The 232,276-nt window shown below is 42.3% G+C and overlaps 1 protein-coding gene across 4 annotated transcripts; it reads right to left on the bottom strand.

The window, feature by feature from the left end:
• Window positions 1–63,166: 63,166 nt before the first annotated feature.
• On the bottom strand, window positions 63,167–199,438 carry LOC136845725 (uncharacterized). 4 transcript variants are annotated; one of them, XM_067115926.1, is made up of 5 exons: window positions 199,321–199,413; window positions 161,472–161,596; window positions 134,790–134,938; window positions 129,849–129,946; window positions 63,167–66,933 (listed from the first exon to the last, which is right to left on the bottom strand). In XM_067115926.1, exons 4-5 carry the CDS (start codon window positions 129,878–129,880, stop codon window positions 66,606–66,608), a joined length of 360 nt encoding a protein of 119 aa, XP_066972027.1. In that variant the 5' UTR covers window positions 129,881–129,946; window positions 134,790–134,938; window positions 161,472–161,596; window positions 199,321–199,413; the 3' UTR covers window positions 63,167–66,605. The 4 variants fall into 4 exon arrangements, with proteins under 4 accessions (XP_066972027.1, XP_066972028.1, XP_066972029.1 ...); XM_067115927.1 differs by lacking the exon at window positions 161,472–161,596 and having other exon boundaries at window positions 199,321–199,438; XM_067115928.1 differs by lacking the exons at window positions 161,472–161,596; window positions 199,321–199,413 and adding an exon at window positions 198,629–198,954.
• Window positions 199,439–232,276: the final 32,838 nt, after the last annotated feature.

Genomic DNA, 232,276 nt, shown 5'->3' with positions numbered 1-232,276 from the left:
AAAGATATGATTGAGAACATGATTTTTGATAACAAACAAATTTATAGAAAAAAAATTAACTTGATGCTCTAAATTCTAGCTTTTAACAATCTCTTTGAAGACATAAGCACTGACAAGCATGGACTTTAAGTAAACTGATAATTTGCATGGCACTATCCACAATGGTCTGGCAACCCTTGAGAAGGGATTTGGACGAGTGTGTGACGACAGATAATTGTAAGGCAAAAGCAGCCTCTTTAAAACAGGATTCAGACCATTACTTTGTAATTGGCAGTTTGGAAGTTTTTCTCAATTTACAAATCTTATTTAACTGCAGTATTTGTGGCCAACCAATGAATTGTGCCATGGTCTACAGGTTGGAAACAACTGGTCCAATCTAATTCCTCTCTATTATCATTCAAGAAGGAATGAGTATTTTACAGGCAGTGTCTTGCCAAATCCTGGAAGTATTTCAGCAATTTTTAAATTTTGCATTTTCTGCTTTATGTGGTACATAGTTCATTAATTCTGTTTCTTTCTAATCTGATCATAATTAAATTTCATTTTGTGATAATATTTTTTATTTTGATATCTTTGAGATGGGTGGTAAATTACAGTTATGTTCAATGCAATTCTTGTTTACTGTGTGAAGGTAAAGTTATTTGTTTTTTGTAATCTAAATTTTGACCTATGTCTTACAAATTATTATTGTCTTACTAAGATATCTAATCATTCTTGTTCTGCCACCCATAGTTGGTATCTTTAATTCTTGCTTGTTTTTTGTATGTACTGATATTAAGGAGACATTGTGGTACTGTGAAATTTGGATACTGTATATACAAATTGATCTGTACCTACTCATTCTAGTAGCATAGGCAGTAAAGGCAACACCAGAAGTTTTTGTCATACTTACATTGTGTATTTGTGTTGGCTACTTGTGAAGTGCTGTGCTGTGCACTTGAATATTTGTGTTAATTGGTTATCATGTGTATGTGTACACAACTGACTCAAGGTTGGTTAGTAATCTCAGTTGTACTTTTGTCCTTGATGGTCCCTTTGTCTCAGTTGTATTTTTGCCCTTGGTGGACATACTGGGCAAGGAATGACGAATAATTTGCTACCAAAATTTCAGTCCTGTCAGCTTCAGAATCTTTGGTTTCTTGGTCAGTATCTGGATCCTTGGCCACTCTCATCAAGGTTAAGGAGCATCAGTGCTCTAACAATGTACTTTTGCCAACTCACCTGCATCCTTGCCTGTCTGCTTGATGCCTACTATGCCCACTAGTTGTTCACCTGCTGTGCCCAGTGACTGGACTTGCACAATTGAGATGCCTGCTTTTCCAGTACTTCCAGGTTGCTGTAGTCTTGTTTACAGTCTGCTTTCTGCTCACACAGGTTAGCTGCACTAATGTACTTTTTTAAACAATTTGATGTAATGTTCTAAATGCAGGTACAGTACTCCACAAAGGTGAAGCAAAAGTTTAATTTAGATTTCAATGTAAATACAATACCTGGCAACTCAAACATAAGTTTCACCCTTTACTTATAGTGATGTGGAGACAGGAATATTTGGTTAATATATTACAGTAACACCTCAATCTTATAATAACGCTTCAAGTTGCACGAATTCGCAGAAGCGAACTTTTCATTGGAAGCTAACTAATAGGCATATACGATTTTTTCATAGACGCAACATTTGCAAAATCCTCAAGAAACCCTCCAGAAGTGGTTGTTTAATTTTTGAAGTAATTTATAAGTTTTCATGTTTTATGTCTAAAATTGGTATAAATAATTTTAATTATTTTTATTTTTGTACGATACTGTGTGATACTAGCATACTTTACAAAATCAATCAAAATCATAAAACAGCTGTCGATGTAAACTCACTCACTCACTCTCCCTCTCTCTCTCCTCTCAGTACTTTAATACAGTATTTGCTTCTAAAACTAAGAATATGATAATCGACTGCAGGCAGGGCCTCTGGAATTTACCCAAAGGGCAACTCAGTGTGCCCACCTAAAAAAATTTTGCTCACAAGTGAAATACACTTCAACAGATGCAGAGTGAGACATCTGTTCCCACCTGATCCTTGGAGGCCCGTATTGCTTCTCTTTCAGCCACAGGAGATCTGCCAGAACTCTGCTCGCTAGGGCATTCCTGAACCCTTATTGAACCAGACAAGCTTGTCGGAGAAAGTACCTGAACCCTTATTGAACCAGACAAGCTTGTCGGAGAAAGTACCTGAACCCTTATTGAACCAGACAAGCTTGTCGGAGAAAGTACAGTCACTGAACTAGACAAGCTCATCGGAGAAAGTAGAGTCGAAGTCAGAACCCTGTTCTGACTTGAAAACTGGTCCCTGCTTTGTGACTTAGAAAAACCAATAAAAAAGGAGAGGAACAAGCCCTGACACTATCCCTCCAACTCTCCTACCTGATGCATGGCTGGCTACTTGCACAAAAGGTGGAAGAATTTATAGAAATCCCCTGGTGAGGGATTGCTCAGATCTTACACGCTCTGGAGAGCACAATCATTTTTAGCAAGGAAAGATTCTCCCCAAAAACCTTCCAGAGGAAGCTGGGAAGGAGAACCTCCCACCTCCAGTGCAAACCCAATCCTTAAACCAAGTACAAGACTAGCAAATGGGCTGCATGAACACTTCACTGAAGAGGTCATGCAAACCCATATGTGTGTGACAAGGAGTTTCAGTAAGTAGTTCTGCTCACTTGTCAACCACAATTGTCCAAGCGTGGATGGATCACAAGAGCAATACTGTATCCCCTTTTTGACAGTGGTAAACTCAATCTGTAGGCCACACATGTGACCAGCAAATGCCTGCTGTGCAAACCCCTCATTTTCATTCTCTCCATACTTCTCATACTCACTGATGCAAAATTTCTCAATCAGGGGTACCTCCCTCAGGAACACTGTTTTAGCCTCTTTCTCCTCTGCCTCACTTAAACCTTCACCTGTGCATGGAAGACAGATAGCATCAGGAGTCCCAGACCACTTCCACTCTTCCAATTATTCTCAACTTTCGATTCCGAGCTACCCCTCCAAATCCGAGAACTCGACTCCTCTTTCCTCACACCTCTCCCCTTTTGTGTTCTCTCCTTCTTTCCCTTTCTTTTCTTACTTTTCTCTTCCTCGTCACTTTCACTCACTCCACTCATACAACCCTCATACTTCCCTTCCCAACGTTGGGCCCAAGCTTAGCCTTTTCAGCAATCTTCTTCTCCATCACCTCCATTTTTGCAACCAATTTACTTTCCCTCACTTGGGCTTCCCATAACTTATCCTGCATGCTGACCACCACGCACATCAGCCTCTGCGTCCAACCTTGCTCCCCTTCAGCTGACCCAACACCTTCCAAACCTGCTCCCTCTGCCATCTCCAATTATGTACTATCAAAGTTCCCACGTTGGGCGCCAAAATATTATGTAGGGGCTTTTTATCGTGCACAATTGGGGCAGTATAATGGGAGCAGATTTGAAGGTTATTATATGAAACTCTACTTTCCTTATGGTCATAAAAAACCTAAATCCTATTGTTAAATCTTAATCTACAGAATGGAAACTTACCTAACCTTATCACTATAGTTTATCAAAACTTATTCCACTCAGTCTTAATCCTGTAGTTTTCCCCACCCTTCTATCAAAAGAACCGTAACCTAATTAATTACCTTACCCTACAGAACTGTAACTTATGCTATTTCAGTCTTAATATTACCAAGACCACCTGAAAGAACCCTAACCTCCTGATCAACCTTAATCCACAATCCTCCCACAACTATCACTAAAATCCCAATACTACAGATTTCCCCCAACTATGGTCTTTGAGACTTCTTCAGACTGGAAGTCAGACTGGTCAGAAGTCAGCTGGCTCAACATCCACCAATATCCTTTTTCATATTGGAGAGATCAGCACCTAGTTTTGTTCCTTTCCAACTGCTGTTGAACTTTATTTTCTGCAGGTGTGTCGAGATCAGCAACTTTGTGATTTAGCATCGTATATGGAGGAATGGGAAGAAGGGCGGCCTGACCAAGTGTTTTTGTTTCTGCCACCTGGCACCTTTGCATTCTCTCCCTATGTTCCTTATCACTTCTCTGCCTTATCCCTTCCTCTATTTTCAACTGCTCTTTTAATAGTCTCTTTCTTGATTTCTTTCTTCTCATAAGGTTAGGCGAAGGGGAGCTCCAAGTGAGGGAAAGTAAATTGGTTGCAAGAATGGAGGTGATGGAGAAGAAGATTGCTGAAAAGTATAGTGAGGAGCTCCCCTTCGTATAGTTAGGCGAAGGGGAGCTCCTCACTCTACGTTAACCCACTCAAGCAAACTGCAAGTAAAAAAGAAAAAAAACAATTAATGCATTCGTAAACAACATATACACACAACAGGAAAACAAAAAAATTCATTCACACACAAACCTATTTTTCATACTACCACCACAGTGTGATGTTTTCGAGCCCATGGATTTGAAGCGCAGTACACTAGAGCGATTTTAGCTTGGGGTCTCCCGATTCGTTGCCACCCAGCAGTAAGGTTAACCTACCCTTTGGTGCCTTATATCTTGGCATTATCTTCTCTTCATGGCTGATGTACAATATGTTTTTTCTGGCATTTTTTCCAGAAAAGGCATGTCTCATCAATATTAAAAACTTGCCGAGCGGTATAACCTTCCTTATCAATTATTTCCTTGAGCGTCTTGGAAAATTTTTTGGCTGCTGCTCCGTCAGTGCTTGCTGCCTCACCGCTAACGAACAGGTGATGCAAGTTAGGAGGTTTTTGATAGTGTAATCGCTTGTTTTGTCCTCAAGGAGTTACCCTTCCATGGTCTACCAGAGCTCCACAGTGACCAAACTGATGCCAAAGAATTCTCTTATAGCTGGTCTCATGGCAGGATATTGTGTCGTAGTGATACACATTGTAACACTTCATAAGGGGGTACTTTCCCAAATCTTTACAGAGAGGCTTTATACCCAGGTTCTTTCATTGTTGAAACCTACTTATAAGAGGAAGTGATTAATGTCCATGCGCAGCCTGCCGTAGTGTCAACAACAGACCCGTCATGGAGACCAAGAAGCATTACTCTTCTTGGTCAATGCAGTGAAGTTTATAATTACAAGAGTTCCGAAAATATAGAAATTTTTCTCCGATTTCATTAGTGAGGATCATAGAAACATCAAAAGTAGCAAGATAAGTTCTTAATATTAAGTTCCAGTTTGGAATTGCTAATTAATTTATATGAAAGCCGTAACCCGGCATTTCCTGCCATCATATGGTCAGTGCTTTGCTGGCTTCATAAAGCACAAATTGTTTTAAGAATTTGTCTAACTAAATGTTTCAACTGAAAGATATGATCCACAACTTATCATTAATATAGAAAATCCTCATATTATATGATGTCTACAATAGTGTAGGCAGTATGTGAGTTATTAAGACTAGATTAATAGTGGATGTTGTCTGTAGCCTATAACCTTGGATTACATATCCTTAAGTGGCCTACCTTATGACCTAGGATTACGTGTCCTTAAGTGGCCTAGCTTAGACCAAGGACCTTGGGATCTGTTAATAACAGTATCTTGGCAAAATAAATCAATAGCCCAGCTATAAGGCTACATGTTTGTAAAATTTTTCCTTTTATATAAATCTGTAGACTTATGCATGATCTAAATAAAGGACTAGGCAGTACCTTACAATAAGTTAAGTGATAACTTTTTGCAAAACATCCCATTATTGGACTATATTGTTAGCCTAGACCATGTAACCTAGGACTAGATGAAATACCAATCTGTGCTGGATGAGATGGCAGCCTACCTTTAAGAGTACATACTAAAGCAATTGTTTTATATAACCCATACCCGTAAGTGTGAATTAAATAATCAGGATTAGGCAGTAGCCTAGATTAAAGTAAGTGATGATAGCCTAGCTATAAGGTTGCACATGAGTGAGTTACTGTTTTATATAGTAGACCAAATAGCCTAGGATTCAATATAAACAACAATCTGTTAGACAAAAATAGTAGCCAAACTATAAGGTTACATATTAGCAAGTTTCTGTTTTTATATAGCCTGTACATTTAAGAGTGATCTATAATATTCTGGATTAGGCAATACCCTATACTAGGCTAAGAAAGAACAAATAAGCCTAGGATTATAAATAAACAGTATCCTAGGCTCAATAAAATAATTTTTATGTCTTGGTAGCCTATCTGTAAGACTACATACTACGGTAGTAGGGTTTTATGAAGCCTATATCCTTAACGGTGGTATAAACCTAGAACAGGGAGTTGCCTAACCAGAAAGTAGGAACCCCATTTTAGGGGAATACAGGCAGTCCCCGGTTATCGGCGGGGTTCCGTTCCCAACGGCGTGACGACAACCGAAAATCGGCGATAATAACACTGATCCCCGGTTAGCGGCGCCGATAACCGGTGATCAGCGCCGCCGATAAGAGGTGATCAGTGCCAATAACCGGTTATCGGCGACGAAAATCTGGTTATTGTCGTCGCTAGACAAGCGCCATAAAACCGGATCGCCAGTAACCGAGGCTGCCGACAACCAGGGACTGCCTGTATCCTACTATTAGCCTAAAACAGCGCCGGCTGAATATCAGATAATAAAAGGGTAGTCTTGGCTATATAAAACAGAAAACCAGATTATAAGAGGGTTATCTTCTGTATAGTTTATATTCTCAAGTTTTAAATAGGCATAGAATAAGCAGTGACCTAGAATAGGTTAAGCAAGAACCCTTTAAGAAATTCTCTATTCTTAGCATAATGTAGATTATACTAGAAGCATTAACCTAAGCCATATAAAACAGTAGCTTGGGTTAATTAAACAAATTAGCTAATAGCAGTTAGTCTGAATGACATGACAATTAGATAGCCATTGCTAAAGGACTGACAGTGTAAAAGTAATACAGCAATACAGTAAACCCCCCGTATTCGTGTTCTCACGATTCACGCATTCGCAGGTTTCTCTGTGTCATATCTACCCATTATTTGTGGAAAATTCGTCCATTCGCGGTATTTTTCTCTGAGAAATATTCACTAATTACTGTATTTTCATATTTTTATGAATAAAGGGATTTTGACAAAGGAAAAATCTATTTCCGAGGGAGGCCCCGTGTCACCCGGTGAAATTCCATACTAACACGAATTTCTAGGTATAAAAATTGCTAAATATACCAGAGAAAAAAGCTTTCAGGAATGCTGGAGTTACTAACCCCAGATCGAGCGTCTTCTATATGAAGATGTCGGTATAACCAAGGGTGAGTGAAAGAATCACAACCACAGAGCCACACTTGATAGACATCCCCATGTCAAAACCCCGGGAAGAGCGGGGAGCCGTACCAGCTCCCACGCTCACCCGCCCGCCAAGCGGCGACTCCAGCGCCATCTGAACTCATTCCAGACTAGCACCACCCCCAGGCTTGGCATGTGCAAGTAGGGGGGGTAAACCTGCTCCTGGGAGGGTCACTGGGTGACACGGGGCCTCCCTCAGAAATAGATTTTTCCTTTGTCAAAATCCCTTTTCTGAGCTCGGCCCCGTGTCACCCGGTGAAATAGTGACAGAGAATCATGCCAAGACTGAAAAGCTACAAAGAAAACAAAAGGTGATTAGAACAAAAACACACGCTATGAAAAATAGATTTAATTATGATATCTCATCAAGGAAAAATAGATTTAATAACAGGTAAGTACGGATGGAACAACACACACCCAACAATATAAAGACACCATGAAGAATATGTAAACTTAAGTCTAAGAGCAATACACAATGACAAAAATACAATACAATTGGGGGTGAAATGAAAGACACCCACAACATAATGGTATAAACAGGTAAATACAAACTTAAATCTAAGAACAATGAGATATATACAAAATCAGAAATTGAGGTACATGAAGCAAAATAAAAACCGCTCCAGTACTTCTATCTTAATCTAAATTCACAGCATATCAAAATCCAATCACCAAGACAAACAATAACCAGGGTAAATCTAGCATCGATTATGAGGAGCAAGGCAGTGAGGCATGATTGATCCAGAAAGGCAGGCAGAGAAATAAATGAGGCAGGCGGGCGGGGGAAGGAAAAGGATTAAGGACAATTAAGGTGGGGAATGACTCCCCACAGCCACTGTAGAAAATTTCAGGGCTTCGAGTGATTTTAAATAGTGGCGTTTAAACACTAGACGTGATTTCCATCCCGTATACTTGGTAAGTTCAGCAAAATCCATATTATGGAAATAATTAGTAGAGGTAGCTACCGCACGGATATCATGAACCTTTGGGACTGAATCCGGGTTGGCTTGTTTAATAAAATACAGAATTTGCTGTCTTATAGCGTTCAAAGAAAGAGTTCCACCTTTTCCCTGATAAAAAAGAGGACCCGACTTACACTGTGGAGTTCTTTGTAGATAAGACTTTAAGGTATATACTGGACATAAGGATTGGTCCTGAGGAAGAGGCACCATCTTCCAGGGGACCACCTGTCCTGAGGGTCTTCATTTTTAGCTAGGAACCTATGATCAGGGAAAGGAGGACTTCTCGGACGGGAGGAAATCAACATGATCATCACTCTAGCGAGCCGATAGCTTTGAAATTCTGGCACCTGAAGCCAAGCTAATCAGATACAAGGTTTTCCTTAACCGATCCAGATAAGAGCATTGTGAGTTATCAGTATCAGCGGCTAATCTCAGAACATCGTTGAGGAACCAGGTAACAGAATGTGGGCGTGTTACCGGCCTCAAACGGGCGCATGCTCTAGGGATGGAGGAAAAGTATGAATCTGTAAGGTCGATTTTAAAACCATACAAAAATACCTTCTTTAAGGCTGATTTAGCTGTAGTAATAGTGGCCGGGGCAAGGCCTTTTTCAAACAATGATCTAAAGAAAGTAACCGCTAGGTTAGTAGTCATAGTTTGAGCTTCAGATGCCTTCAAAAAGGGTGCTAATTTTTTGACTGCTGAATCATACTGTCTGAGAGTAGAATCTCTCTTATCAGATTCTAGAAACAGTGTTGACGGGGTCAATATTTGCTCCCTTTTTTGCAGCAAATTTTATAAAGTCCATAAAACCAGGGCATTCTGAATTCTTAAGGAAGCTGACACAGTTTTGGTTTGTACTACTTGGGTCAGTCTGGGTTTGGGTATCTGATGACACCGCAACTTGAGCTCCTGGAGCAGAGGGAACCAGTTGCTCTTCGGCCAATAGGGAGCTACCAGAGCTAGTTGGCCCTTGAATGACCTGAGTTTGTGCAGTACTTTCAACAACATGTTTATTGGGGGAAACAAGTAGATCCTCTCCCAATTGTTCCAGTCTATGGTCATCGCATCCGTGGCAAAGGCCTGGGGGTCCAGGTTGGGAGCCACATAACAGGGAAGCTTGTGATTGCTCTCCGTAGCGAACAGATCCACTTGGAGTCCCGGAACCCAGCGGCAAATCCAAATAAACGATTCCCCGTCCAGAGACCACTCCGTCTCCAACGGAGTAGTCCTGGACAGGGAGTCCGCCACCACGTTCCGCACCCCCGCTAGGTGGGTGGCTGACAGATGCCAGCCGTGCTTGTTCGCCAGAGAGAAGATAGCTACCATCACCTGGTTTACGCGACCTGATTTGGAGCCACCCCTGTTGATGCAATGAACTACCACGGTGCTGTCCAACACCAGCCTGATGTGAATCTGGCCGGCGGGGCTGAGTTTCTTGAGAGTTAGAAACACTGCCATAGCTTCCAAGGTGTTTATATGAAACTGTTGAAACATTGTAGACCATGTCCCTTGAACTTTTTGGTTTGGTGAGTACCCTCCCCAGCCGCTTAATGAAGCGTCTGTGTGGATTACCAAGGCCGGAGGGGGAAATTGGAGTGGGACTGACTTCGACAGGCCACTGGCTGTGGACCATGGTTGAAGCCTTGTCTTCAAGATTCGCGGGATTGAAGAGACTCTGTCTCTGAGCCTGACATTGGCTCGTCTCCGCCACACTCTGTTTATATCTTTTAACTTCGCTTTTAAGAGCAGGTCCGTCACTGAGGCAAACTGAAGGGAGCCGAGAATTCTCTCTTGAGACCGGCGGGATGCTGCTTTTTCCTTCAAAAATTTTCTGGTAGCGGCGGCTATTTCCTTCCGCTTGGATGGCGGGAGGGATAGCCTGCACGAGGACAGGTCCCACTGGAGACCCAGCCACTGAAACCGGGACTCCGGAGTCAGGCAGGACTTCTCCCTGTTCAACCGAAAGCCTAACGACTCCAGGAACTTGATCACTATGGCTGTAGCCTTCCGGCACTCCTGTATTGTTGGAGCCCAGATTATCCATTCGTCCAGGTAAGCCGCCAGGGAGATCCCCCGGGACTGTAGTTGCTGAACGACTGTTTCCGCCAGTTTCGTAAAAATCCTGGGGGCTATATTGAGTCCGAAAGGCATGACCCTGAAGGAGTAGGCTTGTTTCCCCGAGTCTGAAACCCAGGAAGGGAGAGAAGCTCCGCGCAACTGGGACGTGATAGTAAGCGTCTGAAAGATCGATAGAGGTGGTGACGGCTCCACGCGGCAGTAGAGTCGTGCCATTTGAGCCACCGTAAGCATGCTAAACTTGTCGCATCTTATGTAACGATTTAGACGCGACAGATCTAGAATCACTCTTTGCTGATCGGAATCTTTCTTTGGAACTGTGAACAACCTGCCTTGAAATTTGAGGTGCCTTACTTCCTTTATTGCTCTCTTGTTGAGGAGCTCCATCACAAAATCCTGTAGGGCTTTGGAGGGGGTTGGTAAAATCTGGTCAGGGAGGGGATCCTTGATCCAGCTCCAACCCAGACCCTTGGACACAATGCTGTGTGCCCAAGGACTGAAGGACCACTGGTCTCTGAACCAGTAAAGGCGACCACCTACCTGACTGGTCTCAGTGGGAGGAAGTGGGTTTGTTTCCTCTACCACGGCCTGATTTTTCCCGGAGGCCGATCCAGCTTTGCCTCTGTATGGGGCTCGACCTCTGCCCCCTTGCGCTTCTATTAAGGCCGTGAAAGACCCCACGGCCCTCATAGGTGGGATTGTACGCCGGAGAGGAGACGTCACGATGGTGCAGCAGGGATTGGGCTGGTTGAACCAGCACGTATTGTTGAGTTGAGCCTTGGAGGTGGAGGGTTGGCCCACCGCCGAGACTGGGACAGCCTGAACCACTGTTTGGTGTTGAGGCCTCCTGAAACGTTTCCCAAACTTACTCTGGTAGCTGCCAGATTCGGGGGTCTTCCGTTTAAAGGCGGAGATACCCCAATGGGAGCGTAGGTTTTGGTTGGCCCTGGTCGCCTCGCTCAGGACGCGGGAGACTTCGTCCTCTGGGAAGAGATTAACTCCCCAGATGGAACTCTTCATGAGCTTGTTAGGCTCATGACGAATGGTGGCATCCGCGAAGATGAATTTGCAGCACTCCAACTTTGCCACCATGAAGTCATACAGGTCTGACTGAAACCCTGCTAACAGGGATTTAGCCAGAACCTGAAACAGAGGCTCCTCTGCACAGGAGACGGCGACCGCTTCTGTCAAGCACAAGGAGTTCAAGGACCGGCTTAGCCTACACCGTGCCTCAAACTCCGCCTTCAGAAGAGCTTCCGGGAGTTTAGGAAGCTGTTCGCTGAATTGGGAGGACGCGCAGAAAGCGTCCAATTTACCCACCGTAAATGTGGACGGGGCGTCCTTCCAGAACTCCTCACCTACCGGGAATACCAGGAATGTGGAGTCCGTCTCCCTTAGCTGAGGCAAGGGTTTGCCATCAAAGCAAGCCTGAGCCGTTGCCAAAGCAACTTTGTTCAGGCAGGGAGTGGGCAACTCATCACCCAGGGAAAACATGGTGTAGTTGCCCTTGAAGGGAGTCAATTTTGTGTTCTCTGCCTGCCACTCCGTAAGAGTGCGCAACAGAGCAGACTGGGCATGGTCCCTAGGGAAGATCACCGTCTCCTTAGGGACCTTGTCTGAGCGTATCCAGGCTTCCTCCGTCAGCCTAACGAAGCCTGGGTAGGGGGGAAGAGATCAGGAGGGAAGAACTCCAATTCCTCCAGACGCCTCGTGCCCAGACCCTCGATGGTCAAAGTGTCTTCGTGACGAATGGCACGAAGAGCAAAATGCCACGGGTTACCTACATCGAAAGGAGGGAGGTCAGCGGTATCAGGGATCTCGTACTGCGGCGCGGCTCCGCCGGAGCGAGCCATATCTGCCAGCAGAGTCTCCTGACTGTGAAGTCTTTCCGTAATTTTGGAAAGCTTCGCCTCCACCTCTGAAGAGATGCGTTCCAGCAACATCCCTGCAAACGCCTCAGGGTCAAAGGCAGGCTGGCGAGGAGGGCTGGGTTTGGGCGCCCTCTTACTCGCTCCTTTGCCCGAGGTGCTCGGTTTGCTCCCGGAGGCCACAGGTTCCGCAACCTTGGCCTTCAACGAGGGGAAGGGAGATGCCTTACGGGAAGACGAGGACTTATAGCCCTTCGCCTTCCACGACGTCTTCAATTTCAACTTGGGGACAGCAGATGGAGCCCTGTCACCCAAGATGGAAGACTTGGAGAATCCTGCAAAGGAAGAAACAGAGGAAGATGGGGAGTCAAAAAGGGGGCCCGCCCCCGCTGCCTCACTTACCTCGCTACCTGCCCCTTGGTCCGGCTCCGTATTCATCGACTCCAGGTCCAAGTCTAAGGCGGCGACGTCTTCAGAAACCTCCGCATACAGGTCCTCTTGAGGTGGCTGGGTCACGGCCCGGATCTGCTCAATGATGGGTGCGGCCACATCAGCTGGTACAGCCGCAGCAATCCGGGTGCCGGGGTAAAGGAGGTCCCTCAAACCAGCGTTGAGGACATATGGCTTCCCCGACGGCACGTTCCTTCCGAACCCAGCCACCCAGGCGCAGAGAGACTCTAAGGCCTCCTTCTTGGAGGACTCGTCGTCAGCCTAAAAGAGAGCAGGGGATCAGTTCTAACATATTGTAACAAAAAGTCACGACCTACAATATAAGCACATATCAGACTGAAAGTAGCGTGAAGAACGAAAGTCAAGCTTACCGACTCGTCCTGGACACCGCTGCACAGAGCGAAGCACACCTCGCAGCTGTCAGGATGCCAAACTACAAGGTCGTCCATCCGGACCGCACAGCCAGCGTGGGTCCGGCACACCACATGCCCGTAGGGTTGATGGAGAGTGGCGGTGCACCCCGGCTCCTCACAACGCACAGTCTGTAAGTGTGAAAAGTACATGAACCTACCACTCCTAGAAACTTAAATTAGGCAGGCACGGGTATTTTCAAACCTAGTACTGGAGTACTCTGGCGGGAAGAAAAACCCCCATCAGAGACGGGCCTACCCAGCAAGTAACTATAGTGGTAAGCAAGCTGCTCCCCGACCACCGGAATACTCCGGCGGAACGGTAGAGCTGAGTCAACAGGGCCCTACCACAAGGGATGCCGGGAATAAAAACGGCGGAACCCAAGGGTAGGACACCGGACCCTGTAATTACAATATGTCCAACGGCGGAGTGAACGGCCCGGAACAAAACAAGTGTATATGCATATATAAAATACAGGGGATGGGAACGAAACTGGTTAATTCCATATACACCGGAGTCCGGAACCACCCCCTCCGGAGATCCCAAGCCTGAACCGCTAGAGAACAATAGTAGGGTGAGGCTAACAAACATCGCAGGACCACAAGGGCCGGAGAAAGCGCCAGTCAACCCCAACTAAAGTATCTCGAACGCCGAGCTTAACGCGGAAAAAAAGGGGAGAACTAATAACCCTAAGAATGTTGAAACCTGCTCGATCCTAGGAGAGCGGTTAACGAGACATTGAGCCAAGCAAAAAGCCACCGGGACTTGCCCTGGGAGGAGCGAATCTCTCCACCAGGAAAGGGCCCCACGACTCGGAGTGAACGCCAGCTGACGCGTCACCCATGAGAAGATGACAAAGAGCAGGGTAGGGAGGGGGGGTGGAAAGGGTTGGAGGGGTAAGGATGGGAGTAGGCCAGAACAGGTGAAAACAGGAGACTGGGGAAGATATTCACCCGCTCGACTGCAGACACACACCACGCCAAGTAAATTAATACCCGCAGTGGGAGAACATAGCCTACTCCGAATAAGGGGATGGAAGGGATAACGACCTAAGGCCTCAACACGCTCGCCCTACACCTAGGCGTGGCCTAGGCTAGCACCCGTACCTAGGGATAGCCTAGGTTAACAGGAGGGAATAAGGAAAGGGAGGAAGGAGGAAACAACAGGGAGAGAAATTCCCGTGCTGAAAACCAACCAGAGCCGAACGAAAGGGGAGGATGCTACGGAAGCACGGAGGAGACACACCCACAGAAAGAGCCTCTACCCCTCCATAGAAGGGGGAGGACAATGGGGTCTCACTCTACAACCCAAACAACGGCCAGTGGAAGGAACAACAACAGAAACTCTCTCTACCTGCTGAACCCCTCCTCACACCTAACCTAACTCAGGGTAAAAGGGAGAGCAGGAGGCCAAAGGAAGCAAAATACAAGCCTAACGTGACATAGGCAGGCTAGGGGAACCCCACACAACTTAACCAGTTAAAAATAAATCACCATCACTAAGAATAATATATATACACAAAACAAAAATAAAAGCTTGTGCTCGTGCAAGGCGCATAGCCTAACAGGGAGGAGCGACAGGGTAAGTAAACAATAAAACTGAATCTGGCGCTCCCCCACAAACTAAATCAAAGCAATAAAAGACTGATAGCACCAGCACGTCACACTATAATAATAGTGTAGCTAAGTATGTCAAAGCGGAAAACATCCTGGGGAGAAACCTAAGCGAGAAAATGACGGGAACCCAATGGAGGAACCCCGATATGCGGTTCGACAAAAATAATGCAGAGGAACACCGAAACAACCCGCCCAGGAAAACGCCACCAGGATGAATTCTAGGGGAATAATGATAAGAAATGTAAACGATAAGGAGAAGCCCCAAACAGGACAAGCTGGGTGGGGAATCTCGCGGTCGACATGGCTGACGGGGGACGCCACGGCGTCCTAACAACAACCACGAATAATATTAAGATACGGGTTGAAACAGCCAAACTTATCATAAAAACCCCACAATAAGATGGTACAGTACTTAACTTGGTGACGGTAAACTTGCTGGAAGACATGCTGATAAGCAGGAAAAACAGCCAAAAAACACGAGCACAAAATAAATGGTTGCACAAAAATCAAGTGCTAGAATGGAATGAGTTCACATGGCGCTGGAATCGCCGCTTGGCGGGCGGGTGAGCGTGGGAGCTGGTACGGCTCCCCGCTCTTCCCAGGGGTTTTGACATGGGGATGTCTATCGAGTGTGGCTCTGTGGTTGTGATTCTTTCACTCACCCTTGGTTATACCGACGTCTTCATATAGAAGACGCTTGATCTGGGGGTAGTAACTCCAGCATTCCTGAAAGCTTTTTTCTCTGGTATATTTAGCAATTTTTATACCTAGAAATTCATGTTAGTATGGAATTTCACCGGGTGACATGGGGCCGAGCTCAGAAAATGCATTTTTTGTGATAAAACTATTAAAATACTCAGGTATAAGCATTTTTAGAGGGTTATTCTTGTGTTTAAACTATCAAAATAGGCGGTTCTAAGTGTTTTTAGAGGGGTTTTGGGTATTCGCAGATTTGAGCTATTTGCGGGGGGGGGGGTGGTATGCATCCCCCTCAAATACAGGGGTTCACTGTATACAGGTATGAAAACTAACCTTAACCCATAGAGGGTTTAGGTTAAGATATTTAATTAAATGCATTACAACTACACTTGTAATCAAGTTAACCTGTAATATGGAAACCATATGAGGAACTACAGAAGTGTCCCTCATTATAACACCACAGGCCTGCCATTATACAGGACCCTTAGCTCAAGTGCCCGTAACAAATTGCTCGGTTTGCTTTTTGCCCATGGGTACAGCCCACACCACCTGCCATGAGATTAGTCCTTGTAAAAAAACAATGGAAGTCTTCCCCTTGGGGACACAGCATTACTGTATTTTCAAATGGGAAGGGGTGGAAACGGTCTCATCCCTCCCCCTCCTTTAACCCTTAAGGGACGGCATAATTTATCAATGTGCAGCACCCCAGACCGGGAAAACTTTGAGGTCGACAAAATAAAAAAAAAAATCACATCAATGGAAAGAGAATGACATGTACATTCACAATGTATGAATAAAAAAATTCAAAAATATTTTCCCTACCTTCCACGAGAGGTTGAAAATGACTATTTACAACCCCTTGTGGGGCCTCATTTACAAGACAATTGTAAATTTTACCAACTTATATATGTTTTTTCTAATAAGTTTTTTGGACTTTGTGAAATTAGTATTACTGCTCACACAATATTAAAACAGATAAGAAATAAAAGCAGTAACAAATTTTTTGTATATTTGTTGTAAAATATTCACATAAGTTTACGAGAAGGAAGATTCAGTAACTTTTTTTTTGTACTTTTACATGCTTTTTATTTCTTTGCAATTTTCTTTGTAAAATTACATTTACAACCAACATACTATCGTAAAAGACAAAAGCAAAAAACAACAGCAACCCCTTTGTATATTTACAAGCAAATTTACACAAAGACTCATGTGAGAGAGAGAGAGATGCAGTACCTTCCCCCTTGAAGTCACAAGCATTACTGATACAGGCTGAACTCTCACATCTGTATAAAAGTTGCCATTAGTGAATTTATAGCATATAGAAGTATTGGCACCTTTGTTTCGAATCATTTTTACCAAAATAATGGTGCCTAATTCTGCTTAACACTGAAGAGCAATCCGTCCACCTCCCCAAACCTGTTTTACTTCACACTGAAGTTCAATCCGTCCACTAAGGGTTAAAGGGGTTCTTCCAAAAACCAGACCCCTCTCTGGAAGATTATGTGCAGATAGGCCCTGTTAATGGGAGCCATAGAGAAACACGTATATTCGCCACCAAGCATGCCTCTTCAGTGTCCCCAAAAAGGGTTCCTCTGAACAAAGAGTGATCCTCGACCAATCAACATTAAACAAGCACAATGTTTGCCAAAGGTTTCGGATAACTTCCGTTGCCCAAGTACGTTCAGTCATTCCAAAAGGGACTAACACTTTCTATAGATGTAAGATGCATACAGGTTCAAAGTCATGCCCTTTGGGCTAAACAATACCCCAAGATTTTTTTTACAATATTAGTAATGGTAGTTGTTTGAGAACTCAAACGAGGGAATACAACTAATAGCCTGTCTAAATGATTGGTTGATCTGGGGCCCAGAAGAAAAGAGTGCTTGAAAAACCTACGAGCATTGGTCAACAGACTACAGTCAAAAGCTTTTATAAAAAAAACTTGGAAAAAACCTGCCTCATGCCAACAGACACTTTCAGTGGCTGGGACTGTGTTGGGATACTCTTCACGGCCTGTTGTCTCTCCTCATCATACTTAAAACAGAATAAGACAAGTCCTCAAAAGGTTCCTTGCACAGCCCAGAGTTTCCAGACAGCAAAAAGATTGTATGATGGGCCTGCTGCAGTTTGCATCAGCAATAGATCCAATACTCATATTGCAACTAAAATTGTGAACAAATTCTGGCTATCGCATGCAAGAAAAAAGATGCGAGGCCAACCTCATTATAAGATTCAAAAAGGTGGAGAGATACTTCGGCCTTGGACCCGGAAGGAATCTCTGGCGAAACAGGTCACCCTGAATCCTCGATCTGTACGTGACAATACATACAGATGCCTTGTTTACAAGCTGGGGAGGACATTGGGAGGATTGCCAGGTGGCCAGCCATTCTGAGGAATTGTCATATCAATTCCTGGAGCTGATGGCTGTCTTTTTCTCTCTCAAAAACTCAAACCTCCAGAATAGACACACATTTTCTTGGGTCTAGACACGATTAAAACGTCCTGCATCAAGAGGTCAGGATCACATAAACCTCCTCTCAATATGATAATACTAGCCATCCTTTGGATGGCACAAGCAGGTGGTACTTGTCTGCAATTCACCTCACAGGGTCTCTCAGTGTAATAGCAGACTCTCTACCAAGGAAAATGACAGCCTCAACAGAGTGGATGTTGGACAACTACTCTTTTCAAACCACAACCAGAAGTGGATCAGTTCACCACACACGAGCACCACAAACTCCCAGTATGTGTTTCCGAACTTGGCCAGTCAAGCAACAGTAAGAGATGCCTTCCTACAAGACTGGAACAAATGGAGGACGACATATCTTTTTCCTCCATTGTCCCAGATTTTGAAGGTTTTGAAAAAACTTCTAACCTTCAAAGGAACAGCTTGCTTAATATCCCAAATTGGCCAAACAGACATTGGTTCCTATTAGTGTTCAACAACGGGCAAAGTGATCAATTCCACTACCATCTGCCGTTCTATCCCAGACATGAGGAATAGTTGTCTACGTATCCTCCTTTCTAAGCCGGAACCTTCATGTATGGATTTTTAAAATATCTACCATAATAAGTTACTCACCCAACATTGCTGGTACCTAGTGCAAAAATTACGGACATATCTATCTGGCAATACCAGTCCATGTCGAAGATATGGTTAGATTATATCCATACTGTATACCTTTTTGAGGACAAATGACTTGCGGTTACAACAATCATGGCAGACAAGGCACCATTAATGGAACCCTTGCTTTATGGATTCAGGATTGACTCTAGTATAGAAGTTGTCACTTCCTTCTGTGGTCTTTTGCTCTACAAAGACCCGCTCCTGAAAGACTTCCAATTACTTGGTCCCTAGACAAGGTGCTTCAGACTTCTATAAACCCCTCATTCAGCAGACCCAATTCAGCTACAACTCACATGCTACAAAAGGCAATCTTGATTGCATTAGCATCAGGAGCTCGTATTGGTGAACAGCTAACCATCAAATTATTATTGTCCCCTGACAAATCATTCCTGGCCAAGAATGAGGATTCCTTAAGAAGGAAATCTATTCTGATAAAAAAAATGACAAATTTAAATTAAATTGTATTGTTCATAGCTAACAAACCTGCGGTCTTAACATTAAGATAAATCTGGCGCCAGCTGGAAACTGGTAAAAATAAAAACAAGAATGTTGATGCAAGGAATTGGTGGGATCTGTCACGGAGATGAGGTGGGATGCAGCCAGCAACCCAATCCCAACCCCGTGACGTGTCAGTTTTCTTCTAGCCCAATGTTAACTGAAAGAGGGCAGCTAGAGGTGGGCAGCAAATGTTAAGACCACAGGTTTGTTAGCTATGAAAAATACAAATTAATTTAAAGAATCCTCATTCTTGGCCAGGGGACAATAATAATTTGATGGTCAGCTGTTTGCATTATGTAACATTTTAATAACAGTGGAGTTTCGTCCATATTGCTGATGCACAATAATTTATAGTCATTAGCAGCTTGGACATTGTTTTCTCAGCTTCAGCTACAACTTGCAGCTTAAATTTAGCACTATATTTCCTTGCCGATCTTTCATCCATACCGAATAGGTATAATGGAAAAATATATCAGTCCTATTCTACTTATTGTCACTTGTAACGTAACTACGGTAATTGTTTACTACCGTACGATGGTTGAAATACAAGGAAAACGGCTGTTGTTATCTGATTTGGTTATAAGCAAAACAACAGTTTCTCCTTTGGTTGCTTATGGCTGTACGCATTTACGCAAGAGTATAACGATACTAACAATACTTTTATCATTTTCTTTTACTTTTTTAACTAGAAGATGGGACAAAGAGATGCAGGAAAAGAAGTTGGTCTATTATAATTTGGTCTCTCTCGCTGCCTGATTGTACGCTGCTGCCTGCGCCCGTGTGAAATTAAAAAATATTTTCTGGGTTATCCGACCTGTGTCACCCGGTGAAATAACCATTCAGCACTTATTTCTAGGTAAATCTATTGCTAAATATACCAGAGAAAAGCTAAATGCCAAGCTGGAGTTACTACCCCCCGTGCGAGCTCCATGAAATGGAGTCATGTATGAGAAAGGGTGAGATTGTCACAATCACAGGCCTCCGCCCTGTAAACATTCCCAATGTCAAAAGTCCCACCGAGTGAGGTGCCGATACAAACCCCCGCACGGCTCGCGGACTGTAAACAAACCAGCGCCCCCTACATTCCATTTTTAGCACGCTTTGCTTTCGGTAGCTTTTTGCTTGTGCGCTATTTTTGTGCCTTTATTTACGAGATTATGGCTTCGTCTCAGGATTCATCTTCACCTAAGTTGAGTACCATCTCTATTTTATTTTAGGCGGTTGACGCTCCTTATTTCCCTCTAATTTAATAATTAGGGGGATTTATAACGCCCGCCTCGTCCACCTTACTCCCGGCCTCATGTGACCTTCAGTCTCGGTGCGGGAATTTTTGTCGGGGCTTCATTCCCCTTCATTTTCTTATGTTTTGTGCCTTATGATTATCCTATATTCATTTTAGCTTTATTATTTATTTATGTGTTACCCTTCTCTGGGGAAGTGCGGGTCATCGTCGTTTAGGCTACGAGTTTCCCCCTCGGGCCTATCTGCTCTTTATCAAGTCTTATATGTGTTGTATTTTGGACCCTCACTTCCTCCAGCTTTTGGGTATATTAATTGAGATGGTACAGTTATGCTTATTAGGTTTATTTTAGGCCTAGCACACGGATGCATATGATATTTATGGATTATGTTCTTTGTTTTTATTTTGAAGGTCGGCCATTTTCCCTCCGCGCTCTTATTGCGTTGGGTTTGGTCCTCCCTTCTACATGTGTCTTCATGATTATTTGAATTATTTGAATTACTTTATTTATGCCTAGGTTAGGTTAACTTTTTAGGCTAGTCTTGTAGATACCTTCTCCCCCCTGGGCTACCTCCTTCAGCCAGCCGGCTGTGTTAGGTTAGCCTAGGAGTTAGGCTATGGCGTTCTGTTCCCTTCCTCGGAAGGGAAGTTTAGGTGTGTAGGAGGGCCTCATGGTTGGTGCTTCCCTTTGGTTTGTGTTTTTGGTAGAGGTGTTTGGCCTGCATTATCTACCTCTCCCTGTTTCGGCCTTTCCGTTTGGGCTATTGAGTCCTAGTAAGGTTAAGCTGGAATAGCGAGGGTATCTTGCGTAGCCTACCCTTGTCCGAACCGCACCTTCGGGTTAGCTTTCCAACTTCATGTATATCCCCCTCTCCTACCTCCTTTCCCCCCCTGCTCTCTTCCCCCTTGGTTCGTTTTCATGTACTTTGTTAACTTACCAAGGCTTGAGAGCTTTTTACCCTGATCCTTACGCTATAGCCTACATCCCCTTCCTCCGCATTGATTGGTCTGGTCCTCTCGGTACTGGGTTTCCGACCTTACCCGGTCGGCACCCTGTCAAGGACTTGTTTGGTGACCGGGGGTGCCCCCCCAACTCCTGTTCACCATTCCTTTTACCTTTCCTTGCTCCTTTGGCCTTTGAGGGTCCCCCATTCTCTCCTCTCTCATTAATCGTTCGTACACGTTCGACCGGTCGAGAGAGAGAAGGTGGGCCTCATGGTGTCCGGGGAGTGCTCACTCACCCCCTGGTCGCCGCTACTGGTCCCCCTCTCCTGGCCTGCCCCCTCCCCCTCCCTCTAGCGTCAGTGCGTTGTTTTTTTCCCCAGCCAGGGTGTCGTTCTCCCAGACCGTCACCTCGGGAAAAAATTTTTTGTACATGTAGCCAGTTAGAGTTTCCCACCTGACTGTCTTCTGTCTTATTTTCACACACCATTGACGTTTACCCTTCGTTCTATTCATTTAGCAATCATACCGTTCCCTAGTATCTACCCTTCGCCGACTAGCTAATTTTGCATTTTCCGCTAGGTAGTCGGGCGTTCTCGTTGCTTACCACTCCAGTGGGTATGGTGTATGGTCGGTCGGTGCTCACCACACCTCCTCCGCTGTCACTGTATTGGGGTAACAGGACTCCCCCGGCTCCAAGCGGAAACACCCAACTCTTATTTATAGTTGACCTTTCACTAGCATATATTTTGATTTTTACACGTCTTTATCGGGACCTTCCTGTTGCTCTGGATTAACTCCGGCGGTCCCTTTATGTTGTTTTTGATCTTGCATGATCTAGTAGACCTCTTATCCTTCCGGTATGCTCCGGTGGGGTCTATCTGGTCTAATTATCCAATTATCTATTATCCTAAGACGCTGCTCCAGCACCCTACTCCGGCGGCCTTATCAGCATACTCATGTACCCGTCCACCTACAGATGGTGCGTTGTCAGGAGCAGGGATGCACGGCAGTCCTGCAGCAAGCAAGCGGCCATGAAGTTTGCAGGTCCCACTCCGGGTGCACCATTCACGTGGGGGACCTGGTCGTCTGGCACCCTGATGGCTGTGAGGTGTGCTGCGCTCTCTATGAGCGGGTTCTGGACGAGTCGGTAAGTTAGTTATTTCCATTCCGATTCATGCTTTTCTTTGAGTTTCGTCTCTTATGGATAATTGGAAGATATTAATTTCTTTTTAGGAGATTTGGTTAGTTGACATTCTCCTTCTTTCAGATTGACCGCAGCTCTTGTGACTCTTCGCTTCTGACCCTCAAGACCTGGGTCAGCGGCTTCGGGAGGAACGTCGGGGCAGGGAAACCCTACGTCCTTTCCAAGGACATTTGCAGCGTTCTCTTCCCCGGCGCCTGGATCTCAGCGTCAGTTGCTGACGAGGTAGCTGCCCCTTTGATCGCTGGGATCCGGGAGATGACTCAGCCCTCCCAGGAAGACGTGGCCGCATGCGGAGAGGTCACTGAAGATGTTGCGACCCTTAATTTGAACCTGGAACCCATGAACGTGGACCTGGATCTCCAAGCAGGTAAGGGGGTAAGTGAGGCAGGTGAATATCTGTTTAGCTCTCCTTCTTCTTCTGCTTCTTCTTTCAGGGGATTCGTGAAATCCTCTTGCCTTATGGGCGGTGCAAGGTCTACCGTCCCTAAGGTTAAGTCTATTAACAAAAAGACCTTGAAGATCCAGAAAGTCTGCTCCGGGGTTCCCTCGAAGACGTCACGGGCCCCTAGCTAAAAATGAAGATCCTCGAGATAGGTGGTCTCCCTGGAAAGTCATCCCCCTCCCACAAGACCTGTCTTTATGCCCAGTCTTTGCTTTAAAGGCCTATTTAGACAGGACCTCACAGATAACTTCGGGGCCTCTGTTTGTAAGGGAAGGGGGAGGAACTATTTCTATGAAAGCCATCAGACAGCAGATCTTGTATTTTATTAAACAAGCAAACCCAGACTCAGTTCCAAAAGTACATGACATTAGGCGGTGGCCATCATCATATGAATTCTGGAGGATCTTACAAAATATACAGGGTGGAAGTCTCCCCTAGTTTTCAAACGCCACTATTTGAAATCCTAGAAGCTCTGAAGTTCACCACAGTGGCGGCAGGAAACATTGTTCCTCCCTCTGTTTAATTCCTTTTCTTGTACTCAGTCACTTTCCTCCCTCCTACCTGCCTCATTTATTCCCTTTCGATCACCTCCAGGTCAGGCATACTTCACAGCCTGTCTCCTGACCATGTTATAGTGTTGTATTGTCTCCTATGTTTATATTTAAGTACGCTTTTATGTTCTTTTGTCTTGTGGGACATAGTTCCCCACCTTAATCCTATGTATATATTTAAGTACCTATATTTTTGCTACTTGGATAATTAAAACTCTTGTGGAATTATAGTTTTATTACTTTCCTCTACAAGTTTCTTTTGTTGTTTCAGGATGGTATTTTGTTTCTCTGTTATTATTTCACCGGGTGACACAGGTCGGATAACCCAGAAAAAGGATTTTGACAAAGGAAAAATCTATTTCTGGGGAGAGACCTGTGTCACCCGGTGACCCACCTCTGATTCTTTTTCCCCTTGGTAAAATACCATTCCTAACATGGAATTAGGTGGCGCTGGTTTTTTCCCCCTTGGTAAAATACCATTCCAGGATGGTGGGTGCTAACATGGAATGTTTAGGTGGAGGCTGGTTTGTTTACAGTCCATGGAGCTCGCACTGGGGTAGTAATGGGGTTTAGCTTTCTCTGGTATATTTAGCAATAGATTTCTAGAAATAAGTGCTGAATGGTTATTTCACCAGGTGACACAGGTCTCTCCCCAGAGATAGATTTTTCCTTTGTCAAAATCCTTTTTATAAACACTGTTGTATCGGTATTAACTGCTTACCCCATCGCAAAATTGCATTATCATAAGGCAAATTATCGTAACTTGAGCACTACCTGGGTACCTGAGTATTATAACGATTTTATCACAAAAAGTGCACTTAGTTATGAAAGTATAGTAATTAGTGAATATTTCTGTGAAAAATACCACGAATGGGCGAATTTTCCGTGAATGTGTACTGTATATATGTTCCATAGAGAAATCCGCGAATAAGCAAGTCCACGAATAGTGAGAACGCGAATACTGTAGAAATTAAATCAAGTATAGGGAACTGGAGAAGGATGAGTCAACCCAAATCGAGATACAGTCAGCAACCTGCGGACATTGCTCTGGGGAAGTTGATGATGAAGGAACTTGCTGTGAAATGTGTGATGCATGGTTCCACTATGAATGTTCAAGTTATAGAGGGATGAAGAAATTTGTTTTTATTTAGCATTTCCCAACGTTTTGTGAGAGAGAGAGAGAGAGAGAGAGAGAGAGAGAGTGTAATTGTCGTTGTGAGTGGTTCGGTTGTTGGAGTTCGTTTTACGGCGCTGTGTCTGTCTGTCTGTCGGTCTGTCGGGAGTTTTTTTCGGTTTTGGGGAAGTTTTTTGGGCAGTTGAGGTCCAACCTTGAAAGTGAACGGGGAGTTTGTCTGGTTTTTGTTTTGGATACCGGTAGCGATATTGATGGTGCATGTGTCTCTTTTTTTTTTCGTTCGTTGTTGGTGGATGGTTTGTTTGAAATTTTGTTTTTGTGGTTTCTGTGTGCTGTGATTGGCGACCGTGGACCTTTACCCATCTCCAGCAACCGAAGATCAGGGTGAGTGTTGTTTGTTTGTGGGTTAAAATTCCGCCACATAATATTTGGCGCCCAACGTGGGGCAGCTGGTATTGCAGCTGCAAGTGAGATTGGTGGCTGGTAGTGTGACTGAAGAGAAGGATGGAAGAGGAACTGGTAAGGTTGAGAGAGGAGAATACGTGGTTGAGGGGTGAGAATGAGAGATTGAGGAGTCAGTTGGAGGAGGTGGAGGGAATGCTAAGAAGTGCAAAAGAAGAAATGAAAGGGGAGATGAAAGAGTCAGAAGAGAGAATGGAAGAGAGGATGGATAAAAAGTTGGAGGGAATGATGAAAAGTGTGGAAGAAATGATGAAAGGTAGGTTCAAGGGTGTTTTTGGAGAAGGGGCTGTTGGAGGCAGGTTCCCTGGAACGTGTGAAGGGGCAAGAGAGAAAGAAAAGGAGGAAGAAGTGAATGGAAGCGTGAGTGATGAAAGTGATATGGGAATAGGAAGTAAGTAACGAGGAATGAGAGGCAGGGTAAGGAAAAGGGGAATGAAAAGCAAGGGAAGGAACAGAGGGAAAGTAAGGATAAGTCAGGGGGGAAGAAAAAGGGAAGAAGGGAAAGGGAAAGGAAACTGGTAAGAAGGGTAAGGAAGTGGGAAAGGCAGGAAAGAAGGGAGAGGGTGAAGGCAGTAGTGATAGTGAGGTGGATGGAGGTGAGTGGATAAAAGTGGATAAAAAGAGGGGAAGAAGAGTGTAATGAGTAAGATGAATGTAAGTGCAGAAGTGGACTCTTTGTATTCGGAAGAGGGTATGAAAGGACAGAGTGAAAGTAGCGAAAGTGAGAGTGAAAGTGAGAAAGAAGTGAGAAAGGCTATGTATGTGAGGGAGGTACCCGTTGTGAAAAGTATAATGAGTATGGAAGTAGGGATGTGCATGATTTCTTTAGGGAGTATGAAAGGTTTTGTCAGGATAAGTATGGGGAGAGTAAGAGAGTGTGGGCACGAGAATTAGGAGAATATTTGTCTGGGTTTTTGCTTGATATGTATAGGGTTATTATGAGTGTGGGAGATGTTGAGTATGACAAGGTGAAAGCTAGACTAGTTGAGCAAGCGAGGCGTATGAAAGCGAGTGTTAAGTATAAGAGGAAGAATGAATTTGATGAGGCAAGAATGAAAGCTGGGGAAACCTTGTCACTGTATGCTTGTAGGCTGGAGACGTTGGCAAGGAAGAAGTTTGGGGATGATGGGATAGATGAATGTAAGGAGTTAGTACGGAAGTTGTTAGGGACAGTGCCAGATGGAGTTAGAGAATTTGTGAACTTGAAGCGGAAGGAGAAGAAAAGATGGACGAATGAAAGGTTGACTAGGGGAGAAATTTTGGAAATTGTAGAAGATTATGAGCTTGACAGGGTTATAAAAGAGAGTAGAAGTGTAAGTGTAAGGGCTGGGGTAGATGAGAGAGTGCCAGAGTTTGGAAGCTTTAGGGATGCAGTGTTGAGGGGCCCAATGAGAATGGCCGATAGTGTAATAGATAGGAGTGTAAGAGCAAGTAATGTGGAGGTGCCAGTGAGGATGAATGATGGGTTTGTAAGGGAACAACGGGTTGGACGGGTTAGGGATAGTAGTGTACAAAGGGGAAGGTCGGTGAGTGGAAGTCGAGCGAAGTGTTTTAGATGTGGAAAGGAAGGACATACAAAGAATGAGTGTAGGTGGGCTTTAGGAGCGTGTTTCGGGTGTGGGCAATCGGGACATTTGGTAAGGGAGTGTACGAAAGATAGGGGGGTTAAATGCTACAGGTGCGGACAGGTGGGTCATATTGCTAATGGTTGTAGGGGTACTCGAGTGAATGTAATATGTGGCAACTGTGGTAAGAATGGGCATTATGCGAGAATGTGTTCAGAACCGAGAGCGAAGTGTGTCGAATGTGGAATGGAAGGGCATGTATCAAGTGTATGTAGACGAAAAGAGGGTGACTGTGACAGCAAATTCGGGAAACTGAGTGTGAAGGGGGTTCAAATGGGTGGATCCTCCAGGATGCAAGCGGTGCGTGTGATGCATGTACGTGAGGGGTTGTTGCATGAGGATCAGCAATTTGTTTTGATAGAGTATGGTAAAAACGTAAGAAAGGGAAGAACGTAAGTAAACTCAATGGTCGTAGTAAGTTGTGTGATAGGGTGTGAGTGCCAAAGTGGAAATGAGTGATAAAGCGTGTAATACGGATGAATGGGATGGTATGGATAGAACATTATAGCATATGCGGGTTTGATATAACTGAGTTGACTGAACGTGTAGGGGTTAGTGAGCGGTTGGAGGTGAGCGAAAGTGTAAGAGTAAGAGAGCGTAGCAGTAATATACGAGTGATTGAAAGCATGAATGAATCGTTGCAAAGAATTGGAAAGGTCAATGAGCGAATGGGATGGGTTAGTTGAAGAATTGGGGAGGTATTTGGGAACGAGTTAGAGGGTATAGATGAGATTGTGGATGAAATTGAGAGTGGTAATAGTGAAGAAGATAGCGTGAATCTGAGAGAGAATGGAAGGAGAAAATGTAAATCTGAATGTTGCTGGAAGAGAGAGCGAGTCTGAGAGAATGATTGCGTGCCCGTGAACGCGATCTAGAGGACCTGCTAGTGAGCATCCGTGGGTGTTGCGTAAGGCGATTTGAAAGAGGTGTGAAAGGTGTTGGTTGGGAAATGCTAAAAAGGGGGGAGAAATATAGAGGGATGAAGAAATTTGTTTTTATTTAGCATTTCCCAACGTTTTTGTGTGAGAGAGAGAGAGAGAGAGAGAGAGAGAGAGAGAGAGAGAGAGAGAGAGAGAGAGAGAGAGAGAGAGTGTAATTGTCGTTGTGAGTGGTTCGGTTGTTGGAGTTCGTTTTACGGCGCTGTCTGTCTGTCTGTCGGTCTGTCGGGAGTTTTTTCGGTTTTGGGGAAGTTTTTTGGGCAGTTGAGGTCCAACCTTGAAAGTGAACGGGGAGTTTGTCTGGCTTTTGTTTTGGATACCGGTACCGATATTGATGGTGCATGTGTCTCTTTTTTTTTGTTCGTTGTTGGTGGAGGGTTTGTTTGAAATTTTGTTTTTGTGGTTTCTGTGTGCTGTGATTGGCGACCGTGGACCTTTACCCATCTCCAGCAACCGAAGATCAGGGTGAGTGTTGTTTGTTTGTGGGTTAAAATTCCGCCACAAAGTATCAAGGTCAGATACACACCCATACTCCAGAGTGACAACGTATTATACATTTGAAATAATTACAAGAGGCCTGAACAAAGCACACACACAAAACTTATTGAAGATGAACCTGAAAAAATAAAACACAAGAGATATTAACACTGAAGATGAACTTGAAGAAATAAAGAAAACACAGAGATATTGACAAAATTGATTCAGGATTCGGCTCAGAAAACTAGTGACAAAATGATCAACATAGATGAAATCCAAAACAAAACTGACAATGTTGGTAAAGATGTAAAGACCTTGACAAAAAAAGTGCTTCTGATCAATTCTACAAATGAAGAGAGTACAGCAGCAAATGAAAAAAATAGACAAATTATGAGTAAAACAATGGCGCCAGTTGAACAGGTTAAAACAACAAGGGATGGACACTTATTTGTAAGATTTCCCGACAGGAAAAACTTGGAAAATTCAAAAATGGAGATTCAGGAAATCGGCAATATATCAGTAAAACCAAAAATAAAAGTAGTCCATGCCCCCAAGGATGATGACAACATTGTTGATAAGATTGTAAAGGAAAATCCATAGATAGGTAACCTCATTCATGAAAATGACAACCTGAAAATTGTGAAGGAAATGATAGCCAAAGATGACAAATATAAACACCATATCATCAAATGTACACCACAAATATGAAAGGCTACCTATGACAAACTGTGTACATTGTATAGCCGTTGTTAAGTATACGGCTGTTACATGCCCTTTCAAAGCTATAAATGTCAGGAATTGGTCATAGCACAAGAAATTGTAGAAATGACCAAGCTTGCCCTAGATGTGGTGAAAATCACAAATCAAATGAATGTGGTAGCGGCATCTTCAAGAGTAAAATATGTGTAAAGAAAGGCCATGGTGATACTGAATATAACACATGCATGACAATAAGTGCACAGTATATAAACAATGTGTCAAGGTGAAAAATAATACAGATCATGGCTCTGACTAATAATCTTCTTTGCAATTTAATAAACATACAGTCTGTAGGAATTAAAACTAACACTATTAGAAATCTTATAAATGATCACAATCTAGGTATATGCATGCCAATGGAGACTTGGTGAAGTGAGGAGTATACAAGAAGCAAATTTAAAAAAGAACTAAAGACTCTCCTATTCTGCATGAGCTACGATACTGATGAGAAAACACTGAAAGACGATTATAAAATAAAAGAGGCACCTTATTTTGAAAAAGTACAAGGGCCCACCAGAGGGAAGAATTATCCCTGTGGAGGGCTGTACATAAAACCAAACAAAGTGAAGATAAGCTACCACTGTGGTGCTGTCTGACATCAGAAGCAAGGAGGGCCCCATCACCCTTTCTTGAAACTCCTGAAGTGCTAGGATGGCTGCTTTCAACTCTAGCACGTTGATGTGAAGTTTTCTGTCCTGAGGACTCCACACACCTGAAGTTGGGAGATCTTCTAGATGTGCTCCCAACCTTTGAAAGAAGCGTCTGTGAACAAGAGGAGCTCTGGAGGGGGCGAATGAAGAGGCACGCCCACTGTCAGGTTTTCGTTGTCCAACAACCACAGAAGGTCGCTTCTTACCTCTGTCGACAGAGGGACCTGTAGATGAGGAGAATCCCTTGCTGGAGACCAAAATTCCCTCAGGCTCCATTGCAGGGAACGAATATGAAGACGCCCATGAGGAACCAGCTTCTCTAGCAATGTCAAAAGTCCTAGGAACACTTGCCATTGCCGAGCTGGTTGGTTCCGTTCGGATAGGAAGGAGCAAGCCACTGCCCTGAACTTCTATCTTATGATCATTCCCAGGTAAAGGATTCTTTGACTGGGTTGAAGATTGGACTTCCCCAAATTTATCACAATGCCTAAGCCGCGACAAAATTGGAGGAGACGATCCCTGTCTTGAATTATCTTTTGAGAACTCGCCAAGACCAGCCAGTCATCGAGATATCTCAGGAGGCGAATTCCCTGAGCATGAGAGCCCACATCGATACTAGGATGAAAACTCTTGTGATGAACACCTGGGGAGCTGTTGTCAGATCAAACAAAGGACCTTGAACTGGAACACCAATTCTCCAAGACTGCAGCGAAGTAACTTCCGGGAAGAGGGATGAACCTATGGTCAGCATGTACAGTAGTCGTCGTCTCTAATGATTGCCAAGACTGTTCGAGGAGTCTCCATCTTGAACCTCGTCTTTCTGATAAAGAGGTTTAACGTTGACAGGTCTATCACCGGTCTCCAATCACCAGTTGCCTTGGGGACTAGGAAAACTAGGCTGTAGATCCTTGGGGAAGGATGCTTTACTTGCTCTATAGCTCCCTTCTCCATCATCTTCCTCACTTCTTCTTCGAGAGCTAGGTGTTTCAGAGAGCCTTGGGCATAAGTGAGGTGAGGGAGAAGACGATCGGAGAGAGTGGGGGAGCGAAGTCAAAAGGTAGTAGGTACCCTACCCGAAGGACATTACTACCCATGGCTCCGCTCCGTAATTCTGCCACGTAGCCCAGTGGGTTGCCAGGCATCCCCCCCCCCTGGTGGCACAGAGGCGGGAGGGGCACCCATCCTACCATCTACCTCCACCCATATTTCCCCTTCCTGATCTAGTAGAGCGAGACTGAAAGAAACGTTGCTGGGAAGGCTTCTTCAGTGACGAAGCAGGTTGGGAAGTCTTGATTGTAGGAGGAGGTCTTATAGGCTTCTTAGGAGGCTGCAGCATCTGCCTTGGAGCATTCAGACAAGGAGGAGCTGCTGCTTTCCTTGCTGCTTATTGAATGAGACGATCATTATTGTCGGCTTGATGCCTGTCAACAGCAGCATCCAATTGATCCCTGGGGAAAAGCAGCTGGGAGTCCAGAAAATTGCCATTCCTCGAGGATAACAAGGAATCCACATCGACAGACAAAGCCACTTTGGAGATGGCTGTCTCTCTCCTCATCAGCAGAATATTAGCCTAAAAATTAGCAGTCAGATGGGTAAGGTAGGAAATGACCTTAGCTCCAGATTGCAACAATGATGTAAGCTGAACTATTGACTTTACTCCTTGATGAAGGGGAAGAAGAAATCTTGGCAACATCTGAAGACCACAAATGCAGCCAAGAAACAGTCTGGAAGGCAGAAGAGGCAGTCGACTCCAAAGCAGCAGCTTCTTGAAAGGAAAGGGAAGAAGCTTTTGCCCTGACCTGATCCAGAGTCAAACCTGACTTCAGACAGACAACATTGGAGTTGACCTGTCTATTCAGATGTAATGCGTCCCATTGAAAGTTTGTTTATTCTCACCTGCGAACTTCACCGAGTGTAGATTCCACCTTACTGCTTCTCGTACCTGTTATTGTTTAAGAGAATTTATTCTCAATTTACTAATATCTCTCAGAAAGGCGTAGTAGAGACGAGCATTTTAAGTTTCTTGACTTAATGATGAAAGTGGATTACAGTTTAAGTACAAATTTTAGTTACAGCGAGGCAAACGAAATCACTCTTATTAAAACAGTTCGACTCAGTCTATTTGGGGAGCACAAAAGCAAGGGGAGACGTAACTCTCCCTGGTGGATGTTAACTCAAATCTGGTCTCTCTGCCACACTCCTGGCTCTCGAACCCCTGGGTTTCTTGTTATCTGCAATTGCCACCTCCTCCAGATCCTTACTGGAAGGATTTATCTGCAAGGCCTCCCCTCAAACAGTTGATTGGGAAGGACTTTAGCAGTTGTCGTTCAAATCTCTCCTTAGAGGACTTGATTGGAAATGATCTTAGGAAGGGGTGTGAAAGACCCCTCCCTAGAATGTTTGATTGGAGGGTGCTGAAGTACATCACTTTGTCCAGCCCCCAATTTCCTGGAATTTCAATGAAAATGCCTCCTATTAAAGGCAGGGTTATAGATATGGCTGGTGCTAGCTTTTCGGCAGTGCTAAGTCATTACTTGAGTAAGCTAAATCGCGAGGCTACAGTTTCCAAATTTTACGATCGGTTTTGTGGCCTTGGGCGCAATATACTCGCTCACTGTTTCAAGTTCGTGGAAGAAGTTTTATTTCAGTCAGCACTTCTTAGTTCTCAGCAACAACCTAGGAGTTATCATTGTTCTCTCTGCCTCTCCTTTATTCTTTATGTTTCTCTACTCTTTCTATGTTTCTCTCTCTCTTTCTCTACTGTCCCTATCTAATTTCCCTAACACAGAAAAGGCAAAAGAGAAGTTGCATAATACTTCTTGTGGTGAGGAAGAGGAGGAGGGAGAAACTTACATGATCTGCCGGAACAAAGGGAGTTATCTCATCCCAAAATCAAGGAATTTACATGATCAAGGACTGAGTCAGCATGACTGGAGTAAAGCAACTCAAATGATGACTTAAGAGAGCCCTTCTTTGGTCCCTGTAGGATTTCTATTCCTGTTGGAATGATCGTAGGAGTCACAGTCTTTTCAGAAAGATTACTGAACTCATGAATGAGATCAATAATCTCTTCAGAAGAAGAAACTCCTGTTTCTCCAAATCCTCCACCTCCTGGACACAAGGATCCCCATCCACCTCCTCCAAAGGTTTCACAGGGTTTAATACCAGAGCACAAGATCTGTCAGATCCTAATACCTTCACGGGCACTTGAAGTTTTGAAGTAGAGGGAAGAGAGGTGTCTTAATCACAGGTTTAAGATGCAGGAGACCCTTTCTTGTATGACGGACGGGCATCGTCCTGTAGCCCACGTCTGCGGATGCGGGAAGACGAACGACAGCCACGGACGTGGGAAGGTGAACAATGGCCATGGATGTGGGAACACGAATGACAGCTCTGGCTGCAGGAAGATGAACGACGGCTGTGGAGATCGTGATGAGGAAAGTCGTCAAGAATATTGAAGCGACGAGTCAGATGAAGAACCATGGTCGTATCCAACTCTAAGGCAGTAATTAGCAGTAAATCCGTTACCTTGTACACGGCAGTCTCTTCACACATCCGCGTCCGGAGGGAAACAGGAGAGGAATCATGACAGCTGTGTCTATCCCCATGTCCACTGCTTTCACCAGTTTTTTCATACATCACGCAACCTCTTGTCTACTTAATGGGACAGAACATAGAACGGCTCCTGGAGAAGAACAACAAGACTCCGAGGAGGTCTTGCGAATCTTCTTACATGGAGGGACTACGAAGTCTCTTTTCCTCCATCGTCTGACGGGGATGGAAGGAGCAGACGATGATTAAGAGGACAAAGAAGATGAAGACAAAGGAGGGGACCTACAACGTCTCTTCTTGGATTTCTTGATCTCTGAGTGACTGAACCTCTTCGCAAAAATACCTTTGACTTGATCAAAAAGTCTGGGTGAAAGAGTCAGAAGGTTTGGGCGTAGAGGTTGGTGTCAGTGACACGGCAGATGGCAGGGAGTGGTGAAAGCCATTGACAGCTGAGAAGACGCTACTGACACTCTGGCGCCCGTCAAAGGTAGAGGTGTAATAAGACAAGATGACATTACAGAGACTTGAAGCTGGAATTTGGGAGGACAGTGTGAGACAGTAGGCCAGAAAGGGTTGATATCCTTGGTATGCCTAGAGAGCCCCAACACTCAGTCATCTTCTGCACATCACCTGAAAAAACTGTATAAGGGAGAGCAGGAAGCTTCCTCCTAGGGGAGGAACCCCTTGCCCCTTAGCTTACCTTACAGACCTTACAGTTCGTTCGGGTTGGCCAGGTCCCTCAGTGTGAGGCACCTCTGATGTCTACCAGAGAATTGCTAATGCATCTTCTGGTATATTTTCCAATCTTGGATGGTCTGGGAGCATCTTAGATATTTGTCAAGCTTATTCTTAAACACATCTACGCTCACTCCTGATACGTTCCTCAGATGAGCTGGTAGTGCATTGAATAGACGCTGCATTATCGATGCTGGTGCGTGGTGTATTAATGTCCTATGTGCTTTCCTTAGTTTTCCTGGTATAGTTTTGGGCACTATTACTCTACCTTTGCTTGCTCTTTCTGATATTGTTAGCTCCATGATGTTTTTGGTAATTCCTTCTATCTGTTTCCATGCCTGTATTATCATGTAGCGTTCTCTTCTCCTTTTGAGACTATATAAATTTAATTGTAGTCTTTCCCAGTAGTCAAGGTCCTTAACTTCTTCTATTCTAGCTGTAAAGGACCTTTGTACACTCTCTGTTTGTGCAATATCCTTTTGATAGTGTGGGTACCATATTATATTGCAATATTCAAGCAGACTACGTGCATACATTTTATAAAGCATAATCATGTGTTCGTCTTTTCTTGTTTTGAAGTGCCGGAACAACATTCCCATTTTTGCTTTGCATTTTGCCAATAGTATTGCTATTTGATCATTGCATAATATATTCCTATTCAACATCACACCAAGGTCTTTGACTGCTTCCTTATTTGTGATTGTCTCGTTATTAGGTCCTCTATATGCATATAGCATTCGCTCTTTATCACCATAGTTTATTGATTCAAATTTATCAGACTTAAATACCATCCTATTTACCTCTGCCCATTTATATATTTTGTTTAGGTCTCTTTATAGCGAGTTCCTATCTTCATCACAAGTAATTTCTCTACATATTCTTGTATCATCAGTGAAACTTCTCATTACTGAGTCCTTAACATTACTGTCTATGTCTGCAATCATAATCACAAACAGCAATGCAGCTAACACCATACCTTGTGGCACACCGGATATTACCTTAGCTTCATCTGATTTCTCATTGTTTGCAATCACTACCTGTTTTCTGTTTTGCAAAAATTCTTTTATCCATCTAACTACTTTGTCCACAATGTTATGTTTTATAATTTTTTTCGCCAATATATTATGGTCTACCTTGTCAAAAGCTTTTGTAAAGTCTAGGTAAACCACATCTGTATCTTTTTCGTGTATCATATTTTTATATATGCTTTCATGGTGGACTAACAGTTGGGTTTGTGTACTTTTTCCAGGTACAAAACCATGTTGTCCTATTTTAAACAAACTAATTTTCATTAAATGTTTCATTATATTTTTTTTCATTACACTTTCATAATATGAGATGTCAGACTCAAAGGCCTATAATTACTTGATCCACTTTTGAAAATAGGGGTAATATATGCTAATTTATGCTCATCATAAATCTTGCCTGTATCTACACTTTGTCTTAATAATATGGCGAGCGGCTTTGTGATTGAATGAACCACTTTAACAAAATGCCATCTGGTCCAGCTGCTAATCCATTTTTAATTTCATTAATAGCCTGCACAATATCGGCTTCATTAATATACAGTAGAACCTTGGTTCTCGACGCTAATTCGTTCCAGAAGAAGTGTCGAGATTCGATTTTGTCGAATTCTGAGTTAATTTCTCCCATAAGAAATAAATGAAAATGGATTAATCCATTCCTGACCACCAGTCATTACCCCACCTTGCCTTTTTATACAAAACTTTACACAAATTACAATTAAATAGGTTCAGAGTTGAATAACTTACCGTATCAGAAGCACTTTTTACATTTTTAAATGAATACTGTATCAAAAAAGTTGGCCTATGACCAATGCGGCTGTATTACCGATGATATAACGAGAGCCATAGGCTAGGCTAAGTAGCCTTATAGGCACTACCAGAATGTACTGAAACAGGTACACATGAAAACTGTTGTTAATAATGATAACATTGAAAAACAAGCCATATTATCACATGAAATTAATAATACAGTATTTATAAACCAAATTACTGTATGTCTGTTATCATAAAATTAAGAAAAATTTCCAAAATTACGTCGGAACTCGGCAGCTTGTGGCAGATATAAACAAACCAGAGCGCCGCCCTGGTGGTGTATCGCTGTACTAATTACATAAACATTCTGAATGTTTATATAATTAGTACCGCGATACACCACCAGGGCGGCGCTCCAGAATGTTTCTGTAATTAGTACCGCGATACACTACCAGGGCGGCGCTCTGGTTTGTTTATATCTGCCACAGGCTGCCGAGTTCCGATGTAATTTTGGAAATTTTTCTTAATTTTATGATAACAGACATACAGTAATTCGGTTTATAAATACTGTATTATTAATTTCATGTGATATGGCTTGTTTTTCAACAGCAGCAGCAGGTGTGGGCTTTAAATGCTTTTAAATAAGCATGGGAAGAAGGCCACCAACAACGCCAACTAGCGGCAGCCGCCTGAAACTTTTTTCTACAAACATCACAGGATTCATCGGGTCGGATTCCGGTTTGTTGTTTGAACTCCGACGCAAAATTTACTCAACATTTCGTGTTGAAATCCGATTATTTCGATCTAGTACAGTCGAGGACCGGGGTTCTACTGTATATGTCCAATAAACATTCACTATTTTCATCTATTTTTGTATCGTTATCTTCATTATCAATTCTAGGTGTAAATTCACTCTTACATCTTTCTGCTATGTTACAATTTAATTTTTTTCATTCGTTAATTGCCCTTCAATTTTTGGAGGACCTATTTCTACTCTTCTTTTATTCATCTTTTTCGCATATGAGTAAAAAATTTTTGAGATTTGTTTGATACTTTGTAGGGTCTTCTCTTCTACGTCCCGTTTTTCATTTTCTTTTGATTGTATAATCTTTTGTTCTGCATTTTCTATCTTACTTTTTAGTTCCATCACTTTCCATGCATTCTTTTTTTTTGCAAGAGCTATTTTCCATTTCTGATTTTCCGGAACAGGATCCTTTTGTCCCTTGGTACGCATGACTGATGTTTACTTTTTTTCTTCGGTATATATTTATCCACTATTTTCTAATATTTTATATATCTGTATTTACCTGTATATTATCACCTGCGAATATGTTTTCCCAGTCTTTGTTTAATTCTTCATTTATTTCTGACCATTTTATATTCTTACTATAGAAATTGTATTTTCCATATCCTTCTCACTTTTTTTACTCTTGCTTATCTGTTTTCATTTGCTTTGGAATGGACTGTTAATTCTGACATTATTATGGTCTGAAATACTTGTATTATATACTATTATATCTTTAACATAATTCACCTTGTTCACAAATACTAGGTCTAGAATATTATCCTTTCTTGTTGGCAGGCGATTTATTTGCTGGATGTTATGTTCTAGTAGCATATCTAATAGTTTTTCAAATTGCCTCTTATCTTCTGCTCTACTATTACTCTCTTTTTTTTATATGTATAAATACAACCACAGTCTCCTATTCGTTCTTTCCAGTCAACGAAAGGAAATTTAAAGTCTCCAGATATGAGTGTATTCCATTCTTTGTGATTTCTACATATATCATCTAATTTGTCTATTTTATTATATCAAACTCTTTAGTATTAGGGGGTCTGTATATTACGATGTTCACTAGTTTTTCATATTCACATTCTGTTACTATATTTCTCATAGATTTTTCCTTGATTTACGTCTCTCCAATATATCGTGGTTCCCCCTTGATTCCTATTTTTTCTATCTGATCTATAGGTTTAGAAACCCTTTATCTGATCATCATTACCGGTCTCTTGGGAGTACCAGTTTCACTTATATTCATTATAATATATTTTTTCAGTTTGGGTTAGTTTTTCTAAGAACTCTATTTTTCTTTTTTGAGTTACTTGAAACTAAACTCTGCACATTCATCACTATGATGGTTTGCGTGTTATCCCCATTATCTAATATGGGTAATAATAAGGATTTTCCCATGTCTCTCTCCTGTTCCGATATGTTGTTCTTTTCTCCATTTCCATAACTTCGGACATTAAAAAACAGGTTTTGACGTAGGAAAAACCTATTTTTGGTAGTCGCTGTTGAGTCCTCAAGGAGTTACCTTCCATGGTCTACCAGAGCTCCATGGTGACCAAACTAATATCAAAGAATTCTCTTCTAGTGGTCTTTTGGCCAGGTATTGTGTCGTAATGATTAACATTATAACACGATAAGAGTATATAATGGACTCATAGATAAGTGGGCACTTTCCCTTATCTTCAGCGAGGCTGAACCCAGTTTTTCCAATGTCAAAAGAACCTGCAAGAAAGAGAAGTGTGTCAAAAGAACCTGCAAGAAAGAGAAGTGACTATTGCACATGCGCATCCGCCCTCTTGTTTACAACCAGGCCATTAAAAGACCAAGGAGCCATTACTCTCTGTTGGTCAATGCAGGTTGATCCCTTGCCCAAATCCCATGCTTTTTGTCAGGGGAGTAGGAGGGTTTTGAGGACTCAACAGCGACTACCAAAAATAGGTTTTTCCTACATCAAAACCTGTTTTTTGATATAGTTGCTGTTTCGTCCTCAAGGAGCTCTACAAAGAAATTGACAGGTGACGAAAAAGGCTTAACCTCTCGCTTTTTAATCCCAACACCCCAAAGGAAATAACATTTCCAGTCCAAGGTCAAGCCACAGATTTCAAGTCCCATTCTTTATTCCAAATACTCTTCAGGTTTTGATACCAAGGAACAAGAAACTATACACGAACTTAAGTTTTAGGATACTCACTGTATGACCCTGGTTTTCTGCCACATCACCTAGGGGTTGAGACTATGCCACCTACTGATACACAGTGTAGCCAAATTTGTTCGAACATGTGGCAGTAATCTAACTGATGACCACCCTGTACATTTGGAGACTTCTTTGAAAGAGACATTTCTGAAGAAGGAGAAAGACGAACTTACTTTCCTAACATCATGTGACCTGTGGAAAGAGTGTGGATTTCCCTTTTTAATGAGAAAATACTACAATCATTCTCAGTCTTTGTGGGAGAGTGGTTAGTTTGTGCTGGGGTGTAGGAAAATAGAACCTTCTGGGATGTTTGCCCTGACTTCTAGGTAAACCTTAAGTGCTTGAACTGGGCATAATGTCTTGTCTGCTAAATTGAATTTTTTCTTATGAGAATGGATTTTCTTTTTAAAGGATTCATATTCTTGGCCAGGAATGATGGGCCAGGGGACAATAATAATTGATGGTCAGCTATTTGCGTGATGCATCATCCCCATCTAAGGGAGCCCAGTTCACTAATACTGTGCGAGCTCCTGATGCTAATGCAATCAAGAATGTTATTAGCCTGTGCGTTGTGGTTGTATTGGGTCTGCTGAATTGAGGGGTTGATAGAATTCTAAGCACCTTGTTCAGGGACCAAGTAATTGGAAGCCTTCCGGGAAGGGGCCTTTGTAGAGCAAAAGACTGCAGAAGGGAAGTGACAACTTCTATACTGAGTCAATCCCCAATCCATAAAGCAAGGGTTCCATTAATGCAGCCTTGTCTGTCATGACTGTTGTAACCACAAGGCATTTGTCTTCAAAAAGGTATATAAGATAAATAAAGTTTCTATAGAAATCTCAACTGGGCTCTCAGTATGGATATAATCTAACCATATCTTCCATACGGACTGGTAATGCTGGATAGATGTCCGTAATTTTTGCACTAGGTACCTAGCAATGTTGAGAGTAATTATCACGATAGATTTTTTTTTTTTTTCAACCTATATGTGAAGGTCTCCTACTGTCTGGGATAGAACAACGGACGACAGTGGAATTGGTCTTTTTGTCCATTGTTGAGGTAATAGGAACTAATGCCTGTTTGGCCAATTTAGGGCTATTAAGTACACTATTCCTATGAAGGTTAGAAGTTTGCTCAAAACCTTTGAAATCTGGGACAATGGAGGAAAAATTATCGTCCTACCCTTGTTCCAGTCTTAAGGAAAGCATCTCTTGCTGTTGCTTGACTGTCCAGGTTTGGAGACACATTAAGAGTTTGTGATTCTAGTATGTGGCGAACAGGTCCACTTCCGGTTGTGGAAGCATGTTGGCTATTATTTAAAAAGAGTGGTTGTCCAACATCCACTCTGTTAAGGCTGTCTATCATGAGAGTCTGCTATTACAATGAGACCCCCTGTGAGGTGAACTGCAGACATGTGCCACTTCCTTGCTTGCGCCATCCAAAGGATGGCTAACATTACCATATTGAGAGGAGGCAAATGTGATCCAGACCTCTTGATGTAGGATATTGTGGTTATGTTCTCTCTCTTCTGGTTTTATTTATTTATTTATTTATTTTTTGAGAGAGACAAAAAGACAGCCATCAGCTCCAGGAAATTGATATAACAATTACTGAGTAGCTGATCACCTCCCTGCCACCTGACAATCCGCCCAACGTGTCAATGAGGCATCTGCGAGTTTGTCACTCGTACAGGTGGAGGAGTCAGGGTGACCTGTTTCACCAGAGATTCCTTCCAAATCTAAGGCCGAAGTATCTCCCTAACTCTTTTAATCCTTTGATGAGGTATGTCTCGCTTCTTTTTTCTTGCATGCGATAGCCAGAATTTGTTCACATTTTTAGTTGCAATCTATGTATTGGATCTATTACTGATGAGAATGGCAGCAGGCCCATCATACATTCTGATTGCCATCTGGAAACTCTGGGCTGTGCAAGGAACCTTTTGAGGACTTGCCTTATTCTGTTTTGAGTATGACAGGGAGAGACAACAGGCTGTGAAGAGTATCCCAACACAGTCCCAGCCACTGAAAGCATCTGCTGGGCGTGAGGCAGGATGAGTGTCTGCTGGGTGTGAGACAGGATGTTTTCAAATTTATAAAAAAAAAAACCTTTTGACTGTACTGTAGTCTGTTGACCATTGCTCTTAGGTTTTTCGAGCACTCTTTTCTTGTGGGCACCCAGATCTTTTTGTTTGAGTTCTTGAATGAATACTGTTGCTAGTTTTGAAAAATATTCTTTAGGCAATGTTTAGCCCAAAGGACAGGACTTTGAATCTATTCGGAACCTTAGGAAGGGGCGGAAGGGAACGGCTATAGGGATGTGCCAGTGTGCATCTTTCAGATCCATAGAAACTGTCCGAGTCCCTTTTTGAAATGATTCAATGTTGATTGGTTGAGGATCACTCTTCTTTTGGATGAGTCCCTTTTGAGGACACTGAAGAGACATACTTGGTGGCGAATACATGTAAGTTTCTGTCCCCCCAAGGAAAACTTCCATTGTCTGTGATGTCATCGAAGCTGACCCCCAACCAATATAATTCTTCTTGGTATCTGCCTATTCCTCTGCCTTCATCTTTGATAAGACATTCCAGGTGTTGTTATTCTTTTTTCCCCCCTATGAGATGGATTTTGGACCTTGTGAAAAAGGATGGCCTTGAAGATGTTGTTGTCCCTTTGCAGGGAATTGTCCCTTCTGACCACCTAACTGTTTTTTGAGGAAAAATTTTGGGGGTGATTGAAGGCTTATATGATTTTTGATCAAAGTGAGCCTTTTTTTGGGGTTGGGTAAAGGGAAATTTTGGGTTCTTTGTTTCCTGAATTCCCCTTTTCCCATAAGTGTGTACACTGTACAATTCTGTTGGTGGGTATGCTCATTGAGTTGAGCCACAACAACTCATCTAACAGGTCCTTACAGAAGGAGTTAGAATGTAACAATGCAGTGACATTGAGAGTGATTTGATGGAGCTCTCCAATGTTTTCATTTGCAATTTTATGTGCCATTCTAGGAAGTCAAAGAGTGCTTTCCATCGGGTTCTCATAAGACTTTTGGACTCAACAGCAAAAATTATCCTGGGATGTTCTGGAAGCCTTAAGATGGCAACTTCCAGCAAGGTGGTAGAGGTTATAATGCTAAGGAGTCGGAGCCTAGCATAAAATTTTGACGAGGCTACTTGGTGAGCAACTTGGGTCTAATTCAAAAAGGAAGTAGAGATCCATTTGTCATTGACCTGGTAAAGGGTGATTTCTTTAGTTTTTAATGCTAAAGGCACTGGTAAGAAAACCATTTTTGTTAGTGGTTTCTCCAAGTCTGGTGAGGATGGTATCAGGTGCCATTCTGTATTAAGGAATGCTGCCATTTATAAATTGTACATTTACAACTTCAATCAGTTTTTCTCTCATTAATTACCTACTTGCCATTGGGAGAGAAAGTGCACATTGAGGTGTCTTACCAAGGATTATCAGTATCATCAGGGGTGAGTATTGAAGCCCCAATTATGTTTTGATCTGAAGTTCTGTATTCGAAACTGACCCATTGTTGTTCCTAGTCGGAATTCTAAAATCAGACCTTGTTTGGGCGGCATTTGTATCTACACTCACTTTTCGGTTACAGGATGTAGTACTTTTACACTTTGGTGCGTACATGACTGACTGACTTTGCTTTTCAGATTCATGCTTCATGTCCCTTATATACTGCCGTTCTGTGGCAAGGGCATCTTTGGTGGTACTCAATTTCCTTCCGGAATTGACCAAATGGCGCAAACTGTGTATCCCTTTTGGGGGAACTTGCTGCAAACAGTGTATCCCTTTTAGGGGAGCTTGTCGCAAACTGTGTATCCCTTTAGGGGTACAAGTCAATAAAAACTCAGTTTCCCCACAGAACTGATCAAATGCCACAAACTGTGTAGGTATCCCTTTTTTGGGGAGCTTGCCGCAAACTATCTATCCCTCTTGGGGGAGCTTGCCATAAACTGTGTATCCTTTTTGGGGAGCTTGCCATAAACTGTGTATCCCTTTGGGGGGCTTGTGTAATCTAACTGAGCTTCAGCAACTAAACTGTAACTGCCTGTTAATGAAGGGGGCAGAAGTCCTGGGCAAGTTACTATACCTTTCCAAAAATTAGATATTTCAGTCTGAGTTAGGTGGATCCCAGTATCCCTTTTTGGGGGAAAGATCCTATTCAGCAATGATAGCTGCATGGGGAATAGAAATCCTTCTGGGAGGTTTCTCTCATGGCTAGCTTAAATTTATGTCCCTGAGCCTTCTGGGTTCAGCAGGGCCATTTCGATGGCAATGTTCACGCCATATTTTTTAATAAGAATGTGAACTCCATGTAAAGATTCCTCTACTTCCTCCACGGGGTTAACCTGGGAGGTATTGGCGACTGATGTTAATGAGTTTTGGCCCACACATTGATGTTGTTCAGAGGAAGGGGTTAAATATCTGCTGCCAGAGTTCTGCCGGAAAGATAACCTCCCGCTTCCTCACCCCTATTGAATCCTAGGCCCCACTGAGACAGCTTAAAAGGAACCGTTTCGTCCTTAAAACTTGCTGCCAAGAGCATACTACAGATCTCGCCCAATTCTGGTGACCAAGCAAATTTTCCTTGTTTTTTTACAAGGACTATGCTCATGGCAGGTGGTATGGGCCGTACCCACTGGCAAAAAGTGAACCTAGCAATTTTCTACGGAATACTTGAACGGAGGATCCTGCCTAATGGCGGCCCTGTAGTGGTATAAAGCAAGTTGTTATCAATAGTCAGTATTAATTGTTTTTAAGTGAGGGACACTTCTGTAGTTCCTCATATAGTTTCCATATTACAGGTTAGTTTGATTACAATTGTGCAGTTTTAATACATTTAATTAAATATCTGTTAAACCTTCTAAGATTTAGGTTAGTTCTGATACCTGTATTACTTATACACTGTTAGTCCTTTTGCAATGGCCAAGTGAAATTTTTAATTCCAATTGTCATGCCATTCAGACTAACTGCCATGAACTAATTTGTTTGACTAACCCAAACTACTGTTTTGTATAGCTTAGGGTAATGATTCTAGTTTAATCTATGTTAAGCTAAGAATACAGAACTTCTTAGAAGGTTCTTGCTTAACCTATTCTAGGCTTATTTACAGCCTAAAAGATATAAACTTTGCAGACAATAATTCTCTTATGTTTTATGTGGCCGAGACTACCTTTTCTTCAGATATTCGGCCATCGCTGTTTTAGGATAATAGTAGGATATTCCTTATAAGGGGGTTCCTACTTAATATGGTTAGGCTACTGCCTGTTCTAGATTTAAATCACTTTTAAGGACATAGGCTACACAAGACCCTACTAGCATGTAACCTTACAGATATGCTACCTGAGACTTAACAAACTAGGTTATTTTACTTAGGCTAGGATACTGTTTATGTATAATCCTAGGCTTATTTGTTCTTTCTTAACCTACCTAGTACAGGGTATTGCCTAATCCAGATTATTATAACGTTATAATTATTGAACTATTTGTCTTACCCAGGTTGTTGCTTATATCCAATCCTAGGCTACTTGGTTTACTATATAAAACAGTAATCACTAATGTGTAACCCTATAACCAGGTTATAACTTACTCTAATCTAGGCTACTGCCTAATCTATATTATTTTATTCACACTTAAGTGTATGGGTTACATAAACACACACAATTAGCCTACCTTAGTATGTAGCCTTAAGGGTAGGTTACCATCTCATCTAGCATATTGTAATTTCATCTAGTCCTAATTACATGGTCTTGGCTAACAATTTAGTCAAAAAATGGGATGTTTCATGAAAAGTTACCACTTAACTTGATATACGGTAATGCCTGGGCTAGTCCTGGATTATTTAGCTCATGCTAAAGTGCACATGCTTATATAAATGGGAAAAAATTTATTGTAGCCTCATTGTTAGGCTATCGATTTACTTTGCCCAGATATTGTTACTATCTGATTCTACGGTCCTCGGTCTAAGCTAGGCCACTTAGGATACGTAATCCAAGGACATAGGCTACAGACAACATCCACTATTAATCTAGTCTGAATTATTCTCACTTACTGCCTAGATTATTATAGACATCATACAATCTGAAAGGATTTTCATATTAATAAGTTGTGGAACATTTCTTTTAGTTAAAACATTTAGTTAGAATTTAAAAAACGATTTTCGATTTACGAAACTAGGTAGGCTAGTGATCAACGAGCCAGCATACGGCTTTAACACAAATTATATAAATTCCAGAAGTTTAAAATTAAAACTTTCAACTGTTTGTTAATATTGAGCACTTACCTTGATATGCTTGATGTTTCCATAATCCTTGATACTAAAACGGAGAAAAAAGTAGAATTTTTTCGGAGCACTGGTAACAACGTGAACTGTTTGCTTTAGACCAAACAGAGAGTAATGGCTCCTTGGTCTTTTAACGACCTGGTTATCAACAAGAGGGCGGATGCGCATGTGCAATAGTCGCTTCTCTTTCTTGCAGGTTCTTTTGACGTTGGAAAAATTGGGTTCAGCTTCGGTGAAGATAAGGGAAAGTGCCCTCTTATCTTTGAGTCCATTATATACTCCATCATGTGTTATAATGTTAATCATTACAACACAATACCTGGCCAAAAGACCCACTAGAAGAGAATTCTTTGATATTAGTTTGGTCACCATGGAGCTCTAGTAGGCCATGGATCCTTCGTCTTGTACTCATTATGCCTTTCTTTATTTGCTTCATTTTTACTTTGATTTTTGATATGTACTTGATTTTGATTTTCGTTCTTCATGGCTACACGATGCATATACCTACACTTTTTGTTGAATCTGCACCCTTTTCCTTCTCTCAAGTTTCTGCATATTTTTGGATGTAGATCGCTGCATTCAACCTCATAGCCGTCTAGATATGCACATTTGCCATAAATCTCAGTTGTGACATATCTTGGGATGTTTGTAGTGACATCTTTCACTGAATCTGCAATTCCCTCTTTTTTTTTCCTTGCTCTTTCCCTTTTTTTTTTTTTTTTGCTCTTTCCCATCAGTATGTATATCTGGGTACATCCTCTTTGGGATCTTATTTTGGGTTGTCATTCCATATTCCATAGTTTATTTCTTCGTATGTATGCTGTTGTATTGCCTAATATGTAGTCTATGAATTTCTCTGCATCCATACTCTTATCCTGTTCTTTGTTTTCATTATTGTTTTCTACCTCTTCAATCTTATTTTCTTCTATTTCATTTTCCCCTTCTTCCTCTTCCTCATTTTCTTCATCCTCTACTATTTGTACATTAAGTCTTGACTTAACCCTTCAACGCCGACTGGACGTATTTTACGTTGACAAAAATTGTCTGTCGGGTGCCAAGTGGACGTAAAATACGTCAACTACAAAAAAGTTCTTTTAAATATTTGCAGAAAAATAGTTATAGGCCTAGTTTGCGAAAGATTTTAAATCACGCGCCTTGTGGGATGCTGGGAGTTTACGGATCACGCTGTTGTTTTGTTTACAAGCGTGACCCAGCTGCGCATGCGCGAATTTCTTTCTTCTCGCACTACAAAGCATCAGTCACGCATCGTCGGAGAGCAATTTCTCGACGCATTCGTGTTTTGCAGAACTTGTACTAGTGTTAGCGTATTTGTGACGCAATAGGATGTTTGCAGAGATGTCCCAACATCGTCAGCACCATGAAAGGCGCGTATTGCCTGTCGGTAGTGAGTGTGTGAGGCGAGTTTTAGATTTGGATGCTGGAGAGGGACCAAGCACCCAAGGTGACCCAGCTTTTCAATGACGTGTTGTACAGCCACCTGTGGCCGAAAGGGAGCAACGACTGCACCTTGTGCCTTTTACGACCCCTAGGAAACATCGGGGTGTCCTGAGGGGCATTCGTAAGCATTTGGGAGGCCTCCAACAAAAGGACATTGATGAGTACTTGTTGAAGCTCGATCGAGAGCAGGTGGAAAGTCCTCATTTTGATGGCAGTTGGTCATCTAGTGACGAGGACATCACGGCCGATGTCAGTGATGACGAGTATTTGCCCCCAATGTCCGTACGAGAGCCACAGCATGAAAGTGAACTCGAGTTCAGTGGTTTCAGTGCTTATGAGGGAGAGTCTGAGGAGGAGGAGGAGGCACCGAATGTGGCTGGTGGGAACGAGACAGAAGTGATGGTGAAAGTGAGGGAGATGGGCCAGTTGGTGGGGGGAGTGCGAAGTCGTGCCCGCGCACGGGCCCGTGAAAGGTCGCAACGCCGTGGCAGCTTAGGTGAAGGCCGTTCGTCCGAGTGATGAAGGGTGGTTGGAGGACGCCACCCCACCTAACATGCACCCATTCACGGCAGCACCTGGACTGGCCGTCCCTGTGCCTCTCACTGCACTGGGGTTCATTCAGCTCTTCTTTACGCGGGAATTGCTGGAATACCTCGTTGCAAAGACGGTGGATTACGCTCGGTACTGCCGTGAGGAACTGCAGATGACGTCGTATCGCTGGCGGGGCTGCAGCCTCACGGACATGGCGCATTTTTTGGGGCTCCACATTTTCTTTGGAATGATACCTGCTGCCGACGTCAAGCAATATTGGAGGTGGAATTTTTTTTTAAGTACGCCCAACGTGCACGGCATTATGCCCCGTGATAGTTTCCCGGCGTTGGACAGGTATTTCAACGCCTTCAACCGAAGGGCCATTCCCTGGAATAACCCAATCACCTCATCTTAGCCCGCCCAGTGTTGGAGTACATTCGTGAACGGTGCCAGTTTCTTGTGGTTCCTTCCAAGAACCTTTCTTTGGATGAGGGGGATGATGCCATACAAAGGGCGTCTAAGCATAAAAGTGTACAATCCCAAGAAGCCAAAGAAATATGGTGTGAAGTTATTTTTTATTACGGAATCCAACACTGGATACGTCGTTGACTTCTCTGTGTATTCCGGGGTCTTCTCCATGCGGCGTGACACTGTCTTCGGTCTTGTGGATCGTTTCTGTAACCAGGGATACCACCTGTTTACGGATAACTATTATAACTCGGTAGCCCTGGCCCAGGAACTGTATGAAGCAGGTATGCACATCAGTGGTACCCTTCAGTTGGTGCGTGGGGCCCCGAATGTCCTCAAGAGGTTTGCTAGCCAGCCGCAACATCTGGCAAGAGGAGAGACAGAGTGGCGGCGGAAGGGAGATGTCTTCGTCATCTGTTGGAAGGGGGTCCGACTCGTGCCCATGATTACGACCAGTCATGAGCCCATCCAAGAAGAGGTCGTTCAGCGGTAGAAGACATGTTGGCAGGGCAGAGTTATGTATGAGGAGTTTCATGTCCAACCGCCTACTGTCATTGGGCACTACAATAGGCACATGGGAGGAGTTGATCTCTTTGATCAACTCATCCAGTATTATCCCTTTGCCAGGAGAACCAGGAGGTGGACACAGCAGCTCCTCAAATACCTCCTTCAGTTGGCCCTCCAGAATGCCTACATCCTCTACTGTGGGTACAATTCAGACACCAGGAGGTTGTCCCACATCCAGTTTCTCCAGGTGGCCGGGAATGCCCTCATAAACTTTAATCCTGAGGAGTGGCCTTCCAACACCGGGCCCCTGCCCCGTGCTCCAGATCTGCCCCGAGAGGATAGGGCAGATGTCGCTGGGAGGGCCAACCTCGGTCATCCTGCTCCTGCCGACGCCGCCCCTGCTGTCCCTGTCCCCGTCCCTGCTGCTGCCCTCCCTCACATTCCAATGTCCCGTCGGGTAGTGGACCCTGTGTGTCAGCTGCAGGCAGGGGATCACACACTGGAGCCCCTAGAAGGGCGTAGCAGAAAAAGTGTGCCATATGAATGGCAGAAGAAACACACCGGTTCGTCTGTCGCACCTGTAGCATATGAATCGGGGAGTGTGACAGCAAATACCACACTGTGGTCATATATTGGAGTGCGCCTACCCAAGGGACACTGGAGGGCGCAGCGGACCGCCAAAGGGTGGCCCATCTACAGTAAGGGCGCGTGTCTCCCTCCTCCACCTGTACCTAGTCATGTCGAGGAAAAAAATGCAAGACTCTTCAATGGAGGAGGGAGAAAACAAGAATAGAACGAAGTCAGGATTACGAGTGAGTATTCTGGCATTGATTTTATTTAATTTTATACTTATTACCAAGCTTTTATATATTTGTATTTATTGGTGTTTTGTATATTATTTCGTTTTATGCAAAAAGTTTTACACCTGCATTCCTTTTATTTATGTATTCGTATAAAAATATATATGTGTATGTATGAATATATATATATATATATATATATATATATATATATATATATATATATATATATATATATATATATATATATATATATATATATATATATATATATATATATATATATATATATATATATATATATATATATATATATATATATATATATATATATATATATATATATATATATATATATATATATATATATATATATATATATATATATATATATATATATATATATATATATATATATATATATATATATTATTATGATTAGCAAGAATTCGCTAGCAAACTGCCCCCCCTTCCTTTGTTGTTGTTGGTTGTTCTGTTGTGTTTCATTTACTGCCAGTTGGCCGATCGATAGACCATCTGTCTATCGACTTAAAAACAAGGGTTTAAAAGATTAAAGGCACTCACATTTTTGATAAAGATCTTTCCTTCGAGGCAAAAGTAATCTGGCTTGGGTGTTTCTCCTACAGGCCAAAACCTCCCCTGCGGGCAGCAAGTGCAATGAGTCAAAACATCTGTGTTGGACGCACCCCCTGCCCCATAGGAGGGGATAAAAAGCAGAAACCCACGAGTTCTCGACACACGCGGGCTGGAAGATATGGAGTGAACTTGTGAAGACGTCCCCAACACCTGGCCCCATCGATGCCCTTGCATCCTAACCACGTGGCCCTTTCCAAAGTATACTTTTCCTCGTGCCCTTCGACCGTATTCCATGTGTTCGCTCCACCGCTGGCCTGCCTCGAGCCCACACACCATTGCTTGGAGTTTCGAGGAGTCCCCATCGCCTTGCCCCTTTACGGAAGCCCTTGCATCTCACCACGTGGAAGAAACTCGTCCTTGGAAATCGCAAGTCATCCACGGACCGCCTTCTACGCGCCCTCGGAAAATCTGCTAAGGTAAAGTGCCCTGGAAGAGCCCCATTTCAGTCACGCTTTTGTCTCGTAAAATTTGCTTAAAGAGAAAGCCAGAAATCACCCTTGTCTAATGTCCGTGCGCCTCTTGCATCGGCAGTATTAATTCTTTATTACTCCTTTGGCACCCTCAGTGCAGCTTCGAATTCATTATTCTTTTGTCTATTTTCATTACTGGCGTATAATGTGCATATCTCTCATTTCAGAGGGATCCTATTTCGTGGAAGCTTCTCGGACTGTGTCTGGAATCCCCCAGTTTCATTCAATCCCGTAGGAATCTCCTTCAGGATAGTAATCTACTTGAGTTCCTCTTTCCCGTACTGATATCATTTATGTAAATACACTCCTTTAAATTTGCCCACGTGTTTTACGTAATATTTCCCTCAGTAACAAGAGCCCTATGCTCATATGAAATTCTCCTTTGTTTTCCTCTTTTTTACGTTTTCCCGTATCCACGAAGTCAGAATCACAAGGCTAAATTACCTTAAATTGTTGCTACCTGTCTCACAGAGCATATTTCAAACTAAAACCACGGAAAAACGTAAAAATGGCGACCTGGCCATAGATCTCGTTTTGCAGTTGCAGTTCCCTAGCGTTGCTTTATTGCATTTGCAACTTGCCAGATCAGCTATTAGCAAAGCTAAGCTGGGTACGAGACAATTACAAACCTTATGTGTAAAACCAGCACACAGATCCAGAAAATTCCACGTAAGTAATGTGTTAATCTTAGCAAAACCTTTTTACAATCGTGACTGTTCCTAGGAATTAGAAATAGGACGCATGTAATCACTGAGAGAAAAGAACCGCCGTATTAGATTCGTTAATGCATGCCTTTCAGGATAGGTAGTTAGGAAATAACCAGTGCTAACCATCCTTTGCTTAGAGGAATAGTGTGAAATTCCTTTGTGTTAAAATCCTTGCCATATTTTGCTTCGAGGAATAGTGCGAAAGAAATTCCTCTGTGATAAATTTTACTTCGCATTTTGAATTAGCGAACTGTTATTTAGGCGCGAATAAAATTCCCACGTGGGACACGACGAAGTCAGCTTGCATTGCTGACAATTCTCTCAGTGTAGTTAGAATTCGAGTTAGGTGTTAGGAAAGCGAAATTTAAACTCCTCTTATAGGAAAATTACTAGGCCGTTGTACTGTTATCCTCTCAGACGACTGGGAAATTCCCCGAATCCCAGACGGTCTATACATATACGGGTTCATTCACACAGAATCTAAAAATAACCCGGTGTTGGCCAGACGACCTGCACCCCCCACCCGCCCATGCTCGCGTGTGTAGCCATTCATTTTAATTTTTCTTTGGGTTTTCCGTTAGTAATTTCTAAGTCCTAACATTTAATCGTAATTCCAAGTCCTAAGTGACTCCTAAAATCCTACGTCGACGTAAGAATTCCTCCAAATTCACAGATTCCAAGTCCTAAGTGACTCCTAAAATTTACGTCGCACGTGGCGAGAATTTCTCCAAATTCCAGTCCTCAGAGACTCCTAAAATTCTACGTCGCACGTGGCGAGAATTTCTCCAAATTCCAGTCCTCAGAGACTCCTAAAATTCTACGTCGCACGTGGCGAGAATTTCTCCAAATTCCAGTCCTCAGAGACTCCTAAAATTCTACGTCGCACGTGGCGAGAATTTCTCCAAATTCCAGTCCTCAGAGACTCCTAAAATTCTACGTCGCACGTGGCGAGAATTTCTCCAAATTCCAGTCCTCAGAGACTCCTAAAATTCTACGTCGCACGTGGCGAGAATTCCTCCAAATTCCAGTCCTCAGAGAGACTAAAATTTCGTTTTGACGTTGGATGAGAATTTCTCAAATTCCAGTCCTCAGAGACTCCTAAAATTCTACGTCGCACGTGGCGAGAATTTCTCCAAATTCCAGTCCTCAGGGACTCCTAAAATTCTACACGTACAAGACGTGGCGAGAATTTCTCCAAATTCCAGTCCTCAGAGACTCCTAAAATTTATTCGTCAAGACGTGGCGAGAATTTCTCCAAATTCCAGTCCTCAGAGACTCATACAAAATTCTCAGTCTCACGTGGCGAGAATTTCTCATTCCTGTTGGAACCCAAAATTAAGTCCTTGAGACATTATATAGTGTAGTTCACACACATCTAAGCCCTTACGGGACTGATCAGTCTAGTTCGTTAGAACAACTCCTTAACTTCACGCTACAGCCGGCCAAGTCCGAGCGTGACAAATCCAACCAAGCGTCTTCCGAGACAAATATTAAAATTCGTTCGCCAAGAACAACCACGTCTTTCCAAGACATATCAAATTTTAACAAAAAGTCTCCTCAGACTTACTAATCACCTGTCTTATTCAGACAGATCCATTCTCCTGCAGTCTCAACCATTGAGTGTTTCAGATTCCTGCAATTGAGTCTTTTCAGATAACCTGAGTCTTTTCAGACATATCATATAACCATTATTTCAAAATGGCTAATACCAGAGCCCTACAAAACGAGGATTTCAAATTCTACATGTCCGCTGGGAAGGACATGGGACTATCGGGGCAAGATCTGAGAGCATGGGTTCAAGAACGAGTGGACGATGCCAAGGCGGAGAGAGCAAGAGAACGTGCAGAGAGGGAGAGAGAACGTGAAGAGAGGGAGAGAGAATGAATCGCTCAAGAACAACGGGAGGAGAGAGAGAGAGACAGAATCGCCCAAGAGAAAAGGGAGGAACGAGAATGGGAAGATCGAGCGAACAGCGCGCCCACGAGCTCCAGATGCTAGAACGACAGCCCGCCACCCCCGCCCCTGCCGCGGGGATGAGTGCCCTCAGCCAAGCTCACTCGTTCATGCCAAAATGGACAGAGTCCGAACCCAGTATGGCTTGAAAGGGCCGAACGAGTCCTGGAGTGCTGCGATCTCTCCCCGCGGAACTCTCCCTTGTTCTCACTAAATTCCTGGGCGGAAAGGCCCTCGTTGCCTACCACGCCCTTCCCGCAGACGATCGGGGAAACTGGGAAGCCGTCGCCAAGCAGTTCGAAGGCGTCACGAGATTACTCCTGAGCGGTGGAGGAGACGTTGGAGAGAGCAGCCCAGAGAAGCAGGCCAGACTTGGTCCGATTGGGCGTACCATTCGGATGGGCATTAACAAAATGGCTCGATTCGAAGGAGCCACTAACACCAGCGAGGTACTCGAGCGGTTTAAATTGAGCATTTCCTGCGCTACGCCCCTCCTGCCCTCGCCACTCATATAGTGGAAAAAGGCCCAGCAACACTTACCGAGTGTTGCCGAATAGCAGATATGTGGGAAACTCACCACCCTCAAGAAGGATCCATGGGGCGGAAGATAAATCCCCGTCCCTCCTCGGAGGTTCAAATTCCCACAAAAATGGGAACTCGGGCAAGCCCTAACTTGCCATTGTTGCAAGAAAACGGGCATTCCTCCGAACAGTGCCGGAACAAGAAACCGGCTCCTCTCTCTCCCGAAAACCGACAAATAACTCGCCTGCGCCCTCCACAGGGCAGCGGAAAGACTTTAGCCAGACCTTTTGCACGGCGTGCAAGGTCTATGGCCATTCTCCCGCATGGGCAAAATGCCCACGCAATAATAAAGTAAATACTCCCACCGTCGCCTTGGCTGTCACAGATCCCCAGTCATTAGGCCCTCTCGCCGAAGGGCCCGTATACGTGGCTCCTCCACGAGGCAGCCAGCGGCGCGCTGAGTCACTGCATTCGAGGACTCGGGCGCGCAAATCTCCCTCATCCGAAGGGACAGAGTTCCCTACGGAGCTATCGTCAATAGACGAAAACTCGTCACGATCGAGGGAATAAATCAATTTAAAATGATACTCCCTACGGTCCAATTGAGAGTCACAAGACCTCACCAATCCAAAATTTGCAATCTTGCAGTAGCAAGCCATCTCCCGGAGGCTATGACATCATCCTGGGACAGGACTTTCAGTCCCCAACGAAATCACGACAATCTAGGGGTCCACATTCCCGAATCATTCATGGGCGCGAGTAATCCTCCCCCCCTTCTCCCTCAGCCAAGACTGGCGCCCCTGGGTACCAGGAGGACGTGCAGTCCCCACCAGTGCCACCTGAGTACGATGTACAGTGGCCCCCTCGATCGGTTCCCGATCCAATTCCAGTGCCCGGCCCTGCCTCAGTGCCAGGGCCCCAATCAAATCTCCCTTCAGGAGATGCCAAATTCCTGCCGGTGCCACTTGCATGCCCCGAGCAGGGCCAAGCTTCGTCCGTCCTGACCGACGAGCCCAAGAAACCTCTGATAGCGCCTGACTCTGCCTAGTGCCAGTGCCAGAGCGCTACGCCGATCTCCATTCACGGGATCCAACTCAGGACCCCTCTCTTCCCGGCCTGGCACCGCTACCAGCGTTGGTCAGAGAGACGGTTCCTCCCGACCACTGCGAAGCTCACCTGCAGGTGCGGCCTCGCAACCCGTGCCTGAGCTGGTCATCGATACCTGCGAGCCGCTCACGCCACCCCCGACCGCCTCCTCTCTGCCTCAGCCCGTCGCCGACGCAATTGCAAGTCAGGATTCTGCCATATCTCACTTGGCCGATGAACTACAAGAGCCGCGACGGATCATGGTAGAACCCGCACGGAACACTCCTGCGTCAGCTGTCGCATCAGCAGGCCCAGGTGGTACTCCGTGCCGCCCTCCGGTCGCGGGCCCTCCGCTTTCGGCCGAGGACAACTGTCCCATTAAGAAAGACTCGAGGCGAAATTTACCACGGGCGTGGGAATTTCCAGGTAGTTTACAAAAGAGCTCCAGAGCTCCCATGGCACCTGTGCCCCATTTCATCTTTCGAAGGTCTTGGCACCCCTAATCCAGAAGGGGATATCGGGCCCTCCTCTATCTTCCTCCGTTCCTCAGGAACTTCTATCTCTTATCAACCTCTATTAATCTTCCCTTAAATTATCACCACAAGAGGAAATTAAATACGGGATACCATTCCCCACACAATGTATAAATCATTAAGAATAACAGAGTGAGAAGTGGCACGCCCTTGCGCCCTTACCTTGGCACCGGGCGTGCGTGTCAGCCCCTCCTGAAGGAGTCGCGCCCTTCGGGTGCACTTTCCTCGCCCTGGGACTGAAGTGATAGTCCGGGCCGTGATTTATAGGCGTAGGACGATAAATTCCCGCCTAACACAATAAAACCCTCACTCTTTTTCCCTTAGCTCTTCTGCCAATATCATTTACTTTCTTTTAGTCATTTAGTTATCTTTATTTTAATGAATCGCGAGTCATAAACTCTTGCCCTTGTGATTTAAATGCCCCTTTCGTAAGCTCTGAGAGACGTGTCCCGCCTTTCATATGCGGTCAAGTTTTCATTCGTATCATCTTGGTAATTTTCCTTTTGTTATTATTATCCCTTTTCCCCCGTCCATTCCTTCCAAGATCTCTGTTTGTCCTACCCACATCTTTTGTCTGCTCGCCCCGTCATAACATTGAGTAGGCAGTGGACGCATAAAATTAGCGTAGTTTAAGGTTAGCGAATTAAAACCTCGCGAATACTCTCGCCCGCATACAGCTGTCAAAATCCGTGTGGGGCGGCTAAGCAAAATACGTTAAAACGAAGATAAATTATCAATGCGAATATGTATAGTCATTACAGTATCGCGTAAAGGGGATGTCATTTACAAAGTAAACGCTGTTTTTCATTTACACAGCCTCTTCAAGGCAGATTGTACTAACCGCATGCATTTTATCTAAAATTAAGTAACCGTGTATTTTAATTCTTGAACAATAACCTTTCTTTTCATTTGTTGGCCATAGCCTCATATACGTGGTCCTATAATTCACAATTGTTCGAGTCACATTATAAAGTTACCAGTGGGTAACCAAATCTAAAGTAATTATTCTTTTGCAAGTGTTTAAATCACTTTGCGTTCTGTTAACGAAAATTGTCCCAATGTGTTATTAAAAGTAATGTCACAGCTTCATAAAACCCTTAGGAGTAAAGTTCATTGCAAGGCAGAATGTAGAGTAACGTAAAGCATTTGCCGCTCATTCTTGAATATCGATGTACACACCCGAAGGAGGTATGTACATCATCTTGTATGGGGAGGTATTATGATTAGCAAGAATTCGCTAGCAAAACTGCCTCCCCCTTTGTTGTTGTTGGTTGTTCTGTTGTGTTTCATTTACTGCCAGCCGGCCGATCGATAGACCATCTGTCTATCGACTTAAAAACAAGGGTTTAAGAGATTAAAGGCGCTCCCATTTTTGATAAAGATCTTTCCTTCGAGGCAAAAAGTAATCTGGCTTGGGTGTTTCTCCTACAGGCCAAAACCTCCCCTGCGGGCAGCAGGTGCAATGAGTCAAAACATCTGTGTTGGACGCCCCCCTGCCCCATAGGAGGGGGATAAAAAGCAGAAACCCACGAGCTCTCGACACACACACGCGGGCTGGAAGATATGGAGTGAACTTGTGAAGACGTCCCCAACACCTGGGCCCATCGATGCCCTTGCATCCTAACCACGTGGCCCTTTCCAAAGTATACTTTTCCTCGTGCCCTTCGACCGTATTCCAAGTGTTCGCTCCACCGCTGGCCTGCCTCGAGCCCACACGCCATTGCTTGGAGTTTCGAGGAGTCCCCATCGCCTTGCCCCCTTTACGGAAGCCCTTGCATCTCACCACGTGGAAGAAACTCGTCCTCGGAAATCGCAAGTCATCCACGGACCGCCTTCTACGCGCCCTCGGAAAATCTGCTAAGGTAAAGTGCCCTGGAAGAGCCCCATTTCAGTCACGCTTTTGTCTCGTAAAATTTGCTTAAAGAGAAAGCCAGAAATCACCCTTGTCTAATGTCCGTGCGCCTCTTGCATCGGCAGTATTAATTCTTTATTACTCCTTTGGCACCCTCAGTGCGGCTTCAAATTCATTATTCTTTTGTCTATTTTCATTACTGGCGTATAATGTGCATATCTCTCATTTCAGAGGGATCCTATTTCGTGGAAGCTTCTCGGACTGTGTCTGGAATCCCCCAGTTTCATTCAATCCCGTAGGAATCTCCTTCAGGATAGTAATCTACTTGAGTTCCTCTTTCCCGTACTGATATCATTTATGTAAATACACTCCTTTAAATGTGCCCACGTGTTTTACGTAATATTTCCCTCAGTAACAAGAGCCCTATGCTCATATGAAATTCTCCTTTGTTTTCCTCTTTTTTACGTTTTCCATGCACCCACGAAGTCAGAATCACAAGGCTAAATTACCTTAAATTGTTGCTACCTGTCTCACAGAGCATATTTCAAACTAAAACCACGGAAAAATGTAAAAATTTATATATATATATATATATATATATATATATATATATATATATATATATATATATATATATATACATATATATATATTATATATATATATATATATATATATATATATATATATATATATATATATATATATAATATATATGGGTATTTTTGGTAAGCAAAATCTAGCATTCTAGTGATATTCAATCATTTACCTTCATTTGGCAACAACTTGGAAGTCTCTAGCACAATATTTCGATTTACGGTGAATTTTTGAAAAAAAAACTTTTTTGGCGCAGTTTTCAATTAGGCATTACATAGTTAGTTAGTTAGTTATAAATGATTTGTTTAAGCAGACCTCTGAACTCTTTTAGGTTCTTCTCGGGCTGGGAAAAAAGGGGGAGAAAGAGTACATAAAAAATTAAGTAGTTAAATACATAAATAATTAAAAAAAAAAAAATAGGGAGATTAAAAAAAAAAAAAATGGAGGGAAAAAAGGGGGAAGATTATATTTTACTTATCAATTTAATTTTGTTTAAGAAGAGAATGACATTATTAATTGAAAAGTTATAAAGTGTTATACATGAAAATGTGCACAATTTCATGTAGAATACAATAAAAAAATAACTCATGGTTGTAGCTTTTACCAGTTTTGAAATATTTTCATATAAATCACGGTGCCAAATTTTCAAACTTTGGTCTACTTTGACTCGACCGAAATGGTAAAAAAATGCAATTGTAAGCTAAAACTCTTACATTCTAGTAACACTCAATCATTTACCTTCATTTCGCAACTAACGGGAAGTCTCTAGCACAATATTTTGATTTATGGTGAATTTAAAAAAAAACTTTTTCCTTACCTTCATGCGCGCTAACTTGGCTGAAAATCTCAGAATTTCTTTAGTCACCTTGTCGTAATTTTTGCACCGTTTTCTATTAGGTGTTACATAGTGTTATACATGAAAATGTGTGCAATTTCATGTAGAATAGAACAAAAAAAAAAAACCCATGGTTGTAGCTTTTATCACTTTTGAAATATTTTCATATAAATTACGATAACTGCCAATTCTTAACCTACGGTCAAATTTGACTAACCCGAAATGGTCGAAATATGGAATTGTAAGCTAAACCTCTTACATTCTAGTAACATTCAATCATTTACCTTCATTTTGTAACAAACGGGAAGTCTTTAGCACAATATTTCGATTTATGGTGAATTTTTTGAAAAAAAAAAAAAAAAAAAAAAAAAAAAAAAAAAAAAAAATTTCCTTACCTTTACGTGCGGTAACTGTTGAAATTTCTCTGAATTTCTTTAGTCACCTTGTCGTAATTTTTGCAGTTTTCTCTTAGGCGTAACATAAAGTGTTATATATGAAAATGTGTGCAATTTCACGTAGAATAAAAACAAAAAATAACTCATGGTTCTAGCTTTTATAAATTTTGAAATATTTTCATACAAATCACAATAAGTGCCAATTTTAAACCTTCGGTCAACTTTTGACTCGACCGAAATAGTAGAAAAATGCAATTGTAAGCTAAACCTCTTACACTCTAGTAATGTTCATTCAGTTACCTTCATTTTGCAACAAACGAGAAGTCTCTAGCACAATATTTTGATTTATGGTGAATTTTTGAAAAACTTTTTTTTTCTAAGTTCTCACGTTACGAATTAGTGCATCATTTTGTGATATTTTCTCTGTGTTGCTTTGATCATTTTACATTTTGTTATATACCAAAATTCATCGCAATTTAGTGTACAATTCAACGAAAAAAAAAACAAAACTAACTCACTAGCTTTAACCGTTTTGCTCATAGCACGATTTGTACACAATTATATATGAAATTTTTTTTTTTCACGCTGTCAGTCATATATTCCAGTATTTATATATGATAATGATAATTTTTTTTTCATTTCTGATGGTCGCATACTAAACTTCAGGCAATGACAAAAAATGGAGCCAAAAATGAACTCTTAATCTTAAAAACTAAGCATGCTGTGATTTTTTGAAAAATAGTTTCTTTCCGCTTCGGCGCTAACTCTCAAACAGTGCCAGCATGTGGCAGGCGCTTTTTAAATAGAGGCTCGGCGTTTGAGGGTTAACAACACTGCCTATCCATATTAGATACGTTGAGCAAAATACTTTTGTCTTTTGTTTTTTTTTTTTTTTTTGCTGTACTTATGTGCATGTAGGGCAAGTTGGTACATGGCATGCACAGCATTTCCTTATCAGGTTTTGTGGACTTACAATGCTATACCACACATTAAATAGCCTGCATGCTTTAGGCATTCGTTTTTCTATTGCACCAATCAGTATATTCACCTTGTTCATTTTCTTTGTTGGAACGTGTTGATTGATGTAAATTTTCTTTACAAGTCTCTTGATCACTTGGACTTTCTTTGGTATTCCTTCAATTATTTTCATATGGTTTCTGCTGACTTGCTCCAGCTTGAGGGATCATATCCTTTCACTATGTCTGTGCATGTTTTTGCATCTTTTTGGTTGGAGTTGTTATTGATCTCTACGAGAGGAGAGAGAAGAGGGCAGCCAAAACAATTACCAGATCTCCTGAACCCCCAATCGAATCTTTTAAAGCTGAAGCAACAGAAGAGTGCGAGGGAGTACAATCTTCATGTGAAGAAGAACCATGAGAAGATTTTGGTAAAGAGGAGCCAGAATGAGAAGGAAAATATGCCGATGCCAACACCGACAAAACAATGGATGGCATAGTAGACTTTCTTCTATATACCTTCATATAAAATTTCTTCCACTGCTCAGGAGACCAATCAACACACACTGGACTTGCATTACTTACGCTACAGATGTTAGACCTTCACAAAAGAAAGGCAGAAAATGGATGCAGGGATTGCCATCACCCAAGGACATTTTCTTTGAGGTTTGGAAGGCTTACATGGGTCGTGGGTTTGCAAGCTGAAAGCAATAAATGCACAAATACACAATAGCACACAACAAAAGGAAATAACTAACCATGATCCAATGGCATAATGCAGGCATAAGTGAAAACAACCGGTTTCTAGGCAGAAGGTGCAGCAGCACAACCTGATCTGAGGCAGTTGAGAAAACACTGGGGCGATGCACTCGAGATGGGTTAAGGAAGGTTGGCTATCCCTCCTCTCATCACACTATCTTGGGTAGCTCCCAATGCCACCAAATTTTGTAACTTTTTTTACTGGATTTCAAGCAGGTGCTGAAGATTTTTCCCCATGTTAAAACTTGCAGGTTTGTTAGTTATGAAAAATACAATAGTGTAGATTTAAGATTTGCCATGTTGCTAAACATTCCTACGAAAGAAAATGCTGAAACAAATTCAAAATTGAGGTAAATTGTACTAAAGAGAAAATATGATAGCCTGTATTTCTCAAACAGAGTTAAATTGTACTAAAAGGAAAACATGATAGCCGTATTTCACTAAAGGTGGAAGCCTAAATAACCTATACTATACTGGATTCCAAAATACTTAGTGGTTTCATTATTAACTAAACATTACTGTACTTGTTGTGATTTAGCATGATTTAGGATTATCCAAATGACAAAAGAATCCACAACTTGCGGAAAACAAACTTGAATACAGGTACATTAATCACAGAAGAAGAAATTCTACAGTTCATAAATACATCACACAAATTCAGCTGGGCTGAACTTTAATTATAAAAAACATTCTAGAGCCTTAGGCAAAATATGGAAACATGTAGGGTTCAATAAAACACTAACTAGTTTTAATAAGCATATTTTCTTTACAAAAGTCTTTATATGACCATTCAAAAAGTATATAACACCCTCCCTCTTTAATACTTGGCTAAACTACCCCAACAAGGCCATTATGTTACATTGTTAAAAGAAACCAAGTTTTAATGTAATATTTAAATGAACCACATGCACCTTATAATAAACTAAATTACCTATGCACAAGCTATTAGACATCACTATATACTTATCCTACAATAATCAACATATTTTCAGGACAATAAACATTCAAACTTTTCTGAACAAAATATAAATGTTGATATCACACCAAAACCCATTACAAAATTTTTGCTGAATAATTATTTTCCAAACTGACACATTTTAAGACTGTTTACCTCCATACTATCTTTGAATATACTGTATATTCACAAAACACAATACAGGTTTATTGTGAAGTAGTAAAATAATAATGAAGCAATTCATGATAAACATATATAAACTTTGGAAACAACGTTGCATAATAGGAATCATCCCATAAGAAGCCAACCAAATTTTCAGTTACAAGTTTTTTGCAGTGATATTTTGTCCAAAACAGAGGCTTATAAAATTTTATTTTATAAAAATACTGTAACTGTAAAAATGAAGTAACTTAAAATTTATATTGACTGCGATGCTTTACCACCATCTGTATATTCTACAGATGCTGTCCTGTCTTTATGCAAGACATGCGCATGTTTACAGACAATTTAAGAGTAACTCTAGAATACTTGCAAAATGGTTGTTTCCAATTTCTCAGAAACCATAGTTATGATGCATCTACTAAGCAATATCACTTCATTTTCACCTTAAACTGACACTATTTAATAAAATTTGCCTTACACTTAATAAAGTATGGGTGAACTAGGTAAAATATCAGTAGGGGTTTATAATTCCTTATCTGTAATTCTAAAAAAAAAAATTTTTTTCATGGAAGTCCAGAAAAAAAAAAAAAATTAAGTACAGCAATTCAAAGGGTCTACTATAACATCGTGCCAATTACAACTTCCGTTTAAATAAGGTTTTCACACACCAGTCAACCCTCGTTAAGACAGACTAAAGGGGGGGGGGGTGTCAGTCTCAGCTGATAGTCTAGTTTAATCAGTAATATCTATATATACACACCTATAAATATACTGTATTTCATTATTTATATAGAGTATGAATAATAAACCAATGTAGAAAAGTTTGATTTAACCCTCATGGTAAAAGATGAAAAATGAAGACCATACCATGATAAAAATGATAGAATTCAGCTGTCTCATGAACACATATTTAAGTAAAAAGAAGTGGTCTCTAAAATGAAAAGTAAGATAATGAAATGGTCTCTAAAATGAAAAGTAAGATAATGAAATTTAGATTACAGGTAAACAATCCTTTACCCAAAACACTCAGGGCCAGATGTGTTTTGGTTTTTGTAATTTTTCAGATTTGGAACTGCGGGGTCCGGAGCATAATCAAAAATCACTATAGCAGCAAAAACAGTTTTTTCCTTTCTCCATGTTTTTTCATTTTAGTTATTTAGTCATTACAGTTTATTATTATTTATATTAATATAATGTTAAATGAATATGAGATCATTCAAAATCATCAGTAATAAAATAGTGGGACACTATTATTAAGACCATAAGTTCACTAACACATTCTGTTTAAAACAAAAAGATTCCGTAAAATGCAAATATATACATGATAAAAAATACTTGTAATTCAACTTATGAATTTTAAAGATAATTAAGACTATAAAAGGCATTTCATCATATCGATCTTGGAAAGGGTTGTTTTTTATTGTTACTAACGTTGTCATCAGTTTGCAGTCACAAATCTGAGGCCAGTCCGGGATTAGGAATCGCAAGTGATGATGCTTCACCACAACACACTGTTGTTGGATTTTTCAGACCACTACTGTATATTAAAGTTAAAACTGTTGTTGAGATCTTTTCATGAAGAAATAATTATATAAAGCAAAATTAACTGTGTAATTTTTACCACCAGCAGTCAGATAATCACGGTCATGGCAACGTTTAAACTTAGTGCCTTTATGATATACGCCTATAAATAGTACAGAAGTATAGGGCAGTAATTGGCTAACAAATCTCCATGGCAACCATCCAGCCAATCAGGTTTTAGCTGTATTCTGTGCGAGGAAGAACATTTTGCTCAGAGAAGCTGACAATGATGTAACGATGACATAAGTGCGTGTGTTTTGAATATATCCCGGTACGGGGTTCCGTTCTTTTTTGAACAGTCGAAAATCGTCAAAAATCATAAGAAAACCTTACTTTTAATGCTCTGATTGCATTGAAAACGAGTAAACTGCATTATGAGTTTTACATAAAAAAACCTTCAAATTATGATTATTCTGCCATTTTGAGCGTAACCCAGGCAAGAAATAATTTCTGATGAATATATTTGAAAAGCGTCGTAACCTCGACGTTCTTCGGGGACTGCCTGTATGTAGTTTTTGATAGTATGTGTTTTACCGATTAAAATCCTTACTAATTGAGTGCTGGTCATTCGATTCTTCAAGTATTCTAAAATTAATTGTTGGTTCAATTCTTCAGCAACAATTTTTTTTTCAGAAGATATTTACTAACGGTGCGTTGAACAACATTCTTCTCTTTAATCTCTCGAGGATAGAATTATGTGGATAGAGGGAACTGGCATTTTTTTTTTCTCTCTCTCTCTCATGTCATTTGCCACATAAACATAAGTATTGTTCAGTAAGTCAGCTTTTGTCTTCGTAAAGTTTACCTTTGTCATGTCTTTTCTTTCGTAAAAAAACATACACAGCACCATACTGTAGCTACCAGTCAGGCAGCAGATAGGTAACACTGTTAATGCTCAGTAGCTGGCTATGATACTTCCTACCCTTCCAGACAATACCGACGACAGTAAGTACTGCGTGAAATTTAAATTGGTTACAAGTTAAAAGCATTTCAGTTTAGTACAGTATAAATACAGAACAGTATATATATATTATAAAAAAAAAAGTAAATGAAAAGTTTTTTAAGGTAAATAAAAAAGAAAACAGTACACAATGAACGGAGGAACAGTAACTATCTTAAATCAAGGATGAACATTACGTATTTTAAATCAGCTGACCCTCCTCCGTGTCCGTTTTATCCGATATCCGGATTAACAGGGTCCAGTTTAACAAGGGTCGGCTGTATGTTGATTTGTCTAAAACAGAGGCTTATACAATATTTTGTATTAATCCTATAACAAGAAGTAACTGAAGATACAGTAAATACATGACGGTTCTTTATCAGTTATATTCTAATTACCTACAGATATTTTTACAAGAAGTTTGACAGTACAGTAATGTAACATAATGGTTTCACTGAAAGCACTCGTATGGTACATCTACCAGGGCACTAGTACATCAAATTCACCTTACACTAAATAAGCTAACCAACACTGGTAGTGATTGAAATAAGTAAAATTTAAGTAAAAGTTTACAATCTCTTATCCGTATTTTTAATACCAAGATTTTATTGAAGGAAGGAAGGATCTACTTGCAAAAGTCAAATAGTAAAACTGTATGTAAAATAAGTAAAACAAGTTTTAATAAACCTTTTTTCACTCACTGTATACAATTATACTGCATGTATTTATCATATTATAAAACATGAACAAAAATTTTTAATAAAACTTTTTTCACTATATACAATTATAATGCATGTATACAATTATAATGCATGTATTTATCAATTATAAAAACATGAACATAGACCATGTCAGGCTTGTATTCTGATAATGTTTAGTTGCAAATTCATAAACTGATTGAGTACTGTATTGCCATTAGTTGCTAAATAAAACCTAATTTGGAGATGCATTTTTTGTAAATTACAAAAGATGGGTTGTAAAAATGCAACTTTACTTATGAATGCAGTAATTTTTAAATTAAGTAATAGCGTGATTTTGCCAGTCTCAGGCATTGCTTTCTCCTGTTCCAAAACTTTTGCAGACTGTATGTTAGTTGCTCTTTAGCCACAGCAACATGCTGCAGCTTAAATTTTGATATACAGTTTTAAGATCTGCATCACATGAAGGAAGAATGAAAATTGATTCTACTTTTACTTATGCGAAGTCACCATTGAGAGCCAGCAAGTTTTTATCACACTGACAATGTAACACAACTCTTAATAAACAGACTGTACTATAGTTATTGTAAGAAAAGTCAGCAAACAGTTGTTTCCCGATACAGTTGTTTATGTCAGTACTTGCTGGTGTTTATGGTTATTATTTTTAAGGAACAGTAATGACAGTCATGAACAATTAGACAAGCCACATCTGGTAAGCCTGTTGAACATATGACAATTTGCATTTAGCCTACTGAACTTTTGATTCTAGGCTATTCATTAGTTGAAAGCTACTTATACGTACTATGCATTATCAGTGGAACCTACTAAAACTGAGAATGGCATAGGAAGCCCAAGCCTGCCCTACTAGAGGTCATGATTTTAGTAAAACAAAATTAAAAAAAGAAAGAATTGCCTTTACCAAGAAATTCCTCTGATTTTCCTATACAGTAAATATCTGCCTACCCCCCAAAAATTTTTATTATGAAGCTTTGGCCCGTGTAGATGACATATTCATTTACTCTCTTATTTATTTTCTATTGGAACAGTATTTTTACACAGCACAAGGATTACTAACTTAGTCTATACCTTTTCAAACTATGTTGTTTTAGTATTTTCTGGCTTCCTACCAAAAACTTGCATCTGTTTTTGTAATGTTTTTTAATGGCTAGATTTATTATGCTAACCTACTCCATACAGGAACTCTAGTATTTTATTTACCTACTCATACATTCTCTTAACAATATAAAATTTGGTTACAGAAAGCCTCCGTATTCGTGGGGGGATGTGTACCGCACCCCGCGAATAGCTCAAATCCACGAATACTTAAAACCCCTCTAAAAACGCTTAGAACTGCTTATACCCGAGTATAAAATAGTTTCATCACAAAAAGTGCATTTAGTCTTGAAAATGATAAGGAAATACAGTAATTAGTGAATTTTTCTCAGTGAAAAATACCACAAATGGGCGAATTTTCCGTGAATAATGGGTAGATACGTTCCACAAAAAAAATTCACAAATCATGAGAAAGCGAATATGGGGGGGTTTACTGTATATTTTCAATGTTTACTGTTCCTACTTGAGTAAGAGATCATGCTTTAGCTATTCTGAATATGCCCTGACCTCATTGGTTGGCAGAAAAAAAAATTATAAGAATGACCATTACTGATCTTATAAATGATGCATGAATACACATACCTCCTTTTGAAAACTACATCTCAAGTTATTCTTGCATCACAAGAAAACCACTGGCATAAAAATTTTGGAGTTCTTTATCACCCATATGATGATCAATGATGGGAGAGTTCAGTAACAAAAATTTCTTATTATTTTCCTCTCACTTCTCATTTACTGAATTCCTCTACCCAGAGTACTCTTCACACCTATGAAGTACCTGCATCCTGACTCCAAAACCCACTACTACTACATTTTGAATAGTTGTACAACTTTTTGTAGCCACTAAGGTATGCACTTTTGCATGAAAGAGTCTTGTTCTCCTAATATAAATACTTGGTTTCTTATGTAAAAAGATAAAAATAACAAAGCTGTGATTATAGTAGAAAAAATGAAATTAAAATCTAAATTTTTTTTCTAATCGTATACTGCATCATTAGTGCTCTGGGATATGTATAACTTCCTTGTTTTACTGATTCTACGAAACTGACACTTGGCTAAACTATATTAATCTTAGCTATTTCTAATTTAATCCTAAAATCTGATTTTTCTTTTTTCCCTACAACCTCATTTGTGCTCTGACATGTATATTTTTCTTGTTTTGCTAATTCTATAAGTTGTCACTTACCACACCCATAATGTTGTGTTATTCTTAGCTATCTAGGTTCATTTGTCCACATGTTCTGATACGTTCCATTAGTCTTAAAGCCTTTAAATCCATGATACTAAACTTGACTTCTATCTAGATGACCTATGTTCCATCCGTAGGCTTTTCCGTCTTCAGTTGGCCTACAGATTCCTGCTTACTGTCTTGCTGGTCTGACATTTTTGCATCAGTACTGGATTCCCTTGCTGCATTTCTGTCATCAGAAGCCGAACCTTCAGAATATATTCCATTCTCTTCCTGTACTCTACTGCCTTGCATGTGATCTTGAAAATGCAATCTAATGCTTGAGAACTCATTCCAAGAATAGATGATGAGGAATCCATTGCTATCTAAGAGTGGAACAGAAAGTTGTCCATTGCAGTACGTGACATTAACAATGTCTAAGTCTGAATTCTCATCCTCATGAAATTCTCTGTCAAGAAAAACAAAAGATAAAAAAAAGGAATAATGTAGTCATGCAATTAGATGCTTTCACAATAAACCCAATGTAGTAACATTACTTATCACCATAAGCCCAAACCATTAACACGGCTTATTTGCACTACGCAAATTCCAGACACAAAATTCCACTTCAGAAAAAAGTTCACCTGGTTACAGTAAGTTAATGCAACAGCACAAAGTATCCCAGGTCTCAGTGATAACTGGTTTGCTTTTGTGTATTTGCCAACTCAGAGATGGTGCCCTGAAATTACAAGACTTCTGCCAGACCCTTGAATTTTCTGTCAAGTTGAGGTGGTAGTTTTGTTGATTAACCCTTAAACGCCGAGCCTCTATTTACAAAAGTGTCTGTCATATGCCAGCAGCATTCGGGAGTTAGCGCCGAAGTGGATTTTTTTTTTTAAATCACAGCATGCTAGTTTTCAAGATTAAGATTTCATTTTTGGCTCCTTTTTTTGTCATTGCCTGAAGTTTAGTATGCAACCATCAGAAATGAAAAAAATTTAAAAAAAAATCATTATCATATATAAATATTGGAATATATGACAGCGCAAAAAAAAATTTCATATATAATTGTATACAAATCGCGCTGTTAGCAAAACGGTTGAAGATAATGAGTTTTTTTTTTTTTTTTTTTGTATTGTACACTAAATTGCAATGATTTTGGTATGTAACAAATTGTAAAACGATCAAAGCAACACAGAGAAAATATTACCACAAATTAATGCATGAATTCGTAATGCGCAGACGTAAAAAGTTTTTTTTCTAAAATTCACCATAAATCGAAATATTGTGCTAGACTTCCTGTTTGTTGCAAAATGAAGGTAACTGATTGAATATTACTAGACTGTAAGTTTTTTAGTTTACAATTGTAGTTTTCGACCATTTCGGTCAAGTTAAAGTTGACCGAAGATCGAATTTTTTCTATTTATCGTGATTTATATGAAAATATTTCAAAACTGATAAAAGCTACAACCATGAGTTATTTTTTGTTGTATTCTACATGATATTGCGCACATTTTCATGTATAACACTTTATGTAAGGCCTAATATAAAACAGTGCAAACATTACGATAAGGTGACTAAAGAAATTCTGAGATTTTCAGCAGAGTTACCGTGCGCGGAGGTAAGGAAAAAGTTTTTTTTTCAAAATTCACCATAAATCGAAATATTGTACTAGAGACTTTCAATTTGTTGCAAAATGAAGGTAAATGATTGAATGTTACTAAAATGTAAGAGTTTTAGCTTACAATTGCGTTTTTCGACCATTTCAGTTGAGTCAAAGTTGACTGAAGGTTGAAATTTTGGCACTTATTGTGATTTATATGAAAATATTTCAAAACTGATAAAAGCTACAACCATGGTTTTTTTTTCATGTATTTTACATGAAATTGCGCACATTTTCATATATAAAACTTTATGTAACGGCTAATATAAAATGGTGCAAACATTACGACAAAGTGACGAAAGAATTTCAGAGATTTTCGGCCGAGTTACCGCGTGTGGACGTAAGGAAAAAGTTTTTTCAAAAATTCACCATAAATAAAAATATTGTACTAGAGACTTCCAATTTGTTGCAAAATGAAGGTAAATGATTGACTATTACTAGAATGTAAGAGTTTTAGCTTACAATTGCGTTTTTTTACCATTTCAGTCGAGTCAAAGTTGACTGAAGGTTGAAATTTTGGCACTTATCGTGATTTATATGAAAATATTTCAAAACTGATAAAAGCTACAACCATGGGTTTTTTCTTGTTGTATTTTACATGAAATTGCACACATTTTCATATATAAAACTTTATGTAATGGCTAATATAAAACGGTGCAAAAATTACGACAAAGTGTTGAATTTCTGAGATTGTGCTAGAGACTTGCAATTTGTTGCAAAATGAAGGTAAATGATTGAATATTACCGTAAAGGAAAAATCTTTTTTCAAAAATTCATTTATATAAATCAAAATATGGGTTGTTTTTGTGCTAGAGACTTGCAATTTGTTTGGCAAAATGCAAAAAAGGTAAATGATTGAATATTACTAGAATGTAAGATTAGGATCTTTGGTTGTTTTAGCTTACAATTGCATTTTTCGACTATCTCGGTCAAGGTTCGGGCAGCAGCCAAATTTGATCGAAGCAGTTGAAATTTTGGCAGCCTTATCGTGTTTTTATATGAAAATATTTCAAAACTTATGATAAAGCTACAACCATGGGTTTTTTTTTTTTTTGTATTCTTCTTCTTTACATGAAATTGCACATTTGTTATGGCCTTTTTTTTTTTTAAGATTTTTTTCATTAATATAAATTTTTTATGTAACTTTGTGTGGCTAATATAAAGCGGCAGCCCCAAAATTATCGACAAAGTGACGAAAAAAAATTTTCGAGATGCGGAGTTTTCACCACATTGATGATCTATAAGTGCGAGAAGAAGAGAAGTTTGTTTATTTGGCTAATCCTCCATGTTTACGTCTGTGTTGGCGTGGCGCCAACCTTTTTTTGGGTAACGCTTGATGAGAACTTTTGAGTACCAAACAAAACAACAGCGTGATCCAAAGATGGTTGTTTGTGAAACCCAGCATCCCTCAAGGTGTGTGATTTAAAATCTTTCGTTAGCAAACTTGGCCTACTTCTTACCTGTTTTTTTCATTTGTTATGGCCTTTTTTTTGTTTAAGATTTTTATATTTAAAAAACTCTTTTTTAGTTAACTGTATTTTGTTATTCCTCCTTCTTTGTGTCCAGCTCGATTAGCCAGAGCAATTCAATATTATTTCCATCTAGATCCTGTGTTTTTCAGAAACAATTTCAGTTGATCCGTGAAATCCCAGCATCCGATTTCACCCTATACCTATTTTTCTGCGAATATTTAAAAAAACTTTTTGTAGTTAACGTACCATACGTCCACTCGGCGCCCGACAGACAATTTCAGTTGATGTGCGATACGTACATTCGGCGTTTAAGGGTTAATTGATTTATGACTACTAAAACTGGCACCAAACCACTAGGTTACCGATGCCAAAATAAAATTAAATAGGAAACTAAAACGTTACATAATACCTAGCTGGTACAATTGCTGTCCTTGGGATGTTCAATTCACAGGTTATAAGTTTTACCCAAAATGCAAATGGATGGATGGATGTATGATATTTAGGGCAAAAGCCCAGGCACTGGGCCCAAGAAGGCCATTCAGTGCCTTAATGAAGAGAAAATAAATTATGTTTAGGTTATGAATTCATGAAGGAAATGATTAATAAATAAAATGAAGTGAGGTGACCAATAAATAAAGGTATGAAGTTTAATGAATGTGATATATTCATAATAAAAAATTTAAATGTCATGAAAATTCTGTGATGTAATAAATATATTAAGAAATAAATTAAATATCATTAAAAAATTTAACACTAAAAAAGGAGATGACAGCAGAAATATATGCTTCATCTCCCAAAATATTAGACAGGGATTTACCCTGGAAATAACTTTCTCTTTGGTTAAAATATCTGGGGCAGACCACCAGAATGTGCTCCACGGTTAGTGTCTCGTCACAGTAAGCACACTCTGGAGGGCTGCTTCCTTCTAAAATAAACTGATGGGTTAAACAAGTGTGCCCAATCCTTAAACTGGTTAAAATAACCTCTGTTCGTCTGTCAAGTTGGAATGACGAAGACCACGATAGTCTATTATCCCTAATATTTCTATATTTCTTATTACTGGCAAGAAGAGGAGAAGTCCACTTTTCTTGCCATTTACTTAAAACATAAGATCTGATAGGACCTTTTAGGTCTGTATGAGGCACTTTTCTGAAAGAGGTTTCTGATAAAATACTGGCAGCTTTCACTTCTCTGTCTGCCATCTCATTTCCGCGAATCCCCACGTGAGAAGGGACCCAACAGAAAGAGACTGATTTACGCCGACAGTAGATATGAAAAAGCCACTCCTGATTTTTTTGAATTAATGAATGAAAGCTATTAAATTTTTTAATAGCTTTTAAGGTGCTTCTAGAGTCTGAGTATATGACAAAATTAGAGTCACTACTTTGAAAAACTAAATCTAGGGCAGAGACTATGGCTGTTAATTCGGCATTAAATATTGATGCAGTCAGGTAATTTAGCTATGTACGCTGTATCACCAAGGATAACAGCGCAACCAACACCACCATCTGACTTTGATCCATCTGTATAGGTCTTCGTAAAATCAGCATGGGTAACATCGTGCTCCAAGAATTTTCCCCCAATCTCTTCTTCAGTGCAGTCCTTTTTGTTAAACAGTTTCTTACATACTGATGCTTCTGGAATAAGCCATGGAGGATTTACAGGATATTCTACTTCCGCAAATGGTTGAGGGTTGCTTTGGGTGATTTTCATAGAGCTGCCAATAGCTTTCATTTCTAATACAAATGCTGGTTAAGGACTTAGGGAGCCTCTGAAATCTGTACCAGCTCCAAACCAGCAGACGTCGGTAATGTAGATCCAGAGGCATCTCACCAGCAGCTATAGCATGCTCTAGATGGGAGATGATTTAAATGCTCCTGTAACTAATCTTACTCCTCCACGATGGATTGAATTTGCAATTTTAAGGCTATTGGGCTTTGCTGAGGTGTACACTTTGATGATGTCAGTTTTAAAAGTTTGATCATTATTTCATTTTTATTTTCTGCATTAGTGAAATGGTATGGGCATTATTCATTTACATAATGTATAAAAAGCACGTTAAATTTTATAAGATTTTTTATAGCAAAACACTCTTTATGTTTAAAGGTATCTGTTCGTGTTGTGACGTCATAGGAAGTAACGTCATAGGATGACAAATGGCAGGAGGGAGCAAAATGAAAACAAGGGAGGTGTGAGGGATGAAAAACACTGTGGTGTGGTAGAGAGAGCTCTCTGATGGTTAGATTGTCAATTTTGGGTTGTAAGCCAGTTTTGTGGGTTTTTGAAGTTGTAAGCTGAATTATAAAAGAAGAACAATGTGAACACGTGGGCAGTTTTGATGGGTTAGGCTAGGAAAACTTTCAAGTGGTACCAGAGCATGGTTGGTTAAAGATGGATGGATCAGATGGTAAACTTTAGGAGATGAAATGGAGGAGAGAGTGTACGAGATTCAGCAGGGCACAGGCCAATTATAAAGGATGGAGAGGGCAAGTTGAAGATTGGCTTGTGGTGTGTGAAGTGAAATATCCGGGGATAGAGATAAGAATGAGCCTAATAGCAAAAGCTTTAGAAGTAACAGAACAAATAGATAGAGACGAACTTAAGGATAGACGGTTCAAAGATAATCCTGTCCAAATTAGATCAAGTGTATCCAAACGATACGCCAATGGAAAATTACAGTAAAATGAAAAACTATTTTAAAATAGCAAGAGAATCTAGTGTAAAGATTAGAGATTCTATAATTAGGTATGAAAAGTCAGGAATTAGTGTAGCAGAGCAATAGGGAAAAGCACGCTTGAAGGGGAAGCAAGAGGTTTTCATGTAGTGTACTAGAGCAAGTGAATCTCACAGAAAATAAAAAAACAAATGGTATTAGCAGCTTGTGATCAAGGAGACAAGACCATAAACCACATAGCAAGCTGTGATCAAGGAGACAAGACCATAAACCACATAGCAAGCGAATGTCAAGAGCTTGCACAGAACCAGTACAAAAAGAGGCATGATTCAGTAGCAAAGGCCCTCCACTGGAGCCTGTGCAAGAAACACCGGCTAGCTTGCAGTACTAAGTGGTACAAACACCAATCTGAGGGAGTGATAGAAAATGATCAGGCAGGCAATACTATGGGACACCAGAGTAGATGAGAAAGGGAGAGAAAAAATTGATAAGTATCAAGACCTGAAAATCGAAATAAGAAGGATATGGGATATGGCAGTGGAAATTGTACCCATAATCATAGGAACACTAGGCACAATCCCAAGATCCCTGAAAAGGAATCTGATAACACTAGATGCCGAAGTAGCTCCATGACTCATGCAGAAGTGTGTGCTACTAGAAACAGGGCACATAATGAGATAAGTGATGGACCCTAAGGAGGCCAGATGCAACCCAGAACCCCACACTATAAAAAACACCCAGTCGAATAGGATAGGATGATTGTGATGGGAAAAAAAATTACATTAATAAATAAAAAAATAATACAGTTGTCTGTTGTCTATCAAAGGGGTTAGCTTCTAGAAACCAACCCCCCCCCAGGCAAAAATCCGCAAAGTAGCTACCTTATATTTATTTTATTATTTACTCTATACGTATTTTAAGGCTTTATTAACCATCGCCACACTCTTATAAACCTTTCCTGCACTCTTATTAACCTTTCCCACAATGTTATAAACACTTCCTAAGCACTTAAAACACTTCCTATCCTCTTAAACCTATGTAATAGTTCAAGGAACAAAGCATCAACAGTGATAAAAACTCTCTTGTGTATGTACATGATACAATGATTTACTAATTTTCAAGTACTGTACTAATATTAATGTTAACACATTAATGTTATTCCACTTACAGAATCCATTTAGTATACTGTATTATTATTTTGATTTGATCTGTTACCATCGTAATGTGCATAAAACACTGATTGTCCCACATTTGAAATGTTTACGTTCTGAGAAGCAGCTGACTGAAGCTGCTCATTACTAAAAAAGAATTAAGATTTTTTTAGTTAGAGAGAGAGAGAGAGAGAGAGAGAGAGAGAGAGAAGAGAGAGAGAGAGAGAGAGAGAGAGAGATTACTACATTACTACGTATACACAAAGTCTCAGCACAGTAGCTTGGGGCAAGACACACGTGCCATATTTTTTCTTTCTACAATTTACTGAACTGTGCTTCATTGCAAGTTTAGTAGTTGACTGAGATTATCACACATATAACAGTACAGGAGAACATTTTAACACTGTTGATGTTTCATCCCTGATCACCGTAAAAATATTTAAAATCCGAATTTCATATGTAAGGAACTCAAGGTTACTGTATACTCTCTCATCCCCAGCTTGTCATGTCCAGTCTTGACTTGATAAGCTGGGGATGAGAGAGTATACAGTAACCTTGAGTTCCTTACTTATGAAATTCGGATTTTAAATATTTTTACGTTGATCAGGGATGAAACATCAACAGTGTTAAAATACTCTCGTGTACTGTTATATGTGTGATAATCAGAGTCAACTACTAAACTTGTAATGAAGCACAGTTTAGTAAATTGGAAAGAAAAAATATGGACAAGTACCCACAGTTAAAATGGGACAATGGTTTTTTCATATATATATTTCTGGATCGGGGTCCCGTGTCAGCCGGTGAAATAATCCATTCAGCATTTATTTCTAGGTAATTCCGTTGCTAGATACCAGAGAAAGGCTAAATGTAAAGCTGGGGTTACTACCCCCAGAGCGAGCTCCAAGAAATGGAGTCGTATATGGTAAAGGGTGAGATTGTCACAATCACGGGACCCTGCCCTATAAAGATTCCCAATGTCAAAAGTCCCAATGAGAGAGGTGCCGATACAAGCCCATGCACTACTCGCGGACTGTACACAAGGCAACACTAGTCGCATTCCATTTTAGCACGCGATTTCGTTCACACGTAATTTCGTTGTGATCCTTATTTTGTGCTCTATTTTGGCATTTTTATGGCATTCTCGCAAGGTTCTTCTTCAACAACTTGAGTACCAGTGTTTTATTGTTTTTTAGGCGATTGAGGCTCCTTATTTTCCTTTAGTTTAATAATTAAAGGGATTTATAACGCCCGTCTCGATCTCCTCTCACGGCGTCTCTTGACTTCTCTTGGTCTTGGGTCGGCACGTTTGTTTTGTTTTATTTATTAGTATCCATTTTTGTTTGGGATATTTTCCCAATTAATGATTCCTAACTTTAGTGGGTTTGATTAATTTTATGTTTGTTCTGTACCCCTTTACTACGAGAAGTGCTGTTTAGCGTTTGGGCTACGAGCTACCCCCTCGGGCCCATTCGCTTTTTATCATGGCTTCATTACGGGTAGTGATGTTTAGCGTTTAGGCTACGAGCTACCCCCTCGGGCCCATTCGCTTTTTATCATGGCTTCATTACGGGAAGTGCTGTTTAGCGTTTAGGCTACGAGCTACCCCCTCGGGCCCATTCACTTTTTATCATGTCTTCATTACGAGAAGTGATGTTTAGCGTTTAGGCTATGAGCTACACCCTCGGGCCCATTCGCTTATTATCGTGGCTTCATTATGCCTTAATTTTGTCCCACACTTCTCTTAGCCTTTGGGGATCTTATTTTCATTGGTACTGTTACGGTTTTTACATTGTTTTTATAATTTTGTTTATTTTGTTTATTTTGTGTTCCCTTCCTGGTCAAGTGCTGTCTTGCTGTTAAGGCTACGTGGTTCCCCCTCGGGCCTATTCGCTTATTATTTTGGCTTTATTTTGCCTTATTTTAGACTCTCACTTCTCTAAGCTTATGGGAACATGATTTTCATTGGTACATTTAAGTTTTGACCTTGTGCTCGGATGCTTTTGAATTTTGTTAATTATTTTGGGTACTTTCATTCAACTGGAGGTCGGCCATTTCCCTTCACGTTCATGTCGTGTTGGGTCTGCCTATCCTCCTACATGTACCTTATAGAAAATTTTTTTTTTATTATGCATTATTTGAGTTATTAGTTAGCCTTTACCCCTCTCCTAGGCTTCCTTCCTTTGCATCGCCTCAGTTAGGTTAGTCTAGGGGTTGGCTATAGCACTTTTTCCCTTCGGGGAAAAATCGTTAAGGGAAGGGCGATCTCGATCTGTACGTATGAGTTTCATGTCTGTGATCTCGTTCTGTACATATGTGTTTTATGTCTGGTGCTTCCCTTTGTTTGGTTTTGGCTTGAATATATTGCCTACGTCCACCCTCTCCCTGTTTCGGCTTTTCACTTAGGCTAATGTTCCTAATAAGTTAAGCTGGAATAGCGAGGGTTTACCTGCGTAGCCTATCCTAGTTCAATCCTTCTTTGGGTTGCTTACCAATGGTGACCGGGAGTGCTCTCCCCACTCCTGTTCACACTCCTTTTACCGACTATATATATATTATTTTGTGGTATCGAGAATCCCCTTCTCCCCCTTTTATCCTTTGCTCTCTCTCCCCTTGGTTCGTTTTCAAGGTTTGTTAACTTTCCAAGGCTTGAGAGCAATTTATCCTTATTTTCTGCTGTAGCCTACATCCCCTCCCTCTGCATTGATTGGTTGTCCCTCGGTGTGTCTGACCTTATCGGTTGGCACTCCACCTGGACCTGGAGGTGACTGGGAGTGCTCTCCCCACTCCTGTTCACACTCCTTTTGCCTTTCTTTGCTCTCCTGGCCATAGAGGTTTTTGCCCTTCCTCTCCTTTTCTCTCGCTCTTGTCGTGCAACACAGCTCACATAGCGAGGGGATCTATGAGATCTCTGGGCGCCCGGGGAGTGCTGTCCCACCCCTGGTCGCTACTTTGGGTTACCAACCTCCTGGCATATCCTTCCCCCTTCCTTTTACGTCGACTGTTTCCCTTCGTGGTGCTTCCTACATGTTCGCACCTCACTGTTGGGATCTCATACGAGGCCAGTTAGCGTTTTCCACCTAACTGTCTTCTGTTTTATTTACTTTCGGCGTTTTGCCTCCATTTTGCTACTACCTGTTCGGTGTTTCGTTATCTTGTTGGGCGCTCTCCTTGCTTACTGCTCCAGCGATTTTAGTGTTTAGCGGCCGGCGTTTATTCCACCCACCGCTATCACTTCGTTCAGGATATCCTCCTCCGGGGGTTTTCCTCTCTTGGCTCTGAGTGCGCCCACTTCCAAACAGTTCATCCCACTATGTTTATATCCGTCACATATTGTTAAAACATGGTCGCTCCGGAATGTTCCGTTGACTCTGTTTTTATGTCTATGAGTTTTGTCCTGTTAGCCCGGTTTTCTCTCCGGTTTTCTCCGGGGGTTTTCCTGGTCTGACTAGGCTAGAAGCTGCTGCTACGGTACTCTGCTCCGGCATCCGTTCCAGCATGCCCACTTCTCATACGTTTTCAGCTGGTTTTGTCGAGTGCAGGAATGCTCCGCTATCCTGCAACATGCCAGCGGTCACCGAAGTCTATAGTTCCCATTCGGTCGCGCAGTCTGTTTTGGAGAATTTATAGTTTGGCACGGAAGGTTGTGAAGTACGCTATGCTCTCCCCGAGCAGACTTCTTGATGAACCCGTAGGTTTTATATACACCTGTCGGTTTCGTCTCCGCCAAACTCCGGCTCATGTGGCTTATTCTTGGCTCGGAAGGTTGTAAAGTAAAAGAATCGGAAGGTTGTAAAGTACACTATGGTCTCTCCGAGCAGGCTACTTGATGAATCCGTAGGTTTTATTTACACCAGTTGGTTTTATCTCCGCCAAACGCCGCCTCATATGGCTTATTGTTAGTCGTTTGGTACCCGGCAGGTTGCATTATGCGCTATGCTCTCTCCGAGCAGGCTACCTGATGAATCCGTAGGTTTCATATACACCTGTCGGTTTTACCTCCGTCAAGCTCCGCCTCATGTGGCTTATTAATAGTCGCTCTTTGGTGTTTGGGCTCTCTCCGGGCGAGATTCTTGGTGGATCGGTAGGTTTCATATCGCCTATCGATTTCCCTCCTTATTATTAGTTAATCTCCGTCTCCAGGCGAATTCTCGATAAATCGGTAGGTTTCATATACACCTATCGGTGAGATTCTCGATAAATCGGTAGGTTTCATATACACCTATCGGTTTTTCCTTCGCCAAACTCCGTCTCATATGACTTATTAATAGTTGCTCCTCCGGTGTTTGGGGTCCTAATTTTCCCCCTCCTGGAGGCGGCCGCAAAGACTCGTAACTCTCTGCTGTTTTACGGAGAGTTTTCTGAAGACATTGCGGCCTTCTGTCTCGTTCTCGAACCTGTGAACATCGTCCCAAAGCGATAAGTAGGTGCGAGAATAAGTGAGACAAACCTTTTCCGCTTAGCTCGGAATTAGGTGAGGCAAACTTTTCCTTTAGGGGATTCGTTAGCTCCTCTCATCCTTTTTCGACGGTTCCTGGTCTACCGTCCCTAAGGTGAAATCAAAAAAAAAAAAAAAAAAAGACCCCTTTTTAAACCAAGAAGACCCGCTCCAGGGGCTCCCTCGAGGTCGTCTCGGAATCTCTAATCCGGTGCCGTCTATGAGTTTGGCCTCGTCTTCTGGAAAGGGACACGGCCCAAACAAAGCAAGGCGGTTACCCCCTCCTTCCTTTGTTGAAGACTCTTTTACGGGTATCCTTATAAGGAGCTCGATTTGAGGGTCATTGTCAACCTATCAAACTATCTATCTACCTCATGGTCCGTGCCTTCCCTTTCCCAGGAGCTTAAATCCCAGAGAGATTAATCTCAAGACTCATTGTCAATGGATCACCTGTAAAATCCTGCTCCGTTCCGGAATTCTATTGTTCCGGACACCTCCACCTCTTTTCCCCTCCGGTCTGGGGAACCTTTGGCGCCTAACCCTTTATGCTTCCCAGCATGAAGGCACCCTCCTATCGGGGGTGTGGGCACACGGAGGTTGGTGGAATTGCATTTCTTCCCTTCCGGCCTGGTATCCCCTTATCCGGGTTTTACCAGACTGTCAAAGGACCATGGTATCTATCTGGCAGGATCCCTAAGAGAGCCCTCATCTTCCCTAGGGGCTGGGCACATCGTCTCTGTTGAGAACTCTAACGGAGTGGCAGGCGGAGAATTCCAAGTTCACGCCAGCTATGGGGTCTTACCATGTTCTCTTTGAGAGCCCTGCTTCCTACCCCTTGTGCTCTGAATGTAGCCCCTCTTATCAACAGGCTTGTTTCGAAAATAAACCGCTAACCCCGGACTACGCTTCTAATTTATTCAGTGTACAGCTCCCTAAGCTTCCGGAGTCAATTCCCGGAAGCTGAAACAGGGTTTAAGTCTGGCTTGCCAGGCCCTGGAATTCTTTGACTTTAACAGAAACAATGTCTGTGGTATATAATGGCGGTTCGTTGTTTCGGGTCCTGATAAAATCTCTCGTCAGGTTTTCTGCAGGTCCCGCTTTATTTCATCAGTCCAGTTGGACAGCTGAAAACACTTTTTTCGCCAGCCACGTTCCGCCTTGAGCTGAAAAATCTTATGAACAGTTTCACCTGGAGAATTAATCTTTTCCCAAGGTGGGCGTTGTTACGGTCCGTCTGGGGCTACTAATGTTAATCAGAGCCTCCGTTCTCGTGGGTGTCTACCTTATGAGCGGAAACAATCTGATCTTGCCGGACCCTATCCCAAGTCCGGCAAGAAGTTCATGTAGTTCAAGCGGCCCCTTGCTCAGGCGGTGGTGCAGGCTCTTCAGGTTCCTGGCCCTGGACAGCCGTCAGCCTCTCACTCCCAGCCTCCACCTCGATGTGTGCGGGTTCAGCCAACACATCAGCCCCTTGTAACACACCCGTGTGTCTCTGCCTCCCCCATGTGCCTCCGCCGGAGTTTTCTTTGCTTCATATGAAAACACAAGGAAAGAATTTTCACTAGACATTCTGCCAGAGGCTTTGACCCTCGGGGTTATCATAGGAGCAGGGAAGCATCCTGCTCCTCTCCGAGAAATTGGGAAGGCATACGCTTCAGGGGAGACAATCAAGCCTCCTCCCTGTAGTATTTCTCACATGGGTGGGAGGCTGTACCATTTTCGGGGCCACTGGAACTTCAGTCCCTGGGCCCAGAGTATAGTTATCAAGGCCAGGGGTGGAGCTGGACTGTTTGTCCCCCTCCCCCAATCAGGTTCAGTCAGCTTCCGGCCAGAGTTCTGGAGGACTTTGTGAATGGCCTGTCAGGCTTTTTCAGTCTGCCAAGGAAGTTCCCATCCACTGGAACATTTTTCCGGGCGTCCCGTTTATTTTCCTCATTCAATGCGGCAAGTCTCGGTTGCTTTCAGTCTTGTGGGTTCGGATCCTACTGCTCCGTGGAGCCGTAACCACCTCTATAGACCTTTCCGACGCTTCCTTTCACATCTTGGTTGCAGAAAGGTTCTATCCCTTCTTGGGATTCAGACTTGGGGAGCAGGCGTACCCCTTCAGGTTCATGCCCTCCTCAATGCAGCCCCCAGAGTCTTTGCCAGTTTGAACAGTACCGTAGTTCAACAGCTCCGGTATTAGAAGGCTATGCTAGCCGCATATCTAGTTGCCTGGCTCATTTGGGCACCCAGCGTCGGGAATTGCCTGAGGGTGCCGGTCATTATAATCGGTTTTCTAGAGTCTCTGGGCTTCTAAGTACACAGGAAGGAATCCCACCTGATTCAGGAGGGTAGCCTTCCGTAATTGTGAATCCAGTGGAAGCGGAAAGAGATAGCAAGGGCGACCTAACATTTCATCAACACAAGCATACCTCTCGCCGTGCCCAAGAAAAGGTCTTGGGCTCTCTCTCCAGTTTGCTTCAGTGACGGTTCTCCTTCCGAAGTCAAAGCTGGAGTTTATAAAGGGGGTATGGCGGAGTCAGGGACGTGTCTCCCTGATTCCTCCTGTTTGAATAGTGGCCTCCGGCCTTGCACAACTGTCAAGTGCTTATCAAAGTCAGTTCCTCTCCAGCTTTCCCCTCCGGCCTCAGTATTCCACACCGTCACCTCTCTGGGCGGGTGGGGTGGATATTTTTTGGCCCCATGAAGTACATGGAACTTAGTCGGTCACGTTCCGGCAGTTCCATATCAACGCTTTGGAGGGCTGTGGCAGTCTTCCTGTCCTTGGGAAACTTCTTCCTCCCAAGAGGTTTCATTTTAGGCTGGTTCTGAACAAAACAGCAATAGTGCGCTGCGTAAACAAGTGGGTTCGAACTCGAGTTGCTTCATTCAGGTTATGGTTCATTCTTCTCCATAACCAACAGCCACAAGTGCCTCTGTCTGCCACCCTTCTCGTAGGGGTCCAAAGGTCACTACTTTTTCCCTATCCAGGGCCTCCCCCCTGGTGTTGGAATAGTCCTTAGACGGAGTGTCATTCAGGTAGTCTTGTGACCTTTTCCTGGACCTGGAAGTAGGTCTGTTTGCAACCCAATTCAGCCACAACTATCAAGCTGTCACGACTGGTATAAACTCAGCCTGCGTCAGCCCCCTCAAAGTTCTGATGCCCTGGCTTTGTGGTCTTTGTGAATCTTACAGTTTAGGAGGAAACTGATCTTGGTCCTGTTATTACTGTTTTCCTAAAATCAGTCAAGGGATCCTACTCTACTGCAGTATGGTTCTGCAGTTAGGTAACTAGCACTCTTCACATAGTTTTCGAAGCTACAGTAATGATGCGGCCGCATTGGCCCCGAGGAAAGTGTTTTGTTGGAACCAGACTCACAGGCTCTTAACTTTCATCCCTAAGGTCTGTGTTCGTCTGAGACCAGTATTCCGTCCACATTCAGTTTCCTGGTCTTTGAGTAATGTATCAGAGCTAGCTTCGGTAACTAACAATCATCTTGTTCTTACCTTTCCTTGTTGGGGAAGACCCAAATTTTTAATCAGCTTAGCTTCTAGTGTTAGTTTTCCTGTACTGTCTGCCCTGTCTAGCGGAACCAATCATTTTGGTTTCCCCATCAGGGGTAGTGTTGCGAATTCCTCACCCTAACTTTCTATCTACAGATGAAGGTCCTCATTTTCGGTGGTCACCTTGGAAAGTACTCCCCTTTTACAAGGTGTTTCTGTGCCCAGTTTTCTCCTTACAGGCCTTTTTAGACAGGACCTCGCAATTTTGTCAGATCCTCTTTAAAAAAAAAAAAAAAAAAAAAAAAAAAAAAAAAAAAAAAAAAAAAGGGGGTTTACTGTCATTGTGTATGCTATTAGGCAGAAAGTATTTTCTTAATACAGGCCTATTCAGGTTCAATTCTAAAGCTCATGATCTTAGACGGTGACCACTTACATTATTTTCATTACATGAATTTAGAGGACCTTACTAATGTTCAGGGTAGAATTCTCCTAGTTTTCAACGTCTCTATTTAAGTCTTTAATAGCATAAGAATGATGTTTATTTCTCTATTATTATTTCACCGGCTGACACGGGACCCCGATCCAGAAAAGGATTTTGACAAAGGAAAAATCTATTTCTGGGAGGGCCCGTGTCACCCGGTGACCCACCTGTTTTTCATTCTCTCCCTCCCATGGGAAACATCATTCTAGCGGGGTGGGTGCTAACATGGAATGCGACTAGTGTTGCCTTGTGTACAGTCCATGAGTAGTGCATGGGCTTGTATCGGCACCTCTCTCGTTGGGACTTTTGACATTGGGAATCTTTATAGGGCAGGGTCCGTGATTGTGACAATCTCACCCTTTACCATATACAACTCCATTTCTTGGAGCTCGCTCTGGGGGTAGTAACCCCAGCTTTACATTTAGCCTTTCTCTGGTATCTAGCAACGGAATTACCTAGAAATAAGTGCTGAATGGATTACTTCACCGGGTGACACGGGCCCCTCCCCAGAAATAGATTTTTCCTTTGTCAAAATCCTTTTTTTGAAAAATCTATTTCTGGGATACATGACACCCTGTTTTTCATTCTCTCCCTCCCATGGGAAACATCATTCTAGTATATGGGTGCTAACATGGAATGCGACTAGTGTTGCCTTGTGTACAGTCCGCTTGAGTAGTGCATGGGCTTGTATCGGCACCTCTCGTTGGGACTTTTGACATTGGGAATCTTTATAGGGCAGGGTATGATTGTGACAATCTCACCCTTTACCATATACAACTCCATTTCTTGAGCTCGCTCTGGGGGTAGTAACACAGCTTTACATTTACACTTTCTCTGGTATCTAGCAACGGAATTACCTAAATAAGTGCTGAATGGATTACTTCATATGACACGGGCCCCTCCCAGAAATAGATTTTTATATCAAAATCTTTATTTATATATACATACATACATACATACATACATACATACACATATACATATATTTTATATATATATATATATATATATATATATATATATATATATATACATATACACATTATATATATATATATAAATAAATAAAAATAATTAAATAGATAAATAAATAAATATATATATTATAATAAAAATATAAAAATATAATAAATATTAAATAAATAAAAAAATTAAAGATAAATAAAAAAAATAAAAATTAATAAATAAAAATAAATAAATAAATAAAAATAAATAAAAATAATTAAATAAAAAAAAAAAAAAAATAAAAATAAATAAAATAAAAAAATAAATAATAAATAAAAATAAAAAAATATATAAAAAAATAAAAATAAATAAATAAATATGTAATTATATATATATATATATATATATATATATATATATATATATTGAACTGAACTGGGGTGTTATGTACACTGGTAAGCTGTTTTGTGATCTTGTGGGATTTTAATTTAGCATTTCATATATTTATTGCTGTTTACATTAATATTAATATTTGAAAATTGGTAAATCTTTTTTTATAAACAAAAAAAAAAAAAAAGGTCATGAAAATAAAAATTTTGGCTAGAAAATGCTTATTTTACCCCAAAAATAAAACTAAATACCAAAACATTCCACGATATAGTGAAAAATCTGCGATACAAATTCACATACCGGTATATTAAATTAAAAAATCTGTGATGTGAGACCGTGGTGAGTGAACCGCGATATGGCGAGGGACAACTGTAATAATAATATACTGTAATTAAAAAATATATGCATTTCAATAGTAAATTATGTGAAATTTTAAACAAACAAATACATGTTCCCAATCTTTTCCAAAGTTCTGAAGTGATGGGGGGGGTTACTGGACCGGTCATGTGTCAAATATCTGACTGTGACCCCCCCGATATTTGACATATATGTGACAGGTCCAATGAACCCCCTCACTTAGCTTTAGAAAAGATTGGGATTGTGTATTTGTTTGTTCATAACTCAATACAGAAGTGCATAAATTTTTTAATTACAGTATATTATTATTATTATTACTATGCCCATTTGCTGGTTAAATAAAATAGCTATGAATGATACAGAAAAATCAATAACAACTTAATGTAGTAAACCATTTTTTTTTTATCATAAATGTATTTGTATGTAATCACAAAAATACTAACATGCTAGCATTCTGTTTGGAGGTATGCATGTGTCCAGTTGCTAAACTACCCACATATTTTAAGTATGCTCTATACAGAAGTATATATTATCCTAAAATATGTACCTGTACAGTAAATATCATTTCAAAATCACCTTACACCCCAGAAAAATAACATAAAATATATGGCCCTTGCATTACATACAACATGAGCAGAACGATGTGCAAAGTTACGTAGGCCAAAGAAAACGTGCATGTCTTAATGACAGGGGACAGTTGATAAGAGTAATAGTTGTAGGCTCTAACTTAATTTTGCAACATGACCTTGAAATGATACTGGGGTATTCTGGATGATAGTCTGAGGTATATTTTTGTTTAAATTGTCAAGTTTGGCAATGAACTGTTAAAATAGACAGTTATAAGTGTTTTAGGGGTGTATATAGCCTACTTAAGAGTAACAGTAGTAGGACAGTACTATAATGTGAGGTTACTTTGGGTGCTTTGTGATGATGATTTGGGGTGTATTTTTGTTTGAAATATTAAAATTGCTTTAGTATAATAATTTAAGGTATATTGTGAAATGTTAAAATAGGCAGTTATTAGCATTTTAGTTTAAGGGATACAAGGTATTTGGCAGTTATAAGCATTTTTAGAGGGAATTTTTGTATTTCCACGGTAGGTTCTGGAACCTATTCCTGTGTAAAAATGGGGGAGCACTGGAATTATTAGTATCAGCTAATTCTGCAGGTTCAATGCAGACTGAATTATGATAATTCAGTACAAAAAGAAATTGAATGACACAAAAACCTGTGTACTGTAAGGGGTACTCGCCAAGATTCAGTATGTCATCAGCATACAATGGTGATGGCTACACATACCATTGTTGACATACAACGGTGATGGGTACATATGTAACCAAAAACTGGGAGAGGAGGGGGATGATAGAGCAGCAAATTTGGGTTTAGAGAGTTTACCATATAAATGTACATGTCATGTGACTTTTGAAGACCTAACTTTAAAGATAATTTTAAAGGGGTCGCATCATACACGAGATACAAAATTAACATATGTAATGTTCACGTATCGTATTATAAAATACAAACAGCAATTATGCATCTTTCCCATGGATCTTTTAAAAAGTTACGCTTTACTTCACTATATACAATAATATTGTATGCATTCTCATATTATTGTACAGTACTACCTTAGGCGCTTTGAATTTCACAAATTCACACACGCAAAATTTTCCACTGGAACCTAACTAATTGGCATACGCGATTTTTTCACAGACGCGACATTTGCAAAATCCTCAAGAAATCCTGCAGAAGTGATTATGTTTAATATTCTCTCTCTCTCTGTGTCATCAAGTTGTATTTTTGTTCTCTCTTCATTGAGATACGAGAGATTTTATATGATGATAAAATCACAAAACAGCTGTGATGTAAACCAATCAATCAATCAATCAATCAATCAATCTCTCTCTCTCTTTAATACTTGCTTTGACATTAAATTGTATTTTTGTTCTCGCTTCACCGAGATACGAGAGATTTTTTTATGCGTATACATGTTTATTTGTTTTGTATACTGTAGTTTAACAGATAAACGTGTCATTATTGTTATTAATTTTTTCATATTTTCCATGCTATAATTACAATGCTTATGCATTTCTGTAGTAATTATGTAAAATTTTAAAAGAATACATATCGATTCCCAGTCTTCTCTGAAGCTTTGGAGCGAGGGGGGTGTAACTTAACTGTCAATTATCTTGACATAATGACATACTGACTGTGAAGGATAGAAAATGTTGCCCACTTAATGATCAAATAATATACCACTACGAAGGATACTGAAAAATCTTTCCCTCCTTCATAAATCACAAAATTTCCAAGTTTTGATATCTAAAGTAAAAATAACTCTCTCTCTTTCCAAAGTTATTCTCTATTTTTGCCATAAACCATGAATTATTCACTCTTGATATTTAGTAAGAACAAACCCCAACCCAGTCCCCAACCCCCAACCCCAAAAAAAAAAATGTTTCTCTCACATTATTCTCTCTGTCTCCATAGTAATTCATAATTTTAAGAGATGATGAAACATGTTTACAGTATGGTACTAAGCTAACTTTTAAATAAAATTAAAGTGCTTTGGGAGAATGACTATCATAATTAGGGTGTGAGGACAAAAAGGTCGAACTGGGTATTAACCGATTTATTCACCTGGGCTTAGGTATACATGGCAGTGCGGACGGAAATGTAGTGTCCGACCTCCAATTGCCGTGACCTGCACTCTGAGCAATTCGTGTTTGTTGACAGTCAAACAAATGGCAATTTTAAGAGACATACCATACATTTAATGGTAAAATATATATTGGCGGAAAGGCCAGGAAATTCTACATATGAATACTTATTTGAGATTCTTGACGTTAATAAGTGTGATGCATGAACGTGATTGATCCAAAATGAGATGTCTGACGTCTTTACAAGGGTTTAAACTTTAGAAATGAGCATTTACTCTATGTATTAACATTTCTAGTGACTGTACCAAACTTACTCGAATCTTGCCAAAATTTACGCGCGAGGCTCTGGAACCTAACCTCGCTTAAGTCCGAGGTATTACAAGTAGTGTCCGACCTCCAATCATTCGTGACCTGCACTCTGAGCAAATTGGTGTTTGTTGACAGTCAAACAAATGGCAATTTTAAGAGACATACCATACATTTAATGGTAAAATATATATTGGCGGAAAGGCCAGGAAATTTACATATGAATACTTATTTGAGATTGTTTGACGTTAATAAGTGTGATGCATGAACGTGATTGATCCAAAATGAGATGTCTGACGTCTTTACAAGGGTTTAAACTTTAGAAATGAGCATTTACTCTATGTATTAACATTTCTAGTGACTGTACCAAACTTACTCGAATCTTGCCTTACACGAGGGGCTCTGGAACCTAACCTCGCTTAAGTCCGAGGTATTACAAGTACTGTATTATAAAATACAAACATGGTCACCAGTGACCAATTTTTTGGTTTGGAAATTAGCTGATGGCAATTACAAGACAAGTTTATTTTGCCATATTTAACTCAATTCAGAGCGAATTTTCTTGCTTCTAGTTAGCATAAATGAATCTCTAGATACTCTATTTATGTGGGAAAATGTTATTTTTTTCTTTATACTAAGTGTTTTCAAGTTGAAATATGACTTAAATACATCTCGTTGTAAATCAAATTTTTTTCATTAACAGATGGCGTTGGGGGGCATGTTTTTGTGTAAAACGAGCTTTACGTATTTATCTTTCACTGACGTGAAAACAATAGTTAAATGTGTTCTTTCATGCCCAACAGTTTTGATTAAAATACTTTTTTCTCAATTTTATTTATGGTCAAGTTTGATGGCTTATCAAAGTTTATGGGAGTTTCATGCATGTTGCTGATGCACAATAATTTAGAGTAATTTGAACATTGTTTTCTCAGCTTCAGCTACAACTTGCAGCTTAAATTTACCAGTACTGTATACTTCCTTGCTGATCTTTTCTCCACAGCTAATAAGGGTACAATGTAAAAATATATTAGTCCTATTCTAATTAACATAATTTGTAACATAACTACAATAACTGTTTACTAACGTACGATGGCTGAAATGTAAACAAAAGTAGTTGTTATCCGATTCAGTTGTTCTTAGCAAAACAGCTGTTTCTTGTTTGGCTGTTTATGGTTGTACGCATTTACGCAATGAGTAAAATGTTACTAACAATACCAACACACCAAGCATAGGTGTGTAGCCTCCAGAAAACTGGGAGTGCCAAGCACATCTAGCATTGCCTCTGAAGAGGCAGAAGTGCCAGAAACCAATGGTGCAGCCTCCGAAGAGGCAGGACTGCCAGAACAGAGGCACAAGTACAGGTCAACACTGATCTTCCTTTTACATTACTATGGGAAGTACCTCTGGTGGCATTTAAATTTCTTCTTCTGTTAGTTGCAATTGTAGAAAATGATATTCCTAGCCTAAAATACTGGCTTAAATTTTTTTTCAATTCTCTGTAAATGTTATGCATTCCATTACCATTAGGGCCTGTACTGTATCTCCTTTTCCATGATGTACACATCACATTTGTGTGAGGAAGATGGACGGTGAAGATGAATGATTACCTACACAATGTATACATTTAGCTTCCTTATAACACACACCATGCTCCTGGTTCACTGCATTCAACACAAGTGTTAGGCTTGCCTTGTAGCTTCTGCCAACAAGACCCTAACGTATGTCCATATTCTTGACAATAAAATCTCTCCTCAGTCTCGGGATATATGCTTAATCTTAAAACTCAACCATGCTGCTTTTATTAAACTAGGTGAGTCTAACTGAATGTGATAATTAAATTTGAAAGTGGAACTAAGGCTCCATTTATCTTCTTCATTCTCTCAACTTTAATCACACCATGAACTTTTAATTCTTCCACAAGTTTCTCTTCTGAGTATGTAATAGTTGGGTGCAAATATAATTTCCTTGGAGTGATTCCAAAAAGCATGTACTGCACAGTCTACTTACCTCCCCTGAGATGTGATAATGCTTTTAATTTTTCACTTTCCTTTGCTGAGGCTGATTCTACGGTAAGCTTTCCTTGGCCTTCAGATATCAAGCTCTTAGCCACAATACTTCACAATGTCTTGATACATATTAAAAATGTCACAATTAGATTCTTCCAGAATTAAGGTCAAATACTTATCATAAGCTGTTCAAATATTCCTGGTCCTACTTCACATACACTCCTGGCCAATTTCCCTTTGCTCCATTCTGGGGTATAGGGTTCCAGTGTAGTCACAATGCTAGATCTATCCTTTGCCATGCCAGGAGTCGTAGGGAGTTTAGAATTTATATTCAATGAATGAATAACAGCAGGTTTGTTAAGAATGAGGTCCCTCTCACATGGGAGGCCTGAAAAATCTCTCTCCTTCATAAATCATGAATTTCCATCTTTTGATATCTAAAGTAAGAGTAACTCTTCTCTCCTTCAAGAGTTATTCTCTCTCTATCTCGCTCTCTTGTAAATCACAAATTTCCTATCTAATGGAAGAATAACTCTTCTCTCTTTCCAAAGTTGTTCTCTCTCTATCTCTCATAAATCTCAAATTTCTATCTTTTGATATCTAACTTGAAAATAACTCACTTTCCAAAGTTATTCTCTCTTTCTGTCATAAATCATAAATAATTCACTCTTGATATTTAGTATGAACAAACCCCGGCCCCTATCTCACGTTGTTCTCTCTGTAACAATTCATGAATAATTTCAAAGAGATATTTAACGTAAGGAGACCCCTTCTCTCTTTCTCTGTGCGTTGTGATGAAATATAAATTACAGTACAGTATTAAGCTAATTTTTAAATGAAATTAAAGTGCTTTGGGAGCATGATTTATAACATTTAGGGTTTATACTCTATAGAAATAAGCATTTACTGTATGTATTAGCATTTTTAGTGACTACCAAACTTAGACGAGGGGTTCTGGAACCTAACCTCAAAGTCCGAGGTATTACTGTGTTATAAAATACAAACAGTGACCAGTGATCAATTTTTGGGTCTGGAAATTAGCTGATGGCAACTACAAGCTGTTTATTTTGCCATACAGTAAACTCCCGTATTCGTGGAGGATGCGTACCACACCCCAATAGAACCCTTCTAAAACACTTAGAACTGCCTATTTTGATAGTTCAAACAAACACAAAACAAACTAAAAATGCTCATACAGGTATTATCCTACTTATGACAGGGTTAGGTTAAAAGAAAGAAAAAAAAAACAATTGTTGGAAATAATGTAAGAAATACCAAAACGTATCTTGAACATAGCCTAGACTACACTAGGGTATTCGGTACCATGTACTGTATACAGGTAGTGCTCGAGTTACGATGATTCGACTTACGATAATTCGCTTTTACGATGGGGTTAGCAATTAATATCGATACGACAATATTTTGAAAATCGTAACTTTAAACCGCGTGGTGACTGGCGAGGCAACAACGTACAACTAGGCAGCGACGACGGTAATCCATACGTTGGGCGAGAGGCTGGAATAGGTACATTAATTTAATGAGCTAACCTCACTTGCTCGTTGTGTCGGAAGTTAAAATAGGTCAGTGATCGTTTGCAATTTTTGTGCGTTTGTAAATACAGGTAGTGCACAAGTGACGATAATTCGTCTTACGATAATTCGAGTTTACGATGGAGTTAGCAATTAATACCGGTACGACAATATTTAGAAAATATTTTTAAATTTCGAGCGGCACAAGCAACAGCGCATACTACAATTGCCGTAGAATCAGGCAAGCAAGAAAGACCAACTTACAATAGACTAACTTCTTTTTCTCCATCTCTTTATTCCATCTTCTATTTAAAAAGTAAAAGAATAATAAAAGCATTGTTAGTAACCTTATACTCTTGCAAAAATGCGTACAGCCATAAACAACCGAACGTGACTGTTGTTTTGCTAATAACCAAATCGGATAACAACTGTTTTGCTTGTATTTCAACCATCGTACTGTTAAACAATTATCGTAGTTATGTTAAAAATGACGTTAAGTACTGATATGTTTTTACACTACCCTTATCCGCTTTGGAGAAAAGATCGCAAGGAAATATACTGCTACAGTAAAATTAAGCTTCAAGTTGTAGCTGACGCTGAGAAAAGAATGTTCAAGCTGCTAATGACTATAAATTATCGTACATTGGCAACATGGATGAAACTCGACCGCAAATAAAATTGGAAAGTATTTTTAATCAAAACTACTGGACATGAAAGAACACATATTACTGCTGTTTTCACGCCGATAAAAGACACATAGTTGAAAAGCTCGTGGTATGATGATGAAATCAAGAGAAAATAGCGAACGGAATCTTGATTTTTGTTTACACAAAACAAAGGGCCAGCCGCCAACGTCATCTACTAGTATAAAAAAAATGGCTAAAATAATTTCACAACGAGACATATTTAAGTTATATTTCGACATAAAACACTTCGTATAACAAAAAAATACACATGTCCCTTATAAATAAAGTATCTAGAGATTCATTTACGCTAACTTGAACCAAGAAATGCCCTCTGAACCGAGTTAAATGCATCGAAATAAAGACCGCGTGATCGATTCCGAAACCAAAACATTTGATCGCTATGGTCGGAATTTATAATGCAAAAGCAATATAAGAATATTTACGATTGGATACAGTGTAGTAAAGCATAACATTTTAAAAGATCCATGGAAAAGATGCATTCGTTATTTTGATGTTTGTATAATACGGCGGTGTTATGTGAAAATAGAATACAGTATAATGTAGGCTAGGCTACCGTATATGATATACGAAAGTGCAGGCCAGGCCTTGTTTGTTATTCAATTTCTCTTAATACGGGCTTATCATGTCAGTCTGCATTGAACCTGCAGAATTAGCTGACACTAATAATTACTACACCATATATGTATAAAGTATACTGTGTAGTGTAGGCTAGGCTACCATATATGTATAGATGGTACTGATTACCCTAGTGTAGGGCTAGGCCATATTCGAGTTACGATTTTTTCAACAAACGATGGGTTTTTTGGAACCTAACCCCATCGTAAGTAGGGGAATACCTGTACATATATGGTAGCCTAGCTTACACTATATAACATACTCTTTACATACACGGTAGAGTAATTAATAATACTGTATCAGCTAATTCTGGAGGTTCATGCAAAGTGACTCATGATAATTCAATACAAGGAGAAACTGAATAACAAAAAAAAAATTTGCTTAACCTACACTATGGTATATTGTATACATACACAGTAGCGTAGCCTACATTATACTATACTCTATATTCACATATCGTATTATACAAACGTCAACATAATGAATATGCATCTTTTCCAAGGACCTTTTACAATGTTATGCCTTAATTCACTGTATCCAATAATATTGTATATATTCTTATATTGCTTTTGTATTAAAAACTGCGTTCATAGCGATCAGTGTTTTGGTTTCGAAATGTTTACGCGGTGTTTACTTAGCGGCATTTAACTCAGTTCAAAGAGCTTTTCTTGCTTCTAGTTAGCGCAAATGAATCTCTCGAGTCCAGATACTTTATTTATAAGGGGCAAGATTATTTTTCGTTATACGAAGTGCTTTCAAGTTGAAATAAAACTAAAATACGTCTTGTTGTGATTTTAATTTAACTATTATTTTTATTAGTAGATAGATGACGACTGACGATGGCTGTTTGGGGGCGTTTGTTTTGTGTAAAAAAATTCAAGATTCCGTTTGCTATTTTCACTCGATTTCATCATAATACAAACTTTATGTATTTATCGTTTATTGGTGTAAAAATAACAGTAATGTGTTCTTTCATGCCCAGTAGTTTTGATTAAAATACTTTCTCTCCAATTTTAATTATGATCGAATTGCATCCATGTTGCCGATGCACGATAATTTGCCGATGCACAATAATTTACAGTATAGTAGTCATTAGCAGCTTGAACACTGTTTTCTCAACTTCAGCTACAACTTGCACCTTAAATTTAGCAGTACATTTCCTTGACGATCTTTTATCCGTACCAAATAAGGGTATAATGTAAAAATATATCAGTCCTATTCTACTTAACGTCATTTGTGCCATAACCTACATTAATTTTTTATTACCATACGATGGTTGAAATACACGTAAATGGCTGCTGTTATCCGATTTGGTTATAAGCAAAACAACAGTTTCTTGGTAGGTTGTTTATGGCTGTAAACATTTAGGCAAGAGTATAACGTTACTAACAATACGTTTATCACCCTTTTACTTTTCTGAGCTCGGCCCGTGTCACCCGGTGAAATTCCATACTAACACGAATTTCTAGATACAAATATTGCTAAATATACCAGAGAAAAAAGCTTTCAGGAATGCTGGAGTTACTACCCCCCGATCGAGCGTCTTCTATATTGAAGACGTCGGTATTACCAAGGGTGAGTGAAAGAATCACAACCACAGAGCCACACTCGATAGACATTCCCATGTCAAAACCCCCGGGAAGAGCGGAGAGCCGTACCAGCTCCCATACTCACCCGCCCGCCAAGCGGCGACTCCAGCACCATCTGAACTCATTCCATTTCTAGCACGTGATATTCTCACTTAATTATTTTTGTGCTTGTGCTTTTGGCTGAATTTGCCTGTTTTCTCAGCATGTCTTCCAGCAAGTTTACTGTCACCAAGTTAAGTACCATCTTACTGTGGGGTTTTTATTATAAGTTTGGCTGTTTCAACCCGTATTTTAATATTATACGTGGTTGTTGTTATGACGCCGTGGCGTCCCCAGTCAGCCATGTCGACCGTTAAGATTCGCCACCCAGCTTATTCTGTTTGGGGCTTCTCCTTGTCGTTTACATTTCTTATCATTATCCCCTAAGATTCATCCTGGTGGCGTTTCCTGGGCAGGGTTGTTTGGTGTTTCTCTGCATTAATTTTGTTGAACCGCATATCGGGGTTCCTTCATTAGGGTTCCCGTCATTTTTCCGCTTAGGTTTCTCCCAAGGATGTTTTCCGCTTTGACAGTTTTAGCTACATTATTATTATATTGTGACGTGCTGGTGCTAATCAAGTGTTTTATTGCTCTGATTATGTTATGTGGGGGAGCGTCAGATACGGTTTTATTGTTTACTTACCCTGTCGCTCCTCTCGGTTAGGCTATGCGCCTTGCACGAGCACAAGATTATATTATTGTTTTATGTATATATATTATTCTTAGTGATGTGATTTATTTTTATCTGGTTAAGTTGTGTGGGGTTCCCCTAGCCTGCCTATGTCACGTTAGGCTTGTATTTTGCATCCTTTGGCCTCCCGCTCTCCCTTTTACCCTGAGTTAGGTTAGGTGTGAGGAGGGGATCAGTAGGTAGAGAGAGTTTCTGTTGTTGTTCCTTCCACTGGCCGTTGTTTGGGTTGTAGAGTGAGACCCCATTGTCCTCCCCCTTCTATGGAGGGTAGAGGCTTTTTCTGAGGGTGTGTCTCCTCTGTGCTATCATAGCATCCTCCTTTTGTTCGGCTCTGGTTGGTTTTCAGCATGGAATTTCTCTCCCGTTGTTTCCTCTTTCCTCCCTTCCTTATTCCCTCCTGTTAGCTAGGCTACGCCTAGGTGTGGGGCGAGCAGCGTTGAGGCCTTAGGTCGTATCCCTTCCTTCCCCTTATTCGAGTAGGCTATGTTCTTCCACTGCTGGTATTAATTTACTTGGCGTGGTGTGTGTCTGCAGTCGAGCGGGTGAAATAATCTTCCCCAGTCTCCTGTTTTCACTTGCTCTGGCCTACTCCCATCCCTACCCCTCCAACCCCAACCTACCTAAGTCAAGCTCTGTCATCTTCTCGTGCGGGTGACGTCAGCTGGCGTTCACTCCAGTTGTGGGGCCTTTCCTGGTGGAGGGATTCGCTCCCTCCCAGGGCAAGTCCCCGATGGCTTTTGCTTGGCTCAATGTCTCTTTAACCCGCTCTCCTAGGATCGAGCAGGTTTCAACATTCTTAGGGTTATTGGTTCTCGCTCCTTTTCCGTGTTACGGCGGCGTTCGAGATACTTTAGTTGGGTTGACTGGCGCTAACTCCGGCCCTTGTGGTCCTGTGATGTTTGTTAGCCTCACCCTACTATTGTTCTCTAGCGGTTGAGGCTTGGGATCTCCGGAGGGTGGTTCCCGGACTCGAGTATATGGAATTAACCAGTTTCGTTACAATCCCTGTATTTTATATATGCATATACACTTGTTTTGTTCGGGCAGCTCACTCCTCGTTGGACATATTGTTATTACAGGGGCGGTGTCCTACCCTTGGGTTCCGCCGATTTTTTATTCCCGGCATCCCTTGTGGTAGGGCCCTGTTGACTCAGCTCAATCGTTCGGCCGGAGTATTCCGGTGGTCGGAGAGCAGCTTGCTTACCACTATATCTAGTTACTTGTTGGGTAGGCCCGTCTCTGATGGGGTTTTTTCTTCCCGCCGGAGTACTCGGTAGTAGGTTTGAAAATACCCGTGCCTGCTTAGTTTAAGTTTCTAGAGTGGTAGGTTCATGTACTTTCACACTTACAGACTGTGCGTTGTGAGGAGCCAGGATGCACAGCCACCCTCCATCAACCTTACAGGCATGTGGTGTGCCGGACCCACGCTGGCTGTGCGGTACGGCTGGATGATCTTGTCGTTTGGCATCCTGACGGGTGCGAGGTTTGCTTCGCTCTGTGCAGTGGTATCCAGGACGAGTCGGTAAGCTTGACTTTCGTTCTTCACGCTACTTTCAGTCTGATATTTGCTCATATTGTAGGTCATGACTTTTGTGTTACAATATGTTAGACCTGATTCCTGCTCTCTTTCAGGCTGACGAGTCCTCCAAGAAGGAGGCCCTAGAGTCTCTCCGCGCCTGGGTGGCTGGGTTCGGAAGGAACGTGCCGTCGGGGAAACCTTATGTCCTCGACACGAGCTTGAGGGACCTGCTCTACCCCGGCGCCCGGATTGCTGCGGCTGTACCTGCGGATCTGGCCACTCCTATCATCGAGCAGATCCGAGCCGCGACCCAGCCACAAGAGGACCTGTACGCGGGGGTTTCTGAGGACGTCGCCACCTTAGATTTGGACCTGGAGCCAATGAATACGGAGCCGGACCAAGTGGTAGGTAGCGAGGTAAGTGAGGCAGCGGGGGCGGGTCCCCTTTTTGATTCCCCATCTTCCTCTGTGTCTTCTTTTCAGGGTTTACAAGTCTTCCATCTTGGGGACAGGGCTCCATCTGCTGTCCCAAGTTGAAGTTTGAAGATGTCGTGGAAGGCGAAGGGCTACAAGTCCTCGTCTTCCCGTAAGGCATCTCCTTCCCCCGTCATAAAGGCCAGGTTGTTGTACCTGTGGCCTCCGGGAGCAAACCAGGTACCTCGGGCAAGGAGCGAGTAAGAGGGCGCCCAAACCAAGCCCTCCTCGCCAGCCTGCCTTTGACCCTGAGGCGTTTGCAGGGATGTTGCTCGAAAGAATCTCGGAGGTAGAAGCGAAGCTTACCAAGATTACGGAAAGGCTTTATAATCAGGAGACTCTGCTGGCGGATATGGCTCGCTCCGGTGGGGCCGGTCCACAGTATGAGATCCCTGATACTACTGACCTCCCTCCTTTCGATGTAAGGAACCCATGGCATTTGCTCTTCGTGCTATTCGTCACGAAGACACCCTGACCATCGAGGGTCTTGGCACGAGGCGTCTGGAGGAACTGGAGTTCTTCCCTCCTGATCTCTTGCCCCCCTACCCAGGCTTCGTTAGGCTGACGGAGGAAGCCTGGATATGCTCAGACAAGGTCCCTAAGGAGACGGTGATCTTCCATAGGGACCAAGCGCAATCTGCTCTGTTGCGCACTCTTACGGAGTGGCGGACAGATAATACTAAATTGACTCCCTTCAAGGGCAACTGTACCATGTTTTCCTTGGGTGATAAGTTGCCCACTCCCTGCCTAAACAAAGTTGCTTTGGCAACGGCTCAGGCTTGCTTCGATGGCAAACCCTTGCCTCAGCTGAGGGAGACAGACTCCACATCTCTGGTATTCCCAGGAGGTGAGGAGTTCTGAAGGACGCCCGTCCACATTTACAGTGGGTAAATTGGGCGCTGACTGCCAGCGTCTTCACAATTCAGTGAGCAGCTTCCTAAGCTCCCGGAAGCTCTGCTGAAGGCGGAGTTTGAGGCTCGGTGTCGGTTGAGCCGATCCTTGAACTCCCTGTGCTTAACAGAGGCGACTGCCGTCTCCTGTGCAGAGGAGCCTCTGTTCCAGGTTCTGGCTAAATCCCTGTTCGCAGGGTTTCAGACAGACCTGTATGGCTTTATGGTGGCTAAGTTGGAGTGCCATACATACATCTTCGCGGATGCTACCATTAAGTCATGAGCCTACAAGCTCATGAAGAGTTCCATCTGGGGGGATAATCTTTTCCCAGAGGACGAAGTTGCCAGTGTCCTGAGCGAGGCTACCAGGCCCAACCAGAGCCTACGCTCCCGTTGGGGGTATCTCCGCCTTCAGCGGAAGACCCCCGATCTGGCAGCTCCCAGATTAAGTCTGGAAAACGTTTTAGGCGGCACAGAAGACCTCAACACCGGACGGTAGCTCAGGCAGTCCCAGTCTCGGCGGTGGGCCAACCCTCCACCTCCAAGGCTCATCCCCAACAATACGTGCTGGTTCAACCAGCCCAATCCCTGCTGCGCCCTCGTGACGTCTCTCGCCAGCGTACAACCCTACCTATGAGGAAAGTGGGGTCTTTCACGGTCTTAATAGGAGCGCAGGGGGTAGAGGTAAGCGCCCCATACAGAGGTAAGGCTGGATCTGCCTCTCGGGAAAACCTGGCCGCGGTAGAGGAAACAAACATGCTTCCTCCCACTGAGACCAGTCAGGTAGGTGGTCGCCTTTACTGGTTCAGAGACCAGTGGTCCTTCAGTCCTTGGGCACACAGCATTGTGTCCAAAGGTCTGGGTTGAGCTGGGTCATGGATCCCCTCCCCTGACCAGATTTTACCAACCCCACTCCAAAGTCCTACAGGACTTTGTGATGGAGCTTCTCAGCAAGAGAGCAATAAAGAAAGTAAGGCACCTCAAATTTCAAGGCAGGCTGTTGACTGTCCCAAAGAAAGATTCCGGTCAGCAAAGAGTGATTCTAGATCTCTCGCGTCTAAATCTCTACATAAAATGCGACAAGTTTCGCATGCTTACGGTGGCTCAAGTACGGACTCTACTGCCGCGTGGAGCCGTCACCACCACTATCGATCTTTCACTCTTACTATCAATTCCCGGTTGCGCGGAACTTCTCTCCCTTCCTGGGTTTCAGACTGGGGAAACAAGCCTACTCCTTCAAGGTCATGCCTTTCGGACTCAATACAGCCCCCAGGATATTTACAAAGCTGGCGGAAACAGTCGTTCAGCAGCTATGGTCCCGGGGGATCTCCCTGGCAGCATACTTGGACGATTGGATAATCTGGGCTCCGACAGTACAGGAGTGCCGGAAGGCTACAGCCATAGTGATAAAGTTCCTGGAGTCGTTAGGCTTTCAGTTGAACAGGGAGAAGTCCCGCCTGACTCCGGAGTCCCGGTTTCAGTGGCTGGGTCTCCAGTGGGACCTGTCCTCGTACAAGCTATCCCTCCCGCCGTCCAAGCGGAAGCAGATAGCCGCTGCTGCCAGAAAATTTTTGAAGGACAAAGCAGCATCCCGCCGGTCTCAAGAGAGAATTCTCGGCTCCCTTCAGTTCGCTTAAGTGACAGACCTGCTCTTAAAAGCGAAATTAAAAGACATAAACAGAGTGTGGCGGAGACGAGCCAATATCAGGCTCAGAGACAGGGTCTCTTCAATCTCGCGAATCTTGAAGACAAGGCTACTACCATGGTCCACAGTCAAAGGCCTGTCGAAGTCGGAGCCACTTTAATTTCCTCCTCCAGCTCTGGTAATTCACACAGACGCTTCATTAACCCTTTCATATCTGTATAGTTATCACATCACTGAGGGCACATGAGCCCCGATGTGTCTGGGAGCGCTTCGACAGTGCGAAAAAATAATTATTTCGAAAATTCAGCAAAAAATATAAATTTTATGCCAACAACGTTCATTTTGCTGAAATTTTTTTCTAAATGTTTATATTTTATGGTGGAATAGTCAGAATAAGAGTCCCAGCCCTCTAAATACAAAAAAATGTGAGTTATTGCACGAAAAAAAAAAAAAATCTTTATTTATTTTCATATTTTCGTTCGTAACCCAAAAACTATGAATGTCAGGCGAATGAATTATTTTTTATGAGAAAGCCAACAAAATTCTCTAAATATCGACATATAAAAGAATGGAAAACGAATAAGTCCAGTTGGTGAAAAAATTGATAGAAAAAAGGGGAAGAAACAGAGCGCTCTGCCCGGCGTATGGTGAGAATTATCGCTAGAAAAAAGATTTTTTTGAAGAGCCCTATCTCGGTTATTTTTCATAGAAATTACTTTGTAAATATACGAAAATGTAGAGGAAAAGTTGAAGAATAATGTGAGAGTCAAGAAAAATGGCTTTGGTAACGACAACAGTTTCATTTTGACGTTATAAATTGATTGAAACGAAAAAAAATGTTACCGTTGTCAACATTATCGTTCGTAGCTCAAAAGCTATAACAGTTAGGCGAATGGATTATTTTTTATGAGAAAGCCAACAAAATTCTCTAAATATTGATATATAAAACAATGAAAAACAAATAAGTCCAGTTGGTGAAAAAATTTATAGAAAAGAGGGTAAGAAACAGAGCGATTTGCGCGTATGGTGAGAATTATCGCTAGAAAAAGTTTTTTTGAAGAGCCCTATCTCGGTTATTTTTCATAGAAATTACTTTGTAAATATACGAAAATGTAGAGGAAAAGTTGTAGAATAAAGTGAGAGTCAAGAAAAATGGCTTCGGTAACGGCAACAGTTTCATTTTGACGTTATAAATTGATTGGAACGAAAAAATGTTACCGTTGTCAACATTATCGTTCGTAGCTCAAAGGCTATAACAGATAGGCGAATGGATTATTTTTTATGAGAAAGCCAACAAAATTCTCTAAATATTGATATATAAAACAATGAAAAACGAATAAGTCCAGTTGGTGAAAAAATTTATAGAAAAGAGGGTAAGAAACAGAGCGATTTGCCCCGCGTATGGTGAGAATTATCGCTAGAAAAAAGTTTTTTTTTGAAGAGCCCTATCTCGGTTATTTTTCATAGAAATTACTTTGTAAATATACGAAAATGTAGAGGAAAAGTCGTAGAATAAAGTGAGAGTCAAGAAAAATGGTTTTGGTAAAGGCAACAGTTTTATTTTGACGTTATAAATTGATTGAAACGAAAAAAATGTTACCGTTGTCAACATTATCGTTCGTAGCTCAAAGGCTATAACAGTTAGGCGAATGGATTATTTTTTATGAGAAAGCCAACAAAATTCTCTAAATATTGATATATAAAACAATGAAAAACAAATAAGTCCAGTTGGTGAAAAAATTTATAGAAAAGAGGGTAAGAAACAGAGCGATTTGCCCCGCGTATGGTGAGAATTATCGCTAGAAAAAAGTTTTTTTTGAAGAGCCCTATCTCGGTTATTTTTCATAGAAATTACTTTGTAAATATACGAAAATGTAGAGGAAAAGTTGTAGAATAAAGTGAGAGTCAAGAAAAATGGCTTTGGTAACGGCAACAGTTTTATTTTGACGTTATAAATTGATTGAAACGAAAAAAATGTTACCGTTGTCAACATTATCGTTCGTAGCTCAAAAGCTATAACAGTTAGGTGAATGGATTATTTTTTATGAGAAAGCCAACAAAATTCTCTAAATATTGATATATAAAACAATGAAAAACAAATAAGTCCAGTTGGTGAAAAATTTATAGAAAGAGGGTAAGAAACAGAGCGACTTTGCCCAGCCTATGGTGAGAATTATCGCATAAGAAAATTTTTTTTTGAAGAGCCCTATCTCGGTTATTTTTCATAGAAATTACTTTGTAAATATACGAAAAAGTAGAGGAAAAGTTGAAGAATAAAGGGAAAGTCAAGAAAAATGGCTTTGGTAACGGCAACAGTTTCATTTTGACGTTATAAATTGATCGAAACGAAAAAAAAAGTTACCGTTGTCAACATTATTGTTCGTAGCTCAAAAACTATAACAGTTAGGCGAATGAATTATTTTTTATGAGAAAGCCAAGAAAATTCTCTAAATATCGACATATAAAAAAAATGAAAAACGAATAAGTCCAGTTGGTGAAAAAAATTGATAGAAAAGAGGGTGAGAAACAGAGCGCGCCAGGCATAAGGTGAGAATTATCGCTAGACATTTTTTTGAAGAGCCCTACTCGGATTTTTCATAGAAATTACTTTGTAAATATACAAAAATGTAGAGGAAAGGTTGAGGAATAAAGTGAGTCAAGAAAAATGGCTTTGGTAACAGCAACAGTTTCATTTTGACGTTATAAGCTGTTCGAAACAAAAAAAAAAATGTTACCGTTGTCAACATTATCGTTCGTAGCTCAAAAGCTATAACAGTTGGGTGAATGAATTATTTTTTATGAGAAAGCCAACAAAATTCTCTAAATATCGATATATATGATAATGAAAAATGAGATTCAGAGCCCTGCCTAAAATCCAGACATCTCTTATGTGATGCACTAACAAATTTCCGCTAGTTTTACCGTAAAAACTTTGCGAAAGCATGTTGAAACTGTTCTCGATTGACGCCGCTGTATGTAAACAGCCACACGTGTTTACCCAGCCTCGCACGCATGGTCTCTGACAGAAGTGTGGCCTGTCAGGCCTGCGTGGGTGCGATCAGCTGATGTCATTGTGAGAATTTTACTACGCCATGGATTTTGCATGCGCAGTAGAGGAACTAAAAATTTATAGAAAATAGAGGATACCAAACAGAGTGTTTCCAATAATGTAATCCTACATTTTATAAAAAAAAATGTAAGATACGAGAGAGAAACGTGGGTAGGATCAGCTGATTTCATTGTGGGAAATTTACTATGCCAGGAATTGCGCATGCGCAGTATAGGCACTGCTTGCCTGGCGATCGATGCCTGAGTTACACGGTCCAAGGTATGCTTTAGCCTATGGAAACCACCAACTGTCCGAAAATAAAAAAAAAAAATTTACCCCTACCACACGCATTGAAAAATGTCGGTAAATTTTACGCTCAATTACGTCAGTCAGACAAGAAGGGGGTAGGGGTTGTTGCGTAATATGACGTCAATTGGGCAGGAAAGGGTTAAGCGGCTGGGGAGGGTACTCACCAAAACAAAAAGTACAAGGGACATGGTCTACAATGTTTCAACAGTTCCATATAAACACCTTGGAAGCTATGGCAGTGTTTCTAACTCTAAAGAAACTCAGCCCCGCCGGCCAGATTCACATCAGGCTGGTGTTGGACAGCGCCGTGGTGGTTCATTGCATCAACAGGGGCGGCTCCAAATCAGGTCGCGTAAACCAGGTGATGGTAGCTATCTTCTCCCTGGCGAACAAGCACGGCTGGCATCTGTCAGCCACCCACCTAGCGGGGGTGCGGAATGTGGTGGCGGATTCCCTGTCCAGGACTACTCCGTTGGAGACGGAGTGGTCTCTGGACGGAGATTCGTTCCGTTGGATTTACCACCGGGTTCCGGGACTCCAAGTGGATCTGTTCGCTATGGAGAGCAATCACAAGCTTCCCTGTTATGTGGCTCCCAACCTGGACCCCCAGGCCTATGCCACGGACGCGATGACCATAGACTGGAACAATTGGGAGAGGATCTACTAGTTTCCCCCAATAAACATGTTGTTGAAGGTACTGCACAAACTCAGGTCATTCAAGGGCCAACTAGCTCTGGTAGCTCCCTATTGGCCGAAGAGCAACTGGTTCCCTCTGCTTCAGGAGCTCGAGTTGCGGTGTCATCAGATACCCAAACCCAGACTGACCAAAGTAGTACAAACCAAGACTGTGTTAGCTTCCTTAAAAATTCAGAATGCCCTGGTTTTATGGACTTTATAAAGTTTGCTGCGAAAAAGGGAGCAAACATTGACCCGTTAACACTCTGTTTCTGGAATCTGATAAGAATTCTACTCTCAGGCAATATGATTCAGCAGTCAAAAAATTAGCATCCTTTTGAGGGCATCTGAAGCTCAAACTATGACTACTAACCTAGCGGTTACTTTCTTTATCATTGATCATTGCATCTGCTCAAAATGACTACTAACCTAGCGGTTACTTTCTTTAGATCATTGTTTGAAAAATTACTACAGCCTAAATACAGCTAAATCAACCTAAAGAAGGTATTTTTGTATGATTTTAAAATTGACCTTACAGATTCATACTTTTCATCCATCCTAGAGCATGCGCTCGTTTGAGGCCGGTAACACGCCCACATTCTGTTACTTGGTTCCTCAACGATGTTCTAAAATTAGCTTCTGATATTGATAATTCACAGTGCTCTTATCTGGACCTATTAAGAAAGACCTTGTTTCTGATTAGCTTGGCTTCAGGTGCCAGAATTTCAGAGCTATCAGCTCTCGCTAGAGGTGCTGATCACATTGATTTCCTCCCGTCTGGAGAAGTCCTCCTTTCCCCTGATCATAGATTCCTAGCTAAAAATGAAGACCCTCAGGACAGGTGGTGCCTCTTCCACAGGACCAGTCCTTATGTCCAGTCTACACCTTAAAGTCTTACCTACAAAGAACTCCACAGTGTAAGTCGGGTCCTCTTTTTATCAGGGAAAAAGGTGGAACTCTTTCCTTGAACGCTATAAGACAGCAAATTCTGTATTTTGTTAAACAAGCCAACCTGGATTCAGTCCCTAAGGTTCATGATATCCGTGCGGTAGCTACCTCTACCAATTATTTTCATAATACGGATTTTGCTGAACTTACCAAGTATACGGGATGGAAATCACCTCTAGTGTTTAAACGCCACTATTTAAAATCACTCGAAGCCCTGAAATTTTCTACAGTGGCTGTGGGGAGTGTCATTCCCCCACCTTAATTATCCTTAATCCCTTTCCTTTCCCTCCTGCCCGCCTGCCTCATTTATTTCTCTGCCTGCTCTTCTGGTTTAATCATGCCTCACTGCCTTGCTCCTCATAATTGATGCTGGTATTGCCTTTGTTATTGTTTGTCTTGGTGATTGTATTTTGATGTGCTGTGAATTTAGATTATCCTAGGGGTACTGGAGCTGTTTTTATTTTGCTCCATGTACCTCACCTCTTGATATTGTATACCTCTCATTGTTCTTAGATTTAAGTTTATATTTACCTGATTGTGCCATTATATTGTTGGGTGTGTCTTATTCCACCCGTATTTACATTGTATATCTATTTCTGTACATTACTCTTGAATTTAATTATATTGTTGGGTGTGTCTTATTCCACCCGTATTTACATTGTATATCTATTTCTGTACATTACTCTTGAATTTAAGTTCCCGTACTTACCTGTTATTGGAGAGATATCATAATTAAATCTACTTTTTCATAGCGTGTGTTTTTGTTCTAATCACCTTTTGTTTTCTTTTGTAGCTTTGCAGTCTTGGCATGATTCTCGGTCACTATTTCACCGGGTGACATGGGGCCGAGCTCAGAAAAGGGATTTTGACAAAGGAAAAATCTATTTCTGAGGGAGGACCCGTGTCACCCGGTGACCCTCCCAGGAGCTGTTTTACCACCCCTACTTGCACATGCCAAGCCTGGGGATGGTGCTAGTCTAGAATGAGTTCAGATGGCGCTGGAGTCGCCGCTTGGCGGTCGGGTGAGTGTGGGAGCTGGTACGGCTCTCCGCTCTTCCCGGGGGTTTTGACATGGGGATGTCTATCGAGTGTGGCTCTGTGGTTGTGATTCTTTCACTCACCCTTGGTAATACCAACGTCTTCAATATAGAAGAAGCTCGATCTGGGGTAGTAACTCCAGCATTCCTGAAAGCTTTTTTCTCTGGTATATTTAGCAATATTTATACCTAGAAATTCGTGTTAGTATGGAATTTCACCGGGTGACATGGGGCCTCCCTCAGAAATAGATTTTTCCTTTGTCAAAATCCCTTTTTTAACTAGAAGATGGGATAAAGAGATGAAGGAAAAGTTCTCTATTGTAATTTGGTCTCTCTCACTGCCTGATTACACTGCTGCCTGTGTCCACACTAAATTTTAAAATATTTTATAAATAATATTGTTGTATCGGTATTAACTGCTTACTCCATTGCAAAATTGAATTATTGCAAGGTGAATTATCGTAACTTGAGCATTACCCGTGTATTTTAATAGTTTTATCACAAAAAAGTGCATTTAGTCATGAAAATGTGATGAAAATACAGTACTTAGTGAATATTTCTCATCGAAAAATACCGCGAATGGGTGAATTTTCCGCAAACAATGGGTAGATAAGTTCCAAAGAGAAATCCATAAATATGCAAGTCCTCGAATCGTGAGAACAAGAATACGGGGGTTTACTGTATTTAACTCAATTCAAGAGTGAATTTTCTTGCTTCTAGTGAGTTTATTTTGCCATATTTAACCCAATTCAGAGTGAATTTTCTTGCTTCTAGTTAGCATACCTGAATCTCTAGATACTCTATTTATGTGGGACAAGATTATTTTTCATTAATTTTTCATTATACGAAGTGTTTTCAAGTTAAAATATGGCTTGATATATCTTGTTGTGAACCAAATTATTTTTTTTTCCATGGCATTGGGGTTGTTTTTGTGTAAAAGAATCAACAGATTCCATTTGCTATTTTCATTTGATTTGATTCCATCATAACACAAGCTTTATGTATTTATCTTTTGTTGGCGTGAAAACAACAATAAAATGTATTCTTTCATGCCCAACAGTTTTGATTAAAATACTTTTCTCTCAATTTTATTTATGGGTGAGTTTGATGGCATATCAGAGTTTATGGGGATTTCATTCATGTTGCTGATGCAAGACAATTTATTTTCATTAGGAACCTGAACATTGTTTTCTCAGCTTCAGCTGCAACTTGCAGCTTAAATTTACCAGTAATGTATACTTTCTTGCTGATCTTTTCTCTATAGCTAATTAGAGTACAATGTTTAGAGTACAATGTAAAAATATATCAAGTCCTATTCTACTTAACGTTTACTATCGTACCATGGTTGAAATGTAAACAAGAGTGGTTGTTATCTTATTCGGTTCTTTTTAGAAAAACAACTGTTTCTCGTTCAATTGTTTATGGTTGTACGCATTTATGCAACGAGTATAACATTAATAACAACACTTTTACCATTCTCTTTTATTTTTTCAACTTATTTAACTAGATGGGATAAAGAGATGGGGCATATGAAGTTAGTCTATTGTAATTTGGTCTCTCTTACTACCTAATTGTACACTGCTGCCCATTCGTGTGCGAAACTTGAAAATATTTTCAATATGCTGTTGTATCGGTATTAATTTCTGACCCCATCACAAAATCGAACTACCGCAAGTCGAATTATCATAACTCAAGCACTACCTGCATTCCATTTAGGTAGCCTTGAAGATGGCGGATTTGCAGCTACATTCATTACTACTGGAAAATGGTTGCTGGTAAATCAATCATTTATCACTCCAATTAAAATCAATAAGGCAGTCACAACTGCATATATATATATAATAAATATAAATTAATTGCTGATAATATGCCTGTCTGAATATGAAACTGTGTAGACACCCCCTTGTCTAGGATTGCCATTTTCACTGTGATAAGCAATTTCCTGTTTGATTGGCTACAATGTCACCCCAAGACGGTTTCTACTATTTATATCTCCAAGGATAAGAAAGATATGTGGTTGCTGTTGAATAAGGGATTTAAATTCATCAATGGGGAAGACTTCACTAGGTGGTGGATAGAGAGAACATACTGTGCATTTTCTTTGCAAATAGATCTGTCAACATAACACTTGCAGTGTAGACTGGATACTAATAAGATTTTGTGGGGTGTCATTACGAACATATAAAACTACACCCCCATGGCTTCCTATACTTATTTGTGGAATGACAAGTTGTATACTCTCGTGAGATCGGACACACATTATTATTACCAATCATAGTCTCCTGCAATGCTATATATACAAGTCACTCCTGATATGAGCAGCCTAGTTCTTCCCATTTCACTCCTAATGCCTGTCAGTTTCTCTGGAGAATGTAATGAATTTGATTTAGATTTTGAGGCCATTATACTGGAAACTTTTTTAAGTGCTCCAAGTTCATTGCCTTGCTCCTACTTTTTTCTGGAAGGAGACTGATTATTTATGGCAACATTCCAGTACCATGGGCATTGGGCACACTTGACAGCATCTTTGCTATAGATATATCAAGTTAAGGAGCACCAGACAAAGCTGGCACTGCCAGAAGAGAAGTAGATTTTTCAGGCTCAACTGACTCATCCTCCAAAAAGTCAGGAGAACCAGTCACTCCTGGCAGACTCCAGTGAGAGACAAGCATCACATACAGATAATGCGGCCTACACAGAATCCGGAGAGCCAGCCACAGCTGGCACAGGAGGCTGCCACACCAGGCATAGCTGGTGTAGCCTTCAAAGAGTTGGATGTGCCAGAAATTACTGGCGCTGCCTCGTGAAGAGGAAGGAGCGCCAGAAACCAATGGTGCAGCCTCTGCAGAGGCAGGACTGCCAGAACAGAGGCACGAATACAGATCAACACTCATCTTCCTTTTACATTACTAAAGGAAGTACCTCTAGTAGGATTTAAATTTCTTCCTCAGTTAGTCGCAATGGTAGAAAATGATATTCCTAGTCTAACATACTGACCTAAATTTTTTTTTAATCCTCTGTAAATGTTATGCATTCCATTACCTTAGGGTCTAGGCTATATCTCCTTTTCCATGGTGTACACATCACATTTCTGTAAGGAAGATGGACAGGGAGGATGAATGATTACCTACACATTGTGTACATTTTGCTTCCTAATAACATACACCATGCTCTAGTTAACTGCAGTTCTTCGTTGGGTGAGCGGGTTCCGTTCTCAGCTACCACTCTGTTGGTCGCGAGTTCGAATCTCCGACCGGCCAGTGAAGGACAAGAGGAATTTGTTTCTGGTGACAGAAATTCATTTCTCGCTATAATGTGGTTCGGATACCACAATAAGCTGTAGGTCCCGTTGCTAGGTAACCAATTGGTTCTTAGCCACGTAAAAGTAAATCTAATCCTTCGGGCCAGCCCTAGGAGAGCTGTTAACCCCCTAACGCCGAGCCTCTATTTACAAAAACGTCTCCCGTATGCTGGCGGCGTTCGGGAGTTAGCGACAAAAAAAAGTTTTTTCAAAAAATCACAGCACGCTTAGTTTTTAAGATTAAGAGTTCATTTATGGCTCCCTTTTTTGTCATTGCCTGAAGTTTAGTATGCAACCATCAGAAATGAAAAAAAATATCATTATCATATATAGATATTAAAATATATGATTTTCATATATAATTGTATACAAATTGCACTGCGAGCAAAACGGTTAAAGCTAATGGTTTTTTTTTTCCTTTGTATTGTACACTAAATCGCGATGATTTTGGTATATAACAAATTGTAAAACGATCAAAGCAACACAGAAAATATCACAAAATGATGCATGAATTCATAACTCGCGGACGTAAAAAAAAGTTTTTTTTTTTTCAAAAATTCACCATAAATCGAAATATTGTGCTAGAGACTTCCCGTTTGTTGAAAAATGAAGCTAATTAATTGAATATTACTAGACTGTAAGTATTTTAGCTTACAATTGCAGTTTTCGACCATTTCGGTCAAGTTAAAGTTGACCGAAAGTAGAATTTTTCTATTTATCGTGATTTATACGAAAATATTTCAAAACTGATAAAAGCTACAACCATGAGTTATTTTCTGTTGTATTCTACATGAAATTGTGCACATTTTCATATATAAAAGTTTATGTAACAACTAATATAAAACGGTGCAAACATTACGACAATGGGACGAAAGAATTTCTGAGATGTTCGGACGAGTTACCGCGTGGACGTAAGGAAAAAGTTTTTTTTTAAAATTCACCATAAATCAAAATATTGTGCTAGAGACTTCCAATTTATTGCAAAATGAAGGTAAATGATTGAATATTACTAGAATGTAAGAGTTTTAGCTTACAATTGCGTTTTTCGACCATTTCGGTCGAGTCAAAGTTGACCAAAGGTTGAAATTTTGGCAGTTATCGTGAATTATGTAAAAATATTTCAAAACTGATAAAAGCTACAACCATGAGTTATTTTCGGTTGTATTCTAGATGAAATTGCGCACATTTTCATATATAAAAGTTTATGTAACGACTAATGTAAAACGATGCAAACATTACGACAACATGACGAAAGAATTTCTGAGATATTCGGCCGAGTTACCGCGCCCAGATGTAAGGAAAAAGTTTATTTTTTCAGAAATTCACCATAAATCGAAATATATGCTAGAGACTTCCAGTTTGTTGCAAAATGAAGGTACATGATTAGATATTACTAGAATGTAAGACTTTTAGCTTATAATTGCATTTTTCAACCATTTCGGTCAAGTTAAATTTGACCAAAGGTTGAAATTTTGGCAGTTATCGTGATTTATATGAAAATATTTCAAAACTGATAAAAGCTACAACTATGAGTTATTTTCTGTTGTATTCTACATGAAATTGCGCACATTTCCATATATAAAACTTTATGTAACGACTAATATAAAACGGTGCAAACATTATGACAACGTGACGAAAGAATATCTGGCGCGGACGTAAGGAAATAGTTTTTTTTTACAAAAATTCACCATAAATCGAAATATTGTGCTAGAGACTTGCAATTTGTTGCAAAATGAAGGCAATTGATTGAATATTACTAGAATGCAAGAGTTTTAGCTTACAAGCGTTTTTTTACCATTTCGGTCGAGTCAAAGTTGACCAAAGGTTGAAATTTTGGCAGTTATTGTGATTTATATGAAAATATTTCCAAAGTGATAAAAGCTACAACCATGGGTTGTTTTTTCAAGTATTTTACATGAAATTGTGCACATTTTCACATATAAAACTTTATGTAACGGCTAATATAAAACGGTGCAAAAATTACGACAAAATGACGAAAGAATTTCTGAAATTTTCGGCCGTTACCGCACGGACTTCAGGAAAAAGTTTTTTTTTTTTCAAAAATTCACCATAAATTGAAATATTGTGCTAGAGACTTTCAATTTGTTGCAAAATGAAGGTAAATGATTGAATATTACTAGAAAGTAAGAGTTTTAGCTTACAATTGCGTTTTTCGACCATTTTGGCTGAGTCAAAGTTGACTGAAGGTTGAAAGTTTTTGTAGTCAACGTACAGTACGTCCACTCGGCACCCAACAGACAATTTTAGTCGACGTATGATACGTCCAGTAGGCGTTTAAGGGTTAATCAGCTCAGTGGTCTGGTTAAACTAAGATATACTTAATTTTTCTAGTTAACTACATTCAACACAAGTGGTAGGCTTGCCTTGTAGCTTCTGCCTATAAGACCCTAATGTATGTCCATATTCTTGACAACAAAAACTCTCCTCGGTCTTGAGATATACTGCTGAACCTTAAAACTCAACCATGCTGCTTTTATTACATCGGGTGAGTCTAACTGAATGTGATAATTTAATTTGGAACTGGAACTAAACCTCCATTTATCTTCTTCGTTCTTCTAACCTTAATCACACCTTGGTCTTTTAATTCTTCTACAAGTTTCTCTTCTGAGTATGTCATCAGTTGGGTTCTTCTACAAGTTTCTCTTCTGAGTATGTCATCAGTTGGGTGCAAATATCATTTCCTTGGAGTGATTCCAAAAAGCATGTACTGCACAGTTTACTCTAACTTCTCCGAGATATGATAATGCTTTTAATTTTTCACTTTCTTTTGCTGAGGCTGATTCTATGGTCAGTTTTCCTTGACCTTCAGATATCAGGCTCTCGGCCACAACACTTCACAATATTTTGGGACACATTAATAATGTCAACTAGAAACTTTGAGATTAAAGGTCAAATACTTATCGTAAGGTGTTTCAAATATTCCTGGTCCTACTTCACATGCACTCCTGGGCAATTTTCCTTGCTCCGTTCTGGAGTATAGGGTTCCAGTGTAGTCACAATGCTAGATCTGTCCTTTGCCATGCCAGGAGTCATAGGGAGCTTAGATTTTATATTCAATGAGCGAATAATACCATATTTGTCCAGGATGAGGTCCCTCTCGCCAGGGAGGACCAACAGGGGAAGGAGCAATACTGTTACCCATTGTGTTAACTGCCCTGGGATCCCCACTAAAGATATACACCATAACTTTAATGCCTTAGGGTTCATCAGTTTGTCAAGATCGGACCCATCCAATTCTTTCCTCCTTCAAAGTTACAAAAGCAGTTATTTCTGAAATTAATACCATGCAAAGGTCGTCAACGAAAGGGGAAGGGAAGAGCAAAATGTACAGCAGGAGGAGTAAAAGAGTTACAGGTCCCTGTGTTTGGTTGAATCCACAGCAGAGAGACTAGGTGTAAAAGAGCACACACTCCTTACAGTGGTTCCCTAAAACCCCCAACCTTGTCAAGGGATTGGGATCAGAGAGAGTAAAAGGACATAGGATTCTCAATGTTTGGTTGAACCCATTGCAGAGATGGAAGGTATAAATGTGCAATCAATCACTGCAGTGGATCCCTACACCTCCCACCTCAAAAAGGTGGTTAGGCAATAACTACCATCTGGTAGGAAGGAATGCCAACCTGCCCAGATGTAAACTATTCCAGTTTGCCTTTCAGCCCAGGTTTCAGATTGGGGAGTGGCATGAGATGGGCATAAAAATATAAAAGACCTCAGATTTGTACATTAGGAAAAATTCAATTTACTTTCAAAAATTTTTATTTGTTCTTACGATGTACAAACCATCGGTCCTTTACATTAGGAAGACTCGCAGGTTGGAGGGAGGAATCTGAGCGAGTCTCTTTGAACTGACAGGAGTTCTGCACACCTGGGCTGCTGCTACTGGTCGAAAAAAAAACCAGTACTGTGCCTCCAACATACTGATCGCTAACATACTGATCGGAGTATAAAACTGCATGATCAAATGTCAGGCATCTGGACATTTTTGAATGAGTGAGGAATTGTAACTCATATGCAAAAAGGCTGGGAGGAATCTACAGAGTCTGAGGCAATAAGGAAAGACCCGAAACAGAGTTTCCCTTATTGCCAGTCTCGTTCCTCCCCTTGCTAGAGGAAGAAGTGGGATTGCTTCTATGATTCCAGAGGAGGAGGAGAGGCCAGTCACTCTTGGAATCCTTCTCACTTCCAGAACCAGCACCTTAGGCAGGTATCTGGCAAACTCTCTGAAAGAGAGAGGCAGAACCGAGTAAAGGTTCGTTCCTAAAGGTCGAGCTGACTTGGAACTTATGAAATTGGAGATCCAAATTAGGACAGATCCATATTAGGACAAAGTCCTTCTTCTTAGCACCAGAACTGCCCATAGGTTGCCACCCGGTGCTGGGTAGGAAGACCCATCCCAAGACAGGACCAGTCTCCAGAAGGCAGTGCCCTCTCCAGGAATGGTTGCATCTGAGGAGAGAAAGACTTAAAAAAGTGAAAGATCGTAGATCTCATTAGGAGACTGCCTGGAGGAAACCAAGTGGTGTCCTCCAGGACCGCTGCCTCTCGTTGCTGAGGGGAATACCCTTCAGGGCAAGGAGAAGCAGCGAGAGACCTGAGTCTGGACAAAGCAGTCAGGACAACCTGCAGTCGGCATAAGACCCCTCCAACACAAGAAGAATCGTATTCTGTCGAGGTAGAGGGAAAAGGGAGCTTGATTGATGTCTTGACCTGAGTGAATTCCTGGTCCAAAGAAAATGTATTCATCTGGTTGAGAACGCTCTCACAAGCAAGGACTGCGGTGGCCCCTTCAAAACTCCTGGTCCCTTCAGGAGCTGCAAAGGCTTCGAGTGGTGAAGATTATTCATGAGGAGCCACGGTCCTGTCCCAGAGATCCTCATGCTAACAAATTGGCACTAAGATCTCAGAGAAAAGAAAAAACGAGGGTGATCAGAACTCGAAAAGGAAGACCCTTGATGCCTACCAGAGCTCAAAACTCCCGTTCCTCTCCCCCTGGAAGGAGAACCTCAACAGATTCCAAAAAACCTCCTTGACTAACTGGGTGTACTACGAGACGATCCAGGGACCACAAATCCTGAAGAGTAAATCCCAGCAGCCGAACTCCAAAGACAATTTCATCAGTGTTCACTCTGTTCATCTTGCACCTCTCGGAACAGCTGAGAGTAAAAGAGAACAGGTATGGAGAAAGAGCACCCCTACCTATCCTGCCAGAGAGACCAGCAGGAGAGGCAGACTGTGAGCGGTAATCAACCGAAGGTGATGACTGCAACAAGGGGGAAGAAAAGCGCTTGTGCCGTGGCAAAGTGCTTTCCTAGGAAGAGTAGAAAGTTCACTCAAACAGTGTCGGGAACTCGTTTTGGTTGATCTGAGCTGATCATGCAAACGCAATCTGGATTGGGTGGGAAGTGGGGCGAGCTGAGGCGATCATGCAAATGTAATCAGGGGCTGGGTAGGGCAACCCAGCTGAGCCAAGTGATCCATGAACTAATGCTGACCTCTTGAACTTTAAACTTCTTCGAATCCGAAGCCCCTCGAGAAGAAGGTTTAAGGGGGAGATTTTGTGTCTGCTATGCAGCTGGTAGGTAGTGTCGAGACACCTGAATGTCTCGGCACCATCTCTCGTCCTGTGACTCTTGCCACAAGTGCTCGTGATTTTAGGGAATCCAAGTGCCTTACGAGACACTCGAATCTTGTAAGAACACTCATCGGAAGTGGTCTCCTTTCGACTTCCTAAGAAACTGACAAGGGCCAGGCACAGAACCAGTCTTAGACGAAGACTTCTTAGGACTGGCAATGAGGCCACGCGCTTGCAGCCCTGAAACGCAAGACCCCAGAGGAGAATGCGAATCGGTTCCCACCCAAGGGCGGAAAGAGCCAACAAGAGAACTATTGCCTCCCTGGAGAGAGGCAGTCCCTTAGAAATCCTGCAGGACTCCAGAAGGGAACCTCTTCCCTGCTTCTCCAGGCGTTCGAACCATCGGGATTGAGACATCAGGTTGAGAACCTGACCGAGCACTGGGAAGCGCTCAGCGAGCGCATGTATTGCTGGTAAGGAAGAGCCGAGACACCTGGATGCCTTGGCCCTTTCTCTTGCCCTGCTCCTGAACTAGGACGGGGAGTACTCTCCGGTACCAATTCGGGACGCTTGATATTCTACAGAATCTCAAGCAATCGGAACAACTCATGAACGAGTCGCCAAAGCAGCACCAGTTTTAGAGGCAGAACCTCTAGAACTGGTGACAGAAGCGCAAACTGAAGAATGTGCCCCACTGGCTCCCAAAACACATCAACCCAGGGTTATGCAAATTGCTTCCCAAGCCTGAAGGCCTGGAAGAGCCGACACGAGATCCACCACCTCTTCAGACGGAGGCAGCCCTTAGACATCCAATTAAGGACTTCTTAGGGGGAAGAAGCAACCTTCTTCGGTCGACAGGGGCCTACCCGCTTTCCTGGGACACCCCCGGACCTCACAAGAGGGAAGAGGCAGCAGAAGCTTAGGCAGGAACACCAAAAGCAGCGGCCCAGGACACGAACACCAGGAGTAGCAACAGGTGTAATCAGGACAGCCCAGGCAGAAGCTACAGGAGTGGTCTGGACGGCAGGAGACCAGGAGGAGCTGCCCAGGGACTAGTCACTGGGGAACAAAGGGCAATCAAAACAGGAGGCACAGCAGGAGTAGACGGGACCACAGATACACCAGAGGCAGAGCCACAGCATACTTGAGAGCCAGCAAATGATAGCGAATGATCCACATAGCTGGAGCACAGACCTGGAAACCGAGACACCAACGTGGACCTACGCCATCCCATTAAGGTACTGTGGTCAATCCCGAAGCAACCACTGTATGAGTGTCAAAGGGAACTCCTCCAGGATAAGATATCCAAAATCAAGATATCCAGCTAACTAGTGCTGCGCCTGCTCACTGTTAACCTGAAAGAAAAATGCAAAAATGATTAACAGATCCTCTTGCTCCGAAGGGGAACTGCCTTACTAAGCAAGAGGAGGCTCCTGAAAAGAGGTCGCCAGACGCTGGGCCTGCCCCACCTGCGATCTTGGGAAGCAAAGAGGGCAAAGAAGAGACCTCTCCCAAAGGAGAGATAAGAGAAGAAAGCTATTGGGAGAGAGACAAGGAAGAAGGAAAGACCACCCGGCAAACCGATGACACCCGGCAAACCTCCTCCGAAATTTCCTCCCAGCAACTCTTCCACAGCACAGGCGGCAAAGAGCAACAGTCAGCACAAGTCAGTACAGGGATGCAGTCACACCCTTGTACACGGAGGGTGTAAGGCCCAATGATAGGCATGCGACCTTGTTATGACCAACCCAATGAAAGGCGAATGAAAATGTTCCACCCCTGGCCACCAATCCCGAGACAAGCTGGGGAAAAACAACCTACACAAGGCTATCACAAACTGTGAGTTTGTATATTAATAAATATCACACACACACACACTCTATATATACACAAATATCAAACACACTACATATACACAAAATTCCAAAAAAGATTCCACTGGGATAATGAGCTTAATGACAGTTGGGCAAACAGCTCCAATAACATGTCTGCAACACGTCGGCCGAAAGAAAACTGGAATGTTTACATCCGGGAAGGCGGGTATTCCCGCCTACCTGATGGTAGTTACTGTCTAGCCACCTTGTTCAAGAATTTAATGGTTGTTTCCAGCTTTGCTGTAAGTAATTCCTAATATAATGGATCGATGGTTTGTATAACGTGTAAGAACAACAGGCTATTACAGCTGTATTAAAGATAAGGGTCATGGTAATAAAACCAATATTTTCCTAAATTCATTTATACTGTATTATCATGTCATATCATCAATGTAATATGTATAATAAAAACCTGATCATCTGCTATATTCATTTACATAGGCTAGGCTGCTGACTGCGCATAAAATGTCGTGAAACACAGAGTAGGTTTCCGAAGTTGCCAAATTTCAAGACTTTTAATATGGCTCAAGCTAATCCCAGGATTCTTCCACTTAAGAGTCCTTTAATATGGTCATAAAATTTCCTTTACAGTCACATACTATTATAAATCTTTCCAGGAAGGCAAAAACTGCGTTTTAAGATCTGCCATTGTTGATGTGGATTAGGCTGAACTTGCATTTCAAGAGCAGCCCATAAACTGATTGCTTTAATCCTACAAACAGGCATGTAAAAAAATATTGTAGGATCAGTGCAGGCACAATGTAATGAACAAGAGACAAGGAAGTGCCCTTTAATACAGATAACAGTTCCACTTCCAAGAAGATATCCTCGACTATATCTGGTTCAAATGTCTGTTTTGAAGACAACTGTTTTCTGCTTTGTTTACAACTTTCAAGATATTCATCTCAGTTGACAACAGAAATTTAACAGTCCAATGCACTGGAATTTTAATGTACTAAATTTTTTCCATCTTTACTATTGGTAGAATTTATTCATTAGATGACAATGGAAATATTCTCTCTCTCTCACTCATGAGAGAGAATTTTTATGCATATCTAACATGGTGTCTTTTTTATGATAGGTAATTTACTTATTTTCAAATAATATAAAAACAGCAAAATATCAATCAAATGTTAAAAGTAAAATCTCACTATCAACCTATTATCAGCGTAATAAGTAGTATAAAAAATAAAAATTGTTCAACCTCCCCTCTTAGCTGAAGTGGTTGAAGTAGCCAATCGCACAGCATGTAGCTCAATGCTTTATGTAAGTACAGTACTGTCACTAGTGTGTATGAGTCTCTTTCTCTCTCTCTACTTCTCTATCTTTTTCCTCCACTGTAACAATTTCTTTCACTTCAAGTACAATACTATCCAATATTGGAATATCCTTTCTAATGTGATAATTAAAAACTTCTTTGTAAACACACTAATCAAATTCATCAATGTTGGTTCCAGTTGGTGATCTTTTCCTTTACAGTAAAAACTGGAGCTCCTGTTTCTTCTAAGCTGTTTTTAACTTCCCTACATATATCTGATATATCATTCTTCCGCTTTGCATAGTTGCATCCACTGTATGTTGTACTGCCTTGTCAAAACCATATCAAAACCATACGTAACAGTTTTGTTTCCTTTCTCCCTTTCTAAATACTAGTGGACACTGAACATAACTTCTCATCTGAACTCTCAATTGCTGACGTGGGGAAGGGGAGCCTTCCATCTTAACCCATCAAGCTTGGGTATCAGAACAACATTGATAAGCTGCTTAACCATCCTGACCTGAGACAGAGATGTGGCAGTGTACAAGAGATCTCCACTGTTTTCTCACCTTAAGTGAGACTAAATGAATGGAATTGGCACAAAGCAACAGTGCTGGAAACCTACTCGTTTCACAACATTTTGGACAGGTATACCCAAAAAAATTAGGAAACTTATTTTTCAGTTGCTAAAAGAAATGAACTACTACTGGAATTATTTTAATTTTTGTACATAAAAGTACAAAATGTATACAAGAGTAAACTAATATCTACCTAATGTTAAAATAAAAATTCTCAAAATTACAAAACAGGTGTTAACAAATTTTTTTTTGTTTACAACGTACTCAATGTTATTTACGTCAGTTCTTCGGTTAAGCGGTTGTTAATTATAAGAGACAAGTTATGAATTGTTACATAAGCCATACGTTTAGTAATCTTGTTTGAAAGCTTTGAAAGCCTAGCCTAGGACAATCTACCGAAAATTAAATTCATTCTACAAATACAGCCCAGTACAGTATGTTCTACTGAAACGAAATCCGCTACACGAGCATAGCCTAGTAATGTGCAGCATGATATACCGAAAATGAAACTCATTCGTAAGGTAAAGACTATTTTCAATTTTTTTTTTTCAGTTATTTGACAAAATGATGGGATTAATGAGGAAGAGGTTAGCTTAATTTTATCTGGGCTATCAAAAAGGCAGGGACAAAATTTTAAGGGTCGCATGATGAGAAAGACCAAATGATACACAGGTATATACAGCATATTTAATTTTTTTCTCATTTTGCCGTGTTTACATCTTGAGTACAAATAGCATTTCTCAATAATGACTGTCCAAAGCAAATTCATCTTAAGAACACCAGTAGTTAACCATTTTCTGTTTCATAGGAATAAATGATTTTCATTTCACATCATATCACAGAAGCTTTACTGGTGTGTGTGTGTGTTTTTACATCTACATGTGAAATTTCAATAATGTTGATGTCACCATCTATAGTGCATTTCTAAGTGCAGTATTACCAGTTGCTATTTTTCCTTTTTGCTTTGCTTCATTTGCTGTACAGTATTTCACAAGTTTAGTCGACTATGGTCAGCATATATATATATATAAAAAAAAAAAATTTATCACTTGATATCTCATCTCTAAATAGTGTAAAATATTTAAAATGCAAATTTGTAGGCGTTGGGTATATGGTATGCTATTTATAACCAAAGTCTTGTCCAGCAAGCACCAGTGAATGATTGTGTCTATGTACTTACCCTACACACAACTGTTTGTAAAAAAAAAAAAATAAAAAAAAAATAAAAAAATAAAAATAAATAAAAAAAGGACAATACAGTAAAAATATAAATGATAATAGAATAAAATTTATTAGTCAATTTGTATTTTTCATAGCTAACAGACCTGCGGTCTTAATTTATGGATAATTCTTCAAGCGCCAACTGGAAACTGGTAAAAATACCAAACAAGGAATCAGTGGCAATGAGGTAGGCTGTTAGGCCTAGGTGGCAACCATCAAGTTCCTTCGCGCCAGAATAGAAAAAAATGACACCTCAGTTTTTTCCATCCCAGGAGACTTGATTGAGGGGTGGCTAGTGGTGGGCCATATAAGTTAGCCTGCAGGTTTGTTAGCTACAAAAAAGCTAAACTGATTAATAAATTTGTCATTTGTTCATATGTGGAACAAACCTGGGTCTTGATTTTTGGAGGGAGGAAAGTAAGTCTGGGACTGACTGGAGATTCAGCACACCTGGTAACTCTTCCTGGCTTATAGAAGCCTAAGGAAGGGAACCAAAGCCTCTGACATAATAAATAAGTGATTATTTATCAGTCAGACTTTTGGGATTCCATACTATGTGATGAGACAATGTAGGAGGAAGTCAAAGAACTCTATCTGTATCTAAACAAACCTTCGTGGCCACCAATAGTTTGCCATCACTCCTCTCTCCCCTTGCTAGACAGATGAGGGACTTTCTTTTGCCAATGTTTTATATTCGCAGGGATAGGCAAAAGTTAACAAAATGGCTCCAGTCTCACCTGTGTCTGATCCATTCCAGCACATGATGGAATGATTTCTTCACCCACTGGGTAAAAAAGAAAAGAAAGGGAAACTGAAAGACCCCAGCCATCCCATTCATTCTCACTTTCATACCTAAGATAGATACAAGCTGTCCCGTTAGGGGCACTGGACGAGTTAAACAACCTGCTGACAGCTACCGCCGGACCCCAAGGAAAAAGTGTCCATGGACCTGTGGGCTACATCCCGCAGATACAGTAGAAGGAAGTGAAGGTGGTCTGACGAAGCCATGTGCCAGCCTTCAAAATCCTTTGAACAGACAAGTTCTTCTTAAATGCCAAAGAAGGGCATAGCCCCCTAACATCATGTGCTCTTGCCTGCACTGTGTTAGGATTGGAGTGTAGCACCCACACGTGGACCTTACACACACTTACACCACACCACGACTGCCATTATCCTGTGACAAGGAACCAGTGAACGAAACACACCGACAAAAGAAATGCAACTACCCTAGTACAACTTTCGTACATATTTAATCATCATCACTGTCACATTTTATGCATTATTACCATTGTATGTTGTACTGCAATGGCAGCTTTTCCATCCATGTACAGCATGTATGATCTTCAGTCCAATAGCCTGTACCATTTTATACGTATATTTTTCTGTGTACAAACACAAATGCTTGTACTTAATCCCTGTTTCCACCTGTCAGACATGAGAAGTTACATTGCAGCTTGCACAAGCCCTTGACCTGTGTGAACGTTTCATAAATAAATTAGTAAGCTATAGACTTCGAATCTTACTCATACTCATATCTCGCTCACATTGGCGACCCGTGGAAATGCCCAACCAAGCCCGCAGCAAAGATACCATCCTCACTAACGAGAACCTCTCCGCTGCCTCCATATGCCTACCACCATTCATGCCCCACAACTCAGAGGCCTGATTCTTCAGGGCAGAAACAATCTTCCGTACAAAGATCACCTTGGTAACATGCAGAGCAGACGCCGTCCTCGATTCCTTCCGGACAACGTCTTCAAGCAAATAGCAGGATGGATCCTCACCCCTATTCAAGTTATGGGCAAACTCGATAGAATGCCGAGAGTCCTATCCCCAGAACCAGACCCACTTGGAATCCATGGTCCAGCCCTAAAGAATAGTTCTGCCTTTGAGCTATCAATCTGATAACTCTCAGGTCCAAACATTATCGGGCAGTTGATGGTCCCACCACAGTTCCCACTATTTAGCTTCGGATATAAACCCATTCTGAGCTATATGTTTTCCTATTTATCAGGTCGCTATATGTTTTCCTATTTATCAGGTCCAATAAATTTTAGCAAAAGTGGAAGATTCGCCAAAAATTATTCCAAGGAAACATACAATGGTATATGGGACTCTTAGACTCAAACCCGGGAACTAATTCCCGGGATTCAAGAGGTCCCACATCGAGGGGGAAGTGGCATGGAACTTAACAGCTGTCACCTAGGCCTATCGGCCTACCTCGTTGCCACCAATTCCTTGTTTGCTATTTTTACCGGTTTCCAGCTGGCACTGGAAGAATTATCAATAAGTTAAGCACCAGGTTTGTTCCATATATGAAAAAATATACTGTAAACAGAATGTGTTACTGTACAGGCTTTAATGTAAGCGATACCTCAGTAGTTGCTCTCTCTCTTCCTTTTTTTTTTGTTTGTTTGTTACACTAGAGTACTGTACATAACCTTTAACCCCTTACAAGATTAACCCGAGATATATCGTTATCAGTGGGCTAAAAATTTTGGACTTACCACGAGATACCTCGTTGAAAAGTTAAACGTGAATATGTGGCTCAGTATTGTTACAGCAGGCTTCTCCGAGATATCTCGTCCTATATCATACGTTTGGCAGTGGTATTTGCTGCTGGAAGTCGTGAGTTACCAACGATAATTTTCTGTATTTTTTCGTGCAGACGACGCGTCATTAGTAGCACTTCAGCTGCCATCTTTGACCTTTTTTTTTTTTTTTTTTTTTGTAAGTTTGGTTGCATTATTTGTCATCTTAGACTGATTATATGTTATATTATTGATTCATCGTGTTGCTGTTGCGTCTTTTGTTAGCTAACCCCATGAGTATTTTGTGGTATATAGAGTAACCGGTGATCTTGAGAGGTTGTTCGTTCATATGTACGTATTTTATGTCGTATTTTCGCCTGTTCTAAGTAAATTTGGTTGTTTATTTGTCATCTAAGACTGTTTATATGTTATATTATTGACTTATTATAATGATTTCGTGTCTTTTGTTAGTCTCTTGACCATTTTGTGATACGTCAAGTATAATTTTTTCCGAGGATTTTTTTTTTCCTTTTTTTACGATGAGTACGCAGTATTTTACCAGCTCTCCAGTGGTGACTTTTAGAATCTTCTGTATTTCTTCATTTTCACGTTTTGGGTAAGTTTCATTGTTTTTTTTATTTTAGACTGTTTTATGATACAGGCTGTTTTATATGCTTTTCAAATATATTCATCAGAAATTATTTCGCTTAGTAATTTGTTCCGACGGAAGAAATATGGCCCCAAAATGGCAGAATAATCATAATTTGAAGGTTTTTTGATGTAAAACTCAATAATAATGCAGTTTACATCGTTTTCAATGCACCCAGAGCATTAAAAGTAAGGTTTTCTTATGATTTTTGACGATTTTCGACGATGTTCCGGCTTACGACGATTTTTGGGTTACGACGGCAAGAAGAATTGTATATTGTCGAGTAATTTGTTAGTATCTTGACTATTTATTTATTATTCTAGCCTTTTATTTATTTTTTATTTTAGCCCAGTTATGGCAAATTACCATGACAACAGTGATACTGAGGAATCATTTACAGAGCTTGAAAGTTCTGGCTCAGAAGGCGACGATTCAAGCTTGGATGATTCCAGTGATACAATTCGACCAGGATTTCAATGAATTGCCTAAATCCTCACAGGTTGTAATGACTTTATTGAAACCTCTTTTGAATAAAGGCTATTGCCTTACAATAGACAATTATTACACCAGTCCTGAGTTAGTGGATATTCTAGTAAAATGTAGAACAGATTGCTATGGCACTGTTAGAATAAATTGAAAAGACCTGCCAGTTTCATTGAAAACTGATAAGTTGAAGAAGGGGGAAATGTCTGCTTATCGTAGAGGTAATGTTATGGCCATGAGATGGAAGGATAAAAAAGATGTTGTTCTACTCTCCACAGTTCACAATAGTGATGAAGTTGAAATTGTGAGTAGTAGAGGTACGAAAAAGAAGCCCAAAGTTGTAGTAGACTATAACCACACAATGGGTGGTGTGGATAAGTTGGATCAAAACTTGGCAAATTATCCTGTTCCCAGGAAAAGAACAAAAAAATATTACAAAAAAGTTTTCTTCCATCATCTAGATCTAGCCCTTTGGAATGCATATCAGTGTTTCAAGATGAGTAATGAAAATTGCTGTTCATCTCTCAAATTCAGGTTGGAAATAAGTGATTCAACTCTGAAGAAGTATCATGCTGAAATCCCTCAAACAAGACCAGGTAGACCATCTATCTCAGCGAATCCTACCCGCTATTCAGGAAGGCATTTTCCAATTGACATTCCTCCTACACCCAAAAAGAAATTTCCTACAAGGCAGTGTGTTGTTTGCTCTAAGAAAAGGGATAATAATGGAAAACCGATCAGACGAGAGTCTCGCTACATGTGTGAGATATGTGAAGTTAGTCTGTGTATAACCCCCTGCTTCAAATCATACCACACAAAATGATTGGGAAATACACTGGTTTATGTGAAGTGAAAATTTTTTTTTTTTACCCAAATGAAGAGAAATATATGATTTTGTTTATTCTAATGGTGAAATTTTTTTTTTATTCAAATGAAATGAAAAAATACTTTTATCAAAATGAAGTGGAAAAATAACAAGTTATCAAGCATCAATATGTTTTTTATTCAATTCCTATTATCAAAATTACTCAAACAAAGCATACGAGATATCTCATGATAGAACAAAATGATTATAATTTATACGAGATAACTCGTTATTGGCCATAAAAAGGTCTCAAGTGGAGTTTCTAAAAATTACAATTTTACATAAAATAATCACAATTTTCTGTTGAAATCAAATTAGAATAGAGTCTAAACAAGTTATATTTTAATTTAATTCAATAAAACAATTAGATTCTTTTTGAAACATTATGTTGAAAAAATAAGTCTTTTAAGGGGTTAATGTGGAAAAATCAAGTCAGAAGTCTACTTCCCCTCTTCACCCGTCAAACACTGCATCTCCACCCCGTTCCCAGCCAGTGAAATGGTATTTCTAAGCATTAACTCTGCGCCTGTGTTTACCTTGGAAATTGGTTTTTCCTATACTTTTAGGACTGCTGATAAAGGAAATGCATTCGTTTGTTGTTGGCCAAGTGTTATTTGCCTCCTGACTCTACCCAACAGTAAAGGGGGACTGTGGGAATTCGGGGTTTTGGGTAGGGGAGCACACACAAACGGGGAGCACACACAAACGAAGCGGACATGTTTACACTGTGGAAGCACACTCCGGAAGTGCAAAAGCCAGGGAGCCATTCATTGCAGGAGAGGGGGGTGGGGTGGCTGAGGGAAGGGGAGGAACATGGGGGAAGGCAGGGAGAGAGTTGCTCATGTCCCCCTAAAATGCGGGGGAAGGCAAGAAGTGGCAGTGGGGGGAGGCAGAGGGTTCTGGGCAGAGGCAAAATGTACTGTCACCAAGGAAAAGGGGGGGAGGGTGCAGGGGTAGGTAGGAACACATTAGGAAGAATAACAGGCTGGCAAAAGGCCAAAAGTCGTCATCTTTACCAACAGCCGTAAAGTACAGGGGAAACCAATTTCCAAGGTAACAATTAGTCCCCAAGAGTTCTGAATACACTGAGAAACCAAGCCGCAATAAACTTATCTTAGGGACTCTGAGCCTGTTTCTAGGGGTGCAGAATGCTTTTTGCTTAATGTCCAGCCTGCACTTACTACTGCACCTGGGGCTAAAATTCTGTTTTTTTCATTTTTAAAGGCCATGATATTGACACAGCTGAATTAATATCTCATAATTGCCGTAATAATATGTTAATTTCCCAGCAGCTGATGTAAGAGTTTTCGCAGGTAACGGCCAACAAGTGGCGTGTTATGTGTTCAAAGGAGCGTTAAGTTTACGGCAAGGAATCAGCCGTTGTATGAAATGAAATATTTATGAGCTGTTCCAACACAAACAGGCGGGTGCAACAGTTGGAAAGACGGTGGTCTAACCTGTGAGGATCGCATATGAATAACCACCTGCACCCCCTCCAACGGCAGGAGAAAATTCTCAATTCCTCCTGAAACTCCCTGTTTCCTCACAGTTCCTCTACTCAACTTGAGGGATAGTACTAAATAGTGATTCATGTACACTGTTTTGCCATGTTTAGTACTAGCCCCTGGGGGTTCAAATGTATTTCATTGTGTTCAGTACTAGCCCCTGAATATCAAATGTCACTAAGTGCATTTTGCAAAACTGAAACTTAAAATAACTCCTCAATCATTTACATGTATTTAATTTTTTATTTTGATAAATATTGGGTTGCAAGAATTGTGTATATAGAATATTTTTTTCATTTTTACTGAAGATTCGAAAAGTATAATAAAAAACTAAGTAGGAGTGTTCAGACTGGAAATGAACATTACTGGCCCAGCCCCCGTTTTTCCTCAGTAAAGAGTCGGCCTGTGTACCAAAAGCTTCCCTATACAAACGTGCATGCGTGGCAGCATTCGTAATAGCAGTAGTAATGAAAGTTTTCGTCTTTGTAACGGCTACCTTTGTCGTCTTGCCCCTCCTGTGTTTGTGTGAGAGTTTTTCGTCTCTGTAATGCCGTATACAGTAAAGTTTGGTCGCCTTCTCACCCCTCGTGGTCTACCTCACCCATTACCGAGCTTTCCCTAGGGGTCCCCTAAATTGTAGGGTAGTAACAAGCATGGGAGTAAATCAACCTGTCCCAGAGGTATAGACCACCCATAACCCCACTTTCCCATCGGGTCCCCTAGCTTGTTGGATAAAGTTCTGTGGTTAATTGCAGGTTAATTACAATCACATGTGACAAATATTGAAGGTAAATCCATAATTAGCAAGCATAAAGCTGTAGAAAAAGTTAAGTTAGAAGGAAATTGCCGCAGCAGAGCTACTACTTAGTTCTATCAGTGGAACTGCTCCCCAGCTCCACCCACCTTTCAAAAGAACCTCAACCCTGTCTATAAGCGAGTTTCTCTAACCAGCCTTACTGTCCCTCCTCTCTCAAGGCACCCAACCATCCAACCCACCCGCTCACCTTGGAAAATTTCTCCAGGTCTCCCCCCCCCCAAAAAAACCTCTCATTCTGAGTGTAACCAGTGTTATCAACATTTTTCTGAGTGTAAGCAGTATTACCAACATTTTCCTGAGGTTGCTCAGCATTGCCAACCAGCAGAGCAGTTTTAAAATTTTTTATATTTACATAACTGTATAGTATATTAAATTTCTTTGGGCCTTAGTTGCCTGGTCTGGGAGTGTCAGATATGTCAAATTCCAAATAATGAAAATCTGGATAGGACATAAGATTGGAGTGAGAACAATGTTTGATAGTAAGGAGGAATGTTGTGGCCATATATACATTATCTCATTAATAATTTTATATTTCATGATACTGTACAGGTTTGGTGATAAAAGGATTTCTTTAGAAAAATAAAATTTGAAATGTAATGTTATCTGTGCAATGCAACTGTATACAGTACGTATATTTTGTGGTTAAGGCATGTGGGTAAGGAAAGACTGTTGGCCATCAAGAGTTAAACAAAAGGAGTGACACTGATTTTGCTATATATATATATATATATTATTTTGTCCATGTAATTAGATTTAAGTTAGCTGGTTTATTGGGCAGGGTTGTATTGTCAGTGTCAGATTGTCTAACATACATGAATTTTTAAATAAAGTAGTCTCAGGCTTGAAATTTTTTTTTGCTACCCTTTCACATACTGCTGTAAGTGATCCTATTGACTGCAAAAGCCTTACTGGCAGTAATCTAGCCTTTAGGAAAGCCCTGCAGTCCAAAATCTACAATGGTAGAAAATCTGTAGACTTCCATATGATCGGCTGAAACCAAACTTATTGCTGCAAAACTGTAGCATAAATGTTAAGTTTGTATGAGCACGACAGACCTTTTCTCAATTTAGGTATGATGTGGTGAGAGGGTTTGCCCCAAAGAGAGAGAGAGAGGTCGAAATTGTTGGTACTCGAACACATTTCTATTACTCGGAGAAATCTCCAGCACTTAGAGCAGCAAAGACTGTTGGCTGTTATATATGAAAGACTACAGTGTAGTGCCATAGATCGTAGGGAGACTTATTAGTGCAGTCTGGTGTTTGCAATATCTTTAATCAAGATAAACTCATTATTGTAGACAGGGCTTCAAAAGGAAGTGAAAAAGTATGCAGCACCCAGGATTGCAATGGCACAATAAAAAAAAAACTTATGGTTCTAGCTGTCATACACATGCTGTATGCATGAACACTGGTTTTACTTAGTAATGGAAAAAATGGCTTTTTGCAATGCAACTAAAAATAGCCTTGAGTGCTTGCAATGGTGGCACTTTTGTGTGCTGGTTTCTTGTGAAGTGATTCACACTATTTACTGTTGAAACTGCCAGAGTGAACCAAAATAAAAGGGAAACACTGCAATGGGTTGTATGAACACTAATTAGGTTTTACAAAGCTTAATTATTGGTTAGGTAGGGTTGTTCAGTAAAGTGTTGTCTACAGGAACTGTAAATAAAATTTGTGGTTAATAAATCTACTGGTTACATGCGACTGTTTGATTTTACTACCCAAAACTGTTGACAAGGTCTATTGCTCTTGACTGTAATACAACTGTATACAGGCAGACTGTACTACCACTCAGTAGTAGTTACAAGAAAAAAAACAATAGTTGCATGCAAACAAGCTCCCACATCTGTACAGTATACTCGCTTACACTCTGGAAGGGAGGAGGTTGGCCTCGCTCAACCGCACATACTCAGAGAGGCAAAGGTGAGGAGCCAACATGCATGTGCCAACAAGCAGGGTTGAAGGTTGTTGCTCCCTCCCCACACATTGGGATAGTACTCTGCTCCTGCATACATTTCCCGTATTCTACGGATGTACTGGTACATGCATGCAATGCTGACATGTAATCCCAGAGCTGGTGTGCCCCGAGAAGGATGTCAAACCAACTAACCTATGGCACATGCACAATTTGAGGATCAACATGCCAAATGAGTAGGAAGGTTTGTCTCGTGTCCAAGTGTACTTCCATAGATGGATTAGGTTGCTCTGCCAAGTGTTTCCAAAGAAACAGGAGGAAGAGCTAACCACCCTGCTGACACTTGTATACAGTAGTCTGAAGACCTGAAAAGTGCAGACAAATAGTCAGGTAGACTTGGCCAGGTGTACTTCCATAGAAGCACATGAGGAAGAGCTACTGCATGCACTGGTCTGCAGACCAGGTACAAAATGGGCTTCACAGGCTCAGCCCAATGTGTCTTTGAAGAAACAAGGGAAGGGGCTTATATGCACCCAGTGCAGAGACTGGAACATTGTGAGGCAACCAGTAGGCCTTGTTGTCTCAACCAGATGTACTTTCAAAGCACAGAGAAAGAGCCAACCAAACTACCTGCAAAAGTAGATATGGCAATCCTAGTTTCAAGGTGAGCCACAAGTTAGTCAATCACCTGTAGGTGTTCAACACATCCAGACCCCTCAGAGACCTGGAAGAGCATGTATTCAAAGGCCTACAGAATTTCTTGAGAATGGCCAACTACAATCCCCTTCTTCCTTCCACAGGGGTAGGAGGAGGAGAACCCTGACAACAAGGTGGTAAAGGTGAACGGAAAGTGCCTACACTTCTTACCCTCTATGCTTGGGTCTTGCTTTCCTCCTCTAAGAAGCTGCAGCAGTTGGTGCCCTGGGGCATCTTAATGGAAAAGAGGACTGCTACTAGAAACTTAACAACACTGTATGCCTAGTGGATTGGGCAACAATAGATGCAGCAGGCGATGTTGTAAGGGTTGCGGCATTAGCAGACATAGGAGGGAGCAGTAAGATCATGAGGAAGCAGATGGAAACTGAGCACAGACCTAGGAGAGTGCAGTATGATCAAGAGGAAGTAGATGGAGATGGAGAAGAGACCTAGGAGGGAGCAGTATGATCCAGAGGAAGCAGATGGAGACTGAGCAGAGACCTGCTCCTTACAAACCAGGTGCATGAAGGTCCAAGGACCATGAATGTACTGAAAGCAAGAGGGTAGAGCTGATTTAATTGGGTTTGTCTAATGCAAAACATGGGTGCAAGGGTTTGTCCTAGAGGGGGCAAGCTGGGATGAGGCACCAAATGTGTTCAGTGACACCTACACCAGCCCTGCCAATAGTGGACTGGGAGGAGCACTCATTTGAAGGTCTGTGGGACTTCTTTCAAGTGGTTTTCTTCTTCCAACAGGAGGAAGGTGAAGATGAAGATGAGGAGAAGAGAAAGGGCTTCATGAGGACGAAGTGTCAGAACAACAATTGCACTTTTTCCTCTTGCCCCAGCTCATAGTCTCTCTCACCTCAAGTGCCGTAGGCCTGGTTGATAATGGAGCTTCCTCTTGCCCCTGTCTCATTGTCTCTCTAACCTCAAGTGTCGTAGGCCTCGTTGATACTGGAGCATCTCCCATGCAAAGTACCGTGCTACCCCGACAGGAATATCAACCTCCTTAGCAGCAATGCAGCAGCTGCAGGAACACAAAATTCCTCTCTCTTAGCCATGGCCAAGAGACCAAGGAATGCCACAAAAGGGCTCCTGAGATATTCAATTGCCACATCTTTTAAAGTCCTCATTAGAGGAGAGAATCTGGCAGGCTCCTGCCTTCCATGCGTACCCTCCCCAAAAAAAAAGGGAGAGCTGCATGGGTAGAAGGTGTGGAGACAGGGACAGTGGGCAGTGGGGCAAGAGGTAATGAATTAGAAGGATTCAGGAGTCAGCACTCACCAGAGAAGTGTTGCCATCCGATGTAGCTAGTGAACACTTATTATTCTGCTTCTGATTGTACCTCTCCCACTGCTTTGGAGACCACTCAACACATTTCTTACATAGAAAGAGAGCTACAAACCCTAACCCGACAAGAAGACCAATACCTGCATGAATCAATTATATAACAGACAGTGCCCACACATGTTCTTTAGTCTCTTGAACACCTATGTGCTTTTTCCTCTGTATTACACACGTTCTCTAGTCTCTTGAACACCTATGTACTTTTTCCTCTGTATTACACATTCTCTAGTCTCTTGAACACCTACGTACTTTTTCCTCTGTATTACACACGTTCTCTAGTCTCTTGAACACCTATGTACTTTTTTCCTCTGTATTATAATAAGTGAAAAGACCTATGTACTTTTTCTGTATTATAATAAGTGAAAAGAAAGTATTCAGCGACTAGATATCCACGCTTCACCAGCAGCAAAAGTGCAACAAAATGTCTTCAGTGGGTGGGAGAGAGAGAGAGAGAGAGAGAGAGAGAGAGAGAGAGAGAGAGAAATGTCTGATAATGGGCAGGCAAGTGAGTGATATTACCCAATTCACCCCCTAACTAACATTAACTACCTTGTTACCAAGTTTCAATGAACAATTCCAGCTCATGGTCAGGAAGACTTTTTACATAGGTAATGGTTATTATTTCTGTAGAAACAAATAAGAATGGCACAAAATGTAGCAAAATTTAGTGAACTTCTCTTATGAAAAACACTTAGCCAGTATGTTTTCTATGATCACTTAAATTCAAATACCAGGCCAAAATATTAAGCGAACAGAAAGGCGGTTAAAAATAAAAATACCCCACTAACAAAAGTACGGTTACCTCCTAAAACTAGTAAACACAGCCACATATAATTGACAGATGCAGTTTTTATTTGCTTTGTTAACACTGCAATGTTCTTTAATTAAATTTTTGGCTAATTACATATTTTTTTGCAATGTGATCAAATTTCAAATCAAACTGGGGAAACTACCAAAAACAAAAACAAAACTCACTCAAGAGTCCATAACATTTATATAAGAAATAACTTACCCAATGGTGTCAACACTGATGTAATTGGCCATTTCCTTGGTCGTTTCTGGGATTGACGTAAGTCACAGTTAGTTGGTGAAGATGCAAACAGGAATGTCCTAAAGAAAAACGAGAAGCATACAGAACTCAAAGCACATGCTATTAAATATTGTCCATGTACATTTTAAAATTTATTTTTTAAATACTTGCCTCTCTATAATGATAACTGAATTCCACATCCTGTGGGAAAACAACATAATTTGAAACAGCACAGAAAATAAATTAACAACTAGGATTGCTCATTTTATACTGTCCAAACACTGACCCCCTCTGGGTGCACTGCTGCTTTGAGCATCTACTTTTTTCAATTTTTATCCATCCACTTGAGTGGGGTGGTTGGGAGGACAACTTCATTACAAAGGTATATGAAACATGATTTCTATTTTTAAATTAATTTTTTGAAATGCATCTTACCACTATTATGATAGCTGATTCCCTCATTAGTACGGCTGCTTTGAGCATCTATTTTTTCAATTTTTATCCATCCACTTGAGTGGGGAGGTTGGGAGGGCAACTTCATAATAAAGGTATATGAAACATGATTTCTATTTATAAAATAAATTTTTTGAAATGCATCTTACCACTTTTAAGATAGCTGATTCCTTCATTAGTACAGGTGGGAAATCTGTGAAGACAAAGCAACCCTCAAGAAAACTTGTGAGAACAGAGTACAGCTACTCAACATTCCAGGCTGAAATGTGGGTTATCATGCTCTGCAAGTTTCACCTATATTTTGACGTCCTCAAATAATGAATGCAAAAACGGAATTGCATCTCCACTATGTGGCATTTACTACTTTCTCCAAAGAGAGAGACCCTTATAAAATTCACTGGGGAGAGAGAGATTTAGAGAGAGAGAGAGAGAGAGAGAGAGAGAGGGAGAGAGAGAGAGAGAGAGAGAGAGAGAGAGAGAGAGAGAGTCCAGGTTGGCGTGGGCATCTCTAACTAGGCCTCAAACAAAAAGGTCTAAGCATTCTTTGGACACAGGCATATCAGGCTTCCTGGGGCCACAAAACAAATTCCTAACACACTGTTTAATTTTCCCGGTTCTTTTGATGTACAACAAAAGTGCCCTTACTTGACACTGGGTTACCTCTTCCCCATCTAACCGCAAGGAAGACAAACTAAGGATCTCAAAGGTCCAGGTAAGATGCAAGCCATAAAGTAATTCTTTACCGTAATGAGTGGCAAAAAAGAAAGAACTGGTCCATGACAGGTGAAGACCACATTGCAGGAGATCCTACAGCTGGCTATCTTTTGGCTGAACCCTGGGCTGTCAAAAGCATACATTTCTCTGACATTTACTTACAGAAAGCTCTGTCTGGGGGCTCAAAAGGAGGCAGACTCAAAATATTTCAAAACCATTTCCATCCAAGACCCACAGCAAAAGCTTAACTGGAGACTAAGGAAATTTCAATCTGAAAACATCAAATGGCCTCTCTAGTATCTTCATCAGAAAAGATAGGCCAGTGGGTTTTAAAATGATGAGAGCATTTATATCCTTTGATGGCAGAGACTTACACACCCTTTGCAGTGTATCTGAAAAATTTAACAAGGTTGTTTCCAGAGGCACAGGTGCAAGAAACCCTTATGGAGGAACACCAAGCTCTGTAAACCAGCCACTACCTCTGGTATACAGTGTTAATTGACTCCCCAATCGGACACTATGACTGACTGTGAAAAAAAAAAAAAAAAAAAAAAAAAAAACCTCACCAAAGCACATGGAGGTTTTGATATAAACTCATTTGCCCAGGCTCTTAAAGCAGATCTTTCCTCAGTGGCAGGAGTCTGGGAAGATCTGTTCACAGGGGAAGAAGACCTGGGAAACCACATGCAGGTTCTGATAGAATCTCATTTGCCCTCGCTGTTAAAGCAGATCTTTCTTTAGTGGCAGGAGCCAGGGAAAATCTGCTAACAGAGGAAGATCATCTGCAGCTTCCCTAAACATTCTTTTGACCCTCTGTATTATAGCAAATGGGGAACAGCATATGAGATGCGACCAACCTATTAGCATGGTGTCCACTCGCCATGTATGATGATTCTGGACCAGATAGCAATACCAACATGGTAGACTACTGACCTTGATGGTGAACAGAGGAAATACAGGGGTTCCCTAGTCTTCACAAATCTTCAGAAACTTGTGGCTGTAGAGTCCATTCTGAGGAAATTATCTGATCTTTCCAGTTCCTCAACTGATTTGCCACATGTTCAGCCTCCCCAGAATGAACCTCGGTTAGGATTCGACACTTCAGAGGATACAGGAATTCTTGGCTTTGTGACTCCCTGATGACTCAGATAAAGCACACAGGTATCCCTGATGACTCAGATAAAGCACAGAGGTACTATCCAAATAAAGTGCCTCTTGTTTTGTCCTTGGCTTACTGTTCTAAAGCAAAAGGGCCCTTCCATTACGTGGTACCCTTACCTGTCACCAATGGACCATGAACTCATATGATGCACCTGCAGTGGCTAAGACTCATGCGACGGCAGAGAAGAACACAATCCATTAAGTGGCATCCATGGCAATTGAGAATCCTGTGTGGAGAATGTCCGCAATGAGAACCATGTCCCACAAGAAGCCCTAGAACGCAAGTGTGAAGAACAACTATACAGTCGACCCCCAGGGTTCCCAGGCTCAGCAATTTGCGGAATTTTTCACAGAGAAACATTCACGAATTATTGTATATTCATATTATTTTCGTGAATAAATGCATTTTTTATGATAAAACTATTAAAATTTCAGGTACTGTATAAGCATTTTTTTTTTTTTTTTTTTGAACCATCAAAATAGGCAGTTATAACCATTTTTAGAGGGGTTTCAAGTATCCACGGATTTGAGTTATTCAAGGGGGATAGTGGTATGCATCCATAGCAAATCCCAGGGGTCAACTGTTTTTATGCCCTTGACCATGTCTAACGAACGCCCATGCTTACGCAAGCGCTCACATCTAAACTTACCCAGTTTACCCATTAACATGCAAAATCGAAAAAGAGTTAGTGCGTGGATGATTAACAGTATAAATTCCTTGAAATCAAAGAATTCTTCCCAGATATCATATGCCTTCTGATGTTGATGCATGAGAAGGGCAAGGTTCATACTGTATGCCACCACCGATCCAGAAAGGGATCCTGGATATGGATAATTTAACATATGAGCTTAAAACGCTCAGGAACATCAGAGCTCAGAATGCTAAAAAGATCGTTTAACTACTACTACACTGCCCAACTCCTGCCTACTAAACGAACCTAACTTCACTTTAGAAGTGTTTGTAGGAAGGCAAATGAGTACCAGACTGCAAGTGATACATGTCGGGCTGTTCAGAGTAGGGGAACAATGGGAACAGACCCAGCTGGACAGAGTAAGGGAACAACGGACACCGACCACCACTGCTCCCAAAATACCCTGCTTCCCTGTACCTCTAGCAGTGGAGGAAGCATCACAGGGTGTCTGCATTATGGTTCACAGGGAGGGTGGGTGTTGGTGCCTCCTCTGCTTCGAGGGGAAAACTTAAAAAGTCAAACATTGATAAAGGGTTAAGAAGCAGGAGTCAAAGTAGTATAATCCATAAACTTCTCAAAGGTATATCTTGGACTAGCTATGTCTGCTTCTAATCTACCAAATCTTGTATCCTGAAGAACTTGGGGAACTTTGAGAGGAATATTTTTGACAGTATCTGACAGTTTGTACACATCTGTATCACCTTTGGCCTCAATCCTAAACCAGACTTGTTAGCATCCTTTTCCATCTGCATTTTAATTTTATCCACCTCTCTCTAACATTTTGAACACAGACATAACTTCATCTGACCAGTCCTGACCTTGTTCACAATGATCTGTCGAAGAAGCAACCGTATCTCTGCCTTTTATACAACTCTCATGTCCATGCACTAAAGAATAAAGCCAGATTTTACACCATCTTACTCTTTAAGACTTATCTCTATCTTCCTTGAAAGACATCCTAAATAATTAACATACAGTATAGCTGGAAATCCAAACCGAAAGCCAGAAAATGACCCACTTCAACAAAGAAAAACTGTATACACAACTCCTTCTAACATGTCCTCACTTGATAAAGAAGAAAAACTGAACATACATGCTTGAGCCAGTGATTCCCCTAGAGGGATGGGTATACAGACCATATAAAATAAGTAATTCCGTTAAACATATTTGCTGGAATATAAGAAGCAACCCCAATTTTACAAGGATATTTCGTGGAAAGTAAAAATTTTTGTATGTTTCATCATACATTTATTGAAAGAATGAAAGATATTTTAAAAGTTATTTTGTGGGGAAAAATGTGTGATTCCGTGCATGAGATACAATATTGTGAGCATACTGGAATAAAGTATGAAGTCTTGTATGAAATTAACCATAAATAAACACCATTTATGTGCTACTGCAACAGGCAACCAGGCCGGCACTATGATTTTGTTTATATCCACTCATTGCAAACAGCTGACAGGATAATTACTGATGTATCGTAAGCAATTTTTCATAAATTTGTGATAACAGACTGATAATTCAACTTATTTTCAATGTTTCATTATTAGCGACACAGTTTACTGTAATAATTAGGCTTGTTTTTCAATGTTTTATTATTACCAAAAATTTTTGTGCCTAGCCAGTTTGCTCACCATAGAATAGGCATAGCCTAGGCTACGGCGCTCGCTCTCCCATCTATAATATGGCCACAGGCCAGTTTTTTTATACATTTAAAAATAAAAAACAGTGCATCTAGTATGCCAGCTAACATGGTAATCCTTATGCTGTTTCACATACTGTGCTGTCATCCTCCCACTGGTGCAGGTAATTCAGCTATCATAATAGAGGTAAGGTTCATTTAAAAAATATGCATTATTAAATATGTATATGTGCCAATTTACAAGATACAGAACAACATCACCTGGTTCTAAGCAGCCTGTGGGTAATGATCTTTTTCTTCTTATATTTGTTAAATAAAGCAGGACCACATCCACTTAGAATCTTGGCTGATTAATAACTGACCAATAGGTTTGGATACTCAAGAAAGTACAAGGCTGGGAATGCAGAAGCCTGAAATAAAAGTTAAATGTGTAAATATATTTTATGAAATTAATACCACTAATTAGGGTATACAAAACATCTGAAATATATACAGGCAAAATCTATAAACGCAGTAAACCCTTACAATAATTGTTATAAATGTATTAGTATTTACATCCCGACATCAATACAGCAAATTTTTGTATTTTTCCTGACACGAACCTGAAAGTCTTTACGTAGGATTTAGCTTGCAGACACAAGCTGGAACGGCTGTTTAACTTTCACACAGGGTTGTCAACTATCAACGGTAAGGGGAAGCCCCGCCCACTCATCAGTCTGCACTCCATTTTGCATTTCGGCTTAGGGTACCAGACTGAGGGGTGGCTGAGGTAGGCCATAAATGTAAAGACCTTCAAGTTTGTATGTTAGGAAAAAAATAAATTACTTAAAATATTTGCTATTTGTTCCTACACTAATATAAACCTTCAGTCTACACAGGAGACTCAACCATTGGAGGGTAGAATCTGAGTCTATCTCAGAACTGACTGGTTAGTTCTACCCACCTGGGAAAACCTTTCTGGTCTGGAAGAGACGAGGAAGGAATCCGGCACCTCTAGCTTGTTGGACATATAGGATGTTGCAACTGTTATACTTCTGGGCTTCATGTAATGAGTTACGTCACTACTGGCTGTCCCCCGTTATCGGCGGGCTCATGTATCGGTGATCCGGATTTTCAGCGCTTGTCTAACGACAAAAATGTGCGATTTTCAGTGGCGATATGCGCCGATTTCTGCATATTGGCACCGATATATGACTAACAGAGGCGTCGATAACTGAAAATCGCTGAAATTGCACCGAAAATTGCTGATTCTTGGTTAAATGCAATTTTCACTTATTGTCACACCATTGGAACAGAACCCCCGCCAATAACCAAGGACTGCCTGTATTTAGAAAAAGGCTTGGGAGAACTCGAGTGTCGGAGACTAAAACTTGCTAAAAGGACGAATGGGTTTGTTTTATTGTCTATCTCTCTCTCCCCTTGCCTAGAGTGAGAGAGGGACATGCATCCATACAATCTGCACAAGATGAAGGAGAGGATGCCCTGTCACGTAGTCTGCCACAAATTCATCTGTCCAACACGTGCCAGCTCGCTACCTGGAGAGAAGGGAGGAGACCAGTCACTCTCTAGACAAGATGAAAGACAGGATGCCCTCGTCATGTAGTCACACACAAACTCATCTGTCCAGCACATGCCAGCTCACTACCTGTCTCTCTCTCTTAAAAGAGAGACAGGCAGAGAAGAGATGGGAAGAGACCACTCACTCTCTACAAAAGATGGACAGGATGCTCTTGTCATGTCGTGTTGCCCATAAGCTCATCTGTCCAGCACATGCCAGCTCACTACATGGCTCTCTGTCTTAACAGAGAGTTAGGTAAAAGAGAGAAGGGAGGAGACCAGTCACTCACACACCTCTCTTGCTACCGAACCCCCAAGATAAGATGCATGTGTGCTCTAAGGGAGCCGGATGAGCCACACAACTCACAACTTGCTGGGCAGCCACCGCAAGATCCAAGGAAAAGCACGTCCAAAGACTTATGAGCAAGTCCTAAAGGCTTATGACAAGCCCTAACATAATAAATGTGGTCTGGCACAACCATACATCTGCCCATATTACCTGCTACACTGACAGGCCCTTCCAGAATGCAAGGGACAGGGCGATGCCCCTACTTTCATGATCTCTTGCCTGGTCATAACTCCAGTCTACCTCTCAGACGAAGAACAGTCTCACAAGCTTGAAAGAGGGTGTGCCCTTGGACACCTCTTCCTTGGCCAAGTCAGTGCTAACGAAGAGGAGTCAACACTCAGGCCTGAGATACCGAGTTCTCTAAAGGTTGTACCGCAGCACTCTAACTGGACATAGTAGCATCTTGTTCTGATCACACCTACAGTCTTCAGGGGAGGGGGGGTTAATAAGAAAATAGGCTCTAATCTTGCAGCAGGGACCTATGGATTCAGAGTCTGTTACAAATTCCGTAACCAACTCAAGTGTAACAGATTCCCTTCCCCTTAAGTGCTTAGCATCGAAGGCCACAAAGCTTGCCTACTTTCTTCGCCGAAGCTGGGATAAGCAAAGAAAAAAGTTAGCACTCTTTTCTGACGACCCTCTCAACAGCTCGTACGGCATACAAGCTGGGCTCGTGAGAATCGCAACCCACGAGGGGGCTTGATTTTCTCGGATGGGCAAGACTGTTCAAATTTTCTCGAATAAATAAAGATCCCTCAGGGGGACAAGAGATCTATTTCCTTCAACAAAATGACTTGGCCAAGGGCAGCTCTACCGCCCTTAACAGCCAAGACAGAGATGTTTCTCATGGCAAAGAAGGGTGAGAAAGTCTGCTACTTGCTGAATGGAAGCTCTCATGGGAGAGAGAACCAATCAACTACACTAAAATTGTAGAGAAGACAGTTCATTTCCCCTGGTACACCACTGCTGAATACTCCACAAGTATCCAGACATCTCCATGTTATATGCCGAGAAACAACCCTCTTACTTGCAGAAGATGCTGGATAGTCTCCAGGCAAGAAGTGCCATGACTTCCACTGCTTGGTAATACCTCTCACACGTGGTTGGTACATATGGATGTGTCAAAGGGGGAGGGGAATCTCTTTTGTAACACACAGCCAGCAGGCTCGAGAACCACTCGGCATGTGGACACAAGAAGCTACCACTCACAATGAATTCCAGGTGATCAGAGCCTGTTGAGCACCTAATGAATCAAACAGAAATGGAGAGGAAGACGCAAGCCTCTAAAATGTCCCGTGGTTGCCAGAGAAACATCCTCCATCACAACCAACAGTCCAGCACAAATGGAATGTACCCCAGCAACTTCTATTGTATCGGCACAGAAACATCATGGCTGGGACTCGGAGAGTCTTTTGCAATGTTTTGGTGTAGGGACTCCGTCTCAAGCATCAGGCACTGGCAACTCAGCTTGTCAGCCACCCCATTCTGGGACCCAGGAATGTACCTGGTTAACTCCACTGAGTGTGCTATTGCCTACTCGTGTACCTGCTACCTGCAACCATCAACTTGTGCGGCTGGAAGGACACCAGTCCTCTCTGCTTGTTGATGTATGCTACTACCTTAGTGTTGTTGCTCACCAACTCCGTGGAATGCCCCACTACTCGGTCCCAAACCTCTTGCTAACCTAAAAAAAAAAAAAAAAAAAAAAAAAAAAAAAAGCCGCCTTGAGTTTCAGGACACTGATGTGGAGGTGTCCGTTGCTCTGGTCCCAAACACCTATAACGAACATTCTTCCAGATGTGAGCCCTATCCCTGGCAGGTATGTGCAAAAAACAAAAGCACCCCAGGAAGGGGAGTGCCCAAAGACACCCCTATAGAGAGGTTCCTGTAATTCCACTGCCAAGCTAGCTCTCTCCTCACTTCAGGAGAAAGGCGGATCTCTCACTGGAGACCCACCCACTTTCACCCTCTGCTAGAGGGCGCGGAGTGAAGCCACCCAAAGGCCCGAATCTGCAAGGGTGACATATAAACCAGAGGATATGTCACTGCTGAGTGGGTTGTTCCCGTCGAGACAGGAATTTCTGAGCTGCCTCTCTGAACCTGCTGATAAGATAATCCAAAGGGAGGACTCTCACTGCTGCCATGACTATCTGCATGTTCAGATACTTTACCCTCTGCCTGCTCAAGAGATGTGACTTCTCAAAGTTGATCACTATGCCCAACTCATGACAAAAACTTTAAAAGTTGATCTCTGTCCTAATGACTGCAACAATAAGCCCTCCAGGACCAGCCAATCACACTGGTGCTTCTGTAGACGTACCTGTGCAACCGACCTCAAGTAGAGATAAAAAATGAACACCCGAGTGAACCCCTGAGGGAGTGGTTACGAGTCTGAAGCAAGTACCTTGAACTAGAACACCGTCTGTCTCCCTCTTGATGTTAAAAAGGAGATACTTCGAGAAGACCAATGAGTATGTATTGAACATATGCATTCCTCGACTCCGCGAAAAGCAAATTGCCCTCTCTGATGGAATCAAGAACAGAACAGACTGTTCCATCTAGGACCGGTTCTGGTGAATGAACTGGTTCAGTGGGAAGAGGGGTAGAAGACTCCCACAGCGTCTTCTGGGAGCATTGCAATCACCTCTTCACACTGGGTGAGGTCCTTCCTTGAGCTGGGAACGAACTTCCGAAACCAGACTGGAAAGAGAGTGAGGGATGATGAAGACACTCAGGGTGGCCGAACCATGTCTGACAGGCATCCATTAACCATGCTTCTGCTCCATGCTGCTGCCAAACTTGCCCAATGATTTGACAAGCACCTAACCCCATTGGCACAATAAAGGAGACCGCCACAGCCCCGGTGTCCTCCATATTCTATCGAGATAGAAGTCTGGGACTTTCTCTGACCCAAGGAGAAGGGCTAGCCTGACCCAAGGGTGAGCTGCAGTGCCCCGTAAAGACCTAACGGTTTCAGCCACTGCCTGATGAATGAGTCGAAGCCTGTCCATTGCAGACCCCTTCCCTCTAGCAAGGGGGAGGGGGTTAAGAGGATCCCAGAACTAGTCCATCCCCGAACATCAAAGCCAACTTGGAACTAACAGACTTAGAAGTTTGAAGCAGCACAGTGTCTTGGCCCCCAACAGGTTACTGTCTATTGGAGGAGGTAGAATAATATCACCACCTCCCACATTAAGTCTCTTGAGGGCTGCATTCTTCTCAGGTGTACGGAAGCCTGAGGAAAAAATGATATTGGCCAATGAAAGCCCCAGAGACCAATCTACAAAACCAACTGGAATGCTGCTCTGGCAATCAATTTTGGTGACACTGCCTCAGCTTGCAATAGGGAGACTCCATCCTCATGAAGACATTCTAGGGAAAGACCAGAACACAGCGATGATCTCTCTAATCATCTTCACAATAGGCCTCTGTAACCCTGTAGGAGTGAACACTCACCAGAGCCCCTAGTGGTCTCTTAATAATTCAGCATGTGTCCTGTCCAGTCTGCAGACCAGACTAGGACCTTAGGCCTCCATGTTGTGGGCAGGAATGGGAACAAGAATGTTCCTAGTCCAAGCCCCTGACCTGTCCAGCTCCTGTCTCCCAGAAAAATTCTGAGGAGGATAAGGAGGGAACAAGTCAGAGATTGTGAACACCCTTGCCCCGACGGCTGAAGCTCAAAAGTCCCAGCAGGTGAGCAAGGGTGTGGGTGGTAGTCAACCTGCAATGACGACGTCCACCCGGGTTGGGGTGAGCGGTTCTGCTCATGCAAATGTGAGCATGCTTCAATCTACTTAGAAACCCAAGCTTTTACGAAGGAATAAGACTGAGCATGGTAACCCGTTTGGCCTTGCCTGAGCAGGTTGCCATCCACCGTCTCAGGCCCCCTGGTCCTCTCTTGAAGGGAGGGGGTGAGGAAGCATCTGCATGCTCTCCGCTAACCTTTCCTCACTGGCTTGCGCTGGCAGCTGGGACCTGGTCCATAGACCAGTGACTCTTGCCAACTCCAGTAAATAGGCTACTGGGGCCAGTACTGGCACCAACACAGGGCTGGCACCAGAGTGGGGCCAGGCCCAGTACCACTGGGGCAGGTGATCAGTACTCCGGGGGTACAAAAAACCATGGTAGTGGTGGCACCCCTGCGGTTGGCGATGGGATTAACAGTACTATCAAGTCTTTGATGAACTATGTGCTAGCCTGTCAAAGGTACATCCGCTGCAGGTGCAGTTCTGTTGACGCTGGAGGTTAACACAGTTAAATAAAGTGGGTATCTGACACATGCATTTGTGCTTTTTGATCATGGTCTACGTGCATGGAGACTGTGGCAGACGGATGAAAGTGTTGTGATCATTTGAACCAGTGTCGTCACACTTCCGGGGAGGAGTTATTGAGTGCATATATGTGTTCACTCTCTAATGGTATATTATGAAAGGAACATACGATGGCTAGGGGATTTGACTGGTGGCTAGGTGTGATTTGCTTCGAGTAGTGTTTAAGAACTGCCACTATGAAGATGCATTATTTGCGGTCATAGAAAGAGAGTAAGATAACTTTTGAGAGGTGCAAAATAAGACGAGCAGAAACAAGGTACTGCTGGTTTATTGGTGATCCAGGCGGTTTATATAGTGGCAGACTGACGTCACGCAGTGGAATACAATGGGAACAAGGGTGACCTGAGGTCAATAATAATTAACAATAAATACGGTGAACGAGTACACTTTAAATTATACAAATGGACAGAACTGAAGTTGAATACAATCTTGATGCCTGCAAAAGAAGAATACATGGTATATAAATCGGAGACAGGTATACATAGTTTAAATGATTGGATTTGCGTGACACGTCACGCCAGGTGTGACGAATTGTAGAGGCAAAGAAAATGGGACGTCACCATCGAAAACTTCCTCAGCAGAGACTACAAATACTGGCCCCTCCCCCCCCCAAGGAGTGGGTAACGTCTGATTAGTCGGCATATCTGATGGGGTGTTGAAGGGTGCCATGGCTGTGTGAGGACATCGGGGAGACACCTTGTGTGTGGGGGGGGCGGCTGACTGGGTGTGGGCGGGTGCTTTCGGGGGCGACCGCGTGCCCGTTTCTTACAGGGGGCTGGCTGCGGCGACGGCTGTCCAGGTGGAGGGTGCAGTGTGGTGACGTCTGTGTCCTCCTCCAGGAGGGCGGGCTTGACGCGGTCTAACGACACCCAGTCATTCTTCCCGTGAAGGGCAAGCAGGAACGCCTTGTTGTTCCACTCCATCACGCAGAAGGGCCCCCTGTAGGGCCTGGTCAGTGGTGGGCGGACGGCATCATCCCTGACGAAGACGTGGGTGGTGGACAGGCAGCGCGGCGTGAAGGTGGCCGACCTGTCAGTATATTTCCGCTTGCAGGGGCAAACTTGCCGACTATGTTGCGAAGCCTCTGGACAGATGGGTTGTGGTGGTCCTCTGTAACTGACTTGCCCGGGACCACGAGGGGCTCACCGTAGGTTTTTTCAGCTGTGGGCAAGGCGCCATTGGCCCTGGGGGTGGTTCTCAACCCGAGGAAGACCCAAGGCAGCTGGTATTTCCAGTCCTTGGCGGTGCAGCGGGCCATAAGGGATGCCTTCAGGGACCTGTGAAAACGCTTGACCAAGCTGTTGGGCAGTTGGGTTGTAGGCCGTAGTGCTGTGATGAGCTGTCCCCAGCAGTCGAGCCAGGGCGGACCACAATTCGGACGGGAAGGCGGGGCCCCTGTCGGTTGTGATGAGGTCTGGGACGCTGAAGTGGCTGATCCAACTGGAGAGTACGGCCTCTCCGCATGTGCTGGCGGTAGCTTCTTGCATTGGCGTGGCTTCGGGCCATCTTGTTGAGCGGTCGACCACCGTCAGGAGATATCTGGACCCGCCTGACGGGGGAAGGGGCCCGACGATGTCGATGTGAACATGGCCGAACTGCCACCCTGGCTGCGGGAACTCGCCTACCCCAGACTCGGTGTGATGCCCCACCTTGCTGGTTTGCCACTGCAGGCACTGCCTCGCCCAGGTCCTCGCGTCCTTCTGCACTCTGGAGTGCAGACAAACTTCTCTGACAGCAGCTTGGCCGTTGACATCCCAGAGGAGATTTGGGACACCGGGGGTGAGGGGCACGTCCCTCCACTTCAGGGACATGATGGCGGTGCGGTAGGCTGCGGTCTCTGGGTCGGCGGCCTGCTCCCTGGCGAGGTCTTCGTAGTTGATCCCCAGCTGCACCGCGTTAAGCTTGGCTCTGGAGAGGGTGTCCGCCACAGGGTTCTTCCTACCGAGGAGGTACTTGACAGAGCAGGTGAACTCCGCGATGGCCGACAGGTGTCGCTGCTGCCTGGAAGACCATGCGTCACCAAGCAGCGTCCCCCTGCTTGGGGGTGGACCAGCGGCTGGTGGTCTGTGTAGATTGTGAAGGGTGTGCCCGCCAGGAGGAACTTGAAGTGTCGGACTGCTCGGTATACTGTGCAGAATTCCCTGTCAAAGGTGCTGTAGCGGGCCTCTGCGGGGTTGAACTTCTTGCTGAAGAAGGTGATGGGCTGGGGAGCACTGTCAATGACCTGCTCCAGGACAGCTCCACAGGCAACTCTGCTGGCGTCCGTCGTCAGCTGGAGGGGAGCGGTGGGATCCTGGTGGGCCAAGGCTGCTGCCTTGGCGAGGGCGGCCTTTGTCAGGGAGAAGGCCTACTGCTGGCTCGGTCCCCACACTAAGGATTTTGGTTGGCCTTTCAGGGTTTCCATCAGGGGGGGCATGGTGTGTGCGATCCCGGGGATGAACCTCCTGTAGTAGCTCACCATCCTGAGGAACTCCTGGACAGCCTTGACAGAGGTAGGGATGGGAAACCTGGTGACGGCTGCAACTTTGGATGTGAGCGGGTGGACACCATCCAGGGATACCTCATGGCCCAGGAAGTTGGCTTTCTGGACGGTGAAGGTGCACTTGTCGAAACGTATAACGAGGCCGTTCTCCTGCAGGCACTGCAGGACTGCCTGGATGTGCTTCTGGTGCTCCTTGTGGGACCTGGAAAATATGGATATCATCCACGTAGCAGACGCAGAACTTCAGGTCCCCAAGGATGCTGTCCATGAGCCGCTGGAAAGTCGCCCCCATGTTCCTCAGGCCGAAGCTGGAGAAGGCGAAGACGTAGGACCCAAAGGTGTGATAATGGCGGTCTTCGGTACGTCCTCTGGCGCGACTGGTACCTGGAAATAAGATTTCAAGAGATCCAATTTAGAAAATATTTTGGCCCCTTGGAAGGAGGCCGTGAGATCCTGCATGTTAGGCAGGGGGTAATGGTCAGGTTCCGTTGCGAGGTTGAGCCGCCTGTAGTCGTCTCTGGGTACCTGGCGGAGCTCGGGCCTGAACACGCCAGGGAACTCCTTCAGCAGCTGTGATTACTGGTGGGGGGCAGCGGAGCAGATGGTGGGCACCTTGGGTCCCGTTGCCAACGGGAGGGACTGGCAGGAGTCGGTGTCGAGGAGGCGCTTCCAACCGACGTCCACTGCCAGCCGGATGTGGGCAAGGAAATCCGCCCCAGGAGTGGGGTCCTTACGTCTACGACAACGAAGTCCCAGGAATATCTCCGGCCAACGATGGAGATCGACAGGAGCCTGGTGCTGTAAGGGAGGATGGGCGACCCGTTGGCGGCTGTCAGGGAGGCAGCCGGGTCCAGTGCTCGCTTGCAGTCCTCTCTGGACAGCGGGAAGATTGATCTAACGGACCCCGTGTCGACCAACATCATCCTGCCGGAGACGGTGTCGCGGACGTAGAAGCCTACTGGTTCTGGGTCCCTGGGTTCTTCTGTTGCCATGGCGGCTTGTCCTGCTGGCCGCTGCCTCCCCCATCTTTTTGGACGGGCGAATGAACAGGGCAGCAGGCAGTTCTGGGCATCCTTGCCGAACTGCCTGTGGTAGTGGCAAAGACCCGGGGGATTCCACCTGTTGTGAGGCGTTGGGCGCCTCCTGGTGACGGCGTTGACCTCTTGCTCTGCGCCCTCCTCCTGCTGGATGGTGCTGACGGGGAGCGCGGGCGCTGGTACCCGCTTCGTAGCCTTCATGGAGTCCATCAGGTGCTGCACCGTGCGGATCAGGACCTTGAGGGGCATGGCGTAGGGCTCAGGGATTTGCGTGCGGACCTCCGGGAGTAGCTGACGGAGGAGGAGCTCTCGCGACAGGCTTATTTCAAGTTGTTTTCCACTGCCGTCAGTGTTGGTGAGGGTGAGGAGGTCCTGTATCATGCCCCATGACCCATGACGCTCTGATCCTGCCGCGGGCTGACGGTGAGGTCGAGGGCGCGGGTGGCCCGCTCGGCGACCAGCAGGGAGCATGTCTCAAGGAGGGACTTCTTCACGAGATGGTAGGTGAGGGGGCGTGTGGCGGACACCCACAGGACAAGCTTCCTGTAGATCTCCTCCGGCAGGGCATTGAGTACTGTGTCTGCTTGTAGCACCTCGTCATTGAGTTCCGCCAGCCTGAATTGACTCTCGACCCTGTACAGCCACGCCGACGGATTTCCCTGCGTGAACGGCGGCAGCTTTATGGCCAGGGCGGCCATTGCTTGTCCTGCCAGGCAGGGGTGTGTGTGGAGCGCAGGCAGGGGTGTGGAAGAGCGCAAGAGCCTCGGCGCGGGGGCAGGGAGGGAGGTAGACATCCAAATCTGTGAAGTTAGCAGTTAACTGAACAAGGGAGGGGATGTCTGCGTCCATGCTCGCTCTTGCCCTCTTAATTGGAGTGGGATACTCGGGTCAAAACGCGCTTGGAAGCGCGCCGTGTGAGTCCGTTAATGACGCTGGTGATTTGCCGATGAGAGTCAGCACGTCCGAACACAGGTTACAGCGCCGTAGTTAGACCGTTAGGGGCGTGAGGTAGTTCCTGGAGCCAAGACTGAGTCGCTGTATGGGTCCGCTAATGGCTCTGGGAACCACTCCGGGGTCACCAATTTAAGAGGTGCAAAATAAGACAAGCAGAAAACAGGTACTGCTGGTTTATTGGTGATCCAGGCGGTTTATACAGCAGCAGACTGACGCTGAGCCGTGGAATACAATGGGAACAAGGGTGACCTGAGGTCGATAATAATTAACAATAAATTCAGTGAACGAGTACTTTAAATGAGTACACTTTAAATTACACAAATGGACAGAATTGAAGTTGAATACAATCTTGATGCCTGCGAAAGAAGAACACATGGTATACAAATCGGAGACAGGTAAACAATTATTTACATAGTTTAAATGATTAGATTTGCATGACCCGGACGAATTGTAGAGGCAAAGAAAATGGGATGTCACCATAGAAAACTTGCTCAGCAGAGACTTTACAAACTCGTTAACATTTACATCTCTTCCAGGCATTATGTGGAAATACCGTTGGTGTTGCAGTGAAATTCCTCTGTTTCTCCATTAAGCATTTTCTCATTTTGTTCTCCATAATGCAATTTTCAATTTTGAATATTGATTTCTTTCAATGCCATTTCAGGCTTTAATATATGGTATGTTTCTTTCAACAGAAATTCTGTGTTCATCCTGTGAGGATGAATATTTTGGAAGTGGTGTTCTTTACATACTTTATGAGATTCATTTTGGTCTAGAATAATTATGACCTGTTTAACTGATGACCAGGGTGTTAGTCACTAGTACCGGTTGGTCTAGAATCATTAACTCGATGGATTGTGTATCAGATTTCCCTCTGGTTACGATCTCCATTTAAGTGGGGTGTGAGTCACTCCATTTCATGACCGTAGCTTTTGCTAAACTACTTTTGTTAAATTTGCAAATAAAGTTTAGTTTTGTATCTCAGTGTTTAATTCCAGTAGGCCTTTTTCTGAGGTTAGATACAGGGAGAGAAGGAATGTGCTGACCCAACGCTAGGCCATTGCTACCAAGGAACCTTAGTGATGTAAGATATGATGCTGTTCTTAAAACAGATGCCATAAGAGCTTATGACCCTAATTGACCTTGTGTAGGGTCATAACAGTGTGGTTGACAGCAGTGCTAGAAATGAATTGGTGGTCAAGTAGGTAAATATATAGCATATGGGTTATGCTTCCAAAGAGGCATATCTTGTTAATACTGTAGCAGTATTGGCCTTTCAGAATAGGGATTTTGATGGTTCAGCAATTTGGTGTAGGAAGGTGTTGTGAAATGGACTCAAGTCAGTCTTTCTCAAGCGTGAGTGTGTGTGTTCAATGATGTGCCACAAGGTGCATGGTTTTAGTGTTTATAGATATTTCTGGACTTGAGTTCATATTGGGGAATGTTTGGGTATGTATAGTGTGCGCAGTGTGTTTAATTGCAGTATCTTGACCGCTTGTGTGTGGTAAACCACGGGAAAATGAACAAGTGTTTCTTTTTTTTTCCTCTCTCTCTCTCTCTCTCTTTGGTGGAGAGGATTTCGCACAGTATCTGTCAGCAGAGGCGTACGTAAGTGTTATAATTTTTTTATTGTTAATTTTAGTGTGCGATTGGATTGCTTTTTGATTACAATGAAACTAAGATCAGGCGCTGGCCGATTACAATGAAACTAAGATCAGGCACTGGCCGTAGTGATGTCATTCCCCGAGTGATGTGCCAGCAACGTCACTAGTTTGGGTGGAGTTTCTTGCCTTCTTCGCCATTCTCTATGCAGCGCATATGAAATTTGGGAGTGGCTTATGTATTTAGTATTTTTATATGTAGCATTGGCAGTTTGCATCAGTGTTTTTAACAAAAGGAATATTTACTTACTCTATTATCTCTGGGGACTTTGATTATTAGGAAATAATTTTATTTGTCAGTTGTTGAGTTATTAGTTTTTTTTTTTATAATTACACATACATACATGTTTTATTTTGTGTACATGTATGCAAAGGGAGAAGCTGTTGCTGTAAGCTTACTCAGCAATCTTTGCCTTGATGACGGGGGAGGCAAACACGTCTCCAAAGTTTTGCGGTCATTTTTTTTTTTTCCAGGCTTCAGCAGATCATGGATGGGTTGGCGAGATGGGGGGGAGGTATTGCACTAAGGGAAGGGAGGGGGACGTGTACTTTTCCCTTTCTCTCTCTCTCTCTCTCTCTCTCTCTCTCTCTCTCTCTCTCATATCCGTTTGCTCGAGTCCCGTTTTCTAGAAGTTCACATTGACCTACTTTGCGGTCAGCTGTGCGCTTGGCCAGACCTTTCTTTTTTCCCCCAAGGGATTTTGGACTTAATTGTGGGTTTAATTAGTACTGTACTTTCTTTTGATTTTTGGGGATTAATTGTTGGAGTAAAAAATTAACACTCTGAGTTTCTTACTGTGTGGGAATTCTTTCGGCGAGAATTGTTTTGTTTCCTGTGTTTTTGCTCTAAGGAATGTCATTTCGCAGGCCTTGGGAAATTTTGCATTGGTGATCAGCCAAGAATAAGTTAACGGATTTATTTACAGAGGATAGCTGCGAAAATGGCTAGTGGAAATAGTGATCAGAGATTCCTTAGGTCAGCATATGGTTGTGTAGGGGCATGGAGATTCAGGCCGCAGTTTGAAGGGTTTTGTTGAAGTTCGGAACAGCCAGAGATCGATGGCTGGGATGAGTTGTTGGGCTCCATGGGTTCGTTGTTTCAACTGTAACATGCAGGGACACATTAAGAGATTCTGCCATGTTACATATTGTGGCGGTTGTAGGAGTTATTGTCAATCCTAGGCAGTCTTGTCCCTTTCTGAGACAGTATAATGCTCAGCCTACATTTCAATATTTTGGTAGCTCAGGTAAGAAAGTTCCCCAAACGGGTTTTTCGAGGGGATCTAGTGATCGGCGTGCATTGTCTAAAGACCGATCAGTTGCAAAGGAAAACTGGATGGGTGTTTCTTATGATATGAGACCTCTGGGGGAACCCTCAGGGTCAAGGCCAGTGGTAAAAAGGTCTGTGCATGGGATAAATGTAAGGGTTTTTATAGATACCAGGCACTTGTATTTGCTCTTGTGGGCAATCAAGTAGAGGTTCTTACACATCTTAAGCCATTGTTTGATCTTTTCAATAAGCCGGATCTTTCCCCTACTGGATCTTTTCAATAAGCTGGATCTTTCCTCTAAAATGGCTAGGTGGTATCTGACAATCAGGGATTCTGATGCCAAGATTAGGTATATAGAGGGTAGACAATGTTGTAGCTGACGTCCTTAGTAGAAGTTTTCCTGATGCAGATGGTAATCATGTATGTATCTGGAGACTGCATAGATTGTGATATTAGTTTAGAAGCAGCTAAGCAGGATGAGGACGAGGGGAGTTAGTTAGGAAGGGCCTGAATTAGAGGGTAATCTGTTATTTAGGAAGATTAGGTACAGACTGAGGAACAGTGAGGATATGGGTGAGACGACGCTAATAGTTGCTCCTAGGAGTCAAGTACCTACAGTTCTGGATATTGTTCATTGTAGGACTGACAGTCGGCATTTGGGTACTGAGAAGACATATCAAAATACACACGGACAACGAAGAATTCTCACATCAGTGGAAGACTTTGTAAGGTTGTTCAGTTTTTCGTGTAAGCCAAGGGTCATTTCTTGTAAATTAGGTTCATTTCCATTCAGTGGTCTTCAAACTTTTTCAGACCATGGGTTGCATTTCAAATATTCATGGCCTACTGCCCTTCGATTTAGCATATAAATTATGTTCATAATAAAACATCGATACCAGGTACTTAAGGAACTTTATTACATTTTCTTAACATGCTCAAACAGAATTTTCATAAATGCATTATATGGTAAATGTATCTAAGGTTCATTCAATGACTGAACTTTGATTATTGTAAATAAAAGTCATATACTGACCTTGGGCTTGAAACATGGCCAAAGATCATACAACGCAACTTCTCTGCTGTTCATGGTAACCACTGACTCAGATAAGGCAGCTAATGAGATGGATTCTTGTTTCATATCTACAAGCTTATCAAATCGGGGGAGAATTGTGGACAAGGCATCGATGTCATCCTCCACCTCTGTTGGTTTCTTGCTTTTGTTTTGATTTGAAGTAAGGAGAAAAGCCTGATTCACATAAGTGAGTGGAGGAGAAAGGTAGAAGTGTTTTTAGCGCACGCTTACCAATTCTAGGGTATGGTGCACTTACTTGAGCATAGAAGTCCTGTACAGAGAGTTCTTTTTGCAAACACTTTATACCAGAATCAGATTTCATTTCCAAGTATTCCTCTTGGTCAGGGTCTGGCACAGAATCTGGCTCAATATTAAATGGATCTTCTATAAATGACAGATCTATGGACTCAAGATCAGGAAGTATCTGGAAAATTCTTGACCCAAATTTTGAAGGTGGTTGATTATTTCATTTTGGAAACAAGGATCTAATTCTTTTTCAGACAAAAAGAACATTGCATTAATTTTCTAACCCAGTTCTGGATCTTAGCAATGAAGGCATAATGAGTCAACAAAATGAATTACAGTTTTGCCTTTACACTGAAGTTTCAGATTTTTATTTCTTTTGTTTTTATTTTATTTTCTTATTTTTCATATAGTTAATTTATTTTTTTATTATAATCTAGTTAAATGTCCTGGCCCACCTGAAAACCAGGCCATGGCCCACCAGTGGGCCATGGCCCACAGTTTGAAGATCACTGTCCTATTCCCAGCAGGCGGCCATGGGCCAGGGTACATATGGACCTTTTGAGCAATTTCCGTGAATCTAGTTATGGCCACGTGCACGTTGGTGGTTGCTGATGAATTAACTAGGTTCGTATAGATTTTGCCATTGAGGCATAAAACAGTGGAAGAGGTGGCAGTTGCATTCTTTAACAGGTATATTTGTCTTTAAGGGGTTCCTGAGGTACTGATTACAGAAATTGGGAGAGAATATGTGAATAAGACAGTGTCTCGCCGATGTAATGGGCATTCAGAAAGTTTCTATTATTCCCTTTACATCAGAAGCTAATGAGCTGTGTGAACGGGCAACCAGGAAGGTTACTGAAGCTCTAAGAATGACCGTAGAGGGAAACGATGTAAATTGGGATCGATATATCTCAGGTGCAGCAATGGCAGTACTGTTTGGAGTACTGTTTGGTTACCCAGCGCAGGGTGTGTTCGATCTGTTACCTATTCCATCGAGGGATGATACTGAGGGTGCTTATCTCGACAGCATCTTGCTAGGAATCTTGAAATGACAACGTGGGATATGGTAGATAGAAGTAATGAATAGCCGGATGGAGGTAAAGGTGCTGTGGGAGATAGGGTTTTGTGAAAATAAATGTCAGGAATCAGTTGAACTATAAGCTAGGTCCAAAATTTGAAGGTCCTTTTCAGGTTGTAGAAGTAAAGGGGAATAGATTTGTTGTTCTAGTTGAGAATATGGGTGTCTCAGTTGACACACATCTAAATTAAAAGGACAGGTTAGTGGGATTCTTATCGGTTAATTATGGTGTTGTACTGTGATTATAATTATTTTTTTCTTTCCTCTCTCTCTCTCTCTCTGTTTTTTCAATGGTTTTTAAATTGGCATGACTTGTAGTTTTTTTTTTTTTTTTTTAACTGCGGAGGACGTTGGTCCTTAGAGTTATATGCAAATCTTTAATTGTCCGAGTTCAGTTGTTTGCTCGTGTTGCAACACTTAGTTAAAATCAAGGGTAAAATACCATAGGGTTTTATAGATACTATGGGTTTCTGTTTTTTCTGTTTGTTTGTTTTTCTTCTTTCTCGTTTTGAGATCTGGTAACTTTTAGATTCTTTCTTTTGTTTATTATGCTGAAGTCTCGTATTCCCATGACTTTGGGAGTCGTGGCATGGGCTAATTTCATAGTGAGGTTAGGCCTGGGTGTTATTATATAAGAATATTATAAAGTGTAGTTGTTGTCTGATGCAATATATTTGAGTATGGAGTTTCAAAATAAAATCCTGTTGCTTAGGATTTTTTTTTGGTAATTTGTATATCAGACGGAATCTGTCTGATCTGTTACGGGTTTGGGCAAATCAGTTAGGGTTCAGGATAGGATTACGAAGACTTTAACATGCCTTCCAAATTTAGGTGTTTCGATTTTTCGGTTCTCTTCTAGGAGGAGTAAGAATGCTGTGCCATTGGTAATTGTAGTCATGGTTATATGAGCGATTGCTAGTGTGTCAATTACTAATTTGCTGTGAATTGTGTAGGTATCGACAGTATTTGCTAACCAGGGTAAAACGCTGATGACTTTACGGGATAGTTGGGTAATTACGGTAAGGTTTTGAGGCTTTAAGGACTTTCTGAAATGGGTTATTGGTCACAAGTTGATAGGATGTGATGGGGGGGTTTAGTTGTTATGGTAGCTTGTTTTCCTGTCAAACTACCTTGTTGAACACTGAGTTAGTTAGTTATAGATGATTTGTTTAACCAGACCTCTGAACTCTTTTAGGGTTCTTCTCGGGCTGGGAAAAAAAAGGGGGGGGAAGAGTACATAAAAAATTAAGTAGTTAAATAAATAAATAATAAAAAAAAAGGGGGGAATAAAAAAAAAATCAAGAGGGAGGAAAGAAAAAAACATGGAGGAAAAAAAGGGGGAAGATTATATTTTACTTATCAATTTAATTTTGTTTAAAGAGAATGATATTATTAATTGAAAAGTTATTACCTTCTGCTAGAATATCCTTTATTGATTTATTTTGTAAATAAGTATTTCTTTCATGATGCCATCTGGGACAGTCAATCAAGATATGTTTGATTGTTATTGGGATGTTACATCTTTCACAAGTTATTGGGTTTGTGTGCAGAGTTGACATCAGATGACCATGTGTGAGTCTGGAATGTCCTATTCTGAGTCTTGTTAAAATAACCTCATTAATTCTTTGCTTTTGGGTGGAAGAATGCCACTTTTTAACTTCGTTCTAAATTTGTTTTTATTTGTTTTGAGGGGGTATATTTGTCCAATCATTTTGCCAATCCCTATAAATTAAGGGTTTAACTGATGCTAGCCAGTCTGATATGGGGGCTTTCATAGTAGTTGGGGGGATTGTACAAGCCAATTTAGCAGCTTTATCTGCTTTCTCATTACCCTCAATGCCTACACGGGCTGGGATCCAACAAATTTGAATTTGAAGGCCGTTTGTAATTAACTGATGTATTTCCCGTTGGATATTTTGGACAAGGTGATTATTTGCTTTAAATGATCCTATTGCTTCAATTGCACTTCTCGAGTCGCTCAATATGAGTGCTGAAGGAATTCCTTTTTTTGTTATAATCTTGAGAGCCAATTGTATAGCTGTTAATTCAGCTGTAAATACTGATGATATTAGAGGAAGGCCCATTTGGATAGTTTTATCACTTGAATAGGCTGATGAGCCCACTCCAGCTTCATTTTTGGATCCATCTGTGTAGATTATGAAGGGATTACCCTTCCGTCTTATGTGTTCCATGGCATGTTGATGGTACATTTCTGTGTTGAACATATATTTCTTTGAAAGATAAGATAAATATGTGCATATTTTTGCCCTTTTTAGTGTCCATGGTGTAATCAGATTTATTTCTTGGGTAAATTTGGGTATCATGTTATGTAAATTCAACAGATGATTAGTTTTTTAGTAAATGAGTTTTGATTTGGGTTATTATTTGTATTTTGATTGAGAAATTTATTTGATGCAGGAGACGTGCCTGCTTGAAGGGTTAAGCCTCTTCTTAAAGTAATTAGATCTCTGTAATATTTTAGAGGCTAGGATAGAGACAGTTGGAGATGAGCGGAAGGCTCCTGTACATATATGTACTCCCTCGTGATGTAAAGCATTGTTTCTGAGGCAGTTGAATAAATTGGACAGCTATAATTTATAATTGATAGTACTGTTGCATTGTACAACATTAACATTGTGTCTCGTCCTGCACCCCATTTGGTGTGCGAGATTTTCTGAGTAAAGAGTGGAATACACATCATCGGAAATTCAAACTCTGGTTGCATCAGTGGTTGCTACTTGTAAGGGGGAATTTTGGGAGATATTTTACCTCTCAGACACTTAGGATTGCCTTGAATGAATTCAGTATATCTGTATGGTTCTCAGGTAATTTTTTACTGGGGAGAATTTGTATGAGTAGCATCTTAAAGTTAGTGTACCTGATAGGGGTTTGATTGTGGAAATTCCAATTAGTAACCCGGAATTGTTTCATAGCTTTATCATACAACCTTTCTTTAGTGGCTTTAATGGTTCAGTAATAGTATGGGATAGTGAGGAGACTAGGTACTTTTTGGGTGACTGTCGACATGACCGACCTACATTACACACCACTTCCTCGCAGCAGTGCCTTATGAATGACTTTCATGAGCCTCAACTGATACAGGTTAGATATAGGGGCCGTCTATATTATGCCTGCACTTTCATGAGAGGATCCACAGTTTTTTGGAGAGATGTTGGCAGGAGGTCCATAAGTAGCCGTTGTTGCTGCGAGACATCTGTTTGGCGCAAAGGATTTGTGGACGCTGCATTCAACATGGGCACAAGAATTCAAGATGTGAAGAGAAACATGGGCTTGTATAGTCGCAAGTCGTCCAGAATATTCAGATCAAGAATGCAAGATGTGAAGTGAAGCATTCTACAATAAACTGTTTGTTGGAATAACAATCATGCATAAGAGACAAGTAATTTTTGTATCTAGTGCATTTGGTTTGCTATGATTTTTGGAGTTGGCCCTTACTGAACTTTCGATTGGACATTTATCGTACCTGGGCGGGGGAGCCCAGAGAAAGGTGTTCCCAGTTCCTATTAAGTCTTTGATGAATTATGTGCTGGCCTGTCAAAGGTATATCCGCTGCAGGTGCAGTTATGTTGACCCTGAAGGTTTACACAGTTAGATACATTGGGTATGTGACACATGCATTTGTGCTTTTTGATCATGGCCTAAGTGCATGGGGACAGTGCAGCAGATGGATGACAGCATTGTGACCATGGAGTAGTCATCAAGCGAGTGCGTGTATGTGCGCACTCTCTAATGGTACATTATGAGAGGAACATAAGATGGCTAGGGGATTTGATTGGTGGGTAGGTGTGATTTGCTTTGTGCACTGTTTAAGAACTGCCACTGTTAAGATACATTATTTGCCGCCATAGAAAGTGAGTAAGATAACTCATTAAAACTTATATCTTTTCCAGACATTATGTGGAAATAACCTGTTTGTGTTGCAGTGAAATTCCTATTTCTCCATTATGCATTTTTCCATTTTGTTCTCCATTGTGCATTTTTCCCCTTTTTAATATTGACTTCTTTAAATGCCATTTCAGGCTTTAATATAAGATATGTTTCTTTTAACAGGAATTCTGTGCTCGTCCTGTGAGGATGAATCTTTTGGAAGTGGTGTTCTTTATGTAATTTATGACATTTATTTTGAACTAAAATAATTATGACCAGTTTATTTTATCTGGTGACCAGGGTGTTAAGTCACTGGTATTGATTGGTCTTGAATCATTATTTCGATGGATCATGTATCAGAATTTCCTCTAGTTATGATTTCCATTAATATGGGGTGTGATTCACTTCATTTCATGACCGTAACTTTTGACGAATTACTTTTGTTAAATTTGCAAATAGTCTAGTTTTGTATCTCGGTGTTTATTTCCAGTAGGCCTTTGTCTGAGGTTAGATATAGAGAGAGAGAGAAGGAATGTGCTGAGCCAAGGCCGGGCAATTGCTACCAGGGAATCTTAGTGATGTAAGATATGATGCTGTTCTTAAAACAGATACCGTAAGAGATTATGACCCTATCTGACCTTGTGTAGGGTCATAACAGTACCATGGTACCACTAGTGAGAGACCAGGAATGTTATCAATAGCCCAGGTAGGTGGCCTTACCAGGGCCAGTGCCAGTACCAGTACACCAGGGGTCCAAAGAACCCCAGATAATGGTTGCATCCATGCGCTTGGAATCGGGAGCAGCAGTTCTGCTAGCAAGAGACATGGGTCTGTACTGAAGGGACACGTAGGAGGCCTACCAGGGATGGTACTGTTACACCGGGGGTCTGAAGAACCCTGGGTAGCAGTTACACCAATGCGTTCAGCAATGGGAGCAGCAGTACCGCTGGCGAGAGACCAGGGCTGGTACTGAAAGCTGGGTAGCAGTTGCACCCGTGAGCTTGGCAATGGGAGTAGAGGTACCACAGTACCACTAGCAAAGATCAGGTCTGGTACCAGTAGACTGGGTAGGCAGGCTACTGGGGCCAGTATGGGTGGTCTGGATAGGCAGCCTACCAGGGTTGGTATTGTTACACAAGGGTTCCAAAGAACCCCTGGTAACAGTTGTATTCCTGCACAAGGCAACTGGAGCATGAGGCAATCTTCTTCTTCCTCTGCTTGCTAGTTTTGGAAGAATGGGGAGCAGGCAACAGCACTTACTGATGATGAAAATGAAGACAACAATTATTTCCTTCTTCGCTTCTTGAACTCACCGAGTGTGCCTTTGGCAACAGTGTGTAGAGGTGAATATCACTCAGAGATCATGTACCTGGGCACTCACTCCCGTACTGCATGAGGGGTTACCAAGGGAGTAGGAGCAGTCCTACAGCTAGCAGACACTGGCTGTATGTCATCCCAGGCACAGTTGGAGCAGATACCGCCAAGCCCCTCAAGCCTAAGACTGCTCATCAAGTTTAAAAGACAATTGGCTCTCTCGAGAGGCCTAGAGGGGCACGCAACTCTCAAAGCCCTCGGCCTCCACAACACCTGATATAAGAAGCTGGGTTAGGTTGCTTATTACACTCACATCACAGTTTGACAGATAATAAGAATTAACATAAAAAAAGAGAGAAGCCGAATAATTGTCTGTCCTTTCCCTGGACAGCGCCTAACCAGGCAGTTTCCTCTCAAAAGTGCTAGTGACTGAGGGGTTTGTATATGAGTGGGCGGGGCTCCCCCTCTACCGTCGATAGTTAACGACCTTGTCTGAAAGTTAAATAGCCGTTCCAGCTTGCGTCCACAAGCTAAATCCTATGTAAAGACCTTGAGGTTTGTAATTGTATAAGAACAAAAGGGGAATTATTATAGATATATAAAATACATTGGAAAAAATACAAACACACTTCCACCAAAAACAGATTGGAACTTAAAAACAGATTGGAACTTACTACTAATTTGTCTTCATCTCCCCCATTTCTATACAGGCTTGCTGTTTCCCATCAGTATTCCCCACCTTTCTCTATCCATTTCATTTGGACTTCTCAGACCCTTCTCCTGCACATCACTTGCTATTATATCTTTCTATCTGGTCTTGGGCCTTCCACTTTTCCTTCCCTCCACCTCCTTGCTCATAACCCTTTTACATACTATCTTCTCTCCGCATGAAATCACCAAACCACTGTACTCTTGTTTCCTGGGCCCTCTTGATACTTAACCTACCATGATTGTTCCTCGAAAATAATTTCTCACCCCATCTATTCTGGCTCCATACAAAAATCTTGCCATCCTCACCTCTGCCACATCCACTTTTCATTCTTGCGCCTTCTTCATCAGCCACGTCTTGATTATGTAAACCATCGCTGGTCTGACTACACTTTTGTTAAACTTTTCTTTAACCTTTGCACTAATCTTCCTGTCGCACATTATCCCTGATGACGTTCTCCAGTAAATCCAAGCACCTTGTATTCTGTGGTTAATTTCAGATTCAATATTGCCATTAGAATGGAACTTGCTACAGCAGGATATTATACAGTAAATTTTATATTGCCTCTAATTATACTTAGATAAAAACAAGTTCTTAGAGCAATTTGTATTCTGTAGATATTGCCTCTAATTATAGTAAGGATAAAATCAAGTTCTTAGAGCAATTTATATTCTGTAGATAAAAACAAGTCCTTAGAGCAATTTGTATTCTGTCTAGGTATACAAACCAAAACCTTTTATGTAGTACTCCTCCTCAGCATAAGCTGGAAATGATTGTTGAAACTTTGCAACATGTCAATTACAGTACCTGGAAGTAGATACGTGAGTGGGAGAAATGGCCCCTACCTGCTTAGAGCAAAAACTTTTTACTTTGGCACAGGGACTAAGTGGGCTGAGGTTGGATTACGATAAAAGGTTCTAGTTTTCAAACTTAGGAAAATACAATTTAATTTGAAAATTTGTGATTTGGTCGTACAAGGATACAAACCAATAGCTTTCTTGTCAAAGTCTAACTCCTTCAGGTACGAGGGTTCCCACTCCATTGGCAGGTAAATAAAATCTCAACTCAGAAATGTTAAGTTCCCCATCATAGTGAGTTGAGAGCCTATGACTCCTGTAACCTTCAATATGATTTGGCATAAGGAAGCAAGTCTGATAGGGACCTAAGCCAGAGTGAGATCAAATCTTTGCCTTACAGGGTAGCACCAGATGGAAGTTAGCTAAAATCTGGGACAACTAAAATATGATAAAGCTTTGCCTTACCGATAGGGTAGCAAGAGATGAAGGTTAGCTAGAATGTGGGCCTGCTAAATCTGATGGGACTCCAAATTGGCCCCTTCATTAATGAGGGCTGAGGGAGTCACCTTTGGAGCTGAAATTTTCAAGTTAGGATGCCTGATTACCTAGCTCTCTTGCATGGGGGATGAAAAAGGTAAGAAGCAAGAGGGAGAAAAGCCAGTCACTCAAATAGGAGACCCACATAACTCTCAACTACTTCATTACTACTCATGGGTGTAGGGATCATTCTCTCCCCATAACCTACCTGACCCTGACAATTGAGCTGATCTGCAGTAACATTCAACCAGCTCACAAAGTCTTGCAGTAAACTTGATGGCTTGATAAACTGCCGACTTGTGCATGTCCACCAATGGCATGTGTGAGTGAATGCATGAAGTATCCTTCTCTAGTGGATTCCAACAATATACATGATGCTTCCACCCTGAATAAGTTTATAACACCAACTCATCCACAGGTGAAAGGTTAATCACCAGTCTCCTACACTTAGTTGCCTTCTCCAGCAGGAAAATCCAAGTAAAACCAAGGAATATCAATCTATCACTTTTCTGGTGCCCTCCTCCATCACTGCTTCCACCTCCACTGGAAGATAGCGGTGGAACTTGTTCGGTATATCCAAGAGGGGAGGACGAATTTCTTTAAACAAAAGCCTATGTTTCCCCATGGACTACTAATACTAATCCATGGATCTGCTCCCTACTCCTGCCACAAGCCCAGTGGTGAGATAGGCAACCTCCCTACTAGTGGCAACAGAGGTTCACCACATTCAGCAACCCCCTTCCCTTCTTCCACTTGGACCATTTCTTGGCACTGCCAGAAAGAGGTGGATAAAAGGGCTGAAAAGACTCCCCTCCCTTCTTTAGATGAAGATTGGACTGTGTCTTTTTGAAGAACACACTTTTTCCAGATTCCAGACAAAGAGGGCTTTGTCAAATCCATGGATTTAGCTGAAGCTGCCTTTGAATCTGAAGGCTTATAGTTTGCGCTTGTGATGAGAGAACCTCTGGACTCTGTGACTTTACGACCCACTACGCCCTCCACACTACTCTTAGGAGAGAGTAGTGATGGCCCTAACACCAAAATGTTTCATAGAAGAGGGTACTCACAAGCAAAACTTCTGCCAAGAAAACCAATAACTTGTAAGAACTAAGTTCACCAACTGGATAGCACTCTGGTGAGCCTCCTGAATACTGCCTTCTTGCTCTCAAGCAAGATGCCTAACGTTGCACAGACTGTTAATACATTAAGGTCAAGCCACAAAATGGTCTGGAAGTGTCATGGAATTATTCTCCAAAACAGCAACCTCTGCTGCAGTGAACAAAACACCTTCCTGACAAAGCCTATCTCCTAGGTGGTTATTTGTTAACCTACAGACTGACACATCCAGCAGCAAAGGAGTAACCTCCACATCCTACAGTACATAATACCTCCTCTGCCGTGAAAGCCTGCAGGGGTAGGAGTTTGTATGATCTGCTGGAGGCAAGGGAACTTACCAACCTGCAGATCAGGGAGTTCACCTTCTCCAAAACACCAAGTGCAAAGTCATGGTTGCCTCCCTAACGTTATTTTGCAAAATGATCTCAATCAAGTGCTGCTCTAACTATGCCTGAAGAGGTTCTTGGACCATGCATTCCCATCAAATCCCCTGGGACACAAGTTGCCCCCTCTTCAATCAAAGAAGGAGTCATGACAGAGTCCTGCTCATTGAAGCATTCCCTGTCCCATACCAAACCAAACTAGTCCTTTGCCAGAGAAGATGTTTGAAACAGTGGAGCTGCTGTTAGAACTGTTTTGACTTGGGCACTGCCTATTCCCTGCTTCAAAACTCAATAGCCATTGAGCCAGAAGACACTTGAGGAAAAACAGGCCCTGGCACCATCCCGTCCAGTCCCCTCCCACCCGCCTGGTGAACTGTGCAAATAAGATGAGGAAGAAGTTCAAGGAAACCTCTCTCGAATGGAATCACTAGAGTGCAAACGCTCCAATGAGATCAAACATCTTGGGCATGGAAACAACCCGTCCAGTCCCTTCCCACCCGCCTGGTGAACTGTGCAAATAACCTTGCACAGTTGAGGAAGAAGTTCAAGGAGACCTCTCTCTCGAGTGGAATCACTAGAGTGCAAGCGCTCCAATGAGATCAAACATCTTGGGCATGGAAATGATGCACATTCCCTCCAAAGAAGGCCGAGAGGGAAAACATCCTATCATCAGAGCAAACCAGGTATATTGCCCGAGCCAGAGAACGAGTGCGTTGCTCAATCCCCTCTCTAAGCAACCCCAAGGAGTTGCATGGAGCCACACACCTGCCTTTCTGCAAGCACTGGGCAGAGCAAACAAGCAGCCTCGTCACATCATGGGCCCAAACACTCATGGTGGGGTGAGAAAGGAGCATACCTCAAGTTTAAGTGAGCTCTACCTCATGCAGACCAATCGCTACCCCATGATTGTTCTCCTAGACTTATGTGAGACCTCTGACTTTTCATTCTTCTTCTTCTGCCTACGCAGATAGATTATCTGAGGATGGACCTGAAGAAGTCACACCCATCAGAGGATCTACTACCAGAGGGACTACTGTACTGCAACAGAAAGATCTCCTTCCTCTACAGCAGTCAACACAGCCAAGACAGCAGTAAACTCATATAGAACTACCTCAGAAAAAGGCTAAGGTGACAAAGCCTTCTCCTCATCAGGTTATCGAAGAAGGCTGCGTCAGACGGGCTACCCAGAGTATTCGAGGTAAGCCAGATCTGCAGATCCTCCAATGATGACAACCCTTAAGGGTACTTGGTACATCAATTTATCAGAAGACTTAGGCCAAGTTTACATCAAAAGAGTCTAGTCCAGTAGTCAACTCGCCTTGGCTCTCCTTGAATTGAATCGCACACAACACTTTACGTTGTTTTGAATACATTCAAAAACAAAAACCTGTTTGCACCAGATGAGTAGAATCAAAGCAAGCCACAGGTATGGCTGGAGCTCTAAAAAGTTAAAAGCACTGTGAGCATCATGCAGATTGAGGAGAAGTGTATACCTTAGTTTTACCAGACCACTGAGCTGATTAACAGCTCTCCTAGGGCAGATTGAGGAATAGGTGACCCCATGGTGAGTTTGGTTTGATAGAGGTCGCTATATGAGCCCAATGATTGTAAACCCAAAAAAACATTGCAACAACACTGCACATTAAATGGATTTGCATTTCCTAGATGAGCTGAAAAAGTTAAGAGAACAAATAACTTCTAGACTTGAAAATGTTTCTGTTAAGCCTTTTACCTATGATGAAACAACTGTTACCCACTAACAACACTTGACATTAAGGTTGAAATATGTGAAGTTTTTCTGAGGAAGATGTTTAAAACCAACCCTTTTGGCCCCTTCAAATGCAGCATTGCCATTTACCTCTAATGCAAATGTTAGTTACTAAAAGTATAAAGATTTTTGTGATAATATATATTTTTTAGGTACTTACCCTATATCATTAGCTTTATCTGTGGCTACTTGGAGCAGGTTCGACAAGTGTTAAAATTGAAACAATTGTTAGCAACAGCTTCCAATGGGGGGTGGGTCAGACAGCAATTGTTGTGGTTGTTCATTCTACTCTTAATCTCTTAAGATGGGAGGAGGGAGGGTTTCTTAATGACAGAAGTCAAGTACCTAAAAAATTACATTTTTATAATAAAAAAAAGTTTTATTTATACTTACCCAGTAATTATGCTGCTGTAGTTTTCTACTTGATGGCAACTTGAATTTTCCAAATTCAAAGCAATACAGTAGTCGTCGTCGTCGTCTTCTTCCGTCCAAGACGGTGACTAGGCCGCTCCCACTCTCTGGCAAGGAGAGGAACAACCCTTCAAAAATGGTTCAATTTGTTGACTGCAATAAAAATGTTCATGTGAAGGGAGGGGGAGGGCTTGACTCACAATTACTGGGTAAGTATAAAATAAAACTATTATAAAAATGTAATTTTAATTCAAGTAACTTACTGCGTAATTACATCGCTGAATCCCACATTGATGGATGGTGGGAATTCATGGATATATCATACCGAAAATATTAAAGTCATGATGGATATATTCATGCTGTTCGCATCGATAAATGCTTGCTGTTCCTTACCTGGCAAGAGAGCTACTGCAAGAGGGTACTGCCTGTGGCTGGAGCTCATCTCAACCTATAGTGGAGTGGCAGTATAGCCTAGGGACACCCCTACTGACATGGGGACTTTCGATGATGATGGTGTTGATGATTTACAGATTTTTAGCATACATGCCAAGCACTGGGGCCACTTGGGCCATTCAGCGCTGAATGGAAATTGACAGCAAAATTTGAAAGGTTTAACAGGAGGAAAACCTCACAATTGCACTATGAATCAATTGTTAGGAGAGGGTGGACAGAAAATGGAAGAAAGACAATATGAATGGAGGTAGTGTGAAAGGAATGAAAGCAGTTGCAGCTGGGGGTCCAAGGGATGCTGCAAAAAACCTTAAGGGATGCCTACATTGCACCACGAGGTGCACTGATGGCAATACGCACCCGCCTTGGGGACTGGGACTTTCCAGTGAAGGAGTATTCTGTTAGCTGCGAAAGTGTGGAGTATTCTGTTAGCTGTGAAAGTGTTAATCAAAGCTGTGTATTAAATAGGAACTTCCAATGCCTTACAAAGCTTAAAAACTTGCCCTAATCCAGGGTGAAGTACCAGGATCCAAGAAAAATCCAACCATAATGCCTAGTCACCTTGCATTGACGAATTAAAAAAGAAAGAAAAGATACAATCTCCACACAAAAAAAAAATGACATTTTTATAATAAAATAAAGTTTTATATATACTTACCAAGTAATTACATAGCTATTGGTTCCCTAACCTACGGCAGCTTAAAATTTCAAAATTCACACGGTGGGGCTAATATCGTTAGTGTGTAGGTGACAAGGTCCCGCCCACCATCAGGGACTCGAGGAAACAACCCAGCGGAGAGCTCAATTTGTTTTATGCTCTAATGTCCATGCAAGGGGAGGAGGGAAGGCTCCGATCATGTAATTACTTGGTAATTATATATAAAACTGTTTTATCATAAAAATGACATTTTTATATAAGGAACATACCAAGTAATTACACAGCTGACTCCACATTGTTAGGTGGGAAAGAGCATGGACATATTCTACCCCAAAGCATCAAGTAAGTAATGACTTTGAAATAGAAAAGTTTCTAATATTGAATAAATGTTTGTTGTTTCCTTACCTGCAGGTAGGTACTGCCTTTGGTCGGCACGTAGTGGGTGTGGCAGCGTAGCCAAGGCTGCCCCCTACATTAGTGGGGACTTTGCTGACTAAGTTTTAAAAGATGCCCTTGCCCTGGGCAAAGACCAGAATACAATACGACAACACTATCACCTATACCACAGAACAAAGCCATAACCCAACTATTACCAATATAAAAAACCAACCTGTGGGTACTCCAGGTACAATGTACCCCCAGACTTCTCATTGACTCAAAACCTCAAGTCAAGGCGAGTGGATGCTTCCTCTCCCAGCACCATGCCAGTCACGGATAGAGGTCCTAAAGTGTTACAATTTTCAAACACGGTTTCTATGTCCTTGAGGTAAGTGTGAGGCGAATATGGACTTGCATCTCCAGAACGTCGACTGTAGGATCGTGGAAAGAGACAAGTTGTGTTTAAAAGCATGGGAAGTTCTGACTGCCCTAATTTTGTCAGCCATAACCTCAAGTAATGGAAAGGCTTCTTCCTGGACCTGAGAGTGGGATTCTAATATTACTCTATCAGAAAAAAGGATATGGCATTTTTGGAGCAGGCGAAATGGGTTTCTTACAGAGCACCAGAGGTTGCTCGAAGGTCCTCTAATCTTTTCTGTCCTCTGAAGATAGTACCTGAGACACCTCACTGGACAGGTCCTAAGATATCCATAAGGTTCTTGATGACGAAAGATCTAGGCCAGGGTTTAGAAGGGTCTTCGTTCTTAGCAACCGTGAGAAAGAGAGCAGACTGCATCCTCTTGTGCAAAACCTATTCTCTTGTCTATTGCCTGTAACTCGCTAATCTGTTGGCAGTAGCGAGAGACACTAAAAAGAGAGCCTCTTTTGTGAAATTCCTGAGGGAAACAGAACGAAGAGGTTCGAATGGAGGACCTGACATCCAAGTTCCAAGAGACGTTGGAAGAACTTTTTTCCTTGGACGTATCGAAGGATTTGATAAAGTCGCTGATATCTTGATTAGAAGACAGATACATTCCTCTGTGCTCAGACTGAACTGAGCATCGACCTATACCCTTTGATGGTAGAGGTCGATAGCTTCCTGATGGACTTTAGGAATATAAAAAAAGTCAGCTATTTGACTTATAGATGTTTCAGAAGAAATGTTATGGCGGCTGCACCACCTTCCGAAGACTGCCCATTTTGATTGGTAGCACTTTGTAGAAGCAGCTTATCTGCATCTCGCAATTGCCTCTGCAGCCTGTCTCGAAAAACCTTTTACTCTGACAAAGAGGCGCTTGACAGTCTGAAGCCTGTCAGGGCCAGAGCGCATAACCCTTGGTGGAATCTGAGAAAGCGGGGTTCTCTGAGCAGAGACCGATTTTGGCCAAAATGGGGCTACTAGGGTCATGGAGGTGTTCTGGTGCGTCGACAGCTTGTTGATTACTTCCCTGATCATTCCAAAAGGAGGGAAGGCTTACACATCTAGTCTGTCCAGTCCAAAAGCATGGCATGTGTGCTCCATGCTTGAGGGTCCGGGACAGGAGAGTAAAAGAGGGGAAGACAGTGGTTTCTTGATGTTGCAAAAAGATCCACTGTTTGTTGTTGGTTTGGGTCTAAGGTCCATTTAGTTTCCACATGTTCATTGCAGACTCATTGAGTCAGGTCTAAGGTTCATTTAGTTGGAAGGACTAACTCTTGTGTCAGGCGAAGAGTTCTTCTCAAGTCCTCCGCGCACTTTTCCTCCTACGACAAGCGGAGAGGCCAATCGTCTAGATATAAGTTAATGTTGATTCCCAGAAGGTGAAACCAATTCCCCAGAGGAGCAACACTTCATGTGAAAACTTGAGGAGCCGTCAATAAGCCGAAGCATAGGGCAAGGAACTGTAGCATCCTGTCCTGAAAAACAAAGTGCAGAAATTTTTGTGAGTCTGGATAAACAGGGGCGTGAAAATATGCATCCTGCACATCCAGGGTGACCATCCAGTCCCCTTGTTGTATTGAGGACATGACTGAGCTAACAGTTTCCATATGAAACTTCGTCTTCAGAATGAACACATTCAAGGTGCCGACAGCCAGAACGGGCCTCCAGCACCCCCAAGCCTTAGGAACCACGAAAAAGCGACTGTAGGAACCCTATGAGTGGGGATCTAACACTTCTTAAACTGCTCCTTTGAGAATAAGGGATTCAACTTCTTGGGAGGGCCAAAAACTTCATGGAACCTTTTGAATACGTTGTCAAGGGGATTGGAGATGTAACTAAAGGAGGAGTCTTTAAGAAAGGAATGGAGTAGCCCTCCTTGAGAACCTTGATCACCCAGGGATCTGCTCCTCTGCTCTCCCATTCTTTCCAATAAAGTAGAAGTCTGGCTCCTACCTGGGTGCAGAGGACTAACTTCCCACTTCTTGGGATTGGATTTGATGGAAGACCTCTTAATGGGCTTCAGACTGTAGAGGGGAGAATGATCTTGATGTGGAAGGCACAGGCTCCTTTGGACGTCTAATGGACTATGCCAACATAGTCCAACAAGTCAGTGGTAGACTTACTTTGCAAAAGAATCTCCTTCACTGTGTTCTGAGGAAAGAGGTGAGACCTGTCTAAACGAGCAAATAGTAGTGCTGACTTCTGAGTCAGCGAGAGACTCTTTCGAGGTGAACGACCACCAGAGCTCCCTCTTCTCAAAGACCCCCTTAGAAAATAGGGAGTTGAGTTCTAAAAAGCCATCTCTAATTACTCTATCTGAGCACGAAAGAACTCCTAGCCAATCGGAGGCAAAATCTTCAGCTAGATCAGGACAGTCTTCAATCTTCCTCGCTAGCATCCCGATGGCCCAATCAAGGAAACTAAATATCTCAAACACCTTAACAATATTCTTGATAAGGTGATCCAGTTCAGCTGAGGAAAACATTATCTTGGCCGACGAAAAGGCCGTTCTAAGAGAAGAATCCACCAGACCAGAGAAGCCCCCTTGGGTGGAGGCAGAAACTCTCATGGAAGGAACTTCCCCGTTGGCATAGTAAGAGTACCTCATCTTCAACAACTTGCTGGCCAGAAAAGCGAATGTCACTTTGCCCTGTTCTCTCTTAGCAGCCAGCCAGACATGAAATACTTTGAGAGCCTTCTTCGAGAAGGAAGAAAGAACTAGCTTGGGTAACCTGGTACCTTCTGACGAATGCTTTTTCATGAAGGTAGAAGCTGGAGAAGTAGATGAAGCAGGCATGAAGAAATCAGGGATATCATCCAGGAGGAAACCCAGAGGAGATGAGTAAGCAGAAGAGGGAGCTGTATCCTGAACAATCTCTTCCTCCTGTGAAGAGAGAGGAGACAATGATTTATGCTTGGACTCTGGAGTAGAAGAGGATTTCTTCAAAAAAACCCCATAAGCTTGGTCAATTGGCGCTTGAGTGGGGCTAAAGAATCTTCCTGAACCGATGAGGAAGCTGGAAAAACAGAAGGCGCATGGTGCTCTAGAGCAGAAGTCTGGAGCAAGATGGTGGGCGCTGGGTGCTCATCACCAGTATTCTGGCGCAAGACGGCGGGTGCTGGGCGCTCATCAGTGGGTGATGGGGGCTGCCAGGTGCTCATCAGCGGAAGTCTGGCACGAATCAGTGGGCGCTTCGTGCTCAGAAGAAGTAGGACGCTTAGAACGCTTATAGTGCTCAGGACTGTCTCTGAACAAATAACGAAGATGAGCAGGAGAATTGGGCTGGACATGAAAACTGCAGGAAGGTTGTGGGCTAGTCTCCCTGTAGGTGTTGCCAAGATCTGCATGTCTCGAGCGGGCATGAAGAAAAAGGGTAGCGATATGGGAGCTTCTTGCACGGACTGGAAGATTTCGAATCTGAAGAAAGTTGATGCACAGAAACACCTTTCCAATGGCATTTAGTTGAAGCCTGGGAGTGGACAACAGGCTCGACAGGGGGGCAACTGCCCATGGGCAAACCCTGCCAGCCTCCCTTGGACCTCCAGTATGTCTTCTCCCAGTGCGGGGGAGTGGGACAATGACCTTCGTCTAGGAGCACTGGTAGGACGTACATCCACCTCCTCAATTTTCACAGCACTCTCACTTCTCACTGCACTGTCAACACTTACACTTTTTCCCATTACAGATTTAATAGCTGATCCCATTTCCATAATAGTACTAGATAATACACTAAATTTCTGATCTAACCTTGATTTCAGGCAGGCAATGGCACTAACAGTGGAATCATGGAAACCTATAACAGGAGTAGATGGTAAAGTAGGAGGACTTAGGATAGGAGGAGGAGGAAGAATTGGAGGAGTGGTAGTTCTATTATCGCCAACATTATCCAAAGGAATGGAATCTGCATTGGCCTTATTTTCAGCCCTAATGGCTGCTTTCCTCTTTTCTCTTTCTAATTTCTCTAGATGAGATTTCAAGGTTTTCTATTTCTTATCCTCCCAATCCTGACACTCTATGCAAGTATTATCCTTACTACATTTCTGCTCCCTACATTAAGTGAATTTTAGATGAGAATCGTATGAAATCTTATTTAGCCTAGTTCTACAGCCCTCAGATCAAAAGCGAATACTAGATGAACTGGAATCCGACATCGTAAACTAAATAGACTAAAGTTAACTCAAACAACAATTCAACAATGATAGTACGCCACAAGGTAACAAATTCTGAATACTTCACCCAATTCATGCACAGAAAAGCCAAAAAGCGAAGCAGCAGCTGCGTGAAAACTTTCGATGTTGGCTGGAAGCCAGCAGAAAACGAATTGAGCTCTCTGCTGGGTTGTTTCCTAGAGTCCCAGATGGTGGGCAGGACCTTGTCACCTACATACTAATGACAGTAGCGCCACCACACAAATTTTGAATTTTTAAGCTGCCGTAGGTTAGGGAACCAATAGGTATGTAATTACTTGGTAAGTTACTTATATAAAACTGGTAGGTAACTTGGGTATACCATACCTTCCAGACAGAAATACATTCAGCACTAGAGTTGCTTCCTTTCCCATTACCATACACAGTACAGACAAGGGGCCCTACGGTGCTGTAATTGTCATAGTTGGTTTCAATGTCTCTGAGATATTGCATTGCAAAACCTGACTTACATCTCCTTTATGTAGTTTGGAGGATCTCCTTTATGTAGTTTGGAGGATAGAAGATATGGACAGATTATGCTTGAAGGCTTAGGAGGTGGCCACTGCTCTTACCTCGTGAGTCTTCACTTTCAAGAAGGGAGGAGACTCTTCTCCAATTTGAGAATGAGCTTCGTTGATTAGGTCCCTTAACAAGAATGAGATAGCGTGGAAGGATTCTTTACAGAACACCACAGATTACTAGACTGGCCTCTGATCTTTTCAGTCCTGTGGAGGCAATATCTAAGGGCTCTAACAGGACAAAGAGATCTTTCCTCTTCCTCTGGGTGCAAAATCTCCATCAAGTAGAGGGGACCAGGATTTTGAGGGTATTTTGTTTTTTGCAAGAGAACCCATAGTCAGCAAGCAGACTGTGTCACCCTGGGAGAAACCCACCCTTTTGTCCAAGGCATGGAGTTCACTAACCCTCTTAGCTGTTGCTAGAGCCAAAAGAAACGGCGTCTTCCTAGTCAATTCCCTGAGGGACACTGAGCGAAGGGATTCGAAATGCAATCCTACAATCCATAAAAGAACTATGTCAAGACCCAAGGAAACTGTAGATTCTGTTTTAGTTTTTAGTTTTTGAAGATTCAAAAATTTAATGAGGTCCGAGATGTCTTGGTTTGAGGTAAGGTCCAGACCTCTGTGGCAAAAAACCTAGCTGAGCATAGCTCTGTAACATCTGATGGTAGAGGAAGAGAGGCCTCTGGAGCATCTTAAATACAGGACAAAGTCTGCTAGCTGCGTCATAGATGTCTTAGAAGATGAGAACTTCCAAGATGTTATGCCTTCTGCATCAAAGTCTAAAGATGGACCACTTTGCTTGATAGACTTTATTAGATGACTGTCATATGCTGCAGGCAATAGCTTGAGCCGCTGGCTTTGAAAATCCTTTCGATTGTAGGAGTTTGACGACAGTCATAAGCACGTCAGGGCCAGAGTGGACAGGTTTTGATGAAACCTACTGAAAGTAGGCTGTATGAGCAGCTCTGGAATGGTGGGAAGGAGCCTCGGATAGTCAACCAGAAGGGCAAGGGGATTTGTAAACCACTCCTTCTGGGGCCAGAATGGAGCTATGAGGTTCATTCTGACATTCGAGTGAGTTTGAAGCTTGTTTAGTACTTCCCTGATTAGACTGAACGGGGGAAATGTGTACAAGTCCAGATCTGACCAGTCCTGCAGAAGGGCATCGCTCATGCTAGAGGGTTTGGAAAAGGGGGAGCAGAACAGAGGAAGGCAGTGATTCTCGGACATGGCGAAGAGGTCCAGGAATGGTGTCCCCCATAGCTTCCACAAAATTGCGCATACTCAAAGGTCCAGAGTCCATGCCATGGGAAGGATTTGGTGGCATCAATTTAACCCATCCGCCAACACACCGAGTTTTCCTTGGATGAATCAGGTGACTAACTTTGCTCCTATCCAGTCCGTTCAAAGGAAAAGTGACTTTGTGGTTTCAAAGAGAGAATGTGAGTGTTTCCCCTTGACGACTGATGTAGGTTATGGCTGTGGTATTGTCTGCGTAAACTGCTATCACTTTGTTTCAGACTTCTTCCTGAAAGTGTCCGAGACCCAACTGAATCGCTTTCAACTCCTTGTTGTTGGTATGGAGAGTGGTCTCCTCCCGAGACCAAGTTCCTGACGTCTCTCTGTCTCTTAGATGGGCTCCCCAACCTGTGTCCGATGCATCAGAGTAGTAGTTTACGACTGGGTTCAGAGGAAGCAGAGACTTCCCTTCTGCATATCTCTTCCTATCCCAGTTTCTCTTCAGGAAGAATTGTAGAGGTTGTAAATGTAATCTTTCCAGCCTGACAAATTGTTCTATTGAAGACTATCCCACTCGTTGGCTGAACAATTCTTTAGAGTGAGGAAATGATTCACTGCTTTCAGGCACGACTCTATCCTTTAGAGGGACGGAAAAGCCCGAAAAATTTGAGTGTCTATCTGAAACCCCAAATAGAGTATCCTCTGAGATGGGGTCAGTTGAGATTTTTGAATTAGCAGTCCTAAGTCTTGGGTTGAAAGTTGGGTTTTCTGAAGGTCCTCCATACATTGTAGCTCTGTGGGTGAACGAATCAGCCAATCATCCAGACATAAAAGGATGTTGATACCTATTAAGTGCAACCACTTTGCCAGGGAGGCGAGAAATCTCATAATGACCTGTGGTGGTGTCGACAGGCTGAAACTGAAACACAGTGGTCTGAATTGAAATACCTTGTTCTGGTACAAACCTCAAAACCTTTCTTGATGCCAGATGAATCGGGAGGTGAAAATATGCATCCTGCATATCTAGGGAGATCATCCAATCCCCCTGAAGGATGGACGCAAGAACTGACTGGTCTGTTTCCATCGTGAAGCTTATTTCTCAATGAAAAATTTAGGGCACTCGCTTCAAGGACTGGTCTCCATCCTTCTGTTGGTTTGGGGGCCACAAACAGCCGATTGTAGAAACCGAGTGACATGATGTCCCCTACTACTTCTATTGAGAAACATTGAAACCTCCTCTGACAAGAGCTAAAAACCTCTCTGAACCTACGGAGTACGCGGTCAAGGACTTGAATACCCTTCCCTCAGTACTTCTATAATCCACAGTTCTGGCCCTTTGGCAATCCAACTCTACCAAAGCAGTTGGAGCCTGGCACCCACAGTGCATGGAGGACCAAAGCAGTTGGAGCCTGGTAACCACGGGTGCATGGAGGACTGCATCTTCACTTCTTCGCTGCAAGTTTAGAAGATGATTTCTTTGAAAGGGCTGCCTCTGAAGGGGTGAAGATGATCAAAAAAAAAAAAAAAAAAAAAAAAAAAAAAAAAGGACCAATCCTTAGGGTGCTTAGTGGATTGAGCCAAAAAGTCATGGGTAGATTTCTTCTGCAGTTCATGAGAAACTTCATTTACCACTGCTTGCGGGAAAAGGTGATGGCAATCAAGAAGGGGGAAGAAGGGCTGACCTCTGAGAGGCAATAGCACTCTTGAAGGTGAAAGAACACCTGGGAAGCATCTCTTAATAGCTCTGTCCGTGCAGTAGATCACGCTGAGCCAATATGAGATGAGGAACAATCTTTAGAGAATGGAGAAACATCCTCGATCATCTTGGCTAATGCCCAACTGACCAGTCAAGGATACTTAGCACCTCTAAAGACTTGAAGAGATTCTTCAATAAGTGATCAATTTCCTTCCCGGAAAACACCACTTTAGCAGCAGCGAAAGCTGACCTTTGCGCGGAATCTATCGATGCAGAGAAGTTCGCCCCAGGAGGAGGCAGCCACTCCCAGAGAGGGAGCTTCTCCAGTAGAATAAGACTGGTAACATCTCTTAGATAGGTGCGAAGGGGGAATGCAGAGTGAGGATTTCCCTTGAAACCTCTTCTCTGAAAGCCAAAAGTCCATGTCTTCTGGAGCCTTCCTGGCGGACGAAGATAAAACCATCCTCGGGAGTCAGGAGAATTCACATGGGTTATTCAATCTTCCGATGATAATTGCAAAGTCAAAGGGTCTATGGAAGTCTTTGACGGAAGAAGTTTCTTCAAATGGTCCAAAATACTATTCAGCTGCTCTTGTGTCACAGAAGCTTGATGAGAAAGAATCGGTGCTGTGCAAGTATCCCTAGTTGGCGCAAGCGGACAGGAGCTGGGCGCCTGGCTAATGGGTGCTACCGGGCGCTTGTGGGATAACAGATTACAGGCAGTCCCCGGTTATCGGCGGGGTTCCATTTCTGAGGGTGTGATGATAACCGAAAATCGCTAACCGAAAATATGGACTGAAAAGCGCAGATTTTCGGTTATCGGCGCCTCTGTTAGGTATGTATCAGCCCCAATACCCAATTATCGGCGCCGAAAATAGCGCTGTTAACTGAGTCCGCCATTAACTGGGGACTGCCTGTATCGGGAGCCAAACAATGCTCTGGAGCTACAGGGCGCTTGGGCATCAATGGATGCTTTACGACAAAAAATGCCAGGTACTGGAGGTCAGAAGATGGTTCAGTGGAAGTCAGCTGCTCAGGCCTATCCCAGAAGCTGTAAGAAGCTTGGGGGAGGTTCTTTGTCTTTTGCAAGGGATAGGAGATTGTTCCCAAGCTTCTTCTGAAAGCCTCTTTTAGGGGTAAGGCTTCTTCGAGAAACTCCACTGGCTCCTTGAATCAGGGCTAGGAGTTTCTGGGCTCCAGGAATGATGGTGGACATCTGAGACATCTCTCCAATGGCCATCTGTTGCAGCCTGGGAAGGCAACAGGCTCTACTGAAGAGGTGACTACCTGTGTATAGCTCCCACCAACCTCCCTTGGACCTTCAGTGTACCTCTTCCCAGGTTTAGGGGTCTGGCAGTGACCTTTGTCTACGGGAGTTGACGGGAGGGGTAGCCACCTCCTCCACGGTCTCTTCACTGGTAGCTTTATCACTAAATTTATTCATCAAAAAGCTCATCGATTCACCGAGTTGTGTCACTATATTACTTACCATCAGACCAAACTTCTGGTCAAACTTGCTCTGAAGACTTGCGAAGCGATCTGGTTCGGGAGCGAGGGAGCCAGATGAGGGAGGAACGGGAGGGCTCTGAGCAAAAGCCACATTAGAAACAGGAGGTAACAGAGGGTATATCCATACACACCCGTTTGGGAGTTGAGCGAATATCTAAACCTTCACTACTGGCTCTAGCAGTCGCTTTCCTCTTTCTATCTCTTTCTAGCTTAGAGAGATGAGAAGGTAAGTTTTTCCACGTCTTTTCATCCCAACCTACACACTCGTTATAAGTTAGACTGATAGAACAGATCTGACCTCCGCAACGAGAACAAATGGTATGAGCGACATATGAAGCTTTTGTTAATCTGGTATTGCAGCCTCTGCTGTAGTACCGAAAACTGGATGAGCTAGAGCCTGACATAATAAAATACTAGACAAAAAGTAACAAAATTTAATACTCCCTGTGGAATGCGTTCCCAGAGGACAATTAGCCTAACAGTGATCTTCATAAGCAACAACTGAACTATACAAAAGCCAATCAGCAAATCTCGTTAAGTGAAAAAGCCGGTTGATACAAAAATCATAGTAATCAAAATCGGACAGAAGTCAAAATCAGTTGAGAAACAACAAAAACCTAGTGCCAAAGGCATCGATTGGAATACCAAAAAAATAGTGCCAAAGGCATCAATTGGAATACTTCATTCAAAAGGGAAGCTAACAAGATGCTTTCCAAAAAAACAAGCTGTGTTCCTACAACTGTGTGAGCTCTAGGACAGCAGAAAACAAACTGAACAATCTTTCAAGGGTTGTTCCTCTCCTTCCCAGAGAGTGGGCAGGGTCTAGTCACCATTTCAGATGGGAGAAGTGTGTTACCATGAATTTCGAAATTCAAGGTGCTGTCGAGTAGACACCTACAACGATGTAATTGCTGGGTAAGTTACTTGAATAAAAATTGATTTCATCATAACCATTGAGGTGAAACTTTGTACTGTCGAGTAGACAACTACAGCAATGTAATTACTGGGCAAGTTACTTGAATAAAAATTGATTTCATCATAACCATTGAGGTGAAACTTACCATCTAACATTAACTGGCTCCAACATTGAGTGCTAGAGGAGGGCAAGTTCCCTATACCAAATCATCTGATAGCATTTAAATATCGTCATCACTGCTTTCCTGAGGAATATGATCCCATGGAAAGTACCTGTTAGATGAGGATCATCATCAGGGAAGGTCCACTATCTTAGGAGCTGGAACGTGAACCCCAATTGTGGCTATTGGTTGATGATGTGCAACGCAGAATGGCAATTTATTGGGCCCTGTGCCTCAGGCCTGCAGAGCTGATGTGGAAGCTAAACACAAAACTAATTTGTGATCCCTCAAGAGTTACCACCTACCTACTGGTGTTACTGTGGCACCTCACACCCAAAAACAATAGGAACAACTTTGGACGAAAGCATTACTTAATCAGCTCAGGGTAAGGTTTCTCCAAAGAGGAACAAATGGCTCTGCAACATACAATAACATAATTTACTCCAAAACAAAAACAAAAGAGACCTAGTTTGCCCTCATCTAAGACCAGGCAAGGCCAGGACAATAACAGTATACAAATTGATCTCAATAAAGTGGAGTATAATACCATGTACAAACTCAAACACACACAGTTCCCCTTTACCCAAGAAGGAGATCGATAGAGAGAGACCCTTACTTGATTGTAACACAAAGGGAAGACTAGAAGATAATCTCCCCTGCCAAACCCAGAGGTGGTGGGTCATGGCTGTCTTTATACTGGACCTCAACTTCCCTCAAGTACAATAATAATCCAAACTTGCGCGATTCGAGTTGTGTGAATTCACAAACACGCGTACATTTGCGAATACTGAGAAACCCTGCAAAAGTGTTTATGTTTAACTGTATGTATGTAATTTATAAGTTTTCAAGCTTGTACGTGTAACTTAAATAAGATTAAATAATAAAAGTAATAATTTCTCTCTCTCACTGAGATGAGAGAATTTTTGTGGTACATGTAAACAGGTATTATCCTACTTACGATATGGTTAGGTTCCAAAAATAACATTGTTTGAAAAAACGTACCTCGAATATAGCCTAGCCTACACTTGGGCATTCAGTACCTTGTATACATATATGGTAGCCTAGCCTACAGTATAAACTCTTTACATACACAGTACAGTAATTATAATTATCAGCCAATTCTGGAGGTTCATGTAGTGTGACTTAAGATCATTCAATACAAAGAGATATTGAATAACAAACAAGAATTAGCTTAGCCTACACTATGGTATATCGTATACATCTATGGTAGCCTAGCCTACATTATACTGTACTCTATATTCACATAATATCGTATTATACATACACCAACACAATGAATACACATCTTTTTCATGTATCTTTAAAAATCTTATCCTTTACTTCACTGTATCCAATAATATTGTATGCTGTATATTCTTATATTGCTTTTGCATTGTATATTGCGATCATAGCAATAAATGTTTTGGTTTGGAAATCGATTACGCCGTAAGTTTATTTCGCCGTATTTATCTCAGTTCAGAGTGCCTTTCTTGCTTCTAGTTAGTGTAAATAAATCTCTAGATACTTTACTTATAAGGAAAAGGTTATTTTTCATTATACGAAGTGTTTTTAAGTTGAAATATAACTTAAATACGTTTCGTTGTAATATTAATTTAGCTATTTTTTTCGTTATTTGATGACACTGGTCGTTTGGGGGTTATGTTAGTTGTGTGCGAAAAAATAATGTTCCATTCATTATTTTCACTTGACTTCATCATAACACGAGCTTTACGTATTTATCGTTTATCAGCGTAAAAATAGTAGTAATATGTGTTCTTTCATGCCCAATAGTTTTGATTTAAATATTTTCTCTCCAATTTTAATTACGATCGAGTTTCATCCATGTTGCCAATGCATGATAATTTATAGTCATTAGCAGCTTGAACATTGTTTTCTCAGCTTCAGCTACAACTTGCAGCTTAAATTTAGCAGTATATTACCTTGCTGATCTTCTATCCATAGCGAGTAAGGGTAAAATGTAAAAATATATCAGTCCTATTCTACTTAACGTCATTTGTACTATAACTATGGTACTTGTTTACTACCGTACAGTGGTTGAAATACAAGCAAAGGGCTGTTGTTGTCCGATTCAATTATAAGCAAAATCGCATATTTTGAAAGTAAAATGCATTTTTCCTAACATAAACCTGAGGTCGTTTACATATGGGGAATACTTTCGGTGTAGCTGAACTGGCCAATTACTACCAGCTGGGCATGTGGTTGGTAACAGTGGGAAGCCCACGGTATCAACAGCCCAGCTTCACGCATTCACTTTACTTTCTGGTCTAGGGCAGATTGTGGGGAGGCTGCGGTGGGTAACCCAAGTCAAGGACCTCGGGTTTGTATGTTAGGAAAAATGCATTTTACTTTTAAAAAATGCAATTTGTTCCTACACAAATACAAACCCTTGGTCCTTAACATATGGGGACTCAAGATTCAGTGGGAGGAATCTGAGTGGAGGTCTCTGAATGACTGGAGGACATGGCCACTGGACCGTGAGCACTGTTGTGAGAACTGTGGTGTCACGGACCAGTCTACTAGACCGTACTTGCTGTGACGAAGTTATGGTAGGTAAACGATTACACAGCGAGGTGAAAGCCAGAGAAAACCTTTCCCAGCCACATAAGGGGTGATTGGGAAATGTCAGGGACTAAGGACCAACATAAGGAATGGGTTTGGTAATTAGCCCACAACCCCTTCCCTGCCTTGCAGGGGAAAGAGGGGACATTACATCTAATGTGTACCTGGAAAGCAACAAAGATTAGGACCAGACATCTGGTTCAGCTTGTACAGCCTAAACTCTCTGCCTGAAGGTAAAGGTTGGATGATAGGGGGGAAGAGAAAGCCAGTCACTCACCTTTCACGTCCAATCATGCACGTACGACAGACGAGACACAACTCTCTGTCCTATATAGGAGCTGGGTAAGTTACACAACTTGTTGAGCAGCCACCTGTGGTAATTATTGTACACTGGCGACACTAGCATAACTGTTTTCATGCTTGGTATCACTGTGTACGGTTAGTTACAGTCGCACCACAGGCGAGTGTAGTTCCTCTCTTGCAGTTCCTCTGTTGATATGTAAATTTATGTGTGTTTATTTTGTTCTGTTATGTTTGTCATAAGTTGTTTATGTTGTATGTGTTGTATGACTAACGCTAGATATTTTGTCTGTTTATGTTATAGATCTGAGAGCTGGTATTTTGTTGAATAAAGCTTGTAGTTTGCTACCAAGTGTTTCAGTCTTATAACAATTTATTCAACAAAATACTCGTCATGGCTAACCTGCTTAAGCCATGTCGACTGGACACAGATCCCAGCTCTCCTACGGCGGCCAAGGAGTGGAAACACTGGCACCGAACCTTTCAAAACTTCATAGAGGAGAGTGGAGAGGCCGCACCCAACAAGCTGAGGGCTCTAGTGAACTGTGTATCCCCAAGTGTGTACGAACTCATTGAAGACTGTGTTACGTATGAAGGTGCCGTTGCAAAACTAGAGTGTGTTTACGTCAAGTTACCGAATGAGATTTTTGCAAGGCATGTTTTGGCAACCCGACGACAGCAGTCAGGTGAATCCCTTGATGAATTTCTGATAGAGTTACATAAACTAAGCAAGGATTGTAACTTTAAGGCAGTCACAGCTGAACAATACCGGGAGAGATGGTACGTGATGCGTTTATTAAAGGTATTGCCTCAGCATTTATTCGTCAGCGCCTGCTAGAAAACAAGTCCTTGGATCTGGAGGCGGGGTACAGTCAGGCCCGACACGTTGGATCTTGCCCAGCGTAATGCTGATTCCTACACGTCTTACTTGCCTGTTCCTCATGCAGCTGCTTTAGTTCCAGGACAGCAAGGACAGCCTTGTGATGACCAACAACCGCAGTCAACGAAAGATGAGGTGGAAAGATCACGTGTGGACTCGACTGTCGCTACTGCACATTCGTCAAAGAAGAAATGCTATTTTTGTGGTAATACATTCCACATTACAGGTAGGGTAGTTGTCCTGCACGTGCTGTTACATGCAACAACTGTGGTAAGACAGGTCATTTTGCCAAAGTCTGTAGATCCAAGGCTAAGACTTCTGACAGCACTACTGCTACACTGTGTAACCCCACTCTGCTCACACTTGCTGCCACTTTTCCAAAGAACCTTTCACATGCAGCTACAGACATCACTGTCAATGGTCATTCACTGAAAGCATTAATTGACTCTTGCAGTTCGGATAGTTTCATAAGTGAGAAAGTGGCACAGAAACTAAAGCTGACAGTAGTTCCTGCAAGCAAGGAGATTTCAATGGCATCAGCATCTTTGAATACTAGCTCCCCTGGGGATGTTACGGTAGACTTGGGTCATGTCAATCAGAATTATCCATGTGTTCAGCTAGGGTTTTAAAGGATTTATGTTGTGATGTGATCTTGGGTCATGATTTTCAAAAGCAGCACAAGAGTGTAACTTTTCAGTATGGGGAAATAAACCAGGTTTAAGGGTAACTAGTAACTGTGCCTTGGCAACAGCTGATATTGAGGAGCCTTCACTGTTTCCGAACTTGCCCCAACAGTGTAAACCAATTGCAGTTAAATCCAGACGCTATAGTGAAGATGATCAGTTGTTTATAAGTGACCAGTTATCACGCTTGTTATCTGAAGGTATCATTGAACCAAGCATATCCCCATGGAGAGCACAGGTCGTAGTTGTAAAGATCCACTTGACAGGCACAAAAGAGACTTTGTATTGATTATTCTCAAACCATCAACCAGTACACAGCACTAGATGCATATCCCCTTCCAAGGATAGAGGACATGGTGCACAGTCTTGCAAAGTACAAGGTGTTTTCCATATTTGACTTGAAGAGTGCATACCACCAAATTAGCATTAAAGAGAGTGAGAGGAAGTACACTGCTTTTGAGGGTGCAGGGAAATTATATCAGTTTGCAGAGTTCCATTGGTGTCACTAATGGAGTAGCAGTATTTCAAAGAGCTATGGACAAGTTAGTTGAAGATGAGGGTCTTAAAGACACTTTCCCATATCTAGATAATATTACTGTAGCTGGATCAACTCAGGAGGAACATGATAGAGCAATGTTAAGAAATTTTTGGAGGTTATTCAGAAACGGAAGCTTATCCTCAATGAATCTAAATCAGTTATGTCTGTGCCTACAATCAATGTTCTTGGGTATTGTGTTGGTAATAATGTCATAAGGCCTGACCCTGACAGATTACGTCCTCTCCAGGAATTACCACCTCCCACAAATATAGGGTCTTTGCGCGGCGTTCAAGGGGTTGTTTGCATATTATGCTAAATGGATTCCTGGCTTCTCTGATAAAATCCAACCCTTGATAAACACAAAAACTTTTCCATTGAGTGAATCAGCACTAGTTGCCTTTAACACTTTGAAAAAGCAGCTTACGGGTGCTTCTCTAAGGTCTGTGGATGAGAGCCTTCCTTTTGTTGTGGAGTGTGACGCTCCAGAGGTCGCTATCTCAGCAGTATTGAACCAGGGTGGCAGGCCAGTAGCCTTCATGTCAAGAACACTTCAGGGAAGTGAGTTGCATTATCCTGCTGTAGAAAAGGAGGCTACAGCTATTATTGAAGCGGTTCGCAAGTGGAGTCATTTCTTAGCCAGAAGACATTTTACTCTGATTACTGATCAGCACTCTGTGATGTTCATGTTAGATAACAGAAAAAGAACCAAGATAAAGAATAACAAGATACAAGAGTGGAGGCTTGAGCTGGCATCATTCAGTTATACGATACAATATCGTCCCGGGAAACAGAATGCTGTGCCGGATACCTTGTCTCGTGCATACTGCTGTTCTGTTTTCCCAATGTTGAAGCTTACAGACATTCATGAGAATATTTGTCACCCTGGGGTAACTCGGCTTTTGCATTTTATGCGATCTAAAACCTCCTTTCTCAACAGATGATGTGAAAAAGGTGTGTGCTTCTTGTAAAGTCTGTGCACAGCAAAACCACGATTCCATCGTTCAGCACAAGGGGTCCTCATTAAAGCCACACAGCCGATGGAACGCCTCAGTATTGATTTCAAAGGACCTTTGCCTTCCACCACAAACAATAAGTACATACTTACAGTTGTTGATGAATACTCGCGTTTTCCTTTTGCATTTCCTTGTTCAAATATAAATTCAAAAAGAGTAATCAAATGTCTTGAGTCTATCTTCAGTCTTTGTGGAATGCCAAGTTTCATCCATTCAGATCAAGGTTCTTCTTTCATTTCTCAAGAACTGAAGATGTACCTTTCTCAGAAGGAGTTGCAACAAGTAAAACAACACCTTATCACCCAATAGGTAATGGTCAGGTTGAGAGGTACAACGGAATTATTTGGAAGGCTGTTTGTTTAACACTTGAATCTCATGGTTTGAAGAACCAACACTGGGAGATGGTGCTGCCCGAGGTTTTGCATTCAATAAGATCACTCTTATGCACTGCAACCAATAAGACTCCACATGAGCGTTTCTTCAGGTTCCAACGACGTTCTAGTTTCGGAAATGGATTACCAACATGGCTTTTTGACCCCTGGGCAAGTGTTATTGCGGCATGTTAGGTCTAGCAAACATGAACCATTAACCGATCAGGTAGAACTTGTTGATGTGAACCCAATGTACGCAAGTGTCAAATACCCAGACAGGCGTGAGTCAACTGTGTCTATCCGCGACTTAGCTCCAAGCCCTGAGAGTCCGACGACTCTTGCGCACCGGATGAGGCACCAGGAAATATAGAGACTCCGGTTCACCCACAACGCAAGATGTACAGCCTCATACTAATCATGACTCTCATTCATTCACTGAGCCCACTGAGTTAAGGAGGTCGACTCGCGTGTCAAAGCCCCGATCGTTACGGATGGGACTAATCTGATATTTTTGACATGGTATCCATTTTGTTAATGTTGAATTTTTCTAGGAGGGGAGAATGTGGTAATTATTGTACACTGGCGACACTAGCATAACTGTTTCCATGCTTGGTATCACTGTGTACGGTTAGTTACAGTCGCACCACAGGCGAGTGTAGTTCCTCTCTTGCAGTTCCTCTGTTGATATGTAAATTTACGTGTGTTTATTTTGTTCTGTTATATTTGTCATAAGTTGTTTATGTTGTATGTGTTGTATGACTAACGCTAGATATTTTGTCTGTTTATGTTATAGATCTGAGAGCCGGTATTTTGTTGAATAAAGCTTGTAGTTTGTTACAAGTGTTTCAGTCTTATAACACCACCACTGGTCCCAAGGAGAAGGTATCCAAAGACTGATGGGTAACGTCCCTTAGGTAAAAAGAGGTGAATGTGGTCTGGCATGACCACACCCCCGCCTTCAGTACCTGCTGAACCGACAGGTTCTTCTTGAATGCTAAAGAGGGCGCAATCCCTCTGATTTTGTGAGCGCGGGGCATAGGGTGCTGGTGCCATCCTCTCCAGCCATTGCATACACCTTCCTGATAACCTCACAAAGCCAGAAAGATATCTTGTTCTTGGACACCTCCTTCTTAGGGGTCCTGGTGCTAACGAAATCGGCGACACTTAGGCCTGAGGTGCCATGTTCTCTTCAGATAGCGGCATAGCGCCCGTACAGGGCAGTCTACAAAGTCACTCAGGGATGGATCGTGAAAGACTCAAACCGAGTGTCAGGGACCGCTGGGTTTTGAGTCTTCGCTACGAACTCTGGGACAAATTCAAGCGTCACCGATGCCCACCACCTTGAGAGTTTAACTGCAAAGGATAGTCCCTTTAACTCACTAATCCTCTTCGCCGATGCCAGGGCTAGTAGCAAGACGGTCTTGAGAGTCAGATCCCTGTCTGTGGCCTCTTGCAGTGGCTCGTAAGGGGCACGAGTTAGGCTCAACAAAACGAGACACGTCCCACTCAGGGGGACTGAGTTCCCTGGGTGGGCAAGACTGTTCGAAGCTCTTCATCAGCAAAGATATTTCCAGGGAGGACGAAATATCGATGCCTTTCAGCTTCAGGACCATGGCTAAGGCTGCCCTGTATCCTTTTACCACTGAAACTGATAACAGCTTCTCCCGACGACGATGGACGAGGAAATCCGCTACCTGCTGAAGAGTGGCTCCGACCGGCGAGTAAACCCGTCTACGACACCAACCACAGAAGACGGCCCACTTACCTTGGTAAACCGCTGCTGAGGACTTCCTGAGGTATCCTGCCATCTCTGTCGCTGCCCGGCGAGAAAAGCCTCTCCCTTGCAAGAAATGGTGGATAACCTCCAAGCGAGAAGAGACAGGGAGGCCACGGCCTGGTGGTACTGTTCTACGTGGGGCTGACGAAGCAGGTTGTGCCAGAGGAGAAGCTCTCTCGGAACCTTGGAGAGCAGAGCCAGCAAGTCTGGATACCAAGCAGCCTCCGGAAGCTTGGGGGCCACCAGGATCATTCAAAAGTTCGTCGACACCAGAACTCCACTGAGAACTGGGCGAAGGAGACAGAACAGGGGAAAGGCATACACTTCGAGGTTGTCCCACGAGTGTTGGAAAGCGTCTTCTGCAGCAGCTGCCCATGGGTCCAGTAAGACAGAGAAGAAGATTGGGAGCTTCCTGTTGAACTGGGTGGCGAACAGGTCCCCCACTGGTTGTCCCCACAGGTCGAAGAGCCTGTCCGCCTCGCTCTGATGGAGGGACCACTTGGACCCCACTACCTGATCACGACGGTTGAGCGTGTCCACCAGGACATTCCTCTTGCCTGGAATGTATCTGGCTGAGAGCTCCACAGAGTGGGCGACTGCCCATTGATGCACCTGCAGTGTCAACTCGTGGAGAGCTCGGGGACAAGACCCCCTTGCTTCTTGACATACGCCACCACGGTCGTGTTGTCGCTCATCAACGCCACCGAGCGTCTCATCAAATGGTCCTGGAAGCACTGAAGACCTAAGAACGCTGCCTTCATCTCCAGGATGTTGATGTGAAGGTGCCTGTCGTGTTGGTCCCACACGCCTGAAGTCAGCAACTCCTTCAGGTGTGCACCCCAGCCCTCCCTCAATGTGTCTGAAAAGAGAAGCATGTCCAGAGGGTGAGAAGACAGTGTGTCCCTATGCAGAAAAAAAGTTAAGTATACCTTAGTTTTACCAGACCACTGACCTGATTAACAGCTCTCCTAGGGCTGGGTTCCTGTCGTCCAACTACTGGTGAGATCGTCCCTCACCTCCTGAGATATGGGGACTAGAACTGACTGGGGCTCCTGAGACTGATCCCAAAGTCCCTCAGTCTCCACTGGTGAGACCGAAAGTGGAGCCGACCGTGTGGAACGAATTTCTCCAAGGGCAGCAGGTGGCCGATCACAACTTGCCACTGTTGAGCTGGCTGGTCCTGTTGCGCCAGGAACTGCCTCGCCACCTTCTTGTACGTGCTGATCCGAGCCTGAGAATGAAAGACTGCTTGCTGCCATGTCAATCAGCATGCCCAGATACTGAGTCCTCTGTTTGGGGTTGAGATTCGACTTCCGAAAGTTGATCACAACGCCTAGTTCACGACATCTCGAGGAGACGATCTCTGTCCTGTAGCAACTGCAGGTGAGAGCTTGCCAGGATCAACCAATTGTCGAGATACCTCGGTAGATGTATCCCACGCGAATGGGCCCAAACTGAAATAAGGGTGAACACTCTCGTGAACACCTGCTGGACGGTCAACAGTCCGAAACAGAGAACCTTGAATTGATAGACCACTCCGTTGAGGACAAAGCGAAGATACCGACGAGACGATGGATGAAATGGTACTTGGAAGTACGCGTCCATCAAATCGACTGTCAGCATGAAGTCGCCCTCCCTGATGGCCTGTACCTGTCTCCATCGTGAACCGTGTCTGGGGAACGAAATGATTCGGGGGGAGAGGTCGTTCACTGGCCTCCAGCCGCCAGAAGCTTTCTGCACGAGAAAGATCCTGCTGTACAAGCCCAGGGACCGACCCTCAACTATTTCAATGGCTCCCTTGCTCAACATAGTTTCAACCTCCTGAAGAAGGGCCTGTTTCTTCAGGGGGTCTTAAAGATGGGAACTGGACCGGACTGTCGGTGAGGGGAGGCAGCAACTCGAAGGGTAGAGAATATCGCTCCCGGAGGACATCCACCACCCAGGTCTCCGCTCCGTACCGCTGCCACGTTGCCCAATGGCTTGCTAGGCACCCCCCACCCGAAGCGAAGACGATGGTCCGAAAACCAAGTCATTCCCCTGGCTGAGGACACTGTCCGCCAAGGGAGACCATGGTAGACCAAGAGAGGGTTTGGGCTCCCTCTTGGAAGCACAGAAATCCTATGACCCCTACAAAAGCCCTCTGCATTTCCCAACTGCTCACATCTCTCAGATGAGGACCCTCCAAGAGACGGTCATCCAGAAAGGAACCACCCCTGCGCAGGAGAGCCCGAGACAGACCCCGCCTCTCTGCCTTGCACGCCAGAAGCGTACAACCTCTCGCTCACTTGGAGCGAGGGAGGGCCGGACGCGCCTGAATTCGATTGTCAAAGGGCCTCAGCCCCAGCAATCCTACCGGCCCGTTTCCTCCCGGAGAATCCCAAAGAAGTTGAGGGGGTGGGAGAGACAGAGCAAACACTACCGTCGCGTCAGCTGGTATATCCAGTGGAGGCAACGGACCCCTCGCGATCTCCAACCCGCAGTGGAGGATCGTGAGAGGGCCTAGACGGACTTACTCGTCTGGGTGAGCAACCTGTCATGATGATCAGGGGGTCTCCTCACAGCCGATCCATGCTCTGACGCTGGGGCATGCAGAGGAGACCAACGCAGGAGTGGGGACTGCCAATTGGAGGCGTGTTCCGGCCTTCTTCGGAGTTGAAACAGATGAAGAAGGCTGCAGGGACCCTTTCGTTGTTTTCCCCGACGCCTTCGGGGACGAGACATCCTTGGGCACCCTCCCTGCTGAACCTTTGTGAAATTTAGGCAAGGGCAATGGTTTGGGTGGAGGAGAAGCCCGAAGGCTCTTCCCCTTCCCCCGTTCCTTGCTTGAACTCGCAACGGGAGTTGAGACCGCACAGTCTCCCCCTTCGGCGACACACACTTGGGAGGCGCCGAAACAGAACCAGTCTGGGAGGATGAAGCTCCCGAGCCGTCCGAGGAGGGTGCTGAGGTGCCCTTCTCAGCAAGAGAGCCAGCAGTCAGTCCTCGAGGGGGGACTATGCTCCCTTGGCAGAGCAAGTCTTCTTATAGGGGGGAGGGACTGCCCTCCCCTTCCTAGCCCAATTGGACTTAGAAGAGGGAGGGGGAGAGGTAGACAAAGACGAAGCCGAGGACAACAAAGAGGAAGAGGAAGACGAAGATGGAGATGGATTGACGAGCTCGCTTAATTTTCTTCTTCTTATCAAGCAGGGATAAGACCGCATCCCCCAGTTTACCGAAGACAGACCAGCGGTCGATGGAAACTGGGGCAGGAACAGCAGCAGGAGCAACTGGCCGAGATCATTCGTTCTGGGAGCTTCCGTTGTCAGGAACAATAGGCAACGTAGGGAACATTGGGCAGTCCGGAGTCGGCACAGGTAACAGTGGAAGCGAGGCAGGAGGCGTGAGAGTGTAGCCCGCAGGTGGTGGAGTGACCGAACAGACTGGACTGAACAGACTGAGATGGGAGGGGTAGGGGGGACAGCACCATATGCATGATGCGTTCCCACCGAAGTTACCACACTCCTCGGCAGCACAGCAGTAACGGTGGTGGTCGTGAGAGCATCCACCACGTGAGTGGTGGGGGGAGGGATCAGTACTTCCGCCCCCGCAGCAGAGCTGATATGCTTGAGGAGCGAGGACAAATCAGGATTACCAACCATCCCGAGCAACTCTCACGCCCGACTCAAACCCGGCACAGATCCCAAATCTGAGGAAGACAAAGGTGGGCAGGGCCACCCCTAACGCAGGGATCAGGGTCTCTAGGTGAGGGGGAGAACTGAGAGTAGTGTAGGCTAGGTCGACCGAGCTCGACTTCTCTGTGTCCGCGGATGCAGACGCAGGTGACGGAGATAGATTCCATCAGGGGCAGTAAGGGAAGGCCATCGGGACTCAGATAAGACTGAGAAGGATTAACCCCTATCGGAGTCGAAGGAGCTGAAGATAGCCCTCCGACACCTTAGATTCCTTCCGTTTGTATCTGGGCCTCCGAGTACCTATCCCACTGCTCGGGGGGACACCAAAGCCTACACTCATCACAGGAGTCATCAACAGTACAATCAGGGGTCCCTGCTCCCTTTACAAGATTTTAAGCAAAGGGAGTGGGGGTCGGATTCTGCACTACAGCGAAAAGTGCTGCACTTTTTGTTCCTACCAGGACAAATCCGGTGCACAGGCTTATCCAAGTCATGGGTTTGTAAAATATCATCCATATTACAAAACGCACAAATACACAGGGGAACAAACAAAACCGTGAAAAGGAAAGTCCGAGCAGAGAGCCAGGAAAATGCGTCCGCTTCAGATGAGGCTGGAAAGTAAAGAGAATGCATGAAGCTGGGCGGCTGATACTGTGGGCTTCCCACTGTTACCAACCACATGCCCAGATGGTAGTAATACCAACTCATGCCTTGTAAGTCTTTAGCGGTCAGTTCAGCTACGCCGAAAGTATTCCCCATATATAAAAGGACCACGGGTTTGTATTTGTGTAAGAACAAACAACAGCTTCTTGTTCAGTTGTTTATGGCTTTATGCACTTACGCAAGAGTATTAACGTTACTAACAATACTTTTATCATTCTCTTTTACTTTTTCAACTAGAAGATGGGATACAGAGATGGAGGAAAAGAAGTTGGTCTATTGTAATTTGGTTTCTCTCACTGCCTGATTATACACTGCATGCCAGCACGAAATTTCAAAATATTTTATAAATATTGTATCAGTATTAACTGCTTACCCCTTTGCAAAATCGAATTACCGTATGGCGAATTATCGTAACTTGAGCACTACCTGTATGTTGATTTGTTTTGTATGATAAATAAATTTTTCACCTAATAACCTAATAAGTACTAATTACAATTGTTAATAAGATTAGAAAAATTAAATAATATATGACTGCAATTACAAAATTCGTATGTGATACGTGTTTTAAACAAACAACCATCTTTCCCTCATCTTTTGTGAAGAAGCTTGAAGGCAAGCTGTCAGATTACATATCAATTTAACAATTTCACAAGAAGAATAACTGTTCTCATTCTCTCTCTCTCTCTCTCTCTTTCATAGGGGATCCTACGTATTACTGTTTTTCTGTTGCTTGATTAGATAATTTTAAATTGACCTAATTTTACCCATACCATCTACAAAATGTACATGTGCCGTTCTAAAACACAGAGAGACAGAGCATTTCAGAGCAAAGAGAGAGAGAATAAAGAAGTTTTTAAAATCGAGGTTGAGAAGACTTCTAAAACATAGATCGGTGGAATGGGGAGAGAGAAATAGTATGCTAATGTTCATACTCTCCTATATTTTTAAGTCTTCCATTTTTTTTTTTTTTTTTAAGGGTAATGTATTAGGATAACTTTTAAATGAAATTACAGTAACCTTAATTTCATTTGAAAGTTAGTCTAATACTTTGGGAACATGATTATGGTCATATTTAGTGTTTAAATTCTAGAAATATGCATTTATTAGCAGAGACTGCACGATGTGCCTACAGAATTAAGGACAATCAAGAAAGCCATGGCATTCTTAGACAGGAATCTCAGGCTACCTGACCAAGAAAACATGTTCCTACATTTCCTTAAAGGTTATAGATGGGATGTAAAATACTTCAGAGCCCTAACAGGCCATAAAAACAGATCTCCCTCCTCAGGTGTTACTGAAGAGTTTCTAGTGAAGGGATAGAGAAAACTCTAGGAAGAGCTTTAGCCTTAACATCGCTTTTACGCACGTAAGGAAGTCAAAAGGGTAATTCTGTTCCAGTACATGAAAACCCTACTAACGATGAGCTCACTTGTAAATCACTTATTCTTTTGACTGAAGCCAAGGTCACCAAAAGAGGGTTTCAAAGACAGAGCCTTGAGAGAAGCCTCTCACAGGGGCTCCAAAGAAGGGCCTCTAAGGTGTCAAAGACCACATTCCAGTTTTTTTTTTTTTCCCAACTGAAAATCCAATCCAGCATGTCTTAAAGCAGAGGCCAGCATGGATTTATAACCTCTGAAGGAGGCAACATGCAAAACTTTAGCATATCGTAAGAAGGACAGACACTTGGTTGCATTATCAATGCTGGTGTGAAGACATGAAATGCCCGTGGACTTGCACAAGAACAATAAAGCTCCCTTTGTTTCTGATATAATGTACTGGTGGACTTTCTCCTTGCAGCGAGGATAGAATCGCTAGACAACTTGAAAAATCTCTACCTCTGAGAAGCTTCTCAAGTTTCCAAATGGTTAGACAAAGTACGCTGACATTTCCATGCAGCCTCCTTGTCCCTGACTGTCGAAGTGGATTTGCCCATAATGGTAACTGTCTGGGAACTTCTATTTACATTCATGAATGTCTGGGAGCCAATGCCTCCTCAGACACCAAGGCACAAAGCACAGTGGAAAAGGAGGGAATGCATATACGAATAGCTTTGCCCAGTCTAAAGCCAGTCAACTTCTGCCCAGGGTAGAGGGTTCTGAACTGGTAAGACATACAAAAGATGATGATGACTTATCTTTATTACGGAGAGATCAATGGGAGGTTGGCCAAACTCCCTCCATGTTGCCTTGAACACTGTCAGTACTAACGTCCATTTGTGGGAGAGCACCTGTCCCAGATGACCTAGCATGTCTGCCAAAACCTACGATTGACCGGGTACAAAATGGGGCATTAGAACAATGTTCCTCTCCTCCTTCCAGAGGAGTAAATCCATGGTGATGGCTGGCTACTAAGGTTCTGACTTCCTGGCCCTTCGCTATTTAGATGCTCGAGATGATGCGTTGTCCAAGAAGATAAACTACTTTGTTGGTCACTACATTTCAGCTCTGCAGCCCCTTCTGGATAGCACACAAATCCTTGCAGTCAATGTGCAGATATCTTTCGCCTGGTGGCCATACTCTGGAAGCTACCAGATTCCCCATAACTATCCCCCATCCTTTGTCTGAGGCGTCTGAATACAGTTAGAGGACTGGGCTCGGGGACTCGAGAAACTTCCCTGCAAGCAGAAGTCTACGGGAATCCACCAACAAAGGTAAGGAAACAGAACTCGGTTCCAAGGCACTAACTCGTGGACTGGCTGTGACTTCTGTGCCAGTGCACTGTCCAGTCAACTGAAATGGTCTCAACCATACTTGAGCATCTGGGACTAACTTGACAGGGAAGACATGTGACCTAACAGAGACAGCAAGCATTTGGCAAGCATGCTTCTGAGGAGGCAAGTCACTCTAACTTGATAAGAGACTGACTACTTGAGCACGTCGGGAAAACCTACAAAGAACAGAATCTATCACCATGCCAAGGTAGGTTACTCTTTGAGATGGTTCCAGAGAAGACTTTGTTAATAAGTAACCCTAGGGCTTTTTGCTACACCCAGAACTAGCTCTTGGCCCTAGGCAAACCCCCTGGACTTCGCAATGATAATCTAACTACAAAGGAATCTTCACTCCTAGCAAGTGAAGCCATTTGCAAAGGGGATAATACCCTAGTAAAAACCTGAGGTGTGGAACGTAAGTCCTGAACAAAGAGCTCAAAATTGGCATGTGAAGGTTGGTGAATGGGAACATGAAAGTACATGCCTTCCATGTACACCGTAAACATCCATGACGTCTAAGACCATTGAGGCTGAGTCCAAGGAAAAAAAGGGGGAAAGATGGATACGTCTAAGACAGGCCTCTAATCTCCAACTGCCTTTGGAACCAAGAAAAGCCTGTGTAAAACCGGGTGATGTAGCTGGTATTTCTCATATTACTGTCTTCTGTAATAGTGAAGAGACTTTCTGACTGAAGGCCCTTCTCTTCTCTAAGTTGCCTCCAAGTCTGAAAAGCTACGGGCTGGTTGACAAAGGAAGTGAAGCCTGAAAGGAATGCATTAGCCTTTCAAACACACTTTCGCTACCAAAGTGTCTACCCCTAATCGTTTCCACACCTGGTGGAGAGGCACAACCTGCTCCAGCCTGGTAGCCTACCTGAGGGCTCAGGGAGCTAACTTATCAGACTTAGGGTCTTGCTATAAGAGGAGGAGATGAACTTCCCTTCCTATGGAGAATGGGTTCTGGAACATAGCTGGTGAAAGGATACTTCTTCCTTCCTGTACTTGGAAAGAAGACCTGGGAAATCAGGTAGCCTAGTCCGCAGGCCATCTTAAAACAAGAGGAAGGCACAGGAGACTTCCCTTTAAGAGGCTTGGGACTGATGGATCCCTGGCCTATGGAGGAAGAAGTTCACCAAACTCCTTCAAACACTGTTCAACCATGTACAGCACAATTTCATTGAAAGACAGCTTCCATATCGTTAGTCAAGCTCTACACATATTCCCAGCCTAAGGGATAGAGAAATGCAATCTGCCTGAAGCATAAACGCCTTAGTCAGAAAAAACATGGACAGAATTGTGCCATCCACTACTGGATCACAAGAAAAGGGGAGAAACTTGCCTGTCCAATACACTAGAGACTTCTTAGCAAGAGGGGAGGGGGACAAAAGAGGATTCTTGAAACAGAACTTTTTAGGGTAAGGCCTTAGCAATAGTCAAACCTCCCATGTACAAAATCTGATAGCCTAAAGGAAGGGAGAGGTGAATAATCAATCATCAACCTGGAAGCTCTTAGAGAGCGGGCAATATTAGAACTGTATGACCTGGGCCTAAAATTCTTGTAATCCTCTTTGGCAAATAGCCTAGGCTACTTGGCTGAGGCAGCATGCGGACTCATTGAAGCTTCCTGCGGCCTAGAATACGTCTGGCACAGGCTCATTGAAGCTTCCCGTGGCCTAGAATACGTCTGGCACAGACTCGACGAAGGAGCATGCGGAAGCTCAATTGGACTCAACACTTCCTGTGGACTTAAGGAAGAACACAAATACCTTGCCATGAATTGTCTTTGCTTGGGGAAGAGAGCCCATACAAACCGCAAAAGTCTCAGAAATGGACATAACTGAGGCCTTGAAGAATCAAAACTTGGACTGTCATCATCGACAGGTAGTCATGGTGTGAACATTTACTAACAGAAAGCCTAACTAAAGGCTCAGGACTCCGTTCACTGTCCATGGAGGACCAAACCCCAAGGCAGGAGACAGAGGGCACAGTCGTAGAACATCTGGCATGTTAGTCCTTGTCTGGAAACACCCAAGACTACCAGGCTTGTTGGCATGGATGTTGGGGGGACAGGACAAGAATGCATCTGCAGAGTGGCCAAGGAAGGAGGGGACACTGTCTCTGGCAATGCACTATACACACATGATGCAAACAACTCAAGATAGATACAATACTAGATTTAACCAAATTCAATCAAATTGCAAAACCTGTAGTCTACTATCCTGTAGCTGAAAATTTGTATGTACAAGGATTTAACTTTACTAAAGAAGACACTATAGACTTATCTCTTAACTTCTTGACCAGGTAATGATTCTAAAGAAATCCTGGATTTAAGACTGTTCTAACACTGTCTATAATTCTCTTCTAATTCAGCAACTATTCTCTCTCTCTCTCCCACCCAAAGAACAATCCTACAATGATCATGAAGGTTGTCAGAATTGTGAGTCATCACTCCATGATCCATGCAGGGTTAGTGCGTACGTATGTCTCTTTTAATTCAGCAACTATTCTCTCTCTCTCTCTCTCTCCCTAAGAACAATCCTACAATGATCATGAAGGTTGTCAGAATTGTGAGTCATCACTCCATGATCCATGCAGGGTTAGTGCGTACGTATGTCATTTACTCAATACGCAAGTAAATTACTTAATCTGGTCTATAACTTACCTTGCAAAATCTAATATATTTCGATACGGAAGATAAAGAAGAATCCATATTGCCAAATATAGATCAAAACCGTTAACACGGAAAAAAAAAAAAAAAAAAATTTTTTTTAAGAGCACTTGCCTACATTACACTACTATAACAATCGGTGTCTGACCCACCCCACCGTTTGATAGGGTGGGGGAGTAACTACTGGGAGTGTTCGTAATGATTGTTTCAATTTTAACAGTTATCGAACCTGCGGCAAGTAGCCACAGATAAAGCTAAGGACAGAGGGTAAGTTTCACCATAAAACACATTTTCATAACAAAATTTATTATTTGAGTACTTACCAGCTGTTAAAGATAAGGTTATCTCTCTGCGCCGATAGGTGAGTCAGCATTCAAAAAAATTAAGCAACTGAATGGCTGTCTAGTACAACTGTTCTCCTCCCAGTATCAAAAGTTTTTGCTCACCAGAATTCTCCACGACAGCCCACAAAGTAATTGGGAGGTTAAGCAGGGTCCACTTCTAACAACAGATAATTATCCAAATAAATTAAATGCAAATTTATATTATTGGGGATGAATCTTACCTATTGTTAAGATTGCTGATTCCCACATTGAGAAGGGGGTGGCATGTAGTGCAGCTGGACAAAATCTGCTCAGCCAATTGAGCTAAAGGATTCTTGCACGAAGCCAAAAACATTCTTCTTACCTTACCTGGAAGCTTTTCTAGACCTTATTGGATTCCATTCAGGGAGGGAGCAAGATACTCTGAGTGCAGCAAAAGAACAACCTTGCAGAGAAAACTGCTTCAATTCAGGCAGAGTGAAACAGAAGCAGCATGGAAACTGGTATTTTGAGTTGATTTTTACCTTAACAGAAGAACACGAGAGATCCTACTAAGAAAGCCCCACAGGAGTCAGCGAGCAGTTCTTGTAATTAAAATGTGTTCAATGCCAACGTCTCTATAAGGTTTACTGGGTGCAGTGTTGACCATTCTAAGGTGTACTGTAAGTCAGTGTCAACACTTGTCATAACTCTTCATTTTGTGTTATTAGGCAGAGGGATAAAATGACAAAACCTGTTGACACTTGTCATAACTCTTCATTTTGTGTTATTAGGCAGAGGGGAAAAATGACAAAACCTGGATGTAGGTTTAAGAATAAACTTTAATTGTAATTTTGACATCCCTCCTACAGAACCTGGCAGCAATGCTGGTATTGGATTTACTAGAGAGTTTCATGAATGTTTGCTGTATGTTGCAATCTTTTACAATTTTCTGGTGAGGCCCACGTGTTCTAACAAGGAAAGCCATCACCTGAAAGCCTAAAATTCTCCGAGAAAAGCAGATAGTGTCTTTTTGTCTTCTAAAATAAATGCCTGAAAACTGCAAGTCTAACATCATCCTCAGATAGAGATTGGACTGAGAAATTAGGGAAGTTCAGTGAAAATCATAATGGCCAGAGGCTGAGTCTGATGAAGCAACAAATTTTGACCTTCAGAATTCAGAATACAGTATTTTTAACAGTCAGTAAGAATCATCCCAAATTATTCTAATCTCAAAATAGAGACTAAAATTTCATGTTTCCTAATTTTTAATTCCTTTACCTATATGTAAAAAATAAATACAGGCAGTTCCTGGTTTACGACGGGGTTACATTTTTTTTGACGCGTCGTAAACCGAAAAATCGTCGAAAATCCCAAGAAAACCTTACTTTTAATGCTTTGGGTGTATTGAAAACATTGTAAACTGCGTTTTTATCGAGTTTTTCATAAAATAAATTCCAAATTATGATTATTCTGCCATTTTGGAGCCATATTTCTTCCGTCAGATCGGCATACGATGCATCGTAACCCAGGAACATGCGTCGTAAACCGGGAAATAATTTCTGACGAATATATTTGAAAAGCGTCATAACCTCGGAATGTTGCAAGCTGGGGACTCCCTGTACTTACAATTTCTCTGACATTTCATGCTTCTTAATTTGTATCCTTACAAATAACCAGTAGGAATCAACAGTCAAAAGAAATGCAAGTGGGACTGTTAATGAGCGAGCAATACAGGTATTCCCCTACTTACAATGGGGTTAGGTTCCAAAAAAACCATCGTTTGTTGAAAAAATCATAACTCGAATATGGCCTGGCCTACACTAGGGAATTAGTACCATCTATACATATATGGCAGGCTAGCCTACACTGCACAGTATATTTTATACACAAACGGTATAGTAATTATTAGTGTCAGCTAATTCTGCTGGTTCAATGCAGAATGACATGATAAGTCAGTACAAAGAATTGTATAACAAACCAAGGGCCAGCCTGCACTTTCGTATATCATATATGGTAGCCTAGCCTACATTTTATACTGTATTCTATTTTCACACAACACCGTATTATACAAACACTAAAATAACGAATGTGCATCTTTTCCATGGATCTTTTAAAAAGTTATGCTTTACTACACTGTATCCAATCGTAAATATTCTTATATTGCTTTTGCATTATGAATTCCGATCATAGCGATCAAATGTTTTGGTTTGGGAATCTATCACGCCACATTTAACTCAGTTCAGAGGGCATTTCTTGCTTCTAGTCAGCGTAAATGAATCTCTAGATACTTTATTTCTAAGGGACATATATATTTTTCGTTATACGAAGTGTTTTTAAGTTGAAATATAACTTAAGTCTCGGTGTGAAATTAATTTAGCCATTTTTTTCATTACTAGATGACGTTGGCGGCTGGCCGTTTGTTTTGTGTTAAAAAAAATCAAGATTCCGTTCGCTATTTAGTCTTGATTTCATCATCATACTACGAACTTTTCCTATTTATCTTTTATCAGCGTGAAAACAGCAGTAATATGTGTTCTATCATGCCAAGTAGTTTTGATTAAAATACTTTCCAATTTTATTTGCTGTCGAGTTTCATCCATGTTGCCAGTGCACGATAATTTATAGTCATTAGCAGCTTGAACATTCTTTTCTCAGCTTCAGCTACAACGTGCAGCTTAAATTTACTGTAGCAGTATATTTCCTTGCCGATCTTTTCTCCAAAGCGGATAAGGGTAGTGTAAAAACATATCAGTACTTAACGTCATTTTTAACATAACTACGATAATTGTTTAACCGTACGATGGTTGAAATACAAGCAAAACATTTGTTATCCAATTTGATTATTAGCAAAACAACAGAGTCTCGTTCAGTTGTTTATGGTTGTACGCATTTTCACAAGAGTACTGTATAAGGTTACTAACAATACTTTTATCATTCTCTTACTTTTTTAACTAGAAGATGGAATATAGAGATAGAAAAAAAGAAGTTGGTCTATTGTAAGTTGGTCTCTTTGCTGCCTGATTCTACGGCAACTGTAGTGTACGCTGTTGCCTGTGCCCGCTTGAAATTTAAAAATGTTTTCTAAATATTGTCATACCGGTATGAATTGCTAACTCCATCGTAAACTCGAATTATCGTAAGACTATTGTCATACCGGTATTAATTGCTAACTCCATCGTAAACTCGAATTATCGTAAGATGAATTATCGTCACTCATGTACTACCTGTATTTACAAAAGCACAAAAATTGCAAACGAACACTGACCTGTTTCAACTTCCCACACGAGAGCAAATAAGGTCAACTCAATTAATCTACCTATTCCATTCTCTCAGGCCAACGTATCATACATCGTACGTTGCGTGATTGTACGTTGTTGGCTGCGTCAGTCGGCCGCGAAATTTAAAAATTCATATTTTCAAAATATTGTCGTATCGATATTAATTGTTAACCCCTTCGTAAAGCGAATTATCGTAAGTCGAATCATCGTAACTCGAGCACTACCTGTACACGCCCCTCTCATCCTTCACCTCCACCTGTCAACCACTTTCTTATGTTTTCAACAACTGATTCCAATTTGTGCTGAAAGATAATCCTATCTAAAGAGCAACAGTTTGTATTTCCATAGGAACTTAATGTATTAAGGCTGGCAGAATTACTATGAATGACGAGCGTCTCAGCTAAATCACACGGTTAATTACTCAAATTCTGTGGACCCCTCTAATCCATATAAAATATACGCACGTATTTTTTATTTGTATAGAAAGAATGTTGGGAGAGCTTAAAACAGTGGCTTATACAGCCTGGTAACCCATCAGGGTATTTCTGCCAATACAGTATCTACATCTAGGGTTCTCAGCATTATCAGGTTTCCTGAAAACCAGATGCTATGCCATTTTCTTACACTGTATAGCAAGTCAGCTCTACCGTCAGACAGACATCCAAGGGACTTTAATATAAGACTTTGCTGTAGACAGCGATCCCAACAATACTCTTAATACTGATCTGTTCTGGAGACAATGATCCCAATAATACTTTTATACTGATTACAGTAAATTTCTTAAATTTCCTAGAGTGGGGGGGGTGGGGTTTCAGGGGGAGGGTGCCCTGGTTACTTAAATAGCAAGTCAGTTCTACCTTCCTTAATCAGACATCCAGAAGACTTCAACATCAAGGTAACATCAAGACTTTTCTCAAAACACTGATCCCCATGATACCCTAAATTCACATAAAGGTAAATTTCCATTAAGTAATACTATGCTTAAGGTAACAACCCTATGACCTAGGTTAGGTTTGGTTAATTTGCAACCCTCTTGAATTAGATTACAGTGCCCTTGGTGGCGGGAGGGGGATGCCCTGATTAGTTCAGTAGCAAGTCAGCTCTACTTTCCTTAATCAGACATCCAGGAGACTTCAACATCAAGGCAACACCAACACTTTTCTGAAGACACTGAGCGCTTACAAAAATTTCAAGTAACAACATGCATAGGGGCCCTTGGTTAGGTTAGGTTAACTTCCAACCCTTGACTTTAGTTTACAGTGTCCTTGGGTGTTAAGTGAAGCGAAGGTCCGGGGGAAGGAAGGCCTTGGCTAGTTTTTATTAAGAATCCAGTGCCCCCCCTTAAGGTTACACAAGGGATTCTATGGGGGGAAAGGCCCTAGTTACGTAAGGACCCTGGCACCCTAGGTTAGGTAAGGATCCGGCATCTAGGTTTAGTTAGATGGGGAAGGGGGGGGTGTACAGACCTTGCCTAGGGGTTAGGTTACATCCATACCAGTACTTAATTTGCTTTGCTCTATATCCCACAACAAACTCTGCTCTCCCACTTAATTATATGAAGGGGAGAGGGTGTGGTAATTCTGAAACTATTCATTTGCTAATGAAATGAACCTCAGAAATGTTCAAAGTACACATCAAAACATAGGAAATCATAAACGGTTCTCTATGCTGGAATGCAGTTATTGTTTAGAATAAAACTTCAACCTTTATTCTACCAAACCTAGTTTGCTCTATCTCCAGGTCTGAAATCCAACAGCCATCAACTTCAAGGCCAGACGACTGGAAGTCAGAAAACACTTGTTACTTCTGCATGTCTGACTCTCAATAAGATTATTTTATCTTTGAGTATTTCTACTGGATAGTTCCACATGTAGATACCTTTTGTAAATGAAGTCTCGACTAACCATGATCGACATAAAAACACAATGAAGCATATATTATAGAAAACAGTAATAAAGCTATCTTAAGTAACCCCTTATATCTACTGAGTATGGGGACATTTTGGGAAAATTAGGTGGGGGGGGTAAACAATACTGGAGTGAATTAGGAAATGTAATTAATACAGGATGCCACATACTTACCTTGTCAGGATAGTCAGGTCCTTGGCCTAACCTAGCCTTGGGAACTGTACACTAAAATAGCAATCCATCCTAACCTACCACACCTAACCGAAGCCACTATCAATTCATAAGGGTTATGTCCTAAATTATCACACCTTTTCTATACAGGTTATGGTACGTTCATTGTATATTTGCAAGAGTTACATCCTTACCTACCACACCTAACCTAGGGCTCTACAAACTAAAACTGGGTTGTGTTCTAACCTACCACAACTAATCGGAGGTGCTGTAAATACATATAGGTAGGGTTGCACCTAACCAATGAACATGCTACATTGTAAACTGAATTTGGATTGTGGCCTAACCTACCACACCTAATATAATCTAGCCTAAGGCACTGTAAATAGGGTTGCATCATAACCTACCGCATCTAGCCTAGGCCATCATAAATTCAATTGTGGTTATATCCTATCCTGCCATACCAAACATAATCTAAGGAACTGTATATTAATATAGGACTGTGACCTCACCTACCAGATCTACATCAAGGGCACTGTAAATTCCAATGACACTCTCATACCCTACTGAACCTAGCCTAGCCTAACCTACCCTAGGAATGGGGTGTTTCTTTCCCAGCCAATTTACAGTCTAGGTCTTTACCTCCAGCCCCATCTCCATCATTAAACGGTTACTCTTAATCACTGTAATTTACAGCATAGCTTATGCTAGAACACAAAACCATAACACAAAAATAATACTTCAAACATTAATGGCTAAATCTTACCATGAAATACAAATTCACAAACTTTACTACACAACACTCCACTTAACAAGAGGATACAACTTAGGGCTGCATGCAGGAAGTGTAGGTGAGAGCACTTTCTGGGACATGCAGATTGGAGTGGTAGCCAGATACCCTCACAAAATTCAATCTAGGTACCATTCTCTTTACAAATATCAGTCAAAGGGTGCAGTTTTTCCACCCACAGGGACAAAACTCTTCCATTGGTTAACGCAAATAATTTCCACATGCCAATAAACATCACTGAATGAATGCTGTTGCCCTGCTACTACTACTACTGCATAGGATAAGGGTAAGATAATAAATCACTGAACAAAATGTTGTTGTAGCACACCAGAGTACAAATTTTCATTCATTAAGGCACGTGTCAATTCCGTGGGAGATCATGGGGCTTAAAACATAAAAGCAAAATTGTAGTAGTTCACTGGGCTAATATAAGCTTATATATAGTGTCTATACACACACACTCTCTATGAGTGAACGCATCATGCTAACACCAAAGCAACAGATTTGCTGGAACGTGGTTAACTATTCTCACTATTATAATGGATTTATGAGAAATGAGAAAAGCTGTCATATTTTCGATATTCCAAAGGGCCAGAGGAAAATGAGAACACTGGCATCATTTAGTTTGGATTATTCGTCTGGGGAAGCAAGCAAATGAGCATTACTGTCTCCGATTAAGATTAACAATTTATGACCAAACCTCTAATTTTAGATACTGAAGGGGTTATATAGGTAAGGGCTCGTGAACTTGTGACGCAAGCCGTATACTATTTGAGTTTGTAGTGACATTCCAGTTCCCGCGCACTAACTTCGTGTGACGCAAGCCGTATACTATTTGAGTTTGTAGACATTCACGTTCCCGCGCACCAACTTGTGTGACGCAAGCCCTATACTATTTGAGTTTGTAGAGACATTCAAGTTCCCGCGCACTGTTGTCAACATCCCTTTTCACTTTCTCAACTCATCGTGCTAATTTCAGTTTCCAACCTTGGTAACACTGTCACCAGTAACAATTCGGTTAACACAGCAGGGTAACGAGTGCTTCTCTCCGATTTTAAACTACCCGATGGTCGATGGGGAAAGCAACAAGTCTTCGTAAAAAATATATATATTAATGAAAATGGTTTCCAAAGCAGTCATGACACTCGATCCAACAACAATAATAAATCGAGGGGGGGAGATAACGCATGAGTGTAATGTGTTGTTGTTGCTACGATCATCAACCCGAAACGTATCGTGTTTATTATACTCTTTGCCCTTGGTCTAGGTTACGCAAAGTGTCTATTTCGGAACCAGTAATTTGTCGACATATTCTTGAAACTCAGAAAACACAAAATAAGCATCACAAACTTTCGGAAACGTAAGTTGCATACAAAAGTTAATGATAGGTACCTTGACACAGGACGGTGGCCAGTGTAAGGCGGACGAATACCAGTTGCAGAGTGCCGGAGATCGTCTGCCGTCGGTTCTATTTATCAACTCGCCGCATCGATTGCACGGCTTACTAAGATGACGTGGGAGAACATGTACGGAACTTGTCTACCCGTCTATGCGCATCATACGTATTTGTTTCAATGACGTGTGCCTAAAAGTTCTAGAATATTCTTATTTGATTTTTCGTTATTGGAGACATTAACGTTTTGTAATAATAAGGGTTACTGAGACAAGTAAACTGTGGTAACAGATCCCGTCACTAACTTAAATAACAGCCGCGAACGGCAATAGTATAACGCTAACTTGATGCCACTAGAAGCTGAGCCACAAACCTACCCAACTTTTTTTCTGTTCTGTAGGAATTAGTCGTTCCAAGGATGATGAACAAAATCTTCACACAGCTATTAACCAAAACCTTAACTAAGAGACCTCGAGCTAACTCGAATAACTTGTCGCGATTGACGTAAATTTGCCTTCACCTCATAAAGGAAAGAAAAAAAAAAACGTTGCAAAACTTTTGTTCTCCGGTGTCAGGGCACCGCTATCTTGTGATATGCCAGCCAGCCCATGCATACCGCTTATTATATGACAAGTGGCTGGCTAAAACTAATTTATCTTACCATTATGTTTTTAGTCTATACAAGACAAGGAAACGCCGGGAACGCTGACTTTAAATTAATGTCGTTGTTATGCCAAAGTTTTATTAACAGACCGGACCACATGGGATGATGCACCAACTTGTATTTTTCCGATTAATGCTGAATGCTCTCACATCGGATATAAATTTTGAAATTATCATATAACGCATTGTGAATACAAGATAGGAAAAGAACTCCAAATTGTCTCGGTTCATAGAAGTAAGTGATTGCTTAGTGTAGAACTATAGCAGTAACGTTTTAAGCTAATGATGAACTAAAGAAGCAATTAAGGGCAAGGTCTGACCATGGATAAAACAATGAGAGCATTTTGGAATTTTCCAGATATTTCATCTTTTTTTAGTGGCATTGCCTGCTCTCGAGTTATTTACATAACTGGCAAAGATTTCCATACTGGCCCCTGAGCTGCCAACTGGTCTTCGTTGCAAAGGTTGTTGACTTAATTTTCTTAGCTATTGTGACCTGGCCATTATTTCCCTTTCACTCATCACTGACTTCGAATCATCTTAAGGCTACGATAACCAGAGTGGAACACCTTTAGTTCTACGAAAGTTTTAGTTTTTCCTCTTTATCAAAATACAAAGAATTGTCAGTGTGTGAATACCCCTTACAACAGACTGCAGTTCTTTGCAGTTCCCTATTACTTGAAAATACAGTCAGATCACTCAGTCCAGGATCGAGCTTGAGCCCTTGTGTGTAAAACTTTACATAATCTTTATGATAATCTTTCAGTTTGTATTGCATCTTGATGCCGTTCTTAGCCTTCATTGTCCAAGAGCTTCTGGTGGAATTTCAGCTGCTGTGTTTTTGAGTAATTGTTGTGGCTGTCGCAATAACAAACTGGATTCTTTCTTTCACCCGTACATATCATTTACTGGTTTGCAACACTTCACCTTAAATTTTAATATACATACATACAAAACACAAATATATATATATATATATATATATATATATATATATATATATATATATATATATATATATATATATATATATATATATATATATATATATATAGTTATATATATATATATATTATATATATATATATATATATATATATATAGAGAGAGAGAGAGAGAGAGAGAGAGAGAGAGATAGATAGGTTGTTTATGTTTATATATATATATATATATATATATATATATAATATATATATATATATATATATATATGTATATATATACACATATATATATACATACACACACTTATGTGTGTTTGTTTGGCAGTATGTGTTCACCAATTGTGATGAAAATATTCGGTATGGCCTTCCAGTGCTCAGAAGAAAAATTATTCATCTAAAGTTTTCTTCTTGCATATATGAATAATTTCTGTAAAGTCCCCAGCGGCTGAATCACCTAAACCATTCTTGATGTTTATGATTAAGCTGGCCTTATGCCAGCACGAGCTCTTGCTCGTAGAGCAGGTCGTAATTAAACCTTAGAACTAAGTTTTCAATTATTTGTTTGTTATGCTCACCACTGACCTACAGTTGAATCGCCCTAGTTTCGTAATAGTTAAACTTTCAATATTAATTTATATTTTTTGCTTTTATTCTAATTGTGCTGAAACGTTTTGTCCCGGCGGGTGACTTCATCCTTTTCAAAGGTGGCTCCATTCTCCGTATGCAATACTGTAGTGTACGTTGTACTGATCACGTACATGACGTACTTGCACGTTGCGGCGTGTTATCCCGTCCGATAACAGCCTACGCTTTTGGTATATTAACCGTGTTTGGCAAGAAAACAGTGCTTCCAAGAGAAATGGGACTAAAATGATGCTAACTTTATGAGTTATATTGCGAGTGGAGCTGCGAAGGAGTTGAATTGGTGATAATAACCACAGAGAATAATGGCTAACGCATTTCCTCACGAATCAAGTCAAGAACACTACAGGTTATAATATACGAAATGACGAAAAAACATTAATTTTAACAAACATACGCACACAATTATATACCGTGTATGTATATATATATACATACATACATACACACACACACACACACACACACACACACACACACACATATATATATATATATATATATATATATATATATATATATATATATATATATATATTATTCTGTATTTATATTATTCTGTAGAGAGGTACTGTGGTTTACTTTACTGTATTCAATAGGATCTTGCAGTGAAACTCTTGAAATACCGTAACCGGAGAGATAAAAAAAAAAAAAACTCATAATCAATGGTAGGTTGCCAAGTGAGAATTCTGCTTCTTAACACTTACTTTGTTTACACAAGCACACTGGTAAATTAAAGGTAACAGATCTCACTAAAGTGAAAATGTATAAAAAAATCAATGAACTGAATATTAGTACATTAAGTAATTCCAATGTGTACATAAATAGACCGTATACAAGAGGTCTTTAAATTTCCAGTTGTCATACAATTATATCAGCCTGGTATGGAGGACTTCTCTTGGCAAATCAGGGACACAGGAGAAATATCTACTTGGTAAATGACACTGACGCCACTCCTGGAAGCGAAATAATTCCAGATGAGACTACTAATAAGGTAATAGCTCTCTTAGGACAAGTTAATACACAAGTAAAATGGATTGCATTACTCTGATCACTTCTAGCAAGGGAATGGCTCTACTTTATGCACTTCTAGCAAGGGACATACACTGGCACTGATAAATACACTGTTGCAAAGTCAAAGGGAGAAGGGATTAAATTAAATTATGAACTGTGAGAGAGACATTGAGTTAGAGAAAAAGTTACACTGGCTTAGAACTAACTCTCGACATCTGTCTCTGGCTCAAAGGTTAAAACTCTCCCAGTATAGAAAATGAGTGCCTAGATTGGCACACAGGCGCAGCTCAATGCTTCAGAAGGGCTTAGCCTTCGGCGGACAAAAGCAGACTGACTGACGACTTCTGTCGTCTTGCCCTTTTTATGGCAGGAGGATATGCTGCAGGCATGATTTTAGGCAATGACCCGAGAGTGTATACATGCAGATTAACATGAGAAAATTGTTCACCAGCAATTTGGAAACACAAAAGGGTGTGAGATAGGTTTGGGCTTGGCTAGGAGGGTACAGTTGAAAATTTTCTGAATTATTACGAATTAAGCTCCTGTATATTTCCTTTTGTTTTCTGTTTTATATGCTCCTGGTTATCTTACAAGGTCATTGTAGAGTATAGTAATGAAGTTCAAGTCTAAAAAATCTTACAAGGTCATTGTAGAGTATAGTAATGAAGTTCAAGTCTAAAAACTACCTGCACCAGTAAACATATATATATATATATATATATATATATATATATATATATATATATATATATATATATATATATACACCTGAATCAAAGATATGGAATGTTGAGTCTGCTAGTGAAGGACCGTGTGTCGAAAGGCCTGTGAGAGAGGTGCAAAATAATGAGCAGGAAGACAAGTACTGCTGGTTTATTGATGAAGCAACCCGCTTATAAAGTGGCGTGCGGACGTCTGCGTATACGCAGACACCGCGGGTACAAAAATTTACAGGTGACATGAGGTCAAACTATTTCTCTACACAAAACAGGATAGGTACATACAGAAAACATAATGATTAACAATAACTGGTTGGACATAAAAATACTCTGTCACATATATGTGGTACAAGGGCAAATGAACAGATAATAAATATGCAATTCACAATAATGATAAGATTGTGTTTGTCCGACCTTAGGTCGCATGTGAAGGCACTGCAGAAAATGGGATGTTCATCATAGAGAACCTGTTGAGCGGGGACTTTACAATACTTCCCCCCCCCCACAAGACGTAGGTAATGTCTGATCAAAGCAAGTATCTGCTGGGGCAGCGGCGGGAGGGGGGGGGGCGCCTTCTTGATGCCAGCTGGGGGGGTGGTCGTCTTCTTCGGTGCCCTGTGGATGGGTGTGTAGGGTTGCCCTCCTGCCTGGTCCCGGGGCCTTCAGGGGCGCCCACAAGATTTTCTTGCGGACGGGGCAGGCTGTGGGGCGCCATCTCCCGCGGGGGGCTTCAGGAAGTGCCCCCAACGTCTTCCTCCAGAAATGCGGGCTTGAGGCGTTCTATCAATACCCAGTCTTCCTTCCTGTGGATGGCTACCCGGAATGCCTTCTTGTTCCTCTCGAGCACGAGGAAAGGCCCCCTGTAGGGCCTGGTTAAGGGTGGACGTATGGCATCGTCCCTGATGAAGACGTGGGTGGCGGAGGACAGACCGGGAGGCATGAAGGGGGACGTCCTGTTGGTATATGTCCGCCAGCTGGGGGCGAACTTCCCAACCCTGTTGCGGAGCCTCTGCGTTGTTAAGTCGTCCCGGTCCTCTGTGATGAGTTCCCCCAGGACTATGAGGGTCTCCCCGAAGACCTTTTCTGCTGCGGACGGGTCGCCGTTGGCTCTGGGGGTGGTCCTCAGCCTGAGGAGGACCCAGGGCAGCTGGTACTTCCAATTCTCGGAGGTGCAACAAGCCATGAGGGACGCCTTCAGGGACCTGTGGAACCTTTCCACCATTCCATTGGCTGTGGGGTTGTAGGTGGTGGTGCTGCGGTGAGTGGTCCCCAACAGGTGTGCCAGGGCAGTCCACAGCTCGGACAGGAAAGCAGGGCCCCTGTCCTTAGTTATATGGTCCATGATACCGAACCAGCTGATCCAGCTGGAGAGGAGGGCCTCTGCGCACGCACTGGAGGTGGCTTCCTCCATGGGCGTAGCTTCGGGCCACCTGGTGGAGCAGCCGATGACTGTTAGAAGGTATCTTGCTCCTCCTGATTGGGGAAGAGGACCCACTATGTCGACGTGGATGTGCCCAAAACGTCTCCCCGGCTGGGGAAAATCGCCCACCCCAGATTCGGTGTGCCGCCCTACTTTGCTGGCCTGGCACTGTATGCACTGCCTTGCCCAGGCGGTCGTGTCCTTCCGTATGCTGTGCCAGACGAACCTCTCCGCCAGCAGCCTGGCCATCGTTCTTCCGGAGGGGTGGGACAGTCTGTGGATGACATCGAAGACCAGCCGACGACGGGAGGCAGGCACCAGTGGGCGGGGGTGGCCAGTGCTTACGTCGCTCAGCAGTGTTGGCCCCGAGGGGCACGTCCTTCCACTTCAGCGACGTGATGGCAGTGCAGTAAGCTGGAGTCTCTGGGTCGGCGGCTTGTTCGCGGGCAAGGTCCTCGTAGTCGATCCCGAGCTGCACTTTGTCGATTTCAATCCTCGAGAGGTCGTTGGCTACTGGGTTCTTGCCGGGGAGGTACTTGATGATGCAGGTGAACTTTGCAATGGCCGCGAGGTGCTGCTGCTGCCTGGAGGACCATGCGTCCCCCAGCTTTGTGAAGGTGTGGACCAGCAGCTGGTGAAGGTGTGGACTCCAGGAGGCAGCTGGTGCTGAGTGGAAGGTGCTGTAGTGGGCTCGGTGGGGCTGAGTTTTCTGCTGAAGAAGGCGATGGGCTGAGGGGGCTCTGTCAACAACTTGTTCCAGGGCGGCCCTGCAGGCGACGTTGCTCAGCTGGAGGGGAGCGCTGGGGTCCTGGTGGGCCAAAGCTGTTGCCTTGGTAAGGGCAGCTTTCATCAGGGAGAAAACCCTTTGCTGGTTGGGGCCCCACTCTGAGGTCTTCGGACGGTCCTTGAGGATCTCCATCGGGGGCCATGGTGTGCGCGATCCCTGGGATGAATCTCCTGTAGTAGTTGACCATTCCGAGGAATTCTTGCACGGCCCTGATGGAGGTAGGGGTGGGGAACCTGACGGCGGCCTCGATTTTTTATGAAACTGGGCGGACGCCTCCTGGGAATATCTCGTGGCCTAGGAATTCCACCTTATCAACGCCAAAGGTGCACTTGTCGAACCTGACGATGAGGCCACTCTCCTGCAGGTGCTGCAGGACCTTCTGGATGTGCCATAGGTGTTCCTTCTGGGATCTGGAAAAAATTAGGATATCATCGATGTAGCAGACACAGAAGTTCAGGTCGCCCAGGATGCTGTCCATCGGTCTCTGAAAGGTCGCCCCTGCGTTCCTCAGGCCGAAGGTGGAGAAGGCGAAGATGTAGGACCTGAAAGGCGTGACGATGGTGGTTTTGGGGATGTCTCTGGAGCTACTGGTACCTGAAAAGATGATTTTAAGAGATCTAACTTTGAGAATATTTTGGCCCCGTGGAAGGAGGCCATTAGGTCCTGCATGTTTGAAGAGGGTAGTGGTCGGGTTCTGTAGTGAGGTTGAGCCGCCTGTAGTCGCCGCAGGGTCTCCAGGTGCCATCCGCTTTCTGTACCATGTGAAGAGGGGAGGCCCATGGGCTGGGAGCCTTCTAGCATGTGCCAATCCGTTTCATCTCGGCAAAGGCCTTCTTGACCTCCTGAAGGCGCTGTGGGGGAAGCCTCTGGAACTTTGCGTGCGTCGGGGGCACCTTCTCTTGATGTGATGATATATCCCGTGTTTGGCAGGGGCCCTGGGCACCTGCCGAAGCTCGGGTTTGAACACTTCCGGGAATTTCTTCAGGAGGGAGCCGTACTGGTGGGGAGTGACAGAACAGATTGTGGGCTCCCTAAGGCCCAGTGACAAGGGTAAGGACTGGCAGGACTGGGTGTCCAGCAGGCGCTTGCGGCCAACGTCGACTGCCAGCCCGAAGTGGGCGAGGAAGTCCGCACCCGGGAGCGGGGTCCTAACGTCCACGATGATAAAGTTCCATCTGTACCTCCGGCCAAGGATGGAGAACGACAGGAGCCTGGTGCCGTAGGAGAGGATGGGGGACCTGTTGGCGGCTGTCAGGGAGGCAGCCGGGTCCGGCGGACATCTGCAGTCCTCTCTGGAAGGCGGGAACACTGACCACATGGCCCCAGTGTCGATCAGCATCATCCTGCCGGAGGTAGTGTCGCAGATGTAGAAGCCTACTGGTGCGGGGCCTGTGGGTATTTCGGATGCTGCTGCCATGGCAGCCTGTGAGGGTGGCCGTTGCCTTCCCCATTTTTTGGAGGGGAGAAAAGGCAGGGGGCTTTGCAATTTCTGGCAGCTTTGCCGAACCTCTGGTGGTACAGTAATAGCAAAGCCCCGGCCTTTCCTTCTGCTGGTGGGGTGGCCTCCTCCTGTCGACGACGTTGATGCTCTCTGCGGTGGGGTCCTCCGGCTGGAGGCAGTTGATGGGGTGTGCGGGCGTGGACGCCCACTTTGCCGCCGTCGTGGAGTCTGTCAGCTGCTGCGCCACCCTGATCAGGTCCTCAACCGGCAGGGTGTATGGTTCTGTGATCTGCCTATGGACCTCTGGGAGTAGCTGCTGCAGGAGGATCTCCCTCGACAGGCTAATCTCTTTGTGCCTGCCACTGCTGTCAGTCTCGGGGAGGAGGAGGAGGTCCTGGAGGGCATGCCACGTCTCCAAGAGGTTTACCGGCAGGGAGCAGGTCTCGGCGAGAATGGCCTTTAACTCCTGGAGGTTGGCAGGGCTCGTCGTTGTCATCACCCACGGGGCTATATACAATATCTCCTCCGGTAGGGTGTTGATGGCGATGTCTGCCTTCAACACATTGTCGGTCAGGCCTGCCACCCTAAATTGCCCCTCGACCCTGTAGAGCCAGGACGCTGGGTTCTGATGGTGAATGGCAACAGCTTTATGCTGAGGGCTGCCCTTGGTTGGTCCGTCATGAGTGTGGTGGAATTCAAAACACAAAAACAACACACAACACAGATACATAGAATACTCACCCTGATCCTCGGTTGCTGGGAGATGGATTAAGGCCGCCGTAACAACCACAACCGCAAACAACCACAAACACAACAAGGAAATACAAAAAAAGGAAACAGAACACACACACAATAAAACAGCACACCAACAAGAAAAACCAACAACTCCCGGAAAAGCATACAAAAACTGTCCAACACGAAAACCACTGACCGGCACTAGCTCTGACTAAAGACTCTCAACAACAAACGAACCCTCCTTCACATTTTCACAAACAGACAGCGCCATAAACAAACTCCAACTAACGACCCTTATCCCTCTTCCAACAACCGAAACACTCACTAATGACAATTACACTCGCTCTCTCTCTCTCTCTCTCTCTCTCTCTCTCTCTCACACACACACAAAACGTTGGGAAATGCTAAATAAAAATCCATTCATCCCTCTATAGTTCTCCCCCCTTTTAGCATTTCCCAACCAATACTTTTCACACTACATTCAAATTGCCTTACGCAACACCCACGGATGCTCACTAGCAGGTCCTTTAGAACGTGTTCGCGGGCACGCAATCATTCTCTCAGACTCGCTATCTCTTCCAGCAACATTCAGATTTACATTTTCTCCTCCATTCTCTCTCAGATTCACGCTATCTTCTTCACTATTACCACTCTCAATTTCATCCACAATCTCATCTATACCCTCTAACTCGTTCCCAAATACCTCCCCCAATTCTTCAACTAACCCATCCCATTCGCTCATTGACCTTTCCAATTCTTGCAACGATTCATTCATGCTTTCAATCAAGTATATTACTGTTACGCTCTCTTACTCTTACACTTTCGCTCACCTCCAACCGTTCACTCACCCCCACACATTCAGTCAACTCAGTTATATCAAACCCGCATATGCTATACGTTCTATTCATACCATCCCATTCATCCGTATTACACGCTTTATCACTCATTTTCACTTTGGCACTCACACCCCTATCACACAACTTACGATCATTCCGTTCACTCACGTTCTTCCCTTTCTTACGTTTTTTACCATACTCTATCAAAACAAATTGCTGATCCTCCATACACAAGCTCTCATGCATACTTGGTTCACCCACATTCGATTTCAACCATTTATACACCCCATTCTCTCTCACATATTCCGGTACATCCTTCCATCTACGCAATTGGTTATGATGCGCTCGTGTTTCTCTCACACTACCATCTACACATACTTCCCCTACAACATAACTAAGCCCACTGGGACCAACTTCCAACACTTCATACGGACCCTCAAATTTTTATTTTGACGCACTTTATTTACATTCAACCGCCCTTTCTTGATTACTTCTTTCAACACTTTCTCGCCCACCTTGTAACTTTCAAACCTCTCATGCGCCTTCTTCCATACCTCCCTATCATTTTCAGATATACCCAATCTTGGTCTCACTATCTTTTCAAAATTTAACACATATTTACACGGAGACATACCAGTACCCTTATGCACGGTGGCGTTGTATACCCACAACGCTCGCCCAACATTTACATCCCAATCATTATCACATTCACTCATCATACGTAATATCTCCGTCAACGTTCTCACCGTTCATTCCGCCAATCCATTCGCACTGGGCATATATGGCGTACAGTACACATGCTCTATGCCCCAATCATGCAACATTTGCTCAAACTCCCATCCAACAAATTCAGGCCCATTGTCACTCAACATTCGCGTCGGCTTGCACACACACATTGGCAATATCACTTGACCCACCATTCTCGCTACAGTCTTACTCTTTTTGTTCCGAATCACTACTGCATATGCAAACTTACTCAAATGATCTACCATTACAACCATTCCCACATGTTCTCTAGCAGTCACAGGCAACGACACACAATCAGTCAAAACCATCTCAAATAACTTTTTCATCTGCAGTCGCAACACAGGTGGATTCGCATGCACACTTTGATACTTACCCTTCTGACAGTCCGCACACGTAATCGCTACATCCGCACAAATTTTATTCAATCCAGGCACATACAATCTCTCTCTCATACATTCCCATAATTTATTTTTCCCCAGATGCCCAAACCTATCATGCACTAATAAACACATACCCAAGGCTGCATCTTCTGAAAACACTGGCACATACACTTCCCCATCCCACATTCCTTCCTGATGCAAAAAATAAACTATACCTTTACATACAACAAATCTCTTAGCACTCCCCATAGATTTCTAACTCAAACAGCCAACTTCCTACTCTTACACCCTCTAACACACACTCTCTTAACATACTTATTCTCATGCACTGATTTTGCATCTGCTTAATTTCCTCTTCACTCAACAAATCATTTTCACTCCTTGCAATATCTACCATACCTACAAAACTAGTTTTAGACACATCCCCTCCTTTAACCTTCGTTATTTCCCTGCTGCCCTTTCCTAAAATTCCCCTCCCGACATCCACACTTATATCATGCATTCTCAAAAACTCACATCCCAATAAAATATCATATTTATCATTCGTACTCTCAATCACACAAAAATCACTTTCATCCATCATTACACCCCCAATTTCTAACCGTTCACACACTCTTCCAACCACTGCTACCCCTAAATTTCCAATCCCTCTTACTTCCCTCTGACAATTCCTAATTTCACACGTATTCCTCAATTTCTCACATCCATTCTTAAATATGACATTCATACTACACCCGGTATCTACTAACGCAATCAATCTTACTCCCTTACAACACACTTGCACACTCATGCACTCGTCAGTCTTTCCAGCAAAGCCCCCTCATGCAACAACCCCTCACGTACATGCATCACACACACCGCTTGCATCCTAGAGGATCCACCCATTTGAACCCCCTTCACACTCAGTTTCCCGAATTCGCTGTCACAGTCACCCTCTTTTGTCTACATACACTTGATACATGCCCTTCCATTCCACATTCGACACACTTCGCTTTCGGTTCTGAACACATTCTCGCATAATGCCCATTCTCACCACAGTTGCCACATATTACTTTCACTCGGGTACCCCTCCAACCATTAGCAATATGACCCACCTGTCCACACCTGTAGCATTTAACCCCCCTATCTTTCGTACACTCACTTACCAAATGTCCCGATTGCCCACACCTGAAACACGTTCCTAAAGCCCACCTACACTCATTCTTTGTATGTCCTTCCTTTCCACATCTAAAACACTTAGCTCGACTTCCACTCACCTGACCTTCCCTTTGTACACTACTATCCCTAACCCGTCCAACCCGTTGTTCCCTTACAAACCCACCATTCATCCTCACTGGCACCTCCACATTACTTGCTCTTACACTCCTATCTATTACACTATCTGCCATTCTAAATTGGGCCCCTCAACACTGCATCCCTAAAGCTTCCAAACTCTGGCACTCTCTCATCTACCCCAGCCCTTACACTCACACTTCTGCTCTCTTTTATAACTATGTCAAGCTCATAATCTTCTAAGATTTCCAAAATTTCTCCCCAAGTCAACCTTTCACTCGTCCATCTTTTCTTCTCCTTCCGCTTAAGTTCACAAATTCCCTCACTCCATCTGGCACTGTCTCTAACAACTTTCGTACTAACTCCTTACATTCATCTATCCCATCATCCCCAAACTTCTTCCTCGCAACGTCTCCAGACTACAGGCATACAGTGACAAGGTTTCCCCAGCTTTCATTCTTGCCTCATCAAATCCATTCTTCCTCTTATACTTAACACTCGCTTTCATACGCCTCGCTTGCTTTCACCTTGTCATACTCAACATCTCCCACACTCATAATAACCCTATACATATCAAGCAAAAACCCAGTCAAATATTCTCCTAATTCTCGTGCCCACACTCTCTTACTCTCCCCATACTTATCCTGACAAAACCTTTCATACTCCCTAAAGAAATCATGCACATCCCTACTTCCATATTCATTATACCTTTCACACCGGGGTACCTCCCTCACATACATAGCCTTTCTCACTTCTTTCTCACTTTCACTCTCACTTTCTACTTTCACTCTGTCCTTTCATACCCTCTTCCGAATACAGAGTCCACTTCGCACTGACATTCATCTTACTCATTACACTCTTCTTCCCCTTCTTTTTATCCACTTTTATCCATTCACCTCCATCCACCTCACTATCACTACTATCTTTACCCTCTCCTTCTTTCCTGCCTTTCCCACTTCCTTACCCTTCTTACCAGTTTCCTTTCCTTTTCCTTCTTCCCTTTTTCTTCCCCTGACTTATCCTTACTTTCCCTCTGTTCCTTCCCTTGCTTTTCATTCCCCTTTTCCTTACCCTGCCTTTCATTCTCTCGTTTCTCACTTCCTATTCCCACATCACTTTCATCACTCACGCTTCCACTCACTTCTTCCTCCTTTTCTTTCTCTCTTGCCCCTTCACACGTTCCAGAGGACCTGCCTCCAACAGCCCCTTCTCCAAAAACACCCTTGAACATACCTTTCACCATTTCTTCCACACCTTTCATCATTCCCTCCAACTTTTTATCCATCCTCTCTTCCATTCTCTCTTCTGACTCTTTCATCTCCCCTTTCATTTCCTCTTTCGCTCCTTTTACCAATGATCCCATCTCTTCCAACTGAAGCCTTAATTTCTCATTCTCACTCTTTAACCATGCATTCTCTCTCTCAACCTCACCAGTTCCTCTTCCATCCTTTCCTCCAGTCACACTACCCGCCACCAATCTTAATTGCAACTGCAACACCAGTTGCCCCACGTTACGCCAAATATAATGTGGCGGAATTCAAAACACAAAAACAACACACAACACAGATACACAGAACACTCACCCTGATCCTCAGGTTGCTGGGAGATGGATTAAAGGCCACCGTAACAATGGGGCAAACAACCACAAACACAACAAGGAAATACAAAAAAGGAAACAGAACACACACACAATAAAACAGCACACCAACAAGAAAAACCAACAACTCCCGGAAAAGCATACAAAAACTGTCCAACACGAAAACCACTGACCGGCACTAGCTCTGACTAAAGACTCTCAACAACAAACGAACCCTCCTTCACATTTTCACAGACAGACAGCGCTGTAAACAAATTCCAACTAACGACCCTTATCCCTCTTCCAACAACCGAAACACTCACTAACGACAATTACATTCGCTCTCTCTCTCTCTCTCACACAAAATGTTGGGAAATGCTAAATAAAAATCCATTCATCCCTCTATAGGAGGGGCATCGTGCGGGGGGCGGGCACCGGCATGGAGGGGCGCGTGGGAGGGGGTTGCGTGAGGGAGACGTCTGCCTCCGAGAAGTTTGCGGTAATTTGTACGTATATGGTTGGGGATGTCTGTGTCCACGCTCATTCCGCGCTCTCACTTGGAGTGTAAGGGAACACTCGCGTCAATACAAGCTAGGGAGCGTGCCGTGTGGGTCCGCTAATAACGCCAATGATTTGCCGATGAGGGTCGGTAATGCCTGAACACTTTGTTAGAGCACCGTATTTAGTCCATTAGGGGCATGGGTTGGTTCATCGGGCCAAGACTAAGTCACCGTTTGGGTCCCTTAATGGCTCCTGGTACCATTCCGGGGGTCACCACTGTGAGAGAGGTGCGAAATAATGAGCAGGAAGACAAGTACTGCTGGTTTATTGATGAAGCGACCCGCTTATAAAGCAGCATGCAGACGTCTGAATATCGCAGACTTGGTACTAAAAATTTACAGGTGACCTGAGGTCAAACTATTTCTCTACACAAAACAGGACAGGTACATACAGAAAACATAATGATTAACAATAACTGGTTGGACATAAAAATACTCTGTCACATATATGTGGTACAAGGGCAAATGAACAGATAATAAATATACAATTCACAATAATGATAATAAGATTGTGTTCGTCTGACCTTAGGTCGCACATGAAGGCACCGCAAAAAACAGGATGTTCATCATAGAGAACCTGTTGAGCAGGGATTTTACAGGTCTAGCAAACACTGAATGTTTCATTTTCCCTTTATTACTTGCCCACCTATATATATATATATATATATATATATATATATATATATATATATATATATATATATATACATATATATACACACACACACACACACACACATATATATATATATATATATATATATATATATATATATATATATATATATATAACATCGGTCCCAGTTTACGACGGGGTTCCGTTCTTGCACCGTCGTAACCGAAAATCGTAAGCGGAAAATCGTTGAAAATCGTCAAAAATCATAAGAAAACCTTACTTTTAATGCTCTGGGTGCATTGAAAATGATGTAAACTGCATTATTATTAAGTTTTACATCAAAAAACTTTCAAATTATGATTATTCTGCCGTTTTGGGGCCATATTTCAAATGATCGGAGGGGGCGGGAAATGATGCGTCGTAACCTTGGAACATGCGTCGTAAGTGGAAATAATTTCTGATGAATATATTTGAAAAGCGTCCTAACCTCGAACTTTAAAAGTTTTGGAACCGTCAAGTAAACCCAAGGACTGGTTTATATATATATATATATATATATATATATATATATATATATATATATATATATATATATATATATATATATATATATATATATATGGATTTTGACAACGGAAAAATCTATTTCTGGGGAAGACCTGTGTCACCCAGTGAAATGGTTCCAATAGCACACATTTCTAGGTATAAATATTGCTAAATATACCAGAGAAAAAGCTATCCATAATGCCAGGGTTACTACCCCTGGATCGATCACCACAATGGTGTCGGTATGCACTAAGGGGTGAGTGGTAGCCACTATCACAGGTGCTCTGCCCAACAGATTTCTCCGTTCTCAAAGCTCCCAACATGGGAGAGTTGTTCTACCTACTACCATCCGCTCGCTGCCACCTACCACTCGCGCCCGCCATCTTCATCCCAAAATTAGCACCCTCCAAGCTTGGTATGCTATCCGGGTGGGAAAGGAAGTATAGGGATGGGTCACTGGGTGACACAGGTCTTCCCCCAGAAATAGATTTTTCCGTTGTCAAAATCCCTTTCTGGGCTCGACCTGTGTCACCCAGTGAAATAGTAACAGAGAATCAGCCATACAATAGCTTGGTGGTACCATCTAAAGATTACCTTAATGGAGCTAAATAAAACTAAGAGAACAATACTGTGTTTTTAATAACCCCAAATTATAAAGTTCAAAATATAATTAAGAACTATAAGGCACATAGTCTAGAAATACCAAATGACCAACACGAAGATAATTAATGCTAAACAGATTATGTCTTAAAAACAGGATATCCATGTTACAGGCAGGAGTCAGGCTGTGAAGCAGACCTGACCTAAAAGGCTAGAAAGCAGGGCATGCAAGCGAGGCAGGTAGGCGAGAGAATATACCAATAGGTAATTTAATCAAGAATTACATTACAATAAGGATAAACAAGAGTTATATAAACTAGTCTTGAGCTGGACCAGGAGGAACAATACTTCCTGCAGCTACAGTGGAATATTTAAGAGCCTCTAGGGACTTAAGATAGTGGCGTTTAAATACTGTTGGTGATTTCCAGCCCGTATACTTTTTAAGGCCGTCAAAATTCATATTGTGAAAATAATTAGCTGAGGTGGCTACCGCCCGAATATCATGTACCCGATGTACTGAATCCGGGGTAGCCTGTTTAATAAAATAAAGAATTTGTTGCCTGATGGCCTTTAAGGAAATGGTACCTCCATTTTCCCTAACAAAAAGAGGGCCTGAAGTTCGTTTAGAAGTTCTATTTATATAAGCTTTTAAAGTGTTAACTGGACATAAAGATAGATCCTGTGGAAGGGGAATAATCTTCCAAGGAGACCATCTATTTTGCGGATCCTCATTCTTTGCTAGAAATCTGAGATGCGGATCCTCATTCTTTGCTAGAAATCTGAGATCCGGAGACAACAGAACTTCTCCTAACGGGAGGAAATCAACATGATTCGGTTCTCTAGAAAGAGCAGATAGTTCAGAAATTCTAGCCCCTGAGGCTAGACTTACTAGAAATAACGTCTTCCTTAACAGACTCGGGTATGTACATAATTCGTTATCAGTGTCTGATGCTAATTTAAGTACGTCATTTAAAAACCAGGAAACCGTGTGTGGACGGATTGCTGGTCTAAGACGAGCACATGCTTTAGGAATTGACGAAAAATATGAGTCTGTAAGGTTAATATTAAAGCCATGTAAAAATATTTTTCTTAAAGCAGATTTTGTTGTAGTAATAGTACTAGTGGCCAGTCCTTCCTCAAATAATGATCTGAAGAAAGAGATTGCTAGATTCGTGGTCATTTTCTGAGCTTCAGATTCCCTTAGAAATAATGCTAACTTTTTAACTGCTGAGTCATATTGTCTAAGTGTAGATTCCCTCTTATCTGATTCTATGAACAGTGTATTAAGAGGGTCAATGTTAGCGTCTTTCTGAGCTGCAAACTTCATGAAGTCCATAAAGCTAGGGCACTCAGAATTCTTGAGGAAGCTGACACAGTCCGAGTTTGCACTACTTGTGTCAATCTTGGATTGGGGATCTGTTTGTGCCGGAGCTTCAACTCCAGTAGAAGAGGAAACCAATTGCTCTTCGGCCAGTTGGGTGCCACAAGTGCTACTTGACCTTTGAATGATCTGAGTTTGTGTAAAACTTTCATCAATAGGTTTATTGGTGGAAACAGATAGATCCTTTGCCATCTGTTCCAGTCGATTGACATCGCATCTGTGGAATGAGCTAGAGGGTCTAGATTGGGAGCAACGTAACACGGAAGCATGTGGTTGCTCTCTGTGGCAAACAGGTCTATCTGGAGACCCGGTACCTGAAGACAAATCCACTCGAACGATGTCTTGTCCAAGGACCATTCCGACTCCAGCGGAGTTGTCCTGGAAAGTGAATCTGTAATGACATTTTGAACACCTGCCAGGTGGGTAGCTGACAGGTGACAAAGATGTTTCCTTGCCAGAGAGAAAATTGCAATCATTACCTGATTGATATGGCTCGACTTGGAGCCCCCTCTGTTTAGGCAATGTACAACTACTGCACTGTCCAGCACCAGTCTGATGTGAATCTGTCTGGCTGGACGTAGTTTCTTTAATGTTAGAAAAACTGCCATTGCCTCTAGTGTTGATATGGAACTGGCGGAATACTGTCGACCATGTTCCTTGAATTTTCTTGTGTTGGGAGTATCCTCCCCATCCGCTTAGGGAAGCATCCGTATGGATCACTAGCGATGGAGGGGGAAATTGAAGAGGCACTGACCTTGCCAAACTCTTGACTGTCGACCATGGTCGAAGCCTCTCCCTCAATACCGGCGGAATTAGAGACAACTTGTCTCTGTTTCTGCTGTTGGCTCGTTTCCGCCATACCCTGTTTATATCCTTCAGTCTGGCTTTTAGTAACAAGTCTGTTACTGAAGAGAGCCTAGAACTCTTTCCTGGGTACGACGAGAGGCTCTTTTGTTCTTGAGGAACTGCCTGGTAGCTTTGGCTATTTCCCTCCTTTTGGCTGGCGGAAGTGACAGTTTGTATGTGTTTAGGTCCCACTGGATTCCCAACCACTGAAATTGAGCAGCCGGAACTAGACAGGATTTCTTCCTGTTTATTTGGAATCCCAAGTATTCCAGGAAGTTGATTACTGTGACTGTTGCTTTTCGACATTCCTTGGCATTGGATGCTCATATTATCCAATCGTCCAGGTATGCGGCCAGCATAATCCCTTGAGCCCGTAGTTCTTGAACTACTGTCTCTGCCAGTTTGGTAAATATTCTGGGCGCTATGTTGAGCCCGAATGGCATGACTCTGAACGAGTATGCTTGTTTTCCTAGTCTGCACCCTAGGTAAGGAGAGAAATTTCTCGCAATCGGGACATGATAATATGCGTCTGAAAGATCTATAGAGGTGGTGACGGCCCCACCGGGAAGTAGGGTCCGTACCTGCGAGATTGTAAGCATGCGAAACTTGTCGCATTGAATGTATAAGTTGAGACGAGACAAGTCTAGAATTACTCTTTGCTTGTCTGAGTCTTTCTTTGGGACACTGAACAGAAGACCTTGAAATTTCAAGTGTCTGACTTTCTTTATTGCCTTCCTTTGCAGAAGGTCTTTTGCATAGTCCAGTAAGTCTTTGGATGGAGGTTGATGGAATCTGACTGGCAGAGGAGGCCCTCTGCTCCAGCTCCATCCCAGACCTTTTGAAATTATGCTGTGGGCCCATGGACTGAAGGTCCAATGGTCCCGGAAGAGATACAGTCTCCCGCCTACCTGAGGAGGCTCATGGATTGGAAGAGGTCTTACTTCCTCTGCCTCCTCGGGCTCCTCTTCCACGCGAGAGAGGTCTGGACGCTGCTCTACTTCTGTAGGCGGCTCTGGCTCTGCTACCCCTCGCATGCCTATTGTATCCCCGAAACGCCCCTTGGTTTTCAAACGAGGCGTTGAAAGCTGGGGACGTCACGAAGGCTGGCGGAGCCGAAGCTTGCTGAGCCGGCTGCATTAGTACGTACTGCTGCTGAGGCTGTGCCTTGGATGTGGAAGGCTGTCTGATCTGTGAGACTGGTACCGCCTGAGGCACAGTCTGAGCCTGAGGCTTCCGATAGCTCTGGAATCTCCTGAACCTCTTCCTTTCCTTAGGTTGAGGTCCGGAGGTCTCAGAGGACTTCCTTTTGAAAGGAAGACCCCAGCAGAGCGAAGACTCTGGTTCGCTCTGGTTGCCTCTGCCAGGACATTATTGACCTCATCCTCTGGGAAGAGGTTAGGTCCCCAGATAGAGCTCTTCATGAGTCTATTGGGCTCATGCCTGATGGTGGCATCGGCAAAGATGTGCTTTCAGCAGTTCTGCCTCGCAACCACAAAGTCATAAAGGTCCGATTGGAAGGATGCCAATAATGACTTTGTGAGGACCTGAAACAGAGGTTCATCAGTATAGACTAATGCAGTTACCTCTGAGATGGTGACGGAATGAAGGGAGCGACTCAACCTGCATCTAGCCTCATACTCCATCTTCAGTAGAGCATCCGGAATCCTGGGAAGTTGCTCGCTGAACAGGGTGGAGGCACACTCAGGGTCGAGTTTCCCCAGCGTGAACGTTGCCGGAGCTCCCAACCAACATTCCGAATCTCCGGGGAAGAGAAGGGAAGTAGGATCTGTCTCCCGGAGTTGAGGTATGGGTTTGCCATCTATCCCAGCCTGAAGGGTCAGCTCTGCAATCTTAGTAGTGCAGGGGGTCGGGATAGAGTCACCTACAGAGAACGTCGTGAAACTTCCTCTAAAGGGAGTAAGTTTTGTGTTCTTGCACTCCCAGTCAGTGAGAGCGTGCATCTGGGTGGATTGAGCTTGGTCCCTAGGAAAGATGACCATTTCCTTAGGGACCTTATCGGATCTAATCCAGGCTTCCTCAGGTAACCTGGCAAAGCCTGGATAGGGAGGCACTAGGTTGGCCGGAAAGAACTCTAGTTCTTCCAGACGACGACTGCCCAATCCCTCTATGGTCAGTGTGCCATTATGCATGGGGGCATGCAGGGCCAGCCGCCACGGGTTCCCCTTATCAAAGGGGGGCAGTATGGAGGCATCCGGGACAACATGTGACTGCTGTACTGCTCCGGATTGGATGAATCCGGAGAGCAAGCTTTCCTGGGCTTGCATCCTCTGTGCCAATGACAGCACTGACTGTCTGGAGGTCTCTAAGCTTGTGACAAGCTGAGACGAGAGATCTTGTAGCCGAGCTTCAACCTTAGAGTCGATCCTCTGCATCAGCAGGTCGACGAAAGCCTCAGAGTCGAAGCTAGGCTGTGGGGGGCTTAGCCTTGAAACTCTGGTCCTCAACCCCTTAGACGGGGAGTAGCCTTCATTTTAAGGATGTCACTGGTTTGGGAGCCAGTGACGACCTAGAGAAGCTGGCGGATTAGACTTTTGAGGTCTAGAAGACTTGGGTAAGTCCTTCTTCTTCAGAGATTTCACCTTGGGGATAACAGACCGAGATCTGTCCCCAAGGTTAGCTGACTTGGAAAATCCCTGAAAAGAAGAGGACGAAGATGGTGAACTAACTAAAAGTGATCTATTTCTGCTACTTTCACCTGCTTCACTTACCACCCTACCTTCTACCTGATGGTCATCTACGCTCATCGGTTCGATGTGGATGTTGATGGCCGCTACTTCTTCCGCCACCTCTTCGCACAGATTTTCGTCTTGGGGGGGCTGCGTCTCTTCCCTGATCCTCGCAATGAGTGGGGCGGCCATGTCCTTCGGTACTGCGGCGGAGATCCGAGCATTCAGATAAAGGAGATTGCAAATCTCCTCCGACAGTACATAGGGGCGGCCAGACGCAACATTTCTTCCAAATCTGCCGACCCAGGTCTTCAGGGTCGACAGCGAAGAGGCTGCGATTGCTTGGTTAGACTGGAAGAGAGGATAAGACTTGCTAAAAATATTCTCCAATTTTTTTTTTTTTTTGCATATATCCATATTGAGCCATTAAAATCAAAAGGGACTAAAGGTTAGCAGTCTCTTGTCACTTACCGACTCATCTGTTACCAGCTCGTAAAGAGCGTAACAAATCTCTCAGCTGTCCGGGTGCCAAACAACCAGGTCTCCAACTTGCACCGGCGCAGCTGGAGTGCAAGCGGCACACCTCGTGTCCGCAGGGTTGTTGGAGGACGGCTGTGCACCCTGGCTCCTGACAACGTACCATCTGTAAGTGGAATGATGGTACATGAGTATCATCAAGGCAAGACCCGCCGGAACTAAGTCCGACGGCAAAAGTCTATCTTAACATAGATTTATGGATGATGGTACATGAGTATCATCAAGGCAAGACCGCGGAACTGAGTCCGGCAGCAAAGTCTATTTTAACATAGATTTATGCTACGGAATGGTTAACTAATATTTATGTTATAAGTAAGCACTCTATCTTACTCCGCCGTGACTTGTCACTGAAATCTCATTGTGTCACATAATATGGAATCGGCGTAAAATGAGCGAAATAGAGTGTTTGCATATAGCCCATCTCTCAAATCGCCCGGGGCAGTAACCAAATAATGGAAACCGTAAAATATGCCGGAAACCATACCCACCGGAGTGGTTAAATGGACAATAACAAACGAGAGATCTGACTAGTCCAGCGGAGACTCCGCCGCCTCAAGCAGGCGGTAAACACAAAGTACTTTTAAAAACAACTAATTCTATCATATCGTAACTCTTATTTGCTTTCATGGGACAGTGTTCGACACTCCAGCTACTAACAACTAAAAGTAATTAGTAGCGAGCTAACGAGACACCGCCCGAACTAGTCTGGCCTGGAAAGGGAAAGGTAGGTGAGTGGCGGAAACCCGGCGGAACGGCGACTGGTCAGGTGGATGCACCCTCCGAGAAGCCGAAGACAACCTCCTATACGGAGGTGCCGAGCGCAAACGATCGGCTTTCCTCTTATGGGGATGTCGCCCAGGCAACGTCACCAGATTCTAATCGTTCAGGTAAAGAAGGACTAGGCTATATACATGAAAAAGCCGGAGGATAAACCTCTTTATTCCTTGCCTACCTTCCAAAACCAAAACTTTTTGGCCTGGTCAGGAAGGCTAGGATTGAGCGCTACAGGTGTGGGGAGAGAAGAACCTTCGTACTAATCTAGCCTCACCCTCCAAAACCGAATCGGCCTGGTCAGGTGGCAAAGTATGAATTGACGAGCCCTCTCACTATTCTAACCTCAACCTCCAAAACCTAACGGCCTGGCCAGGTGGGCTAAGTGTGAATGAGGAACTCTCTCACTAGCCTAACCTCACCCTCCAAAACCTAACGGCCTGGTCAGGTGGGCTAAGTGTGAATGAGGAACTCTCTCACTAGCCTAACTTCACCCTCCAAAACCGTAAAACGGCCTGGTCAGGTGAGCTAGGTAGCTTGAGCATCGTGTAAGAGCGCATGTCATGCCTAGCCTAACCCTCCAAAACTGTATCACAGCCTGGTCAGGTAGGCTAGGCTAGTAACTACCATATTAATAGAATTTAAAACCAACCTTGTTACCAGAACAAATTAATATATGATATAATGTTAACCACCCATGATGTGGGTTAGCCTAAAGATTATATATATAAACATAAATGATTCGGTGGCAGAGAAGGAACCCGAAAATCATTTGTAGGTAACTTTAGGTACCAAGATGGCCTACCTCTGATGCCGAATCACATGCATAAACTAATCCAGGTATGGACTTGCCATCCATCCTTATACACATCAGCTATAATCATGATAATAATAATAACACCATCGAGAAGGCACCAACTCGCTGGTGGAGGAAAGGAAACTAATAAAAAGACTCAAATTCTATGATCAGAAATAGTTGAGCCTAGCTCAAGCCATGACAAAAAAGGTTCCCTTGCCTCTTCACCAGCGACATGGTAATTTCTCCAAAATATGCTCCAAAAACCGAAATGGAGTAATGGATAGTATCTAGCAGAATTTCGTTCTGCTAACTATATAATTCTGCGGAGACTGAAGGTCGAAAACGCAACAGAGGCAAGCATAGCCTACATTCGGCTGTGCACCTGGTAAACATATATATTACGTACAGTTCATAAATACTGTGCCTCTCACGTTTAAAAACCAACCAGATATAGTACTCAACTTAGATGGTGTGAAATCCTCATGGGATGACATGATTAAAGCCGTAATTGGATCGAAATCACGTAAAATAAAAAGACACGGTGTTCATGTGTTGTGCTAAATTTTGGAATGAAGATGGCGGGCGCGAGTGGTAGGTGGCAGCGAGCGGATGGTAGTAGGTAGAATGGCTCTCCCATGTTGGGGGCTTTGAGAATGGAGAGATCTGTTGGGCAGAGCACCTGTGATAGTGGCTACCACTCACCCCTTAGTGCTACCGACACCATTGTGGTGATCGATCCAGGGTAGTAACCTGGCATTATGGATAGCTTTTTCTCTGGTATATTTAGCAATTTATACTTAGTTATACTTAGAAATGTGTGCTATTGGAACCATTTCACTGGGTGACACAGGTCGAGCCCAGAAATATATATATATATGACAATAGACAACATTTATATATGGAACGAAATAAATATAGACCCGGGTCTCTCGGGTATATATATATATATATATATATATATATATTATATATATACTGTATATATATATATATATATATATATATATATATATATATATATATATATATATATATATATATATATATATATATATATATATATATATATATATGTAGAATCTACTGGTCACTTTTACCAGACACATATGTAATTCTAATAGCCACAATGCCCTCCTTTGTGAATATGGTAATGTTGTGGGTTCGATTCTCACTGACCGCTATTCACAGGCTCTTCAATTTCTTCCGTCTGGATATTTTATGGCCCCGTAGTTACAAGCATATCCAAAAAAGCTGCGAAGAATTCGAGAAGTTAAGAGGGCATTGTGGCTATTAGAATTACATATATATATATATATATATATATATATATATATATATATATATATATATATATATATATATATATATATATATATAATTGGTCACTTTTACCAGATGTCCTGGGATACTTACTTTGATTCTGGGCTGGCAATGGATGAGCAGGCTCTTCAATTTCTTCCGTCTGGAGTGAGCTCCTTTTATTTATTACACATCTGACTCAATATTAGGACAATTCGTAGATAAAACAAGGAAATCTATGGCTTAGTGCCTTCTTCATGTGAGGGAAATTACTTAAACTCAAGAGTTCTCTTAACTAATTATATTTACATAACAAACACAGATCAGAAGAATGACAAATTACTGTCAGGTAACTATAATGGTCTCCTAAAATACTGAATCCTACACAGAATAAATATTCTACTCCGACGATGTCTTCATAACAGGGACATCACAGTGGGGGGATAGAAGGGGGACTGCACATGGATGGAAGCAGAGATCCCACAGTCGAGGCCTATCTGCAAATATATGCAAGACAGTTACTTGCAATAATAAGACGCTCAAAGGGAACTGAGGAATGCACAGATGATGCCAAATAACTCAGTTCAACACAAATTCATAATTACGTTAACACTGAATGCTCCAACACAAATTACTGAGGGCGATTGCACAATGGGAAAATAAATGAAACATTAGACAGAGAAATAACAGGGATCGTGACTGGCTAAAAGAACCTTATTCCTGTACATTACCTTCATCAAGATGATGGTGTCCTAGTTGATAAGGTGCTGGCGATGAAGGAGGGAATAAAAATGCCACTACAAAAGTATACTGGGTTGAGCCCCGGGGTGGACACAAGGAAGATTCAAAAGGGCAGGCAAGGCAAGGCCATCTGTCCTCGGGTCGTGTTCTAAGCATTCTCTCTCACGCTTTCTCTTGCAGAGTCTATATATGACCTCTGGGGATTACACTGGCTTCTCTTCCAGGTGGTGCAAAGTTCAATCTTCGTCACGTTTCTATAATGTCGACCGCATGGCATCAGTCAACCCAGGTGGAGGGTTCAGAATGTGTGGGGGGCCAACTTTCTCTTTTTTGGCTCTTCCCTTGCCTTGCTGGATGCAGAGAAGGTCGGACGGTCAGCTGGAATTAGGCCTCAAAGCAGTCACTTTGAAGAGAGAGAGAGAGAAAGAGAGTGTCTTAACCATTTTGAGGAATGAAAGTGAGTTTTTTTGAAGGGGTGAGTTGGAATCCTCAGTTCTAGTAATTAATGAGTGACATTAATTTTTATTTCTTTCTCAATTACTTTGCAAATGTAAAAGCGGGTGAGGTTGCGAGAAAAGAGATCCCATTCGTTGCATCTCCAGAACCAAGTCAGCATTCACACTCTAGATCGGGTGAGAATGATTACCAACAAGCAAACTCACTTAAATACTTTACTTTACTTCCCCTCTCATTTCCCTTTGGTGCCTTATAAAGACCTTAATCTTCTGCATAGCAATTAAATTCAAAATGCAAACAACATTATGACATTTGCATTAACGCAGAATAAATATTTGCTGCTAGAAATGACAGCTTTTTACCTTTAAATTCCTATTACGTTAAGGCAGTGTTAATCAGAATATTTTCACAGTGAAATGGTATAGTTAAAACAATGAATTAATATTAGGTTAATTCTAGAGATACTTCATGCACTCTTAATAATAATCAATTACGAATTTTGCACACATGCAGTTAGTCTGTCTTGAAGAGGCATTACCATAAGGTAAACGTGGTCTTGGTTAGGTGTTTCCACAATACTTGAGCAATGGCTTGGTGCTATTCGGGCACTATAAACACAAGGTCGTGAGTCTGAGACTCAAGATTTATTACAGAGATTCACAAAGAGAATAGATGACAGATTCAGAGTAATCAATGATTGTAAAATAACGATGACAATTAAATATGCCAAAATTACATTCCTTAGCCTATGGAAGACACCTAGGATCATTTCTTAGCCCAAGACGGCCGCAAAGGCAGTAAATGGCATATTGTATTTTAAATGCATCATGCTGCGGTAGGCATGAAAGGGAAGTCATAGGACTTATACAGCTGGCATATCTGTCAATGGCACTCTGCACGGGCAGAAGGGATTAACGTAAAATGGGGCCTTGGTAAGGCATAAAATAAATGTGAGTAATAATCAAAAGTAAGGAAGGGACACGTTAAAGGAAGACTAAGAGATAGAGTTATAAGGGAACTAGAATAGTGAAGGACCCTGACATCCTCTTCTGGATATGGGTGCCAAAGTCTTTGTAGGATAAAGGGATGGCACTGTGCCAGGAGAGCTTGGAAGCTCTCTTCAAGCTACCTGGAATTATCCACTCCCACGGTATTTCCTCCACGGACCTCTCTTACTGTGATGGTTTGTCTCGGTCAGGGAATCGGTGGAACCAAGCCCGGGAAGGGTAACTGAGTGCCACCTGTGTCGGCTTCCTTGACGGCTGATGCAGGGACCTTCTTTACAAGTTCTACCACAATCTGTTGCAGTTCTTGGAGTTCATCAGCCATTTGAGACATGGCAGAATCCTTACTCACTGTTGTGTCTGCGGCGGACTGAGACAGAGAGGAGGTAGTCGTGCAGGGCATGAGAGGCTCGCAGGTGAGAATGACCAGCTCAGGAATGGGTTGCGAGGCTGCATCTTTGGGTGAGCTTCCGCTGCGGTCGGAAGGATCCGTCTCCCTTACCGGCAATGGTAGTGGAGCCAAGCCAGGAGAAGAGAGGGGACCCGGACTGGGATCTCTGGAGTGGAGATCAGGGCCGTGCTCTGGCACTGGCACTAAGGCAGGGACGGTTGGAGCTTGGCACTGCTCAGTGCACCCAAGTGACACTGGCAGAGATTGTGAATCAAGAGTAGGATCTCCTGGAGGGGGGGTCTACTTGGGACCCTGGCCTGGCACTGGGGCAGGACTGGGCAATGGAATGGGGTCAGGAATCAATCCTGGTGGAGAGGGCCACTGCACATTGCACTCAGGTGGCACTGGCAGCTGAACAAAATCAGGCGTTTGAATTTTATTTGTGCCTAATAAATGATTTTGGGAATTTGGACCCCTGGATTGCTCTAACTTAGATGGGGACTGGAAGTCCCGTCCCAGGAGGAGGTCATAACCTCCAGGAATGTATCTGGCAACTGCGAGGTCGCAGATTTCAGATCGATGAGGTCTAGTGGTCCTCAACTTGACGGTAGGAAGTATCATTTTAAAGTGATTGATACCCTCAGTCGTGACGAGTTTCCGTCTGTTAATGATAGCTCCTTGGGGAACTTTGTCTTCCCTGATGAGGGACATTCGTGCGCCAGAATCATCAAATGCTTTGACCCGGCTGGCGGGGCACCTACCTCGGGGAAGTGCCACATAAATGGGACCCTGGGCTGGAGGACCTAAAGATGTGGGATTGGTGACTGCCAAGGCAAGGGCAGGCATACTTGACTTATTATTATTAGGGCATATTGTCCATTGGGCAGAGTGCCCATAGACCTTGCAAGCAGGGAAATAAGTCTGGTTAAAATCCTTACCTGGACCTGTCCCATAGTGGGGAGCAGGCCATTTATCCTTCATTCACAACCCAGGTGTGGCTCGGGGTTTGTCCCGTTTGAGGACGTAGAGGGGTTTTCTGGCTGATTCTCAGCCTTCAAGCGGCACTGTTCAGTGGAGAGCCCTGTTCTCTTACAGTACCCACACATGGGTTTCTTATGGGGTTGCCCATTCTTGTGAGGTTGCTGGGAGTTGGTCGAGGCAGGTGAGGAGGGATATAATTTTCAGCCATGGGGACTAAGATGGGGATGATGGATATCCCATATGTCAGCCCAATGGCACTTGACCACTGTCTTAGGCGCCTTATCGCATAAATGAGCTGGAAGAGTTCGAGGACTTCCTCCACACTAGTGGCTTTCAGAGATTCTAGCCATCATTTTAGGGCCTGGGTCTTTTTGAAGATCCACTCAGACCAGGTTTGGCTTGATTCCTTGGGCATATCTCTCCACCTTTTCCTCCAACGTTCGGGAGTTATTTCAAAAGCCTTTATGATGGCTTGGCAGACAAGGGCAAGATTTCCTTGATCCTCAGGGGGGGGAGAGTGTTGAATGCAATGGCACCCTTCCCTTCAAGGTACCTTCCTAGGATCAGACACACTTCTGCAGTAGAGGGCTGATAGGTTATCAGGACCCTTTCAACATGGTCAAGCCAGGCTTTAGGCTCGGCTTCGTCCCAGTCCCTGATGAGGATGGCTATACTGCTGAGGGTTGAGTGAGGAGAGGGTGTTGGTGTGTTGTAAATGTAGTGGGCTGCCATTGCAAGCTGATGAGCTCTTTCTTTCTCCCTCTCCTGTCTTTCTGCCTCTTCTCGTTTCTCCTGGGCTATTCTCTCTTTCTCCTTCTCCTGTCTTCCTGCCTCTTCTCATTTCTCCTGGGCTATTCTTTCTCTCTCCTTCTCCTGTCTTTCTACCTCTTGTTTCTCCTGGCCTATTCTTTCCTTCTCCTTCTCCTGCCTTTCTTTCTCCTTCTCCTGCCTTTCTGCCTCTCTTTCCGTCTTGGCATCGTCTACTCTCTCTTGGACCCAATCCCTCAGGGCTTGTCCTGATAGTCCCATGTCCTTTCCAGCAGACATGTAGAACTCGAAGTCCTCATTTTGCTGGGCTCTGGATGATGCAGACATCTTGAGACAATGCTTAAGTGAGTGTGACCTGTTAGGAAATCAATGTGTCTGAAAGACTCAGGGTGCCTTGAAAGCCCCAGGGTGTCCCAAAGGACTCAGGGTGTCCCAAAGTACTCAGGTGTCTCAAAAGACTCAGGGTGTCCTGAAGGACTCAGGGTGTCCCTAAGGACTCAGGGTGTCCCAAAGGACTCAGGGTGTCCTGAAGGATTCAGGGTGCCCCAAAGGACTCAGGGTGTCCCAAAGGACTCAGGGTGTCCCAAAGGGCTCAGGGTGTCCCAAAGTTAAGTATTCCTTAGTTTAACCAGACCACTGAGCTGATTAACAGCTCTCCTAGGGCTGTCCCGTAGGATTAGACTTATTTTACGTGGCTAAGAACCAATTGGTTACCTAGCAACAGGACCTACAGCTTATTGTGGAATCTGAACCACATTATACCGAGAAATGAATTTTTATCACCAGAAATAAATTCCTCTAATTCTTCATTGGCCGGCCAGAGACTCGAACTTGGGCCTAGCAGAGTGCTAGCTGAGAACTCTACCGATTCGTCCAATGAGGAACTAGGGTGTCCCAAAGGACTCAGGGTGTCCAAAAGGCCTCAGGTGTCTTGAAAGACTCAGGGTGTCCCAAAGGACTCAGGGTATCCCGAAGGACTCAGGTGTTTCGAAAGACTCAGGGTGTCCCAAAGGACTCAGTGTGTCTCGAAAGACTCAGGGTGCCCCAAAGGACTCAGGTGTCTCGAAAGACTCAGGGCTGTTCGAGGGAATAGGTTCAATATGTCTGATGAGACTCAAAAGTGTTCGAAATGAACAGATTCAGGGTGTCTGAATAAACTAAAGTATGTCTGAAAAGACTCAGTTGTCTGAAAAGACTTAAATTTCAGGTGTCTGAAGAGACTCAAGTTGTCTGAAAAGACTTAAATATCAGTTGTCTGAAACACTCAATTGTTCAGAATGAACATAAACTGATAAGTCTGGATAAGACAAATCTCAAAGTGTCTGAAAAGACTTTATTAAAAATTAATATGTCTGGATAAGACAAATCTGAAACACTCAATTATTCAGAATGAATGAAAATTAGTATGTCTGAATAAGACAAATATGTCTGAATAAGACAAAATTCAGGATGTCTGAAGAGACTCAGTTAAAATGTCTGAATAAGACTTAAAATTTTAATGTCTGAATAAGACAAATTTTAGGATGTCTGAAGAGACTCGGTTAAAATTATTGTCTGAATAAGACGATATTCAGTGAGAAATTATATCTGAGTAAGACAAACTTCAGGGTGTCTGTTAATATGTCTGAATAGACTTAGTGGTTCTTAAGGAATGAAAAATTAGCCCAAGCTAACATAAGCCTTTATGTATATTTTATTTTGCGGAGACGCTGCAGAACTAATAAAAGAAAAGGCTTACGGTAAAGGAAATTTTCCTTGATCTGTTAAATAATTTTAAAAATTTGGCATAATGAAAACAATACATCAATCCTATCAAATATTAGGAGGGAAAGAAATGGTTATTCTCCGTTATCAGACAACCCTTAACTCGCATGTGTATAATAGCACTCCAATGTTTACTTCCACAACATCTACCGTCAATGGGTGAGTCAGGTGGGTTGGGGGGGGTTATCTAGACAGCGTGTCTGACCTTTTACCTGGGCCTACCCCTACTCTGGCCTCCCACAGTCACGAATGAACGAGGGAATTCTTGGTTATATTTTTGTTAATAAATAAATTTACAAGAATACTACGGCTCACTGAGGAATATCCTACTCAGTTACAGAATTAAAAATGTATTGCTCTCAGAAATGCAGTGAGGTGCACGGACGTATGGATGAAAATTAGCGAGCGAAAGAAAGGGATTTATATATGCGCACTGTGTGTGCAGTTTTTATAACAATGGAATTTCTCATGGAACTCACAAATCAAAGATGGCGGGCAGTTAGGGATGGACCCACATGGCCTGGAATTGAAGATTCTGGGTTGGAATTTACTATTCTCTCGTCTGAGAACGGAAATTTTGATTCCTAAATACTTCCTAGAGAGAGAGAGAGAGAGAGAGAGAGAGAGAGAGAGAGAGAGAGAGAGAGAGAGAGAGAGAGAGAGAGAGAGAGAGAGAGAGAGAGAGAGAGAGGATAAATCCAGCGGTGCAAAATTAGCTGGAGTCAAAGCCTTGGTGGTTGCCTACAGTGTGCCTATCTGGGAATTCGGGACTTTCAAATTGCCCTTATCGTGTGGACAAAGGAATAGAGGCTTTATTCCTTTTATTAACTCTTCAACTGAGTTGTTCCCTAGCTTCCTATCTGTAAAACATGCAGCTAACATGCGACAGCACAAAAATCTCGTGGAATTGTTAATACACTCTCTCTTCTCATGAACTAATTTAGCATGCACGTGGTCTAACAATTACCTAACGCTGATTGCAGTCACTTTTCGCACTAGCATAAACCTAAACAAAACATTTCGACACATACTTACACTGTGGAACTGGCTCTTCTCATGTGCTTAAAATGGAGGGGGTATGATATCAAGATTGTCTCTAAAATTATGCAGACCAGGTAGCAGTTGCTATTCTGCTGATGACTGCAAGGCAATCGAATCCTGGCAAGGTATGACAGTTGCTAAGAATGTCCTGGGGATACTTACTTGCTTCTGAGCGAACGGATGAACGCAAGGAGTTCCTTTTATTTATTACACATCTGACTCAATATTAGGACAATTCATAGACAACACAAGGAAAACTATGGCTTAGGACCTTCTTCATGTGAGGGAAATTACTCAAACTCAAGGGTTCTCTTAACTAATTACATTTACATAACAAACACAGATCAGAAGAATGACGAATTACCATCAGGTAATGATAATGGCCTGCCAAAATGATGAATCCTACACAGAATAAATATTCTACTCTGACAATTTCTTCATAACAGGGACATCACAGTGGGGGGATAGAAGGGGGACTGCACATGGATGGAGGCCGAGAGATCCCACAGTCGAGGCTTATCTGCAAATATAAGCAAGACGGTTTCTTGCAACAATAATAAAACGTTCAAAGGGAACTGAGGAATGCACAGATGGTGCCAGTTAACTCAGTTCAACACAGATGCATAATTATGTTAACACTGAATGCTCCAACACATATTACTGAGGGTGATTGCACAATGGAAAAATAAATGAAACATTAGACAAGAGAAGTAACAGGGATTGTGACTGGCTAAAAGAACCTTATTCCTGCACATTACCTTCATCTTTGTTATATATTTTATATATATACATATATACATATATATATATATATATATATATATATATATATATATATATATATATATATATATATATATATATATATATATATATATATATATATATATATATATATATATATATATATATATATATATATATATATATATATATATATATATATATACAGTATATATGTGTGTGTATGTGTGCATGGGTGTGTTTGTTACTTTGTTAATGTGTTTTCACTTACATCACTACACCAGTTGTGATGGCAATATTCAGTATGGTCATCCTCAGTGGGCAGAATAAAGAAATTAATAAAATGCTTACAGACTAACAATCTGCTTTAAGAAAAGGGAGGAGTTGTACAATTCAAATAATTTGCCACAGATTATGGGAGCTGATTTGACACTTGACCAAGGTTTTTTCCCTGATTGTCTGCGAGATGGTGCCTTGGCTAGATCTTTATAAGGTGAAAAGGATAAAATATGGGGTAGACAATAAGCTATATACTTGGCAACTGTGCCTTTTCATAACTATGCATTTAGCTCATACTAATAAAGTGAATATCAATACTTGAATAACAATGAATAGAAATACCTGTACACCATCAATATAATCATATTAAAATCTTTTTATCCTTGCCTACTAAATATGATTTATAACAACCTATTATCATCACAGAGTCACTAAGACAGAGCAAGGTGCGGGCTTTTGGTGACCACCTTCTCTGACCAAAATTCTTAGCTTGCAATTCATCTGCTAGTATGTGTACCACCAATCTTTGTCACAAATGGTTGTCATCCTTTTGACATTACTCTTTGTTAACTTAGAAATCCACTTCTCATGGCTTTTGTTGGTTATGAAAAGGCATTTGACAATATTCATACACCAGTATTTTGGAAGGCCTAGTGTCACTATGGTATTCTCATTAAATTTATAGAGCTATTTAAAATTTTCAATGAACAAAGCACATGCAATGTTAATATTAATAATGAAGCCTTGTCAGATGAATTTCTGGTTAACAGTGGAGAGCTACAAGAGAATGTTATTTCAACGTCACTGTTTGCCTTTCTAATGGATCTTATAATGAAGAAAGAGACTGGAGATGGATGAGAAGGTTAACATTGGACAAACAATAATAATTTGACAGGCTTAAAATATGCAAAAAATGCTGTTTTAACTGGAAAAACAGCACAAGATTTATGAAGCTTGCTTAATAGGAT

The sequence above is a fragment of the Macrobrachium rosenbergii genome, chromosome 14 (genome assembly GCF_040412425.1).
Source record: "Macrobrachium rosenbergii isolate ZJJX-2024 chromosome 14, ASM4041242v1, whole genome shotgun sequence".
NCBI lineage: Eukaryota > Metazoa > Arthropoda > Malacostraca > Decapoda > Palaemonidae > Macrobrachium > Macrobrachium rosenbergii.
Note: the sequence above shows the minus strand (reverse complement) of the source record. Positions and strands in the feature narration are given on the sequence as shown.

What these genes read in the sequence shown, in the direction of transcription:
- LOC136845725 (XM_067115927.1), bottom strand. Translation starts at nt 129,880, where the DNA reads ATGGCCAATTACATCAGTGTTGACACCATTGG. An exon ending in ATCAGTGTTGACACCATTGG is followed by an intron (nt 66,934 to 129,848) that starts GTAAGTTATTTC and finishes TTTTCTTGACAG; the next exon opens with AGAATTTCATGAGGATGAGA.